This window comes from Clinocottus analis, unplaced genomic scaffold (genome assembly GCF_023055335.1).
Source record: "Clinocottus analis isolate CAN_PGR_092001 unplaced genomic scaffold, fCliAna1.0.p SCAF_9, whole genome shotgun sequence".
In the NCBI taxonomy this organism is placed as follows: Eukaryota; Metazoa; Chordata; class Actinopteri; order Perciformes; family Cottidae; genus Clinocottus; species Clinocottus analis.
The window spans coordinates 16,523,741-16,812,098 of NW_027176251.1; the positions used below are offsets into that span (position 1 = coordinate 16,523,741).

At 43.2% G+C, this 288,358-nt stretch overlaps 8 protein-coding genes across 11 annotated transcripts; 4 read left to right on the forward strand and 4 right to left on the reverse strand.

Annotated features, from left to right (window-relative positions):
• Nucleotides 1-36,937: 36,937 nt before the first annotated feature.
• On the reverse strand, nucleotides 36,938-41,999 carry tent5aa (terminal nucleotidyltransferase 5Aa). The gene is made up of 2 exons (XM_068570721.1): nucleotides 40,776-41,999; nucleotides 36,938-40,315 (listed from the first exon to the last, which is right to left on the reverse strand). Exons 1-2 carry the CDS (start codon nucleotides 41,202-41,204, stop codon nucleotides 39,536-39,538), a joined length of 1,209 nt encoding a protein of 402 aa, XP_068426822.1. The 5' UTR covers nucleotides 41,205-41,999; the 3' UTR covers nucleotides 36,938-39,535.
• Nucleotides 42,000-50,355: 8,356 nt separating this feature from the next.
• Nucleotides 50,356-69,153, reverse strand: ibtk (inhibitor of Bruton agammaglobulinemia tyrosine kinase). Its single transcript, XM_068569600.1, has 29 exons — nucleotides 68,994-69,153; nucleotides 67,427-68,348; nucleotides 67,183-67,279; nucleotides 66,538-66,662; nucleotides 65,022-65,132; nucleotides 64,402-64,572; nucleotides 64,003-64,120; nucleotides 63,486-63,666; nucleotides 62,553-62,676; nucleotides 61,786-61,963; nucleotides 61,308-61,461; nucleotides 60,343-60,724; nucleotides 59,914-60,164; nucleotides 59,735-59,821; nucleotides 59,556-59,638; nucleotides 59,239-59,276; nucleotides 59,054-59,150; nucleotides 58,828-58,929; nucleotides 57,813-57,930; nucleotides 57,431-57,491; nucleotides 56,780-56,907; nucleotides 56,155-56,267; nucleotides 55,913-56,058; nucleotides 55,587-55,705; nucleotides 55,151-55,249; nucleotides 54,724-54,879; nucleotides 54,080-54,286; nucleotides 51,441-51,573; nucleotides 50,356-50,979 (listed from the first exon to the last, which is right to left on the reverse strand). The coding sequence occupies exons 2-29, from the start codon at nucleotides 67,739-67,741 to the stop codon at nucleotides 50,854-50,856; spliced, it is 4,020 nt and encodes a 1,339-aa protein (XP_068425701.1). The 5' UTR covers nucleotides 67,742-68,348; nucleotides 68,994-69,153; the 3' UTR covers nucleotides 50,356-50,853.
• A 1,926-nt stretch (nucleotides 69,154-71,079) lies between these two features.
• Nucleotides 71,080-73,885, forward strand: tpbg (trophoblast glycoprotein). Its single transcript, XM_068570176.1, has one exon. It carries the CDS (start codon nucleotides 71,531-71,533, stop codon nucleotides 72,656-72,658), a length of 1,128 nt encoding a protein of 375 aa, XP_068426277.1. The 5' UTR covers nucleotides 71,080-71,530; the 3' UTR covers nucleotides 72,659-73,885.
• A 15,275-nt stretch (nucleotides 73,886-89,160) lies between these two features.
• On the reverse strand, nucleotides 89,161-104,762 carry ube3d (ubiquitin protein ligase E3D). Its single transcript, XM_068570382.1, has 10 exons — nucleotides 104,501-104,762; nucleotides 102,143-102,354; nucleotides 101,535-101,625; nucleotides 100,411-100,630; nucleotides 99,772-99,844; nucleotides 99,614-99,692; nucleotides 98,973-99,081; nucleotides 98,028-98,176; nucleotides 95,182-95,320; nucleotides 89,161-89,748 (listed from the first exon to the last, which is right to left on the reverse strand). The coding sequence occupies exons 1-10, from the start codon at nucleotides 104,590-104,592 to the stop codon at nucleotides 89,728-89,730; spliced, it is 1,185 nt and encodes a 394-aa protein (XP_068426483.1). The 5' UTR covers nucleotides 104,593-104,762; the 3' UTR covers nucleotides 89,161-89,727.
• A 600-nt stretch (nucleotides 104,763-105,362) lies between these two features.
• Nucleotides 105,363-130,167, forward strand: dop1a (DOP1 leucine zipper like protein A). 3 transcript variants are annotated; one of them, XM_068569412.1, is made up of 38 exons: nucleotides 105,363-105,714; nucleotides 106,836-107,031; nucleotides 107,477-107,658; nucleotides 107,773-107,943; nucleotides 109,209-109,398; nucleotides 109,835-109,933; nucleotides 110,305-110,404; nucleotides 111,102-111,211; nucleotides 111,889-112,003; nucleotides 112,109-112,229; nucleotides 112,535-112,654; nucleotides 112,934-113,051; nucleotides 113,854-113,883; nucleotides 115,647-115,880; nucleotides 117,769-118,294; nucleotides 118,886-119,169; nucleotides 119,246-119,398; nucleotides 119,499-119,599; nucleotides 119,714-119,979; nucleotides 120,087-122,220; nucleotides 122,481-122,592; nucleotides 122,814-122,996; nucleotides 123,622-123,747; nucleotides 123,850-123,984; nucleotides 124,097-124,152; nucleotides 124,280-124,384; nucleotides 124,600-124,666; nucleotides 124,871-125,015; nucleotides 125,360-125,439; nucleotides 126,056-126,165; nucleotides 126,276-126,425; nucleotides 127,459-127,520; nucleotides 128,145-128,297; nucleotides 128,413-128,549; nucleotides 128,705-128,760; nucleotides 128,855-129,019; nucleotides 129,286-129,415; nucleotides 129,565-130,167. In XM_068569412.1, exons 2-38 carry the CDS (start codon nucleotides 106,894-106,896, stop codon nucleotides 129,871-129,873), a joined length of 7,473 nt encoding a protein of 2,490 aa, XP_068425513.1. In that variant the 5' UTR covers nucleotides 105,363-105,714; nucleotides 106,836-106,893; the 3' UTR covers nucleotides 129,874-130,167. The 3 variants fall into 3 exon arrangements, with proteins under 3 accessions (XP_068425513.1, XP_068425514.1, XP_068425515.1); XM_068569413.1 differs by having other exon boundaries at nucleotides 111,129-111,211; XM_068569414.1 differs by lacking the exon at nucleotides 113,854-113,883.
• A 1,410-nt stretch (nucleotides 130,168-131,577) lies between these two features.
• Nucleotides 131,578-176,672, forward strand: LOC137780881 (clathrin coat assembly protein AP180). Of its 2 annotated transcripts, XM_068569208.1 has the most exons (28): nucleotides 131,578-132,495; nucleotides 150,394-150,536; nucleotides 152,722-152,797; nucleotides 153,832-153,934; nucleotides 154,417-154,510; nucleotides 155,105-155,216; nucleotides 155,835-155,941; nucleotides 156,027-156,068; nucleotides 159,954-160,015; nucleotides 161,019-161,031; nucleotides 161,265-161,449; nucleotides 161,566-161,660; nucleotides 162,563-162,577; nucleotides 162,825-163,037; nucleotides 164,713-164,790; nucleotides 166,668-166,910; nucleotides 168,160-168,243; nucleotides 168,556-168,624; nucleotides 168,930-169,040; nucleotides 170,085-170,156; nucleotides 170,976-171,176; nucleotides 173,160-173,357; nucleotides 173,446-173,464; nucleotides 173,983-174,073; nucleotides 174,423-174,503; nucleotides 174,684-174,818; nucleotides 174,906-174,994; nucleotides 175,590-176,672. In XM_068569208.1, the coding sequence occupies exons 1-27, from the start codon at nucleotides 132,366-132,368 to the stop codon at nucleotides 174,984-174,986; spliced, it is 2,853 nt and encodes a 950-aa protein (XP_068425309.1). In that variant the 5' UTR covers nucleotides 131,578-132,365; the 3' UTR covers nucleotides 174,987-174,994; nucleotides 175,590-176,672. The 2 variants fall into 2 exon arrangements, with proteins under 2 accessions (XP_068425309.1, XP_068425311.1); XM_068569210.1 differs by lacking the exons at nucleotides 161,019-161,031; nucleotides 161,265-161,449; nucleotides 161,566-161,660; ... (14 more) ...; nucleotides 174,906-174,994; nucleotides 175,590-176,672 and adding an exon at nucleotides 160,339-160,987.
• A 1,661-nt stretch (nucleotides 176,673-178,333) lies between these two features.
• prss35 (serine protease 35) lies at nucleotides 178,334-183,975 on the reverse strand. Its single transcript, XM_068569898.1, has 2 exons — nucleotides 183,833-183,975; nucleotides 178,334-180,907 (listed from the first exon to the last, which is right to left on the reverse strand). The coding sequence occupies exon 2, from the start codon at nucleotides 180,886-180,888 to the stop codon at nucleotides 179,614-179,616; it is 1,275 nt and encodes a 424-aa protein (XP_068425999.1). The 5' UTR covers nucleotides 180,889-180,907; nucleotides 183,833-183,975; the 3' UTR covers nucleotides 178,334-179,613.
• A 13,578-nt stretch (nucleotides 183,976-197,553) lies between these two features.
• On the forward strand, nucleotides 197,554-270,295 carry me1 (malic enzyme 1, NADP(+)-dependent, cytosolic). Its single transcript, XM_068569665.1, has 14 exons — nucleotides 197,554-197,905; nucleotides 221,125-221,258; nucleotides 224,112-224,261; nucleotides 248,307-248,382; nucleotides 249,745-249,906; nucleotides 256,611-256,714; nucleotides 263,338-263,447; nucleotides 263,816-263,913; nucleotides 264,830-264,943; nucleotides 266,870-266,975; nucleotides 267,139-267,281; nucleotides 267,815-267,988; nucleotides 268,735-268,833; nucleotides 269,739-270,295. The coding sequence occupies exons 1-14, from the start codon at nucleotides 197,774-197,776 to the stop codon at nucleotides 269,904-269,906; spliced, it is 1,770 nt and encodes a 589-aa protein (XP_068425766.1). The 5' UTR covers nucleotides 197,554-197,773; the 3' UTR covers nucleotides 269,907-270,295.
• Nucleotides 270,296-288,358: the final 18,063 nt, after the last annotated feature.

Below are 288,358 nucleotides of genomic sequence, written 5' to 3' on the forward strand. Positions count from 1 at the left end.
AATGCCCTACCGCCCTGTGTGTTCCTCGTTACGTCCAAGTCGTCCCGTCCGAACCAGACTGACATCTGCGCCTTCGCTTTCTCTGTGATTTTAACCTCAGGATTGGACCATAAATTGGGTTCCCATGTGAGGGAAAACGACATCCGCCCCGTGCTGATGTAACCCCTAATTACAATTGATGTTTTTCCATGGATTCTGACCAAAATGTTGCGCTAAAGACTTTATAGATGGACTGTATGTGGAAGGCACATCGCCGCAAATGTTGCCCGAACTCCTGATGAGATTTTAAAGACGAATCCTGTCCCAGTAGAGGATATGAGTCTGATTGCTTAGGACTGTCCATGGCCTTGTACCCAGACTTGACTTTTGGGGAAACCTACGTCCGTGTCATCAGCCTGTGTTCTCGGTTAAAAACGTCATGGACACCTTCAATTTGAAAAAAAAAACACTCTGATTGTCTTTTCCGTGGATTTACTTCCTCAATTCCTAATTCTTTCCAGCCGTTATCTTTGTGTAAATCTTTGAATCTTCTTGTACACTTTTTTTAAAGCTTCACTAATCAAAGGTTTATCTCGAGACAATAGTCAAATTAATATGTGTGACATTAAAAAGGTTGCCTAACCCAAATATAATTATTGCTCGATTTAGTTTTATGGCCCGCATATTCATTTGGTTCTCTTTCACAGCTCTCTTCCACTTTGTTTCCTGTTGCAGCGGGTTTCAGAAAAAGCTCTGATAAAAGTCCTGAATCACGGAGATCAGGAAACAACCTTCATAGCTAAGAAACTAGAACACTAGAAATGTTATTTAGCACAGCTGCCACTGGGACCAGAACAACAAGATCAGCTTCATTGTGGCTTGATGAGCTGATTGTTGCCGGGTGTACTGGTCCAGGCGGTCCAGAGGAGAGAGATATGCAGGGAAACACATGAGGGATGTGGCTGTGAGGAAAAAAAAGCACAATTTTTTTAATATAATGCTTGAAAACCTTTGTGCCTTTAGTCAAGCCTGTGGTACATATCCTGGAGGGAAACACCGTGTGAGGGATTTAACTCAGGGAAGAAATGTCTCTCTTCAGAGATCCCCCAATTGTTTCCCTCTCTCATCCCCTATAACGGTTGCTTATTCCTGCTTTAAATTGCCCTAAAAATCCTTAAAGCCAAACGGATTTGGATGACTGATATGTTCTCTGTTCCCAGAGTTCGAGAGGATTTCAGAGTCTCCGGAGGGCAGACTTTATCGTGTATGAAAAGCTACTGTGCTGTGATTCGTGTCCATAAACGGACGTCATGAGGGCTGATCTTTGGCTGCCATGGGTTGCATGTCTCTGATGCGAGCCAGCACTTATTCATTCCTGTCACCTGATCTTTGACTCCCTGAGTGACGTCTGTTGTCGTCTGGCTCAACGTCACGAGTTTGTGACAACATGAGTCACAGGAGCAGGGACATGTAGCCCCCTCCCCTACCGCCTCCTCCTGTGATGGGAGCAGTCGAGCACCCTGGATGCAGGTAATCAGACGCTGTCGTGTCGAAGGCAGAACCGAGGATTACTCATCATTCACATAATGAGTAAGATTAAATGATTTAGGTTTTTAAATGTGCGCCTGGCAAAATTGATCCTCTAACCTTTTGTTCATTCATTAATTTCAGTTTTATACTGAACAGGAAAACAGGATTGTTTTCATACTTTTAATCAGGATTCATTGAGCTTGTTCCTTTTAATCGCTTTCATTTGGTTCTGTGTGTAATTTCTTCCCGGCTAACAATAGTAATCCAGTAGGAGTCTGAAATTGTTCCTTGATGAAAACATTACGTTCGCACGTAGTCTGACAGAGGCCACATATAAGATCCATATGCTTTCACATGGTCTCGGTTATGTCCACCTGCTTCATGTCTAAACACAATTTATACACATTTGATGGAAGTAATCACAAAAAAACAACTTCTAATATTCTGTTATTCATAACCTCAGCGACCTTCTTTTTGTCACGGGAGCACTTAATCCGAAATAAGGGACTCTCTAGCCAGTGGAACAAAGGGCACCGGCAGCTATAGTCCAGATGAAACATCTAGAGAGTGTGACACACATGTGACAGGGCCTGCATCCAAACACAATAATGATGTGATGTGCTGGCCTGAGCAGAGGCAATGGAAAACAGCTTGCTCTGGTTAGATGCTGACCGACGTGTGTGCTGCCCCCCACCCCTCCTCACATTGAAGCCAGAGCCGTAAAGAGTAGTCGCACCGCTCGCAATATGACAATAAAACGCTTCATCCATCCCCTCTGTCTCTAGTCTCCAAAGTGATAATCAAGCTCAGAGCAGCAGCAGCTGCAGAGTTTGCAATAGAAAGCATGGAGGGGCCTGAACAACAAAGCAGACAACAGCTGGGCACACTGAAAAAGACATGACAGTCCCATTTTGTTATGTAGAATCATTTCAATATTTTAGGTCACTTCAGGACAGCGGCAAGCGCACCAGCTTTTCTGTTTTTAACCTTTCACAGGAATGATTTAAGTAAAAGCAGAGCAGACCTTTTACCATATGGATCCCATATGGAGAAGTCAAGACTTGAAACCATAAAAATTGTTGTTTTGAGCCAAGTACAATTCTTTATTTCTCCCCAAACAGCCTCGCAACGTAATGCTTTTAAGACATATAGCACTTCAAAGCCAAAACCCATAGAGGGTTGACCAAGCGTGGATTCAAACATGCATTACATGTGTTTTTGTTCTTACAAGTACACCGACTACTCAAGATTTGTGACGAATCCCCATTTGAGATCCAGATTTAACAACGTGAGAGTCAGCAAATATCACCCTGCATTTGTTGTCACCCCACGTAAAAATCAGAGTAAAGTTGAAAAATACAAACATTTTATTTAAGTTTGAGGGCTGTCAGAGTCCAGCGCTGACTGGAACATTTTGCTGAGGAAAGGTGAGGAATTTGTACCATATTTACAATCAACTGGAGGCCATTTATAATACTGAAACCGTCATCTACTATCAGATTGCCATACTCAGAGCTGGGATAAGGTTGAGGTACATCAGTACACTTGTGGGATGCTCCATTCCCCTCCATTATCCAAACCGCTTGTCTTGTGGGCAATAGCTGCGCTGGCCAATCAAATACAAGCAAAATGACTTTCCTGATATGAACGCTACATTTTTCCGGTTTACCTGATTATTGCTGTGTCGAAAGATAAAATGATTGCTGTCATGGTCATTGATTGAATAATGGCTATATATAGCAAAGTGATGTGCTAATGCTACACAAACTATAATATATATAAATATTAAATTAATATTTCATTTTATTTAGGTACTTTTGTCATATACAGACATGCAACGATGGTTGTTGTGTAATTTGTATATTGAATTTGTCTAATCTGGTTGCTTCAGTATTTCTAAACGCCCCTACTTTACCCGTCACTCCTCAGATTAAAAAAAATTCTCAGTTTGAGTACAACATACTCGTGCCTGTCAGTAAGATCTAGTAATGGGGTGGTAAAGTTGTAAGCGGTAGCGATGTGTTGTATTTCAGGTGGTGTGGTGTGAAGAGACACAAATAAAGTTGTGCGATTAGTTGGTCCAGGCCCCCACCTTATGAGTCAAGTCTGTTGTGAAGAGAGGTGAAAAAAGGAAAGTGGAGCATGAGAGAGACAGTTTTTTTCTTTTGGCGTATGAAACGTCTCATCAATCTATCTTAAATTATAGCCACAGAGCAAATAATGCTCCTTCTATGTTGGCTCACGTTTTCTTGGCAAAGATACTAATAAGATGAAGATAGTCTTTGAACAGAAATTAAAAGACTCTGTTAAAACCTTGGGTGGGATGAGAGCTTCCTTTGGGGCAATCAACAGTGAGGAAGACCAATGAGAACATCCCGGCTGTGAAGCAACTGTCAAATGCGTTTGATGGCAACAATGATGTGAAAGGGTTGAAAGGAACCTCAACCCTTGTTCTGGTTCCAGCTGTTTTGTTTGCTGTTTCTAAGATTTTCATTGGGATTGTGGGTGCAGTTACATTAATTAAGACTCAGGAACAACAAAGTCTCTCTGGGCCAATCCCAATGTCCACCCTTACGCGGTCACAGACTTTAAGGCGCGCGCCCGCAAAGTCCTTGAGGGTTAAAAGGTGTCCCATTGTCAAATTGTCAATTAATTGTGAGATTAAGCATGCAGTTCTCAATGGAAGAATGGAGGCGTAAAAGGAAAAGGGTAAAGAAAGAGGCATGTGGGCATTTAGCCCGATTAAATACCTTTACAACATTATGGATAAAAAATGGAACATAAAAACACATTAATTAGAGGAATGCGAGCAGAGAGAAAAAGAAAATATATATATATATATATATATATATATATATATATATATATATATATATATATATATATATATATATATATATATATATATAGATATATATGTATATACATTGACATTCATCAAACATTTTGTTTTGACAAAAACAAGTAAATAAATCATTTAAAATGACTTCTCATCTTGAGAAGAAGACATTCAAATCAATGAATAAAAAGTATAAAATAAATAAACAATTGTACACAATATTTGTGTATGTTGTCACGTGATATGTTGCAGTAAAGTGCCGTCCCATTCATTCATGTCTACACCAGCTCAAGCCCTCACAGACTCTCACACTCAACCAGTTAGCAGCCTCCATCAGTGAGTCCCCGAGGGTTCAGAGTTTGAGGGTTTAGGGTGGAGATTGGGATTGGATCCCTAAATCAGCTCCCAGTAAAACCTGATTTAATCTTGGATTAATTGGTTGGGACTGACAGGGCCCTATAAAACCTGTTGATATGCTTTCTTGTGTTGATCTTTATCGTTGATATCTTCCCATGAAATATCTTCCATGAAAAAGACCTACGAGCCAAGGCAAGCTTAGATGTGAAGAAGTTAACCTGACCCTCATTTGACTCTTTGTCGTCGGCCATGAATCCTTTTCAATAATGAAACTTTTAAAAACATGATCCATCAGGTACTCAAAATGAATTGTCCACCCAATGTATACCAATGAGGACAGAATAAGTGTAAGCAACACTTCCACACACATTTCACAGCACTAACGGCCTCCAACATGACTCTGAAGCTGAAAAAACTCTTTTAAACTGAACTTTTCAATGAAAATAAACTAATATAATACAAATATATAAAAACTTTCTGCTCAATGTTCTGTATGAACACACCATCATTACCAAGAAGCTTCTTTGAGGTGCGTGTTTGTGTGTGAAACTTGAAGAGCTGCATCAGGCAGAGACTGTGAGAGTTAGTATCTGGATGAATAAAGTCTTCTCAGCACAGACGCATACCAAACATCCTCATCTCTCCAGATAAAAAATAAACATCCACACCCACTCTGCTATTAACCAACTACATTAATAAAAATAATCTGCTTAATTAAGCAAAGTTGAATTGCTAGTACTGCTATCAACATCAATGTAACAGAATAGCGGCGCGTTAAACAAAAGCTAATTGGTTAGAGCTTGACAGTTGCTTTTTGAGCGCAATTAAAGACTGATAGAATATTAATAAAATAATAATAACAATAATTCTGACTTAATCAATGACCAGATACTGTCAGATGCATTGATTGTGAGCAATAATTTAAATAATATATGATTATTAGGATGTTACAGAAAATGATGAACTAGGTTTATACAAACGTGTTGTCTATAGGAATGAGTTTACTACAGTGTGTATTGGAAGAAGGACATTTAGGAAGGAGCTACCAGCTGTTATGATTAAAAGAAAATAAATCTCCTCTACTTATCTTATCATTTTTTTTCACAGAAGATATTAGATCTCTGCTCTAGGACATCAGTACAATGCACAAGACCAAATCTAGTGATAGTTCTGACATGACATGTTTGCACACAATCTTTCGGCGACCGGCGCCAAGGCCTCGCTCACACCCTGTGGTTGAAATGAAACTATGACGGTGTTGCCCATTTCCTCATCCGCTGTAAAGGGCAAACATGAGCCCAGCAGCTGAACATGCAACCACAAATGTCTCCAAACATCACAACAATGTGGTGTGGATTTTACTCAAAGAAAATGATTCTTGTGTTGCGTCATGGTTGAGTAGAAAGCCACCAGACGCTGGTGTTTCTGATGTACTGCCTTGTGTTGTGACAGGAGTCAGCACTCATGTTTCGCCGCAGAACACGTCATGCTAGGTCAGGAAGGGGAACATGATTTGAACATTTCAAATGGACCGTTTGCGAAGTCCAGCCCTCGAACGCAGACTAGCAAATCTTAGCGTAGCATCGGCCTGCTCTGACCAACAACGATCCAGCTGTTCTCCATAGACTCAAATGCAATGGTTTCAATCTTTTTTTCATTTTTAAACTGGTTTGGTGGATTCTTTTGTGCTGGTCATGAACACACATTGTGTCATAGTGATACTCCTTAGTCTGTGAGGTTGAAAGGAGATATACGTTTCCAAAACCATGTTACTTTGTAAAAACCCATGGAGCTAACATCTACGTTAGCGCACGTTAGTGCATCATAAACTTGAGTTACCACTTCTATGCTAAGCTAGCTACTGAATGTAAACATCCTGCTTTTGCTTTTTCTCATAACAGTGAATAAAGATCTACCCGGTTTCACAGGAACATTTCAAAACGTCATTGTTGTCTGTCTCGATTGCCAGGTGATTTACCTCTACACTGTGACTTCTAGCTTCATCTTTTGACCTGTTTTCTATCTGGAACAGGTGATGGAGAGGAGGACACTGTATAAATTATTCTGTATATTGGATAACCTGGACCAGCCTCTCCAACACTGCCGGGACCGCGGCGTACTTTCTCCAACAGACTGATTCAGCTCTGCTGTCACAAGGAGAACGTTCCTGCCAGCTGCAATAAGACTTTATAATAAATCACCTCTGGCCCGACCCTCCTTTAATTGAATCATCAATAACCCTAGTACCGCTTTTGTTGCTTAGTTAGTCACTGTATATATACTTCTACTCACTGTATATACTTCATATACACTTTATATACACTGTATGTACATTTTTCTTTATTTTTTCGATTCTTAAATTCAATATGTTCTGCTCTACTATTTTATTATTTTCCATACGTTTTGTATTTGTATGTCTCCTCTATAACTTTGCTTGCTGCTGCCAAAAACAAATTTTCCCCTGTGGATGAATACAGTATACTATCTATCTATCTATCTATCTATCTATCTATCTATCTATCTATCTATCTATCTGTCTATCTGTCTATCTATCTATCTATCTATCTATCTATCTATCTATCTATCTATCTATCTGTCTATCTGTCTATCTGTCTGTCTATCTGTCTGTCTATCTGTCTGTCTGTCTGTCTGTCTGTCTGTCTGTCTGTCTGTCTGTCTGTCTGTCTGTCTTTTGTTGCTGTATCAGTGTATCAGTTTGACAACCTGGATACATCCTTCAAATGCTTTTTGTAGGCCTTTCTGTTTGCTTCTCTCTGAAATGTATTTTTTGTTTGTGATCATATTCATCCAGTGTGGGCTCCATGGGAGTCAAGTCAATTGTTTGTTTGAACATATGCCTGAGAGGTAAATAAAATACATTTTGAAACAAAATGTCATCAGAAACGTAATGTTTGTTTTTTCATATGATGGATGCATTTTGCAACCGCGACAGTCCTGGTGCCCTGACCTGCCTCGTCAAACTGCAGGATCCTCCCAGCGTCTGCTGCACGCAGCAGACATTTCATTAAACAGTACCTCGGGGCTCATGGACTGTTGCCCAAGCTCACAGAGTAGCATTCGGGATTGGAATTGATTTACTTGCCCATCCCCAAAAGCAGTTCAACCGCAGGTGTGAGCTGAGTCTGACACTTTTCTTATGAAATGTATAAAATAATGACCCAAAATGATATGATTTGCTAAACTGGCATTTATTTGATAGATAACAAGGCAAGCTAGTGGATCTCTGAGACTACTTAAACACCGCAGTGATGATGCTAAAAAAAATAGGATATTAAGAAGGTACTGTATGTTGTTCATCAAAAGTGGTGGTGCTTTTGAGAAGGCTGGTCAACAGAATGGCACACACAGATAACGCACAACGACTTATGAATTCATCATCACCTACATAAGTTTGAGAGGATGTATTATCGATACCGAATGTAGACATAGGTTAGAGGGTGTTTTGGTAGTGGTAGTAATACTAGAAGTTGCAGTATTTGGCTGCAGCTTTTACCAAATGAACCAGACCCATCAATGTAATGACCATATGTAACATATTTGTCCACACTGAGCAACAGATTGTAAATGCTACAGTTGTTTGGCAAACATCAAGATGGCAGCAAAAAGTTCAGACTTGTTTCGTGATCCATTGTAAAACAATATGTCGTTGTCTCTTTTCCAGATTTCATGGGAAGACAAAGAGAGTAGCACAGATGCCAGTGACAGCTGAAACACAGCAGGGCATGTGTTTGATTCTGAACTCGCTTTCAAACTTACATTTGCAACAAATTCCATCAGGTCATCAATCATCTACAACAACTTGATGAACCACAGCCTGCTTACTGTAGAACACATTTCCCAACACATGCGAACGTGCCAGCACACACACAGGCGCTCACTCTCACAGATGTTTGGTCAACAACTTGCCATTTTTGGTTTCCACTTTTCAGGCTGACCTGCCAGTCCTCGTTTCATAGGGAACCTCCTCTTTAGCTTTGACAGACTGTGTAATTATGTCAAAGATGCTTTCAGCCTGCTTCACAAGATGCCTCTACACCATTTACACTCAGCAAAGGTACATATTAGGCTCTCACACCTTGCAACATTCACACACAGAACTGCACACACTCTCGCATAAACCTCAGCCCCGAGCCAGCCCTGCTTAGCCCGCATCCTGTCATTCTCCCCACCGCAGGCAGGCTCAAACAGACTTGGAAATGTGCTGTCAATGTTCCATGGAGCATTCCCCAAATTCTGCATTTATGGGAATGTTTGATGTGCTGGTCCTCAAGGAGCAATCTATTAGCCCCACACCTAAATACAGAGACCCAACTGTTTCTCTTAGACTGAAATGTTAGTTTATTGGGGAGCATGTGTGTACAAGTGTCTGTGAGTCTATGCGCACCTGCTCTTCTATGTGAATGCATATATTGTTATAAAACATTTCTGGATGTCCACATAAAGACAATGATGGATTGATTTTGCATGTTTTAGCGGCCATAGGGTAAACAAACTGTAGGCCTTGGCAGTGGACATTTACTGCACAGTAAATGTGCAACCCCAAGATGGACCTCATGGCTTGGGGCGAGCCTCCCTCCTCCATATTTAAAAAACCTTGCTTCACAGCTGCGCTTCAAAGGATGGCATGCTGTGCGGGGTCCAAAGTGGAATATGCTTTCAGTTATGGCCACATTTTGGCCATTGAGCCCTATAAAGACTTTTATCCAGTTATTCCAAAACAGTGGTATTTACCCCAGACGGCATTAATGCAGTTGCCAGGGGGATTTTATCTGATATTTATTTATAAATTAATAATCCACATATAAGAAAAAAACTACAATAGGGTGACTGCACAGTACACAACTCCAACCAACTTGAGAGTGTTCTAACACCTTCAAGCCACATATTTCTGGTATTAGCACCAACTGCACTTCACAAAAGTGCATAGCAAAACATTTCCAACTTTTTTTCTCTTGAAAAGTGATGCCATATGAGTGAACGTGCTCTCATATGGGTGGATATTACAGTATCCAAGGTATTCAAAAACCTGCATAAATACAGACACTCTCCTATGATGCTGTATTGATGTGATTGAGAGAGAGAGGGAGAGAGAGAGAGAGAGAGAGAGAGAGACTAATGTCGTCAGTGGCGTTGTCGATGTGAACGTAGCAGTGCAGTGTATGGACAGGATAATTAGGTGAAATAGAAAGAAGTCAATAAATTGTTTAAATAGTTTGCTGCTTTAGCAGGGAAATTAACACAGCGGCCTGTATTTTCGTCAAACACAAGGCATTGGTAGGACATTCATTAAAATCATATTGTTTTGTTTTGTTTGGCAGGCCTAACATTCAAAGCACTTACCAACAACTGTCCACACCATGTGCCTTAAAATGTATTTTGTCTCACAGGTTTCAGTTCCTTCCTGCACAGCCAGTACAGAGCAGTGAGGCCACTATAGTAAAACCCCTCAAGGATTCACAGATACCCTGTGACGTCTAAGACCCTGTTGATCGTCAGCAAATGGCCGTGAGAGAATGACAGTCTGAACATTCCCTACCTGGGACAGTGTTACATGATGTGCGGTACATCCTGTCATTTTCTCCGCCTGACAGAAATGATTAGAGGTACTTGAAGGGATCCAGACTGGAAACCAGTATGACTCCCAATGCTCCTGCTCAGTTCCTGGACGCCCACTAACAAGACAGAGACAGAAAAAACACCTATCTGTTACTGCTGCACAACAGTTTTTATTTTCGCATCTATGAAAAGTCAAAGAAGGCTGAAAAACATCCCATGAACTACTGTCCCCAAAAAATGTGCAAAGACAAATATTGTAATGCAAGAAAGTATTTCCTAAGTGAAAATTGTGTTCACATGGAAATTATTTGTCATGTCTAAGTCATTTAGCATGTGTTGTGGGGTTCATTCTGGTGTAACACAACAGATTCCATGATTAGTATGTAATAATATTGTTTCATACATGAGTCATTCAAAGTCATGACTCATCAGAAGCCAATGAGTCGTGCATGAAAGGTGTAGTGGTAGTTGTATATGCAGCACAGTGATCGTACCATATAGCAGTCTCTTGACAATGACATCTGGGAAGTGTTTCTGCAGCTTCAGCATCTTGTTTTGCTTTGGGATGCTGGAATGGTGGTGGAGTCTTGTTTATACCAGTTTTATTTGGTAAAGCCCAACAGAAGAAATGTTTGTGTCTTGGTGGGTTAGACGCTGCCAGATGTCATCAATACTCTGAACAAGGACTTAAAAGTAACACCAATGAGCCGTCGGGATCAGAATCTTGCTCAACAAAGGCTTGCATTTCATAAGCATAGTGGATTGTGAAGGTAATACATACACACACTCTGATTAGAGGAGAGATGATACGCATATCTAATCCATATCCTGGACAGAATCTCAATGTGTGGTACGTCTGGTTTAAAATATATATATATATATATATATATATATATATATATATATATATATATATATATATATATATATATATATATATAAAGAGAGTAAGTAGGGGTGAATCATTGGGCATGGGTGCCACACAGATGAATGCTGGGATTAAATGGTAGCAGCGCAGCCCCTCATGTGGTTCCCATGTATCTTGGAGGGCTAATAAACAAGCAAGTTTGTGAGCGAGCACAATGACTTTGAACTGTCTCCGCCAATTTCTGCTCTGGACTTAGATTATGCTCTTCGTCACTCCAAGTTCTATTTTTGCGCATTTACCGCTTTGCATTTTTTCCACATTGTGTCAGCCAAATGGTAAGACCAACAAACAACAGACCTCGGGACGAGGCACATTCTCAGTATTGCAGATAAGTCACTGAGTGATTGTGCTGCTCCGATCATTTACATCTGACAAGATCTGAAAATGATGAGGATGCTCAGCAAGCCTTCAATCTTACATTGTGTGTTTATTTACTAAGTAAATATCGTGTCAAAGATTGGCTCATTCCTGCAGTCTGACAACATTTTAAAGTCAATCCAAGTCGGTATACATTAGCATATGTAAATAGCTGCTCGTGATGCGACCTGGTGAGCAGATGATGTCGAGGGTAAACACGATGATAGGTCCCAGCTTTTACCCGTGTTCATTATTACTGTAATGTCAGGAAGACAGTTTCAAGCAGTGGCGGGCCGTCAGGGCCTTCTAAGCCTTTTCGGCTGGCTTAAGCAGAAAAGTTATAGCAATTTTATAATTTAATTGTTTTTCACAAAAACACTACATGTATTTTATTTTTTCCCCTATTAGCTTATTTTCTTATTGCACACCATCTGTCTTCCTCTGTTGCTCTGCCTTCAGCCTGCAGCACTACTGTCACTGCAGCCGGTTTCATCCAATCACATGTTTTCCTCCGGTGTCTCTATGTAAGCAAAGCAGTTTAAGCCTTTGCTGATGAAAGTACATGGGAGTGGACGTTGTAGTTTGTTGTCATGGACTTCAACAAATCAGATCTTTAGATTGACAAGCTGGGTGTATTCTTTGATGTGAAACGCCTGTGAAATGGCGTGGATGTATGATTGGTCAGTGGCCCAGTGTGACCATTAACATGTGCTGTGATTGGTCAGTGTGCCACTGTGGCTTTTGTCAAAGAAAGAAGAAGAAGAAGAAGAAGCTAAAACCTAGAAGCTAGAACCTAGACGTTCAGGCTGAAGCCTGAGAAACGGACTTGCTAGTGGATTTACTGATGGCGCCTTTCGCAATCAGCTGTTTAACACCACGCGCACCCCCATCCGCTCGTCCGTTAGTCCGTCAACAGCGCAAAGCGTGCGTGTAGATTGCCTTTTTGGTTTTAGGTCGGAGCTAGAAGTTTCTAGTAGCTTCGTGCCCCATTGACCAATCACAGCGCATGTTAGTGGTCACGCTGGGCCACTGACCAATCATATACATCCACGCCATTTCGCAGGCCCTGCACGTCAAAGAATCCGCCCAGCTTGTCAAACTAAAGATCTGATTTGTTAAAGTTCATGACAACAAACCACAACGTCCACTTTTAGTGTACTTTAATCTGCAAAGGCTTAAACTGCTTTGCTGACACAGAGACACCAGAGAGAAAAAATCTGATTGGATGAAAACCCGCTGCCATAAAAAGCAGTGCTTGAAGGCTCAAGGCTGAAGGCAAAGCAACTGAGAAAGACAGGATCTGTGCAATTAGAAAATAAGCTCATATGGAAAAATAATTATAATACATGTCGTATAGTTGTGTAAAACAATGAAATTATAAAATAGCTATAACTTTGTGATTTTCTTTAGGCCAGCAGAGAAGGCTTAGAAGGCACTGACGGCCCGCCACTGGCCCGTAATAGTGCAAGAACATGTGGCCGTATAGCAGAGTGAGCGTCTGCTACTCATACATGCTGTCTGTATAAACACACGGTCGATAACTCCTGGGACACCTTTTACCAGCAGTCCGCCCCTAATGTGGACTACATGCACTAAGGCCGAGGTCGAAACGCCACTAGTTTCAAGGCAGTTTCAAAGATTTTTGGCTCTTATTGAAGATGCTATGTTTGTACATGATGAAACCAATTATTTAACATCAAGGGTTGCTGCACACTCTGAAATTTCTTCTTTGACGGCAGCGCCATGGCTGTGAATCTCTGGATATAAATCTGTCAATATATTGAGAGTATTTATAAAACCTTGTTCGGACCAAATAAATAGAATAGGCGTTAAACAGACATTGCAAGTCAACTCCATGTAGCTGGACGGTTTAAGCAGCGGCCATTTTTATTGCAGCTGTTGTAGCGGGCTAACTCGCGCATAAACTAAGCCTACTAACAGCAAATCACAGACTCATTGAGTTATGAATCCTGAAGTGACGTTTCAAAGCGTAGAGAACAAGAGTAATGAGTTAATGATTCCTTCACACACTGTATTTGAGCCCATTGCTAGCGCCTCATGAGTGTCAACTTTGTTCGGCTCATTTTACCAATGTAGCATGGGGGAATTAGCAAGTTGGCTAGCTACTTAGCGGACAGCTTGCTAGTTAGTTTGGTATTTCCCTCATGATGTGATGCCATACTTTTGACAGAATGACAAACGAGTCGGATGGTGAGCTGGTGGCAAAGTCACATTGTTGTATCTGCTATGAACTAAACTATTTTTGTGAGTACAGTTGACGATTTCATCTCGTCAACAAAAAGCCGTGTCGAGTACCAGATATTTTGCACACATTTGATATCGTTCCATGGGAGGGTGTGGAATTTGAAATACAGAGCCAGAATTGTTGTGCCGAGCATGATGAGGTCACCTTAGCAGCTCACATACCGTAGAGTAGAGTTTACGATGCTGCGTCAGTGGAAGTTTTGATCTGAGATGTTAACGTGGTTATTTAAATATAACCACCATTTCTTTTGTACGTATTTTAAAAAAAATATTTTTTTGTAAAACCTTTTTTTTTTTTCATTTGATTAGTTTTCCGAAACATAAGAAGGATTCAAATGAAATCAATAAATGAGTGTCTGGAGGTACTGAGGATATGGAAAGAGAGAACTGTGTTAGGATTAAGGAGAGGTTTGAGAAGCTTCTATGGATGTTATTATGTCTTTTCTTCCCATGAAACTGGGTCAATCCATTGTAAATACAACGAATCTAAGCTGACACAGCCCAAGCTCTCCACCATAAACAATTTAGAGTGCCCTTTCAAGTCTATACAGGGATTAGCTTTTCATCCATTATAATCCTCAAGATTTCAGTTTTGTTTGATTTTGAAAGACTTGAGGTCACTGGTAATCATAGTCATGGCATTATAATGATTTGGATCCCGGCGTTTTGTTTACAATTATTCTTATATTTATTCGTCAAGTTCCTGTGTCTCCGGCAGGTGATTGTCGCCGCAGCCGCTCTCCTTTACGAGACCAGCAGCAGCCTCCAGACAATAAGTTCCAATGGGAGAAGTAACCCTGAACACAGATCTGTCGCTACATAGTCAATCAAGCCAAGCGAATACTGGACCCATTTTTTACAGGCCACATAGCTTCAGAACATTCTGACACCAAACAAACAAATCAGATTTTAAAGGAAAAGCCGACAACTTCTAACATGCACAGAGACAATTAGCGATAATTAATAGTGAAACAAAAATGACAGCCATGAGTGGAATCAAAAATGGGCCTTTGATATCATGACAATTTTAAGGATGTAACTGGTAATGGAGAAAGGATTGAAAGGCACGAAGGCCTGCTCAGTGTGGAGAATTAACATCTGGACGCAAGCAATAATTCTTATAAATCTTATGCCTAAAGTAGCATTCCCATCACATCATTCAATCCAGTTCAGAGCAAAAGTCGCTTCTTTTCACTGGAATCAATTGTTTTTTCTGACTGGCTGCAGTTTCACAGTAATGCGTGGCTTTGATTTCTGGCCTGCTTCTCTGCTAAATCTAGGAAAGCTGTCATTTCTATGGCAACCTGCTCGCTCACATCTTTTGACAACAGACATATAAATGCCATTCATCATACAAAGCAGGGGGGGAGTGTTCATGTAAGGTAGCATGAGGGAAAGGCACAGGATTAGAGGGCATATTTACAGTATGGAGTGAACACATCACGCCCAGGTGATGTACAATGTATAAGTGTGTGTACACATGTGTGTGTGCCTGCAGAGGCTGACATCAAGCAGCTGACCTTGGCTCTTAATGTGTTTACTACTGTGTGAAGTGTCTGTTCTGGCGTACGGTGATGCAGCCCATGCGTCTGAAACACGCTGCTGCGTGTGTGCGAGGCCACAGCAACCAAACGAGTACAACACGCACACACTGCCACCGGCCTTGTAGGGTGTTACAGTGGCGCCTGAATACGAGCACACGGAAATAGCAACACGCAAAGCTACACACACACGCATACACATACACACAGTCATATTTCACACTTCCTGCTGGGAGTGCTAGTCACACAGCCGTAAACGTCCAATTACCACCACGGCTTTGTTTATCTGCTGATCATTAGGAGAGAAAAGTCTTCCTTTCCTGCTGAAACTCTCTGTTGTGTTGCGTTATTGATGACTAGCTGGGTGGCAGTGTAAGCCAAAAGGGTTTTGTAATTTATATTTATGATGTGTCGTTGATTTACTGCTCTCTTGTTGCTGTTTAATAATTTCTTTCAGGTGACATCACTGGAGACATTGTCAAGTTATTGAAGGTGACAACTCTTTCTGTTCTTGTGGTTGTTGTTGATCAGTGGGGAGACAAGAACCCTTTACAATGCAAGTCAATATCCCTGCAGCAAATACCAAGTTGGTGAAACTTGTGACTTTTTAGAGGCTTTCTGAACTGCTAATTCAACTCGGTGGTTATTTTTTAAGCTGCAGGTGGATAGATGGTCCACATGTGGCCTGCATCTTAAATCTGGGAGTTTTTCAAGAAGAAAAATAGTAATTATAGCTTGATGACTTAAGGACATTTTTAATGACGTAGGGAATCTAACGAGTATAAAAAGGGTTATGTTTTTTTTACAAATGAATCAGTCTGTAATACTCGACTTCACTAAATGCATTAAATGATTCGAATCAAATTGAATTGAAATTGATTCAAAATATAAAAATAGGTGAGCGTTTTTTTTGTCTTCATGAGAATAGACATGTGATGGTCCTCTTCTGCCTCTGTACTAAAAATGACTCCCATAGTAAGCCCCCCCACACACTTAGTGACAGGCGGAGGAAGAATAAAGCCAGCTCCTCATTCTTAGTCAACAGTTGATTTTGTTGGGTGAATTTACAACTGCTGGTAGATTTTATTTGTAGCGGCAAGTTGGCTTATTGAGCAAATTAAAAATGTGGTCTTTTTGATAGAGAATTACATCTTTTTGTATCTATCGCAGCTCAGCATGAAAGATTACACTGAGAAACACAAAGAGAGAGTGCTATACTAAAAAGACCTCAACTTTAAAAAGATGCGCACTGCAAACGCCTCACAATAACTTCAGTTAAAGTTTGGGATGTATTTTTTCAGAGAACGATCAAGGAATTTTGCCACTCATCGTTTACATTGATGAGATATTAGAAAGGGATTTCTTAACGTACAAAAGGATCCTGTTTAATATTTAATGTTCCAATGGTCAGCGGACTGCCTGGAAATCTGAAGGCCTTCAATGACAATTCACATCTTAGTGATTAGTACATCACTGTGAGATTATCCGCCTCTTTTTCACATTCATGGAAATGCTGAGTAAGTACAGGCGCAGTAATGGCAGAGTTAGAAACTTTCCCATACAGCTTTCAGTCCTCGGAGGCTCCGGTCATTTAAAAAGAAGGTTTGGGGTTTTCTGGTCATATGAAAGTGCTTTTACTGAATCCATATAGAGCTGAAATTCTGGGGCCTTTTTGTTTTATACATGTTTCTGCTGGCATGCACTGAATGTGTGCTGGCCAAAGCTTCGCCAAGTGAAAAACATGTTTGCCAAGTTTAGATCTTGGCTTTTTTGTCTTACGACAATTTTTTTTATGGTCGTGTGTTCAGCTTTGAGAGTTTGTTTTTTGACCTTAAACATCTCGAGGGAATAAAATCCCTCTCTGCATAAACCTACATTAGGATAGTAAAAAAAAAATGAAAACAATAATTTATAAATACATTTGAAAATGTTATTCCTGATCACATAAAATAAATCCTCAGTGTTGACAGCAGTTGATAGATTTACTGTCAAACGTGTTTATAACTCTGACAGGACGATGCTCTGAAAGATGCTCTGACAATGAAAACCTTCCTTTCCCTTCTGTCTTGCTCTCCTATCCTTTTTCCTCCCCATCAGCCTTTAGGAACCGAATTCTGTTTGCAGTCTCTTGACTCACAGGGACCGATGAATCACACCCTCAAGAGTGAATAAACTGTTGCAATTCAGACATCGGCAACTGCTAAACTTCGCCAATGAGTCATGACTGATTCCTACTTCACAATCCACACACCACCCAGACTAAACACACACACGGACACAGAGCGTGGAAGGTATGAGGGATCCTGGGAAACTCTCTCCCTTCTTGTTGACTGGCTTCGTGCCAAGAGGGGTTTCCATGTTTCTGTGATGTCTGAGAAACAGCTCTGTGTCGCTCCGTGAGGACAGCGCGGTCCACACCTAGATACTTTCCTATCACTCCAACGTGAGCTGAGATCTCCTCCAGCATCCCTGCGACCCTGAATAGGATAAGTGGTTTACACATAATAGATGGATACTTCACAATTTTGAGGTATATGTAGTCTATTGTACTTGAGTATTTCCATATCTTTGGACTTCTAGTCCACCACATCTCAGAGGGAAATATTCTTGACTTCATCAAAATTAAGTATGATGCAATACTATGTAATTATTAAGTATATATAGCAGTTAAATTAAGCTGTACGGGCAGCAAAATACAAGTGACAAACACATTTATGCATGATTGAGTGTCATCCAATGGTATATAGGCACAAATATATTATTTAAAATGGGCCTTTCCGCTTTGTGAGTACACTTTCACTTTTTAAACCTAAAAGTATATTTTAATTCTGATACTTTTGTACTTGAGTCCTATTTTGAATGCAGGACTTTTACTTCGAAGAGAATATGTTTACACTGTGCTCAAGTAAATAATGTCCTCATAAACACAGATAAGATACAAATAAAGCCACATTGTGCCTTTAGCAAAGGAAATGCGCCTCGAGAGCGCCGGCCCGTTGAGAAGTATAAAAATATGTTCAGTTCATTCTGAAACTTCACTTGCTCACTGTGCGCAGCACAATTCAAATGAGTTTTTGATTCTGTTTTGACCGAAGAGAAGATTCAAATCTAATTCATTAATCAAATTCAGCAAACCATTTAGCCACAGATAACACAATTTATGCTTGTAAAAAACTGCAACAACTCAGTTTTGCAGCTTCTGAAATTAACTCTGTACATCGATTGAGCAATTGGTTCCAAAATACAAAGATCTATCTGGCAGCAGCGGCCTTTGTTGCTCAGGGTTTGACTATTTAGTCCTAACTTTGTCCTGGCTCCAGCTGCAGTGGAGCAGGCAGCGGTCTCTTACTGCCGGGTCCTCAGAGCCCGGAGAGCCAGTCTGCCGAGCAGCTAATGGGTCCACACTCTTACCATCACCTCATCACTCAGCTTCTGTGAAAGCACGGTAAGAAAAAAAAGCAGGCGAAATCCCTGCTAACAATCGTGCAAACTCATGTCAAGTATGTCCCGCTGCTGCTGGCTACTGTAGCCAAGACCACGAGCCTGCAGCCGTTCTAGCGGCTCTATGAACTCTGTGACATTACGTCTACATATTGATTAGTTGATTTATCGATATGTTAAGACCGACTTTCTCCACAGAGTATTCAACTAAAGCTTCACAATGTGCTGCATGGGTTGTTTTTTTTTGGGATATAAATCATTGAGCAAGAAAAAAAAGCTTTGAAAAACGACAAACCGACGAAATAAATCTTCGTCAACTCAGACCTAAGCGACCGATCCATCGCCTAATGGACAGCTCAAGGGGGCGGATCTCTGAGAACCAACAGTACGTTGTGAGATTTCATCCTCTTTCCTCAGAAGTGTGAGGAGCGTGACAACACACTGTGAGGTTCAGAGCAGCACCCACTACATTTTTCCTGGACGGCCACTTGCTCTTCCATTCCCACAGCTCTCCTGTAGAAGGTCTGCTCTCTCTCACTGATGTGCGCCAGCCATTTGTCTGAAAGCATAAAATTCCTCTTCTTATGAAAACCGTTGATTCTGCAGTCTGCTTCTCTCCTTAAGAAAAGGGGGAACACATCAAGCATGTGTTTTGCATACTAACTAAATAACTCCGACCTGTTGCAGTTGCGTTGGCAGTATATTCCCTCAGCAGGCAAACACAAAAGCACGTTTCTGTATAATAACATGTCTCAAATGTAATAATGTACTGCTGGTTTCATTGTTAGCCAACACGGCGCTGTGTCTTGTTTTATTATGCGAGAAATAAAACAGTTCAAGACTGACATACTAACGAAATAATATCCCTCGATAAAATACTGGAATAATAAACCAACTGCAATCTGGACTGAACCTTTAATTGTGTGTCCGGAAAATTAACTGAATACAACTTTCAATATAACATCATGTGACAGCAATTCTAGTGACCTTTCGAGTTTCGGGACAACAATGCAAATGGAACAGGTGGCTACGTAAGGACAAAGACGTCAACTTGGCCGACAGAGAAAACAAAATGGGAGGTTTTTGTGCAGACAAAGTAACGTCTGCACCATCAATCTGGCTGTTTCCTTTACGGATCTCTTCTTTTCCCTCACACGGTTTGGTCTCTCCACCTTGTCTCTACATGCCACAGTGCTTGCCGTGTATTTACTTTGTGATGGAAAAGAGTCTCATTCCCAGTTTTTTTTTTTCTTCTTCCTGCTTTTAAAAAGCAGACAGCTGCACTTCAGCACCTCAGGGTTTAAGCTCAGGTTTGAATATGGCCTATCTCTAACCCCAGTGAGTGTTACCTTAACAATTGACACCACGATATGTATCTCTCTACCGCTCGTGGAGGAGTCTCTTCCCTGACCCTGAAAATGAGTGTGAGTTACAGTTTCACTGAGGGACTTCCTTGGGCTTCCAAAGCAGGTCCGTGCAAGCTGCAATTGACTCATCCTAACTCAAAGAAATCAGCAGCTGCTCTTACAAATATTTATGTTTTAATAGCTGGAAGGGAGCTCGTTCTGTGTCTGCAGTGATATTTTGGAAGACGTTGTGTTCCGTTATGCACCAAAAGAACGTGTAAAAGTTTTTCCTTCGGTATCCCGGTCGAGCTCAACTAGTCCAACGCCTCTGGCCAGAATCACCTTCCTCATCCATCTTGCTTTCTGGCAGCAGCCGCTTGCAAGTCTGCATCTGTGTCTGAACCAGCAGTTCTCCCTTATCTTAGGGAGTGACTTGAGTAAGTTGGCATTGATGTTGCGGTGTTTTCCTGGTGGCCATGGGCCATGGACGTGCTAACACTGCGTTCATGTCTTCCCTCCTCTATCATGTTCGCGAAGCGGTGCAAAGGCTAAGTGTGTTTGCACTATAGAAGAATTGTGATTATTAATCCTGGAACATGTGTTTAGTTTCACCAGCACTACTGGGGAATGTAACATCACCGTTGACAGAATGAAAGTTCACTCAATGTCAATTGTAGCCAATACATGTTCCATCTGTTTTGTATAGGCATCGTCCACATGAGAGCTGAGATACTGTATGTTTGATTTAAAGCATATTTCATAAAAATTGCTGAGGATGAAACAGTCTCTATTGATGCTGACGCCTCTGTATGACTTGCATTTGTAAACGAGACCATCAATGAGAAAATTGTCTATTTCTATTAGTTCATCTTCATGCCGCCGGGTCCGACGTCACGCAAAATCTGATCAAATCATGCCGGTTCATCAGAAACTCCTCCAGCTCAGACAGAAGCGGGGCAAACGGCAGCAACCAGCCTGCTGCGGACAGACCCAGATCCAGACCCAGATCCAGACCCAGATCCAATGCCACCTGTGACCTGCAGCTGCATCAAGATGCGCAGAAGTCGACGCCAGCAGCTGAGCCACCAAACGCCAGGCTGCTGGAGGCCCAGGCTGAAGGGACGGGAGGCATGGAGGAACCAGAACCAGGACTGAGCGGGGCAGACATACCCCTGGTGCAGTGAAATTAATTAAAGTTTTATAAATTCTGGTCCTCTGATACACTACCACTTTTGTCCACAGGGGCCGCCAAAATCAACACAAAAGGAAAGTAGCTTTAAATAATTGACTCAAAAGCATGCAAGCTTCCATAAACAAATAGCATATTAAATCTTATTTATTGAATACAACTGTCTGCGAGGCTGGACATGTGGTGGATGAGAGCAGTGAAACTGAATCAGTATTACTTTATTTGTCTTGTATTTATAGAAATAGACTAGCAGCAATAAAAGAAGTTCTAAAATCTTTTAAAATACATTTACAGCTAATACGCTAAGTGCTTAGCTTAAATTCATTAGATTATTTTTATTATCAAACTCTGCAGTAGCCCAGAATGGCTGGCTTCTTGCCAAACAGTGGAAAACTGTACATTTCTGTAGATTTATGCTTTGCTTGTTGGCCAAATTATTTGATAAACTGCTTGTATTACCTCCCTTACTCGTCAGGGTTTTATTGCATTTGTGTCAAACAGAGTTATCATCATCTGCTGGAGTAAAATACGGCCACAGTTTGGATCTTTTTGTTCATTCTGCCATAGTGTGTGTCTCAAGCTGTACTGAGCCACAGCTGCATGTGTGTGTGAATCAGAGGAAAGCACAACTCGGCCCCTCGTGCAAAGACGTTCGCAATGCTCAATATATAAAGTACCGATAGCAGAACCGTTAGCTTCTTATCGATGCTCAGGTGTTTTACTAATTTGAAACCGGCTCCTGTGTAGAACTGGATTTTAGGGGCATCCCGAGACTAAAGTCATCATTTTGAACGGAAGGACTTAATTTTGTCGGCGGGAACATTTCCCACTTCAAGGACGCAGAAATGTTTAGCTCTCCCAGGGAACCCCAACTCCCAACAGCGCTGTAGCACTCAATTCAATTTGAAAGCTTCTGTTTTAGTGCCAGGATTCATCTTGCACAAGTACCTGACGGAGAACCAAGAAGCTGTCTTGATTGGCTGATTGTTCGCAATAATGTACCTCGGTTTGGAAGTGTCCCGTTGGCGGTGACTCGTTGGCAGATGCGTCTGGCCACCATACTCTCCGTATTAGGCAGTTCCAATGTTTTTTGATACGTCTCCAGGGGCCAATCCGCAAAGTTACAGCCATGTTTTAAAGAATTTGATCTGTGAGAAGGAAGGTTTGTGATTGGAGCCACGGATTCTGTATTGGTTGGCTGGTTGTAGGTGAAGGCGTTTCCCATTGTGGGAAGGGACAAGCTGGCTCGGTCCTAGCGTGAGGGTCATCGTTGCGGTCGCGCCTAATAAGAAGCAGAATTAGTGGAAACCGAGCACACGAAGGAGTCATACATCATACGAAGGAGGAGGTAGAAGGATGGAGGGGTGGATTAAAGCAGGTCAGTACAAACATTGGCATGAAGAGGAGAAGTACAATAGGCATTGATCCCTTTATTGTTGCAGCTGAGGAGTGTCCGCGGCCAGGAAGCCTTAGACAAAAGCTCTGTGGTAGGGCTAAATGTCTACAATTATAGCCCTGGATCATAAAAGAGGTGAGAATTATACGAGCGGTTACACATGTCAGGAGAGATGAGTACAGTGCGGCATCCATCTGTCGGATATATGGGACTGTGGTTATTGCAGGTATTATCACTGCAGTCAGAGGCAGTCAGTCGACGCCTGTTCTCGCTCCATAGTGGTTAGAGCTGGTGGGGTGGTGTCCAGCTACACCATTTCAAAAATACATATGAGATGAGTCTGTGAACTTAAGGCATGGTGCAAAAAAAAACAAAAAAAACCAAGCTATTTTCCAAAGAAAAGGCCTAATACCTCAAATGGCTCAATATTGTGTTTTGTCATCCCTTTTTTGTTCAACTTAACTCAACACAGAGTTCTTTAGAAATTCTGGCGCTTTTGGAAGAACACTCGCCTGCATGTCAAACTGTTGACACTGATATTGTTTCGGGGTTATGGCTTTTATTCAGAGTAAACTTGAATTTACTCAGCATATGCTCCAGACACTCCGACCATCCTCACAGGCTGAGTCATGCACTCATTTGTGAGGCAGAAACTGCCGACAACAGAATAAATCACAACCCCAGAAACTGATAAAACTCTTGTTTCGCTCTTGGCATGGTAACCACAGCCGGACAAGATTTAGACGCCACTGGCTCTCTCTCCCATTCTGTTCTCTCTCTTTTTTCTCTCTGTGTAGTCTTATAATCTCTTTCTCTCCCCCTCCCACTTCCACCTAGTTTGCTTTCCAGATTTTTCTCCGGAGTTGTCAACATTTGAGCAGTTGAGGACCGGACCGGCCCGGCTGGATCCCAGAACAACAGCAACAGTCACATGAGGGCCTCAGCGTGAGCTGGACCGGCCCATGACCCTGAGCAGACTGTACAGTAACTCAGATACAATGACCTCATGAAGCACAGGGGAGAAGGCCTGTTCTCAGGCAAAAAAAACCACTTACAGCACTACGCAGACACTGATATCATCTGGAAATGGCTTTAAATGCATTCAAAATTTGAGTTATAATTGACACATTTGGCTGCTTGATGCTGTAGCTTAATGAGCGACTTAAGAGAAAAAAAAAAACTCCTGGCTGTCAACAGGGATTAGAGGGACACTTTGACATTTTTGTAAAAAAGGCTTTGTCTAATTAGATGAGAAGATCGAAAATCCCTGTACAACGTCACTGCTATAGGTACGGTTTCCTCGTCCTCATATTCTCTCTCAACCCTATGCTCCCTGAGCCCGGTGCTCCCTTATTGTTGGAAACAGTCCCTCAAAAACATTTGAAATCGCTCCAGTTCCCTCAAAGCAATGTTGAAAAATGTTTAACTTTGGAGGACCCTTTTTCCCTCAACATATAAAACAGAATAGTGCACATTTTAACTGTGTTATTTTCTGATATTGCAATTGATGGCTATACCTAAATTTAATGATATTGGCCAACATTCTTACATCAATGTGATTTTTCAGGATTGTAAAGCTTTAAAATAGCTCTTAGGCACAATATTTGATTCAATCTGCATTTCCAACAATGGATTAAACAAATAGATGGATTAACAAAAGGGATACATAAAAACAATTAATTTCATTTCTTGCTAATAACCTATCCCCACAAGTATAGACTACCCTGTTTATTACTAACAGGGACCAATAAACTAAACCAGACTTCCTTACCTTCATAATGCATTGGTTGACTACATACATACACATATTGCCATCACCGTGCTGCTTTCTTATCAGCCCTGATCAGCTTGGCCAGCGTCGAGTCCAATAAGGTGTCACGAAAGGGTTTTGGGGGTGACCTCATGACTCCAAACATGACCTTTGTGGTGGACTGCTGGAGAGCAGAGGCAACATAGACCTGCTGCCAAACTGGAACCAGGTTGTGGTTAGGTCAGCAAGCTCTTTCATACACTGAAAGTGTAATCAATGTGTAGAGGACAAGAACAGTTCCTGAAAGCTCTCCACCAACAATTAAAACCCTTTTCCTACCCCAGTGGTCAGCTATTTCCACAACTTGTTGATGGCGTGGAAGCATCTGTCATTTGAGTTGAAGAATTGTTGCACTGCAGGAGGGTTGTATTTACCTGCGCTGGGGCAGGTGTGTACAGTGTGGAAGGGATTCCGCTAGCACAGGTATGACGATTTAAAATCTCATAATCACTGTCATCGTTCCCCCAGATAAGTATAGCTGTGGCTCAGTGGTTCTAGATCTGAGTGTTGCTCCATCATCGGAGCATGGACGCTTGTCCAGGGAAACAGGAATGGCTTTCACTGTCAAGCTGCTGCAATACGGAGGTTTATAAGCCGTTAACTGGCGTAATTTTAGCTTTAATGAGCACTTGAGGAGAGAGGTATGTTGAAAAGTGGTAGTCTGTGCCAATAAAACATTAAAACAATGTTCCTGGCAGACCTTATCTCTCAAAGTCTCCATCATTGCTCCACTGGTAGGCTTTTCAAGTGTAACCCCCTCACTGTGTTATATTGTGGGTGGCAGTGCTGGCTGTCCAGTAATTGAGCCTTTACGCCCCCAAACATGCTGTCATTTAGTATCTACAGAACATGATATTACATTTTAATATTATTTCATTATGTCAGGAATCTCCGAGAGACACAGGCATGGAAAGATGTTCAAAAAGGAAAGTTAACTGATAAGTTCATTGAAAGTGTGGAGGGGAATTCAAGGTTTGTAAAAAGTTCGAGGTCAATGTGCAGCCAGACCATCACTGCCTTGTATTGTGTGTTTACCGTTTCATCCGTTGGGATATCAATCCATCACACAGAGCACTGTTGAATGGACAAAGGATAGTTGATAATAGATAAGAAAGACACATTTACCGGAGCATAATCATCAAAGCCTCCCGTAACCGACGCACTTGACCTTGCATCTAGAAAATATGAGCTTTTCAGCCGCTGAGAGAAACGGTTTTATTGTTTTAGACCCAATGAATAAGATCAGTGTTTCCGAGGGCTAAGAGGCCAGAGAATTTCCCTGAGCCACAGAGGATCGTGTAATCCTACAGTTGCAGTGAAAGCATGAAAATAACCTGAGTTGATTTCATGAGGTTTTTACACACATTAGGCATTGTGTCGCGTCAACACCGAGGCGAATGCACTGATGCTGCCACACCATCTGGAGGAAAATCTCTGTAGGGCTCCGCCTGATGACCTCTCTAAGAGTCCGGGTAAACATCCTGTCGACAAATGAAGAGCAGTGATGGTGTCCAAACCGAAGTCGGGTTATGTTACAGACTACCCTCCAGAGAGGTTCTGGGTCATCCAGACAGGAAATGAAACGGAAAATGGTAGTAAAACGGGTTCTGCACATGACTCATTGAGAGACCTGGCACCCAGAGCAGAGCGGCCTGGAGCTCGTCCCTCTGCTAACCTGGACTCATTTGTACTGACATTACTTTAATTCTGACACATGTTCAAAGCCATTTGTTGAGTGAAATGTCAAAGGGCTGTTTTTAAAAAGGTTCCATTGGGCTTCGTTGTGCGACCACACAAGGTTAAAATCATAGGATTGAATGCTACAAATTATGGTTTTCCAAAGGTACATTACACGTCAACCTTTTGGCGGGTAAAGAAGTTTCACAAGGAACCGTAAGAGACAGAGCAGCCACCAAGTCTCCACCAAGTTGATTGGCTGATCTACCTGTAGGAAAGAAACAAATGTCACACAAATGTCTTCCAATGACCACTGTGCCAGTCCATTTCCAGGCACCCCTTAATAGAGCTTCCACTTTTTTTTGTTCACTTATGTTTGTTCGTGATAGTGTCATCACCGTTTTTGTGAGTGTGAAATATGTGAGTAATAACTCTGTATAATATCAAGTTTGACATTGTCATTACAGGCTGCAGTCAATACCTGATGTCCAATTGTCAAAAGAAAACATTCAATTCAATCAAGTTTGAATTGAAATTGACATTGAAGACGTCTAATTCTGTCATTAACACTGCTGAAGTTCTGAGCCGCACAAGCGCAAAGATAATACAGTCCGTCCACCAATGTTGATCAGAATGAGATGTTTTAAATAGTGGATGGATTGTGATAGAATTTTGAAGAGACATTCATGCTCCCCAGAGGATAATTCCTACTGTCGTTGCGATCCCCTGACTTTTACGCTAGGACTGCCACTTAATCCTTCATCTAGCTATGTCATCATTCATCTAGCTATGTCATCATTCATCTAGCTATGTCATCTGCACAACATTTCAATGTGTCCAATGTGGTTTATGACAAAATGACCTGCAAAAATGATGACTTTCCCATCGGCCTTAACTGCACTTTATGTTTATTTGTAATCAACAATGTGTTGCATGCTAACGTGCTAATCTAATTTGGTGAACATTGCAGATATTACCCACCAAACACGTTGACACTGTCATTACGAGTATGTGCTTGCAGATGTTGCAGATGTTCTGACTAAAATGGGATTTTGAAATACCAATCAACTAGGTTCAAATCCCACACGATATTGATTGTATTGTATGGACAATACTTGAATAAGCAGTATCCCTCCATAGTATGGTATAACTGAAAGAACAAATCAGGTGTTGATGAGGTCAAATTAAAAGTCCCACTCAATTAGGAGTTTGCTGGAGTTTCGTTTGATGTATTTTGGACTTGAAACAGGTGGATACAAACTCGAGTAGAGGTGTGTTGACTTCTGGACCAGTGATGCTCGAATAGTGCAAGTTGCTGGCGTATGTGTCAGCACTGGGCTTATGGCCTTTTTTCTTCTTCCTTTTTTTCTTTAGGAAAACTTCCAGCTGGCCCCGTGTGTGGAATTACACCCCAGGATCCAAGGAGGGCCGGCTCACAGAAAAGAAAACAGCTGTCAGACAATGAATTACTGTTCTGTGACCAGACAAGTGGCTTTCTGAGGAGTGGATGGGGAAGCTAGGAGCGTGTCAAGAGTCACACATATGCTTACACACACGCTCTCTCACATGCACATATGCGCACACATTGCATGCATGCTGGCGCTGATGAGGTCACACACAAAGAACAGCAACAACTGACTTACAACTTGAACCACTTTTCCAACTTGTAAAACAATATTTTATACTTCACAAACACATCATTCTGTACTGAGCCAACATAATATGAACGCAACAGAATATCCCACTATAACGTTCACATGTTCAGTGCTACAGTAAGATGCTGAGGGGAGAAGAAAAAAAAATCTCAGACTTTCCAAGAATGTTGTTCTTTTTCTGCTGAGCGCTCTTAAGAGGTCTATCGGCTCACTTTGGCAGCAGCGTGGCTTCGCAATGCAAACAGCGCACATCCTCAGACTGACCCTTGTGAACCGAGCCGGCGGCACCGCACAGCAACCCCAGAGCCGGCAGATCTCAAAGCCGCCTCAGTCTCACACATGACTGTGAGGGCCCCCGAGGCTCAGCGGCCTCACGGCACAGAGGAGGCTCTTATGTCTGTGTAATGGAGTTAAGCGGATTGTCGCAATATGGGCATGAATGTCAGCCAGATCTGGTTATCAAGCAGTTTAAAGGTTACATATTTACTGCAGCATGACTCAATGTAACAGTGCGCTCGTGGAACATACTGGAAACTTATCGACACAAACTGATATGTTCTCTTAGCTACATGCTGCAGCAGCTCCATCGCTACTGTATCACCGAGCTCGGACCCTCTGGGGGAGTCAGAGAGCATGCTCCCCCAGGAAGGAAATGTTATACATTTGAATGTTTTTTTGTTTTAAATGCTATATTGTAAGACGAGAGACAATATATAGAAACATATAGAAACATTTTAATGTGAACTCCATCAGAAAAATGAAGAGCGAGCTATATGAAGAACTTTGTGCTCCTCTGAACAACTTTGTGATCCCACACCGGTAACACCTTTTAATTTACATATAAAACATTTGAGAGAAAAACACAACATTGTATCAAACAATGTAATCCAACGATGTACAGTAATATATGTGAGCCTGAAATGGACCAACTTTCATAATGAATATTTTTACTTTTGGTCGTTAAATATTTCAATGCTAATAGGTTTGCGCTGTAAAGCTTTTTAGCCTTTTCAGGATAAACTACAGCCGGCGGCGTCTTTACAGTTGTATTCTGTATTTTCATGATACTCCAAAACTCTTGTAGACAGAAATAAACCTGCATCGCGAGTATAAGGTGTGGAGCATCTCTCTACTGTGTGTGTGTGCGTGCGTGCATGTGTGTGTGTGTGTGCGTTTGCATGTTTGTGTGTGTGTGTGTGTGTGTGTGTGTGTGGGAATTGCATTTAACGGCAATAATCAAATCAATCTGCGTTCAATCTCAGGCGGCCTCATCTAGTTGCATTGTGCAGCTTTCAGAAGAAAATCAATCTGTCCTGACTGGGGGTTCTCTGCATCTCTCCTCACTCGCAAGACTCTCCTCCGTACCAATCAAATTGAATTGGAAAGTAATGAAATTTCTTTTTAAGGAAATGATACAAGTTTATGAGGATCATCTCCTTGGGGAGCCACAGGATAGCCTTATCTCGGTTTGGTTTTAGGAGAAGTGTCTATTCCTTTCACAATGCCCTTGTATGAAATTACCTTGCTTTTATATCAGGTCTACCATCTGGGTCCTATTACCTCAGCGACTTATGAGCCAGCCTGAAATGGTTTCTCGGTTGTATTTTTCTCCTATTGTGAATGTAAGGCTAATTTAACACACAATATGTTGATAGTAGAAATGGCAATGGAATTTGTACTGCTTTTATAGAGTACATCATGGTGATCCAGATAGGATGGGTGACAAGACATTTCAGTAAAAAACTTGTTTCAAAGCCAGACAAATCTTTAAAATCTTTAAATGGTTTATCAGTACTTTAGGCAATTGCAGTTGAGGATGTAAAGACAGAATTGTAAAGCTACAATCAGTGGTCAGAATACTTCTATAAAGCAGCTGGTTTATTGGAAGCAATGGCTTGTGCCGGGGCCAAGGATAGCATCGGTTTCAGGGAACAGGGGTCAAAGTGCCAGTCAGAAAGGCCTTTCTTGGCTTGATGTTAAATGCCCACAGGAACCACGGCAGTATCATGACAATAAAATAATTGAAGATAAACATTAAATACATCCATTCTGCAAGATGCTGCGAGACCTTGAAAGTAATCCTTGGAGCCATTTCAGTTCATATGGTCATATGGAAAACAATGTGAGTCTATTGGTCCACCACTTTGGTCCACGGAGAAATATTTATTACCAGTACATTTTGGGGAGACATTCATGGTCTCTAAAGGATGATTCCATACTGACTTTGGAGATCCCCTGGTCCCCTGATTTCCCTTGAGGTTGACTGCAGCCATGCTTACAGCTATGTGAGCGGTGAACTTGTAAACTGAGATAAGGCACTAAATCTCTTTTCCTTAGTGAATATATATATATATATATATATATATATATATATATATATATATATATATATATATATTGGTGGCTCGTCATCCAACATGCTAAAGTGGAGGACAAGACGTGTTCTCATTTAGTTTGCTTCTGGCTTTTAGTCAGTGTAACCATCTGCTTATGATAGAACGTCGACGTATGCTAACGTATGCTAACAGTGTTTAGTCAAATTAATGCAAAACCAAAGGATGCCTTCATGAAACCAAAAGATATTAGTTTCTCAAAGGAGAACGGACACATATGCTCTCGTAGACAAAAAAATGTATTTAGTTAGACTGAAAATAATATTTTACTTTAGCAATAGCTCTAAACTGATATTATGTTTAAAATGCATCAGCATGTTAGCTAAAGTAGATGGTGAACTTGAGCTGTGTTTAAAATTGCATTTTAACATACTATTTCCAAGAATTCTGGTGTAACTGCATAGTGAAGAGTTTGTGTTGTCAGTGAGAGATGTCCAAATGTTTACAAGATTAGCGAGAATTTCTGAGTTTAAACTCACTAGACATACTCAACAACCCGAAAATTCATGGCAGTGCTTTAGACTGTCCAACGGCAAATATCGTGCATAATTACCTGTTGAATCCAATATTTACAAACGACGACGATCCACGTTGAGGTACAGTTAAGAGGAAAACGCAGAAGCTCTCATAATAATAATAATAATAATAATAATAATAATAATAATAATAATATTGTTGGCAAGCACTTACGGGAAATATGAAGGAAACCAGACATTGGAGGAGAAACGCAGACATAGAGGTCAACAGCAAGGGCCAGCGGGAGCGACGGGGGGCTGATGGCGCTTGTTTCTGATGTTTGAAGTCGGTTGTGCAATGTCTTGCACAGTTGCCCGTTCACTCCGGGGGAGATTTCAGACGCTTTTTTTTTTTAATTGGATGTAGATGTTCCATTCAAGTTTCAAGCTTCATGACGCAAGCAGGTTTTATTTCTGCAGACGAAGAAAGTGAGCTCGGTGCCAGCAGCACATCTTCTCTCTCTTCACAAATCCCAATGCAGAATGCCCTCCACGACAGTTTTCTCTTGGCTCAGCGCTGACTTAATCTGTGGCCGACATCAAACTGGAGATAAATTACAAACACATGCACACTGGTCAGATATCCGGCGTGTTTTACTGTAAAATGAAAAACCTGAAACACTTCACACCCCCTCCCCACCCGCTTATCTCTATTCCAAATTCTCTTACACACACAAACATAGCGGCCATGCACAGATGCATCCCAAACTCTGTGTATTGTGGCTGTAATGTTGTTTACTCTGGCATGACTCTCCTGTCAACAGTGGTTAACACAGACCACCCCAACACATGCAGGCATCATATGAGAGACCTGTGTAGCGGCGACTGCCTGCTCTCAACAGCACACAGCCACATCACACACAAAACACACATGGGCCCTTGAATACACTGTCGGCTCCAGAGCCTCTTGTCGTTACTACTAATCATTAACTGATCACTTAGCATCGCCTCCTCTGTGGAGAATACCACAGAATTAAATTGAATTGAATAATAAGTTTCATTAAAAGAATCCATAATCTTATAATCCTACTTTTGTGTCAAATGCATTAGGCTATAACTGTTTTGATGTCATTTGTTATGTTTTACAAGTTTTTCCTGTAATTTAAATGACTGATAATTAATAATTTGGGGGATAAAATATACTTAGGTTGTTTGTTTACATGAGCTAAAAAAAGGGACACAGGGGAACCATTTACATCTCAATAAAACAAAACATAATAATCCAAATGTCTATCAGGTGAAACTGCTGGTGTCAGTGTCATGATACAATGTTTGAAAACTCTGCCTCACTCCCATTTCCTACAATGCAGACTGTGTTTCAGACTTTAGAGTTTCCAAGTAATCCTCCCAAATTCCAAATTTGTCTCCAGGGTGTGTGTGTGTGTGTGTGTGTGTGTGTGTGTGTGTGTGTGTGTGTGTGTGTGTGTGTGTGTGTGTGTGTGTGTGTGTGTGTGTCTTCTTTATAGATCCCTGACCCCTTATAGTTATTACAACTCTAGTAAAAAAACAATCTTACAGCAATCATCTAGCTGAATGATGTAGGAAATGATTTTCTCTGTTGCGTCTGCTGAAAAATCCAAGAAATGTGACATTGTCAGATTCAATTTACATACAAACAGAATCAAATGTGTTTTCACCACACAGTTCATAAAGATGGACTGCAGACTCGCTCTCTCTCTCTCTCTCTCTCTCTCTCTCTCTCTCTCTCTCTCTCTCTCTCTCTCTCTCTCTCTCTCTCTGTCTCAGTTGCTGATTGAAAGAGGACGCTCATCTGTCCAGTCGGTTCTGAGACTTATAAAAGATAAATCTGCTAACCTCAATGACACTAATCTTTGAGAAGAGAGGATCATCTTCTCTCTCTCTCTCTCTCTCTCTCTCTCTCTCTCTCTCTCTCTCTCTCTCTCTCTCTCTCTCTCTCCTCCCTCTCTAGCACTTCTTTTATGACCCACTACGTTTGAGTCTAAACTCACAATTCATTTTTTTTTCCACCTCCGTTCCTTCTCTCTTACTCCCGCCCCACCTGTAACCTCATCCAGGATCCATGAATCACTAAATTCCATTCAGTCTTTTCAGCTCTGCATTTCCTTATCGATTGTCAGCTGACGAGCACTTTTACAGGAGTCAATCAATCTCAAACATTAGAAACAACAGCCATCAGCTCCCCGTTGCTCCCACTGACCCTTGCTGTTGACCTCTATGTCTGTGTTTCTCTTCCAGCGTCTGGTTTCCTTCGTGGTTACCAACAGGTCAAGACAATACGTGTGCAACGCACAGCTTTGTCTTGTGTTACCAGTAGTTTGACATTACGTTTGCTAAAAATACTTTGCCAGGTTAGCTCATATTTGCTCCAAATCTGCTGGAAATATTATTGTTCAGTGTTTTTTAAGTCCTTGCTGTGGAAATGAAACTCACATTTTGTCCTGGAACTGTCGCTGAGCTTCTTTTTATTGTGGCATTACCTGATGAATATAACTGCTGCTCCAATAAATGTTACTGCAATTCATTGGAAATCGTAATGATTATGAAGTACATCTCTTTATAAGCGATGAGAACTGGAAAACTGAAGAAATTTATGCAATGAACTTTCAGTGAGCGAGAGGAATTGAATTGAATTATACATTTAGAATTGGTTACGCAGCTTTTTGCATCGCTAGTTTTCTATTTGTCTGGTGTCCGTACTTTTTTGCTTTAAAATGTCACTCAAACGACATCACTTTCACAAAAGCAGGACAATAAAGACCTTTTCATCCATCAGTGCAGATGTGGCTAATTAGTTGTACAGCCTGAAAGCATGTGGTCTTACGATATGCAGGTAACAGCAACAGGAAGTGAATTTGAAGCTGCATTCATTTATCAGAACGAGCTGTTAACACAATGTTGACAACTTATATTGCTATGATTCGCAAAAATTTTTAATTTACACATCCGGCCGATACGCATTCATATTGATGTTTCTGATAACCTGACGAATGTAAATCCACTACTCCTTCTCATTTTAGCTCTGCTTTGGTCTCCACCAAGTCCGGAGAGGAATATTTGGCACACTGTGGTCGCCAGCTAGCCGCTAAGTTTGCTAAGTTTACTGAGTTTGCTAAGTTTGCTGCTGGGCGGGGAGTGTACGATGTTTATCAGAGCTTTTTGACTGAAATATAGCTGAAAGATATCTGATGGAAACTGTGCTAAGCTAATAATTATCTGTGGGTTTGTCACTTGTACAACACTTTTTACGTAACACGTAACACAAGGTTTTGCTAAGAACAGCGCTGGAGGTCCAGCTGTGTGTGCCCTGCAGCTGACTTTTCTCTTTCTCTTACTCTTTATCTCCCTCATGGCTGTTAACATGCATGATGAATGTTTCCTTTCTGTTTGTACAAACTCACCCCTTTGGAATTTGTTTACAAAGCCGGCTTTTTGAGCGTGTGTGTGTGTGTGCGTGCGTGTGTGTGTGTGTGTGTGTGTGTGTGTGTGTGGTGGGGCTCTGCTCTCTTGCCGTCTGCTCTGTGTTATACCACACTGTTTAAATAAGTGAAAAATATATAATAATAAAACGTTCTTATTACTGAGATAAGCCACATTGTAAATTGAAACAGTACGTTAGCTTGGCCGCGGTCATAGCGCCCCACTAGCGGGCTGGACTCTGAACCAGACTCTGAACCAGTCAGTTTGGTCGCCGCCTCCCCTCCTCTGAAAACAGTTCCCACGTATTCCATAAAAAGATTAATCCGGAAAAAAATCTTTATAGCAATGGAGGGAGAGAAATCCTCGCAGTGGAAAAGCCGTCACAGAGCAGCTGGACACTCGGACAAGCGGGAGGGACGGGGAACCGAAGGACGAGCGACAAGCGTCTCAGCTTCTACTCAAAGGTAAGCAGGTTGTTGTTCTAAAGACGTTCACTGGCACACAGAGCATGGATTCACTCTGCGCTCGGCTTCAGCTATCGCCCTCTGCCAGCTGGCTACTGCGGGAAGACTCTTTCACAACTCGCTCTTTAAACTTCCAAATCAAAGCTCCCTTAAATTAAGAAGGCCATTCCGTTTGATGCTGCGTCTCAAATTAAGGACCCGAGATTTAGGCCTTTTGGCGCCGTCGTTACGTCAAGCCGACTTCTTTACGGCAAACCACAAATGAGAAGGGTTCTTTAGAAGGGATTAAGTCAAATCACGCTTCAAATTAAGACCGAGGCTAGAAGCACCACCTGGGAGGAGACATAGCAAGCAAAAGCGTTCCTGCTGGCTGCCGGTAAAGATGATGCACGACTGTGAAGATAGTTTTAGTGTTTGATGCTACGAGCCTCTGGTGATAAGAATTTCCTGCTCATTGTTACTCATACAAGACAAACTGCAAGGTGTAGCCCTGATTAGCGCTGGACGGTACAGTACAGGACCAAATACTGTATCGTGGTCCTCAATGGCCCTCATTCTGGTATTTCAACCCACCACTTTTTGGGGTTTAAACCTTGGCGTGCAATAACATTATAAATAGGAAATGGGGAATGCAAACAGTTACGATTTGCACACCGAGCAACTTCAGCATTCAGAGTTGTTTCAAATATTAACTCTACTTTTAGCTCTGTTTTTAGCCTCCACTAAATCCTGAAGGATACATGCTCTGTTATCTTTACAAGCCAGTCGCTAACTTTGTCTGCTGTTTGGTGCTGAACAGGCAGCGTACAGTGCGTTTCCAGGAATTATTTTGCTGAAAAATAGCGGCCTTCTGCTGTGGTCAGGCCATCATGTTTCTGCGTGTTCATAACTTCGAGGAACACTCTTGCCATTCAACACAGTAATTTGATCACAAACATATCGTAAGTGCGCCTGCCAGTTGTGCATTAAATAACTCATTAATTGAGATGGATGCAACATTTATTTTTACTATGCTGAGATACAATAACGCTTATTGTAACCACACACCATTTGTGCTCGTTTTAAATGGGGTTTAAAGTTTCCCGAGAATCCGGCGGTCTGTGATTGCAAAACTTTGTGACCTATTTCCGGAAATCCAGAGCGTCTCACCTCTGAAGCTCCGCCCCTTTGCAGCCAGACACACCTGCAGCTTCTTCCCTGCTGCGGATTTACCTCATTTCTTCTGTTCCAATCTGACACCGTTTATTGCAACTATTATATCATATGACTTTTACTTTTACTCTGTGACGCTACTGAAAATGTAGAAATATAAAAGATAATACTCGGCTTCAGCAGTCTGAGTTAGTCAAATCAAGTGGCCATTGTCCAAAATTGATCTATTTCATGCTAAATTATTCGTTCAAAGTAAATATGGGCATGCTAGTATTGTTTCAATCTAAATTTGAACAATTGTGATCTTGTTCTTAATAATAGAGCATGAAACATGCTATAAGCCTAACAAATCAAATGTAGACAACACACATTGCATATATATGTCTGTATGTGCATTTGTGTTCAGCCTCAACTTGTCAATCATCTCCTCAACGGCTCAGATTAATGAGCTGTAAATGCGCTTAAGTGAAAGCGATAATGTCCTAATCATGTCTTCTATATATGGCCCTGTGTCATACACCTCTTACTCATTCTGCGTCCTCCTCTCCACATCCCTCTGTATCTAGGCCAGTTTGTCATGGGACCTGTGACAGCCAGCTCTGTCGCGGTAGACTTTTGTTTTTAGCCTGACAACCATGAGACAGCCGGGCTCCGGTCTCTGCAGGCCTTAGCGTCCGGCCGCCACTGCATTGCTGTTCGAGTGCGGGGGCGGGGCCGTTAACACAGAGAATTTGATGAGCAGGCAAAGATATTCACTCTACAAAAGCATCGAAGTCTCTTTTTTGGGTGGATGCAAATCCCCCTCACATTCAACAACAGCTCTTTCTGGCAGCAGCGGGACAGTTCTGGACGTGTTTCTGGCTGGGCCTGTCGGGCCCGGCAGGGATTTGAGTGAGTGGGCAATGGAGCTGGTCTGAAAGCCACTGAATGGCTAACGTCAGTGGAAAGTGACACTCACTGTCATTTAAAAAAAACAAAAAAAGCTGAAGTTTATCGAAGTATAAGCATCCTAGCTTTCTTTCTGAGGAGAAAAAAGCAACGCCGTCAAGTTGATACTCAAACAAATGAATAACGAGAGACAAGACCAATCTGGTTTTCAGATATTTTATTGATGAAAACATCCTTAACCTTTTTGACCCCTTGGACACATAACATGATATAGCAAAAAAGCTATTGAGAACATATCCTTTGAAGCCCGATCACAGATTCAAAAGCACTGCAGCTCCCGCAGTGGTACATTTATAAAAATAACAATCATAAAAAATATACACACAAGACAAGGATCTTTTTCCGTCTTTTTTCAAAGTGTGATTTGTATAAGACTGCATGAACAGAAACAGGTATTCGACACAACGCATACAAGACAATGCAGGAACCCACAATCTCTAACTGACAGGCACAATCACTAACTGACAGCCAGACTGGAGCAAGCGAGCTAGTCAGCTGCTCGGACTTCACTGAGTATGAAATGACAAAACATCGCCTGCACAATCCATCGATTGTAACAACTGAGCAGTTCTGGATCATCAGAATCGGGCGAGTCAAGGAGAGAGAAAGAAACGATTTTTTATTTAATTTTTTCAGCGAGAAAAACTTGAGTTGATGCTGGTCTTCTGTACCGTTTTAATGCTTGTCTTTTTTTTTTCTTCTTTTTTTTTCTACCTGCCATCCGGAAAGGCTGCAGTATAGATTGCAAGGAGTATGTGAGTTGGCAAAAGCCGAAGCATGTAATCATTAATATACACAGCTCTTTAAAATGGTGTGGATTGAAGCATTGCAACTAAAACTAAAAAAACATGAGCATCATTAAAGCAAATGAAACAAAGGTTGCAACTGAAAGTCTCCTGAAGCTGCGTGTGGACGCACGCGGTTTTCTTCGGTTTCCACTCTTTTTTTTTTCCTTTAAAACAACAACCACATGATAAAAGCAGCGAGCAAACGCTAAAAAACAAATGTTTTGGTCTCCCTGATAGAAAAGAAAAAACAGGGGAAGAGCTGCAGCACTTTCCGTTAAGTCGTACTCATGACCTTAACACAGACAGCTTGTACGGTAAAGCATGGTCGCCCCGGAGATAAACCCCATCACCAGCTGCACCCATCTCTCCAGACCGACTCACTCTCCCTTGTCGCCTTTTCTCACCGCTACATTAGCTCTGCCTCTGCTGTCTGTCTCCCCGTCTTCTGTGTTAAAACACAGCATCGGCCCGTCAGACCTCAGAGCTACCAGCGGGGCCGACGAAGTGTTTGGCACGACGTCCTTCTGAACCCTGAACACAGCGTCTGCAGACGCAGGCCGAGCTGAGGAATTCCCTGCCAGGGTGCTACAGCAAATAATGTCTCATCATCGGAGGTGTCTCCGCAAATAGCCCTCTTTTTGTAGGAGGAAGCAAAGGAAACAGACACCAGCTCTCTGAATGCAGTACTTCCCTTCCCCTCTCTCGCTCTCTCTCTCTCTCTCTCTCTCTCTCTCTCTCTTGCTCTGTCTGTCTCTTATCTACTTCTTGTGAACATGTTTTAATGATAAAAAAAAAAGAAAGAGAAGCACCATAGTGCAAAAATATACAGGAATTTGTGTGTGAGTGAACGTTTCCTTTGTCACTGGCGGTCTGAGAATGCTTGGCATCCTTTCTTATGACACATTATGCAATCCCTGTTTTAATTTGCAGCATGTCCTTGTTCTCGATCTGAGGGGACCAAATTTAGAGATTCCCCAAATACTCTGCGTGAAAAATGGGAATGTCTTTGTGGCGTGCACATTCGACTGCTACTTAACTGTCCACAGTAACACACGGCGCTCTTTTTCATCCGAGCATAAACAAACACTTACTGCATGACTTCACATGTACATTCACAAGCCTCTAGGGTGCTATTGTGAGGCGTGCCTGGCTATAAACACTTTGGGGCAAGTTCAACCCCCCCAAAAAAAACAAAAAAAAAACATGGCCTGCTCATTCTTTTATAGGCACTTGATACAAACACACAAATGTTCACATGTACAAATAAACACAGCTTCATTTTTTGTTTATTCCCTCCCTCCCCTACCCCATCAAAATAGAGTTTTAATGTTAGAAACAATCGAAACACACATCTTTGGTCTGTAAACAACCGTAATGATATCCAAATGCGAGGCGGAGATGCCCGCTTGATACCCAAAGTTTAACAGCATCCCACCTCAGTTAAGCTGATGTGAAGCAGAGTCGAGGGTGCTCGTTTTGGAGCCCTCATGCACACACCTCTGATTGCACCGCGAGTGTGTGAGCGCGTGTGTATGTGTGTGTGTCTGTGTGTGTGTGTTGCTGTCAACTTCAGGGCCTGATGCAGCTGTTTTGTCTGCTGTTGGAGCGTGCTGGCTAATCAGTTCTTGACAGACGTCGATCCGTCTCGCGCGGTTTTCTGCTGCCTGCGCTCGAGGCCATCGCGCGCGTTACTGCGCGCGTTACTTCGCGCGTTACTTCCAAGCTACCACAAATTAGTCTTTCCCAAACCTGGTCGGCCTGGGCAGGATCAGTAGGCCTTTTTTCGAGAAATGTGAGCTATTCACATTGAAATATGCACTCGAAGTGAAAGCCAAAACACAGGCTTTGAGGCAAAACATTACAAAGAAGACTCCTTTTTTTTCTGTCCGCTGTCGAACACACTGGGCAGGGTTTTAGGAGGCAATCACGCCGCTCGCTCTTGTTTCAACAAATCAGATGCTGTCCCTCCACCTTTCCTCGGGGGCTGACTCAGTTGCAGGGCAGCCAGGTGGAGTATGCAGGCTGCTGGCACGCGAACACCGGCTGAACCTGTGCTATGTAGTAGTTACTGAAGTTGCCATCTGCCACATAAGGGGCGGGTTGGTAGTAACATGTAACGTTGGCCACGTTGGGGATGACGTTCTGCTCGGCGAGAACGCGCACCGCCAGCATGGCTATGAGCCCCAGGGTCTGCCGCCTCTCGTGTCCCATCAGGCACACCGTGCTCTCGTTGACCACTCCGTGCAGGGTCATCAGGTAGTCGTACTTGCGGTCCTCCAGGCCCACAAAGTGGTTCTGAAGATAGGACTCCAGCTTGCGCTGCTGCTCCCCGATGTCAGAGAAGTCAATGAAGAAGCGGGAGCACATGTAGCGCTGCAGGGACTTCATCTCGGTCTCGGAGGCGGCCCGGAAGCCCCTCACCAGCAGGTGACAGTACTTCAGCAGACCCCCGCCGCGGATCTCCTCGGGGTTCCGGGTGCAGATGAACTTGTGACGCAGGTGGTCCAGGGCCTCGCTGAAGTCCCCGTACACGCTCTCGCCCATGATGGTGGGGTGGAAGGTCTCGGCCATCGGGTTCTCGGAGCACTCGTAGAACAGCAGCAGGGAGTCCAGCTTGATCTGAAAGGAGTCCACGCTGAACTCAAACTGCCGCCGGAGAGAGTCCACGAACTTGAGCTCCACATTCTTTCCGCGGTTGTTGGAGAGGGAGATGAGACTCCAGCGGTCTGAGTCGTTACACACCTTCACCATCTTCTGCACATACGCTTCCTGCGTGTGTGTGTGTGGGGGGGGAGAGAAAGAGAAAGAGCATACATATGAAGTAGATAGCCTTAAACGTACAATATTAGTAAAGCACAGTCATGTAAATGCATATTGTGGCCTCATGTTGCATTGTGCTATAACCAGTGCTATGTATAAATAATAGCTGCATGTATTTGTGTTATAAACCTTCTCTTACTACCGTTATTGACCCAAATATTAAAGACCCTATGTACTTGGATATGGGATCTAGGTGGCTGAGCTCAGGATCCCTTCCAAATTGGTTTAACTAAATCCTCTTAACTATGTAAAACCAACATTTTACTATCACTAAACTAATCTAATTGCACATAAAGCTGCGCGTAATGGTCGCTAAGCCGAATTGGCACAAACGTAATTAGTTCTTAACACAAATCTAGAGGTAAATAATTGAAGAAGGGGAAGAAGAAGAAAAGTACACTGGCCGTACCTTTAACGTGAGCGGGCTGATTTTCTGTTTATTCACACAGTCGGGTAAGAAATCCAGGAGACAGTCCAAAACTATGTCCTTCACAGTCTGGAAATCACTTTCCCCTTTCATATCTGCGCAAAATATGAGGTCGAGGTCCTTATAGCCCAGTCCGCTGTCCCCGTGCAGGATGTGGCTGGCTGCAGAGCCGTTTAACCGAACGTCCCGGACGTGGATCTGTTTCTCCTCCATCCGCCTGCGCACCACTTTGACGATCTGCCGCGGCTGCATCTCCAGGGTGGGGAAGTTCCCGCGGCCGTGGATCGGGATGGTCTCCGTCAGGATGGCGTCCAGCCGCTGCACTTGCTCCCAGTTGAGGACGCTGACGTTGCTGGCTAAGGGGTCAGACATGGAGCTGCTGGCGGTGCTGCTGCTGTCGTCCTCTGACATGGTGAAAAGTCCTCAGCGATTTAGAAAGAAATATAAGGGTAAAAAAAACAACAACAACACGAATAGTGTTCCTAAAATAAGAACAAATCGGCGATCGCGTCTTTACGCACAAATGTGGGGTGACGGGAACTTCATCCGCATCAGGACTCTCACAAGCAGAAGTCGCCCGAATTGACTGTAAACACTTTTAAAAAAAAATTGAATACTAAAAAATATTTAAAAAACCAAGTGAAATAGTGACAGCAATAACACGCCTGTGGTTGGAGATCCGGAGGCGCAGCAGTGGAGATATGGGTTGAGGAAAAAGTCGAGCAGCGCGTGCAAAACGAGACCTAACTTTGTCTTCTCCTCCTCAGCTGTGAAGCGTCCGCCCCGGTGCCACAGTCAATGCGTCCGAGCGCTGCGCATCACGGGCTTTGAAGGTCGCTGATGATCCAGGAGGGGGTTTGCTTTTCAGGCTGTGACTCCATCGCCTAAAGGCACGCCTATGATTTGATGAATTTGCATGAATAAGCTGCTCCTCGAGTCGCACTTTGGCACAATCCTCCCTCCGACGAATCAACCCCTCTCAGGAATCTTGTGGATTTTCAACGCACGGCTCCAACATGTTTTTTAATTTTCTCCCCTTGTTGCCAAGAAAGAATCCCGTGTGGTGCCCTTTGAATGTGCTCGGGAAATCCAGCTCTCTCTCTCTCTCTCTCTCTCTCTCTCTCTCTCTCTCTCTCCACCGACTCTGCTCAGTACGACATATTTCCCCCACTTGTGGAGAAGTTAACCGTTACCTGCCCACTTGACTTGCTGCGCCCTTCTGTAACAGTCCGCTCTGGCGTCGGAGGAGGAGGAGGAGGAGGAGGAAGAGGAGGAGGAGGAGGATGTCAGCTGTGCGTCACCCCGCCCCCCTCTGACAGGCAGCCCGCTGCTCAGGAGAGCCTGCGAGACCTTATGAACCAGCTCCTCGGCCTTCTTCAACGTATTCGGATCCTGCTCTGGATCTGAAGTCCCTGAAGGACTCGTTTCAGTAAACAAAACGTTACTCTATTAAATATGTTCCGCTCAAAACGCCTGTTTTCGTTGAACCCTCTGTGACAAAATATAGCTTTTTTTATGCATTATCATTATCATCATGAGGTAAAATACATCAATATCCATGTCTTAGTTATTTGAAATCTGTGTAAGATTCAACTGTTGCTTCTCTACGTATGAAGCTCACTTGGTGTTGCATGTCGCCCTCTGTGGGCGGCTTTCGGTTTTGACTCAAAGTAACCTAAAACAGGACTATTTAAGAGTCACATGGGAGAGCCGTGATGCACATTCAACTTGGAACAACTCAACAAGCCAAGAAGGAAATGGCACTTCTTCTTTTTCAAACAGGCAGGACATATTTCCTCCGTAATCCCGTAAGCCTGTTACCCCCCAGACTACTAACACCTCCGGGTCAGGGTCTGCAGACTCTCCCTCCCCGGTGGCTGCCCTCGGCTTATGTCGACGTATATATAGACAGTCACTCATCTGAACTGTTAAAGCACCTTACGATACATATCAAGATGCTTAATGGGTCTCGGAGGGTCTTTTGACCGGGTAGGTTGGGATGTCTCTTCAGAGGCATATCGCATTCTGGCTCTTCTGTATCGGCTCAGTTTTTCCGATCCAGAAATTCATTTTATTCATTTCGAAGCCCCAGACGGTCTCCGGTTCAGACAGCATGTGATGGGGGCCGGGGAGGTCGGGGGTAAGATGAAAGCAGAGGGGCGTTTTAGGGCCCAGGAAGTTGAAGGGGCGGCCAGGGGCCAAGTCGGGGTGGGGGCAGCTGTCACTGGTTCTCCATTAGGCAACATAAAGCCCTGCGTCACGAGCCACCCAGATCTGTAAACCCTGATTATCTCTCGCTGTCTTAACTCCAAGGCCCACACAGGAGCTCTGCCTCCGCACTGTGTCACTCGCTCTGTAGGAGGGGACACACACATGCAGTTTTTTCACCAGTGAAATGAGCTCCTGAATCCCCAGAGTGACCAATTAGGAGCTACAAAGCAGATGTATGTAATTGTTCTGTTACATGGTGCAAAGGAATGTAACTTTTGTTTTGTTTTTCATACTTTGCTTTGGCGCGTGTCACACAGGCCTCCGAAATTAAATCCCACATCTGGAAATGTACATGGAACTATTAGTGGGCTTGAATGGGCCGAGAGCAGCGTCGTCAATGTGTTTCACAGGTGTGGAGGCGGTGAGCTGAGCTCAGTGGAGCTAAATCAAAGCCGCTGTCAGAGACTCACAGCAGGTTTATGCTTACAGTATCGCTCCAGAACTGATGAGTGGCTTTGTGTAAATGTTACCTGGCACCTCATCACTCATTGTAAAATGGGTGATTCATTATCGTTTGGTGGTTATTATTAGACATTAGTTAGATGTTGTTGTCAGAAGAAATATAGGCAAGAAATTTAAAAAACAAACAAACAATACACTCCTTAAACCCCTGCAGTGATGGAGTTTGTTTTTGTGTAGGCAAAACCTTCAGCAACTTAAAATATGGAGGGAATTGTATTTTCCCAAAGAAGAGCAGTTCACTTCTTCTATAACTCATGGAGCAATATTATACGGTGGAGAAGTGATTGTGTCTCCAGCCCAGAAAATAAGAAACAAGAGAGTTTTCGTTTCAGTGCCATTTTTGTGACTGCAGGAGTTGGATTTATCCACCAGGAAGTGGAACATCACAGCGACCTTTAAACGTTTTGCTGGAGGTCAAATGTCTCTTTATTCAACACTGCATTCACATAATCACTTGTATTTGCATATCTTCAATTTAAAAGCATAACGTCATAAATACAGAGCTCCAAAGTGTCATGACAAGATAAATAATGATATGATTAAATACAGTTACATGTGCATTGACCAGATAATCACAATCATAAAATATTATTCACTTTTTTTCTTCAAAATGACATTTTAAAAAAAGGATGTTGTCATATCACTTTTTTGGACAGTGGAGTTGCTACTAGTGCCCGCCCCCTTACCTGTGGGCCAATCACGTGCTCCCTCAGCCTTTCTTAGCAGACTCATTCTAACTGAAACCAGAGTTTAGCCGGTTAACGTTAGCCCCGTCAGCTGCTGCAGAGGCTGTTCAACACACAGACGCACAAGTTTGTGAAAAGAAAAACGACAAAACATTTTTTTTCCGGGTCGTTGAAGCTGACTCGGAGCCATCGAGCCACGCGGGAGGGGGCGGAGGGGGGGCGGGAGGGGGGGGGGGGGTGAGGTCGCATGTGATTGGCTGAGGGGTGAACGTCCTCAGCCATGAAAACCATGACTATTATGATAGAGGAAAAAAAAATCTTAGTGTAATTTAAGATAGGAATGTATTTATTTAATAATAATTAATTGAGTTTCAATATTCCATGAAATGATTTTAGAATTATTTTGTTCTTTTAAATGTTTCGCTTATCGATATTATCATTGTGTATTTATTCATTTCATATTAATGACTTTGGCGCTCCGTAATCTAGAGTTTTTTTCTCTGATGCAAAAGGTGGAAGAGTGCTGTTTCTTCCGTTACAAGAATAATATGAAGGGAACTTTATATTCCTGCATTCCTACATTTTTACAAATCACATATAAATAATAATGTCATTGACCTTGGCCTGAAAGTAAAACTATGAATTCAAACAAAAACCTGGTAGAACCCGCTCATATCTTCTGTGCTGGACCGGCTATAGGGGAAGCCTGTTAAAAACATCCCCACCGGAGCACTCTAAGGAGGAAGAGGAGGAGGAGGAGGAGGAGAAGGAGAGATGCTCGTCAGTTGTGCCAAAATGGAGAAGACGGGCCAGGAAGCAGCAGTGAGTGATTAAACAATGCGTGCAAGTTGCAAAATTAGAGTTGTGATGAGAGTGAGAGCTTAAAGGCATATGTCCAACATTCAACATTTGATTTTAAAACTGTCAACAGGAAGGGAAACCCTCTTCCTGCTGCCGGTGTGTCCGAGGGGAGTAAAGACGATGGAACAACAGGACGTCCCATTCGATCTGAAACACTTGACCGAAGCTATGCAGCGTGACGGAGGTCCCGCATGTGGAGGAGGTTCTGAGCCAGAGCCGCTTGACAAAACGTGAGCGATGACATGACTAGAAAACAAAAGATCCAGTCATGACCAACCCACTCTGTCTCTCCTTGCCCACGTTTCACAGAGATAACTCGATTTCCAGGAGGGTGCCATTATTTTTGTCTGTCAGAGAGAAATTCCCATCGCTGACGGCACAGTTAGGTTTGGTTGTGCATCAAAGGCACCGGGACAGAAATGGGATTTCCAGTTCCTTTTCAGTGAAACTGCTTCTGACCCTCCAGTGACAAAAAAAAAGCTGGAGAACCGCTCTGCCGTCAAGGAGAAGTGTAGCGTGGGGGTCACACGGGGTCTGCGGAGAGAAGAAACAGCAGACACCACCGCGCTACAGAGGATCCCCTCTTGTCAGCTCTTTTGATCCAGAAGAGCCGCCGTGCGTGGCGAGCTGGCCTTCAAATTATGTTGGCAGATTAATGCTGAATGCTACAGAGGGGGGTTCAGTTTCACAGAGAGATAGAGAGCCCCATCTCCTCTAATCTGCCTTATTATAGGCCTTTGAGATGTCACAGCCAGCAGCTCCGGGGCCAGTAAAGGAGCCGAATGCTGCTGCTCAAGCACTTGAGATACTAATAGATGCTACAGACACACACACACACACACACACACACACACACACGCTGTGAGCTTGGTACTGAATATGCTGTCGCTGGCTAACTCTCGTTGGGTGGATTCATAACGGTATGACAGCCTCTCTGGCACCTGGACCGCGATGGGTAAAAAAGCATGCTGGAAAACGTCCACGTCAAACAGCAGCCGCGCCTTTTAACCCGAGCCGGTGCTCTGATCCGTCACTGTGGCCGAGCGCTTGATCGCACCCTGAATGTGTCTATTTGCAGTGACAACATGTCTTCTCGGTTGATTCAATCCAGAAGCGGGGAGAAAAAGACGGGAGGGCGATTGAGGTTCTGGGACAAAACACATACTGCTGATCTTTATTTGGTGGAGAAAGACGACGCTTATCTGAACATAAAGACTCCAGACACAGTGAGTCTGACTCGCCGGAGTGTGTGGGTATAAGCACGCTATTGGCCGTCTATCTCACAGAATGACTGTCTGGAGCCATACCTGTTCAAACCTAAACTCAGGAAGGTCACAGCATCAAATTCCTACTTTATGGATTATGTGTGGGACCATTTCTTGACCAGTCACAGGAACTTCTTGAGGTTTGTTGTGACCGTGAGGCAGTGGCGGGCCGTGGATTTTCTACCCGTGCATTCAGCGCCTCAGATGTTTAACAGCTTGGCGCAAAATATAACATGTTCCTTAGTAAGCTAAATATATTTAGCGGTACTGGTACTGGTGGAGCGTGTTACCTAGGACAGAGCCAGGTTTGCTGTTTTCTTTCTGTTTCCCCATCTTTATGCTAAGCTAAGCTAGCTGGCTGTTGGCTGTTGCTCAGGCCCGGTGCAACAAGGGCTCCTAAGGAGTTGTTTGTTGAAGCTTTTTGTATCTATAGATAAAACAGCAAAAACAATAAAGTACTCGTCGATAAACATGTTACTATTGCTTAGTTTTTGTATTTTTGGATAGTGTTTGTGTGTGCGCGCGTTATTTAGCTTTTCTGAGGGCTACTGTGGGGTTAATCATTTTTCTTTTTTGAAAAAAGTCACTTCTAATTTTCCTTGCTGAGAAAAAAAAATGTTCCATGAACCCTGATTTACCATATGCGCTGATATATTTTTGCATGAAATACCAATTAAGACGAGGGGTGTGTGTGTGTGTGTGTGTGTGTGTGTGTGTGTGTGTGTGTGTGTGTGTGTGTGTGTGTGTGTGTGTGTGTGTGTGTGTTCAAAAGAAATGCAGATTAAGTATAATCATGATGACAGAACAATCCATTGCAAAAAAAAACCCCCACTGGAAATCCTTCACATTCCCAACAACTGTCATCACATCCATTGCTTTGGCACAGGCTCCTGCGACCATGCTGTTTGCCGGTGAGCCACGTGGCTCAGAGGCTGTCAAACTGACAGCAAGAGGAAACCAAGAGGACGTCAGCTGAACGCCGGCCAAGGCCGCACGAACACTGTCACGCTGCGGTCACACTATCCGGGTAAAACACTTCCCGGGGCACTAATGGTCTTTGTAAAGCTGCCGGCAGAGTGACGGCTGTGGAGAAGACAGGTAATCCGGGGCTAACTGGCTCCATGTCCACTAAATAGGATTGGATGGTTAGTCGAGCCTTCACCAGTCTCTGACTGAGCCACAGGTCAGCATTCAAGCCAGAGAAGAGTATGAATAACTCTTATGTAACTCTTCAGGCATTATGGAGGACCTGCAATCCTGTTCCACCTCCGCACCCTCACTTCCATGTCTTTATGAATAGAAAAAAGAAAAATGTCATGTTTAAAACAATTATTCATGAATATATAATCATTTATCTTTAACATTGTTGTACATAACAGTATGTCCGCCTCCTACGCAGGCAAAACGTATAGTGTAATAGGTCATATTGTTTAATTTGATAGCTACTGGATGTTATTTTCTCTTCAACCTTTCATTCACTGTTGTATAACTCTACTAATGATGGGTGCATACATCATCTCAACACCTGAAAGAAGCAAAAAAAAAAAAGCTTAATAAATCATTTGAGGGCGCAAATCATTAAATCATACGAAAGAAGAAGATGACACCGCAAGCAAGTTCCAAAACACTTTCTGTACTATATCTTCAAAACCATCTCTTAATAGAGTTCCCGTTGTGTGACTGAACTGATGGTAAGTGAAGTTGGAGAACTACTTAAGAGTCATTTATAAGCACCAGACCCTCACAGATGACATTGCCATGGATAAATGTGTTTTTTTTAAAGAATGTAGGTGATATTTCAAGTGTCTAAAACGTCCTTTTTTTTCTCTATAAGCAAATGAATCCTGAAGGGATGCTCACCGTCTGGAGGACGGCCTATGACTTTCCCATCTGCCTGGCAGGAAGGCTGGTTGGCCAGAGCATCTCCTCCTCCACCAGCACATGGGAGAAGCTTTCCTCAAGCAGGGATCCATGCAGACCTTCTGCAAAGTATTGTGATCCACAGCAGGGGGTAGCTTATTGTTCTGGAGGAGCCAGCGGGTACATGCTAGCATTGTGGAGTACGCACGTCAACAGATGAAAAAAAAAAAGATGAAATAATGTTTAAATCCACAAAGTCAGTTAACACCTGAATGAGATGCATCGCAACTAAAGCGTGCAGGAAAACTGTGGAGTAGAGAAGTTAAAGTACTGAGCTCAAAGGCTAAAACATAGCTTAAAGTTACAGATACGTGTTTTTTTTTTATCAAAAGGTAATTGATAAATGGTTAAAATAGCTAAATGTTATGGCTATATGGAATACAAAATCTTTTAAGTAGTTGAAACTAAAGGTTAAAATAACTAAAAGTATCCCGATGGCTAAATAGTCATTTTAAGATAGTTCAACGTGAGTAAAAAAAAAAAAAAAAAAGGCTAAATGGATATCGCGGGGTCATTCCTTTGTTCCCAGATTTATAAATCACATAATGAGAACAGGATGTGTGTCCTCAACCCGTTTCCAGTTGGTCACATACGGATGCTGGCTGAGGACGCATTAGCCACACGTAGGTCACTGCTGGGTTAGGGTTAGGAAAAGATCGTGGTTTAGGTCTAATTTAGTGCGCCTCTGATAATCTGAGGACGACAACGGGCCAGTTCCCCACATCTATAATCACACCACATGAGAACATGAGAAAGAGGTTTCCTCAGCTCGACTTGCTGTTGAGACATTTTCAAAAATAATGTCAGGAACAGTAATATTAATGACCAAGTTTCTCACATTGAGTTCCATGTAAACAACATATTCTGAATATGACAAAAGCAGGATACCAAAGGCCTCATGGAGGAGCCCACTTAATGTATTTGAACATGTCCACTACACGTTTCAAATATTTAAATGGGCTGCTTTAGGGTCCAAGTTTAAAACATTTAATGTGGCACACCACCACCTGCAAAAGCATTACATTTCTATTCAGAGCACAGACGCAGAGGATGAGCAGCCCTTTCGAGAGATCCCCTCGGCTTTTCCAGGCTTCTCGTATCGGCCCGGCTCATTGTGGGGTGAAGTGAAGCAGCGGACCTTTTCCTCCAAGGCTTTGATTCATGCGTCGTCCCCACGCTGACTAATGGATCGTAATGTGCAATTCATATTCCCCCCAACGAGCCGTCCCTCCCTGACTTCCGATGTGATGCTCTACCTGTAATTACGGCCAATAAAATCCCTAAATCGCCACACTCGCTGTTCAGATCAGGGTCATCGCAGTTAATCACGGGCTGGGACTTGATAATGGTCCTTTGCTCATGCAGGGCAGCTAAAGTGTCAGGAGACGAGCACATTAAGTCTTCATTAGATGCAGCGAGAGTCACACTTTTCAGTAAAAGGATCAAGTTGCTGCTATATTAAAAGACAAGGAAATAATTGAGAATTTAATCTCTCGCTCCTTTTTATTCCGTTTGCTGCGATCTAATCTGAAAAAAAAGGGAGAGGCAAGAGACAGGATCATTGCACAGGTGGGTTATTTTAATACATGCCATTTTCTCATCACATCCTAAAGTCTCTCTCACACACAAATGGCATCCAAAGAGGAGATTACATGGTCCGGATCAGAAGACCAAGCTTACGTTGGCTGCAGGAGGAAAGCTGGAGAGTTAGACAACTAAATAACGGAAGAGAGTAACTAATGACGAGATGAATGCTATTTTTTTAGAATTCCTTATTTGATAAAAAAAAAAAAAAAAAAAAAAAAAAGGCACAGCACCTTCTTGAAAACACATGGGTGAGAACTTCAAAAAGGCTGGAAAGCCAGTTTTCAGACCATCGCCACTGACTAAAATGGCATCAAATTATGTATTTTGGATATGAAAAACATCCATCTTTAATCTAGCAAGAGGACCGTGTCACTGCAAAGCCGAATTAATCAGGCATTACAATGCAAGTATGAGAAGAACAAAAGGAACATAACACATGCTGCCTTGATAAACAGCTCACTTCAACTCTGAACTACAAACAAGGCTTTGCCACAGTTGGTAAATGTTGAGAGCTTCCACCGATATCATGGCACACACAAGCCCTCAAGGTGATGCCGATTGGACCCATTTTGCGGGGGGGAACGCCTCCATTTCTGTTTCATTTCTTTGGCAACTTTAACTTCACATATTTATTTGGAGAAAGTCGTTTACTTTGGACTCATTGCGTCGCCAAGTAAAGACGCGTTCCCGCCGAAAGAAAATAAAAAAGGAACAAACATGCACGAGTAATCCCCAGGGACCACGTTCAGTCATGAAAAACATTCATTCTCTCTCTCCGTCTCAAACAAACAAAACGCTGAGCAGCTACAAAATAAACTCAAAAGTACAACTGCAGGGAGGAGCATAAATTTGCATCTGAACCACCCCGCACTGGGCTGAGGTCTGAGGCGCTGATGGACTGATGGATGTGTGGATGTTTCGTTGGGAAGCTGCAGAAGGGACACTGCCAAAAAAAACTGCACAGGACGTTTTCTTTCTGTTGGCGTGTAGCGGCTGTGCTGTTCAACATTAGTGTTTGTTCCAGGTTGGGGCTGCCATAGGACCCCTGGAAGACCTCTCCACCACGATCAGCTCATCGGGGTTGTCGCGCGCTTTGTAATGGAACAAAAGGTCTTGGATTGCCCGCTCTTCAATCTGAAAGGACAAATGAAAGATGTGAAATGGAGATATTGTGGGCAATAAAAACCACACTAAATTTCAGGGTGAAGGAGAAAACGCTGACACCGAGCGCTTAATGATAATGAGTGTTTTACGTAATGGCAAACAGAAAGCATTGGGGGAGGAGGGGTTGAGGAGGTGCTGACAGAAGCCTGGCGGCATCGGGAGAAGAACAGGGACGGCTGTTACGAGACCAAATTGGTGGCACCTCTCTTCAAACCAGCTTTGTACGGGACGTGGTCTTTATTAGATACATGCTTGCCAGATAGGAATCGAAAGGAGACGCATGCCGCCTGCGGCCATACCACCCTGAAACAGAACCGCTTGGTTTTCCACTTGAATGCTCCGCACGCACCCGCGCACACACACACACACACACACGGCAAGAGTGCGTCCTGCATGTGCGGGCGCTAACGCTCACAGACAAGACGCGTTACCTGGATGAGTGCCAGCGGCTTCTCCCGGCTGCGGATCAGCGCGGCTTCCTGCTCCTTCTCCTCCTCCACGATGGAGGCAAAGGTCACCAGGGAGGAGAGAGGAGGGCTGCCCACTGCTCCCAGCACCCAGGGCCTAAAGGGAAGAGGGGGGTTGACAGTGACACACACATACAGAGAGAGAGAGAGAGATTTAATGGTCCGCTGCAGTAGGGAAAGCAACAAGAGTCTAAGTGCACAGACAAAGTGTGAGTCAACGACTACTGACAAGCTCCGGTGTGTGAGAACGGCCGCCTGGTTACCACGAACCTCCGATGTGACGGCAGCTGCCTGTGTACACATCCAGCGGATACAGCACAACATTAGCATTCACCGGGTCCTTACACCTGTTTCCGAAGTCAACTTCAAGCCCGTTTCAAACTTTTTTCAAGCTTCTGCAGCACCTCTCTGCTGTGGTAGGATACATAGTGAATACAGTACGTACCGCGTACTGATAATTTTATTTCTTTATCACATTAAATCAGAAGGCATTGTGCCGTTAAGATGATGTTTTGTGGCAGCACGAGACAGGAGTGTGATACTTTAAGGAAAACGCATCAAAGTTACATAACCCGGCTGAGGCAATCTCAAACACTCACGAGCAAATAACGTCAATTTCAGATTTATTTGGCAAAATAAGAGCTTTGGGACAAGCTGCGTTTCTGGCCGTTCAGCACACAGTGGGGTTTTAGAGCTTTTTTTTTGTCTCTGAAAATGGGACGGGTAGAAAGACAACATGAAGACATGATAGCATGAAAAGCATGAAAAGGATTGATTGTAGCCATTAAAACACAAAAGACCTAATATAAGCTGATGTGGGACAACAGATACAAGCCTTCATGACATAAAATGAGTTACTGCTGGTCCTGGATTACCCCTCCCCCAATCTTAATGCTTGTACTAAATGATAAGCTCCAAAATATATTCTCCTTAGATCCTCTGCAAAGCATTCGTTTGGTGTTTGCCGAATTCAAACAAAGATTAGCGAAGCTCCTTCAGGCGACAACCAGGCGGTCAGACAGGTTTTTTTTGCCTTCTAAAACTGCGTTTGTAGCTATTTTCTTGTTTACGTCAGTATTGTCGCCAAGCATAGGTTACAAAAAATGTAATGTATTTTTATGAAATATTTGTTGAGGACTTTGAAGCTACCTTGAAAAGACTTTCAGTTCAATCTGCTTTATTGGAACGGACATGGACAATATTGCCAAACTGTCAGGTACTATTATCATTACTTCCTCTTGAAATATTCATATTTCTTTTTATCTGATAGTTGACAACCTTTGCCTTTTCCTTTTATACATGGATCCAGGACATCTCTCCAACATAGACGACATGAACTGATTTGTCTGCACTTAACAGTGATTTCTTACTTCATAGCTGCTCTGTGAGTCTTGGAGACACGCTGCATTAATAGTTTGCTATAAATGTGGCCAAAAGAATTCCAAATCCTTCACTACGATGCACGTTAAAGCTCTATGGAAAGTCTGTTAATCTAGCCAAGAGAGACCTCTGGAAATATTCATAAGACATGAGGAGAGCAAAAAAATGAGAGATAGTCTGACAAGATCAGAAAGGCATCTCTATTAATTCTGACTTTGGATATGGAAAAAGAAGGAAGACATGAGAATGTACGAGGTTGCTGCCGCTTCCTGAGCCTTGAACTCGCCCGTCTCTCTCCGCTCATCCAAAAACCAAGAAGAACCTGAAACCTGCTCCCTGTTCTGTATGATCCGTTGTGACATGAGGGCTGCCCTTATCAACACTGATTAACGTCACCGGCTTCTCTAGTGACTCACACAGCTGTTTAATATCTAGAAGTCTGCTCTAAAGATTACCCACGCTCCATGCCGCAAAGATAAAGAGGAAGCATGACGCACTTTCAAAAAACAGCAAGCACGACAAAGTTCACGTTTAAGACCCGAAAAGACTAAAGAACGCGTCCACAGTTTCATTTATTATTCAGAAATAAAAGCAGTGTGTGTGTGTGTGTGTGTGTGTGTGTGTGTGTGTGTGTGTGTGTGTGTGTGTGTGTGTGTGTGTGTCGAGGGGACGTTGCATCGGTCATGGTGACTTGTGTCTGCGGGCAGGTCAACCCAGCTGTGCCGGATCATTAAGAGCTGTTCACCTCGCTCAGACCAGAGCGGTTCCTGTCAGTCAAGTTGTCCGGTCAACACTCACGAGCTTCCCTTCTCGGAGAGTCAGTCTTAGAAAAACACTCATCGTTACATCCCCTTTTTATTATTATGTTTTTTTTGTTATTGTCAAAACAGGTCTGTGTCAGATCAGTTTCAAGATCTTTCAGTTTCCTCTTAAAATGAAAATTAAAACATTTAAAGTTTCATCTTTTTGATAAGATGAGAAAATAATTAGGATTGATAGAATAAAATATTTTTTTAACTAAAGCTTAGATTAGGTGTGTTCTTGCGGTAAGTTAGTATTAAGAGTACTGGGGAGGACTGTGGTATCCTGTATCTTATAATGCATGTGTGAGAGATGGACTTTTATGAGACACCTCAAGAGTGCCACCAAGTGGAAAACAGCAGTGCACAACAGAGTGAGTGTGAGTGTGAGTGTGTGTGGGAGAGAGAAAGAGGGCAGCTCACCCAGTGGGTTGCTCCGGCTCGCTGCTCTCGGCACATTTGAACGTGACCCTCCTGGTTGCGAAAGTGGCGGTGACAGGGGACACCTGGGCACCTTGTTGGCCCCTCTGGGCTCCAGTTTGTCCCGCTCTGATCAAGCGGCTCTCCTCCTCCTCCAGCAGCAGCGCTCGAAATGAGCACGAGGAGGGCGGGGACTGGACCGCTGTTGCCCTGCAGGATCAAATAAATAACACAAAGAAAGGGCATGTATGACTCTTGGATAAATGATGAAAGTAGATGAAAAATGGCAGCGCTGCATCCCTACAAAGCTGTGGTTCTCTGAATATGAAGCAGGTGAGTGGGGACGATTTACTGTGAAGGGATGCTATTATTTTGTGGCCAGCAGATGGGGCTATGATTTATATTGCTCTGGCGTGGCTGTGCAGATGATTCTACCCACAACCCTACCTTGTACATGCAAAGCTTTGGTGCTGATATAAACATTATGTATGGGCTGAGGAAGCCTGGTGAAATTTGTATAAAATTACTTTCTAGCCTTTACACCAACTGTCCCATCGGCGATGAGCTATAAAATCAGCAACAGGAAGTTTTTTCTGGACAGTTGTGTGTAGTGGACACTAGTGTTTTTCACATTTGGGCTAACTCACCAGGCCTTCCCACTGCTTTTCGACGGCGTGACCGTGGGGGTTGGTTTCGATGCAGTGGACTCCACACTGGCCTCCTTGTTGGCCATGGCCAACATCTTCCTCTGCTTCTGGGACATTTTCATGGGAACAGGGGAGTGCTTGATGCTGGCAGTGACACTGCAGGCAGGAGAAGAAATACAAATATGTGTGGTTAGCTGAAGTGAATAAGGTTCACTTATGCAGCAGTATGCTGTCCTTCACACTGGGCAATGAGACGAATTGCATCCCGTTTTATGAATAAAGCAACCGTTCAGCTGTACTTTTACAGCAATTAGTCATGAACTGTTGGCCACCATTGCCTTCGATTAAATAGACACTCTTAATGATTTAGTTTTAAATAAATCTGCTCAGTTAGACATAAAGAAAAAGAAAAGTGGACGTTGTGCACCTTCCAGGGCTTTTAGGAGTTGCTCCAAGGGTCTGCAGTGAGTTGGCCTCCATGTCCATGATGGTCCTCAGGTCCAGGACTGGGGGTGGACGAGCAGGACTGCAGGTTGTATCAACACAGTCACACATACTAACAAGAACATGCTGCTCAGATTTCAACATTTAATTATTGATGAGGGATGAAAGAATGTCCTTGGAATGAAGTGAGAGGACACATGTTCCCGTTTGAGTCAAGGTATGTATGAAAGGTATGTATGTTGTATGAAATCTCAAAATCGGCTTTTTTTTTTTTTTTTTTACAATGAAAAAAAAACATTGATTTCCTTTAGAATTTTTTATCCACATTATATATTTTGAGGAGGAGGAGAGGAAAAACAAACACAATTATAAGAATAAAACTGAAGTTTTCAAATGTAGGATCATGAAGTCCATCCTACCAGGAAGGAGCCTTGGGGATGCTTTGTGGAGCAGAGTTGGGGGGAGCTGGGAGGGACTCCCTCAGAGAGGTCGGGGTGCTGGGTGGGGTCTTTAGCCTCTGACTGGGAACCTTTTCTTCCTGCAGATGATAAAAACAATTTGATCTCACCTGCTGTAACAAATGATCAAAACAAAAGCAAATGATAACTTTGTGTATGACTTTGTGTAGTACTTCTATAACAGACCCATATAATGGAAGCAAAATTACTAGCAAAGTAAGTACTTGGACGTGCACAAAACTACAACATATCCCTCCAACTGATTGCTGTGGTGGTCAGACGTTAACCTCAGCTCTGTCATGGAAGACGGGTGACTGTATGTCTCGGGGGCTGCCCACCCCCACGTAGCTGCCCTCTGAGTCGGATGTGAGCAGATCCTGCAGGGACTCTGTTGAGTTAGCTCTGCCTGACTTTACCAGGCACGGGGAGACCACTGAGAGGACAGAGAGTGCGTTATTAAAATGAGTACATACTGTATTAGCCTACAACAACCTGGCAGGTTCTTAAAGGAGCTGATGTTTGAGTATACCTGGTGCAGGGGGACTTTGAATAATAGCAGAGAGTGTGTAGCCTCCTGAGCTGTCAGAGCGTCGCCGTGGTTTCTTTTTTGCCTTCATCTTGGCCTTCTTTAACAGGATTTCCCTGGGGGGGAGCGGGGATAATGTGGTACAATCATTAGCTGATATCCATTCAGGAGTCCACATTTCAGATGTTTGAAGGGGACTGCAAGGACTCACAGACGGCCTGGTAAGATCCCGCTTCCCTTTCGGGTCCAGTTGTGTGGGATTTAGGAAGACTTAATGGCATATCATATTTTGTATTCGTTAGCTTAGCATAGGTCTTTCATATCTGCATGAGGAGCGAGTCCAACGCCATGTTTCTACATAGCTCACAACAGACAAACCAAGTTGACCAACTTCAGTTGTTTGTAATGTGCAACCTCACCACTAGAGATCCTTAAATCCCACACACTGGCTCTTCAACTCTAAGTCTACATTCACAACTGAATAGTTTTTCTTCTGGTCTATACCCTCACAATAAGAGAAATGTTTTTGCAGCGGTGACAAAACACAGAACTCCTCACAGCAGGCAAATCAGGAAACAAACAAAATAATGAGTGTACATGGAGATGCTGAACATTTATGTTTGTGTACCTGCAAGAGTGATCCAGTTCTGCTTCTGTTTTGGGGCTGAACGCAGAGTCCAAATCCTCATCCACATACACACTGAGGTCTGGGGCGCCAGGATACGGGGTAATGACCCTCCTCTGCATTGCTGGGATCTGAAATGAAAACAAAAACAATCAGAACCTGACCCCGTACAAAGATATAAGAACTAAGACTGGACTTGGTGCGATCGTGACTCATTGGACTACATTTTTAAATAAAACAGATATAGCATTGGCAGTGACACAGAAAGTATTAAGGTACCAGATATTGCTGCATCAGCATATAAAGGGCATGTTTTCTTTTTCTTTTACAGTTTGACAGTTCACCCCCAAATCACCTCTTTTCAGGAAAAGACATGTCTTGTTACAACAATTTAATAAAGCAACTACTCCCTGTGAGACGGTTTTCTGAGCAAAATTATCTAGAAAGTCTTTATTTACTTTGGAAACTGAAAGATTGCGCTGTATAGGATTCAGATCTGTAACTTCCAAGAAGTTGTTTCACAGAATCTCATTTAATCCCTATTTTATCTTGAAAACAAATCTAAGTCAAACAGCAAAAAAAGAGCAAACATTAACGTAACGGAAAGATGATGCAGATTGGGATGTTTCTCGAGGTTGATGCGCGGTGACTCACCATCCTTCTGTAGGCTGCAGAAAGCTCCACGAGCACTTCATCACTCAGAATATCGAGCGCTCTGAGGACAACAACGACAAAAAAAAGAAAGAAAAAAAAGGGGCAGACAGACACAGACAAAGGAGAAAGTTATATTTAGCTCTCACCTGCTGGGGAAAGTATTTGTCCTGCTGTATACAGTGTAGCAAAAATGTTCACAACTTTACTAAATAAATACTTGCGATAATCCTTAGACCAATTTATACTTTTGAAGTTTCAGTGAACACTTTTTAGCACTGTGTTTAAAAAAGAAAAGGTAAAAGAAAAAAATGCTGAAATGCTCTGAACCAATTTATAAAAGATATTTTCAAGTCCTGTTCAGCTTCTTTCTTGTGATTCTCACTTGGACTCCAGCAGGGCGGCCATGTTGACCACTATGAACTGGAGACAGGAGAGTTTCAGCTGCTCCGCGTTATACATGGTGGCAAACTCCAGCAGCTCTGCACCGTTCTTCAGAGTCACTGAGAAGCAAAGCAAGCAGCGTCATTAACCAGTCACAGGAAATCGTTTCAAAGAAGCAACTATGCCTGAAAATAGATTTCCCCATGTCCCATTTGTTAAATAGTGCTACAGTGACATCACACACAGTTTGTGGTCGAGACCACAACACAAACAAGGCAGAGTTCTGGGCTTAATGTGATCAAATATCTTAAGAAATGGAGTACCATAACAGACAGCGGCCTGTTATTAACCCTGAAACTATTTTCCCCCTTCTCGTTCACTATGCTGTAGGACTTTTTTTTGCTGCGTCATCACCATTCATATCTCAACAAAAAATGTGTTTAGTGTTCTCTTAAAACTTTTACTAGATAACAGTATAAAATTACTCTGTTACACATAAAAGTCTTGGCTTCAAAATGTGTCTTAGGGAAAAGAACAAAAGTATTAGAATCAAAATACACTTAAAGTACAAAACGTAAAAGTATACTTTATGCAGAAGTAGACCAAAATGGTAACAAATAAAATAAGTGAAGTTTAAAATACAATATTTCCCTCTGAGACGTAGTAGACAAGAAGTATAAAATTAATACCTAGAATAATGTACCGAACTACAGTACCCAAGTAGCCTAAACGTAACAAGAGCAATATACGTAATATGGTTCTTCGTCCCTCAAGCCTCTTAATTCTGATCTCAAAGTGCATAAAATTGTGCAATAAACTTTATTAAGTATAAAATGTATACCAAAGGGATCCAAAGCCCACCCACTCTAGTCTCACACAGAATCCTGTGGGAGATACTGCATCAAATTGTAATTTTCATGACATGAATGCAGTATTATTTCAAGATAAAAGAACAGCGCTAAAGGGCAAAGTAAATGACGCGATCTCGGATAGATTAAAAAACAAACACAGCATACAGTTCTCTGTGATGACGACCTCGCACATCTCCTTCAGTCGTGTGATGAGCAGCTGGTCGGCCACAACCAATACGTTGCAAACAAACTCCACATTCAAAGACTCTGTCGAGCAAAAGGGAGAACAATGCGTCCTCTTCATATTATTTTGTGCAAATTCGGCAACAAGTCTGAAAAAGTTGTAATTTGTGGGATCAACAAAAAAATAAGAGAAGACTTGAGAAGTTACCTTTGATGGTATGGGACTCATCTGTGTATATATACTCGAGAATGACTTGCAGAATCTCAGAGCTGGTAGGCATCTCCAGTGCAGAGCAGGAAGTGGCCTGACAAGACAACATTATTGTCAGTATGATTACGCGCAAAAGATTAAGTAGCGAGCGTTGGGATGTATGAAATAAAAACTCAGCATACTTCAATCCAGGGGTTTCCAAGCATACTATTGAAGTATTCTGAAACAAAAGTAAAAACATTTGCGACTCACTTTCTGTAAGTTCAAAACATCCAACAGACATCAAAACTTAAAGTTGCTTCAACACACAGGAGCCTGTTACTTGAAGAGCCCAATTATATATCTTTACATGGGATGTTTACGTGGGTTTTGGACTCACAAGGACGCATGCTAATGTATGACATTCACATGCAAAATAACAACCGTGCATTCACCATCAGTACAAAAAGAATGAGTGTTTGTTTGTGTGTTGGGTTCTTTGACGACGGGGTGACCTTACCTAGTCTTGCACAGAGGACACTCTTGTGACATGGAAACTCTTTTCCATCTTCAGATTTCAGAGTGACATCACAAAGGTAGGAGCTGTACAAAAGAGAGAGAGAGATCAGAAAATCTGCACTTTCACGCCAAGTTATTTATGCACCATCTCATTGAAAGCTACTAGACTCATAAACGCACCATTTCTTCTGGTAGAACTTGGGCTTGTGGCCGGTTTTCTTGTTAATTACATTGATCTTCCCACTTTCATATTTGACTCCATCCAGCCTATCAAGGTTCAGCAAAAAGCATTAATGAGGAGACGTGACACCACATCAGTTTTTGCATCGGGGTTTAGAGCACACCATCCCGTCTCTCACCGTGCAGACAGGCTTCCCAGGCCCAGCTTTTTTGCAACACCTTGCAAGGTTTTCACTGGGTTGGCCCCTCCGTCGTTACACTTGTCAACTTTACCGCCTTTCAACTTCTTGCCGGGCTTGGCACACTTGCTTTTGGCCTTGTCCCCCTCTCTTTTGGTCGCGGGGGGAAGGGAGCGGTACACCTCGAGCGCTGAATGGGCCCTCAGGTTCAAGTCCTGTAGGCTGCTGATAAGCCTCTCCTGCTCGAAGTCCTGGCCATGGCAACAGAGACAGTGAAACAGCTGAGTCAGAGGCTCAGTTCTTCAAGGCCAACGCACATATTTTGTACATACTTAAGCAATAGTATATATTGAAAGCCTGTGTATCTGATCTATGATGCTGAGAGTTTGAGTGAATGACACTTTAGGGATGTTTTTTTCTTTTCCTCACCTGGTTTTGTGCCTGCAAGGCTCCTGAGACTCTCGGCCGGGCCCCGTGCACCAGCAGTCCGCAGGAGTCTGTGTAGATGAAGTGCAGGGCGTATTCCAGCATGTCCGGTGTGATCTTCTCAAAGATGATTAAATCGCAGCCCACAGCATCCTCGCTCTTCCTCACTTCCCCGTCGGGTTCCTTGTCCAGTTCATGCTCGGACATGAACTGCTTCCGGAAGAACTCGGACCTCATGGACAGGATGTACTTGTGGGCGGGGAAGGTGCGATCACCGGCCTGGAGGGTTACATCGTGGATGCCGTCCATTTCGTCCGCCTCATCCAGAAGACTCCGAAAGTGTTGTGAGAAGGAGGACGGAGAAATGCTGGGGATCTCGTATAAGCTGAACAAAAGACATGGTGGACGTCATTGTAGCATATCACTCGAATGATCAAAAATAAACATTTAAAACACATACTTTGAGGACACAAACACAGAGTATAATCTCTGACAACTGAGTAATAACTGAAGGGCAAGAAGCTTTCATGCTGCAAAACAGCCTCCAATATAGCAGAGCACTTTATCACCAGGGAAGAGATCTAAAAATAAAGACAATTAGACCCAGCTAGAAAAGATTAATAGTCCACTATTGTCTGCAATACCCAACTGGCTAAATGTGCCAACATAACATTCTGTTGTAAGTCATTATTGAGTCCCTGTGGAGCTACTGCTTTTAAAGTCAGTCCTTTGTTGCTTCCAATCACCTGTTTAGTGCTAATAAATCATACAATAGAAGTTTATGCCTCTAAATGCTCAAAATAAACAGATTTATGAACCTAAGCATCATATCAAACAAAGCATTGGCGACTGTGGCTCAGTAGTGAGCAGGGTCGTCCCTCAAATCAGAGAATCGGCGGTTCGATCCCTGGCTTCGCTAGCCCATGTCGATGTGTCCTTGAGCAAGACACTTAAGAGAGATGCCCTACCTCGTTTTGGGGTCGGACTGAAGCGCCCCAAAATTTCGGCCTTTAGAGTCCATGGTGATGCTGACGGCTCTGTGGACATACGGGAGTTTCTCCAGGCGGATCCGCTCATACATTGTCCCAGCATCTGAATGGCCACACACCTCCACACTGCCCTCTTTGAGATTACAGGAAGGATGTAAATTAGATTTCTTTTTAAAAACTCCATTTGTAAAAACCTGCTTTTACGATGTTTTTCAGTCAATCCCTTTTACTTATCGTTTGTCCTTTCATTTGGACACTATTGCTGCTGTTTTATCCCCAATACACTTAACATGAGTATGTTTACTTCGCTCATTTTATCCATTTAAGCAGCTAGTAAATCAGGTTGATGAATGTTAAGTCAATGCAGGTCCAATGAAAACTATTTAAATAGTTTGAGACGAATGCAAAACGCAGGCCAACTTCATGATTCAATACACCATGTTCCTAAATTCCTCACCTTTCTTCTCCCCGTACTTCCTATACTCTCCAGCCCACACACCATTGAAGCCCTCCCCCTCCTGAGTCACAAACATCATGCCATTCTTGCTGAGAGCGATGTCAGACATGAAAACCTGACGCCCGTACGCCCACCGGCACTGTCTCACAGAGCTGCAAGAGGAACGCCAGCAAAACACCTGACAGGAGGACAGAAATGGAAGAAGGTGAAGATTTAAGGAAAGTTACACAGACAAGTCTTAGTCACCATTTTTATCTATAGGACACCATATAGACTACCCTGCTTCGGTATTGTATAACTGTCTACAATGCTGCATATAGTTAAATAACAGGGGAAGTAAAACAATGTTATACGTTCTGCTATTAGTTCCTGAATGTGAGAGAAAAGTAAGATTTAAGTAGAACTGTATCGTCTCACGATAGATTTATGCCAATTTATTAAGTGATGCTTCAAATCAGAGGATTTGCGGTTTCGATCCTCGGCTCCGCTCGTCCATGTCGATGTGTCCTTGGGCAAGACACTTAACCCCAAATTGCTCCCACAGGTTGTTGTGGCGGTGTATGAATGGGAATAAATTATTTAATAGGCCTGATGGGCAGATGGCATCTTGCACGGTAGCCTCTGCCATCAGTGTGTGAATGAGTGTGAGTGATAACATGTAGCGTTAAAGAGCTTGGTCAAGAGACTACAAGTACAGTCCATTTACCCCATGTGCCTAAATTACAGAGAGAAAAGCATTTTGTGTAATACTTCCTAAATGCACGTACCCTCCCAGCTTCATCCAATGCCAAGATGGACAGCTTTTCTCCTCCTCCCTCATTCAGGATCTGTGGGATCACACGGTGGTCCAGACTCCCCCCGCTGACCAGAACCTTCTTGATGTTCAGCTGCCTGAAACCATTAGAGTTAGAAAAAAAGAGAACACATTTAGATTTGAAATACAATATACTGTATTAATCCATTTGTCCATCTGTGGATGAGGATCTACATTTCTTGGTGGAAGACGCTCATTTCAACATTTGCATTCAAGTGGATCCAATGTTGTGTTATTTCTCTTTAACGGTCTTCCAGCATGCACACAGCCCCACTTTTTAACAAAAATATATTTGCAGCACTAGTCTACTCAAATCAAATAACAAGATAACATAACAGTTTCCAATTTAGAGGATGGTTAACTATCTGCTGCAATTTAAATTAAATCGGATAAGAATACCGGCGGACCGCGTCTCTGGCGGCTGAAATTGCTGCACATATCAATCAGATATACAAGCACTGGAGAATAAGGAGAGTACGACCTTTCAATCTTTACAGAGATTACATCTTTATATTTGCCAGACAAAATGCAGCCTTAAGTTTGGAATGAACTCTGGACTTAAACGAGAAATTTGCCCACTATGTTATTAGAGAGAGGCTGCTCAGAATTGATGTACTACGTTGTGTTTTGCAATTTAGTGGGTGGTGGATGAGGCAATCTTCAGATTATGGATCAGTTTGTTCAATTTATTGGTCTGATTAAATTTGGAAAATGCTGCGGTATATATATTTTAAAAAAAACACAACAAACTAAATTAAGGTCATGCTGATGTGTGATAACAGAGTGACTGTAACAAGTCTTTTAATGAAATGGACTCTTAAAGGCCGGTTGAAGGTTTATTATTTTTGCAGGGGTGGTGTAACTTCTGCTGCCCCGTTCACTTCACCTTGAAGCCATTTTCTTGCACTGGTAGTCAGCCAACAGGTAGACGTCGCCCTTGTCCGTCACGACCACCGTTGCTCCGTCACTAGCTGCAGCCATGGCTATGGTGACATCCTTGTGGTAAAGAGCCGACACCTGTCGCGGGGCTGTCACGCACTTCTCTCCATTAGGATCCAGCAAGTAACCTGGATAACAACACACAGTAGAGTACGTCAACGTGTTCATATTTAAGGTGTGAGTGTGTGTTTAATATGTGCTCTCACTTATAAAATACAAAAATGATCAGAATAGCCTTTTGTGTCATCCAGCTCTGACATGATGGAGGGACTTTCCAAACTTACCAAACCTCCTACAGAAGTAAATAAACATTTGTAGCATTCTACCACATCATTACATGCTCTTTAGCGTAACACAGTCTGTGGGTTTCGATTTGTTCTGCTCAGATTTACCACTGCAACTGTTCAGTCCTGTTCAGTATCTCTCATAACACCAGCTTTAGCTGACATTTCAACGAGACTTACCCAGCTGGCCTCCGTTGAGTCCCATAGTGTAGACAGCTTCCCTGGTCCACAGCACTGTGTGGAACCTTCCTGCTGCAACTCCAATCACCGTCCTGCCTTTCAGCGTCTTGTGGAACACCTGCACACACAACACATCACTGACATTGAAACAATAGTATACAGAAATTAAGAGTGTCCAAACATAACATCTACAATAATTATTAATGTGCTGATTGTAGAACATACTACATAAATCTCAAAAAGAAACTTCCAAACAAAGAGCAGATTGAGCACACAATAAATACAGTGTATGCATTTCATTCACCAAAACAACCAAAGCCTTATTTGGCAGTAACACTTGTTACATGTACTGCAAAACATCATCACCCCCTTTCCGCCCCCCTCCCAGCTACCTCTCACCTGTTTAGGGACGTGGGCGGAGGCAGGAGGAGGAGCCAAACCAAGCTGGTGGAAGGTGTTGAGGCCAAAAGTGTAAACGTAGCCTTCTTCCGTCAGCACCACTGTGTGGTCTTTAGCTGCTGCCACCTGAGAGCAGTGGTGGGACATCAGGCCCTCCACCATCCGAGGGACCTGTGGAGAGGAGTCAGAAGACGTAAAGGATTCAAAGTTAGTCTCTAACCATTGAGACAACAAAAAAACCTATCTGTTCTGAAACAGTCTGACTGTGGTAAATGAAGAGTTGAACATGACGAGCTGAAACTGATTGATTCATATTTACAAACAGGCTTATAAAGCCATATAGTCTAAACTTAACATCCTTTAAAAAGGGAAAAAAGTCCCTTTTTTCAGTTCAATAACTCATGGTATTATTGTATTTTCGTACTCCCTACATTTAAAATTATTACATGGTTAATGAGCTGGTCATTAATCAGCTTAAAGCACTGATCACTAATTTTTCTGATTAGATGTTTGTTGAGATTAGTTGTAAGTTATAATTCTAAGGAAAACTCAGTTACATAATGTTCTAAATATAGGGCGAGGGTTTGCACACTTAAATAATGCCCTATATTGAGCTTCACCAGATAAGTCTGTTCATCTCCATGGCCAAGTCGTCCTCCCAATCCATGCCCACAGGTGAAGACCTGGCCTTTCTGGGACAGGAACACAGAGTGGAACTTGCACAGGACCACCTGCAGGGAGAAGAGGAGATAAAACATGTTTTGGTCTCTTTTTAATCAGCATTTTAAAATGTAACATATTCAATTCTTGAGAATAAAAGAAAAACAGAGTCTAAAGTTTGCGCTGATAAAAGGATCTTGTCATGATAATTTGGACCTCATAGCAGAGGCTGTGATGCATCTCTTTCCATGTCCCTCAGCCAAGCCCTCTTGTAGTGATAGTAAAACACTATGCCAATAAAGGCCGGGGCACAAGTGGAAAAGCAAACATCATTACTAATACATTGCTACCCTCAAGCTTTCAATAGAGTGCAGGGATGTTTCCCAAAGTATCACATTGATGTGGACATTCACACACATGCATACACACTAGTGTAGTTCATTTAATTAAAAACATGTCATTGTGGAATTAATATTTAACCTCTGGCACCTGTCGGGTTGTGCTAGGAAGACAAAGACTAAATGCAGTGGCACTGGGTCATTGTGTGGTCATGAAATCAGATCTGTCCCCCACTAGGCTTTATGAAATTACTCTGCATGACGAGTCCTTTATGTCAGAGAGAAAAAAAATCCCCCAAAACATGGGGTTTCTTCTGTTCACACCACAATAAATAGGGCATGAAGTCCAGATGAATCATTTCGTAACAAATACACAAATCACCATTCAAACACAAAGTCTTAAGAATGGATTACAATGACAACACATCTAACAATTATCTACTATAACTAGCATCTGGTGTGTACGCTACACACACACCACTTGGGGGTAGTAACACTGGTGCCAGCAGCTATAGTAATCACACTAAGAGGATCCACATGACAAATGGATGAAATTGTAGTCGGGCTGGCACAGTCTGGCAGGGTGGTTTCACCATGCACAGACCGGCTTAAAGTCACAAATAAAGACCAATCAGTCCACGGCCGACACACCAACTCTGCCCTCTAGTTGACTCAGTCAAACAGCATTACTGATAGAATTATGTTTTGTTCCTGAAGCCATGGCTGGATAACCACTAACTTCATTAATTTATGAAACTTAAAATGTAACACTTTTAAGCAAGGTTTCACCTCAGGAAAGTATGAGCCACCCTCGGAGGAAACCCTTTTGTTTGTATATACAAATGCTGATTTACTCTGAAGAGAAGGTTGTGTAATAGCGCACTCTGGGGAGGGAATGTTTTGCTGGTTTACCCGGGTGGTGAGCCTTATCTGTAGTACCCATGTGCATTGGCTATTTATTTTTTATTTTGTGTAACACAAGTTGGCACAGAGTTGAAGCAAGAGGCCATTACTGGTGTGATCTGTGTGACTGGGTTTTTTAAGTATTCTTTTTTGAGAAGGGAAGCCCTGCACTGTAGGAAAACACTTTCTTTATTCCATAGAGAGCCGGCACAACAACAGCGTGTTGTTAGCCTACCTGCTTGATGTAAACCCCAGTTCTGGCAAACACATCCACAATCTCAGGGTGCTGTCGGCTCTCCTGATTACCATGCCCGAGACTGAAATTAGTATTGTTTCCCCATGTGTATACTTCAGTTGGGTCTGTAATGAGGGAGAAAAACATAATTGCACGCAAACCACAGCCTCCACATGAAGCTTGATTTTACCACTAGTCTTTTCTGCAATTAAAAAGGACAAGGCATATTTGTATGGCCCCTTTCAACAAGGAAAGTCAAAGTGATTTACATAATACATAGAAGCCATTAGAAAAAGGGTGAAATAAAATACAAGATAAAAATAAGCTACGATGCATAATAGATCAAACAGAGGGATGTCATGTTCATGCACAGTAGATACTACATAATTTTCTACTAAATGCGAGTACAAATCATTATGGCAAGAAAGACATGTGATGTAGCACAGAGAGCGTTAAATCCCAGGCACGTACCAGTGTGAAATACATCATTAAACAGAATGAGTCACCATGATGCTAATAAGCCTAGTGACTTGACAAAAACAAAACTGGATTCATTGTTTTACCACTTGTGTCATATTTATGCACGACAATGCCAACAATATAGCCCAACTCAACTTTAGCGCTTAAGTCATCAGTTTTTCTTACCGGTGTTTTTAAACACAACATGCATTGGTCTATCCTTCATTGTAAGATCCAGGACAGAGAGACCCTCCTTGTCCTGTGTGGAGAGAAGTCCTCCATGCTGAAACAATGTTGAGAACCACAAGACATTCAATGTTAATACAACAACTTTTTTACTTTCCAAATTGTTGCATTATTTGACTAATTTGAGAAATAGGAATGCCTCAAAAAACTCTGCATCCTTCTTTTTTATTTGTCAAAGCCATACCTTGACCAGCGATATGAGACAGTGGATATGTCCGTAGAAAGCGCTGCGATGCACAGCGGTCCAGCCGGACTCCTTATCCTTCCCCATCAAGTCAGCATTCTTGCTCTCCAGCAGCCACTCCAGTAGACTCTTCTTTCCCAGCGAGGATGCAAGGTGCAGGGCTGTGCGACCAAAGGCATCCCTCAAGGTGGTTGCATTGTGGCAGTGTGAGGTCAAGAACCCCCGTAGCTGACCGTCAGAGCCACCCGTCAGTGCCGCTATCACCTCGTCTGCATGCTGCTGCGAGCGGCATTTGGGGGTGCAGTTCGGACTCATCCTGACCTCCTCCAAATCTTCACAGTGAACCCTCCTTCCTTTTGAATCTCAGAGGCCCGTTGACAGCCCACCACCCCCAATCGCAAATAAAAACTAAAAAACAAAACTATGCTATGTTATAAATCCAAAACACGATCGCTAAAATCGTGTACTATAACAGAGCTGCCCTCCAAGAAGAAAAAGTGCATCAAGAAATACAAAATAATGCATGTCAATAAATGGTTGAGATGGTTTGGAGCGCTAGAATTGTGCTTGTGTTGAGGTTCCACTGCACCCTAGCGACCCCTGAGCCTTTCTACGACTTGTTTCAATCCACCATCTCAACCAAGAATTTAACACAAACTAAGGTGCTTGCAGCATATGATGGCATCAATAATTCAATAAATACAAAACCCCTTGAGTGTTTTATACAAAATTGTACATTTAAATGTTAGCAAAAATAGTTTTTCCTCTAGATACTTTTATAATAAATTACAAAAGGCAAATATTTCAACAACCCTTTGACCTCCTCGTCCAGTAGTCCAACCATCAAACTTGAGGGGAAAGGCCGCCTTTCCCCCCAAAATTCTTACTTTCCTTTTTAAAACTCCATAATTGTAGAGTGCACCTGAAGGGAGAATTTGAGAGGTGTCAGTGGGGGAAAAATGCGAAAATACTCTGTTTACTTTTGTACAAAATTCAAGTACAGCTGTGAGTTAAACAGAATTGAGGCGAGATCCAAAAGTGCTAAGGTCAGAGCAGATCAGCTGAGTTGACATGTTTGCTATACAGCTATTTGACAATCCTGTGCAAATAAGATTAAGGCGACTTTAAACGTTGCATGTGGTAATGTTTACGTGAATATAGAGATTTGGTTCCTGCGTAATATAACTGGGGCGTTGAAGCCATTGCGAGACAATATCTCACGTTGAATAAGATAAACCGCATACTTTGCAAATATGTGACAAACCAGCTAGCTAGCAGGCTGTGCAAAACTGCCAGCTAGCTAACTAACTACTTTACCCAAGTATTAGCTCGTAGTGCCCAAAGCTGGCTAATGTTACACGTCAAGTCACGTCATACTACGCATTTTCATATGTGACAGCTAACAAGACGCCGTACTGTGAGCAAACGCAACAATAAGGATACAGCTCAACGTTGGGTTTGTCAGCTGTGTTGTTATCTAGCTAGCGGCTAGCGAGCTCGACTGACACATTGCCGAAAGCTAGTGTTGGCGAGCTGGATTGGAAATTAGCGTTGCATCATGTCTTACCTTCCGCTAGATAAAGGAACAAGAAGACATGGAGAAAGTTGCTTCAACGATGTACATCCACTGAGTCATTACTACAAACAAGAAACGCTGGGCTATTTTTTCGCTCGTGCTAATTTTGACAGGACAGGACGCCTAAAACCCTGCTTTGGTTAAATAAGAAACAAACCTTCGCCACTATCGAGACTTCTGATTGGCCAGGGCGTGTACATGCCAGTATCCTATTGGTCGATTTTGGGGGGTTCGTTAGTTGTCCTCAGACTGTGCTGTTGCCGTCTCTATGATGTCATAGGCAATTTTATTCCATCTTTTTTTATTTGAGGGTTGACATTAAAAACACAATTACAAATGACATAATTACAGAGTTAAGAAAAACAGTAGACTACTATATGAAAATATAACGTCGAAGTATTTTTTTATGATAGAAAAAGACATCACAGTTATAAATTCATCTTAAATCAAACAAAGACACAATACCATTTAAGATTACAACTAATTCACGAAGGGTTAATGTTATTTACTCTTTAATAAACAGTCATTTAAATTATTATAATTTAACTTATATGCAAATAGGAGCAAAAAAAGCAGATGAAAAGAAAGTTTGTTTTAGCACACTCTTCCCAATTATGACAAATATTGCTTAATGTGTGATGTGATGATGAAGTCTTCAATAGAGAATAAAGATAATTTTATATTTTGAGCATGTTTTACTTACAGTTGCGTGGCCATGAAATGTGGATGTATGAAAAGCTTGTAGATCCTTTAGCAAGAACATTATGTCAGTTCCAAGGGTTTATACGGATTGACTTTAGGTGGAGTATCACTTTCAGCCTCATTTCAGGTTTCATGGAATTACTCAAATGATTGTCCCAGTGACCGGGGGCTAAGCATAGGACAGGGTCAAAGGAGGGCCGAGCTAGGGTTACACTGGGATCTACACTGGGTCTTCCATATATTGATTAGCACTCCCTTCCTCACCAGCCATGCATTTCCACGTCCACAGCTTTTCTTCTCAGTGCAATACTGCACAGTCCGGCAGTCTGACAACGACGAGGCTGCCACCCAATTCATGTCTCAAAAGAGGATGTGAAAATGCGGACCATTAAAGAAATTGAACCCTTGAAGTTATGTTGCACTTTTTTTTCATAATCATTAAGTTGAGGAATTATTTGCAGCTGCTGAAAAAGGACTTTTGTATCATGTATTTGGAAAAAAAAGTTTTATTTCAAATTATAACAAATTATCTTTCCTTTGCTCTTATTATGAGCTTCTTGTCTATTAGGTTCTCCATTATGTATTATGTTTTTTACCCCCTGCCTTTATTGGGTTCATGCTTTGGAGACCCATAACATTCAGAAATTATCCTAAAAGGGATAGGGGCTTATCTTAATGAGTACTAGTACATGATGGCCTCAGTTATGTGACATTATCGTAAGGGGATCTAATGATTCATGTGTTTATTGTTGCCTTGTGAATTCCTTGAGTGTACGTGTGTTTTCCTCGTCGCGCTGAACTGAATTGGCCTAGATATTACATCTTGTGATAGGCCTAATTGATCAAACTATAGTTTTCCCTTAGGAACCCCAATCTTTTACATTCCCCTACATGTGGATACGCTGGGGAAGACGTCTTATTCTAAGAAATGCCATCTGAAAATAAAGTTTGTGGTTGGTGAAGATTTACATGGAATCGCGAAAATCATCACTTTTGTGTTCATGTCTGATCAGAAAACATATAGATACTGCTGTATTACATGGACTGCAGGTACGACCTCATAGCGGTCCTTACCCCTTGGTTAAATTTCTGAAGCAGTATTAGTCGCAGCGGTATTAGTAGTATTAGTAGTAGCAGTAGTACTGCAGCATTTCGGAAAACTTTAAGATGTTAGATATTAAGCTGTCAGTTTAAGAAGAACGAAAAAAAAGTCAGTTGGAAATGACATTCAAAATCTAAATCTGAACGAAACTTGAAAGAGTTTCTGTCCACACCCCCCTTTTTGCTGGGAAATGGTATGCTCCCTCCTTCCACTGGTCTGCACTGTGCTGCTGTGTTTGGTCTTCTCTTCCAGACTCCCAGCGTTTAGGAAAGCAGCGAGCTGGAAGTACGTATGAGGTGATACATGGCACCTTCGGGAGACGCGGAGGGTTTTTCTGCTTGGAACCAGCAGCCGGAGTAAGCGATTTATTTCACCGATCCGGTATTCTGCTTCGGACTCGCTTCTTTTTTTCGGGGACTGGGCTTACAGAACAAAAAACATCATGGCAAAAGCCTGAGATTTGTGAAGGCGAGCGAAGAGGGGGGGGGAAAAAAAGCCTCGGAAGTTTTCGAGCTTCGTCCGCCGTCCCCTTTATGGAAGCGTAGAGTTCTCCGACACCAGGATGGTTTGGGGGTAGTTTCATGGAGTCTGGGTTGGAACTGGGAGCAGTTTTCACAGGGACAAAGGCGGGAAACACGGACAAGAAAAACTTTCCCTTGCGGAAGAACAAAGTAATCTTTACGCACAGTCTGCGCGCACACACACAGTTTTTTACGACCCCAAGATGCGCCTGTTGAGCACGTCGTGCGGGGACATGCGAGGGAGAAGACGCGCGGCCGCTACGATGCACTTTCTCTTCCTCCTTGCCGCCGTGCTGACCTGCCACGGCTGTCCGGACAAATGCTTGTGCTTCTCGCAAACTGTGAAATGCCAAAACCAGGAGTTGGACGCGATTCCGCATTCCTTGCCGGCCAATACCAAGTCGCTGTTCGTCACCGGAAACAACATCTCCTGTGTCGGCGTGGACTCCTTCCCGACCCGCCTGCAGATGCTGACAGACCTCTATCTCAGTGGGAATGGGATTGAGTCCGTGGACGACATGGTGTTTGACAATCTGCCGAACCTCTCGCGGCTGGACCTGAGCAACAACAGGATCCAGACATTCAGTGACAAAGCCTTCCCAGAGGATAATAAAGTGCAGCACCTGAACCTCAGCAGGTCTTTCCAGAATCACTCCTTCATGGACATGGTCCTCAGCGTCCTACATAGCGGGAACCTCCTCCAGCTGACCACCCTGGACCTGTCCAACAACGACCTTGTGATTCTCCCGGACGACTTGTTCGTTGGCCTCCCCAACCTGGTCAAGCTGAGCCTGCAGAACAGCTCCATCCTCTCGGTGCAGAACGGGACGCTGAGGCCGCCGCCGCTGCGCGACCTGGACCTGAGGGACAACAGCCTGCGGGACCTGCCCTTCGCCACCCTGGCCGAGCTCAGCCTCAAGCCCGCCCTCCTCGTCCGGCTGTCGGGGAACCCCTGGCGCTGCGACTGCCTCTTCGAGGACACGCTGCTGTGGCTGAAGAACGCCACTCAGGTCGCCGACGCGCAGAACCTGACCTGCGCCGACCCCAAGGCCCTGAGGCGCCTGCCGCTCCTGCGGGTGGAGCGGTCGCAGCTGAAGTGCTCGGGCGACATGGAGGGCGTGCTGGAGACCTCGTATGTGTTCCTGGGGCTTGTGCTGGCACTGATCGGCGTCATATTTCTGCTGGTGCTCTACCTGAACAGAAAGGGCATCAAGCGGTGGATGTACAACATCCGGGACGCTTGTAGGGACCACATGGAAGGGTACCATTACAGGTATGAGATCAACTCTGACCCGCGTTTGGCCAACCTGAGCATCAATTCGGATGTGTGAGCAAGGACGGGACACTGTCTGGGACCCCGCAGTGATATATATATATATATATATATATATATATATATATATATATATATATATATATATATATATATATATGAAATGACTTGTACTGTTAACATTTGCATGAAAGTCTTCCTCCCCTCACTCCTGATGCTCTTCAGATTTAGCATCCGTCATGGCTCCTAGTTAACCCCCATCTCAGAGCCTCCATTCAAGCACAGCCGCATGTCCAATACTAATCCCAGGTAGCTGTGATGTCAGCTGAGTTTCCTCCGTGTAACGTTGCATGGACAGCGAATCATGGCGACGGTTGTTTTAGTTTTTCCTGTAGAGTTGCAAAGAGTGATGTGTCCTATTTTTTACTCTTCCTAAAGGATAAACGGTCTCATGAACCTTTCAGTGAAAGAACCCATTGCATCCTTCTTACTATGCCTCTGATGCAGAGAAATGCTCCGCTGCTTGTTTATGAGTTTGTTCTTTTTAATATGTGAATTTGTGATATACAGTATACCCATTTTGAACGACTATGGTGCACATTGCCTCGTTCTTGGATTTAGTAGGTGAATGTAATTGCTGTTTTTTTTATTATTTTATTTTTCTGTGGAGATATCCGGCTAAATAAAATGCCTCTGGATTGCTGTACATCTGTCTCGGCTGAGGGCCTTTTAATCCTGAGAGCGAGGAGTGTGATCCGCGGCGCTGACGCTCCTGCCTGAGACAGCGCCACAGCTGGTGTGAAAGCGTACGACAAAACACTAAATCTTACCCCAGTTCAACAATGTACGGAACGTCGTTCATACTGTAGCAACTCTACGGAGACAGTTTAAGCTGCTGCAGGAAAGTCAGACGGAGAAGTTGAATAGAGGACATGCTGTCTGACTTTAAATGAGCTGTCTGTAGGTCTATAGGTGATGAGAGCAGCAAACTTTTTTTTCTCTTTTTTTTTAATCTCCCATCCAATTTGCTGCCTGCTGTGAATCTGATATAATAAAAAAAACCTTTTGGCTTCACAGCCAATTCCCCCCAAATAACGTCTGTGAGCTGCAGCCCCGTGGGCAGGTTTCACATCCAACTCCAGTCTCAGTAGACTCCTGCATGGAATGAAAGCGTTTCAATGTACTCCAGCTGCAAAAAAATAACAAAAAGAAAAATGGCACACGACATTTCCTGTTCACTTGCAAATGAAGGCAAACCAAGCCCGAGGTTCTTGTGGCGACACACACACACACACACACACACACACACAGACACACGGGGGTATTATAGAGATGAGCTTCAGCGGCTTTTCATGTAACCCTGTTTTTTTTTTTGGGAGGGGGGACTGGTATCCTTGGACAAAGTGTCTCTCATTAGCATCCATACCTAACTGCCAATTGTAATATTTCATGCCGCCGAGTACAGTATGGGTGAATAATTAATGTGTGCTTTTCCCTTTTGAAGGGTGTAGCGCGCATGTCGCCGCCGAGCAGTCGGAATTAATGCGGACGTCTCGATGCGCCTGCACTCTGCGATTGACCTTCCTTGTCCCGTTGAAGAGCACCTGGGTAGATAATGATCTCCCTTTCGCGCAAAACAGACAACATCTCGAACCGGCCTCCCGGCAGCCTGCGGCAACGTGGCCCGCGTTGTTGACAGCGTTGCTCTTTGCACAGATTTCCCTCACAGTTTTGTTCATTCCTTCTTTTTTTTTTTGTCATCAGCAGCTGCAATAACGGGGATCGTCTGCGACAGCGCTTGTTCAACGCGAGGAGAGGCAGAAAAAAATAAATAAGGGTTTGTTAGGGGAGCTGTGTTACTCTTTCTGTCTGGTCTGCTGCTCACAACGCAGCAGACGCTCCACTGCCTCTGCGGGCTGAGAGACGTCGTCGACACACCGCCGGCTTCACACCGCCGGCTTCACACTTCCCCGCCTCGAAAATCTCTTTGTCTCAGAGACGTTTGTTCCAAAAACAGCCACGCTGATATATAGAATGGAATGTGTATTATGCCGCGAGCTTTTTTTAAAAAAAAAAGGAGGATTAATATTTTTTGTGTTCCCTTGTACTATTGTGACTTGCAGGTTGATTTCAGCCCAAAGGCTGTTAGAGACAGGCACTTGTTCTCTCGCTATGGATTTGTAATTGTTGCAGGTTCAAATTGGAAATGGATGGTCACACACACACACACTCAATTCCCCAAAGTGAGGCTCTCTTACCTCTTTGTCCCAGGAGGGACACACAGGTGCAGGCTGCTTACAACCTAATGTTTCCACAGAGACTTGTCAGGGAGTCGGGCTCCTCCTCACACTCTGCAGATTCATATTATCGGAGGGATTTTTGCTCAGCCACGCCTCGAAGCCACGCTTGGCAGAGCAGGTGTAATTACAGTGAAAAGAAAAGAAACGAGAGAGCGAGTGAGAGAGAGTGAGCGAATGGTCGGAGGGGAAGAAGAATGAAATGGTTGAGAGTGGAAAGTGCCCTCGGCACACCTTTTCCTCCGGCTCGCACAGTGGCCCCTTTTTGCTTGTTAACACTGGTCTCCAGTCAGACAGCCCGAAACAGCTTTCCCTAAAGCAGATGTGGAATGAGCATCATCCACATTGAGGTAGATTGATGGTCAGTTGGACGCCCTAATAATCAAATGGGTATAAAGGCGCTTTATTATTTTTCTCTGGGTTTAAAGGAGAAGTTCAGAGTTTCAAATACAAATCACTGTCCATTCTGCAGAGCGAGCCTGCAGCCAATTATGTTCCCACAATATTTCATGTGATCCGTGGTTTGCAGATGGGAGACCTTTGTTCCCCGCCTCCCTCCAGACAACGAAGAGAAGAGACGTCAAAAGTCTCCACTCAACGGACTGCTTTGAAACTCTTTAAGTTGAAATTTGCCTAACATTTTTGAGACATCTGCAGTCAAAGAACATACTAGCCTTCAAAAAACCCTGAGCCGAGGCTCGTCCCAGCCGCTGCCCCGACACACACCGGCACTGTTCCTCGCTCACAACCGTGTTTGTTGAGCCACATGTAATATGCCGGTGCACTTTCCGCGTGTTGAGAGGCAGACTGGCAGGTTATCAGATTGCCAGAGTGCCATAATTACATTCACCGCACGGCACCGGTCCACCGGTCCACAAACACCTGGCACGTTGCCCCAGCCGCTGACCTCTTCCTTTTTTTAGAAGGAAAAAAACAAGAAAAAAAGAATCGGGCCATGTAAACGGCCGTCATACGTTGGACTGAAATCCCGATCAAGGTCTTTTAACTAAAGCAACAAAGCCCCCCTTTATTGATGTGCTTCCAACCCTCAGTACCACGCCGGGCCTTCCTGGTCATCCACCCCCTCAACCGCCACCTCTGCAACCTCCCTTCACATGAGATGCCTCTGCTTCTCTCATGCGAACTCATGATGCCGTACGAGCGCGTGTTGGAGGGGGCTTGCCACCTCCTGTCGAGCCATGTTCGACTTAATGAACAAAAAACAGAGACGAATCTGAGCTGACAGCATCGCGGCCTCTAAGCGGTCCGCCGCCGCGTACGCTGGAGGGACGGATGCAAGGAAACGCAGGAGGGGGCGGGGGGGATAAATGCAACGTCGTAGAACGACTGAGAAACGTGGCGGCTGAGCTTGGACAAAGATGGAACTCAACGTGATGCATGCAAAATGTCAAGACGCACTTGGAGAATGACCTTTTTATGTGTAGAATTGACAGCACTGGGCATCAGGTAAGGCTGCTAAGTTTGTTTTTACCGAATGTTGAGTGACTGCGCGATAGCTGATGGTGTAAAATGTTAATAATACACTGACCTTTCATGGGTCGACCTTTACTCTTGGAAGAGAATTGATTTAATCTTTTTTTCTTTTCTTTTTTTTTACCCTCCGAAGAAAAAGTACCTGATGATCAACATCATCACAGACAACAATCTTCCATCTGCATGTGATGGTTGATCACATGCTCTCGCGAGTAGCAACAAGCATCTTTGTAGTGAGAGACTGGCAACGTTGCAGCTCAACAAGCTGAAACGCAAAAGAGATTTGTAATAATCAATTATGTTTACAGCACACGCACAAAAGGAATGCACACTAGTTGTTGAATCAAAAGGTCAGACGCGTACGGAAGAAGAAGAAAAAAAATCCCACAACCCTTCGTGTCTTAAAAGTCAGTCTTCACTCAACATAGCAAATGTTGATGTGTTGCCTCTGTGCTCCGCGACAACTTATTGATCTGGCACACACAAGTGATTTCTGTGTCGATTTCTGAGCACTCGATAGCACAGCGGATCAATGGGCCGGTCTAAATGGGAGCTGGCGTTTTCCTTTAATACATCTCTTCCAAGAACTCGAGGTTGGGAACCAGCGTGCATCTCGTACAGTAATGCGTGTGACATGCGGGACAAGCGTGGCATCTGGACGCTGGGCCCCGACCATCACGTGCCCTCTCGAGTTTGATCGCTGGCCTTGAGCTTTGACAGCCAGACAGTCATCTCGAGTTAGAAATCAACATACTCTCAGCAACACCCAACAATTGCCTTGCCTCAGTGGTTCATGTAAAAAATATTCAGCAACGATTTAAAAAAAAGGGATCAGGATTGGGTGTCTGATGTTCGTCTTCATTAGAGACTGAAGCCTAACGTAGAACGTCATGATCAAACTACCGCTTGGCTCCAATTAAATGACAAAAGACCACTGTTTTGTGTCAAGATGGCAATAAGGTGGCAGAGAAAGGAAGATAAATTGAAATTATTTGATCAACTATCTTGATTAGATTGTCTGGAAATCTGATCGGGGACCAGATAACACCGTCAACCCCGAGCTCATGGAAACACGTTACTCTACTGCTCAGTAGCACCATCGTAGTGTTTGCGCTGGGTCACGATCCATTCCACACAACACTGAGTGCACAGCCATTTACATCTGAGCACAGATTACCGACCTTTAAATCACTTTTACACTCGATGGGTGAAGCCAGAATGCCTACAGCCCTCCAATCAGCTGCATACTCACTATCTTAGCAAGTAATGGGTGTATAATCTGTAGGTTGCAATTTAGTAAAGGAATGTAATATTATTATGCATGTCTGTTTGACATTGTGCGCGTTTACAAAATGTAATTAAATGTAACGGCGGCTATTTCTTTCCTCTGTCTGAACTGAGAAATGTATTTAAGAGTTTATTTTAAGTTTGATATGAGTGATAAATGTCTCGACTGTAAAGAATAAAATACATTTGCCATTGAATTTTCTGGTTTGATATTTGATTATTTCACTTTTTCCCCCCAAAATGATTAAGACCCCAAATGGTCAGAGGTTGCTAAATCTGTCGCTCTGCACAAAAATAAAAGTGCTGGTAAATTGATCATTTTACAGTCAGGCTAGCTGCCTTCATGCTAACCCAAGCTAACAGTCGCCAAGCTGTAGCTTTACGACTAGACGCGGATACCTGAGTGGTATCGATCTGTTTATGGCGCTTTCTTCATAATGTATCCTTTTAAGAAAGACTGCACAGGCTAATGTGCTATTTGAATGAGTTAGCTTAAGCTCAAAGTTAGCATATTTTCAGCAACAGGCACTTCCGCTAACGTGTTTACCCGTGGACATGCTCCAACCTAAACACCACTTGAGGTAGAGGTGTGTGTGTCCGTACATTTTCTCCCACCAAGAGCAAGTGTTTATTTTTACACACCTCATGTGACAGCACACAGACCCATTCATTTCGGTATTTTTTATTTTTTTTTAAAAGTAAGAGGTGTGTTGCACTTTCAGAGGGACAAATAAAAAACAGATTCATACAAGGTAATTGTCATGTCAGTACTGGCTGCTTTCTGTTGTTTGTGTGCTTTTTCTTTTCCAATTTTGCAGTGTGAGGTCAGGTTTGGAAATAAGAATTGGAACACTATATTTGTAACCCAGTATTGTTTGTCACACTAAGTGCTTCCCGCCTCAGGAGGTAGACTAGGAACAGATCTAGTTTGCATATGCGTGTGTGCATTTTCTCAAAGTACAGGACACGATCGCCAGAACGTCAAAACGCAGCTGCGAAGTGCAAATTAAAAAAAGTTTTCCAAAACAAGCCTAGCAGCATGATGGGGTTTGCTGAGGGGAGCACTTTAACAATCAATATAATGCATTTAGCACAGGCCGTCCTATTGGTGGCTGTTTTTTTTTTTCTCCGTGAGGCCATACGATCAGCAGGGAACAACATTAAACGATCGGTAATATGATGTAGATCAGCAGCGGGTGTCACGGTGAGTAATGACCTCAGCAGCGCAGCAGCGAGGCACCGGGAGCAGAGACAGCCAGGAGGAGCTCCATCGTGCCATCCTACAATGCATTCACAAGGTCATGTGATCCCATTTAAAAACACGTTTTTTACTCTTTTTTTCCGTCTTCTTGTATTCATGTCCTTAGAGTTTGTGCCACGTGCACGTTGTCCACGTACGGCTGCTGTGGCATCACCGTGCAAACTGTTCGACGCTAGCTAGCTAGCTTAAGCATTTCAGACCGCCAGCTAGCTACTACCGAGTTTACAACTTTTGTATTAATGTAATTTGAAACCATGAGAAATACATTAAATTACTTTAATGTAGAAATACTTTATTGTGGTCCTTAATAAGGACAAGAGAGACATGAGAGCATATGTGTTAACTACTGTACTGTAACAGGAGAACAAGAGATTATGTACCAGTATGTCTTGCAGTAAATGGATGGATTATCAACTCTATGTATGCGTGTGTATTTCTAAATATGTGTGTGTGTGCGTGTATTTGTCTGATAACCTATCACAAGATCCTGTCACTTTCAGGGCTCTTCAGTTTGTCAGCTTCCCATATGTGTAATAATCTAGCCCTTTAATAGAGCCCTCTCCTGAGAGCTTCAGTGAATGTAAAAATACTCACGTTCACATTTCTCCAGTTACAATCTCGGCCCCCAGTTGTCAACTACGCGTTCCGCCCCTTTGCGCTCCATCTTGTCATTTTCTATTCTATGTATGAAATGAGACGAGTCTTCGTGCCAGCAGAGCAGTCTGGCAGCGGCTTCGGAGAATAATGAAATAGGCTTCAGATATAGTGTAGGCTCAGACAACCTCCTAACAGATGAAATGCAATATTCCTAAAGTGCTGTGTAACATGACCTTCATATGTAGATATCAGATAGTACTTGCCGATGCCTCTATTACTGTCCACAAGCCAACGCTTTGGGCAATTAGGATCTCTCCGGTTACCCCTCTGTCCGAGCGCCAATCCGAGATGAGAGGGATAAAAACTCAATTAGCTTTTGTGAGGTGCTGCCCACTCCACATTTCAGCTTACATGTTCCATATATTTTCTTTGTAAAGTCACACAAGCTAAGACTTTCTTCTTGTTCCGTTGTCACTACCACTTGGCCTTTTGAGTTTCACTTTCTCCAGATACAACCAAATTTTTGCAATTCACCGGAGCATGCAAAACGTTCAACCCAAGAGGAATTATTCCATCACGCTCATCTGCAAATCCCCAAAACAATATATGGGATAAACACGAGCAGAAAGCCTGATCTGATATCTAAATCTGTGGTTTAGGGGGTCCATAAGCGGGTATGTGGTGAAGTCACCACATTTTGAGAGAAAATGTGTCATTTCTCCTGATACTCTCTCCCTCCTTTTATCTTCCCTTAGAGACACCATTTGTCAAAGACTCATTTATTTCAAACGAGTCCTACGAAATGATGTCTCGGAGGCATTGTTAATCCACAACTCTCTATGATTTGATGGTGGATAATTATGTATATTAAAGAAATGAGGTGACCGCTGTATAATATATGATCCCCTGCTATATCAGAGAATACCCAGTAGTATACAAAGCAGGTTCAGTCAGGTCCTCTTTCAACATCAATGCTGCTTTAATGTTAATGGATCTGCAAAAATGATCCTGAATATTTTTTATTTAACTATTTAACACTCAGAAATGACCCATAAATAATGTTTTTTTGTCTATTATATATATATATATATATATATATATATATATATATATATATATATATATATATATATATATATATATATATATCTTTCCTTTCTTAATAATAATGACAGTAAAGATCAGGAGAGACGGACAGCGGTATATATATATATATATATATATATATATATATATATATATATATATATATATATAATGTATAAATACATAGTATGAGTCCCAGCCACTAGCCAACCACTAATATAGCTCAAAATAACAAGATTATTTGCAGAGAAAGTTACTACAGTATACCACTCTTGGCTTTTGGTGCGTTAATTTATAACCTGAGCGAATACATAAATAGCATAATGGCAGAATTAAACGCTTCCTCCTCGTGCCCATTAACTGAGTTTTCCAACATCCTGCGCTCATCAGCAGTGATCCTGAACGGGGCTGGCACGGTTGCCGGCAGGCCAAGGCCACAGGCAACAATACTGTGGTACACTGATGTTACAAAGAAGAGTGTAAAATGTTAATGACAACAGATCGGCCGTGCCTGCACACACACTGTAATCACATCATCGTCCCTACTGGCCAGTTAGTCGCCCCTCTCTTTGTAGGAGCTGCATGTTCACCACCAGTGTTGATGAGGTGTGCGTACTGAGCCCTACAAAGCACCACAACCGCATGACACACGACAACAGTGGTGACATAAGTCGGTCTTCATGGCCCGCTGCTCTCGTCTGCAGCAACTCCGTGCTGTGATGATGGAGCTGTTCAAGTGATAAAGGAGCAACGGGATGACAAATAAGAGCCGGGGGAAGATCAGAGGCAAAAAAGGCTGCTGTAATAACATCCCATGCTTGAGCCACTGACGGCCCCGAGAGGCATTATTTAGTGGTATGAAAACAGTGTGGAGCTGTGCCGCTCGCTGACAAAGACTACACGTGGCGATTGATTTGAGCTTGCTCGTGAGGTGTTAGGAATTAATGTTCAAAATAAGCTAATTACATGTCTGTCATTTTAAAATGTAGCCTAAAACAGGTCCGATAAAGTCTGTAAAATCAGACTAAGCCAAATATATCTAGAATAGCTTATGTTAGCCACCATAAGCTACGGGTCATACCAGACCAAAGGAGGCTGGAGCAGCAAAACCCCTGAATGTATTGAATTAAACAAGGGTGCTTTTTGTTTCTTATGAATTAAGCTTTTCATTTGTAAGATTAAGATTGTCTTTTTAGAAGCTATATAGTGTTGCTTTTATCAGTTTAGTTCACAAAATGTTGCTTGTTAAGCAACTGAAGCGATTAAAGGGGTGTTCCAACAATTTAGTGACGCACTTCTATAAAGTTTAGAGGCGTACGAGAGACAAATTAAGATTATCATGTGCTGAAACCACAGTATGGTACTGCTAGTACTGACATTTAAAACAAATTTATAGTAATTACAAAGACATCCCTGAAAAAAATGTCCCAGCTTACTCCTGCAAGATAATATGTAGTGCAATTAAAACAGGCGGAAAAAAAAGCCTTTCTTTCCCTCCCTCTTTCCTCTGCAAAAATTACATTAGCGCTTTAAATCGTGACCATAATTCATTCTCCGCAATAGAGTGCAGCACGTGTAGCTTTGAGCAAATTGAAGTAAATCATTCCTTAACTTTGTTACAAAAGCTATTAAAGTCGACACAATGAGTTACCAGATCCGTAGCCGGAGGCATCGTGGGGACTGACTCTGTCACTGACTCTGTCATGGATGAGAGCAGATCCACCATTTGGGTTTGAACATCTGAATGTCACACCCTGGTTTACAGACCTTTGGTAAAATAACCCAGATATAATGCACAAAATGTGGGATTACTTGACCAGGGTAAAACTAGAAGTTTCTTCTGTGCCTGGAAACACTGTATTCAACTATTTCTAAACCTCTAATGGTTTCTAGCTGTTTCATTAGTGTTATTTTCCTAACTTAAAAACGATATATTATGATCCTCCTGTTGTCCCAGGACAATTAGGTGAGTAATACCGAGGGGAGACCGAGGAAATGCAGAAAAAGAAAACACAAATTATTGTAATTTTCTCTCCTGTAAGAAGACATCGTAGCAGAAAAGGGGTGGAGACACATTCACAAGAAAGTAGATGAGACGATGCTGTCAAAATGAAAAACGTCCTCTCCTCCACCTGTCACCTCTGTGGGATAGCGACTGGCTTAGTTCTTTCTCAGCGACAAACCCTCCACTGAACAAAGGCGTCTGTCCAATAGAACGAGCTGCCTAGGAGACCTGCGTTTGAAGGAAACTATAATTTGGGAGACGCTCCAGGAAATGGGACTCTCGCACCTCAAAAACATGAATGCCTCAGAGACTCACAATGTGCACAGTCCTGGAACCATTCAGAAAACTGGGCTCGGTCTCATCCCGTCTAAAGATAGGTTCATGGAAATATATTGGAACGGACAAAAGGCCTCTCTTTGGCAAGAAGCAATGGGTAACACACAAACTGGCACGCATGCAGAAACAGAAACCGTGGAAACCGTTCCTGGTTGGCCAGTGGGGATATGTCTCTGCCTATTATTCGCTTTTGTTCCAGTTTTCTTGGGTTTATCGTGAGAAGGATGAGTTGCTGTAGGGTTTCTAGGGGTCAGGTCTGCGACACAAACAGAGGGCCTCTTTATCCCGGGGCCACAATCAGCTGGAGCTCCTGGAGAAAGAGAGGGGGTGGACAGGAGAGAAATGTGCTGAGCAATGTTGTACCCTAGAGTCGCTTTGCTCTCCCGAGCTAGTTTCTCTTGCGATCTACTAATGCTGGCAAGATGGACGCTCTAATTTATCCCATTTTGTTTTTAATGTTTGGGGTGAAAACTTGGCTGTGTATTGTGACATCTAGCTTCGTGGCGCTTAAGATGACAGCGGTCGATTGATCCCGACTGTAATAGTTAAAAAACTAGGCTATACAATGTATTGTCATGGAACTTTGTGCCTTACATTCATCAATTATGCTCAGAATGAATTTTAAAAACTGGTCTATTTTTGGCCAAATAAAAATGAATACAACTATTCAGCAGTAGTTAGTTTGTCTTTCGTGTTAATTAGCACATGTTAGCATGCTTGATTAGCTGCACATGCAAACAAATTACACCAACTTAACGTAGTGCATTAGCTGTGTCATTGTGACAATGTGAACATGCTGACGTTAGCGTTTAGCTCAAAGCACACCGCAGTGTTAAAGTACAACGTCAAAGAGCAAATTCAAGAGATCACATAGAAAGTCAATGAAAATATTTACGTGGGTGCCAACTTTGCATACTGAAGCAAAGAGGTAACTGTGTGATTTGAGTGAAAACAAATTGGGCTCATCCTGGGGCTTTTATGAATCTGCTTAATAGATGTAGAGAAGAGAGAGACTGGAGTGAAATTACAGAACAAAACAGGAGTTTCGGGTGAGGGCTGAGATCAGAGGCTGAGCTGAACAACACTAGTACACTCACAACTCACACTTGCTGTTTATACATTTTTCAATTAAAGGTCCAAAATGGCAATAGCCACACCACAGATGCCGTGGAGGCACCCATGAGACACGCAGAGGAGACATGAGCCTGGGTAGATTGGATCATTTGTCTGGGCCGTGATTGCTGACGGATTGTCCTGTCGTTAACATCCCCCCTCTCCGTCTCTTCCTCTTCCCAATTCTACCCATCGCTCATTTAAATCGTCCCTGAAGCTGCGGCAGTACAGCAGTCCATATAGCTGTCATCTCATTCATGGGTCACAGCTGAATGTTCTAGTTTTGCTTAATAGTTGGAAGATCTCAATTTTGGGGAAACAATTAAAAAGTCTATAATCAACCAGACGTGGTCTTTTTGCATGAAGGAAAAAAAACTGTAATATATATTTTCATCTTATATTCTATGCCCATCTTCTACCTTTAGAAAAGCATTGTATATTTTGAATCAATGTTTCTAGAATGCACGCCCAAACTATATGCATATCTTCCAGGAATACAGATTAACTGGAAATTTAACTTCTTATTTTTCCATAATACATGAACATAACCGCTGATAAGCATCCCCTCTAGACCCCCCTTACTGACAGTGACGCAAAAGCTCTTCTGTCTCCAGACTCAGAAGCAGCAGCCCCTTCATCTTCCCTCGGGCTGGAGGAGATATCAAGCTGCAGCAGCAGCAGAAACAGCACTCTAACACCACACTTCCAGCAGGGCTTCCATCTCCTCTGTCAGCTGTCAGCTCAAAATGTCTCCTGCCTGTCAGACCAGAGCTTTCAACTCGATCTGCGTTTGTCTGCCCAACTACCACTGCGCTCTCTTTCCAAATGTAGGACTGAGCTTTTGTATCATGTTGTGAGAAAAGCTGCAACTCTGCAACTTAAACAACCACACATATTGATGATGCATTTGACAAGAATCATTTTCACATAGTGAATCTCACATTGGACCAGTCACTCCTGATAGTAAGCAGTTTTCTCTCTGTCACAATTTCCCAAAAAAGCTATTTGGATGTCTGTTTGGAGTTGGGTCTTTTGCCTTGTGCTCACTGAGGCAGATGTGTCATTCTTCCCCAGGAACTGGTTGACTTGGTGGCCTGTCATGCCGGAAGGTTTGGCATGGGTTTGCTCAAAGGTTGCCACTGAGACTTGGAGACCAATGGACAAACTAATGAGCCCCTGAAGGCCCCACTGATATGCCCCATGGCCTTGTTAGAAAGCCAAGATGGGGGAGTTGCAGAGGGAGAGACTGCAAGATGGTATGGGTGTAGGAGATGGGGTGATGGTGAGTAAAGTTTTGGGGAAATTGGGGGAAGCTAGAGGGGAAGACAGTAGGACTTTGGAAGAAACAAGTGTAAGAGTCTACAGCCACGCTAAAGGCTCTCTGAGGCTTTACTTACTTGGACACAGCACAATTTATGAGCAAAACGCTTACATCAGCATGTTAACATGCTCACAATGACTGTGTTAGCATGCAACCAAACGTGGAGCAGTCTGGGAATCACTACAGTCATTAAGATACATCATCTGGGAACCATGAATACCAGTACTATACATTTTGTGACGATTCATTTTAGGCATTTCAAGAGATGTTTCAACCTCATGGTGGACCTACAGGAAAAATTAATGAGCTCACCAAAGTCATTTAAATTCATATTCTGGGGATCTTGAATGAACGTTCAGAATCTCTTCAATACTTGAGATATTTCAGCGTGCACGGGTCCAAGAAAAAGGCTTCAACTGGGGAATGTAATTAATTTTGCATGGCACTTCATGATGACAACAATGGTTTTGATAATAAGTTTACAATAGAAAGTCACGCAGGGATATCTTATAAAGTAATATACTTTCATTCTGAAACCCAATTCCTTGGAGGTACAGACTTGGCTTTTTTAAGTGCAAAAGCAATACATTTATGGGTGCAATGAAGACACACATTTGATTATCCAGGCAAAGGGGTAAGATCATAGTGCAGTACTCTCAAAGCCAGGAAGAGATCCCAACACCTGTGTAACACAATTAAAACTATGGGTGTAACAGTGATGACTTCAACACTCGGTTTTTGTCTTGGCTTCTCACCCTCATAGTGAAAAAGAAGAGAAATGCAAAGACTCTGTGATCCCTGTTTCATAGAACAAGTCCAAGATTCTCAGGATAGATGACCCATTAGGATTGGGTGACTAAAACGGGAACTCAATCTAATGCCTCATTTCCTCTCAGAGATGAGACAAGCTTTATGGCTTGACCTCCCCCAAAAATATCTCTTTCTTTCCACAGTGGCCACGTTGTAATCTCACACATCGCTGTCTCGCTTAATCCAAAAATAATATCAAACACATTAGCAAGGCAAAGGTCTGGAAAATCCAATTTGAAATTCATACTGTGGCACTCGTAGACTTGATCACTCCATATGTGTGATGTCACATGTGGTATTAGTGGACATTTATCTCCAATGGGAGAGAAGTCATAGAGAAAGCGGGGCGTTCTGGTTGATGAGTTGCATCGAGTTCAGTACCAGTCGAGGTTATATTAGATAAAAAGGTTGTTTCTCAGATTTTACTGTTGCCATATATTTGCTGTCAGGTGAGCCATATTATTTCAGGAGCTTAAATATAAATATATTGATGATACAGTGACAAGTGTACGTTTTATGTTTTATAGCCGTGCTAGTTTCATAGAGTTAGGGTGAATGTTAATATTTTTGGTTACCCCTAATTCATCTATAGTGCCACTAGCGAGTCAAACGTTTTACTTAGCCATGCAAGTATCTGAACATTTAGTTGATGGATTGGCACAAAATTTGACACAGACATTCATGGTTTCCAGACGATGCAGCTTAATACTTTCGTGATCCCCTGACTTTTCCTGTTACGGCACCATGAGGTAGACATTTGTAGTTTTGAGAGAAATACATTGACAGCTATTGTATGAAAGTAATAGGAATTCATGTGCCAGTCAGAATTAATTGTCTCAACCATTTTTATCTGGTGCCATAAGGTCAAAATGGTCTTTAGTTAAACACCAAATAGCTGCCAAACTAATGAAATTCTCTTCAGCCTCCACTGTAGATTTATGTACAGCCTTTCAGAGCAGTCAGCGTGGCTGTAGTGTATTAGTCTTGTGAGGGGTATCACATTTGTACATGAGTTATGGGTGGACAGACATGAAATTCAACAAGATAAAGGTTATACGTTCACTCATCACAACAGAGATGTCTGTGTGATATGCAGCACCATCCCAGGGTAGGAACAGAAATGTGAAGAAATGAACAGCGCAACGAGATAGCATTCACAGTGGCTACAGTGGGATATCCTTTCCTCCTTAAATCTACAGTACACATGTAAAAGGAGAGCAAGTAAAAACTGTCCTCAAGCCATAGACAAGTAATTACTAATGCTGAATATGGAGGAGACCTTTGTTCAGACTGATATTTTTACGAGATAACTGAAAAGGCTAATGAGCTGCACAGTGTCAACAGAAGGTACTGGCCAAAAAACTTTTAATTTGACACTTCCACCGTCCATCAAGGGTAGAAAGACACAGAGTGTCTGGACTTCCTTAAGGCTCCTGGGTGACTGCGTCTTTTCGGTGTGTTCAAAAACAGCAGCAAGTAATGTGGAGTAGCTCCTTCTGCTCAGCGGGCTTGAAACAAATGGGTTATTTAGAGCCTACTTCATTTGCACTTGTGGAGAAAGGGCAGAAGGAAATGAGAACCCCTTGACGGTTCAACGTTGGATGTATTTAATTAGCCAATTCACTCTATGCTTTGCCGCTTCAGTGGGCACAATACTTCTTTGTATTTTTAAAAGTAATTGTCACTTGCCAAATAAGAATTCAGCAGATTCAGGCATGCAGTCAGTAGCAGGAAAAAATGGTCCCCGCATCTTTACTACGAGCTAGTAAAAATAGACACACAGGCACATACTATGCTGCATTGCTGGTCAGCAATAACCAATGGGGACTGATCGCTGTGTTCACAAGCCATTGTGGTGTGGGCATCGTCAGCTCCAGCAGTGGTCAGGATCAGTAACGGATCACTTTGCTTTACTCAATTGACTGATTTTTGCAGGCAGTTATGCTGGTTAACAAAGTTAAAATGGTCTCATCTGGATTTACGGGAAAAGCCAAAGCTATTGAATGTCACACGTCCTAATATATATTATAAAACATGTACCTATAAAAAAACTTAACACGATGAAGCATAACGCAATGCTAAGAGCACTGAGGTTGTACTGAACAATGGTGCCTTGAGTGAAATGCTAATGTCACAAGCTAAAAGGGTGATGTTCAGTAGCTACAATGTTCTTTTTATGTTCATGTTCTTAGTTTAGTGTGTCAATATGCAAATAATTGCTAGTTAAACCTTCATAAAGTACATGGGAATGCCTTTATGTTATGATACTTGTAAGTATACAATGTTACTTAAGTATTAAGTAGGTCATCAAAATAACATTTTGTGGGGAACATGAATGTGTGGACAAAATGTCATGGCTATCCATCCAATAGCTGTTGAGACACGCTGGTGCTGCAGGAAAATTCAGAGGATCACTAAAGTCAGTAGGATTCATCATCTGGGAACCATGCATGTTTGTACAAAATGTTGTGTCACTGCATCTGGTAGACGTTAAGTTTAACCTCTGATGACCATGAAAATGTATTGGCTATTCATCCGATAGTTCTGGTCTTTTTGGTCAGTGTTTGAGTGACCAAATGACAGACCGACTTTGCCCTTCCGAGATCGACATCTCTAACGTGTAAAAGGTACTTTGACATATTGTAAGAACGTTGACCAGCGGAGCTCATAATGAACATCAGAAGGTGAAGAGTGTTTAACCGTATACTTTCCCCAATGATGCACACTACCACGCATGTGCCATCAATCATTGGCACTTACAAATAAACCCACAACTAGACAAAAATCACCTAGCTTCACAAGCTGCAATTACACTCAAGCGGAGGATGGACTGCTGTACCCTGGGGCTGAAGTGCCTCTATAATAAGCTTTCACCAAGAGCTAACTCAAGAACAATGTCCCACATATCAACGAGCAGTGCTCTCCACAAGATAGAAAAGAGAGGCAGAGGACATTTAAAAAAAAAACACACACTTTATTCTGTTTTTGGTTGAGAACTGTAAGAAAAATACAAAATGAAACTTGGGAAAGGACAAACATACAATGTACAGAAACATGTTTTTCAGCCACTATAATACATACTGGTATAATCATACATAAGGATTAAAAATGATAAACTACAACGAGAAGCAACATTTTCTATTCTATGGATAACATCGTTGACATTAACGTCCTTCTCTTCCAGTTCTGCATTTCCTGGATGTGCTTTAACATTAGAAGCATCGCAGCAACCTGTTTCAACATGAATGTGTTGGCAGGGGATGACACATGATCAAACACGTTGAGAGAGGCAACCAGAAACCACAACTTGGAATGATTGAAGAAACTAGTCCACGCTCGCTGCGTTTTATTCCCGCAGCAAGCCCATACTTCCTGAAAAGCTGTGCGGATATCACCTTTAACTTATACAAGCATACAGTACGTGTTCCCAAAAGTTCCCCTGTCAGCTGTCCCAGATCTTTGTGAATTCTTCGAGAGGGACGAGTGGAGTCTTGACCTCCTGGCATCGGCCCTTTTGACCTCACAGTCTCAGGTACGCTACCTACGGACAAGAAGCAAACTTTTAGAAAATGTTCAACTCTATGAGTTGCTCAACTTGAGACAAGTGAAAATGGAATAAAAATAGAATAACTTTTTTTGTACTGTACAATGGGGATTTTCATTCCCCTAAGCACAGATGTACTGGATCTCTATGGTCTGCTGATCAGCACAGAAACACATTATCTGCAATTACTGTCTTCAAACAACAAAAACACCACAGGTGGTCGAGATTTAATCAACTTCAAAAACACACATGCAGATAAACAAAGCATAGAAAACTAATAAGCTCTGCTCTGCCCTCCCTCTCTCCATCTGCTGTTCCTGGGTGTTTGCCTGCTGCAGACAATGGTTGCGCTCCACTAAGGGCTCTATATTGGGATGATGGATGAGGGCATTTGCCCCACTCAAGGCCCCGTCTTCTCCATCCCCACGCCAGTGTCTGCTCACCACTCGAGCGCATCAATGGTAATTCATACAAATGATAACAAACGGCAACTAAAGGTGAACTCAGGATTCCTCGAACGAGAGGACAAAGTGTGAGGAGGAAGCAGAGCAGCGGGAACCTCGATGAAAGAGAGAAGCCGGCTTTCGAATAGGGGGTTGCCAGGTTGAGTGGTAAAGAGGGTATTGTGTTCACAAGTAGAGCCATGCTCAACTCCCATAACTCCTTTTGTGAAGCTGTGCAGTAGCTATCATTAGAGCTGTGGCTGCACTGGGAAGCCCCACAGTGTGAATGTATTAAACTGGAGTAGATCCATACTGGACAGCAACGGTAAATGTTGGAATCTGAAACACTTGAATTGAAAAAGTCAACAGATGAAGAAAACATAGGTGCTAAAACTTAAGTTATTCCATTATGATGCATTAGTTTAAAAAAATAAAAAACCTGCCACAGTTTTGGAACAGGATTTTTTCACGAAGAACCGGCGTGGGTTAAAGGCATCTTATAACCGTTATGCTGGTCTGGTTAGGTCCACTGGAACGAGTGCTCACACAAGCTTGTACGTGAAAAGCTAGCCTACATCAGCAGTCCCCAACCGCCGGGCCGCGGACCGTTAGGGTTGGTTGGTACCGGGCCGCACAAAGAATGAATGAATTTTTAAAAAAGTTTTTAAAAAAACAAAGAAAAAAAAAATTACTTTTTTGAAAAAGGACCGGATACATCCATCTGTGCGTCTGAGCCTCTTGACACACGGACCCAAACACGAAACTTAAAAGTCTGCTTCAACTCTGCCGGTATTCTGGTCTATAATCAAGGCAGAATATCCTGAGATTGCCAAAAAAGCACGAAAACTCTGCTTCCATTTCTGACATCCTGTCTTTGTGAAGCGGGATTTAAGATAAACAGTAAAACCGTAAAACAGTAAACCGGTGGACATACAGGTTTAAGTTAAGCAGTAGACTGGACAAAAAGGTCTAAGTTAGGGAGTAGACAGGATATAAAGTACACACATTGAGTGTCTCCCATCACCCTGACCCGGCTCCTTGCAGGAAACCAGCTCAGGGCGCCCACTAATTTGGCGTAATGGTGAGTTGTATGCACTTTATAATTGCTTCATGCCGGTCATTTTACTTGTCATATATATTACGTCATATTTATTGCCTACACCGTGAAGGCCGGTCCCTGAAAATATTGTCTGCCACGAAACCGCTGGCCTACATCACAACTTTAAACCACGTGTTGCCTGTGTATGGAAAACCATTCAGCAAGGTAGCATAGAAGTCTAAAGTCAGCTGAACGTATTACAGGAATAGTTAAAGGGTTACTTCATTGCACAAACAACCAATGCAGCAATAATACATCAGACACTAAAGATCTAACTTAACAAACCTCCTGCATGCATCACTCCCATCACACTAGACTCAATTATAGTCAAGCGCCGACATCCTGATGTCAACACTGACTAAGAACAGCGTCACAGAACCACTCCACTGTTTATTAATTTCCCTTCTCAGCCATTTCTCCACGGGCGATGAATCGAGACATGTGCGTCTTGGGGGAAGTAATTTATTTCGACAAAGTGCAGTCGCTCCTGGTGGGGAGCTGTGTGGACTGCAGGAGCACTGAGCATGATCGATACATCTTCTCAGTTCTTCATTGTCAAACGTTGGAGCAGTTTTGGGATCCGTTTCTGTCAAACCTACATGCTGTCTCTGTGGGAGTGAGGAGGAGATTAATGAGGTGCAGGGAGGTGGGAGGTGTTGTCTGTTCCCAAGCGAAAGAGTGACACTCGGAGCTTGAGCCACTTTACACCCCATTACGCTGGCAGGCCCGGGGACGGGGACAGAGACAGAGCGGGGAGGGGAGGGGGGCTGTGGAGGGCGGGGAACACAGCGGCCCAGACAACAGTAGACATTCCACATGCAGAATAATAACAGGCTGGGTTATGGGGCAGGCTTTGATCTACTCCCAGGGCTGAAATTACCCAGAATAACACACACAGAAAGACGCACACAAAGCAGTTATATGCAAACTTCGTGCCAGTACGGTTACAGATGGGTTGCTACTCTTGTATTGCGCTGATAAAGAAGTGTCAGCAGTCACCGAGATCCAACTACACTATACATTGTCACCAAATTTGAGTTTGTCTCTTCGGCCAGTAGGGGTTTAAATATATATTGCAGTGGCCTTTTTAACAACCTTATTCATGGCAGACATTCCGACATCATGTGTAGTTAATAACCATAACAACTGCATGCCATTTCGGTGAGCCGGCACCAGGGTGCTGGTTGAATCCGTCTTCACAGCAGACATTTCTGACTCGTCGTAGTTCTAACATTTAACAGTGGCTTCGTTCTATTTCAGTGTCCCAGTCAGACATGAAAGTGTGGCAGTGAGCTAGCATGCACAACACCAGGAGCCTGACACTGAAGCGGGGAAATGGAATTCAGCCATCCTTAATTAATCATTGCAGAACTGTATACACATTGTGCTACATTGGCATCTCCTTGGCTCGCAGGATTCTTACTCACAGCAGGCATTTTGACTCATCGCGGCATCGCATAGTGGTAATGAGGACCTTAATGATGGCTCAGTACGTTCAAGTGTTCCAGTGAGCACTGGAGCTGGCTCATCTAAAAGCAATACTGTTGTTATTAATTACACCTGTGCTCATATACAGCCACAGCCTATCAAAATGTCATGAATAAAATTCCCTTAGTACAGAGATTTGGGTGATCTCACAAAGCATAGCTCCACTTCAAACGGAGGAGAGGTCTTGATTTTCTTATAAATAGGAAGTGACTTTGAATAGTTCGGTTGGATATGTTAAATCTGGTGGTGTGTTGCTTTCCCTAATGGTCTCCACTGTACGGATCTATCCATATGGAGATACTGTTGCACCGTTACAACGAGGAAGCTGGTGGGTAATATTGTTATAGTAGCCAATTTAAAACATCGAGCCACAAGTACAGACACAATATTGAATTTTGCTTATGTGGGCCTTCAAAAGCCAATAGTAGGAAAACCATAGTTCCCAGCAGCCACCCTGTCTGCACCTCTTTTCTCGCTCATGTCAACTCTTCAGTTCACCAGAAGCTTCCCGCTGCGTGCTGATCCTCTGCTTCTGACACTTTGGCCCAAGTTGGCCAAGTTTTTACTTTCCAAACTCAAACAGGGACTCTCAGACGCTCTGACCATCTCCGGTAACTCGAGCTGGCCTGATGATCACATTACCGTCCAGTCCTCACTCGCCTATCGAGCAAGCCTCTACTATCAGGAAGTGTTCAAGTGTGTCGATTTATCACACTTCACTTTGCCGCTGTAACCGCTTCCGCCACCAGGCAGATGCTGTGTCCTGTGTCTCTCAATATGTAGCCTTCTCTATTTCAGCAGAGCCTAATTTCTACCCCACCTCTGTCATGACGCTATCTCAGGAAACCACAATACTACTTATTTGTTGTACCACAGTGTCTAAGTCAAGTCACAGTTTGTCATCCTCAGGGCTGAGCGCAAAACCCACAGTAAGCATTTTAAGGCGTGAGGCACAATAGGTTTATAACATCAGGAGCTTCCTGGGCATGAAATAATCAGAATGGCATTTTGGTGGAAGTGAGCCCTCTATTCCTAATTGCACTTCCTTTAAAAATGAATTTCTGTTTTGATATTGGGTCATTCCAACAAGACGGATCACAGCATGATAGTGAAACACTGTCTCTCTGAGCATGCGTTACATTAGACAGAGTTAAGAAAGTCTGCTCCTCATTCATCGTTGAGTAAACCACAAACGCTTTGGAACTACGGACTGATTACTGACCACCGAACTCATTGCTGCTACTTTAAGTTTTCCATTCTCACAGCACATATAGTTTACAATAGAGATGTGAGATTTACACCTCAAAATTTGAAATAGGGATATGATTTTAGAAGCTTCACCTTTCAGAGGCTGAAGCTGTAGAAGAAAGCTGAAGAAAGGTCTGCACCCTCACGAGCTAATGATCCATCAAGATATGCAAATGAAAAGAAGCAGCAGCTCTGTTCTTTATGCGGAGCTAGTTGTTCTCGCATTAACATTTTAAGTATTATAAGGAAGGTGTCCGTCAAAATTAAGACCACCATTTCCTTTAACGTTTCGTCTTCACACAGAATGATTGATTTTTTAAATGGATTAATGTGACGTTGTTACAAAATAAATAAAATGTATATATTATATTATATTATATATATATATATATATATATATATATATATATATATATATATATATATATATATATATACATATAACATTTTTCATGCCAAGAAGGTACTCCTTCAGCTCGTTACTCCACTTGAAGGCTTGCCTTCTAAACTGAACACCTCCTGTTGAGGCTCACAACAAAAGCAGCTTCACATGACGTCCAATAACAGACTTCCCGTTTCAAAAGGTCTTCTAGCCATATATTATTCGAGCTCTCCTACTTTTTTGCAGATAGAAAGCTGGTTGAAGTGGTGGGAGTCAGTTGCTAAACTTTCTGAGCAGGAAGTGGAGGATAATGGTGCTAATTACCCATCACTGCGTTTAAAAAGGGCTGGGAGAATAGAGTTGTCAGCAAAGTTAACACACCTCTCATTTTCAAGTCAAAGGGCTTTCCTCGGCAACTCAAGCTAAATATACATATTTTGCACAATTACAGGTATAGAGAAGCTGGAAACGGGCTGACAAAAGTAAAACCTCACATTTGACCCACATAATCCCTCAAGGGATGCTGTTAACTGAAAAGCTCTGAATCATGAAATGAATTTGGCGGGATAAAAGCACAAGTCAAGCACTACTGAATAACGGATAAACAGGGTGCTGTAAGTAAGTAAGTAAGTGAAATAGGTGATCTCTGTCAGCTAAAAAGAGTTGCTGCTGCTTTTCACAAGACACTCTCAGCATCTCTCTGCTTACACAACCCAGAATCAAGGTACGTCAAAAGATGCATGGCTACGCTATCAATATAACCGTCTCACCTCGTAGGATCTCATGCAACGCATGGAGGCAGGAAGTGTAGAGTTGCTGTCTTCGATGACTTGCAGCAGCTCCTCACACACGTTCAGTGGCAGTACCATGGGATGTCCTATGGCATTGGCCTCCCAACTCGCTACAATGCTGAAAACACACGCACAGAGACCGACAGAGAGGAGTGATTTATAGTGACTGCCACATCATTACACAACCAAGACAATGCCCGGAATAGCTGCTGGAAATCCCATGTTGAAGCATTCGCCCCGATGCTTTAATTAAGCAGTTTTTAAACTGTGAATTGAACTAGATAGCTGGGGATACATAAAAGCGGATTGATATTGTGTGTGTGTGTGTGTGTGTGTACATATGTATGTGTGGGAGACGGGAAGAGAAGAGGACTAAAGGGAGAGGAGAAGAGTGATTGAGAGAAGAAAGATTGATGCTCTGTCAGTTTGTGGTGCTGATTCTGTTTGTTCGAGTGACATTTAGCCATCTGTGCCGTTCCTGAGAGGGGAAATTGTTCTCAAGTTTTAGCGGGTCTATTTAAAAAGGCGTCCCGCTGAGGAAACACTCCTGCTATAACTGTGTTTACATGCATGGGCTATTAGCCACTCAAAAACATCTTGACGGGGTTTGTTCACACAGCAAATCTAATTCATTCTTTGTGAATGGAAATCTAGTTCATGTTATCAACAGGAAAGTTTGATTGCTCAGAATTAATTCAGTAAAAAAAAAAAAAGAGTCACCCATAGAACTTCCAATAGACTTAAATTACGTATGAATGAGCTCTTATTCACATTGCACCCGGCTGTGACGGTGCCTGCAACTTTTACTCAACTCATCAAGTCCGCGCCATTAGTGACAAGCGTAATCCACTTAGGCGCTGGCTCACCGATTCTCCAGCCAATTATTGGCAGTTATAACAACACACACACTGTAACTGCCGGATGCAGCCGACTGTACTCCGAATAAGAGGGCCATCATGCAGGGAATTCAGCTCCCCAAGCTGAACATTTAATTTAAAAATGTCAGAGATGAGTGATGAAGGTTGAATGGTAAATAAATGGTGTGGGGGGCAATGGGAGTGAGAGCAACACCAGCGTTTAGCTTTGCAAGACGTCAGAGAAATTCTGGTAAAATACAAAAAAAAAAAAAATGCAGGCTAAATTCTATATTAAGACCATATCTGTGATTGAGGGATTGTCTCCACACAGCTCTCACCAAGGCAAAGCCTGAACGGTTGGCGAGCTAACAGCTAAAAGCACGTACAGTGCAAACAAAGCAACAGCTAACAGTGTTAAACTGGGTTAACTTGCTCTGATAACTACACACACGAAGCGTGACTTCAATCATCATGTGGACATTACTACTACACACTATCTTTACGTCGAAAATTGTTTACTGCTTTAATAACTCAGAATTTCAAAGTTAGCACCTATAAACAAAGTAATTGGCAGATATTAGTGCATTGCAGATACATTGCTGTCAGCATTTGTATGCTAAATGACGAGAAATTGCAGCGCAGAAATGTTGAGGAAGTAGTTTAGAAACAGCGCCACCATTACACAGTTTGTGCACTAGTGAGCACTGACTAGTTTATTTATACCTCGACAAAATGTCCGGCTCAGAACACATCGAACAATTCTGCCTGAAAATTAGACAGTTGAAGAACAGACGTCTTTGTTTCTATACTGGCACAGGTTCAAAATCCCCCCCGGCAGTAAGAAACAGTGGCGGGCTGTGGACTTTCTACCTGCGCTTCAGTCTGAGTCGATCAGCTGTTCAAGCGCGGCTGTGCAATGACAAACTAATTATAATACATGTAGTGTATTTGTGAAAAACAATTAATTATAAAATAGCTATAGCTTAATTATAAAAATAAATAAATAAATAAAAAAAATCAAAGAATTTAAATGATAAAATAGCTATAACTTTGTGATTCTGTTTAGGTCAGCAGAGGAGGCTAAGTCGGCCCCGACGGCCCCGCCATTGGTAGAAAATAATAAACAGAATAAGTGAAGAGTTATGACAAAAACAGCAGTGCTGCGGTCGAAAGTTCCTGTCGTGGCTTGTTTAACAAGGACGATGTCTCTTTTGACAGCAAGCCTGCACCTCTGGTGAATCAGTTCCCTCCGTATCCTACAGTTTATCATGTAATTGGAAATGCACGCATACTGCTTTGACTGTGTAGACAAGCTTCTCTCCTTTCATGTAAGTTTTACCACTAATTACCCTTTCTCCGTCAGCCAGCCAGTGGGCTTGTCAGAACGGTCGAAACAACAAAACGTCTCTGTTCCGCCTTCACTCCACGCGGCTACAGGGTAAAGGAAGAGGAGGGAGGAAGGGAGGGAAAACGGCAAGTGCTGATTCAGTTGAAAATAATGAGGGTGGAAGGCTCTTCCAGTGTGGTGCTGCTGTACTGAACATGGAGAACCACACGCAGCACATCCACCTACACCTCTCTAATGCATCACAGCAAGGCACACGGAGCCTCGCTTCCGTCAAAACAACATCCCCTGTGTGAGCAACAAACACAAGCGGGGCTTATGCAACCGACAATATGGAAGACAATAAGCACCTTTGATGGCAATCTCATTCGTGGAAAAAAAAAAAAAAAAGCCAGCAATTATGTCGGTGCGGGGACCCGTAGCGCAAAGTGTTCCGAGGCCGCAAAAAAAAAAATTAAAATCTATTCGCCAACAAACTATTCTTTCATCCCTCGCGGTTCGAGACAGGCGGTGATTGAGAAGGTGCGCTGGAAAGATGAAAGGATAAGATTAAGAAGAGGAAAACAAAGATTGGAAAGGAGGGGAGGCGGCGGGTGGAGGATGCGGGAGGAGCAGCCGCTTACTCTCTTTGCTGGGGGCCCGTGTCCGAGCAGGAGGCGTAGAGGAGTTTCAGGGATCTGGCAGCTCTGGGAGATGGGCTGTCAAAACCCGAGGCCCCGACAGATAGCCCTGGGACCGACGCCGTCAAGGAGTCGCTGTTCAGAAGCCAGACCTGCAGGAGGAACCAACGGGGTCACGTCACACATGGATGCCGGATGTGATGATGGTTGGGTGCAAACCTGGTGAATGTCGCAGTGTCGCCAGTCTCCTCAGCTGGTACTTTCACCGTTACCTTTCAAACTTCTATGCACCTGCGCTGGGAAGGTTCTCAAAGCCCCCCCCCCGCCCAATTTAATGCTGAAGAAATCAACAGGGTGCGAGTGACTCCCTCTCACTAGTGTTTCCAAGCTGTGGTGGCTGCTCACACAGAAGCAGCCAAGGGCGCTAAGACAGGCTCGATCACAAGTACAGCATGTTGTGCACCACTGATATGATGCAGGTTACTTTTTTATTTTATAATCAGTTATGGAATTTTAAAGTCATTCAATTCTATACAAGATTAATTATACTGCAACCTTTTTTAAAATGGATTTTAAATGTATCTACGGTTTAAAGTCCTACAATGACGCTATTTGTGGAATACGAAGGACATCTTATGCAAATATTAGATGCCAGTGTCTGTTAGAATAACATGTTTATTGGAGTACAACCACTACAGCACTCACTTTTACTCTCACATGAACGGCATGCAGCAGCGGCATGTCAATGTCGCTTTCCAACAGAGTCACTCGTCGCTGATTTTAAAGAAGCCAAAACGCCTGGCATTACACTTAACCAATCACTTTCCATCAGCTTTTTCATGCCACTGGAAGGACCTGACATTTCACCTTAATCATCAACACGAGTGGTCTATTTTTTACCCGGCCGTCATGTGTCATGCGTCTCTGATTAGGCCGGCTGGTTCTTACCAATAAGAAGGCTTTCCCATCAGGAGTTTGGACAGAGAAGTGGAAGGTGCTCAGTGAGCTGGACAGCCCCAGCAGCCGGGCGGCCACCGTCTGCTCGACGAAGAGCGACCTGCCCCAAGAGAGACAACATTAAATCTTTTAATGCGTTTAGTCTTTACAGAGCATCTTAACGTCTTAGTCATGCACTCGCAGTAAAACTTGAATGGAGGTATTGATCATTTTTGGCAAGATGACATGTTTTTTTTTTTTTCTTATTCACCAAAGTGCCTTCAAGATAAAGTTGTGGGAAAAATATGAAATGTTCAATGGCCATGCATAAGCCCAGTACTAATTATGAAAATAGTACTGGAAATCAAGTTTAGCAAACAAATCATTAAGTTAAAGTACAGAAACTTTAAAAAAAAAAAGGCAAAATAGTTCTCAAAAGTAATTGAAATAAATAAATAAAAAACGTGTGGTCGTAGTCTATAAAATATTCAAACTTGCACTGTGGCATTATTAAAAGCGTTTCACTCTGAAGCCAGAATTGAAAAAGCGTGAACACAGCGCAGATACGCCACGGCCACTTTTCATCCATTTTCCTGTGAAAAAATGTGCTTGATGCCTAATTGTCACCACTGGCAGTCTGGATAAAAACCTGCCTTTTGAGTGAAGCCTCTGCTTCTCGGTCTCCCACAGTAGGCTCCACCACCACCTGTGTGATGTACAGTTTCAGTGTCTCTGGAAGACAGAAAAGACAGACCCTCGTAAGAAAAAAAAAAAAAAGGATTATGATTATAATCCACGGAGCGACGTGTACCTGGTGCAACAGCCTCTCCCAGCACCAATGAACAGCTTTTGCAGGAGATGAGTCTCAGTCGCTGGCAGGGTTTCTGTGTGAAACACAGGTCAATAAATAAAATGAAACTCAATCACAATACACACAGATCTTTTAATTTAACCAGGATGCGCGGCAGAAGAGAAAGACAGAAAGAGAGAGAGAGTTATACGGCATGCAGTGTGTCATTTGTTCTCCGGCACTTTCTATCTGCCCCTTTCCATTTTTCTCACTCTCAGTCATGCAAAGAGCGCCATCTGAGAATGACTAATAAAAGAGTAGGGAGATCAATCCTCGTCCGCAGAGTGCTGGAGTTTGACTCTACTGAAGAGAGGAGGGGTGGGGGGTGCTATACGATATGAATATGAATAGATTTTTGTATCAAAATAAATCTGGAATTGACCTCACTTCCTCTCCCTCACTGCAGCTCGAGAAGAAGATTTTTATTGACAGAATTCTCATAATCTGGAAGCCAACCTTAGTGACAATTCTTTCATTTCTTTTATTTGAACAAGCGTTTCAAACGGGCTTAACTTTTCCAGGAATTTGGGATCTTTGTCATGTGTTCCTTCTCAGATTAAAAAGGAACACTCTGCTCGTTTTCCTCTGGGCGTCCCTCACCTTTGAATCCTGACTGTCTTCCGAGTCGCCCGAGCTCGCCTCCTCCGTGAGAGTCTGTGCACAGCCGCCGTCTTTGACCAGCAGGAGGAAGGTGTCGCCCAGCAAACAGTCGTCTGCTCGGGGCAAGAGCTTCTTGATGAACGGATCGGGGTGGCAACACCAGTCGTCCACGATGGCGTTCCAGTTGCCATTAGGAAGAGGAAGGACTCGCTTGAACTCTCTGTTGAAGACAAACAACAACAAAAAGCTAATTGTGGGTCTTTCATTTGTGTCAGGGAACCACATCGCTTCACTTTGCAAGGTTGAATCAAGAAGCCAGATTAGCATTCCTTTGAAGTCTCCGTTTCTAGCCACATAACGAGTTTGAGTTAAAATATTGAAAAAAGCTGAGCTCTACAAGCTCAACTGAGTTCACCAGCTCGACGCAAACTTTGTTTGGTGCTCAGCAGATGTTTTATTAGAATAGAAATACTAATGGGAGGAGCATCATCATTCGAATAAAGCTCTTAGTGTTAATATTAGTATAGAAATTTCACAGGGAACTTTGTGACTAGTCAACGGTAGCATTAGCTCCTCCGATTAGCCCCATCGTGGAGCATGTTGATACAAAAGCATAATGAGGCATAATGTTGTTGAAAATAAAACTTTCGAGCTCCAAGCACTTCTCCTCACATTATTACTTCCCAGAGCCCTTGTTGAAAGCAAAAATAATAATAAAGTTTTGAGGAACTTTTATTGGGTTACTGCTGAGAAGCTTTGCCAGAGGCCAAGGGTCTCTTTAATGCCACTATTGCAATTTTCAGGATGTCACATTGCTGACCAGAGAAAGCTACAAGCCGAGGTTTAGAAGAACAATAGCCCGTCTGCCTGAACAACCTCAAGGTGAGAAACAATTGTTTTTTTAAATGGCTAGCGCGGACCCTGACGTCACACTGACTCAGTTAATCTAAACCAGTCAAGTCGACGACTGTGGACTCCGCTCCATCCATCCAGCAATTTTCCTTTCCCAGACTCATCACTTGAACTGCCGGGTCACACCATCAATAAACACTTCCTGCTGAGGAGGAAGTGTAAATAAAAATCCCATTTCCAGCAGCGCTCGTCGTCGTCCATCTGCTCCTCACCTGTCCTCCAGCAGCCTGGTCATGCAGCCCTGGCAGTGGAAGCAATAAGTCTCTTTGGGCCGGAGTGTCTGCATCACGCTGTCAGAAGCCTCTGTGGACCGCCAAAGGGAAACAAATAAATGAGCCGCATTTGGTGAAGGGGTGGTAACCTTGTAGTACAAAGCTCGGAGTCAATAAAGTACTGGGTGGAGAAGGTGGCTTGGACCGGAAGCGGACAATCAGTCCGATATTGATCGGATTTGTCTCCGACTGTCCTCCGCTATAACTGTGTGAGATAAAAAAATGTAAAAATGTGGGAGTTTGTGGATATTATACAATTAGTCTGGGGCACACATTCGGAGATATGAGATCAAACACTTAAAAAAGGGAGTATTCTCACGACTCTGATGATGAGTTGCTAGGGGGCCATTGGGGACCCTGAGAGCAAATTTGACACCTTCACAGTCTCGGATGAGGAAGTGACTCAATCCAATTAAATTCAGAATAGAGCGCAAGCTCTAAATAGCTAGCAAAAGACTTTGTTCTCGCCTTGGCACTGAGGAGTCGAGCAAAGCAGAGGGCGGTGGCACGTGTCTGGTGTAAGTTTCCACGGTTTCTGCGGACATTACCTTCGTCTGGGTGTCGCGAGACACCGATGCGCAGTCGGAAATGCAGCTCCTCGCCACAGGACTCTCCCGCAGGCGTCGGTATGCAGGATCCCCGCTCGTAGTTGACACCCGCTGGCAACGTCAGGCTCAGCTCGCCTCTGGGAGTCTTGATGTGGAGAGAGGATTCTCCACCTGTCACGACCACATCCGCCGGACTACTGGCCACATCTTTCCTGAAGGGCAGATGCAAGCAGATGACAGTTTCAAAAAATAAATTCATTTAAGAAACAAAAGACATTGTTTGTGTTTCTTCCCAAGAAGGGGGAGGCCAATGGATCTTGAACTCTCTGATCACATTTGTCTTCCATTCCATGTATTTTTTAAATCTTGTGTGTGCAGAAAAAAAAGCAGAAAAAAAAGCTTTTCTTGCCAAAAGTTAGATGAGATGATTAATATCTATCATATTTGTAAAAATTCCAACTTATTGCACATACACTTCTTGTCTGGAACAGAATTCCATGAATTTTTATTAATCTTACAATCTTTCAAAGTATCAGCTGAACCTCCTGTTAATTTTTAAAAGAAATTTAAATGATAAGTGATAGCGGTCTTCTTATCCAACACTCAGAAAATTTTCCAAAATATCAAGCTATTCTTTTAAGACTTCAGGAAACACGTCTTGAGATCTCACTAGCGTTAGTGTTAATGCATCATTACCTCTCAAACAAAGGAGGCTGGATCATTTCCTGTTCTTGATACTTAATGCATCAGAAGTGAACAACAAGCCAATATCCCAAAAACTTGGCAACGTCAAACCATACACATATGGATTAAGGGGGATCTGTAATTAGTCACGGTCTCACGATGCTGATTAATGACTCCGCATTTGGTGTGGAACATCGCCGGCAATAAAACAGTTGGCAAATCCCCAGAAGCCCTTGACCCAACTTTGTAGGTAAAGGCCGAGGAGTGTCCTGGCCTACCATCCTCTCTTTAGCCAGTCGGAGCTCCTGACCTTCAGGAGGCGCTGTAGAGCGCCTCTGGCATCTAAAAACGTGTTAAAGGAAGTCCTTCGTCCCAGATCCCATCAATACGCTTAACTCAACACAATGACAGAAGATGTAATCCACAGTCTCTAACTTGAAACGTTGTAATAGGTGATGTTATCTTGTGTGTGCGTTTTGTCAACTGCTCGTCTGTGTCTTTATTTGGTCGTTTGTTATGTTTAGTGAGCCAAAAACAGATATTTCCAACTAAGTGGAAAATAAATACATATTAATATTCAGTCTATTTACAAATAAATATTTTTTCCCCCCTCTTTGTGAAGTCTTGGTAGAGATATAATATGAACAACAGACTGGTTCTCTGCAAATCTCATTGACCCCATCTAGTGATGGTAAAGGTGTACTACATCCACAGTCAGAGAAATTCCTCTGACTGGACCCTGATCTTTGCTTGAATATCATTTAAAATGTAGTTAAATCAGATGGTAATATGAAAAAAATCTTCATTGAGACTGCAGTTTTATGTTCACAAGGTGCTTTACAAACAACTCAATTACTTGCAAAGGTCCTGTCTTCAAAATGTTATTAAAAAGTAGGAATACTCATTTGGCAGATTTGTCCATGTCAGAGTTAAACGGTCACTATTTATGCAGGTGTATTTTGTATAGTAGTTCATAGTAAAAGTTGTAGTTGTAGTTTATCAAGGTGGAGGACATGTAATACTAATATCTAATCAATAATAACATATTGTGCTTTATAGAGTGCTGTAACTGTTACTGCCAAATCAATAGTGGTAAAACGTGCATTGGTTCCAATTGAAATGCAATCAAAGTATACATTAGCATTTAATGGAGATATTAAAGTACACATGGCTCAACATTAAAGCATACATACAGTATTCGAGTAAGCGCACGAAAGTACTTTTCTTCATTGATAAATACTACAAGTATCATAATAAGCTAAACTTTTGTATAATGTTTACTTGACGTGTGACACAAAAAGCAGAACCCAAAGTCAAACCCATATTGTTTTCACTTGTAAACAAACACTGTTTCACAGTTGTTCCATTTATCCATAATAAAAAAAGACTTAAATAATAATTATTCACCTTTTAGATGGTCACAGTCAAACACTTTACTTCAGGGGATGGTTGTTGCCAACAAAATAGGCATGAAGCACTGTATATTCAAACAGTCAGCACGTAACGTTTCACTGGCGTTACTAATAAAAGGGTCTGTTGCTGAAAAGCTGCAGGTGCTGCGGCTAAACGCTCTCAGCTCGCCTGACGTTAGCTCGCCAAAAACATTGGAATAATGTAAACTAACGATTCAGGTTTAAATCATAGCGAGCTTTCTATCAAACATGCTCAACTCACCCAACAATAAGCAGTCCACTCTCCAGTCTTTTTCTCAGCTCTAAGAAGACTCCAACTCCATGTGTTTTGCCTGGTATTTCCAAGTCTGCCATTTACGTTGCGCTATATTCAGGAGTTATTGATAAAACATGAACACACAGGACCATACACTAATCAAAACTCAGTGGAGCTGTGAGATCCTGCAGCGATAGCATCCAAAAGGCAAAGAAAGAGGCAAACATAAAAGGCACGTCTATCTGCATCAGCTAGCTCGTGGTATCCAGAGGCTGGTAACGTTGCTTGTCTGCGGCGTGACGATGCCGCCGACGTCAAGTAGACTATAGTAAGAGAGGAACATCCGGTTACACATTTCAAAATAAAGAGGTAACTAACTAGAGATAGATAGATAATTACTTTATTGATCCTCAAAGGGAAATTCAAGGTCCAAGTAGCTTGACACATCACACAACATAATATATACATACACACACACTATTACAAAAGATTTACAAAAGATTGTCCAAGAGAAAAATTACTAAAAAACAAGAAAAAACAACTAGCTTTCATCAAGTGGTGGCAGATATCTAGTATTTGGATCTTGCAGTTTTTATAGATGTAGTGAGAGCAAGAATGAATGTTTTACAATTAAATACAGCTTAACAGTTTATTCGTTAGGTAACTTTATAAGATCATACAACATAAAACTAAATAGTGTGAGGCAGAGTGCCAAAAGTCAAAAGATTAGCATTTTTATTTTGAAGAAAAAGCTTATAATTTCCGATTTCTTTTCCACGTAACTGTGAGTAAGTCGGGTAACTTGACATAGCCGAGAGGCGGAAGACGTCCATGCGGAAGACCGGAGCAGTTGGACGCTATGGTTGGATGTACAGCTAATCTGCAGTGCAGTCTGGGAGCTGTCAATCGCCTCGCTCTGGCACTAGCAGCTACTGATGCGCTCACCAGTGTTTATTTACACGCCGCCGGACAATACAAAGAGGAAGAAGAATATGTAGAAAATAAATACCTATTGTCTGCTTCCAAACCCTTCTTGTCAAGGGACTTAATGTGAACGGGTGACATCGGAGCCGGGCCCTGCGTCTCCAGCGTTTAAACAACCTGCCGCTAACGTTCACGTTAGCTAGCTCGCTTGTCATAACGTTGACGCTGTCAGTCGTTTCTACTCAGCGAAGCGGGCACAGGATTGAATGACAGTTGCTGTCCTATATAGGATAACGGTAAGCTTTCCCATCCGCCTCATTTGTTAGCGCTGTAACGTGACATTACGTTAGCGGAAATCGCCTCACCTAGCTCGTGGCAATTAAGCAATTGGCTCGTGTAGCCACAGCGTTACTATAACAGTTCGTCTCGATCCAAACAAAACGGCAGTAACGCGTTGAATACCATTTTGCAAATATTCCTGAGCTGAATGTGCGTTCATACTAAATGCTGTATATGTTGTTGTTTTTTGCGACAAAACGCGAACGTGGGTATTACACGGCTGCTGTAGTTTGGACGACAGGTGTGCTGCATACCTGCTTTACGCTGAGTTATTGACGCTTGACAGCCAAACTCGAGTCAGTCAGCTTAATGAAGACGTGCTGACTCAAGCTAGTCTTACACCTACATACATACAATATAAACACACACACAGTTACAGCTCTGTGCAATGTTCACATAACGTTACAAGACCGCCTTCAGCCACTGTTGTTGAACAAGCGTCCTTCTCAAACCCTGTAAACACGCCAGACTCCTAACTAGTTGACCCGTAAGCACTTCTCACGGCAGACATTTTGGAAGTGGTACAGCAAGAAAAGCACAGGTGTGAGTAATGACATTAATTAGTAATCACCTACCTAACTGCAGTGGGCGTTAGGGGCTCGCAGATATTGGGTCAGGTATTGGCAACTGAGCCTCTTTCGTGTTAATAGTTGCACCTTTACTGCTGGGTCAAGTCAAATTTACCTTTGGCACCCCTACATTAAATAAACAAAACATGTTTAAAAGAGACCGACAGGCAAATGCAGCTTAGGACTGCCTTGTGCTGTGAAAAACCGGTCAAACTCACCCCTTTGCTGTTCACCAGTGCAGAAATATGTTGCCTGTGGCGCCATCCTCTTAAAAATAAATGTTTCATCTTGAAAGATTGCATAAGGAGGTGCAGTGTAAGCACCGACTTTGCTCCTCCTGATGTAGCTATTATATGACTTTTTTTGGATTGGGTCCAGCTACACCCTGACAAAAATGTTCAAACCATGTTCAAGGTTTTTTTCCCCCCTGTCTTCATGGTCAATAATGTAGATACACTTTAACTCGTTACCAGTGTGTGTTTCTGATCTGTTTTTTTTTTTCATTGCAGGTGTGATGTACATATGTGTGCCTGGTGTATCACGTTAGCGCAATAACCACCCAGGAGAATGAATGCAGAGGAAGTGGAGCTGCTGAGTGACTCCAAGTACAGGAACTATGTGGCAGCCGTGGACAAAGCCCTCAAGAACTTTGAGTACTCCAGTGAGTGGGCCGACCTCATCTCTGCACTGGGCAAACTCAACAAGGTGAGGATCTCAGTCGGGCTGCCATCATTCACTGCATAAAAACTGCAAACTGTGCAGGAAGCCAAGATGTATATCATGCTTGACACACACATGTTTATACAGACTGGTGTTCAGCTTATTGTTATATTATTGTTAGCTTTAAAATAAAGATGTATGAAAATGACATATGCCAAAAGGGTTCAATTCAGTTTATTTTATATAGCCCAAATCACAAATACATAAATTGCCTTGGAGGTCTTTACAATCTGTAGACATAACATCCCTGTCCCGGGACCTCACATCAGGTTGAATACATAAAAAAAAACTGAGCATTTAGCCTTGACGAGATGCATAAAATCCCATTTAATCTGCTCTTGTGTATAATTTACACAGACGAACCTTCTGCTTATCCCTGTACACTGTTGTGTTGTGAGGTCCTGCTTAATATCCACCGTCCCTGTCTCAGGTTTTGCAGAACAATGCAAAATACCAAGTGGTTCCCAAGAAGCTGACGATAGGCAAACGGCTGGCCCAATGCCTCCACCCGGCCCTGCCCAGCGGCGTCCACCGCAAGGCCCTGGAGACCTATGAGATCATCTTCAAGATCATTGGACCCAAGAGGCTGGCCAAAGACCTCTTTCTGTACAGGTGATACTATAGTTCCACTCACACCGGCCAGTAGTTTGCGTAACATAAAGCTTTCTGCTATTATCAGAATATTAATGTATGTATGTATATTTATTTATTTATTTACCACCGCAGCTCTGGGCTCTTCCCTTTACTCTCTAATGCCGCCATGTCTGTGAAGCCGGCACTGCTGGGGCTCTACGAGACTTACTACTTGCCCCTGGGAAAAACTCTTAAACCAGGCCTACAGGGACTGCTGACTGGGGTCCTGCCAGGCCTGGAGGAGGGCTCTGAGTATTACGACAGGTGAGAAGATCAGTGACGGTAAGAAAAAAGATGCTTCTGATGTGTACATGCTGGTACTGGAACAGACCATTAGGAGAAGGCATTTTATAGAGTAATGTGGAAGGTAATTGATTTTATTGGTATGAATGATATATGAGATGTGCGAGTCATTGCAAGATGTAACTCTGGACACAGACTTCTGTCTCTTTTGTTCAAAACAAGTTTATTGTTTGATTCCATAAATTACCAGTAGATGTGTGTGTGTCTGCCATTTACCCAAGTTGAATTTACATGGTTTTCCTCACATCTACAGTATTTGTCATGGATTGATTTAGTAATTAATTGTTGCATTGTTATTTGTTTATATAGTTGTCACTGATATCTCGGATATTGGAAAAGCAGTGCAAGGCATCATCTCATCAGCGCTAACCTTAATTAGTCCCTCAGGCCCTAGAGGGCGCTGCTGTCACAGCTTTATGACATCATTTTCATGGTAGAATTTTTAATTTGTTTTAGCAGGAAAGCACAGGTGATTATTAAATGAACAATGGCCCCACTAGATCTACTGTCCCAGTACGCAATACCAGCTGTAATATATGTTATTAGTAACACCTGTGCTATTCCTGTTACATTCTCCACAAAAAAGTCTATTTGTCAAGGTCAACATGTATACTGACATTTTATTTTTCATTAAGTTCCTACTATATTGTTTTAGTATTCATCAATCTGATAAGCAGTATCTCGCAGTCTTTGAGTTTGTTTTCCTCCTCAAATTGCAGAGGTTAACAGGATATGGCATTATTTTGACTACATCCTTTTGCTGTTTCCTGTTATTGTAATTTAGTTTCCACACAGCAGACATTTGAATCTTATGAGCCTAAATCATAATATCACCCTATCTTTGCAAAATTAAATGTGTGTATATATACTTGTGAGATACCCTACTGGCTATGTGGAAATGGCAAATAAAAGCTTCACCAGGAGATCCAAATGACCTCAGTAACAGCAGTGAGTGAGCCCTGTGAAAGCATGGAGAACGCTCACTGTGTGTGTGTGTGTGTGTGTGTGTGTGTGTGTGTGTGTATGTGTGTTCATTTTGATATGTTTTGCTTGCTGGTTTCATTGTGCTATAAGATGTTTCGTTGACAAGGGGTAATAACACCTACGTAATTAATGTAACTCAGTAGATATTATTTACTGCGACTGCATCGCTCAGCAATGTGCGTGTGTGTGTGTGTGTGTGTGCATGTCCCATGTTCACCGTGTCCCCTTTGTGTTTTTTGTAGAACCAACACTCTGTTGGAAAAGGTGGCAGCAGCGGTGGAGCAGTCGGCCTTCTACAGTGCCTTGTGGGGCAGCATCCTGACCAGCCCTGCTGTGCGTCTCCCCGGGGTGTCCTTTGTTCTGCTGCACCTTAATCGCAAGCTCTCCATGGAGGACCAGCTCTACGTCATTGGCAGTGACATCGAGCTCATGGTACGTGACGGCACACTACAATACAATTTGGTGCTCCTAAACTGAAAATAAGGTTTGCACACCAACCTTCAAAGCCAAATTTTGTCTTACACCTTTTTTACCTTAACCAATGGGTTTAAATACGTTGACGGTTTAATGTGGCCCCCAACCTTTTTTGCGCTACAGACTGGTTCTGTGTAAGAATATTATACGACTGGCATGAAAACAAATATAAAGTGCATACAAATACAACTCACCTTTACACCAAATTAGTAGAAGACCTGAGCTTGTTCTCTGCAACAGGCCGGTCCCTTCTGCGGCCTTGATAATCAATCACCATTTTTTCATTCATTCTTTCTGTGCAGCCCAGTGGTTGGGGACTGCTGGTTTAATGCACTCGATTAAAAAAAAAAAGTGAATGGCATGTTGAATAATAATTTGTCTTTGTTCTCACCAGGTGGAGGCGGTCAGTACCTCAGTCCAGGACTCAAGTGTGTTGGTGCAGAGGAGCACCCTGGACCTGATCCTTTTCTGCTTCCCCTTCCACATGAGCCAGGTGAGGAAAGCTGTGTGAGTGAGGTCTGGTCTAATAATTGTAAATATACCATAGCTAACCAAAGTGTCAAATTGGCTGATATTGATATATAAAGCTAGTATGTATATTTTTCTGTCTGTGTTTGTGCCTGAGTGTCTGCATGGGTTTGGTCATGATGAGGTTACTCAGACAGCCAGCCACCGTGGTGACTCATGCTGGTTGCTTGTCAAATCCTTCACCCCAAAAACATTCCTGGACCCTCGGGGCCAGGAATCAGCTCTTATCTGACATCTGCAGTGTGTGTATGTTTGTATATGTACAAATGTATATTTGTGAAAGGGAGACAACATAGGTCACAAACCCTACTGGTCTGTTCTGCTTTTTGTGTTCAGGCGACTCGCCCTGACATGATCCGGATCCTGTCTGCAGCCTTGCATGTGGTTTTGAGAAGAGACATGTCGCTCAACCGCAGACTCTACGCTTGGCTGCTAGGTGCGAAATGCACACACAGACACAGTACTGACATTCCCATGGACCAGGGTTTCAACATACCATTTTATTTGTGGAACATTGTGAAGTTCAGAGAGATTTTCCTATGTGGAAGTCAAAGAATACAGAAATATAAACCCAAATAGTAGGCTTGTATCTACTGTGTCCACCGTCTTACTGTATTTTCTCTCGTTTGCAACCCTCTGTGGATGAACATGCTGGTAAGTGTCTGCATGGCTAGGGACAGGCCCGGCCTTTTATCAAGCGTAATCTCAATTACGACAATTGCAGCATTATGATATGTGCATTTTTAGATCAACAGAAGAGATAAGAAACAAATAAAATGTGGATTAAGGGTGAGGGTCTCAAATTAGGATTTACACTTGTCAGCCAGATTCTGGGCCAGCCGCTGGATGTTTTTTTCCCCCCACAATGACTGGGATATATTATCTTGCGGTGAGCTCCAGCTATTTGGATGTCACAACAGTTTTTAACGGTTCAATGATATTGAAGATTGATGGCTCCCACCACTCTGAATCTAGCTAAGCTTCGTAGGACTTTACGAAGAAGAAAAAGATTAACAGAAGATGTTATCTTAATAAAGATTAAATCTCCATTATTCAACAATCCGATTTGTCCTTTTGCTTCTTGTCAACTGGCTATTTACACCATCATAACACCATGTCTTTGATTTCTGAAGGCTTTGACAACAACGGGGTGAAAATAGGTCCCCGCAGCACTCGGCAGAGCAACCCGGAGGAGCACGCCAGCCACTACTTCAACACCTTCTCTAAAGACATGCTCATCCAGGTGAGCTTTCAAGATAACCGCAAAAAGTGTGTGTGCGCGTGTGTGTGTGTGTGTGTGCGTGCGTGCGTGCGTGTGTTCAGTTGGGCAGATCTGGCTCTCTTTAGTCAGCCACGCATTTTCTCCATTCCCTTTAATCCTTCTCCTCCCACGTCCTCTCTGGGGTTTGCATTTACACCCTGCTCTCCTCTCCTATTCCCACTAGTGTGTCCTTTGAAGTTCCCATTTCTCTCAAAGACAACACACGCACACACTTGTGTTTTCTGTTCTGTCACACTCAAACAAAACAGCCTTTGCCCTCCTGGCGTGTGATGAGCTCTGGTACTCCAGGGGTTGGAACGGGAGGCGGGGGGCAACAACAGAGCGACCAGGAGGGGAAGTTTTGTTTTTGAATGTGTTTTTAGTATTTTTGTTGAATTTATTTTGATTGCTCTTCTGCCATCTGCTCTGAAATAGTTATTGGAGCTCCCTCCATTGGGAGAAGGTTGGTACTACAGAGACCGTCTGTTCTGGGCTTCACACAATTAACTGGCAGACGAAGCGTGAAAAATTAAATGAAAGGGGGTTCAATGCAAATATGAAATTTAGTTCTGGCAAATATTATAGGCAAAATAATAATTAGAGAATGATCTGGATTTTTCAGATATTTTACTGTAATAGTGATGCGTCTGTGTTTTCAGGCAATGGTGGGGATCTTGCAGGGCAAGGCCCGGGGTGGCGAAGAGGAAAGCATCCTCATGCATGACCTTAAGCCATTTCGCATCCTCATCAGTCTGCTGGACAAACCGGAACTTGGTAACAGTCATCAGCATGTAGACACCAACAGTCTAGTTCGTGTTGTAAATATGTCAAAATGTCCACGGTGTACATCATCTCTCCCATCGGTATTTGCCTCTCCAGGTCCAGCCATCCTCGAGGATGTTCTGATCGAGGTGTTTCGGACACTTCACACACAATGCCGAACAGAACTGGACCTCCAAAACCAGAGTCCATTCAGTAAAGACCACACACACCTCAGCAGGTCAGTCCAAGCAGCCCATACACCTGAGGAAAATGAAATGAGAAATGTGGTTGTTGAATTATCATAGGAAAACAAAGGGGGAATAGAACAACTGGGATATGTTAACATGTGATATTTTCAACAGTAGGACATTTTATGTAATACCCTAACTGATGTGTAGATCCTGCTTTACAATATACTGAAAAAGGTGTATGTAAAATTGCATCGTAGAAATGAGAAAATGTATGCTATATACACAATGAGTAACATTAATCATGGCTAACTTAATAATGGACCAAGATGCTAATTTTCACCTTCTTTCTCAGTAAACTACGAGAGAACAAGAAGACGGCCGAACTGATTAAAACAGCCAACCTCCTGTTCAACTCGTTTGAGCCATACTACATGTGGGACTACATCGCCCGCTGGTTCGAGGAGTGCTGCAGGTTTGCTTGTTAAAATGAATGTGTGCATAAACACTCAAAGTCACCACGTTATGACTGGTCTAAACACCTTTCTGGAGGCGTTTAGAGATCATGATGCTTCATTCTGCCGAGTGTTGTGTTTTGAGACACAGCTCAGCCGGTACTGTGAGCCAAATGTGAGCCAAGATGTCTTCCTCACTGTCACGACACCCACAAAACATCAAACAAAGTGCACTCAGATTAACACTCGGGGTCACCGCTCACCATCTTAACATGTTCTAAAGTACATCTCTCTTGCAGGAGGACAGTGAACAGCAATACACGTGCACCACGGCATGCTGGGAGCTTAGACCATCCAGAGCTCTCATTGGTGGAGTTTTGTCAGCTAGTCGATTTCCTGCTGGATATTGTTTCTTTGGTGAGAATTTCTTTCTTTCTTTGAATGACTCTTTCATTCCTTCTTTCTGTCTATCCATATATGCATCTTTCTATCCATGTATCTTGTCTTTCCTTCGAAATCTATCTGTCTTTTTTTCTATCTGTCTTTCTCTCTCTTTTTTCATCTTTTTTTTTTCTTCTGTTTTTCCTCTGTCTTTCTGTCTATCTTTGTCTTTCTAAATGTCTCTTGCCCACTTTCTGTTTTTGCTTTTACTCCACTATGACTTTCTTTTTTACCATTAAATGTTGACACCTCTTTGTTCCATCTATTGTTTTTCCATTCACACCTTCATGCTGTTGTCTTTTTTCAGTCTGTGTTTCCATTGTGCTTCCTTTATAGATTTGTTTTCCCAAAACATTCTTTTTTGTTTTGTTTTTGTGTCTCTCAACCACGTCGTTTTTCTCTTCCCTCTTCTAGTGTGTGTGTGTGTGTGTGTGTGTGTGTGTGTGTGTGTGTGTGTGTGTGTGTGTGTGTGTGTGTGTGTGTGTGTGTGTGTGTGTGTGTGTGTGTGTGTGTGTGTGTGTTAGTTCTCCACACAGGCATCAAAAATACCCGTGTTTTGTTCCCCTGCCAAAAATTGTTTGCATCCTCTACAGAGTTTTCAGTATTTCCAATCTGAACAGTTTGGAAATCCCTCAGTGTGTGTGTGTGTGTGTGTATGGGAACCTTGCATTCTGTGAGTTTGTGAGTGGGAAAGTGTGTGTTTCTGCAAACCAGGTGTTGTGCGGCCTGTGCTCTGCTTGCTCTTGTCTGTTCAAACTATCTGCTCTTTTTCCTGAAGCCTACTAGAAGCATGAGGGTAATCTGCCAGGTAAAGTACTGCTCTTTCCTGCTTTTTCTCCTCACCCTGCTTCACTGAGGCTAGATAACATTTCTGCAACGCCCTGCCAACATCCCCTCAGGCCATCTTTGTCCCTGCCTGCTTTGAGTGATCATTTCAGACTGACTCGTGTATTAACTCAAATGTTAATTTAAAAAAAAAGAAAAGAGAGTCCTAACAGTCATTACATGTGGTGAAAACTTACCTTAGTTGTGTGGCGTGGATCTTGTGAAAGTGAAAATCTCCACTCAGTGTATATGTTTTCTGTTCAGTATGCATGCAGTTATATGCTATTGCACTGCTCACATTTGTAAGAAAGATAACTCTAATTTACTTCATGGTAGACTTTTTTTGTTTGTTCTAATTTGTGCTTTTATTTTCTTTCATAAAATGTGTTGTGCTTGTTGAGTTAAGATACTTGATGAGAAGATGCCAAAGTGAAGAGAAGGGTCTGTACATTTAGGTCCATAGTTCCAATATATTTAATGATAATTGTATCATTAAATGCTGGAATTGGATCTAAGTGTTCAGGCCTTTTTTGTTTTCAAGGAAAACAATGCCAGCAGTGTATATATTTTGACTAGACTCAAAAAAACGGCCAACGTATACAAATAATTTTAAAAAAGGGAGGGATATCTATCCATAACTAGTGTAAAATATGTCCAAGAATCCCAGGCAGTCGCGAGGTAAGAAGCTCCGGATCCAATGAGTTATAACAAAAAGATTTAATAAAAAGAGGTGATGAATTCAGCAGTTACAACACTTGATCAGGGCCCCTTAAAGTCTCAGCCGAAACCACAGACTACAAGCAGTTAGCTGTCGTCCCAGCTGTCTAAGACCAAAGAGAAATTGTCACTTGCTCTGCGCCATGTTAAATACTGCACATTCGCTGGGCTTAAGGCCACCATTGGTTAGTTTTCCTAATTTCACACCTAAACCATTTTCTTCACTTGCAGTTGGCTTGACGCTGTTTCAGGGGCGGGTTTATCTTCAGCCGTTGCCCAAAACAAAGTTCCAAGAAACACAGATTTATCCGCGCACCGGAGTCTCACTTTCAACCTCCACTTTCGCCCGCTGACCAACAGCCTGCAAAAACTTACTCCTGAAGCTACAGTAACATGATTCTAACACATGCAGACTGCTCAAAAATCCATTCACTCCTGAATCACTATACAAAACATACAGTGACCTTCTTATGCATACAGTTGCATATCTTTCAAAATAATATCCCTTATTAATTATTATAACCCTCATATATTTGAATGTACACATTAAACATTTCTTTATTATACATGTGCAAATCCAATATTTACAACCCAAAACTATTACAATTCCACAAAACCCAACAATAGTCTCACAATGTATTAACCGCGGAATTTTTGCATCCTATCGCAATCTTTTTAATAATATTTTTCAAACAGTATAATATTTTGTCTTGATATTTCAGCATCTTTAGATTTTCCTCTGTCAGATCGCAAATTATTCATACTCTGTTAAGGTGTAAAGATGATCCCACTGACAACCAGAGGGAAAAGTGATCAGTAAATAAATTGAGATGTTAATTTGTATTTAATATTATTAAAACCAAGCGCACTGTATTAAATCAATGCTTTGAAAGGTCCCGCATCCGCTTTGGTTAGATTCAGGCCCATAATTACATTAGATCAGGTTCACCTCCTTCCAGATGCCCAACAATTGCACCTCACTTACTCTCAAGTGCTGACTTCCCTTTCGTTTGTCTCCAACATTTCCAGGAGACCTACATAGAGATCCAGACAGAGCATCTTCCCCAGCTGCTATTGCGCATGGTGTCGGCTCTGACCGGTCACCTGCAGGCCCTTCACCTCCGAGAGCTCACCCACTGCCTTCGTCTCTGCTCCAAGATCCTCAGCAAAGTGCAGCCCCCCCTGGTGTCCCCTCTTGCCCTGCCATCGGGCTCCCAGGGCCACGCCAATCGCTCAAACGCAGCAAGCAAGGAGGACAAACGGGTGAGGAAAAGTGTTTGACAAAAAAAGTTTCACAATATTGAAAGGGAAATGCTTCTCCATCAGAAATAACATGTTAACATGTATCATGTTTTTCCTGCCACTTTAATCACGATAAGATCAGAGTGTCTGTTCGCTTAGTGGTCTGTTTGAAATACAAATTGTTCACAAGCACCAAAATAAAAAAGATGCCCATGCTATGCCAATCTCATACTTTAAAAAACCATGCCAGCTGATAAAAAAAATCTTTTGATAGAAGCACAGACCCTGTGACTGCCCCACTCGGCGCAAATTCCAGTTTGACCCACTTCCCCTACAAGTTACTGCCCAAAAATCCATCAGTTCAGCCTCTGATGGTGTGCCCTGGTCCCTGAACAGGGCCCCTCCCGGCTCTGTTCCCTGTGCTGGCTGGGTGGCCCCACGAATGGCCCCGTCATCCAGCACTCCCTCAACACGAGGCATTTGAAGACTTGTTCAAACCAAAAGGCTTCGTTTGACCATCCGGTTGCTCATCCAGCAACCTGGCTGTTGAAGTGTTCAAGAGCTCAGTGAGTTGCAATTTAAAAGTTCAGTCAATCAGTCCTATGCTGGGAGACGGATAGGGGCTGGATGATTGAGGTAGGCCCTTGAGGGACAGAAGAGATGACACGTAGAAAGACAGAAGATGGTTCACCAACAGCTGAGCCCAGCTCTCCTTTTCTCTCTGAGGAATAAGAGGGGTAGACGAGCAAGCGATGCCTCCTGGGTGAGCCATATCCATCGGAGTGGAAAACATTCAGCATACATCCTCTGACTACTTTAACCCCCACCCCCCACCCTGAGGGACATATAGAGAATTTGCTGTCCAACTTGCCATCTGAGTCCATGCTTCAGAATGTGAACGCTGCCTCAATCAAAATGCTTCCCAGGATGCCACAGGCTCCAAAAGGCTGACTGTTACAAACAATATTAAGAAGTTACATCTCTGTCTGTCTGTGGCAGGATGCCAGCCTGGTGTACAGCTCTGTCTACACAAGTCCCTCAGGTCAAGCTCAACAGCTGTGTGTCAATGTACACGTCACTATGTAATGATTAGTGTACAGAACAGTGCAGTGACAAGGCTATTGTGTCCAATTAGTCTGTTTACTGAACAATTTAATGAATATAGGGGATATGGATTAAGGCCGTGTCTACTACCCAACACTTTACGAGGTACACTATAATACAGAACACTACAATACACAGCACTAACATCTGTAGTGCACTCCGTCGCTGATAAGCGCTGTATCAAATGGATCACTTACGTTCACCAATTGGCGGAACCCGCGAAACTAAAACTGAAAAAATTAATGCACTTCTTGCCCTATTTTTGTGCCTTGTGTTCCCCTTTCTCCAACCCATGTAGAAACTGCGACACCTCCACAATCGCGGCAGGAGGATATAAATAAATGAATAAAAAGCTGGCGTAAAGGGCTCCTCCTCTTCTGATGATGTCTTCTCGATTTTAGGAATAAGCTATTTTACAGAATGAAGTACCTGACAAATAAGCTAACCCGTCACATATTGCCTCAAAGCAGTCTTGCAGCACTGCCCCCGATGGCCCTATATGGTCAAAGATATTAAAGGAATAGACTTGTCTGTCCAAACAAAAGGCCCAAGTAATTTAATTATATAAAATTGACATTGTCTCATGTTCGTTACGGTCAGTTTGCTTACTATGGTCATATAGTGCACATGTACGCATACATATTTCATTTGAACATAACTGCATGAGAAAACATGAATATATCCAATATAGTTGTCTTTATTCAATGATCTGTCTGTAATTTTATTGTACTGATCAATATGCGCCTTTTCCCATTCTTTTGATTCCATCACTCATCATCTCGCATCCTCCTTTGTCCTCCTGCAGGCTTTGCCCGCCAGTCTGGAGCAACTTGGCAGTGGGGAGGTGTTTCAGGACGGGGGAAACCCTCCCGGCAGTCGCTCCTCCGAAAGTGGCTTCACAGACTTCGTCCAGTACCAGAGCGGTGGCCCAGATGAGGCGGAGCAAAGCGCTTATCCCCACCCAGCGGTCAGAACGGGCCGCCGCTCCTCAGGCCCATCTCAGACCAAGCCTCTGGACAAACCGGTCATGCAGTGCTGCCTGGAGCACTTCCAGCAGTTTCTCTCCCGGCTCATCTCCTTATATATTACACCAGGGCAAGGGGACAAAGCTGATGGGGAAAGAAGCGACGTTATGAAGTCGGGGCCCTTGGTTTCAGAAGGCTCCCAGCACAGCAATCAGATAGAGTCAAGCTCAGAAGCTGGGTTGGTCCAGAGGGAGGGAGTTGCTGCCTTCACTGCTGCCTGCCAGCTCTTCCTCGAATGCTCCAGTTTCCCTGTCTACATCGCAGAGGGCAATCTCAAGTCGTCACCCACACAGGAAGAGCAGTTTGGTGAGTGCCTAAAACACTGTCTGATCAAGGACTACATTTTTTTTTTTTGCCAGTACTTAAGGTATGCAAACTTTTGAAGGTATGCAAATTGTCGTGTTTAAATTGGAAATGGCAGTTTGGAATCAATAACACCAGTGAGTACACATGACATCTATTGTCCATCAGGGAAGAAGGATCCTCTTATGTTGCTCTCCCAAAGGATTTCTTCCCTTTTCTCCCTGTGAAAAGTTTTTTCTGAACTGATGAGAGGTCCCGGGACGGAGGAATTATGTGTACAGACTGTAAAGCCATCTGAGTCTAGTTTGTAATTTATGATTTTGGGCTGTACAAAATATATTGAATTGAGTACAAAAAGCATTTACTGTGTTGTCAGGTTCAATGGGAAAGGACTAAAACGGTTGGCTATACTAAAGTCTTTCAGTGAAATATCTACCCTCTGTTTTGATGTGTATGGATTAAAACGGCAGCCGTGAATCGTTGAAGCCTTATGGTAGGGGAAGTAACAGGGTGCTAAGATGTAGAGCTGTTTTACATCTTCTAGGTTTGATTCATGACCGTTGAAGACTTAATATGGGCCTCACTTCAATACAGACCGTGAGCACGTCCGTCTGCCAGTGTGGCTGCAGACACTGATGGATGCCTGCTGCCTGGCCAGTGACTTCAGCCTGCAGGGCGTTGCCATCTCCCTTCTCATGGACCTCGTGGGACTCACCCAGTCGGTCGCCATGGTGACCGCCGAGAGCGTTGCGTCCGCGGGCAGCTCCGAGTCCGCTCAGCCCATGAGCCCCAGCCAGGGTCGAGTTGCTGTCGTCATCAGGCCACCACTCACTCAGGGAATCCTAAAGTACATCGCTGACAAGACAAACTTCTTCAAGGTAGAGGTCTCGTTCTTAGGTTGTGGTGGAACTATTAATTTTTTATCCTGTTTAATCTCTAATGTTTTTCCTCCAGAATGTAGCTCTGATCCTTTGGGACCAGTTGAGTGAAGGGACTCCTCAGCACCATCAGCGCAGCGTAGAGCTCTTCTACCAGCTCCACAACCTGGTGCCTTCCTCCAGCATCTGTGAGGACGTCATTAGCCAGCAGCTCATGCACAGAGACAAGGTTAGTTACAGTGGACACATCCCAGGAAACGCACATCAAAGAACTGCGCACACTTCATCATAATCTGTAGTGAAATGCTGATGCACGTTTTTGCTTTCAGAGAATCCGGCTGGAGGCCCACGTGAAATTCTCTGTGCTGTGGCATTTGACGCGAGACTTGAACATCACCAAATCTTCGCCTTTTAATCGCACCTTTGACAGGTATACATACGGCCACACAGAAATGGTTTTAGTTCATTTTAATATATTTTTTTCATTAATACAGTTTGTATCAAGTGCCCTCCCTGGGTTTTCCTTTCCACTTTTCCTTCACAGATCTCTTTTCATCATGCTCGACAGTCTGAGTTATTGGGATCCGTGTACTACCGCTGTTGGCCGAGCTTGGCTCAATCAAGTTCTTCAGAGACATGACATTGCTCGGGTTTTAGAGCCTCTCCTGCTTGTTCTGCTCCACCCCAAGACCCACCGAGTATCCATTCAGAGGGTCCAGGCCCAGCGCCACTGGGCCCAGGTCTTCCCTGAACCACCTGAAGAAGGACCATCAGAACCCCTTTACACCAGGGACTCTGGCTTCTCAGACAGTAAGCAAATGCCAGTAATACTGTTTTTTTTTTTTACTGGTAGTTACTGCTTCATATCTTATCCAAATTGTTTTGCTAGAAATGTTCTCCTCTCTCTCTTTCATAAGACTTCGGTCAGATCCATGGCGAAATGGGGACACAAGAGGAGCTCCGAGGCCTGGTGATGGGTGACATGGAGCCGTTTTGTCTGACTGTCAATCCCCTGAGTGACAGCCTGTCCCTGCTGAGCCTGAGCAGTGAGAACTTGCCACTAGCTGGTGAATATCAGCCAGCAGTCCAACAGAGGGAGCTCCACAGCTCTGAGTCCAGTGGTTCCCAGTCATTTACAGTGGAAAATTGCAGCTTTGAGGAACCAGAGGTTTCCAGCAGCACAGTCAATGGGTCAGGCCAACAGCCTGGTTCCTCCGATGACATGTTTGAAGACTCTATAGAGGAGGATGTGACCTTTGTTATAAAAGAGCTGATTGACCATGTTTTGAGTTTAGTAGACGAGGCATCTTCTTTTGAAGTCTTATCTCAACCTGAACACTGGCCCCAGACAGACACAGACAGCACTTCCTCAGATACCTCTATTGGTCCCCGTCTTGACCCTGGACCTCCTCCAGGCCCCAACCACCAGACTCTGCCCGAGATGCTTGCTGGGGGCACATTGGATTTCCTCTCTGTTACGCGGGCTGATATAACTACAGAGGACGAGCAAAGAGAGGCTATCACCCGTCATAGCTCCTCACCTTCCATTGTCACGTTGCCGGACAGCTCTGACCCTGCCACCCCAGACCTCAACCTGCAGGTGGACGACCCTCAGGCCCGTAAACGTAGCCACAGCAGCACCCAGCTCAGCCTTAAAGGGAAAATTATGGAGAGGCTGGCAGACAAATCCCCAGGGGCCAAGCCCAAGATCAAGAAGGCCAAGAGGAAAGAGGAGGAGAGGCTGAGAAAAATAGCAAGTCAAGCTGAAAAATTGCGGCCGACCAGTATTTTCTTCGGGGACAGCCTGGATCTAGAGAACTGGTACAGCTGTGGGGAAGGTGAGGTGTCAGAGATTGAGAGTGACAGCGGCTCACCCAGCGGGGGCTCTGTTGGGACTGTCGGGGGGGTCAGTGTCACAGGACGCAGGTCCTCCTCCGCCCCACCTCGTTTTAACATCCATCCTCTCTACCAGCACGTTCTGCTCTACCTCCAGCTGTACGACTCCTCCCGGGCGCTCCACGCCCTGTCGGCCATCGCTGCCATGCTCCGAGCCGCTCCCTCAGGGTTTGTAAGTGCCATCTCCACCACCAGCATCAACAACACGTACACTCCGCAGCTGTCCTTGCTCCAAAACCTCTTAGCCCGTCACAGGGTGTCCGTCATGGGCAAAGACTTTTACTGCCCCATCCCCCAGGACTCTCACTCCCATTCATTCCGCAGCGCCATGTACCTGGAGATCATCATCTCACTCTGTCTGTACTTCCTAAGGAGCTATTACTCTGCTCACCTGACAGCAGGCCCTCAGGACCTCGCAGGGAACCGGGCCATGCAGCTGACCAGCGTGGAGGTTCTCACACTTCTTTTCAGCGAGCTTGTCAAAGTCACCGGTGGCTCCGCAAAGGGCTTTGCTAGTTTCATCAGCGATGTCCTCTCGAAGTGCAAAGTCCAGAAAGTGGTTCTTCATTGCCTGCTCTCCTCCATATTCAGCGCCCAAAAGTGGCACGAGCAGCAGGTGGCGGGTACCAACGTGGCCACAGTGGAGGAAGGTCTGTCAGAGGACAGCGTCATCAACCTGTCAGAGGACCAGATCGACAGCTGCAGCGCCGTCCAGTCTCAGCTCCTCAGGCTGCTGCAGAGCCTGGTTGTTCTCGAGCACCGAGTCCTGGTGCCGGCTGATGAAGGGGCCGAAGGGGGACCCGTGGGAGGAGGGGCGGGAGGCGCAGGAACTGGATGTGGGGTTGGGGCTGGGTTTGAGATTCTAGGTGGGGAAGTGGAGCACGTCAACCCTCAGCAGCCAATGACATCGCTGCAGTATCTCCACGGACAGCCTATTACAGCGCAGGGGATGTTCCTGTGCGCCGTGATCCGGGCGCTGCATCAGCACCACGCTTGTAAGATGCATCCCCAGTGGATAGGACTCATCACGGCCACCCTGCCATACATGGGGAGGGTGCTAAGGAGGGTGGTGGCCTCCGTTACGCTGCAGCTGTGCAAGAACCTGGACAATCTTCTTCATCAGTACCGCTACGAGACCGGACTAACTGACACCAGGTATTAACATCTGATGAGCTATTCTTTTATGACACACCATCATACATCACACAGGCAGGATAATACAATAAATTGGCTGAGCAGAGGTTTGGTCACCAGATGGCACTCTTGACCACAAGATGCAATAGCTGTGTCTTTTCATATCATCCATCTTTCTGGTGTACCATCTGTGATGAAAATGTTTGGGATTCAGAATTTTACATATACATATTTCTCAAAAAATATTTGCTAAAACTGCATATCCTCCCTCTATGTTCTAGACCCCAGTGGATGGCTCTCTGCATCCCTCCTGACCTGATTCTGACAGTGTTGGAGGGGGTGACAGCCATCATCCACTACTGCCTGCTGGATCCCACCTCCCAGTACCACCAGGTGAGGGCGCCAAGCACCAACAAGTTACTCTTTAATTTCTCAGCGATTTGTTTCTAACCTTTATACACACACACGCATGTGAATATATGGCAATTGTGAATGCAGGCCTTCTTTCCTGCTGTTTATACATTCATTTGCTAGATTTATGAGTTTGATTTGCGTTAAGACATGCTTGTTATTATCTACTTCTTTGCATGACTGTATACTGACTTGTCTCTCAGTTACAAGTGAGCGTTGACCAGAAGCACCTGGCTGAGGCTCGTTCAGGCATCCTTTCCATCCTCCACACCATCATGTCTTCTGTCACCCTGCTGTGGAGCGTCCTCCATCAGGCTGACAGCTCAGACAAGCCAGCTGCTGCCTCTGCTGCCTCCACGTCCAACATCAACCTGGGCTCCACTAAGGTACACCAGGCATCATGCATTCTGGGTTTTTCCCTCAATAACTCAAAACATATTGTAATGCATGTCTTGGGCAAGTCTATCAATGTGATAACTAGTCTTAATTAAATGCACGTCTAGACTGTGGGAAAAAGATATGGCTGAACAAACAGAGTTTATTGATGGGTTCAGACGTGTCATGGAGGTGTAATTGCCATCAGCTTCTCCTGGTTAACGTTTTTCTCCCTAGCAATTACATCGGTGTGTTTTCTGAAAGTAGTTTATTGCCCTTGTCCAAATGATATTATTTTGTATTTCTCTGAAGGTGGGTTGTTAATGTAATATTCGATGAGCTAATATGGTGATTCATCTGTAAACTACAGAAGACGAACATCTTGGTCAGTTTGAGCATTTCACATTGGTAGACTCCACAGATATAGCAGCAGCTCGACTTTAATGTAGATAACATTTTAAAAATAGATTTTTTTTGCATCTGACACATATCTGAAAATTAATTTGAGGAAATACCACAGTGTTTGTATTTATTTATTGCATTCAGCTGTGTTATACGCAACTGCAAACGCTTTGCATAGTAAGTCATCAGCTGTGTCGGTCTAACATAACCTTCTTGCTTACATCTGCTCTACAGAACCTGCGGCAGCAAATCCTCGAGCTTCTGGGTCCAATCTCCATGAACCATGGTGCTCACTTCATGGCAGCAATTGCCTATGTTTGGAATGAGAGGAAACAGGTCAAGACTCCAGTCAGAAATAAGGTCGGTGCCCACCCTTTGGGTGGTGTTGTGTTGATTCATTTCTGTTAATGTATTTAAAGAGTGAATTCAACAGCAAGCTATAAAGTATGCCATGTCTTTCAGGTGATTCCTTTAGCCAGTGAGGAACAGCTGCTGCTGGTGGAGCTGGTTCGCTCGGTGAGCGCCATGCGCACTGAGACGGTCATGCAGACGGTCAAAGAGGTCCTGAAGCAGCCGCCCGCCATTGCAAAGGACAAGGTTGTTTTTTGAGTGCAATATTTCAATTTGTTTTTCACACTCTTTCTGTCTTAGTTTCACCGTGTTTAATAAAACCTGACACATGAATATTATTTCTTCACCATTCCCACAGAAGCACCTCTCTCTGGAGGTTTGCATGCTGCAGTTCTTCTATGCCTATGTCCAGAGGTGAGTCTTCTGCACACATCCATACTATATATCCTTTTTAATGTTGCTTTTTGATAAAGGCCCTGTTTTTAAAAGCCTTTTAATCTTCTTACTTTGCGTCCATGATCATTCGCTGTTTGTGTTCCAGGATCCCTGTGTCCAGTTTAGTTGATAGCTGGCCGTCACTGCTGGCGCTGCTGAAGGACTCGGTACCGTTAGGCCTGCCTGCTCCTGGACAGTTCCTTATACTTGGGTTGGTTTCTCTTCCTCCTCTTCTCTTAATTGTGGTGCAGATGTCCCAATTAACTCACAACATCTGGGTTAACTCTGTTTTGTGGATGTTAGTGGGTTGCTCTCCGTTAAAGGGTCACAGTGTGGCTCTAAATGAATTCGCTTGTGGAGACTGCACATCCTCCAACGTTTCGCCGGCTTTAACTCATCTGACATGGCTCTTTTGTTTTCATCTAGAGTTCTGAATGAGTTCATTTTGAAGAACCCCAATCTGGAGAGCAAGAAGGACCAACGGGAGCTGCAGGTAATTACTGCCGCCACCTTGGCTACTGTTCAACTCTCAAAACTTTGTAATTAGATGACATTAATTTCCTTTAACTTCAATAACGTATATTAACATCCTCTTAATGAAAGTTATTTAATTTCATGCCGTGTAGATAATCGAGGGAACCACAGTTAAGGACGAGCCGATTGAACACAAGTAACTGAACTTAACTTGCGTGTGCAGGATGTGACCCATAAGGTGGTGGAGGCCATCGGGACAATCGCCGGCTCCTCTCTGGAGCAAACCACGTGGCTGAGGAGAAACCTGGAGGTGAAGGCCTCTCCCCAGATAGTCGTGGATGGAGCCAACCTGGAAGCTGATGTAGAAGGTGCGCTGCTGCTTACAACCACTAGTTGCACTGGCGAAAACCAATGAAAACCATATGTGTCATTGAATATGCATTTTTTTTTAAGTCTAGTTCTAATGCAGTATACACTCATGCCACAGAAAGATATTGATCACTCTGAATAATCACTATTGTTTTGCCAGTGAGTCGGGGATTAAAGTAATCCAGCTAAATCAAGTGTAAAAATCATAATCTGAATATGAGAGAGGACAAAGCGGAGCACTTGGATGCTTCTGGTCAGAGTGGCCGCATGCTTCAGCATGGCAGTATTAATACTTTTCCCCGCTATGTAGCTGCTGCTAACATTTGGTATGTGTGTTTTGTAGATTTAATGCTCACAGTGATGGAGGCCTCCAGCTTCACTCCATCAGTGTACAGCGTTCACGCCCTCACACTGTTGGCCGAGGTAAAACACTCACGTCTCTGTGACTCAGCAGAAACCTTCCTTTCCTTCCTGTTGTTTTCAGTCAGTGGCCTCGCCTCTTGTTTCCATCGTTCATCTTGATGACTTCTCAAGCTTCTCTCTCTCCCATTTACCAGCAGTGTTTTGGCCTGTTGTGCTTAGGTGCAGCCCGACAGTACACTAACACACCAGCTAAGCTCCTTATGGCTGATTTACAACCACCTCTACATGAATTATTATTAGTGGACCAATGACTTAATCCACTGGACTGAAGTGGTGATATACATGAGCTGGACAATTAAAATTAGAGGCCACCGTCTTCCATCTCGGCTATTTTAGCTCAATGTTTAGCTCATTATGCAGATTCTGCCTGTGCTTCACTGCTTTTTGGCAGCTTAAAAATTAATGTGATTATTCAAAGCAATACATCAACATACTGCTGCAGTGCACCTTGTCATATCGTTGGTTGGGCCAGTAATTTACTGCACATACATTCTTTCCTATTCCAGCCCGGGATTAAAGGAGCTCAATATTTCAAGATGAATGGCGACTTTCGAAGAAAAACTGACCGAAAGCATGTGTAAGACTTATACGAGTGACTGCTAAATGTATTCATCAGGTGCTGGCTCATCTGTTGGACATGGTGTTCTACAGTGACGAGAAGGAGAGGGTGATCCCACTGCTGGTTAATATCATGCACTACGTAGTGCCCTACCTCCGCAACCACAGGTGGGGATGTCTTCTTACTGCTTTTGCATTTTGGCCAAATGTTTCAAAGTTCACACCTTAACTGTGGGATGTTCTATGAAAAGCACTCTGTATCCTGTTTCTTCTTGCAGTGCGCACAACGCCCCCAGCTACCGGGCCTGCATCCAACTGTTGAGCAGCTTAAGTGGGTACCAGTACACTCGCCGAGCCTGGAAGAAGGAGGCCTTCGACCTCTTCATGGACCACACCTTCTTCCAGATGGACTCCTCCTGCGTCAGCCAGTGAGTCGGAGAGGAAACTACCATTTTCAACTGGTCTTGACATGTAGCTTAAATGTTAACTCTCTGGGAGAGAGAGAGAAAGAGAGAGAGAGAGAGAGAGAGAGAGAGGGAGAGGGAGAGAGGGAGAGAGGGGGAGGATGTATATCCAACCCACTATATTAGGGCTGGGCAAAGTTGAAAAAAATTAACTGATTAATTGCATGATGCGCCAAATTCAATAATGAAGTAAAAAGGAGGGGAATTGCAGCTTTTTTTTTTTTAAGTGATGTTATCAGAACAATACAACGGCACTCTGGAGCAACAGCAAGTTAACATATATACAATGATAGATATGTACTTTATTAATCCCCGAGGGGAAATTTTTTAAACATATGGTTTAAATGCATATATGGTAAATATATACATATATGGTTTATAAATCTGTTTTCTTTTTTTTCTGAACGGATACTGTTCAGTAGTAAGGATCCGTGTGAGGGACAAGCCACTCCTTCTTTGGTCCATATTCAGTCTGTTGCTTACCTTAAAGATGTTAAAGACCAGCCATTGATTGACTTTATACAAAAGCAATAAGTGCTTTTTATATTTTCAGTTCAGTTTTTCTTACTCAGTGATAAAAGTCCAGTCTGTGTTGACTTGAACAAGTGCACTGAAGTCTGGTTGAATGAGGTGGAGATGTGAAGGACAGCTGACAGGTATCAGCGGCAGCTTTGCACATGCACGATTAATGTTCAATCCGGAGACGCTGAGCTTGAAGCGCGAGCTGCCGGTAGACTGAGCGCCTGTGAAGCTTTGAGAGGCGACTTGCTTGTGCGATGCTCGTTGAGTACAGAAACTACAGAACAATACGTGCTTTCACGTCAGGCTCAAGTCGGCAAATAGTCCGGAGAGACTACGAAAGCGCTCGCACCTAAATTTATCGTCTTCAAAGTAAAAGTCAAAGTGTAAACACATTTGAATGGTTCATGTTATTGCCAGATGTAAGGGGGTTGTGTGTGTTCATTAATTACTAACTTTAATTTTCCTAATTTTTCAGCTGGAGAGCCATTATTGACCACTTGATGACTCATGACAAGACCACATTCAGAGACCTCATGAGTAAGCTTTACGATTCTTTAGTTTAATTATTAAATGTGTAGATGTTACTACTGGGTGTGATAACGGACCGTTTAGCACAGCATCGGCTTCTTTCTGACATTTGCAGGGCGCTGAATGTTTTGTCGTTTTCATGCCTCATCTGGCGCAGAATTCATCCTGAAAAGTGACACACTTATGTTTCCACTCCTGTCAAGTCTATAGCCCATTCACCTCCAGGAATATGCTGACGTTACATAGTTAAACAAGTCAAGTCCATTTTGTTTATGTAGCCCAATATCACAAATCACACAATTTCCTCTTTGGAGCTTTCCAATCTTGACTTGACTTATATTGATATGGCCATCACAGTGGTATTAGAGTTGTAACATTTATGCACAAAAACTAGATGCACTATGTTAAGTGTTTGTAGCGAAATGCTAATTTACAACACCTGTCCACAAGATGCTTTAAAAAAAAAAAAATGCTGTATATATATATTCACCCCTTGTGTGGCCTCTGTGTTCACTCTGCTGGTGTACAACCTATGACACCCACAATTCTTGATTTTGATGAGGAGAAAAGCATATTAACAGGATACATAAATACTAGATGAACAAACAATACTATGTGTGTGTTTCCCTTTAGCCCGGGTGGCTGTCGCCCAGAGCAGCTCTCTGAGTCTGTTCACCAACAGAGATGCTGAGCTGGAACAGAGAGCCATGCTGCTCAAACGCCTGGCGTTCACCATCTACAGCAGTGAAGTGGACCAGTACCAGAAGTACCTGCCAGACATACAAGGTAAACAATGCACACATATGATCTACAGATACTGTATACAGATTGTGTACAAGTTCCAACAATAAACAGAATAGAAATGTTTCAAAGCTTCTTTATGTGTGTTTTTTTTCCCCAGAGCGTCTCGTGGAGAGCCTGCGTCTGCCTCAGGTGCCCATCCTTCACGCTCAGGTGTTCCTGTTCTTCAGAGTGCTGCTGCTGCGCATGTCACCTCAGCACCTCACCTCGCTGTGGCCCACCATGATCACTGAACTGGTGAGGACTCCACGCCACTGACTGCAGTTTTTCTTTCTCTCTCTCTTGGCTCACTTCATATATCATGACATGTTTCTTTCTTGCAGCCCTCTCCACATATTTTTACCCATTCTCTCACATGCTCATTCACACATTCGACATGTGTTTCCCTGCAGGTTCAGGTATTTCTTCTTATGGAGCAGGAGCTAACAGCAGATGAAGATATATCAAGGTGCGTTATCCGTTTGGTAGTACACACTGGATTGTAATAAAATCACTTCTGCCTGTGTTCGCGGGATGAGTTCTCCTCTCCTGTCCATCTGTAGGACGTCAGGGCCGTCCGTGGCCGGGCTAGAGACCACCTATTCTGGTGGGAACGGCTTCTCCACCTCCTACAACAGCCAGCGCTGGCTCAACCTCTATCTGTCGGCCTGCAAGCTCCTGGACCTGGCTTTGGCCCTGCCTCCCGAGAGCCTGCCTCAGTTCCAGATGTCAGTACAGACCAGCATTGGTCATGAGTGTCTCTGTGATAGGCGTAGGGAAACAGTTACAGGGATGATTAGTTACAAATGCTAGCCTGTCACTGCAAATAATCCATTCATCTATCCAAAACAATGATCATGTTAAATGGAGAAATCTCAGTTGGTGGATAACGTTTGAATAATATATTTGAATATTGATCCTTTTTCAAAACTCTGGCGACTTGTAAAATAGATTAAACTGGTTGTATTTCTAAGTGAATCCCGCCTCATTACAGGTACCGCTGGGCCTTCATCCCAGAGGCTTCAGATGATTCAGGACTGGAAGTGAGACGCCAAGGAACTCACCAAAGAGAGTTTAAACCCTACGTGGTCCGACTGGCCAAGCTGCTGAGGAAACGAGCCAAGGTACAACCCCTGTCTACACAAGGTTATTAAATGATGGAGACAGATGACTCTCTGAGTATGTGCAGAGAAACACTCATTGAAGGCCCTCAAGCTGTAGCCCATTTCATTTAGGCACAGAACGTTTTTATAATCCATTTCACCTCCCACAGAAAAACCCAGAGGAGGACTGCTCCACACGGACCCTGTCCTGGGAGCCAGGCCACCTGACGCTGACCCTCTACGTGATCCGCAGCATGGAGCAGCTGCTGCCCTTCTTCAACCTTCTCAGCCAGGTGTTCAACAGCAAGGCCAGCTGCCGCACAGGTCCCGCCTACACCCACAACCCAGCAGACGCCTCCTTCCCCGGCCACAAGGAGGGCCACAAACTGGAGAGCCAGAAAGTCTTCTGGAGTCGAGCTCGACAGAACATCGAGGAGATGGTGGAGAAGGACTTTCTAGAAGGCCTCATCAAGACGTGAGAACACAGAGAGGAGAGGGAGGGGGGATTAACACACAACTGATCAACACTAGTGAAAAACCTCAGCTTGTACATTCAAGAACAAGGGAAATACAACTGGGGGAAATAGTTTGTACATTTTTTTTGTATTTATAATGATTATTTTACTTTTCAAAGGCTATTGTATTTACTTTTAATTATTTGTATATATGGAGCAGCTTTGACGACTGACTTTTAACATTTTATGTGAGTCCTTTTGGACGAAGTGAAGATGCTGTGCCATTCCATATCGATGTGACTTAATAAAGATTTCTAATGGGAGAGTAACATGCGCTCTGTCACTGTCTTCATGACATTTCAAAGGCATTTTTGCTATCCTACTGCCGTAAATCCTTTATTGTGCTTTGTTGGGATGACAGGTTGTGTGTGTCTGTGTGTACATACTGGTAAAAAGACATAACGAATGAATCAAAAGGCCTTTTTCCCTGCAGACATTTTGAGGTGTAATAGTAGGAAAAGCACAGGTGTTACCATTAACATTAACGATGGCACTGGCATGTTCAGATGTCCCAGTAAGCTGTGACAGTGTGACAATGAACCCGCTTACGAAACACCAGGAGCCTGAAACTGAAACGGCTAAATAGAATTCATCAGTCCTTCGTCACATTTTTTACGCCTGTGACACGTTATCCTCTGTGATAAAGACCTACTGAACCTGCAGGGTTTGTTGCGTCCATGTCACTGATCTGTCTTGCATTAGAGGTTGTTTTTTTTTGCAAAAATGTTGTCTGTGCTGGTACGTACATTAACGGCCGCACTTATGTGAATGGCAAGTGAAGGAAGTACAACTTTGAGCCGCTTGTTTTAGCTGAGTGTAACGGTTTCATGTGAGAGGGAAAACTACGTTGTAGTATTGTAGTATGTTCACAGTTAATGGCTACAGTATTTTTCGGATTAGGATTTTACATTAAAAGAAAATATGTTGAGCTTAAAAAAAATACAATGTTGAAATATAAATCAGTGTTTCCCAACCTCTTTGGTTTCTTAACAAAAATGGGGTTTATACAATTGTAAGCAAATTTGTGTTTCAGAACAGCTTCTTCTTCCTGGTCCCTGGGGGGAAAACCACTGGACTAAACTAGCAAACTGTACATGAGGTTGATAAACTAGTTACTGACCAGATGCAGCAGTAGAATTCTTCTTAGTCTACACATTGACTTTGGATGTACTTTCTAACAAGACCCAAGGTTTATTTTTATTGTCATTCTACATCAGGATTTGTGAAAGAAATGCCATTCAGTGCATCAGAGTGCAGCCACAACCTACGAACCAGTGATTACCAGAGACTAGTCAAACCCGTAAAGAGCCCACATCAGCACCACGGACAGCGACACACGCATGGCTGCAGTTTGACGTGATTTTTATCTATTTTTCTCCACATATGACGATGATGAAGAAAACGCACGTTAACTAAGGCTGCACGTGTGACCTTCATGGCGTGGTAGCAGCGTGACGTGACTCGAGCCTGGTTGTAGAGGAGTCGTATTAACCCTCTCGCGTCCTTTCCCCGTCCACAACCTCCATCCCAGCTCTCGTCTCCTCCCAGTTCTCGCGATGAAAGAGGCAGCAGCAGGGTTGGTGATACTGCGTCACCTGACTCAAACAGGGGAGGGGGGCGGGGCGGGGTGAGACGTCTAAATAAATTAATAATGAAATAAACGAGGATGTAAAAAAAAAAAAAAAAAAAGGAAGAAAATCCGCCAGGAGCACCGCCATCCAACGACACCGGGCTGAAAGCGCGCATCACCGGGGCTCGCAGGCTGACGGTGGGCCGCAGCAGAGAGGAAGCACGGGAGGAAGAGGAGGGAACACCGCTGCACTGGATGGTGGGAGATGATGATGATAATGCCATCCAAAACCTGATGCTCCCCTGCGCGGCCCGCTGATACACGAGCACCGTCGGACTGGTGGTGAGGATTATCCGGGAGGCTGCAGGAAGGGAGACAGGGAGGGGGGAGGCAGCGACACGCATCATCCGGAAAGGACCGTTCTGTCAGGGAGGCTGACCGACAAATAACACGGAACTGCAAGAAACCAATCGATAATAGAAGGAAAAGCTGAAGTGTAAAAACCTACAGAAGGATTTCCCAGCTGGATAGTGTCGCTTATTCAGCCAATTGCCTCTCTCTATATATGTTAAAGGATACTGATCTTCAGGGAAGAAAGTCAGTTCCTGATTGTTCCAGAAACGCGTGCAGAAGCCAACGCAACTGATTGGGAATCAGTGTTGTTATGCAACTCGGATCATTCTTAGGTCTGTAGATCGGGTCCTGCTGTTCCTCTCCTCGTGCTGTGCTCCTGCGGTGCCTTCGAGGGCAGCTGGGATCGCTGAGGCCGGTCGCTCGCTCGCTCCGCTCGGTGTGTGTGTGGAGGCTGTAAGGGGGGAAGGGGGTGGGGGGTAGGACCATCAGTGGACGCTTGGTAGTCGAGGCTTGACTCCAGAAGAGAGAGAAGATGTCGGGTCAGACGCTCACGGACCGCATCGCCGCGGCGCAGTACAGCCTGACGGGATCCGAGGTCGCCCGAGTTGTGTGCAAAGCCACCACACATGAACAGACGGCTCCAAAGAAAAAGCACCTGGAATGTGAGTTATCTGTCGATCTGTATAGATCTATTGATCATTTCTATAGATCTATCGTTTTATGTGTCCTTTTAACCCTTCCCATCCATCCTCATGTGCAACTAGGCCATGCACAGGAGCCATGATGGTTGCCTCCCCCCATCCATTCCTCCAGCGTGTGTTAATGTGCTTGAGGGGGGGGCATCAACCACAGTATGTGCTCACATGTACATGCATATACAATCACACGCACACACACCCATTATGCTTGAGGCTTCCATTACTTGAATGCAGACTTTAATTGAACAACAAACCAAACCCATTACCTTCTCACAGCAGGGGGTTCTTCCCCCATTGTGCCGGCAGATGAGTGCCATCGTAGAACCAGAAGGAAGCCACAATGCCCTTAAAACCCAGCACTTAAGCCCCACTGACTGGAGACCGACGCCCCCACGTTGCCCCAGTGCTGATGAATGCATAATTGAAAGTATTTTTTTGTCACTACACACAGGCCTTTTTTCCTTGGCTCCTGTCCTCCTGCAAAGACAGAGAGAGGTGTGTGGCACTGCAGCAAATATCACTGACTTTCTTTTTGTGTGTATCTGCAAAAAAAAAAAAAAACTTTTGGAAAAGGGCTCAGTGTGAACATAAATCATAATGCTGCATACCTGAGAGTATTTATTTACTGATCGATGCAATTTCATTGTGACAGTCCCTGTCCCTGGTACGCATCCTGACATGAAGTTGATTAAAATGTTAAAGCATGATGCACAAACCCACTAGTAACACCCTGTGACAGTGAGTGGTCATAATGGGAGTGTTTATGAAGGTGAACAGTGTTTGGGTGTTGGGAAGGTTTGCTCAAGATGTACATGAACGCAACATCTCACCAAATGGAAGCCTACTTCTGGGGTTTAGCTTTTGCTCATTTTGTGTTTGCTTATATGTCACTGAACATTTAAATTTGCCAGAGGCTTTACATTTTATGCCCCTGCACTATTATAATTCTATTTGACATTGATTTATATTGTGTTTAATCTACGTTATGTACGTCAATTTGTAAAAATCATGCTAAAGGAGGCTAGTGAGTAGCTCTGGAATGGGAGCGTTAGCTTAGTGTGCGAAACTTCAAGCTAGCAACATTTAGTTTCTCGTGCTTCTAACTACATGAAGTTAATGCACGGAAATATCTACATTGACACATGTAAAGACAAACCTTGTGATACTGTGACGAAATAATGACGTTTAAGAAACAGTAGAATGGATTTGAAGGATAACACTGAGGGGGTTAGCGGTTAGTGGTGAAGGACGCAAAAAGAAATTAATAGTGGAGACCACAGAAGAAGAAATGAACTTAACCTGATGGATATACAGTAAACACACACTAGCCTTCCCAGTTAGGTATAACTATATTTGACTGACTTTGTGTGATTGTGTTAACAACTGTTTACCGTACAGGCGACCTATAGTCCCAGTGGACACTTTCCTTTCATCCATTACATACAGAGGTTTTGCTTCTATAGCTTTAATTGGTCTGGTATGAACATTAGCTTATAGACTAGACAGATGTAATTAATATAAATAGATCACTTTGTTGACTTTTTTGTTTGTTCAGTTACAGTTTGATTTGCATCTCCCAAATGAACACATGTTTTTATTTAAATCAACTGCCTGGAGATAATTTTGGGAAATAAAAGCAAATACAGGGTTCTGTTACTGTTTAATTGCCACTTGGGGTCGCAACTCAGAAAAACATTGCTTTGCTTTAAAGTTCAATGCAAAGATATAAAACTCCATTTTTTAAATCTAAATTACTGTTCCATGTATGCAGTAAAGTCCAAGACTTCACATTTAAGTTTCAGCAAGTGCAATGGAGTAAGTGATTCAACTTAATTGCGATGACCTGATGCGTTTTAGTCCTGTGTGAACCGCATGCACGTTCTGTACTCAATGGCAAAACAACTCAGTCTAGTTAAGCCCCCCCAAAAATACATCTTGGGTTCATTTAAACAGAAAGTCCTTCAGTTAAAGCAGGGCAGAGGTTTGCTTGGTTACTTCAATGAACCGCTTCCTCAGTAAATGGCTTGTCGAAAAGGTGCATTAACATTGCCTTAGAAGAACTGCCTCAGGGATATTATCTGACAGCATATCCAATTTCATCCACAGCTGGCATTTACCCAATGTGCTGCTTGGGTTTGTGTGTGTGTGATGACCACTAGCAGAAATATTCCTGTTGCTGAAACCTGAAACCTGTTGCTGCAGAAGGTCCACGATGGTCGACAACGTCACCATCATCGCCACATTTTTTGTTCACAGTCCTATTTCACATAAAGGAGAACAAAAATGAGGCTTGGCTACTATATCCAATGCAGCCTTCATGCTCATCTTGATGTTTCATGTCATACACTATCCATATTGATAAAACTGCATAACAAACATCATATTTTTCTAAAGCGATGAGTTATCTTCATAATTAACCTCTTATTCCACTTCGAAAATCTTCCCGTCATGCTAATCTGCTCTGCCACGACTAATAATGTGCACATATATCAACCACACAGGTCTCATGGACATTCCGACTCCTAATGATATCATTTACATACTCTAATAATATTAAGATATTACTTTTCTTACTACTCTTACTTATTATAGTCTTGTGTTTATGGTTGCAATCTGAAGAGAGCTGCTGCCTTTGTTCAGGCTGATATGAGACGGTAAGCAGATCAATTTGGAAGACTGAAAGATAGTTCTTTTCTTGCTTCTTTGTCGCGCGACAAGTGAGCTCCACCCATTGGTGGAGAGGACCAGAAAATGATCATGTGATATCCATTAACCTACCAACAACGTTTCCAATCACCACAGCAATTAGAGGATTCATTTGGACTACTATCTTATTCCTAAACTCAGGCAGGTCTCGACAGATTCACGTCCGTAATCTAAAAATAATCTCCTATGGATTGTTCCACTGACAGCTACATGTGTATTGGCTCAGCTGATCTAGTTCAAATGACATCCAGAGAGCAGCAGGGCAGTAAGCTCCTCGTGCTCTGAACCCAAAGCCCCGGACAGAAATGGAGCAAAAACAGGAGAAAATCTGAAATCAGAGAGCTTTTTGACTGATTTAGGTCTTTCAGCGTCACTATGCACCACAAATAGAAACTTCTGTGACGCAGGTATGACCAGAACAGTTGTTTTTATAACCTGAAACAAACCTGTAACTGTAAAGCCGTTGGAGAATGAGATCGTGTGTCTGTATCTGGATGTCCATCTAGTGTTGATGGTGGATGTAGTCCGTTGAGGCAATAAATTCCATCAGTGCGAGCTACGATGGCTCAGTGAGCCGAGTTCTCCTGCTCGCGCAGCCTTGCCGACAGTGCCTACATGTACCAGGATGCATTGCGTACAAGCTGCTGACACCCACCCAAGACATAGTGTAGCCGAGTTGTACCGAAACTCATGCAGATAATAAAACATATGGAACATGTCTTTATTATTCCACATTGTCAACGACTGCACATTACAGTTTGGTTTCTCCGTTTTTACCTTTCACAATAAAAGCCCAACTTCAGTTCACTTATCATCGGTCAATGGCCATCTGGCCTCTCGGCCCTGCCGGTCCTGGTTGTATTTTCCAGTTTATTTTCGGGATCCAGAAGAACGTCTCCAGCATCTTTGTGTCAGTGAGGAGGAAAACCTGCAGAGTAACATCAAAAATGATATACAACAGATTTTGCAGCGAGAGAACTCAGCATCTGATTAGATGTCCACATAAAAGGTACCGGTTTCTTTTTCCTTAAAGCTTCAGAGTCGCAGACTGTGGCCAAATGGTTTGTGTCCTCTGACAACAAACTGCTCACTCCAGTGAAGGCAAGAAGAAAGGAGCGAACCACAATAGTACTTATGTGTCTCCAGAACACTCATTTGCCGTTTATTTTAGGAGGCCTGACAGATGACTGCGATACAGATCAGAAGTCCTCTGAACTCTTAAAAGATTAGAGCTCAGTCAGCAGCACAGATTGCCTGACGCCACACAGGCCTGAGTGTGTCTTACAGAAGGCTGTTGATAGCTTGCTGTATCTGTGTGTGTGTGTGTGTGTGTGTGTGCATGTTTGTGTTTGTGAATGCATGCGCGGCTTCACATACACAGAGTTGCGAAGGTTTGCCACATGCTATTGGCGACATCCCAGAGGAAAAAAAAAAGATGCGAGTAAATGTCATTTTTTTGTTTAGTTTTGGAAAGGAGCAGGGAGGAGCAGGCGGAGGAGGAGGAGGTGCAGCTGTGAGTCAGCTGTCTGAATGGGTGACATTAGGATAATTACTCAGAACAAAGAAAGCCATTGCTCAGAAGATTGGCAGTTTTTTTTGTCAGGGACCCAAAATCGTGGGTCATAACGCGTGTATCAATGGTACCCACTTTCTGTTTTTTGTGCCGTTGCGTGAATAGCTTTTTGCGTTGCGAAATGAAAGGAATATTTAGTTTTTCAACATGTGTGGCATCGTGCTTTTACTCCTTTGGTGGGACCCCTTTTTTTGTCACGAGGACGCACACACTCAGCAGCTGCTAAAATGATCGTTTTGGTCAACGGGCCCATTTTGTTATTGGTTCTGCCTTCGAGCTCCGACTCAGAAATAGAGGCTTACAGTGAGCACTCGGAGGCAGCATTCCTCTGAGCTGCTTCTCAGCGTGAATCTAAAGGCCCTGGAGCCTGGATCAGAGACCAGTATAGAACAGTGTAACAGGGTTTGGATGTCTGCCAAATGAAGATGGCTCAGTTTCCGGAGACGGGCCCCACTACTTCTCCTGCTGCTAATGGCTCCATCTCTATCCGCTGCTGCTCGTTTTACTCCAACCTCTTTCTTACGCCCAGCTGCTGTTAAGAGACTTTATCTTTTTCCAAAAAGTCGTGCCGTAATTTTGCCTCCCTCGCCGTGCTGAAACACACAGATGATGTTTCTCATGCAGGGACCTTGTTCATGGCTCAGATTCTGTCTGTGTTTTTGCTGCAATAATTATCACCAGCTCTGCTACCGCTCTAAATCTAGTCACTCCAATTACAGTGTTTTTTTTAACACGGAGATGCGATTATACGATGCTCAGAGCAAACACAGAATACATGACCTGCTGTGTGTGTGTGTGTGTGTGTGTGTGTGTGTGTGTGTGTATGTGTAAGAGATAGTGTGTTTGGCGATAGGTGGGAGGCAGAAGGATCATCAACAGCACGCAGAGTCCCCTTTGGCTGCTAAGGTGCCGTTAACACAACATGAGTCACCGTCAATGTGTTGCCATATTTGAGAGGCAGAGTAACTCCCTGAAATGGGGGGAGGAGTAAAGTTTCATGTATGTTAAGCGCACATGTTAGGTGTTTAAATCTTCATCTGATACTTTTATTGTCTTATATATAAGGCTGGGCGATATGGACACAATACACAATAAATACATAGTCTATAATATAGAACATGATGTTGTTCAATTAAATACTTGACAAATGAGAATTTGCGTTACCGCGTGCTTGTCATCAATTTAGATGACACAAATGTGTATCTCAATATCTCTGTGCATGATCTCATCACAACATGATTCCCCTGGTAGATGATTTAAGTGCTTTGACATTAATGGAGCAATACTATTAAATATAATATAGCTTAACATTTTTTGTATAGTATTTTAAAGAATAGTTTGACATTTGGGCGGGAATATTGGTAACAACACTAAATATGAAGCTGCAGCTGGTCATCCTAGTTTAGCACAAAGGCTGGAAACAGCTAGCCTGGCTTTTTATTTAAACTTGGCTTCTGATTGGCTCACCTCACAATCTCCCTGCTCATGTCTAAACCTAACCAATCCAACCGACCAGGGCGACCAGCACCAGCCAATCAGAGGCAGATAAGGGCGGTTCATGTCTTTGCCACGGCTGTATTGTACGACAATGAAAACCAGCACCTTGAAGGCTCACGCGTTATAACTTACTCATTTAATCTAGTGGTGTCAATCTAGTGGTGTCTCCCAGCAAGAAGATTGGTCAATGTCACACTTTTTTCACATCCATATTTCGTTGCTCGCTAGCTGATGACGGACTTGTTCTGGTCCTGGGATTCATCTTCATTTTGGAACTTGCTGAGGTTAGATCATAGAACCCTAAGGTTAGATCATAGAACCCTGAGGTCAGAGGATAGAACCCTGAGGTCAGAGGATAGAACCCTGAGGTTAGATCATAGAACCCTGAGGTCAGAGGATAGAACCCCGAGGTAAGAGCATAGAACCCTGAGGTCAGAGGATAGAACCCTGAGGTTAGATCATAGAACCCTGAGGTAAGAGGATAGAACCCTGAAGTCAGGGGATAGAACCCTGAGGTTATATCATAGAACCCTGAGGTAAGAGGATAGAACCCTGAAGTCAGAGGATATAACCCTGAGGTTAGATCATAGAACCCTGAGGTAAGAACATAGAACCCTGAGGTAAGAACATAGAACTCTGAGGTAAGAGCATAGAACCCTGAGGTCATAGGATAGAACCCTGAGGTTAGATCATAGAACCCTCAGGTTAGAGGATAGAACCCTGAGGTCAGAGCATAGAACCCTGAGGTGAGATCATAGAACCCTGAGGTAAGAGCATAGAACCCTGAGGTTAGAGGATAGAACCCTGAGGTCATAGGATAGAACCCTGAGGTTAGATCATAGAACCCTCAGGTCAGAGGATAGAACCCTGAGGTCAGAGCATAGAACCCTGAGGTTAGAGGATAGAACCCTGAGGTCAGAGCATAGAACCCTGAGGTTAGAGGATAGAACCCTGAGGTCAGAGCATAGAACCCTGAGGTTAGAGGATAGAACCCTGAGGTCAGAGGATAGAACCCTGAGGTCAGAGCATAGAACCCTGAGGTTAGAGGATAGAACCCTGAGGTCAGAGCATAGAACCCTGAGGTTAGAGGATAGAACCCTGAGGTCAGAGCATAGAACCCTGAGGTTAGAGGATAGAACCCTGAGGTCAGAGGATAGAACCCTGAGGTCAGAGCATAGAACCCTGAGGTCAGATCATCCATATTTCTTCACTTGGTAGCTGCTGACGGGCTGGTCCTGATACTCATCTTCATTTTGTAACTAGCTTATGCCAAATCTCAACCTCTTCTTCAAAGTTACCTTCATACTCTGAATTTTCATTCCTCACATTCTGAAACCTCTTCCTCTATATCATCATCATCATCTAAAGCTTTCCTCTCTTCCAAAAATTAATTGCAAGGCCCTCTGAGCAGGACCTACAATTTCCACTCTTATTATGTTTGGGTCCAGTGGACCCAAACATCCTGTATGTAATATAAATGTGTAGAGTGTGTGATCATTGAACATGTGTTCTGATTTATGTTCTTCATAGAAAATGAGCCAAGGCCAATGAGTGTGAGTTTGAACAAATCATTAATCGTACAATTTCTTTTTATAAAAAATGAAAATGGATCCCATGGACCGGAACACCACATAAGGGTTGTGGTTGCAGTAGCTGTTGCCACTGGAAATATAAACTTATCAAGAAGCGCCTGTTATAGCGGTCTTGAAATATTCTTCTGAGTTCTTAGCTGCTTCTTTTGTCATCCATCAGCTTTAAGATTGTGTCTTTGCTTCAGGTATGTAGATGTGTTAAAAGGATTTAGTGTCTCTTGGCAACAGCAGGACAACCTGAGGCCGTCATGTCCATGGACTGTCAGTCTGTAAATACTGTGACAGGAAGCTGTCTTCACTCCTAGCATGAATAAAACAGTCAAGTTAAAATACAGTTTTCCCGTTTGTTTTTGCATGCCTGGGAAAAAAAAGTTGACATTTTCTTTTTCATGCACCTCCAGCCGCCGACCCAACACTGTCAGTGTGGATATATTCATTAGAACTGCTGCTTGTTATTCCTTCAAGCTGCTTCACAGTTACAATCCTGTGTGTGAGGACAGGTTTCCAGTGTTTAAACGGTCGGCGGCGGGACACCTTCAACGCCTCCATGACAGCTCGCTGCTGTCAGAGCGCCGTGAGCTGAAACAGTGAAAGGGATTGACAGTTTATTTGGGGTTCATTGATTTAGATCAGTAAAGTTGGCCTTAAATGGCGAGGATTTAATACAATATTGTCTTGTGTGAAAAACACATTGACATATCTAGTTAATGGTATATATGTGTACATATATAATGGTAAATTATAAATGATTCCTTATTATATACCGATATGGAACATAGTCCAGCTCTTTATTCAGGACTGGACTCGCAATGGCTTTGAACGTGAAGATCCCAAATATTTGTTTGTGTAGTGTATTTAGTATGACCACTACATCTACTGCTTTGAGTGAGTCTGGATTACATCCATTATGCTGCTGGTAATGCGTGGCCGCAGGCATTCCTCACTTCCTGTGCAAATGGCGTACTTATGTTCATCGATTCTCTCTTTCAGCTTTCTTCTTTCTTTTCTGATTTAGTTTGTGTGTGAGTCAGAATAAAGGGAGGGATGAAATGTCTTCTCTTTCTGTTCCTTCAATTGGTCCTCTCATGTCTCCCTTCCTCTACCTCGCCCACTCTTCTTCTCGGCCTCGCCTTCCTCTCTAACTATGCTGCGATGATTCTGTGCGACGCTTGCCTAACGGCATGTCGCAGTGAACGGAAGAAAGCCAAAGGAGGTCGGTAAGAGGGCTCACAGCGGGTATGTGTGAAAGCCCCAGAATGCCTCTCTGATGTAAAACACTATGTGGGAGGTGGACTGTCCTACCGACAGTGTGTGTCCAGATTAATGAGCTGAGACAAGGTCCCCGCCCTGATATAGCTGCTATCAGACCATTATCTACTCTGAATCTGAGCAGCCGAGTCAATTGGATTGGCGTCCCCTTTCTTAATGCCTCCCACCTCTTCCCGTGCTCCTCAGTTTATTTTTCTGATCTTCTTCGGCGGTCTCAATGCCCTCGTGTCTGCTAGTCTGAGGATAAAAAACATTAATATTAAAGCACAGCTTGTGTCTGCTCATGGGTTCATTGCACTTTAAATGGGCAGAACCAACATGCTGATATCAGCTGCTTGCCGTACCCTAGAATAGAAGTGAGGTAAACAGTCCTGTGTCCTGGTATGCGGGTAAGCAGCAGAGCAGCATCTCCAACGTTAAAGGGCCATGTCTACACCCAGGCTGCTCATCCATAATGCAGGGTGGCTCGGGTTTCCTGCTGTTTTATTACTCCAATGCAGTTCTGCCTCAGGCACCGGCTTTTGTCACAAAAAGTTTTCCTCCACTGACTGAGATAAGTGAGCGCTCAGTCGCTTTTCGTTTAGCGTAATTGTCCTGCATCGAAGACATTTCAAGAACAGTGCAGGGGCTTTCTGATAAACCTGGAATATACTGGAGATCCATTTGTTTCCCACACAGCATTGGCTCTGTGGTGCCCATTTCCAACAGCGGTAGTATGATAATGGCCATGAATAGTGTTTGGCCTCCAGACCTGCGGCACAGTGAGGTGCTTTTTTGTTCCTTTGATCATTTGATTACACGTGCAAACCACCACTGGGAATAAAACGTGCTTAGTCCAGGCACCTGACTCTGAAACTCTATGAATTTCTTTTGGATTTCTTTTAATAGTTTTGAACCTTTTCAGTAGGTTCTTAGGAGGTTCTTCTATTTAGTCCATATTTTGTCCTTTTAATAGCTTCAGTTAAATGAAGGGGGGAACATATATCTTTCATATACCACAATCATTCTCATGCATATAGGGCATGGCTTATTTTATTAGTTCTGCAGCTTCCCAAGCTTCCTTTCAGCTTATTTTTTAGCCTCCAAACAGATACAGATTTGTCCTCTATCAGAGAAAGAAGCATAGCAATCCAGAAAATTGTCTTGGCTGCATTAGTTAGTTCAGCATGCAAGGTGATATCTCTTTCTGTCTCCTCGGAGCAGAACCTGTACCCAACAGAAATACACAAGCCACGAGGAGTTTTTCTGTTCCCTACAGAGGTGATAAAAAGCCTCATTGGAGAACAGCTTACAAAGGATGAAGGGAGCTAAAGAGGACGACATTACTGTAGCTTACACAGGAAACAATGTTTGACAGGTGATGCTTTAGGAAGAAAAATGGCTGCAATGCTTTTTTCTTTGTCTGAGAGCGACAGTTTGCTTGCATTGGAGATGGAGACAATGAGAAGGGTAATTGGAGTATTCACAAGAAGTGACTTTTCTATTGTCGAATTGGGTGTTTTCTAACGTTTTTTTCTTTTTCTGAAGCTATAATAGAAATGTCCTTTGTTGTTTCTTATCGTTTGCTAACGCAACTTGCTAGCTTAACAGTCTGACAGCGCAACACGGAAACAGTAACGGTGCCCTTTCAAAATGAATAGCGGAAGAGGAAGGGAACGCTACATGAAATACACGGCTAATGGTAGACTTGTACCAACAGGGTTCAACAACAACACAGCGCTCACACAGCCGTTAGCTGACTAGTATAACTGCAGGTAAGGAGCTAAAACTTCCATGTCCATGTCTCCACTATTGGTAGATAATATTGGTTGTACTAGTGTTTTATATCCGTTACATTTATTGATTAATTAATGTGGTGTTAGTCCGGTAGAATTAATTGAAAAGGTTCAAATTGGACACAAGGCACCGTTCAAATCTAAAAACGAACCCAACGAACGTGGGATTTTCTTCCCATGAGCTGCATGTAGACTGTATGTAGGAGCCGCATCGCAGCAGACAAATCCCAGCTCCACCAGTAGCTGAGTGTAATGTCACTGAAAAGCTAAATCGTCTATATGAGGACAACGCTGCTATCTCCACCAGCAGTAGCAGCAGCTTGTGCGAGATGCCAGCTCCCCCCGCCTCAGATGTCACTCCCATCCTCCACAGTGTCTAGATCCCAATGGCTTCCTCTTTGTTTGGCTGCCACACCACATTGGTGGTACGCTACACGAGGACAGAGTGCATTCTGGGTATTTTCATTTTTTTCTTCCTTCCCCCTGTATTTTGCTTGAGGCTCAGAGGAGCTATAAATAAGCAGTGTGCTTTCATGGTCCATGTAGCAAGGCATCACTCATGCAGCGTGGCATTGGACTCTTACACGCAGCTGAAGCGCTCACTGAAAACCACAATGCTCACGTTTACGTGTCACCTATCTCAATCTATATGAAACGTGAGCATCTAGAAAATAGTCTGTGAAAGGTATCGCTGAATTTACATGAATGTGTTGCCAAGTTCAGTGTTGAATCTTCCAGCTGTGTTTAAGGCTGTTATGACTCACTTGCATCCGGCGTTGGCTGGATGACCCCTATCAGTTTTCTGCACTGGGTTTGCACCCGTGAAATGGATTTCAAAGGACTTTCACTGCATTCTTGATGCCGCTGCAAATATGAGATCCTGTTGCCTCGGCAACCACCTTGACATGCCCCTCTTGGTGCTTTTTTGTACACTTAAAGAAGAAAAAAATCTATCTTTAAAAATTATGAGGAGGATGTTGCATGTGCGTCACGCAAGCTGGCTTATGCGCGTTCAGCGAAGCAGTTTGCCTTCAGACGTGGCCGGACAAACACACACACACACACACACAGGATCTTTGATATAACTTACAGTTATTGAATGTTTGAGGGCTGCTATTTGAGTTCTGTCCGGTGGATGCTGTTGGGTGTGGCAGACGCCGCAGCCTGAATGTGGTATTCAGTGACAGCTAACTGACACCGTGGAGGTCGATGGAGCGTGTGAGTCCAAAGTGTGAGAGTAAACGATCTCGACTGCGCGAGCCCTTGGGGTCACCTGCAGAAAGGACCCCTCCCCTGCTCTGTCTGGCATCGTTCAGCCATTTCCTTATTGTCAATCGGAACAATAAATAAAATGACCCAAATCAACAATGCTTTAGTCGATCAATGCATTACGTTTTCCCACCCCGTCTTTCCCACTCAGCTCCAAACCCATTGGTTCCTACTGAAAGTATCTTTAAAAACGGTAACAAGTATGCAGTTTCATTTTCATAAGAGCCCAAAGAGCACAGCGGTTTTCTTGCAAATGACAAATCAATTTCAACAGGAGTGCATTTGTTGTGGACTATTATCGGCTGGTGCGGAAAATAGTCAATGGAGAGGCCTCCGGGGCATCTGGGATTGACTCACAATAAACTACAGTTCTCACGTTCAGTGAAGAAATACATTACACATGTGCAATAGTATTTATGTGTTTGTTTTGTTTAAGTCATGCTCGACTTTGCATCTTGTACTTTGGTGTTCTCTTGACAAAGTATACAGCTGGTGTACTTTCACACATTCCTTAAGAAAGGGGAAGTCTAAGGTCCTGTTAAGGGATAAGTGCAGCATTATTTCATGTTTTTATTATCAGTAAAAAAAAACAAGGATGAATCTCATACATGCTGGAAAAAAGAGCCATAGGATTGCATTGAGTAACGTACACCTTCAGTACAGCAAGAAAAACAATTATATATATATATATATATATATATATATATATATATATATATATATATATATATATATATATATATATATATTTATAGAAGGCTGTATCCCTGATGCATGCTTATGGACATCTGCTGACACAGAGCTGCTCTCCAGAGGTCAAAGTGCATGGCAGAAGCAGAGCACAACCAGTATTGTTACGAACAAATATGTCACTTGAATGTATGTATGTTGTCCTATTTGTGTCTCTAATTCTTTGTATATATAGCTGTGGCAACACAAGACATATTTTTTAATAATTTAGTCAATGCTGCTTGTGTTTTGAGTCAGCGATGGTCTTTATAACTACGCACACACACTGTAGAGGAGGGAACACGTCAAACCACTGGTTCTCCTCTCTTTGCTTGCTGCGCTGCACAGCGACAGCTCAGGTGCTGTGTTTGTAAATTAGAGCAGAGGAGGGTGTGTGTGTATATGTGTGTGCACACCCTCCCGCTGGTGCGCATGCATGCGGCTGTGTATAAGAATGTGATGTAAAAACGTATCGAGGCTCTTGCAATGCTCATGTCACGACTAACCTTGTGCTAGAGCTAAAAAGAAAAAAATCCCCAGGCGTTTCATGATGGACGTGTTCTGGGTGCTGTCAGCGAGGACACAGAAATGTCACACTGGAACCGCCAGTACAAGAGATGTTTGGCTGCTCCAACATTTAGGTGAATTGATTTTTGTTACATCACATATCTGGTAATTCTCCTACATCGCAAAACGCAGCGTAGAGGCCTGTTGAAGCTGTCAACCTTCTCTGTTTCTGTTTCATTTGTTCACATCAAACATATTAATGTCTCTCCCTCAACTTAACGTTGCTTAATGTAATGGTAGGATTCATTTGAAGTCGTGCATCAGGCTTGCTCAAACATCCAGTCTTTTAGCTTTGCTTTGGTCTCCACCTAATGCTAGCTGTGTGTACTAAATTCTAGCTGCTGAGAGCTCCACTTTGTTCAGCTAATTGTTAGCTTTGTCTGCCCACTGGTGTTCAGCAGGGAGCGTACAGTGGGTCTTTAGATTTGTCCTGCCGGCTGCTGCAGTAGATGTTGGTTAGAGTGACCCAAAACGGAAAAAAAAAACAACTAACAGTCGTAAAAAAGTGAAGAATGGAAGACTTGAAAGCGCTCTATAAGCCTGAGGGGAAATGCAGAGTTAGGGCTTAATTATCTGTGGGTTCACGTCATTTTATAATATGAAAACACAGATGACTGCAGCTTTAAGTTGTAGAGGTTTGAGATTTTTCCCACCTAACTTGATTCTATAATGTTTAAAATGATGCTGTGTTTCTCCTGTCGGTGTACTCGGTGTTGACAGACGTCAACATATTCATGGTACAATTCGCTGTGTGTTGCAACGTACAGAATCCAAGCGTGCAACTGTGATTGTTCGTCAGTGTGACTATCTGTGTGTGCTAGCGCTTGAGAAGGGCGCATATCTGCTCTGTCTCTCTTTCTTACTCACACTCACACATATTGAATAATTGAGAAGGAAGGTGGGGAGAGACGAGTGAGTCAGGATTTCCTGCTGAGCTGCTGTTCTGCATCTCAATCAGAACCGAGAACTCTCTTTCTTCTTCCCGTGGAGACCTCATCCAGCACATTTGTTCAACAAACTGATATCAGTTCACCGTTTGATGTGTTGGTGATTCACAGAGTAGTGACTTCACGAAATGTTTCATCAATATGGTTTGTGGCACTCAAAAAGGATCATCCTGTGTTAATCGTGAGCAGCCAATAGCTGAATGCAGTGCGTCTTAGCATGAAACTTCTGTTTGATTGACAAGCTCAGTGCAACAGGAAATAATTCGAAAAAAAAAAAATGTTCTCTCGAATTTCAGCTGTAATCTCTTTTACAATCATTTTCTCACAGTACGGGTGCCTCAATGAGAGAGACAGGCTGAGAGTGAGACAGATGGGCCGACAAGCAGAGATAGAGACAGAGGCAGAGATGAAAAGCGTAGGATGATGCAGGCTGCTGACTCATGAGCCTGTAGGGATTATTTCTCTCTCTCTCTCTCTCTCTCTCTCTCTCTCTCTCTCTCTCTCTCTCCCTCTCTGTGCTGAGTTACTACTAAAGAGAACGCGCACAGCAATTATTAACGCATGATGGAAGCATGATGGAGGGAGCAAAAGCCCGAGCAGACTCGTAGCATGACTGTCAAAGCAAAGTGACCTTGAATGCATCATTTTTGCAAGACTATTCATGCCGTCCTCGTCCAACCCACCGTGGGCTCTTGGACTTGATGTTTCATGGTAACAGAAACATGCATTATGATGCAAAATAAATATTTTCACCATTTTGGATTAAAAACCACTGACGTCCCCATACTAATTACAATCCCTGTTCAAGGGATTGTTGAGGAGGCACACACAAATTAGAAGAAAAAAAGGGTTAAAAATAATAATGAATATAATGTAGACACCGAACGGGCACCATGTGTTAGAAGAGGAACACCTACTCCAAACGTGTTTTCAGGAGTAAAGCTATTAATAGTAGAACTATAAATACTGCAGCGTTAAAGAGAGGCATTATCAGCGCAATGTCGGCTACTTAAATCTACTAACCTTTCAAATTCTAATGCTTAAAAGTTGAGTGCGTGAGTATGGGGTGCCGACATGGCACGGGCCATTTACTGGTCGATCTACATTGCAGCCCTCACCTATGGTCACAAACTCTGGGTCGTGACCGAAAGAACGAGGTTGCGGATACAAGCGGCGGAAATGAGCTTCCTCCGTAGGGTGGCCGGGCTCAGCCTGGATAGGGAAAAGGAGCTCGGACATCAGGAGGGAGCTTAAAGTCTAGTCGCTACTCCTTCATATCAAAAGAAGTCAGCTGAGTTGGTTCAGGCATCTAATCCAGTTGCCTCCTGGATGCCTCCCACTTGAAGTTTTCCATGCACGTCCAACTGGTACGAGGCCCCGGGGAAGACCCAGGACACGCTGGCATGGGGACCCCTTGGGATCCCCCAGAATGAGCTGGAAAATGTTGCCGGTGAGAGGGAAGCCTGGGTCGGCCTGCTACCCCCGCGACCCGACCCCGGATAAGCGGATGAAAACGGATGGATGGAGTTTAATCGTTCTGTGTTGTGTGTCAAATCTGAATCGGCAACGTAGCCAGTAACATTTCTTTGTGCTACTTCAGAGGACAACATTGTAGTACTACATTCACCTGACAAAGTAGATCTATAGTAGTAGCTCAAGCTAATATTGGCTTTGGGGGCCTTTTGTAAGTTATTACAGTCGTACAATGAGTTAGAATAGTACAGCACAGCTGTTAGGGGGCCTTATGGTTGGATTGCCTAAACGATAATGTCTGCCCCTGATGTTTTCAGTGTATTTCACTGGGGTTTCTGAGTGTGAGCAGCAGCGACATGGCTGTGTAACTCATGTACTATAAAGTCCTGTACCGTGTTTGTTATGTTTCTGCTGTCCAATGCATTCGTAAATTGAGTGCATTAATCAAACTAACCAGCTGTTACTCCATGTCTCTCTAACAAGTGATAGATTGTGCCATGTTTGAGGTGTTTACGGTTTGATGTGTACTGTCATTTAGTCTATATTAAGCAAGGCAGGAAAATCCAATAAACACCTCTCAGCCGGTCTGCTGGCAGTAAATATGCAGGATGGATATGACACGATGAATAAATCACAGGGCTTCAAAGAAGTTGCTCTGCGTCTGCCCCGCTCGGCCGAATCAGGGCTTTTAAAATGACGCCGGTCATGTTTTCTGTCCCGCTCTGTCCGTCACTACACACCTACTTCTCTCATTCCTCATCCTGTCTCTGAAGATAGGGCCTGAGGTTTACCGTGGAGGACAGCTTGTGTATCTGCCAGTGAATAGACGAGTCTTTACAACGGTTTTGTCATCTGACAGATGCTGATACTACACACAACTGCAGTCTTATTCAATAGGTAAAAGCCATAGACTGTACAAAAAGTGGACGTACTAACTGTGTCACACATTGGTTTGTGCCGTCGTCATCTCGGTTTTGTGCGACAGGATAAGTGGGTGGAGCTAAACGCAACCGAACACAGAAACTCACATCATTTTTAAGCGGCCAAAATGTCACAGTTAACTTTCATGGACTGGAAACGCTGTGATAGGTTTAAAGTTTTGAGCCAAATACATGGACAACTCCCAGACCGGAGTGCCATGGCAACGACCTGTCAATCACAATGTAGCCCCGCCTTCAAGCATAGCCCTGCTTGAGTGTCGCCCCCTGATAGCCTTTAAAAAGAATACAAATTCAAGGGACTTCCACTTTGGCTTCACTTCTCACACACAGATGTTGCCGCCTGGTATTAGCAAGTTATGCTAAGACTTTGATTCCAGATACTAAAAGGCTTCAAAGAGCTGAGGGGAACTTTGGGGTCAAGTGAGGGTCGTGCTGCGTTATGTTACACATGGGGAAAAATATTGATCTTTAAGTAAAATGCTTATACTCTTGTCTGGCCACTGACTGGATATTTTCCACATAAAGTGAATTTCATATCAGTGTGCGTAAGAAGTTTAACTTTTGCAAAGATTATTTGACAGGATACTTGCATGATGACAATACGGAGCAGGTAGCTTTAGCAGATTGTTTTATGAGCAATATTACCGTTACTTTTCGTTCATCATGGAATGAACATTTATGGAGTCGATAATCTGCAGATGTTGCTGTATTACATCAGTTCTTATCGCTGCACCACTTGGTCAACCTGTCTGTCTGTCTGTCTGACTGTCTGTCTGTCTGTCTGTCTGTCTGACTGACTGTCTGTCTGTCTGTCTGTCTGTCTGTCTGTCTGTCTGTCTGTGCGGCTGATTCTGACGCAAAAGTCTGATTCGCATTACAATCCTTTCTTTCCTTTTGGTCACGACAGTGCCTCTGCTGTGGAATATTCCACTCTGCCTGTGCTGGTATTGAAGACTGATTGCAGGAAGGAACAAAGCAGTAGCCAGTGTGACTCACTCACACCAGGCAATGGTGGTGCAATGTGAAGCACTTATTTTAATAGATTTCAATAAGATGAAAAACAGCAGCCCCCCGAGGCCACGCTGTTGATAAAAACTAGCCCCGCCTGCTTGCAATAAGTGTGCTACTTACTAAAAATGTGTTTGATGTGAAAATAAGAGGGAGTAACTCATTTATGCAAACGCTGCAAAAGCTGTCAGATATTACACTTTCTAAATCTAAAAAAAGTGCACGTTTTAAATGAGACTGAACGCCTCGGTGTGAAAGTTTAAAGCAGTTTGATTGAATACTGATCTCATTCCATTTGCAAACGCTTTTTTTTTTGTTGTAAAATTAAAATTAGGATGCGAAAGAGTGCGGCTGTGAAATGCAGCAGAGCCCACACCCAGTGCCACCGCATCTCGCCCATCTGCTATCATGACTTGAATAACAGGTTTTCAGCGCTCGCTGTATCAGCGCTGAGTCTCTCCCCTGCTAATAACCACCATCTGACCTTCTGTCTCTCCTCCCCTCGATGCTTCTCAGACCTGATCCAGGCCACCCAGGAGACCACGGTGAACGTCCCCCAGATGGCCGACACGCTGATGGAGAGGGTCGGCAACGCCAGCTGGGTGGTGGTTTTCAAGGCCCTGATCACCACACATAACCTCATGGTGAATGGTAACGAGGTGAGGGGACAACGCACGGCTGCTCCACACACCCTGAATACATGCCTTTTGTTGGTTGCTGGTTTTAAAGTCAGGTATATATCCTGGAAGGTAAAGGGACTTTACCCCCACAGTTGTGTGGTTGTAGCTCCCAGTTGTAAAGTAGGGCAGTGCTGGATACCAAGGTAGACACTGCCTGCTCTAAAACACAACGTAGCAGCAGCAAAGAAGAACAAAAAAGGTGTAAAAAGGTGGAAATAATGGCATACTAGCATCACATATCAACTGTGCAACAATGATGTCATCAAGACTGTTGAGCTAAAATCGTTTTCATCCACCAATTCCTACAATTGATATATTTTGAATATTTTTGACAGTCAAGTTTATTCATATTCAGAACTATATTTTGACAGAATGAGCAAAACGGTGAAAGCCTCCATGCACCTACATTCAGCAGGGAGAGAGAGAGATTCATGCTCATGTCGCAGCGCTGTCTGCTGGATGTGTAAACTGCTTGCCATCACTTTAGAACTATAATTAAAGGTGACAATATGTCAGTGTTGTGTTCACAGCTTGTCCCACAGGCCTCAAATCACAAAATATCTATTAATACACCTTTAAATCTAAGGGAAATTAAAACGGAAAACACAATGTTATAAGTTACTTCACCCAATGTCCTCTCTTCACAATGCCTTTAAACATTTGTATGTTTGCTGCATGGTTGTACATTTGAACCTCGACGGCCTTCTGCTTCCTGGTTCTGACCCCCTGACCCAATTTATGTCCTGACAGCTGCAGAAAGCTCTGAATGGGAACCAAGGGACACCTCAGAGAGATAAACAGATGCTCCTTTACAGCCCATCAAAGAAAACTAGAACTGCCACTGAATTACAGATGACGAGAGAGAGAGAGAGAGAGAGAGAGAGAGAGAGAGAGAGAGAGAGAGAGAGAGAGAGAGAGAGAGAGATTGAGTGAGAGACAAAGATAAACAATGCAGGAGAAAGAGGAGAGAGAGTGTGCTATAGTTGATGTGTGCTGTAGTTGATGGAGACTGAGAAGACAGGGGGTTGCCTTCCCAGCATGCATTGGGTGGAAAGCAGACAGCGATTTAAGCATTTCAAGATAATATAATTAACCTTTGCAGTCAATACAGCAACGATTGTGGTGCCATGAGCTGCTATTGTACGCTGTAGTCCCTAAACACACACGCACACACACACACACACACACACACACACGCTTAAAAAAAAAGCTCAGTTTGTGTGAATAATATGATTAAGTGATATTGCTCCCGATTAAGGGACCGTGTCATAACTGTAATTCATAACTGTGTTAGACATGCCAATGTATGTATGCAGTGCTGCGCGTGTCTTCAGTCTCCTGAGACCTGCTCGCTATTAAGACAGGGCTTTGCTGTTGCAGCACTGACTGAAAAGAGAGAATGAAAGGGAGGCTATGGTGAGAGGAGGAGGGGAGGGAACGTGCAGTGCAACATCTCTCCAGGGAGGGGTATTCCTCCTTAATGTCCCTCATGCATGCTCCGTTTTGTGTAAATGCAGCCACTAAATAAGCATCAGCAGTGTGTGTGTGTGTGTATGTGTGTGTGTGGTATGCATTTATGTCCACATGTGTCACTGACCGTGGTAATCGTGCTCTTGCAGGGCTGCAGAGTGAGCCTGTTTGTCTTTATTGTGCTGTATTCCCTGGTCCCCTTCTTGTGTCTAATTCATATTCACACCCTCCCACTCATGAAAGCTGCAGCATTGCTCCTTTAATGCTGGATTCATCCCCAATCACTGATGAAAAGGACGAGTATAGAATCACGCCGCTCATATTAATTCCACTTTCTGCTGCAGGCACTTCCACAGGTTGAGCGTACCGCCTCCGAGACAGCTGTGAACGTCAAACAATCCTTCCTTTTTCATATTTAAAATGGAGCCATCTGTTTGAATGTGAACGTGAAAACATATCAAGCCATGACTGCTGGGATATAATGTGTTCATTCATAACTGTGCGGTGTAATTTATGGTCATTTCTCAGTGGATGAAAGTACATTTCTTCACAGAATTGAATTTCGTTGCTATCTTGAATCTGTTTCATCAGGAACGCTGACTGAGCTATTTTTTGCCTGAATTGGAGAAATTTCCTGTTTGTCATTTAGTGCCCGGCAGAGACCTAAACCCTGTGCGCTTCTTCCCTCCTGCAGAGATTCCTGCAGTTCCTGGCATCTAGAAACACCTTGTTCAACCTCAGCAACTTCCTGGACAAAACTGGCTCCCACGGTGGGTGGTGTTTCTTTTTCTCCCCGTCTCTGACTTACTCGGCCCTCCCATAATTTCTAACTCTGACCTTTCCTTTTTCAACAATTTCCCCATGTGTACTTTTGTGATCCACTCTCCCTCTCTCATTTCCATTTAATACATTTAACACGTGTTTTCGAGCAGCTACAGTTCGTGCGACAGCAGAATGAGCTTAAATGTTACAACCAGCCTAATCACTCCTCTATCCATCCCTCATTTCCGCCTCCCCAATTCCCTTGCTCGCCCACAACTAAACCCATCAATGGTGTAAACACTGGGTCCACAGTCTCTTGTCCTGGACATTTAGTTGTCTCGAGTTTAGGGAGACAGATTGTAATTGTTTTTGACATTTTAAAGACTACACAATCAGGATTATATTCAATCTAAGCATGGGCTAAAGTCCTCCTTACTGTTGAAAAATAGTTCATATTTATGGGAAGGAAAGACTTATTTGCTGGCTTGCCAAGACTTAGATGAGAACGTACTAAAAGCATCTCTAAAGACTTCTTTGTTTTACAAGTGTGTCTCGCTATCTGTCGGCCTGTGCTTCCAGTCTTTAATCTAAGCTAATAGACTCCTGGCTCTGGCTTTAAATTTAGCATACAGACAAGGAAGTTAGATAAGGATTGATGCCACTTTCATATCTGTCTGTTAAATATGAAGTTGCATTCAGGTCATTAGCTTAGCTTAGCATGAGCTAATGCTATAGCTTTAGCTCCATGCGTAGTGTACAGACAAGAGTACAGCATTCTCATGTAACTCTCAGAAAACTCAACATGTTGAAGAGATGAGATATTGATGCCATGTATTACATTTAATCTCCCTTATATTTATTACAGGACGAGACTCTTTGCACATCACATCGCTAAAGTCTCCTTACAATTACAGACATTTTAAATCGTCGTAATCGCCAATATTGACTTTTTCTGTAAGCCTTTTCAGAGCCTACTCATCCCCTGCACTGAAGTGACAGTGGAGACTCTCCATGTGCTTACGTGCGAGTGTTTCTTCCTCAGGCTACGACATGTCCACGTTCATCAGGCGCTACAGCCGCTATCTCAACGAGAAGGCCTTCGCCTACAGACAGATGGCTTTCGACTTTGGCCGGGTCAAGAAAGGGTACCGATTCTCATTTCTCACGACAATGATAATGCTGAAAGGACTATTATTATAGATTTTTTTACTTTGTTAGTTTACCTGGTACCTGAACATGCCCCTCCCTTTTGCCATCTGCATCTATCAGAATAACACACTTCCCACTGGGGTCCTATTAGCGCGTGGGATGGATTTAAGCCTGGCATTGGGCCAAGTGCATGGCTATACTGCATATACTGAGTGCAGAGGTGAATACGTAGTGGGTTATTACTCACAGAGTGGACAGCTCTGTTTCGCTGGCAGACACAAGGTCCCTCTGGCTACATAAGCCGGCTTTGAAAAATGTAACAGCATACCACAGAATACAGGTCAGACACGTTGGCGGATAGTACAGTAGTTATATGGCGTAGAGTTGTTCTATGTGTTTACAGACAGTACATGAATCTGAGAGCTGCGGCTACATTTTCTCACATGTTCTATTTCTTTCCGTCTCCCTCGGGTGTCAGAGCCGACGGAGTGATGAGGACCATGTCAGTGGAGAAGCTGTTGAAAGGAATGCCCACCCTGCAGAGCCAGATCGACGCACTGCTGGATTTCGAAGTGGGTGACTCGCTGTTAGGGAACAAAGTCACTTTACGAGGTTACTGAATTCACCGGGGGATAATCAGAGTGGAGAATAAAAGCTGCCGGCTTGATTTAACAAAGCTTACTGCTGTAGCAGCATTTATGAAGACAATCATAGCCCCCTTTCACGTTGATGACCATTCTCACAGGGTTAAATATAAGAATGTCTTCTATCGTTTAAACAAACGTGTATGAATAAGGTGGTAAAAGTTCACAATTTCCTTTGATAGAAAGGTTTGAAGTAACTAAAATATTAAAGTTTTACTATTTTTTTGTCTGTGAAAGTCCATATTTGTCATTCCTCACTGTGTATTATACAACTATCTACTTGGTATACATTCAACAGAAGGGTGAGAAAATACAACAGAGACTACCTGTACTTCTACTTATACATTCATACCAGTATTAACCTGGTACAGTAGCTGCTTTTGCTGAAATTGTATAGTCCCTTCATTTGAATACAGCTTCAGCAAGTTTATTGTCACCTGTAGAGCTATTTTATGTTCCATCTGTTCATCTTCAAAATCCTAATCACGCCGCCCTTCCTGTCTTTTTTGTTTCTGTCCGTAGGTGCATGCACCAGAACTGAACAATATGGTGATCAATGCCTGCTTTCTCCTACTCTTCAAAGATCTGATAAAGTTATATGCCTGCTACAATGACGGCATCATAAACCTTCTAGGTAAGCGATCAATCCTCTCTCGGGCTGGAAACTTCTCAGGCCAAATGATGCCTGCGTTCTATAGTTGCTAAAATAGACTATTTGTACATAGGAGGAGTGAAAGGAGGAAAAGTATATCAAATTAAGCAGTCTATTAGTATCGGTATCAAATTTAAGGGTACAGATATTATCACTGGTATTATTATTTAAGATATTCCTTTATTAGTCCCGCCGTGGAAACATTTACAAATAATCACTTAACAAAAGTGATTTATTTTATTTTCAACAAATACTGTGAATAAAACATCAATGTGTCGTACAATATTATATTTCAACGTACCTAACCTCTCAGTTGTACTTAGCTCCAGGACATTTATTGAAGTATTGACAAAGTTATTTTCATAAACAGCTGATGTGGAATCAACTCAAAATGACCTACAGTGTGTGTGAAAACAATGCAACTCTATGGATCAGGCTTCAGCTAAACACACAATACGTGTTTGTAGGATTAATCCGATGTTGTTTTTGGACATTTCACAAAATTTGTTTGACAGAAAGAACAAACATTGAATATCCGCAGATGTATGCTTTTGTTTCAAAAACATAAAGACTCACATTTGACATTTCTCTGTTATCCAGAAAAGTTTTTCCAGATGAAGAGAAGCCAGTGTAAAGACGGGCTGGAGATCTACAAAAGATTCCTGACACGAATGACTCGGGTTTCAGAATTCTTCAAAATTGCTGAGGTAGCCCATATTACTCAACAGCAGCTATACATCTTGTACGGCTTTGCAACCCTTGCACTGAAATGTCACTTTCTTATTTTTACAGCAAGTGGGAATAGACAAAAATGACATCCCTGAACTCACTCAGGTAAGATTGACCCAGGCTTTTCCTCCCGTTTATTTATTTTCAATTCATTGTTATTCCTGGATCCTTTCAGTTTTTTAAGGCTACATACTGACAGAGCATGTTGTGCATGTCCTGTGAATGTCTAAAGCTGCCATCAGTTTTTTTCTCCTGCCATGTTCACCATTATTGATTATAATATCCGTGACTATTCACTATCGGCCACACTATGTTGTATGAAGGAGACTTATCCAAACTGTGCCCCATGCGCTCTTACTTTCTCTGTGCAACCAATGAGCTGTGGTTGTTCAGTGATTGACGGCCCCTGTGCCCTCCTCTTTTCACTTCTAGAAGTGCCGATTGATCATTCAGACTGAGAGTGTGAGTAGCGAGCTTTGGGAAGTAAACAGCTGAGGGCAAGGCCAACATTTTGAACTCACTTTGAGTGCACTGAATTGAAGCACACTGCACAGCGAGTGCATAGCCAGCAGACAAACATCGGGCGCTCTGATGAAGTCAGACGATGTGACTGGAAGAGACGATTGGATAAGCTGCGATATGCTGAACGATGGTGCTGAGGCGGCTGTTTTCCGCTACTAAATCTCTGAGCCAAACATAGTTTTAGTTCAACAACTGTCACGGCAGAGCACATTGTTATCTTCAAGATGTGCTAAAGACTTTACAGAACAGCCATAGAGTCACTGTAAAGGTTATTTAAAAAAAAAAAAAAAAATGTTATTCCTGAATTGTGGGTCATATAAAACTAATCCCCAGAATGAGAAACCTAATTTCTCCTGTTGATTCCTGAATTAGTCCCAGGTGTTAAAACTGTGTTCTGTTGTGCTATAAGTAAGGTCTATAGAAAGGTGCCATGGCAGTATGGATGACATGCATGAAAAGCATGCTGTAGTAGTGTCTGGTTAAACCCAGGCTTGTGGGCCACAGAGAGCTAACAGTTAGCAGCATGCCTGATCGAACATACTGTAATGTATGACACTTGCATTGTCGAGTACTTGAAATAGAAACTGATGTGCGATGTCCTGAACCGATTAAATTCATCAATTCATGTCAATGGATTTTGGTAAAGCCTTGTGAACTATCTTGAGTTGCCATATTAGTTTGAGTCAAAGCTAAGGTGCCTGCATTGTGTTGGCAGACGGATTTGAGGCCAAAGTTTAGATATGGTTTCAACATTTTGGTAAACATGCTTATGTGTTTTCTTACCAATAATCAGCTGAGAAGATTGATACCATTCATGTGTATGTACGTACGCTAAATATATGAAGCTAGAGCCAACAGGTGATTAACCTAGCTTAGCATAAACACCGGAAACAGAGGGAAGCAGCTAACTTGGTTCTGTCAAAGCTCAAACTAAATTTAGAAAGGACTATTTGTGGTTTTCTGGGGAGTTAAGTGCTGGACTTCTTCTCAACTGATCTAGTGAGTTCAAGTCTTAATGGTATCGTAAACTAAGCGAATCCACTGCGGCAAGTAGCTTCATATTAACTCTACAGATATGAGAAGGGTATATAACATTATGTTAATCTCAGCAAAAAAAGGAAATAAGTACAACACTTTGACAACTTGACAATACATTTCATCAAGATACTTGAAGATACTTACTATTTTCTGTTAGCTCTGTGTTCTTTTACATCAGTCAACAAAGTTCCCAAAAGCATACTAACAACAGATAATACAACCCCCACAGATGCCCTCTAAACGTGTTGCGTTCAGCTGAACATTTGCATTAAAGTCAACAGAATGGTTACAAAAGAGGTTTCTTTAAAAAGGCTTCTTAAAAGTTAAAGTCTGTTGTAATGTCTTGCAGCTACATCACATTCTGATGTAGTGTCTGCCTGTGAATCTTGTAATTTCTGCCTCTTTCGTGCATTTTTTAAATGTATTTTATTAACTTTATCAATATTTGTTGAAAGTGCCCTTGAAGTCTTTTTTTTATTACAGTTTTCTTCTTCTCACAGTCCTGCCTCGGTTTTTTAACACTGTAAATGGCTACATTTTTCCATTTAAATCTATTCTGCTATAAAGGTATGTCATGATATCAACATGTTAGTTGAATTATTGCTGAAAACTAAAGTGGTGTTTAGAGTTAACACCAAAATTGTACAAAATCTCTCCCTAATAGCCTGATAAACAGTAGGTTGGTGACCCTATCTTAACGATGCCACCATTTTTCTTACTAAGCATTGTGCACCAGTGTTTCAAGTAACACTCTGCTGGAAATGGAGCAGGATGTCATCGTTTATCTTCGCAGCCTAACCTTCATATCTTAGAAACCCATCTTAAAAAAATTTGATACTGCACGGGCGATTAACTTCGAGTAATGTGTCCGGGAGAGCAAACTCCATCAATCTCTCAGATCCGTCAAACCACAGTAAATCAATCTCATTCTCAGCCACCACTTTCTACTCGTATCCCTCCAGAGGAGTTACATCAGCACAATCAAGACAGAAGAATGTTACCGTCCAACTGGCGTTGTGAAAGGGTGATGTCCTGTCCACCTGCGTAAGCAGATGTAGGAAACACTTTGCAAATGATCGGCAAGTCTGTTACAATAAATCATATTCTAGACATATGCCTGAAGACCTGTTGCTTGACGCATCCACAGGGAGATGATTCAGCAACGCACAGTATATAAAGTATTGGCATCTACAGATGAGAACTTCACCTGCACTCGTCTTCCAAGTTCCAGTAATCGAGCGGTTATATCCGTCCTTTGTCTGCAGAACAGCCTTCTTGGTTCTTGCCAGAGAGGACAGACACATTGAAGTCTCTGGATGATAAATGGTCTACCCATCCTATTCAGTGCCAAGACAAAAAAAAAGAGATCAGCCTCTCTGCATCGTTAGTCTCTCAATGTTTTAGGGATAATATACTAGACAGCTTTGCAAGATCCAGGAAATGGAGCAGGGTACAAAGGAAAGTAAATTAGGGATTTATTTGACTGTCTGATTTAGCTTTGACCTCTCTCAATAAGCTTTAGGATGTTAAACTATCCTCTTTACTGCATGTCGGGAGGTGATAATGTGTCATTTAGCCTGGTTGAGCATGTGGCTTTACATCGTGACTGACTAGAACATTGTTCTCTCTGAAAGCGGAGCTTTGTTACTCTTTTGTACCCCGTTTACTCCCCCAATTGAATTTTGGATACTCAATGCTACGGACACATTTGGTTGGTTCTTAAAAAATATTGATGTCCAACAGGCCTGGTCTGGGCTTCTGAAGGTGTGTTTATGTTGCCATTCATCGCAGAAGACAAGATGTAGAACAGTTAAACAACACGCAAGAGTTCACAGGTGGTGAAGAAAGCATTTGCAATATTGTGCAGGTTAAAAAAACAAAAAAACATGCACTTTTATTAATCCCATTGGGGAAATTCTTCTCTGCATTTGACCCATCCTTGATTAAGGAGCATTGGGCTGCCCTGTGAGGCGCCGGGGAGCAGCAAGGGGTTAAGTGTCCTGCTCAGAGACACCGGTATAGAAATATCCAGATATCGAACTGTTGAATTTAAGCCCAAAGTCAAACTGTCAAATCAAAATTTCGAACGCATCAGTTATTTTTGTACTGTGAACAATCTTGCATCAAGTTTTGCGATTTGAAAGCAGTTGTTGTCACTCATCACACTTAGCATGTGGTTTTCAGTAGCATCTGGAAAACAGTTGAAGACATCAAGCATGCTAAAAATAACCATGGCTCTGAACTTAGAGAGACTTGGAGAATAGAGTCAATGTCTATGAGTCAGTGCTGCCCAGTCGATGTTAACTAGATTATTCTGACAAAACTGCACAAGGAAGATGATTATCTGTGCACCAATTGTTGTCAGTCCTCTCTGACCGTTCCCAACTCTCACGATCCTCGATGTATCACCCTCTCTTTATTATCCGACAGGCCCCAGAAAGCCTTCTGGAGTCCCTGGAGACCCACCTCAACACGCTAGAGGGGAAGAAGCCGTAAGTACCTCAATATATAGCTCAATATATATATATATATATATATATATATATATATATATATATATATATATATATATATATATATATATTTGAATTGTTTACCAGCAGGAACACAGAGCTGAAGCTTCAATAATCCCGTAATTATACAGTTTAATCCTTCTTTCCAAGCTGAAAGACATGTCTGTACTGATTCGGGCATCTGGGTTTGTTGACTCTTTCGTCTTTGTGTTCCTGCCGTAACTGCTCTATTTCCATTATTTTCTTTCTCCGCCCACGTTATTTCTCTAACCTGCCATTTCCTCTTTCTTTCTTCAACTCAGAGAGGACAAGTAAGTATTCTCTGTCGATGAGAAAAGGACCTAAATAGTATTCATAGCATTCATACCATTGTATGTACTGATAAATACTTTTTTGTTCTCCAGTTTTCAGTGAGTCTATAGAAGTGACACCCGAGCAAGCGACTGACATTTGTATTGTTGTGAACAATACATTTTGCTCAAGAAGCTTTTTCTATAGAAAACACTTTTTTCTTTTTATCCTGTTCCTCGCATGTGTGACCTTTTTAATAATTTGCATCACTGTTGCCATAAACATGTCGCAAATGGCAACAATAAGCCTCGCCTTTAAGTTGACGGCAATAAGATCATATTCATCTTTGTAATAATTTTACTACACAATCGGCCCTTTAAAAAATAAAATATGAAGCTTCCAACGCATGCCATTCTGACACATTTAGCTCCTGCTTCCTGTCTGCAATGTTGAAAAGCGAAGCTTTGTTTTTAGAGGAGCAGAGGCCAGGATGCTATTGCTCAGCAGTGCGCCGTGGCTCCATTAATTGCAGATGTGTACTGAATGTGATCGCTTTGAAATGCTAACCGCCTGAAAAACAACAAAGTGATCGTTAAGTTGTCACTTTGCCTCCAATCTCAGCAACAGCCATTATGCTTCAGCATGTACATCATTAAACTCTTGAACTCATGTGCTGTCATTGTTTTTGCAGGTCGCCCACTAAGGTAAGCCATGTTTCACAATAATCATGATGTAGCACCTCTGAATGGCAGTCTTTACTTAAGTGTCACACTTTTAAATGTCAAAGCACAGCTATTGAGATCTCTGTAAGTAAGTAAGAATAATTTGACTCCTTAGGAAGGGATTTATTGTGAATTCATGTGTTGAAAAGCTGTTGAATTACATCAGCTTACATAACCATGTTGGGCACCATGTGAACGAGGGTCTTTCTTTGCAGCAGGATGCAACGGCCAACAACAGCTCGCCGGCGCCGCCCCCGGCTGCTGCCGCTGTTGCGCCGGCCAGGCGTGCTCCTCCCACTCCCGGCGGCGGGCCCCCTGCTCGCCCCGGGCCACCTGCCAAACCTCCTCCGCCCTCTATCACCCCCACCGCGCCAGCCCCCACTGCCACCCCAATCAGCAAGTAAGAGTCACTCAGCGATATTGCAAAGTGTTTGGACTGAGCCGCGCCTCAACTTTGCAGAAGACATGGCCTGCCTCTGTGAACAGCCCCCTTTCTTTCTCTTTCTTTGTGTTTAGTGCTCTTGATGACGGGTTCTTGTTGGATCTAGACCCCATGTCCTCCTCATCAGCAAAGGGCGCAGCAGCGACTTCCTCCATGACTGGATGGGGAGGTGAGAACGCTCAGCTCTGTCAGAACTCCACCTGTGTGGTGGGACCTTTGTTTTTACTTTAAACGTTACAAGAGAAGCCCGGCTAACGCTCAGCGGGGACATATCGACGTAAACATTTTTTATTTTGTCTACTGTAAACTGTTCCTCTCCATGATAATGTATCGGGCTGATGACATGCTGCTTAGATTCAGAAGAAACACTGAGTTACTACTGTAGGTATGAAGCCAGTTACCCGGATAACAGCTTCTTCTAGATATATCGACTAAAACTTTAATGTATTTCCCCCCCAAAAATGGCATCCTTAAATTCCATCAAATGTTGTGTTTTGTTCACTACAAACCATTTTACTTGACATTAAGACCATTTTCCAAAGGTGAAAAAACGAGGTCCCTGCAGAGCCATTTTCATATCACAGTGAAATTATTGGACACTTTAAAAGAGTCTGGAGGAAGCTCAAATCCAAAACGTATGCTTTGGAAAATGGTTAGCAGTAGTATCAATCACAACTTGGAGTAAATGAGCTGAAACAATCTGACTGGGGTCTTTTGGAACGACTCCAGAGTAGAGTAAAGAAGTGCTATCCTCGTTGATGCTTTTTATTAGACATGAGTGGTGATTATTAGTGGTTTAAATAAGAGAGCTTTTTTCAATATAAAGCTGTTGTTGCTCTTTGGCCAGCTCTTTGTGTAGCCCCACATCTCCACTGACAGCCTGAAGATGGCCGCAGTCAAACTAAAATAAATGAAGCTCTATTGGGCTTTACCACCGGTCCATGTCTGCTTTTTTGCCCCCTGACTCGTCCTCTATAAAATTGGCTGCTTGCAAATTTAAATATGTAAAAATTGTATCAAGTCATTTCCATAGTTTAAAATCATGTATTCTCTTTCACCTGTCTCTTGCAGATCTCTTGGCTGAGGGTGAGTACTCTGTTTCACTCTGACTGATAGATTTTCACCTGACTTTCTCCCTGGCCTTCTCGTTGTCTTTGCTTCAAGCTCTTCTCACCTTTAGCACCTGCTAAGCCTGCCTCTCTTTTTCTTCTTCATTTTTTTTTTCACACCGCTGTCTTCCTCCTCATCTCCCCTTTCTTCCCATCCTATTTTCTCTCTTTTGGGGGTTGTGACCCGGTCGTGGCGTTTGGATTACTGGGGTTTATCCACATAGCAACTCCGTCTGCCACTGACGAAGCCGCTGAAGCTCTCCTAGCGCAGGGAGAGTCTGATGCCGCTGATGTAGCGGCCGCAGCTCCTGCACCTCCCGCGCCAAAAGCCCCCGCCGCTACCGCTGCGCCTGCCGCTACCGCTGCCGCCGCACCGGCGCCCACCTCGCTGCCCGTCTCAGCTCCCACCTCAGCCGCTGACATGGACTTTTTCGGAGGTCAGTCTGGTCCAAGACAGAATGTAGACTCAGCATGGAAGCAGGCAGGCTTCCATGCCGAGTATCCCGGATAAAGAAAGCACCTTTTTTTATTTAGTTATCTACAGATTAGTGTACATTTGTATGAAGTTAGTATTTAGAGGATTAGGGTTAGATTATCACTCCCTAAACTTTGCATTGTAACCACTGATATATTGCAACATGTTAAGACCGTAAAACGTTGACAGGCTTTTGTCCCATCAGATTACACATTTATGAGATGTATGCAACTTAAAGATCCTGCTAGAAATGAGTATGAAAATGTGCATTATAACATTTTAGTAAGCAGAAGGCACCATAGCCTATCGTGTGCATCTCAAGTATTACACCATTATATGTGAGCCACAATACTGAACGTCTGATTACGAAACACAAACTGTTGTCTGATGGACTTTCCAGAAAGTTTAAAGGCTCTTCTTAACGTAAATGTTGTCTGCTACAAGATAAAAAAATCAAAAATGTTAAAAGTGTTTCTTAAACTGCGTGTAGTCATACAGTACATGACATTTTTCCTTTTTCAAAATGCACACAATTATATAAAGTATAAAAAGTAAAAAGTATTTTAAAGGAACTATCTACGAATATATACCAAAGGAGGTCCCCTTTTTTATGAGGCAGTGGACCTGTGTTTTTTATCTAGTTACTAAAGTCTTTAAGGAGTCTGGAAATATCTTCAGAACCGCAACAAGTGTTTTTGCGTGCTTCTTTTTAAAGACAGCTGGGTTGGTGTTTTTCAGCTGTGACTCACATAAAATGGTCTTCCTCACTGCTTTTCTAATGTTTTTACACCATGCTTTGTTGCAACCATGTACACTAACTAACCTGCTGACATGCCGACAAGCACGGCATTGAGAGCACAGAAAACTGTGCATCATTTGTGGCACATCCCAAAAATATGAGCCTGAATTGTAGATTACTTGCTTTTCTCTGGGATTCTTTCGAGGCCGCACATATAATTGCAAAAAAGAAAACCAACCCGCTAATGAGTTTTAACATTAACACGTTTCAAGTATTCACCCGAGCGTTTTGTCATAATCTCGTGCGCCTCAATAAACCCACTGCAATGTAATTAATCTGCTATTATGACATGGTATTTTAGGGATTTGTAGCGTTTTTCTTTTTTTTTTTTTATTCATCACCCTTAATGATTCTCCCCTAATGGCCTACTAACATTTTCATTAATATGTCAAGAAGATGAGTAGCTGGATTTGGCCTTATAATGTTACCCTCAACCCCATCATTCGAGAAGTATCCGCTAAAAAGAGACAATTGAGTTTGTCAGAGACACTTTGCCTTGTCCATCCCTGAACTTCACATTTCCCCCTCTTGTCACAGAGTACAAACAACTTGTGACAACTTGCCTCATTTCACAAACCCGCATAGGTGGTGCACTCACTGAATGCAGCATTATGCAGCCCTTCAAAACGACCACGTGACTGATGCTCCAATCAGATCATCCGCTGCAGTGACCTGGGCTGCATATTTCTTGTATTCTCTGCTTTTTCCTGATGCTGACCTCTCATTTCTGTTTTCCTGTTCATTCCATCTGTTTACTCATCTTTTGTTCTTTACATCCATGTGTCTGTCGGGTGTTATGTTTTTTGCGTTCCCGCTGTTTCCGTCTGCAATACCCTAGATGCGTTTGCACCCTCCCCAGGAGACGGTCCTGCCGCCGTGGCCGCGGGCCCCGCTGCCGATGCGTTTGGTGGATCTGGTGGGTGACAAACCGGCCTCTTGTGCAAGTGTGTGTGTGTGTGTGTGAATGTGAAAGCTGTTGCTTGTATTATATCACAGCTGCTTCTGCTTCCAGAGGAGACAGTAGAGCAAACCATCAGGGGCCTACTGTCTCATCCCCAATCCTGCTTTAATGCCCCAGTCATAAACCCTCTCCTCCCTCATCTCAAATACTCTTCTTCCTCCTAATATTCAACCAATGAATACCGCAGTAAAAAGCACAGTGCAGCAATTAACTGTACTGTAGTCCAGTATGGATACCATTTGTTTTCGATACCTTAACCCTGATACCTGATACTAATGATTATATTAATCATTGTTGAGCCTTTTTTCTTTTTCTTCTCTTTTTTTAAAAACTCCATTTAGTCTCTCCCTGTGGCCTTTTTTCTTGCAAATAGCTTTTTCTTTTATGAATGAAACGCACTCCGCTGTGGTACATCTAGTTTGTACTTAACCACAGCAAACAAACAGTTGTAGATCATTTAAAATGCTTTGCCGTTTACTTCATGCTGCGCGCAGACCTGAGCTCCAGTGTTAATCGATGTACAAAATACAGACCAGGAAAACTTCTCCAAATGGTCAACTCACCTTCTCGGTGACAGTGTACACAGAGGCTCTTAAGTGATCCACGTGTCCCCTGCTTTAAATCGGTGCGGCAAAACACATTCGTACAGAAATTCATGGTCACCAGAGGATGAATCTGACATCTGACATTGGTGAGTGCCTAACTTTTCATGTTGCGCAGCCATTAGGTCAAAATTGGAATTTGACCAATCGTCTGTTTCAGGAACAAATACCTGCAAAACTAATGACATTGCATCAACCTTTGCTTTTTCTGGTTATTAGCTTTTGTTGTCACGCTAACAGCCTAAACTAGAGACGATGGACGATGGTGTGTTAGCATGTTTATTGTGAAGTCCACATGCTGACTTTAGCTCTTAGCTCGAGTTAGCTGTGGCTGTACAATGTGCTACTATGTCATGTTTTTTTGTACTGTAAACATTATTTTAACTGCGAGTGAAAACAAACACTGGATTTATTTGCTTTTAATAGAATAAATGGAAGTGATTCAATATTCTCAACGAGGAAGAATCATTGAAAATAAGAAAATAATTACTTAGAATTAATTACTTAATGACTTAGAATTAAGGAAGAAAATCAAATTAAAATAAACAAACTTTTTCAGCTAAAAATACTGCAGCTACATCACTTTCAACATGTGTTATGACTTGAGAGTTACATGTGCAATAGGCGTATACCGCATCTTAAATTTTAATGTGTAAAACTAAATTAAAAACATGGTTGTATTTACATAATTGTAAAGTAAAAAATAAACTGAAGAAAAGAAAAAAAAACTCAGTCGTTTCTGGGTAGTTGAACCAAGTAGGAAGTAGTTTCTTTAATCACTTTTATCAAGTGTAAAATCACACTCTCGTAATATGTGGTAGTTATGTCCTTTTTATTCAATCATAGAAGCCCAATGCCAACAATGTACCCGGGACACATGGATCACAGTGTGATCATTTGAAAAACTAATCTACCGAAAGTTGTACTCGACTACCATCTGTAGTCAGATATGAGTTCCTGAAGAGATGCTCACCGCTGTCTGCTGAAGTTAATGAGTGTCCGTGTGCTTGGTTTACTTTCTTTGTCTCTAACCCTGGTTTGGAGCTTCAGAGGCGTCTCGCCTCACAAATATGCTTTTTACAGTGTTTGTTGCTTTAACAAACCCTCAATCCTCCCCTTCCTCTTCCTCATCCACTCACCATCCCCTTCCCTTCTTCTCTAATCATAACACCCCACCCCCTTCCCCCCGACCCATCAATCAACTCCACCCCCCTGCTGCTCTTCCTGAAGACCCCTTTGCTACGACGGAGGGGAGTGGGGTTATGGCTCAGGAGCTGGACCTGTTCGCCATGATGCCAGCCGACACGGGGCCCCCCGTCGTCACCCCTCCCACCTCTAGTGAGGCGCCGACCATCGTCGCCCCCATCGCTGCCCCCGCTGCCCCCACCCCTTCTTCCACCACTACCACCACTACCACCACCGACACCACCACCACAGAGTCTGCAGCCGCTCCGACTCTAGATATCTTTGGTGGTAAAGTCCTCTCGCTCTCATTATGCCTCTCACTGCATTGCCCTGCATTATGACAACGATGATGATGTAGGTTTTGATCATGATGATGACTGTGTTGCTTTTGCTAGTGATGATGATGATGATGTTGATGACAGTAGTGCCATTGATCCTGCCCAGTCCCTACATTTCTGATTTGTTTGTTCTTTATTTTCCATGATATCTTTCCTTGAGATACAGATCATTTAATCAAGTTAATCAAGCAACTTGACCTCCTCTGAAAACATGTTATATTGAAAAAAAAACTCACAATGAAATTAATTGCGTATGCCATTTTACTGTCCATTAGTTATTTATTGTTTTGGGACCAAAATCTTAGTGTTAATTTGACCTCTAAAGACAAAAATGTACTTTTATTTCTTTTTCTTCTCAGAGGTTGCCCAACTTGTTTTGATTATTAACCAAACACTAACAGGCAGACTGCCAAATCTAGAGGAAAGAAAGTAGTGTTCTTCTCCTGCTTGTGACTAATGTTTTAGATACTGACCGATGAGAATGCATTATTAGCTTTTGCACCTCAGTTAAAAGGGAATATCGCTCAATGTCAGAATTAAAATGTATGCCCAGCCTGAGCTAGGATGGGATCCAGCCCCCTGCGACCTTGCACAGAATCAGAGTGCATATGACGGACGGATGGACCATGCTATGCGTTTATCCTATTCATAAACGGTTTTCAGCCAAGTTGTAGTTGAATCAACTTGGCTGTATCTCGGCAACTGTTGAATGGATTGACATTAAATGTGTGCAGATGTTCATATTCCCCAGGGGATGAACCATCTCACTTTCCATTCAGCACTGTTAGGTTGCCTTTTCTGTGACACATTCACTTCAGCCTCAGCTGTACATTGTGGTTCATGCCAATTTGCTAATGTCAGCATGCTAACAGGCTAAACTCATATGATGAACCTGGTAAATATTGCTTGCTAAACGTTAGCATTTTAGCTCAGTCACAGGTGAGCATGCTAACAGTAACATTTAGTCAAATCTCTGCTGTTCAGCCTCAGAAATTTTCATGCTCAACTTTAGCAATGTACCCTTTTAACTTTTGCACTGTTTCCTTTTGCATCGCACTGAATAGATGCACAGCAACTTGGCCCCGTTATAATAATCAAACTATCTGCTGCTTTCCCTCATCTCTCTTCTGAACTCATCATTCTGTTTGCACTGGACTTGAACACTGAACGTACATATGATTGTGTGTCCTTGTTCTTAGATATGTTTGATTCTATGCCTGAGCAAAGCCCTACCACAGAATCCAAAGCTGCTACCACTCCTAGCGTAGACCTTTTTGGTTCAGGTACAGGAGTCGATATCCATTTATCTGTGTGTGGAACCTCTATCATCTTTTCCGGTTTCCATACGTCCTCTTCTCTGTCGACTGTTTTCTTCCCCTCCTCCCACACACACGTCTTGGTTTGTCCCCCATAGTGGTATGAGATCTGTGCATGTAACCCACTCGTCAAGTCTTGGAATGTCCTTGTGGCTGCTTTCTATCCACGCTGTCTTTCTCTACCTGCCACGCTAACACTTTTCTTTGCCCCCAAACCTCCATGGTTTCTTCTTTCTTTCTTTCTCGTATTCTGCCTCTCTGCTTGCGCTGGTCAATCAGACCTCCCTGCTGTTTCACGCGGGCCTTCTCCTTTGCCCGAGCCGGCTCCGCCTGGAGACATTGTGACCGGTGAGTTGAGCTGCTTTATCTTTACTGCATCACTCTTCTTTTTTTTTTTCTTCCTCGCATGGTGTCACCACGCACATGCACACCCAGTCCTGTGCTCTGAAGAGGTGCACGCTTTCAAGGTTGGGAATACACAGCTGAGGTGCCGGGAGGCCTGCTTGGTCTCTGCATGTCCGCTCGCCTTTTAGAACGGGCATAAAAGTTCACGAGCAAAGCTGATCCCTGATCACTAATCAATGCGGTCTCATGGACTCGAGAGTAATTGAATCTTCTACTGCTTCTGTCTCTCTGCCCTTTTACCCCTTAAGACTCAATTGCGCCTCCAGCTCCTGCCGCCGGCGACGCTTCCGCCTCAGACTCCTCCCCAGAGGACTTCTCTCCTCCCAAAGCAGAGCCAGCACCTGTCATTGACCTGCTGGGTACTGTACACCTCTGAACACACATGCACACATCTCTTTACGGCAGCATGTGCCGCATGATCATTTTAGAACCGTTGTTGCATTTTATAATTTTACTTTTCTCTTCTGTGTGTTTTTTTTTCTCAGTTGGTAAAGTAAGTTTTTGAGTGAATGTATGTAGCAGTGCGGCTGATAGTGTCCAGATGTGGTGATAGACTTGTTCAGTTTAGACTATTTAGCAGATTATAATATTAGCCAATAGTTACACTTCCAAAATAAATATTAGACTGTGTGTTTGTGTGTCTCCGTTGAAGTGACTTTTTTTGCTTAAAGTTTAGCGGATTATAAACTAGAGGTGTTCGTCTTCTCGTGAGGATTCTTAGTGTGGCATGACTCCGATTAGTCCAGGTCAGCCTGTCTGTCACTCAGTCAGTCGGTCGGTCCACGACTTCGTTCCACTTCGTCCTTGAACACATCGTGAGGTTGTCGTCTTTGGACTTTTGGTGAAATATCATCATGGGATCACAGTGAAATTTGTTGCAAATATCCGGGTGAAACCTTTTTTGGACAGGCTTCCTTTTTTATTTTGGAAACAATGGGAATTATGTTGATATGTTGGGCATAACTCAGGAATAATTTTTAGAGGAAATATTATAGGAAAGCAGCTGGAAAACTTTCATCAATTCAAATAAAGGATATTGAGGCTGATGGAACAAGAAGGTGGGGTGTTAAGCCACAGGGATGATAGTAATGTTAATAATACTGATAATAATAATAAGAGAGAGAGAAAGATTATCCTCCACAGCAGCTGGGCCTTACGTGCATATTAGACGTCAACATGATAGAAAAGGTCTCATTGAGAACGGAAATCTATCTCTAACCACACTAAGCTTTAATTTTTCTTAATTTCATGTGACTTTTTTTTCCTTTTTTTTCAGTTATAGTTTTGTGTTATGAAGATAACCTTGTCTCCTACCCCCTCATTGTGTCCCAGTGGGTGGTCCAGGGCTGACCTCTCACCCCTTTCTGCCCTGCATGCTGCCTTGTGAATAACTGGACCTGCAGACTCCTTCGGCAGTCCTGTGGAGGAGACGCAGAGCTCTGCTCCTGGAGGGCCTGGGGACGATCTGATGGGAGGTGAGTCTCCTTCTGACTATGTTTAATTGAAATTATGGTTATATTAGAACGGCTGAAGGGACCGGCAAATCTTGATAAGGTGTGCACAGTTTTACAAAAGGGTTTTGGGCAGGAAGTAATGACAGAGATGCATTTTCTAAATGAATAATGACACAGACTTGGCAGGGCTGGTTACATTTCATTACACAGCAGTTCCAAAGTGGATTTGGACTCATTTGGAAATGTCTGCAGAATGTCTGTCCGAGACACATCGAGATGTCAAAGCCAATTTTTGGCCCATCTCATTTCTGTGACTGAACTACAATAGTTCACAAATGAGATTGTCATGTTTACATCTGTGTTCAAATATGTATGCATTTATGAATGTGCACCGAACATGTTTGTCAGGATGAGGGCAATCTATGATGTATCACTTTACAGTTGTATGTTACATTTCAGTCCGAATCTATTGTAAATACACTAAGCTAGATGGTTAATGCCGTGGGAAAAACAAAAACAATGCAGATTGTTTGATCTATTTTCTTCTTTTGGTCTACTTACTGTGTCCTGCTCTGATACTTTAATACATATCATGGATTCCACTTATTGTTCTTAATAAGATCTGTTGTAACTGGTTTAGTCATGTCCTAATACTATTTGCTGCTGCACTGACTGGCCTTGCCCACAGGGATAGCCAAAATTAAATTTTACTTCCAAGATGTCTCTTGTGCCATCTGTTGTCAGTAATCATATTTAATATGTGTTCCTTGTGGAATTAGGGTGAGTCAGAAAACAGTACTACATGGGATATCACAGTTCTTTCTGTTATCCCCCCCCCAGGCCTGATGTCCCCCACGCTGGCTCCCACCGCTGCCCCAGCTCTCGCTCCTGCCTTGGCTCCCATGCAGAACGAGCTCCTGGACTCGGGCTTTGATGCTTTGGGCTCCCTCACCTCTCCAGCATCTGCACCTGCTGTGGTACCAATGGTACCAGCTGCACAAGATCCCACACCGGCGCCCTCTGGTGGCTTTGATGCTTCAAGTAAGTGGTTCATAATTTTCTTTTTTCTCCCTGTTTTCATTTTGGTAATTGGTCTCATTGTCATGCCTTCTGAAATATCAGAGCATCTCAATGAGTATTTTCTTCATATTTGCACAGGTCATCTGCTTGAAGCACATCAATCTGCTCTGGCTCATTACAACTGAACTACCTTAACCATGACTTGTGACATTTTCCTGCTGAGAGCCTGACTATACTGCATGAATGACACACTGACATGTGCTGCTGCCACTGTCCTCCACTTACGTCCAACAGCTGTTTCTGCGGACTGCTTAGCTCCTCAGCGTGGTTGCCTTTCTTGCAATGTTTTTTCTTTCTAAATCTCTTCTCTGGTAATTTGTCACACTTTCACAAGTGCTGTGCTTTCTCCATCTCCTGCTCACTCCTCCACTTCTCTGCAATCTTTCTTTTTTTTCTGTCTTACTTGTTCTTTCCGTTTCACACCTTTAATCTTCTGCTTCATTTAATTTCCTACTTCACCCCTATCCACATCCCTTCCACTCTGCTGGGTCATTGCTTGCTTCTTCTAATCTGTAACCGGTGAGTTCCACCCGGCAGTGCGTTGCAGCATGTGCAGTTTGGAGATGTCTTCCCTTCTGCATCTTTGCATGTTGCAGTATGACCCCCCTTCCTCCCCGCCCTCGATTGTCTCCTGCATGAGACAAGAGCGACTGTATTGTTGTTTATTTTCCCTTAATTATTCAGAGCAGTGGCTTTCATTTTAACCACATGCCATCAAGGCCTAAGTCTGCAGTCGAGTCTGCAGGTTTTCTATATACTATATTTTTTACAAGTGGCCCATCAAACAGCATCACGTTGTATTGAAAAGCCTACAAACATAAGCACAAACACAATATAATCTGTTTTTATAACATAACATTTAAGTGGTAATTGGTGGAAAGTTCTGCGACACTGTCCATAGTTTTGTAAGAACTGTAAGAAGCTTTTTGAATTATGCTCTGTGTGAAGCCTAGTGGATAGCAACTAAAATAAATGTAGAAATTGTAAGCTAAACATACTGGATAAACAATCTAAATATAAGCTAGCTAAAAGGGCTTGATAAGCATTTGAAATAGTAGCTTAAAGTAATGGATAAATAGTTAGCTTGAAGTAATGGATTAATAGTTAGCTAAAAGTAATGTTTACATTTTTAGCTAAACGTAATAGGAAATAGTCGAGATAGAAGCTAGCTAAAAGTTCTTAATTAACAGTTGAAATGAAGCTTAAAGTAGGCTCATGATAAACAGTTAGCTAAACGTAATGGAGAAGCAGTTACAATAGTAGCTTAAAGTAGTTATCTCCGTTTATAGATCAAAATCAGAAACGGTTGAAATCTTTAGTTTCTGCTAATCCCAATCATGGTAGTTAAAATACCAACTTGAGCAAACAGACCTAAACATTGACATTTTTAATTGCACTGTATTAAGACATCATTGTTACATTTCGTTGTGTTAAACAACGTCCAGTTCAAAATGAATTCAAATGGACATATTTGGAAGGTGGCGTTATCTGTATGGGCTTTGGGGGTACAGCAGACAAAGATTGAGGGCCACTGCTTTAGTGAATACACCCCAAACAACTTTCAACCACACAATGCTTCTGTAGAGGTGAGTTGGAATGACAACCTGTGAACTCTGTGGTCTTGATGACACCTGGTTCAAAACCAGTGCTTTCTTCCAAAATCAGCCACTTTAAGTCCCTGAGATGTGACTATGTAAACTGGCTGAGCAACTGACCAAATGAGTGCAGTTGCTGTAATTACGTCCCTTTTTGAATGCTCAAATATATTTACAGTAACGTCCTGCATTGGCATGCGGTGCACAGCTTACTACTCATGCCGTCACAACTGGATTGTCCCCATTCACTGTACTTAAACTCCTTGTTCCCTTAACTAGATCAGGGATTTGCAGGTTTGTAGTCCGTGTTGTTTCTCTGACGCTTCGTCATTTCCACCCTCTCCCCAAGTGTTTGATGGATTAGGCGACTTGCTGATGCCCTCCATAACGCCCCAGAGCACCGGGGGCAGCACTACTGGAAGTACAGCAGGAAGCATGGGAACGCTTGTCGCAGCGGGAGGCATTGCCGCTACCCCCTCCGTCACCCCACCTCCAACAAAAACCGTCGGAGGGGACCTAGACTCGTCACTGGCCAACCTAATCGGAGGTAGACTGTGGCTTTGTTTGTCTGAAGCTTCGTCATTTTTGTTTCTAATTAAGTAGAAATGTGACTCTTCTTTCTTTTTTCTGTTCAGACCTTGGAGTAAAGAAAAAGTAAGTGTAACTTCTATACATTTTCTTGTGACATGTATGCATAGCTCCCACAGAGCTGCAATGTTTGGTTATGTGTGAAAAACTATATTAGATATTTAACACACACGGCCGATCAAGTTTTAATTTGAGCCCTAGTGAAATTAAACATAAACATCAGAGCTACAATAATATATAATCCCCATGTACAACCTCTAAACTCAACTCAAACAATAAATAGGATTAGGGGTTAGGGTTAGGGCTTAAATGGCTACACTAGGTGCCAAAAAACATACTTGTACATATTTTATCCCATGAGCTCATTTTTTTGGTTTGATTTTGTTGCATGATAGTCACCATATTATTAAGTATTCCACAGCTATCTGGATATTTTAAGAAGGAATATTTTGTGAGGAATGTAGTAGTTTGATTTTGTTAGGACTTCTTTGGAACAAAAAAGTCTTATCTAAACAGATGCAGTCACAAACCGACGAATATTGCAGTAGAGCCTGAATTGCATCCTGTGTTTTGAATCTCTTTAGGGACCCACAGAGTGAGAAGAAGCTGACAGGAGGGGCCAACTGGATGCCACATGTAGCTCCCACAAGCTGGGCTACACCAGGAGCCCCCATGGTAAGAACAGCACCGACACCTCCTCCCTACCGTGTTATCACACTTTATCCAAAAAGAAGCTTTGTCGCAGACAAGGGGTAGCTGTGGCTCAGGTTCGACGCCCGCCTCTGCGTGACAAAGTGTCCTTGAGCACGTCCACTGAACCCCAATTTGCTCCCGCTGGGCAGGCCAAGACCTTGCATGGAAGCTACGTCTCCATCGCTTTATGAATGGGTGACTGAGAGGCAAATTTAAAAGTGCTTTGTAAGGTCGAAAGGAGTTCTCACAAAGATAAAGATGGCGTAAGAAAAGTTGTTTCACTATTGCAACCTTTTAGAATTCACAAAAGCTCTTCTCCGTGTCCCTCTAGTCTGGAGCCGCCCCTGGAGCTCCTGGGGCTCCAGTAGCAGCTATAGTGCCACCAATAAGCGCACAGGCTGGCTTTGGCTTGGTGAGCTTCATTTTACGCACAGAAAGTTCTCTAGAATTTATTAAGTGAGCCTTTTATCAGCTTTTAATCAGCAGGATAGATCTTTGCAGTTTACATTTAAGAGCCTTATCATTGTGACGGCAGTTGATGGTGAATCTGCAACGCCCTTAAAAGTCTACTACGTTATCCCTGTGTTACCAGCCTCCTGCAGGAGGGCCTGGAGCTCCCATGATGCAACCCATGATGGGGCAGCCAATGATGGGACAGCCCATGATGAGACCTCCCTTCACTGGGGGAGCTGGAGCTGCACCCGGAGCCGCTGCACCAGGAGCACCGGTAACAAACCACCCATAGTGACGCCCTCAGTGAATAACCATGTTGTCGTGAAAAGGTGCTGCAATTTCTTGTTCCTCTTTTTCTCAGATTCCTCCAGGACCTGCAAGCCAGAGCCCCAAGAAGCCAAAGGACCCTTTGGCAGATCTCGACCTCAAAGACTTCTTATAACGCCCCAGGTGGGAGCTCTAGTATATGCAATACCGTATTGGTACAACTTCTGGACAACTTTGGTCCATTAACTTTGTTGATGTATAAATTTGGTGGATAGAAGGGTCATTGGCTACTAATCCATGTTAATTCACGGTACAGTGTGATGCATTTAGGGAGAACTATTGGCAAAAATTACATATGATATTATTAAGTATGTTTTCTTTAGTGTAGAATTACCTAATTGTTTTGTTTTAGTTACGTTAGAAGGACACATTTTTAAATCTACATTTAGAGTCGATTCGCTTCACATAACCAACCGCCATCTTTCTACAGTAGCCCAGATCAGACAAACCAAGCACTGGCTCGAGACAGGAACATTTGTGTTTTCTCGTCAGAATATTGCTTGGCACACAAGAAAAGTTTATGTTTGTCGCAGTCCTACACACTGGCCCTTTTAGGGACCGTTTTGAGTGCTTTAAACCCTTTTTTAAACACACACTTTTATCAGTACTCATGGAAAAACGTTACAAATAGGAAATCACTGTCTGTGAGCTTTGTATTATTTAAAATGTGAACCTTCTGATTCTGTTGTTAAAATGTTCTTTATTTCCTGTCTTTCAGCTGCTTTCTTCTCTGGAGCAGGGCCCTCTCACCTTTTACCTGGTGTCTATCAACATCTCAGGATGTTCAGCTACTACAAGAGCCTCTTATCTCCACCCTGCCCATCAACGCCCCAACCTTCTCCTGTGTGATGTCGTAGCACAAACTGTGAAAGTGAACCCTAGCGGATTATATATATATATATATATATATATATATATATATATATATATATATATATATATATATATATATATATATATATATATGTAGATGTATATATGAGAAAAAATTACAAGTGTGTGCTTATGTAGATGTACTAATCTTTTGTCTAAACAAAATCACTCAAAACCCAGACAAAAAAAAATCCACAAAATTAAGTGAAAGAAAGTGAAGGCGTATATGTTTAAGTTTCTTTCCAGTGTTGAATGATGGATGTGCTTTGGTGTCCTGAGCCCCACCCACCTCCCCATACGTGTCCCCACCTCCTCATTAAGGGGGAGGAGCTCTTCTTTGTCCCACTCTGATTGGATAAGAGTGGTAAGCAAAGCCCCGGTAGATTTTTGGGGAGAAACCTGTTGTGTGTTGTTTACAGAAAGGTCCTCGTTGATGTACATATATTTCTCTGGCGAGGACTTCTTCTCTATTCTGTATGTCTGTTGAAGAGAAATATAAATGTGAATCTGACATGAAATTGTAAGAAGTCGTGTGAGTATTTCCCATCATCTTTTGAAAGTATTTGGAAACAAATATGACTATCGCTACATGATTACTGTATATTTAGAAACTACTTCCATGGGCTTCTGAATCATACCAGACCAGCAAGTGATCCTTTTTATTTGTTTCTTTTTTTTTGTACTTGTGGCTTATTTTTCTATGTTTCTTTATTTGTCTCGTGTTAAAATTACATGTTCTGTTTCTGTTAGAATGATCCTCCTAAAACTACTGTGGATATTTGCTGGCATTGCTATTAAAGAACATATCTTAAAACTAACTCCCAGAGAAAATGCTTTAGTTATTCGTCAGAGAGGTAAACCCAAACTGTCCCTCAGTATAACTGTACATGTTTCAACCTGCGGTTGTGACTCTACCTATGTGGCTATGTCTGTTATACCTACGACCAGGTCAGTATGATACTTTTTCTATTTAGAGTAGAAGATTCTTCCGTTGCCATACTAAACTCTATATTCAGACAGATCAGATCAAACCATTTCAAAGAATTACAGACAACCAACATGGCGATTCAGCAGTCAGGTGGAGCTTTTGCTCAACAAACAAAAGTTCTGTTTACACTCACTGTCTCTCACCAAATAAGCTTTGGGTGCGTCAACGAGGACAAACAAATGTGATGAATGAGTTTACTTCCTTATGAAACATTTGAAAAGCTAATTTATTGTGTGAAACCAACGTTTGATTTCTGTCTGAACATAGCTTTTGTTCAATTTGATCATTGCTGACCTTTGGCCCATTGCCAGCTGAACAGTACATATTGTCAGTGGCCGCAGGAGGATGCCACCGCCCGTCTAGCCACGATCGTGACCCCCAAACGCATCATAACTCAAAGCTTCTCTGTTCCCGCAGACTAACCATGTGGATATGTATGTGTAACACCAGGGGCCCCGGTCCTGTGCTGTAAACCAGACTAATGTGAAGCTCTGTGTGTCGTCTTTTCAATGCACTGAATAAGCGATTGGTTTTGAGAATCTGATATGATTCAGAGAAAAAAAACGATGGGAGATTATTAACGTTTTTCATGACTGAATTATCAAAATTGTATTTTTGTTTGGTTGTAAATTTATTTTATTTATGATGGCCCCGCCCCAGTGCATGTAAGCCCTTTGAGGTGCAATAAATTCAATGACGGATTGAACTGACCGTGAATAGGATTTCTTTTCTTCCGTATTACAACAATTTTAGACATGCCAGTTTGAAGCCGTATTACATGAATTAAAATCTCAAAACATCAACAGTATGTTCATTACCAAGGCCAGATTGCCAGCTTGGTAAAGTGGGTCAACGCCCCAGACCCTTATGGTGCCCACTTATACAGTAAATATACTTCTAGACTTGTGTCAAAATCCACATTCCCTAAATACAATTGATTTAAACACAAGTCAATTTCCATAGAAAACTTGCATCTGGATGTTTTATGGAGCTGCCATGTATAGTCTGCTGTGTAGACTGTACTAAACATAGATTTTTTTCCCACTTTGATCAACAGTACAGATATTTATTCAGACCTCCAGCAGACACAGAACAACACTTTCTGTCCAGCAGACTAACATAAGTCCTCATAACCTGAGAGGAATGTATCTGTTCAGCCGCTAAATGCTCCACTATTAGCAATATGGTACTCGACAGATAGCGCACAGTGGGTGGGTTTATCAGAGCTTTGAGCCAAAGAGTTCATTGGTATTTGATGACATCTTTCACAATAAACATGCAGAAGATGTTGATTAGCGCTGCTTCAATGGGCACAAGGAGGCAACAGGGAACCAGATAATGCGCAGCAGGCCAGAGGTCAGATGCGTCAAAAGAGGCCCAACAATACATTTTGCCCGCAGCTGAAAAATGAAGCCATGCGGTTTAGTGGCTTGACTTGACATGCATTAGTTGTTTTTGAGTATGTTTTTGTGAGTTGAACAGTTAATTTAATGGTACAGTTACTGAGTCCCACAACAATTGTTGTCTTCAGACAACAGTGGATAATAGTAGAAATAATTCTTTGTAATCTGGATCGTCACAAACACACACACACACAGACAAGTAGTAATCTTGGTTTAATGGTTGCTAGTCTTAAATCGGCATCATTGATTTCAGGTATTTGGTATTCAAAAGGATACTTGCATGAATTTTTGGAACATAAACATCAACTTGAAAGGTGAAAAATATCCCAGATTTAGATTTGTTATTTTATAACAATATTGCCTCTGTAATCTCGTTTAACCCTTAGAATTAGAAAAATCTCATCAGCTCAAGTAAATCAATAAATGGTTCAGTCCCCGTCTTAACACAACCCCAATATGTCGCCTCACATGAAATACATCGTTACAGTACTGGGCTATCAAAATATATTCTAATAAGTCTCCCCGACCCCCCCGCCCCCAAAAAGTGTACAATTTCATAAATTAGCACCATGTCTTCTGGATAAGCACCGATATAATTATGTGCACAACAATGAAAAAACATTTCACTGCATTGCAAGATCAGAGAAAAGATCACAAATGACGCACAAATCGGAAAAACAATTGTATCCAGGATTCATGAGGACCCTTTCTCTATTTAGACGGAAAACTGTCTTTTTATAAAAATAAAAAAAAAAAATAGATATACACAATGCAAAACACCAGTTCCACCAATTAAAAATGCTTATAAAACCAGTTATCTCAAAATCTCTCAAAAGTTAATTTGTAAAAACAAAAGTTACATAAATTTCTTCTGGGTCTTTTGTCAAAGCCATCTTTACAGTGGTGGAGGAAAGCTTGAAGGTTCTCCATACAAAGCCGAGTTTGAATTTAAGACGAATGCACTAGGGGCTTTGTTCACAAACATTTGAACATACACTCTTCCAACATCATATCCAAAAATGTCAGACCTTTAAAAAATTAAAATAAAAAAAAGCAAAAATTGAAAGCAAAACGGCAGATCTGAACGATCTTAAATACATACAATACATATTTTTTTCTTGGTTGTTTTTTTTTCAGAAATAAATTAAAAAAGCTGAAGAGCCACAGTTCTCCTGATGCGCTGACGAGTTCTTGTAGTTGTCAACACTGAGTCTGCATGGCCGTGTGTGTGTGTGTGTGTGTGTGGTTTGCATGTTTGTGTACATGTGTGTGTGTGTGTGTGGGGGGGGGGTGAGTGGGAGTTGTGTGTGTGTGTCTATCGATGTAGGAGGCACAGGAGGTAAAAGGGAAGCAGGAAGAGGAGAGGCAGTCGCCGGGGCCCCTGGTAGGTGACGTGGGGCCGGGAGGGGAGAGTATAGGTAGCGTGTCCCTTGCACAGAGAGAGATGCTGGTTTCAGGGGGTGGATCCTGTGTTTTGTTTAGGCTACCTGGCACTCACTCGAGTCTCCGTGGACCCAGTTGCAGATCTGGGCATATTTGAGAGGCGTTATCCTCACCGCCACGTTGTAATCCTGCTGCATCCCGTTCCCGTTTACATCCACCCACTGGTGCCCGGAGAAAACCCCAATGATCTTCCTCGTCCACTTCTTCTGGCCAGGCTCTTTGAGGCGGATGTAGATCCCAGAGCCACTGGAGCCGGGCTTGGCGTCACAGTACTGGTACAACAAGTCGTTGGACTCCTCCGAGACGGAGCAGAAGCGGTACACCAGGTTGCCAGGACGGTCATCATCAAAGCCAGAGAAGTGGATCCTCCCGGCGGGGAGCTTCTTCACCGAGGGGATAACACCCAGATCCATGTGCTTGACCTTTGGGGCTTTCTTCAGCTCCAAAATAGCATAGTCATAATCCGCAGCCAATCCGTCAGAGACACCTTTGAACCAACCCTTAGGCACCTGGGTCTTCTTCACCCCGGTCCACCGAAATGAAGGTTTCCCTGATTCCACACTTCGGCGACTCCTGCTCTTTCGACCTTTTCCTTTCCCTTTCCGGTCCCCTTTCCCTCCATTCTCTTCCTTCTCCTCCCCTTCCTCTTCATCCTTGTCTCCCTTTCTTCGTTTGCCCTTTCCTCTCCCTCCTCTGCCTTTGCCTCCTCTCCCTCGTCTGGACTTCTCCTTCAGAATACCAACACGCAGCTTCTGCACCCCATCCAGATAATCCTTCCCGTCGTGGATGCAGTGGGCAGCGGTTAGCACATGTTTGGGTGACACCAGAACCCCGGAGCATCCTGTGGAGATCTTTACGGTGGTGGAGAAGGGATATTTGGTGGAGAACTGCTTATCTGAGATGCTGAAGCGAGTATCCGTGCCGTACACCTCGCGTTTGTGGCGGGAGCTGGACGAGATGTTCCTGGACCAGGCCGTCACCTCGTTGAGGCCCTGCACGGAAACTGAGGTATACGTGCGCGTGCCGTTCTCGTAAACCGTCTCGTAGGACAGGAACTGCTCCAGGTCGTCCAGAGAGGCGGCGGGTAGGCGCCGCTGACACTCAATCCCACAGGTGCCGCTCAGCTCCGGCTGAGGATGGGCTGAAAAGTTTGGGCTGCTTAGAGGCACCGTGCGTCTTTTCCTTACCAGAGGCACCTTCCACTGTGGCCAGGTGTACTCGTCATTCACTGCATTGCCCTCAGCGGCTACAACCAGCACCACAGCCAGCACCGTCACCGGGAGCAGCACACACAGGGGTATGGGGCCCATTGTTAAGTTGGGCCTGGCTCTGGAATACAAAGAGAGAGAGGGGGATTTAGGGACACCTTGCAATAGAGGTGGAAAGAGGTTCACATTTTAAACGTATTCGCTATCTATGGCTCTGCGAACGGCAATGTCAGATGAACGGTGAGTCAACCACTTTGTTCCAAAGTTCTGGATGTATTTCCATGAAATATCTGATATCTAACTTTTCCTTTTGTTTGCACCTTCATGAGGTTTGCGCTTACGTTTTTTTAAGTGAGCTGTCTGGTCGACTATAGGCCATAACATTTAGCAGGTACCCGTGGTGCCCAGAGGATGAACCTTGCTGACTTAAGTGAACCGCTTACATCTCGCCAGGTCAAGGATATTCTTCATCCAGTGAAATATTTATATATTTTTGTACTAAATAGATTGGCAGTACGTTTGGTATACACATGCATGGTTCCCAGAGGATGAACCCCAATAACTTTGGTGTGTCTCTAACATTTCACCATGAGGTCTATAGTTCGAGGTGATATGTCTCAAAAACTATTGACCTGACATGGCACACATCTATCTGTGTGCCCATCTTTTAAAATTACTTTGGGCACCATCTGACATTACCTCCTACATCATCAGGCTTTTTTGGCCTTATTTTAACGAAGCAATTACATCACCATTGAAACTGATAAGCATGCCATTGCCCTGACCTTTTATAATTCCTTGATAATATGATACCGCTTCTGCAGCCTGCTGCTTACTTCCACTGTTTCCTTCTGTTTCTTAAAAGACCAGCTTGTCAGCTCAACAATCTAAGACAGTTTTCACATCATGAATTATTGGCTTGTGACACTAAGGATTCTGTAATATGTGCTATTTCATTAAAGGGCACACAACGCTTCTTCTTTGCAATCTTAAATCAACTTCAAACAAATGCAACATGTGAGAACACTCAGAGTCCCCTGAGCTGAGATGTTGAGGAAAAATAAACACAGACCCATGTATGGCCACAGGGAGGCAATGTAGCCCAGGATATTAGAGACATCTGTTGCATGACAGCACAACACACTCATTATTGTCCATTTTTTCTTAAAAGAGCATTCATACTTGTTTCCATTATGTATGTAAAGATATAGCTTTCTCTGTGAAATATATAAAACATTAGCTGTGTGGTTGAGAGGAGATTAACGTCCTCCAAGTCTTGCTGGAGGCTGTGGGCAGCGAGGAGGAGAGGATGAACCCCCAATCCTCTGAATGGACTGAGACAGTGGCTTGGAGGTTTGCCACAATGGTTAACCTTCTCCCTCAGTAATGACCATATCTGGTTTCCTTCGCTCCACTCCGCTCCTCGTTGTGCATACAAATGACATCAAACATAAAGGCTGCGTGGACCGCAGACAGCCTGCTGGTTCATGCTTCTACTGTACGTGTGTGATGCCGCCAATAACCCCCGATAAAGCTTTGAAACATTCAGCAGACCATCACTTGACTACGGAGTCGGACAGCTCGGTGATGAAGTCACACAGGGAATCATTTGGTTGTAGTTCATTGAGGAGCACTGTGTCAGGAGCGCAAAACCATTGATTTCAAACAGGAGTCACAGTGATTGCATTCACTTTGGTGTATCTTTTAAGGGGGTTAGATGGTGTGTGACAGACAGACTGTCATCTGGTAAATCCAGATAAGATCAATGAGATGTAAGTGCAGAGTGAAGATGAGACTGTGCCTGCTTTGCCAAAGCTACATGTAGATGCAAAGCATCTCCTGTTGACCATTTCGATACATCCTCCTCCTCTGCAGAGATACTACCCAAAGCGCCTTTTCTTTTTTTTTTTAAGTGTAAACTTCCAAGAATAGTTTTTTCATTTCAATTTTGTTGGCCAGTAAGTGCATTGTCATCCAACTGCAAAGGAGAACATTTGGCTTAAGTTTACCACAGAGACCAATAAAGCATGCCCAGTGGCCAACATCTAACCAGCCCCAAGCAGACGGTGATAAAATACAAGCCCACAGGAGCTGTAAAACAGCCTCAATAAATGAGAATACAAAACTGACTTTACATTTCTGTTCAGCTTCACACTCCCAGCGCCAGACTCAGACATAACACAAATCTAGAAGAGAGCCTGCAATTATATTCAGCATAAAGTGGAAACTGATACGCTGCCATGATGGCTCTTGGTCACAGAAGGCATTTGAACAAGTTTTCCACTGCAGTCAGCTGAACAAGAGGCTGTGCCCCCTCTCCATCCCACAGCCAGAGGCACCCAGGAGGCTGACTGACCAACGGATGGCGCTATATATATGCTCAAGTGTCTGTCTTGAGCACAAGAAGCATGGATCACCTTCTATTGTCAAGTTGAATGAATAAAAATACTAGTGTTTCATTCATTTCGACGAGTTCACACGAGTTCTTGATCTCAGGCACAGATCTTTTAATGTGACAAGCGAGAGGAAAGACACTCAGTCAGTTCTTAACAATAATGTGCACCTCTCCCCCCCCCAACCTCCCACAACCCACTTTCCAAGAGTCTCTCCTCATTCGCCTAAATAACAAATATCGATATTAGCTATGTGATGCAAATTAATACCTCGTCAAAATAGATGTTCCAGCATACTGCATAATGTACTTGAACAGAATAGGGCCAATATAATAATTGCAAAGCAACTTATGCAAACTGTCTATAAAAGTATATTTCTGATTCATAAAAGTCTGTAACAATAACAAAAACATCTCTCAAATAATTAATATAAAAAAGGAATATTGTGCACATCAATCCAATTAAATTCATGGGGAGACAAAGTACATCCATAAAGTAAAAAAGCAACAATCCAAATGAAAAGAAACCTATTTTAAAAACTGAAAATACAAACATATGAAATGAACTGAATGTAATAAAACAAATAACACTTCCCCCATTGTTCCATCATGTGATCGCAATAATTAAAGCAAACAATGACAAAGGCTTCCTACCTGCTTGCATCCGATTGATGGATATGCCAAATCCGCAATGTGTTGTTTGTTTTCCCTAGAAATATACAAATATGATCCCAGTAGACAACACACGGGTGCTACTGCATCCCAGACGTCCTGGTATCAGCAGGATGACGGCTCCCTTCTCCTCATTGCTTCTGCTGAGAGAGAGAGAGAGAGAGAGAGAGAGAGAGAGAGAGAGAGAGAGAGAGAGAGAGAGAGAGAGAGAGAGAGAGAGAGGGGCGGGGGGTGGGGGGGGAATTGCAGCCGGGACACTCCGCTCAGGCTGCACTTGATGCTGAGGAAGGAGGGAGGGAAGAAGCGAAAGAGGGAGGGAAGAAGGCAAGGAGGGAGGGAAGAAGGGAAGGGGGGATGGAGGGAGGCAGGCAAGCAAAAAAAAAAAAAGATCTGAAAAGGACTTCTTTTTAACTTGTGACAAAAGCTGTTCACATATGGGTGGGACCGGCCCAGGCCGATCTAACTAAAGGCTGAATTGGGTGAAGTCAGTCTATTCAGCAGCGGCCCAGTATGGGAGGTGTGCCGGTGTACAGCAGGCCGCGTCCCCGCAGGGCAGCAGGAGGAGATCGCCTCAATGGGACTTTCAGGAGACTTTGAAGGAATTAGTTCTGCCGCTCGCTCCACAATAGATTCACGGGCATTTCCATTCTGGGCCGTGCGAGCCTCATCATCTGCAGCACTTTTTAGTCGACAAGTCCAGTGACGTGGAAGCACTCGCAGTTGTGTTCTGTACCTACAATGCACCCACATTCTGTCTTTACACCCAACAGACAGGGGATGACCTTTCATCACGAACACATATTCAATTTAAAGGGAATTATGATTAATATTCACAAAATGTCGTCTACCCTTTATATTCATGTGCAGTAAAAACACCACAGGGGCTTGGAGCTCTAAGGACCTGGATCCCTCCAACCTTGTATGCGTGTCATGAGAGAAGAAGAAGAATCATTGCTCTTTTCTCTAATCTTTAGTTCTGCTGGTAAAATATACTGTACACTATACCTGAGGCTTCCAACAAGCACTCTGATGAAACAATATGAGAGGTTTTTGAGGAATGTGGTGGTAGACGTATTTTATTTGATCCTTTCACCTGATAAATACTCTGTTACATGGAGAATGTCACTTTCTCAAACAATTTAAGGTTGCACACATTGTCGGACAAAATTGCTGAGGCAGAACCAGAGGCAGGCTATAAAGTTTTTATTTGACGCACACCTCCTCCTTGTCAACATATTGTGCCTACATTACCCACAACGGACGACCACTTGAGATCCCCCTAAGCTACAGCCGCCCCTTGTATTATGATTATGATGTATGCATCATAATGAAATATTTTTCTAACAGTAAATGTGTTGCATGTTGTATTTTTCTTTCAGAATTTATATTATTTTATTTATTATTTATTATAAAAAATGTAACACTTTATTGACTTTTCTCTCAGCTTTTTATCCTGTCCAATTGAACAAGGATTAAAGTCACTGCTCGGGCACTTATTCACTTATTCACCCACAGTCTTGGCCCTCTGCTTGAAGAGCAGTGTCTCTGAGCACTCGGCCTCTTGCTGCCTCGCCAACGGAACAAGAAGGTAGACCCGCTCAAATCCCTTTTCTGTTTCGGCTTCGCATTAAGGTCAGGGGAAGAAACCGGGGCCTCTGAGCCGCCGATGGTGGAAGAATGCCACAGGGACTTGTCGAAGTCTCGATGAGCCAAGAAAAACCACCGAAAATATGTGTGTAATAATGAGAGAGAGAGATTTGGGAGAGGGGAAAGGAGTGTGATGATACACATCTGGCTCGAGCAGGACTGAGGAGTACAGGATCTCATTTGGATTTGAACCTGATCTTTGTTGTAATTACTCTGTCAGTCACTTTGATTTACAGGAGGCTTCAGCAGCTCAGCTGATGTCGGCAACACCAGTTCCTGAATCTGTGTGTGTATGTGTGTGTGTGTGTGTGTGTGTGTGTATGTGTGTGTGAGAGAGACAGAGAGAGAGAAGACTTGGGTGGGCTGTACACCTGACCGGCATGTTGAGGCTCCTGATGGACGCTCATCCGCGTGGGAGGTGATCAGATTGTGTTGGAATATGAGCTATCTATCTCTCTCTCTCTCTCTCTCTCTCTCTCTCTCTCTCTCTCTCTCTCTCTTTCTCTCTCTCTCTCTCTCTCTCTCCCTCTGGGTGTGGTCCCGATTCCTCCTTCAGGCTTAGCGCGTGAATGAAACACCTACATTTCAGGAGGTTGACCTATTGGTCAATGAAAACACAACATTTGGACTCTTGAGTGCTTTTTTTGTTGTTGTGCAAAGTCATGCTCGGCATATTAAGTTATGCAGGAGGCCACACAGACTTTGGGAAAACAAGCGTTGTGACATCATCCACAGCGCTCTGAGGAGACTTTTTGAAGCTTGAGTTGGGTTCACCACCCACCGCCATCCTCGTCAATTTACGTCTAAATTATTTAGGCGAGGAGCCGGGAGGAGCAGAGGTGGGGCGAGCGTGCCGCAACCACCACAGCTCAGCATGATAGCGTGAAACCATTTCCAGTTGACGACACAAGCCTCCTCAATACCCGAGGCTTTGTAGAACGAAATAATATACAATACAAAAGCATACAAATGAAAAAAAATATTGTAGCCAAAGTCTAGTGGCCATTCATGGAACTGCAGCTTCAGACACTGGTGGAGTGTTTGACCTCGACGCTATGAAGCAGTTTAATGAGGGGGCCTCTGTTTTATTTCTCGTGACACACACACCACGGTGACTGAATAAACAGTCCTGCCAATGGTTCCACACTGTTCCAAGATTCACAGGTGGCAGCGATGTGCCAGCCAAGACTGCTAGCTCGTAAAAATTAATTCAAACAATGTTGGATTTAAAATAAAGCAAAAGTATTTGTAAATGTTATATGAGAAAGGACACTAAAAGAACACTAGAGACCTTTAAGCTGGGCAGACACCGTCCTTTATCGTGTACAGCCGACAAAAAATGGATTAACTGACAGATTTTTTTGCCTCATTCTAAAATGATTTCGGGTGGTCCAACGCGTGGTTATGATCTTTATCTACATTGTCTGTCTGGCTTTGTACATTTGCTTAAACAGTGGGCCATGGTGATTCCCTCTGTAGTGAGCCACTTAATAAACCAGCAGCTATCTCTAACAGAGAGAAAGAGAGAACTTGAAACAGATCTACAACCGACTGGTACACCAGCTTAAATATTTAATAAAAACATCCTGGACAGACCAGCTATCAAGTAGCTGTGTTGGTTCTCTTTCTTTTTCTTCACCGTCTTTCCTCCTCATGCAAATCATCGACTGTGGATACATGGATGATGTACAGTTGTTTTATTATTATGTCCTTGGCAACTTGCTCCCCATCTCCCAGAGGACAAACCACTGTGAGCACTGTTATCACAACGCTCACAGTGGCAGACAAAAGAAGCAACACAGTAATAGTTCCTGTTTTCAGTTAAGTTCAAGGTCAAAGGTCACAGAAGTAGTGTGAAAGAAGAAAAAGAGAGCGAAAGAGATGCCTCTGCTCTTGGCCCCGTGGCTTCCAAATAGAGAAGCAGTGAGTGATATTTCTGGTCGGGGTCGGCGCCGTGCGGTGCGGATAGAGGGGCTTTTGTGCCGGCCTTCGCGCCCCCACGGGAAGTGCTCCCTTTGCGCTCTGCCGTGGTAGATGGATGCCTGTTGGTAGGAGCTAAGTTTCAGGAATTTCATTAGTTGTGTTCGGGTGTAGAGGATGAGACGTTGCCCTTCTTCACAGCAGTAAACCTGTAAATAGGCCCTCAAATGGAGTGCAGGTGGAGGTTTTAAGGGGACTAGCCTTCGGGTTAACTTTCATCTATGAGCAGCCATATGTCCCAACTCACTGTATCTTATGACGCTGAGCTCTCCTTCTGGATGTGTGTTTTATTATTTTAAGGAGATGGCAAACTCGCTGATTTGCATTTCAAATTCAAGAAAGCGCAAAGCTTTTTTTTTTTCAATTGAAACTCTATCTGAAGCTGAATTTCCACCAAACAGTCCAGTTCAGTCCATTCTAGACTAATCTAGTCCAGTCCACTTCAGTCCAGCTCTGTTCAATTCAGTCCAGTCCAGTCCGCTTTAGTCCAGTTCAGTTCAGTTCGTTACACATTAGACTTGTTATTTTTCGTGTTCCCATTTACAAAAGTTGTGGATAGCAGCTAGTACTTTTTGGAGTAGCAGCTCAGTTGATGTTGCACGCGAGCGCTAAAACACTGCAGACTACTGATTGGTTAGAGAGAATCATCAGTAGTGTGACACAGGACAGCCTAAACGAACCCGGACATTATTCAGAAATAGCCAAGCTACACTAAAAAAAGCAACGGCAATTGTTTTTGAATAACAATGACGGCCCGAAAATTGACGTTGCACACTGTGCAGAAGAGCAGACGCTCTGAGCCTTACCATGCAGTGGCATTACAGGACCTCGCTGCCCTTTTCAATGCAGTCGACATTAAAGGATGCCTCCTCCTGCACACAGACCACACTAATAAACCAACTGAGAAGGCTGCAGTGACCCGCAGTTCACTTCCACAGGCTTTATTTTGACAACTGAATGGTCTTTTAGCTCTGCTCCACGCCAAACAGACCACCATTGATATGATATGACTCTCTACCTCACTGCCTCTCTCTCTCTCACACATACACAAACATTAATACAGTATATATAGTAAATATAAATATATAAACAGTAATGGGACAGTTAGTTAAAGGTCTTGCTTAGATCCACATGCAGTTTATAACCTTTTTTGCTCGTAAATATTTGGGTAAATGGTTGGCATGCCAGCTTTCAGAGCCGAGACTGTATGTGATGAAAGGCTGACTGGACTCACGCGTGCTCCTTTGAATTCCATGTGCAAATTAACAGGCAACCACAGTCCTGCTGCAAAGATGGACTTGTGAAGGCAGGTCGCCGCACTGCCGTCAGTACCTTCAAGAAACACTTAACCTTTCAGGGAAGTTACGTCTCTGCCCAAGATTTTGAGATTATGCTTGATTGCTCTCTTTGACGTCGGAGGCTTGTCACCGCCCCAAGTGAAGGAGTCCAAGTACCTGGGACGTTGCGTTCAACCTTAGTTAGGGTTCGATGAAGCATGAGAGCAACGGGCAGATTGTTTCGGTCTGTCTGGTGAAGAGGGAGCAGCGACCAGTTGATTGACGTTCCAAACTTATGCACTCATCTGATTTGGATGCCTTCCTGGCAGGTATTCCAGGCAGAGACCATGGTGCAGACCCAGAACAAACCAGAGGGATTACATATCCCATGTGTCCTGCATGGAAACTTCCTTTTGTACCCCAAGGAAAAGCAGGTCAACGCGGGTCGGGAAAAGGACAAGTGGACCCCAATGGGCTGCTTGCTGCAAATCAAAGCACCAAATTTCTTGGTGATCCGATGGATAGTTGTTACGGTATTTCACTATAAATCACAAACGGCAACCTGCTGGAAACGTCAGAGCATCACCAAAGTCACTAGCATACGATCCTCCAACAGTGTTGGCCTAACTAACAAACAGGCTGATAATATCATCCAGCCGCACCTCAAGCATACAAAGTCTAAACTGTAAAACATCCAGCAACAACAAATCCAGCAGCACTTAGTTGTGTATCTTTGCGCCAAATTTCACTGAAAGATTCTTGAGATTTTCTAGCGGACCAACTGACAGGCGTATAAATAAAACCTCCTTGGTTTAGCTGTGCAGCACTTTGATATGCAGATTAACACGATTAGACTGAGCCTATCCTGTACAGCAGATCAGCACGTATGCCTTTATCATCATGGGACTCCCGCTGTGTGTGGCCTGATGTTTACACAGGCCGGCCATAATCCCCTACTGCAATAAAATTCATTAATAAAAATATCATTCCTCATCACAAACCTGTATGCACCTGAAACGTCCACCATCCGCTCTCCACCATAAACACACAAACCATGCCCTTTTTTTCAACAACTGCACAGGGATAATATTTGGACACTTGAGGTTTCCAGCCAGGATTGATGATCCTGTAACTCGTGCGCCGGTACTGTAATGGTTGTTTCAGAAGCTCAAAAGTTGCAAGACTTAAATGGCCTTTTGTAGTCGAGCCTCCTTTGAAAAAAGGCAAACTAAACATAGGAGACTCTTTCACTGAAGCCTCTGTCACATACAGAGATTATGTGCTGCTGCTGCTGTACAGCACACACATGGCAGTGTTCTACCATACATGTTTCTCTAAGTGCTGAGGTAAAGAGAACAGGTCTTTGTAAAGAAATGTCCTCTCTCCTCATCCATCACTACTAAAACAGTGTCAAAACACTTGACCCAGCTGAGAAATCTGGCCTTGACAAAGAGGAAGCAAAAAGCAAACACCACAACGCCTATTTCTTATCAGGATAACGATGTATACACGGGAGGCGGAGCGAGCCTTCTAAATAAAAGTTTGCACAATATGTTGGTCCGATGTGAAACCAGTTCCTCCACTTTGCGATGACTTAAACTCTGTGCACTAAACACATATTTTTCCGCAGATTATACACTTGGTGCTCCGGCAGCCGGGCTCATTTGGCATCACAGGGGAAAGTTGAACCAAACAATCCCACTGTTGAGCTGACGTATTCGCAGTGTGTGAAACTGTTTAGACACGCCGAGACAAACACGGTGAAATGTGACATTTATCCCCGGCAGAGCTCTTGTTTACAGTGAGGATTTGGATGGAGGGGTGTGTTTCACAACGCGCTGCCAGGACTTGATACGTGTGAGCGCAGGGCGGATATGGGGAGAAAAGGTATTTTGTTGGGCTCGGATGTTGCAGATGTTAATCAGAGAAACTAAAGTGGATGCACAAAAAAAAAGACGTTAAATAAATTCATGTATAAAGTGATTGACATTTTGATTGTAAAATTTGCGGTCTTTTTGTTGAACACAAACATTATCATGCAAACAAGTACTCAGAAGTTTGCAATAATTTCATACAAGAAGAATGAAGCAGTGAAAAATGCCTCGGAGTGTTTGCGCGTTGAAAGACAGAGAGACTCACATATTGTGCGGGGTCAAAAGGTTACAGCAACACACTGTGTGACGAGGCTAACACACTAATCCCTGTCCTCTTACCAGGAGAAGAAAGGGGGTTTTGTTGAAGTGCAATGATGATGCCTCTGCGGCTCATTCTGCCAAATGCCATGTAGCAGTTTTGAGTGGAGAAGCTCCACCGCCTCTCTGGCCGAACCTTCGCTCCCTCTCATGTTCAATGTTTTGTTCAGTTGTGTTTGGCAAATGTGGACCTGCCCTTTGCACAGCTCATTCTGCAGACATTCTTAGTTCAGAGGCACACCTTGCTTTGTACAGTCATTGTATGTACAGTATACACAACGTAGTTGCATGTGCACCACGTGCCGTCGAAAAAACTGTCTCCTTTTGCAGCAATACGTGGGTTAGAAGCCAGGTAACCAGGTACCGAACATTTAAAAAGTCCAATAACTTTACACACTTGCCTGAAAACAAAATCTAAACTCTCAAACAATACCATCATTGCACTTGAGGCATACAGAGGGCCTGTTGGGGTAAAGGCTCCGCGGCCTCCTCCTCAGGATATGTTCAGGGCTTCCTTGGCTCAACCTGGCCCATTATGATCAAGCTCCTTCTCGTAGCACACTCCTGTCGACCCAGCTTCCTCTAATAATGCAGGGCAGAAAAGCTGCAGCTCAGAGCTCTTTCGTTTTCCACCTCCCCAAATACCGCTGGGCTCAAACAGTGGGTCATTATGAGGAGTGATCAGTGAAAGGGCCCATTGATTTGGGGGGCTGGAGGGGGAGGAGGTCATGTATGGACTTGTAGGAGAAAGAGAGAGAGAGAGAGAAAAAGAGAGAGAGCGAACGAGGGCAGTCATGTATGTATGTATGGCAGCAGGCTTGGAAGTGCCGTGTCCCTCAGGAGCCCCTCCCAAAACATCCACCCATTTCCTCCTCTGGAACTGAAGAAGCTCAGCGGGGCCGACGCCTTTTCAGCTCATTTGTGTGTGTTGTGTTCAGGGTCCAAACAACAACAGTTACGGCCTCATAAAATTACCCAAAAGGAGGAAATGTGCTTCTTGTTCCGATTTTCCCTGTGGCGGTGATCAAACTTGAACCTACGCGGTGCCAGTTCGTAAAACTGGAATGGCTTTAGGAAACCTGGGGGAGTCCTGGAACGGTTGACTGTGGGAATGCTTGTTCTGTCGGTGTGCGAACCCACTGCGGAAATCCACCAGAGTTTATTGGTCAAAGGGGCCGAAAGGTCAAAATGCTCTGGAGGCCTGAAGCAGGTGAGGGCACCTTCATATCCACGTGAGAGGGACTGTTTCACCTCAAGCGCTCGTGTCACCTGCCACTTTGTGACTTTTCACCCATTGGGTCTATTCCTTATTTTTTTTAAATACATGGCTCATTCGACACCTGAAACTTTTCCTTCAGCCATTGAAACAAATCCCACATTTCTATGCTTTCCTTTTTTTTTATCAGGCAATGTCGGTCAAAGTGTGTGTGCAGTAGCAGCTCACTTCTTCTTTGATATCTAGGATTAGACAGGTGTATTAACTTGCTTTAACCCTGTCTTCTGTTAAAAAATAAATACATTTGAAAACACGTGATCATGTTGTAAATTGAAACGTTGTAAATTGAAACGAAACAAAAAAAGTTACAAAAGCACTTGGTTGTGTTTAGACAACTGAAGTACTTAGTTGTGTTGTGGCATCAAAAGCACTTTGTTCATACGGGCGTGAAAAGCCTCCTACCACCCTGACCTCCTCCCCGCTGACTCGTTTCAAACTCATTCATGATTCGTAAAAAGACCACAAAAGTTTCCCTCGAAACGCACTTCACTACACAGTTTTGTTTGCATGGGAAGGTCATTTTCATGAGACTGGGCAGCTTGCTGATGCATCAATTCAATTCAGGCCTTTTCTCTGTGGTCCGATGCTCAAATGATGGAGGTTCCTTCCTGACAACAGTAACATCGACACCGAAAATTTAAAATGCATCGCCATACAGAGGTCATGAAAAGCCATGCATAGGTTATTAATGCCTTTTTATTAGACTTATTCAGCATAAAGCTGTGCAAGATATCTCAAAGGTTAACTTAAGGTATAGTTGTATATATATATATATATATATATATATATATATATATATATATATATATATATATATATATATATATATTTGACATATTTTGCACGTTTTAATATGTTTACATTTAATTTAAATTGAACTTCCTTATTGGGTGCTACTCTAACAACAAATTTCCCTTTGGGGATTAATAAATTATATCTATATTTATCTATCTATTGAGTTGGTACGTGTGTTTTTTGTTCACAATAAAGGGTGAGATGCTTTCTCTTTAAGATGGGAAAAACCTTGTCAATATCGACAAGTTGGTGAAAAAGAAATTAGCTGACAAGAAATCAACCAAAGCAATTCTACCAAATTGTTTGAGTCAACAGAGTTCAAGATAAATAAATTTCTTTTATGTGCTGTGTTTGTTCCACTACCTTGTAAACGAGTCGCTGACTCACCATACAATCCTTCACAATCCAGCTCAAACCTTCCCATGCTTTCCCTTCACCATAGTGTATACAGGCAGATGCCAAAGCAATCAGAAGGTATATGGTTTCCTCCTCTCTGGCTGTAATTACATTTAACAACCAGGTTTGTGAATCCTTCGCCGTCAGCTTCGGTGCAGGAAGTGCAGCCAGGTGTTGCTGTCAGTTCGCAGTAGAACAACTGGAGGTGAGGGAGAATACCATGTGTTTGCGGGTAATTTGCCTCTCAGTAATTGTATTTGTCTTAGTCTGCTGCCTCCTCCTCTTCCTGACCAGAAAAGCCTCATAGCGATAAACAATACGTGGATCCAGATCATATGTTGAGGCAGTTCCTCAGCGCCATTTGTTTGTGTGTGTCTGTGTGTGCGAGTCAGGACAGTGCTTGTCATTAAGTTGCAGTAACAAGAGATTTATGTCTATACAACATCTGGTTCAACCGGGGGTCATGAAGAGTTAATGAGGAGAGGTGATGAAACTCAAAGGCAGCCTTTTGTTGCCCCGCTAGTTGGCACTTTTATTTCTAAATCCCCAATCATTCTGTTAGTATCACAACTAGTTATCGTGTCATTACATCACCACCAGAAATTGTTATATGCTCTCTTTCATTATCTGCAGCTGCCAATCAGATGGCAGCAGGTCAACCTGACACTCTCAGATCACGGCCTCGACGATTTGCCCTTCACCTACTGATAACCAAGAAGGAGTCCAGTATTGGAAGGAAGACTCTGAACTTTTACTTTGGTAAAAGTAGAAATACCACCAGGGTAAAAGTTACGCGTTCAACATTTAAATCAACTAAAAGCACAACAGTATTAGCATCAAAACGTACTATAAATATAAATATATAGATAAATGTCTCTTTAATGTTGCGGCTGGTGAAGGTGGGGTTATTTTGTATTTGTTTATACTGCTGGATAGATTGTAAATGTCCACCTGGTGATTAATTAAGACTTATTGTAAATTACATTACATTATAATGTACTTGTTGATTCTAATATTTAGTACCAATCTGAATCTGCAAAGTAACTAGTAACTAAAGTTATCAAATACATGTCGTACATTAATTACAGAATACAAAATACAGTAAAAGTAGAGTACTTGAGTAAACATACTCCTTCCTCCACTTAAAGCTTCAATCTGTATACCGATGCAGGAAGATTTTTTTTATTATCAATCATTTTTGTCATGCAAGTGGTGTGGCTTCATGGTTATGGATATGTCTGCATCAAATTGGCCATTGAAATGTTCCACTCAGAGGAATAATAATGACTTTTCTTCAAGTCAAGATTTCTGTTTTGTTCAGGACCAAATAACCAGCAGAACTAATGTCATTCCCATCACAATACTTTGTGTTTTGTGCAACTTTGCACATGTTAGAATCCTAACATAGTAAAATAACATGGTGAACGTGGTAATAAATTATACCTGCTTAACACCAGAATGTTTACACGGTCACAGTAAGCTTGCTGACATTAGCATTTAGCTCCAAGCACGGAGCTGCTATGGCCGAAGGTTCTTCGTCTTGTTTCGGTGCTAGTCTCTTTCTCTTTTCGTGGTCAAACTGCCAGGAGTGTTGCAACCATGTAGGCGTTTTAAATTTGTTAGCTGTAGGGGAAATAAAGCAAAGTGCGGGGGAAGAAATGATCACACAAAGGCATGTACTGGCCCATCTCCTGGAGGGATTTTTGTTCGTTTGATTTGTCTGTAGTGCTGTATTTTGCAAAATTGGGCCTATACCTGGTTCACAAAAGCCTTTAATATACACTTGGTTTTTCTAACCACCTGTTGTACTGCATGGGATAACTCCAGCATGTGTTTGTGCCTAGCGTTGCCACTGCTAGGTATTAACAGACTTTAAACAGGACATATCACAACTGGAGGTTTCAGCAGAGTTTTTGGCATTGGGATAAATAAAAAAAACATTGCGAGAATCTGATCAATGACAACATCCAGCTGTTCCAGTACTGTGATTAGCCTTCAATGGGTGGGCTGATCCTGCTTTCCAAACTCTCCCAGAATTCCTCATGCCCTGCCAGTGCCAACTGGCATCCTGCCTCACTCCACTTCCTGCTCCTGGTACAGAAACAGCTGGCAGACTTTTGTCTTCCAGATTAGTCATTCAAACACAGACTGAAGATAAACAAGATGATCAGAAAGGCTTCATCTTCGGTCCGCTGTACAGTACAACGAAGCAGTCATTGATCAATATCAAGTGTTGACACACAGAATGCAACAGCTATACTTTCAACATACCCTTCAAGCCAGTGACACCTTATTCCATTTTACCATGTTGCAGACTTTTGCAACCATTTTAATCAAAATGTGTTGTTTGATTGCTTCTAGTTGCATTCCACTAATCAGTCAAACCGGATCAGGCATATGAGCTCAGTTCTTTAGTTCACAGGCCAGTCGGTGGCTTTGGCAGCAGCAGCAGCAGTCTGGTGTTGACTCTGAGCCTTGAGGACAAAGTCGCCTGTCACCAAAGCGGTTGCCAAAGGGAGCCCAAATACAAACTCCATGTGACCCCATGTGACCCCATGTGAACCTCAACAGTCTGGTGCCATGCATTGGTTGGTGGCATGTGTTTCTTACTCCTGTCGACAGGTGCCCAAATGTACTGGAGATGATATTGTATTTTCATTGCAGCTGAAATGAAGCAGGAAAAACACCCAGTATGCTGTGCTTGCTGTTTTGTATGTCCAACAGTGCATGGATGAGTCAGTCAGAGATGAGACATCGTCAATATCTCCTCTAATAGTTGTATGACTGGACCAAATTGAGACAGCCACAATATGGCAGGATTAATGGGTGACGTGATGTCTGAATGCAGCAAGTTTCGACATATTCTCATCTCTTTCTGTTCAAAAGTAGGCCGACTTTAGGTGTGACAGTGAGGGCAAAGGCAAAAAAAAGGGTAATTTAATCCACATAATCATATTTATTGTATTTAATATGTATATGTAGGACGAGAGCAACGTGTAACCGGAGTCTACTTCCATGTTCACACATGGCCAATAAAGCTGAATCTAATTCTGACACAAGTACTGAAAAGCTTGAAAGTCTGATATACTGTGACAGCTTGGCATGAGGACCCAGCGGTTCAACTGCTCTCCACATGCTCTATTTAGGGGCTCTTATCCTCGCCGTTCTGCAGACACTGACTTTATCAGTCCAAACGTCTTTAAACATTTGGCGCGAGCCCAACCTTCAGATGTGTTCACTTCAGGGTTCAGACTTCCTTTATCTCGGTGACGCACACTGGCAGGGAATCCTAGATAATGAAAAAATCAGCTTGTTTCCAGGCAAGGCGGAGTCACCTCATCAATGTCAAGCATATGGACTGATTTGAATGACCTTTCTTCCACTCCCAGAATGCCATGCAGGGTATATCCACTGTCAGAGTCCTTGCGGCCAAATGGTGCATAACGTGAAACATTGTGAGCTTCAAGCATCTTCACTCCATCAGAAAAGTCTAAGTGGTAAAACCATTTTGGTGGTATGTTTGTGACAAATGTTATGACTCATTAAAAAATGGGGGAATAGTCCAAATCTCACGTAACTGTTTTTTTTTAGATCTCACACATTCTTGGGAATGTTGCTCGCTCAGTGTGACTACTATAATAATTATTATTGTTATTATTGTTATTATTATTATTATTATTATTATTATTATTATTATTATTATAATAATAATGGCTATATCTTCTGTTGATATTAGTACTTTTGCTACTTGATGTTATTTAATTCTGTTTCAAAGTTGTTTTGTATACAATTCACCAAGAAAATAACATTCAAAATGAATTAACTCATATGTTTATACAGAAAATGATAAAAGTTGATTCAAATTAAGTTTAGTCTTTCGGATTTAAAAAATATACATACATGCGAGACCCTAACATGAATAACCCTGGAGCCTGATCAATACACATAGGTCTTCAGTAATAACGCTTAATAACTATAGTACAGCTGCTCAATAAAACTCATGCTACAATACTGTTGAAAACGATGTTGTTATTATTTCCTATCTAATCTGTATTAAATTAAAAAAAGTTAAGGCATGGAATGAAAAACGTGTACAGTTCGTTCAGTGTGTTCCTATTTATACTGCCTATGACATGCACCTGTTGCCAAATGATACTGCGGAGGGACTTTGCACGTATCAAGACCTTCAGAGAACGATTGGAACAATAAAAACAGCCTAATTGATAAGGAGACTCCGGTTCTCCTTCAATCCCCGTTGGCCACTACACAGTGTGAGACGAGAGCTCCGTGGTCAGACCTGCTCATCCACTTGTTCAGCGCACAACAGTTCAACCGTCGTTCTATTCAAAGAGGCAACAACATGGCACGCGCCGGTCTGGTCAAACGGGAGTCGTTGGAAACGGAAATGCACAAGTCCGAAGATAGAGGAAAAACCTTCGTTTACACCAAGAAGAGGGGCTACGATATGACCCGGAACCCCGCCCTGAACAAGGTCAGTGTGGAGACGGAGTTGTGTGAGAGTTTTCGGCTTGTTTCTCTGAACGGCAAGGTTGACAGGCGAGTTGCTGCCTTCAGGCGCCGTCGGAAATAGTAATGCCGCCACGACCACCCTCGACGTGATGGCCTGCAATATTAGAGCTGAGTCACGAGGTTTAAGGATGAGTTAAAGGCGCTTAACAACGTTTTGTTTATAAGTATAAACAGTGCTAATGCTAAAGATTGACACCTTGCTCACTAAGATTCCTTTCCCCACATAATTTATGACGTTGCTTGTCTTCTTCCCCACACAAAAATGAAACAAGCCAGAGAAGCAATTGGGTTTGAGGTGTGGTATCTGTATTTAAAACCGTTCATTAAGCTGTATAGGTCCTCTTTTTTGGACCGTTGTACAGAGCCCTCGAGAGACAAGTAAACACAACATTAGCCAAGAGGTTTAGGTATCAGCTTTAGACTCGGTTATATTTAGATTTAAAGAGACCAAACAGCATTGTCACACACAGAGGAGGGCTGTTGTTGGTATTGCCCTGTCACATATTGCTTTCCAGATAATCTTGCGGTGTGGAAGGAGCTTATAATGACATACTGAATGGAGGACCAGGCCTGTCTTCCACTCTTGGAAGACAGGTCTGGTCCTCCATTCATGACAATGTGTGATTCAGCATATTGTGATCAGTGATCACTATGGGAGCTGATATATTTTCAAAGTAGAGGCCATGTGTTGTTTATATTATAGGCTGTTTTTTTTACTGTCTCTTCTTATCATACAAGGAGGAACAGAGCCGTAAGTTGCTTAATCGTGCAACAAATACTGCTGACCAGCTTCCTCGCGGATCACGAGATAAGCGGAAGACCATGGGGGCTGCTGAGATATAAACATGCTTCGTCTTACAAGCCCTTTGTTGTTGAATTGGACTGATGTCATTTTTTTTTTTACCTTGTTCAACAAATAAATCCTCTAGCAGCAATTCAGTCTTTCCAGTGTTTTCTCATGGTTCGTGTGGTGACACGGGGCCCCAGGGGTCAAGCTGCGGTGACATCGCCTCTGTCCATGGTGCTGACTGACCATCCAAACAACCGGCTGAATTGTAGTTGTAGGCCACTTGTATGTCAAGGGTGGCCTACAAACAGCCTGGGCGGACCGCTCTTTGTCAAAGTCAAACTAATTTTAGAACACTTGAACCTCCTATTTCTTCTCTCTGAGCTGTTTTCCCTCCAAGCACCCTCACCGGGCCAAATGTGTTCCCTCTCTCGGAGGCGACACCAGAACCGTAGGCCCTTCAACGTTTAATCTCTAATCTGCTCTGTTTTTTTTTTCACTATGAGTTTGCAGCTGTAATAGTCAAACCCGCTGTACATGTTTCGTTTCAAAGCGGCTCCTCTCTGATAAAAGGCTGCAGTCAGTTTACCACAGTCAGGAGGCGTAAACAGCGGGCTGATAAGTGAGACACAGGAGTTCAAACAGGCCAGTGTCTGTGGAGCGAGCAGGGGTCGGCACAGAGACGTGCTTGTTAGGGAAGTTAATGACTCCACTCCTGAGACTGTCAGCCGCACTGTGTTTGTTTTCACATGTGCATGGTGTGCTGGGGGCGAGGTGAAGTGTGTGCACCGGTTGCTTCATGATTAATAAGGCACAAGTTGCGGCACCTTGTACGTCCAAATCAGAGACACATCTAGTTTTTGTGTGAAGCATTCAGATAAACATGCTGCGTGTAGAAATGTAACGAATCAGTCAGGGTAAATTTAACGAAACGAAACCAGACTGTCAAGTGAAAATACTTTCTGCTGTGTCACTTGAGAGGAAGTCAGTTGAATTCAAGAAAACAGAAGGAGGTTTTCTTCTCGTAATATAAAAAAAAAGCAACATCCTCTTTTTTGACACATGGTTTATGGGTCAGGGACCCTACTGTGGTCATGGCGAAACATGCTCCTGGAGACACCTAGTGGTTCTGAGCACTGTAGCGTCACAGCCATCAAAAATGTAGTTCCTAAACTTTACAGGTGTTTAGCTGAAGGCCGAGTTCGACGATGGGTGTGGTCTAAGCAAAGGGGCGGAAGTCGTGGGGTCGGAAGTCCCGGACCGGATTTGGTGTCACGGCTGGTGTTATCTATATTTGAACCTACAAAAGTCACGGGAAGACAAATTGTAACACATTTGTGATGTAATATGTCAACATATTGACAATATTACTTAACTTAGCTGTGTCGAGCAAACCCGACGGCCCTTATTCTTGCTTTCCTGAAGTCTTTTTGTCGATATGTCCTAGAGCAAGACACTTAACCCTAAATGTCTCCTGTCGCTGTGCCTATGGTGTGTGTGAATGGTTGATAATCCTGATGTAGCGGGTTGCATGGTAGCTCCTCTCATCAGTGGGTGAATGATGTCATGTAGCATTAAAGTGCTTTGAGTGGTCGGAAGACTAGAAAAGCGTTGTACATTCATAAATCACTTTTTTTTTTTTGTAATTATATGTTTTCTGAATGCTACATGTTAATATTGGCACGATTTTAGCCGACATGACTTTGGGTTGGAAATCCTGTTCAGTGGGGGAACACTGTCGATACCAGTCCTTCTTTCATTTGATTTTCCGTTGATACAGATTGCATTTGGTCACCAAACTGTGTCTCACCCAACTGAGCTGATTTCAAATTGTTTAATTAAAAAGATGTCGTCAGACGGAGATGATGGCTGTCTGCTCTCAGCTTCAGCAACTAAACCTGGCCCAGTAAACCGTTTGTTTACGTCTCAATTTGCACCCTGGGGCCCTGAATGGACCCGGTGTACAAGAAGGCCCTGAAAGAGGGTTGACTGAAGTCCCTGAGACCGGCCTAGCACTCAGGATGTTTTGTGTTGTTTCTATGATTTGTGTGCTTTATTAAAGGTCTGTTGAAAACCAGGCCTCAGACATTCAAATTTGCAAACTTTACTGGAACAGCAAGTATGTGTTTAAAGTGTAAACAGAGACACAGAAATATCATTTTACTCAGTTTTAAGACTTACACTCCCTCATATGTGCACTCTTCATTTCCTTCGGGGTATTTTTTGTATTGTTAAGAGCCAATGTTATGAGAGCCAAAGTTCTTTTGTTCCTCTGTTAACGAGCAGGCTGAGGAGGCCAACTTTAAAAGGGAGGAGAGCTCCTTTTTAAAGTTGGCAATCCAAAATGAGCTTACAGTTTGTTTTGTTACATTGTTTTATACGCTGTATAATGAGATTAAACTGGGCTTCGAAGTTTCAGCAACAAGGATCTGAGGAGACAGTTTTATTTTGATAGTGTATGCCACCATATTAAAAGGATTATAAAATCTCCTTATTTTAGTCAGAGGACATACAAAATTCAACTATTCTGACACTCAGAAGGAAAGCATTTATCTGATCTGGGTTGGTGGTTATTTAATCCACCTGAGCCTCTCATCACTCGGTTAAAGTGACCCCAAAACACAGGCTGGCTCATACACACAAAGGTCAGCATCATTGCCGCCAGGTGAACTGTCCACTGTCAGTTATTGCGCGGGCATGAACCGGGCCGAGGAAATTGGAGGAGAAGCCAGGAAATGACCGCAAAGAGAGTTAGTTGCCAGGCACAGGCAGACCTCTGTGGCTCAGGCCATGGCATATTTGTTGCCCCTCCCTCTAATTTCAGCAACCCCCCCCCCCTACCCACACGTACACACACCCAGGGGACGAGCCATGTTTACCTCCCCGGGCCGGCCCACTTCACCCCCTAACAGGAGCCAGTCACAGTACAACCTGCTAATTGATGCTGAGGGACGCGGCGCTGAAAGCAGCCTGTCCTCACATCTGCAGGCTTGGATTTCCTTTTAATCTCCCCAGTCCCACGCTTATATGCGCGAGGGGCTGATGCCGGCGCACGCAGCCACGCATGCACACACACACACACACACACACACACACACACACACACACACACACACACACACACACATCCTCACCTCGCCCAGCGGCCCGACGCTCCCTCCTCCCTCTCCGGAGGTGGAACCGGATATTATAGGTGTGTTTTGTGTGCGCTCACTGCGTAATAAAGAGATGGAGTGGGGTGCGAGGGCGTAGAAAGAGTTCTCTGTGGCGAGGAGGAGAGCGCTGGCCGCGCTCCACAGACGTACTCTGTCCACCTCCAATTCCCCTGCTTGATCAAGCGTTAATGAGGCTTCTGTGTGAATCCCGGGGCCCTTAGTGTGTCGCTCTGACGTTGGTTCCGCCTCCCTTGGAAAACAACAACAACAACAACAGGCTCCTTAAAAATGCTCTTAGCGTCCCAATCAGGGATGTTTCACCTCGAACCGCTCGCTTGTGTAGACGGGGCCAACAGACGCCCTTTCACGGGCTCTCGACTGCAGGTGAAGTGGACTAAGTGCAGTCAGTCATAAAGGTTTGGGAGAATGAGAACTGGAGCTCATGTCTGTCTTTCGTCTGGCGGGCACCTTCCACTTGTTTGAACAAAAGCATCAAAACCTGACAAAATACAGCAGCGAGTGAGAAACGATGAGAACTCATAGCAATGCCCTCGGTTAAGCAGAGGTTTTGTTCCTTGTGGTGAGCGCGAAGCTTCCCTTGAGCCCGCGAACGCTGGACAAAACGGAGAGGCCGGGCCGAGACAGCGCCGCAACGGGGCGCCCTAAGGCTTTGCATGTGACTTTTTCAAGCCAGCCCAGTCAGATAGAAAGGCTTCAAGTAAAAGTCTCTGTACTTGGAGCGTGCCGAACAACAGTCTATCCGATTGGGCACTAAGGCTGTGCTGAATCGCCTAAATGCCGACAGTCCTGATAACCTTCTGCAGCGACTGGAAAGTAATTAGGCCCACATGTTAGATTGGTTCTGGTTTGGCCGATACAGTCATCGTCTTTTTCCCCCTCTCTCGGTTTGCATTTTCTTCTAACCCGAGACCGCCTTTAACAGATTTAGCAGCAAACAAACAAATGGTAACAAAAAATGCTCGGCTATTAATTCTGAAATGGAAATACTTCTGTTTCTTCGTGGCTGTCTGAACCCTTTTTTCTTTGGTTATGTGTCATGCTTTGTTGGTTGCTGCACAGCGTCTGATCTGCGGAGTTTTCCATGTGAATCGTAATGCTCTCCAGCCGGTCTGCGCTTCTAGCAGGGCTTGATAAGGTTTTATAAGCGTGCATGCAGAATTATGTCACAATTGGGAAAAGGTGGCGTTGACAGAACAGCTGGATGACCTGACGCTGACTTCAGCCAATGCAGTCTGGAGCTTTGATTCCCACTGAGTCACCCACTGAGGTTTGTTTTCTGCCCAGTCAAGACTTATGAAAGCTGGATGCCGTCAACTTGTGCTGGTGAAGCGTCACAGCAATGCTTTGTTTGTGCTGCTCGCCGCGGTTCCCATGGACCTTGGTAATCTTTCTATATTTAAACGTCTGTCAGCTTTCTGGATACTATCCTTCATACCATCAACATACAACGTTCCAAGCAAAATCCTCTGATGAATGTTTGTGACGATATTATTGACTTTATTTGAGTCAATATAAAGAACCCGATTCAAGACCCCCATCAATCTAATGCACTTTCAGAGCAAAGTTGAGGAATTAGATCAAGAACTGTACTGTTGTGAACAACGTGAGCGTCGCTGGAAAGCGGTATCCGACACAATAATTGTTTTATCTGCATTATCTTGTTTTCCTAAAAGTTACCAGAAAACTTGACTTGAAGCAGTGACACCTCCAGACTCCAGGAAGTGGTTACACATAACTCCCTGTAAAACAGTAAATTGTGCTTTTGAACATAGGCAGGTTTTACTAGTGGTCGGTTCACCACTTTTCCAGACTATATCTACGTATTGGATGGATTGCCAAAGGTAACGTTCCAACAGACTGATCTCCCTGTCTTGTGCTCTCAACATCTAATATTTGAATTAAATCCCCTCATGCCGATACATTGTTTTATGACCAAATTCCAATAACATTCATAAATCTGCCTCAGTTTTGTCTTAGCGCTAATTTGCAAATGTTAGCGTGCTACGTTTACGGACATAGCAAACAGATACGGTTTATACGGCACGTTAACATCGTCACTGTGAGTGTGTTAGCATGTTGATCTTAGCATTTAGCTCAAAGCACCACCTCACAGAGTGTCTGGCGAGCATGTGCATAGCTATGTTGCTACTCACAGTCTGGATCATCATCATGGGAGTAACGATGTGTTTCTTTTTGAACTGGGAAGCCGGGATTTACGCGTTTCCAGTCATAAATTTCACCTGGAACGCCGCCTGATGTTGGATTTCCGTTTTTTCCACTTCTTAAATTCTGATTTCCGATGTTAAATGTAATGCAAAGAAAAAGTAACTTTTCCAAAGGCCATTGCTCAGGGAATTTTGACATCAGAGGACTGTCAGAGGGTGGAGCAGAGATGAAGTGAGAACGCTAGGTGTATGTGTGTGTGTGTGTGTGTGTGTGTGTGTGTGTGGTTGTGTGTGTGTGTGTGTGTGTGTGTGTGTGTGTGTGTGTATTTACAACAGCGATTCTGTGAGGTTGAACTCGATGATGTTGGCGTCGAGATTACAAGCCTTCGTTTAACTGAGCGGTGAAAATGGAACAAACCTTTCTCTGTTCAGACTTTATGCAGAGCAGCTGCACTTGTTCATCCCCCCTCACTAGGTGGACCGCCAGAGCTCCATGGTTATGTGAGTGAGTGAGTGAGTAAGTGAGTCTATGGGGTGTCCCAGGTGTGGCCAGGTGTTCCAGTTTGACTGCACGCATTGCCGGTGACCAGACATTCCGACGATGGACTGGAGTGGATCGGCCAGACAGAAAGAAAGTGCACCTACGTTCCCCATCAGTAACCAACCCCAACTCGAGCCTTACACTCTCACACACACACACACACGCACACACACACGCACACGCACACGCAGGCACATGTAGACACAAACACACTCTAACATCTCCATGAACCACTTTAAATAGCTTAACCTGCGGCCCCATAAGTGCTTTTATCAGTGTTTTCTTCAGGGCTGGCTCAAATGAGTGTAATATGATCACACTGTCAGTTCAACTGTCTCTGCGCACACACACACACACACACACACGTGCGCACACACACAAACACACACTCACACTCACACACACTGTGATGCTGTGTTGATTCAGCAGCAGGTCCCTCTAAATAGCTCTAACTCCTCAGCTCACTTTTGTGTGTTTTTTGTCAGGTGGTCCTCATTCATGTGAGGACAACGGAGGAGCCATTAGCTTGTCCCAGACAGACAGAGAGAGTAGGAGACAGTCTGAGCCTCATCACCTTCCTATGAAGCTCATCTCAAGCATCCCCTCCTATCTTCCCCCCCACCACTCTTTTTCTCTTCAATGCTGCTTTTGTCCCTCAATTTAGAGTCAGAGCGGCGGAGGTCTCGTCGTGTCTTCACAAAGACCAAGCAGCAAGAATTTAAAGACAGTATTTGGTTTCAGCGTTCTGCAACTCCGTGGATATACATGGACATGATGCACAAATGGTTTTACCCAAGCACAGAGAGATGGCTATCAATGAGACTGATGCTGTCGTGATTGACAGGTTTTGTGTGGTTGCGGCCCCATTTCAAATCCGTACGTCCTAAATGGAGTTGCTACGATGACTGAAATTAAATAAATAATTGATGCAAACTTTCCACTTAACTTTGACATGCTACTTTTTTTTGCCGTTGACAACCATCTTGACAGCGTTGACCTTTGAGGGAACTGAGGGCCGGAGAATCAAAAATGAGGAAAGCTTTCCAAACCAAATATTTTGTGAACGCGGGTGGGTGGATTTAGCTAAATTCATCTTCTTCTACAGGTTAAGAGTCTGTCCTAGCATTACCCCTCCCTTGACTCCAATTGCTGTCATCACTAGTGGATCCAACACAAACAAGGATGTTAAAAGTCTCGTGTTTCTCTCCTCAGTAAAGAGCTGTGCCCTTTGCCATCATAAACCTTTACTGGTGTCAGTGTTACAGACTCTTTCCTGTATTTTAACAGTAGCTACGTTTTCTTTGCAAAGAGAAAAGTTATTTTCTTCTACATTTTTCTTGTTGGGGTGAATTTAGACAAACGGCGGCCAGGTAGGTGGTCATTTGTTCAGAACGTGTTTCTGTCATTACAGAAACTCGCAGTGACAACAGGAAAACACAGTGGGCCCCTTACAATACAGGTGGACCTCCATTAGTGGAGTGACAGAGGTGAGACTACATGGCTCGCTGCTGTTTTACCAAAACAACTGAAGGCGGCTGCTATTCTCCTGATGCCACGCAAGCTGTAATTCACCCGTTTACTGTTATTTTTGCGCCAAACTCTGAAATTTAACTGGCTCTTGTGGGACCACAAATAAATACGTTAAAGACCGTTCAGCCAGCGAAAACTTTACTGTGTGAGTACAAACACCTTGTTATTCGTGAATTTATATCTCATGAGGGTTTTGCTTCCGATGATGTGTTATAGTTTTTTGTTCCAGAAGAAAAAAAGGAAAGTACAAATGTGATTTCATGAGGAGAGAGCTGTGAAACACCTGTAGAGCTACACATGGCGGTCGAGGCCAATACTGTCACTTGGACATGGCCAATGAATGCAGAAGCCCGATGTGAATTGGCTTGGAAGGCTTGAACGTTTTCCCGGCGGCACTCAGGCTCCTGAGGGACCTGGACTGTGGAGCATGAAAGGGCTGCCTCAAGGGGATCGGTCTGCGTTTGAAGAACCCTGCATGTCCGCTACCTCCACCCACTAAAGGGCTGCCCTCCCTAAGTCAACAGCGGCTCGGTTTCCAAGGCTGTTTGACCAACAAGCGTGTCTGTACATTCACAAGTTGACACCTCCTGATTTAAGGAGCCCCTCCGCTTTCATATTTGCTCTGGATGAGGAATTTAGGATGCTCTTTTTGGTCTCAGAGCTCAGCGTTGTAATGACTCATGAAAAGTGAGAGGTAAATTAGAGTTGCTGTCTGCTCACTAAGGGCAGATTAGGACAAGAGATATGCTGTTGTAGTACATCTCAAAAGCTTCTTCTGGTGAACCGTTTCATTGGCTCTTTACTTTTGCTTTGTTTTTTTTAAAAATGATATCAAATGTCTTAGAAAATAAAGTCCAAATGAATCACTAATTCTATTTAATTCCATCCATAATTATGGTACAGTGTAAATATGGCAAATGCCCCACACAAAGGCTGTCTCTATCTCTAAATGTCTATCTGCATTGGCAGTCTTAAGCGTAACAATCTACTTGTCTTACCGTCAGCAACAATAAAGATAAATAGTCCTTGAGTTATTTCCTGTTGCCCCTGGAACCCTCAAGTAACAGCATCACAGACAATGTTGTTTCCTTCGTTGTCTCTAACATTTTTTTTGGTTTCCTGTTTGACCTGATTCCACTAGTTTAAGTCCCCAGAAGAAAGTGCCAATCACTTTCTTGAGCTCATCATAATGTATAGAGTCCCACATAGACCAAAAAGCTATGTTTTTTTTATTTAGAGGCAACAGCACTTACCTGATATAATCTGAAGCACACTCAGTGTGTCATGACCTTTTTTCTTCAGAAACACACAGATTGTAGTGTTTTATGAAGACCTGCAATCAAACAAACTTGAGATAGGTCAAGCACTTTTTCAAAACCAATAAACAAATGAAATTAATCTTAAAAAGTCACGGAGTTCCCTTTCTTCCTCCATTGCTCCTTGTTTTTGCTTTTTCTCAGTGCTCCTGTCTCACAGCATTATTAGCATAGTGCAGCAATGTTGATAAAGAAAACACGAGTTATCTCTCTGATTGATGTGTTTGGCCCTGCAAGCAAAGTTTCGAGGGCCATAAGCCCGGTCCTGCTAATGACCCAAATTTGCTTAGGAATGAGAGTGCACATGCGGGCCTTACACGGCACATTTGTTGGGAGGCATTCTTTGGGAAAAGCTTAGTCAGGCAGTAAGATCGTGAGAGGAGACGGGTCGAAGCTGATGAGTGCTCTTTCTCTCCCTCCTGAGAGGAAGGGATGGATTTAAACGGCCTGATCCTCTTGAATCCTGCAACGGCTGCCATTTTTGCAGGAAACAGATGGGGGAGGATTTGGCTTTCTTATTGAGAAAATCTACGGGATTTAGAAACAATAGGGCAACCTGGTACTCAACACCGTTTAAACACAAACATATTCAGAAGAAAGAGCTTACACAGACACAAAAATGACACTGGCCAGGCATCTGGCTTCATATTCAGTCTTAACAAGTCACAATAAGTTTTATTAACGCCTCTTACTCCACTGCTTTGCTTTTTATTTTTTGGCATGTGACCTTTCGCTGAACTTTACCGTTATCTTTTTGTATCTTTATATAAATTGAACTTAGTCATTGTGAGCTATCAACTGTATCAAAGTACAAGTATAGTAATAAAATATGATAAACATACTCACTTGGAGAACTCATTGACCCATGTTTGAGGCGTTGTTTCCATCAAGTCCCTTTATGTGTTTCATGTGACGTCCATGCCCTATACCTTACTGAACTTCTTTCTGTGACTTTTTTTTAAAATGAAAGATGGACCATTAGCAAATGTAAAGATTAGACATGGACTATAAATTTGAACATTCCTGTTGCAAACCACTTCCAATGCCAGCCAACAGGCTCTACTTATGATTTACTGTAGATGTACGGGATGTTTTTAAAGTTCCACTTCAAAGCTTTAACTTCTGTACATTATAGTTTGAGTCTCTGACTTGTCTTGGCTCTTCCCTGGTGATGATCAGCCTCAGGGCTGTTGTCTCAGGTCTTGCACTGAATGACCCTCTTGTCTGGTGCTTCATACAGGTGCTCTGGTGTTTCCCCCTCTGACAGGTTTATTGGACTCAGTGTGGAGTCCCGTCTGTCACTGAACACTGACAGAAGACAAGACACGAGATAATAGGCTGTCTTTGATTGGCTGTGAGTCCCTACTGTACAGTACGCCATTATGGAAGAGATGGAAAAAAAACCCAGCACAGCACTTGCACGACTGTTACTGTGCATGAATTAGCTAATCTAAGTTTCTTCCCACTATTACATGCTATGAAAGAGGGATTCTCTGGGATTTGATCCTGGGACCTCTCACTCCTATTTCGAGAATGATAACCTCGGACCAGCAAGCCCCTCAAGAGGAATGAGAGGAAAAGTCAGAGAATCACAAAAGTCATTAAGGTTCATCGTCACTGCTTGAGCCAAACCCTTCTGTTAGACGTTAGAAGATATTGCTGGGGAAAATTAAAATCTTGGACCTGCTGGTGGCTTTGGAAAAAAAGTTAGAATACGTTGTCTATGAACTGTAAACTCCTTGTATCGCTCTTTTTCATCCATTTTACTGATCCAACACAACACAATACTGCAAAAAAACCCACAACAAAACCCATCAGCATATCGATTACCACATGTAATTACATCGCATAACTGTATGGCTGGTTGTACATATCTTTTTGAGTAGTTCATAGCTTTCTTGTGTTTCCATACAAAGAGCTTCTACACATAGGTTGAAGATGCTTAATTGATGGCATCAGCAGAAATGTCCCCCCTTCCTTTTCATGTGCCGGTCTTTATTGCACTTGAGCGCTTGCGTTACCATGAAGTTGTTAAAGTAGACTCATTGTGGCTATTTGTAATGGAATTTCCACTTGAGAGGGAACTTCCCTTTTTGAATACAGCGTAGAGTAGACCGACCTCGAGGCACTTCTGGAGAGTCTCAAGGTTCCCCTCAGTGCGGCAAAAGAACCAACTCTCTCCTGCACTGTCTCTGCCACACCCACACACACACACACACACACACACACACACACACACACACACAAATACGTGCACATGCAGTCATGCATGCACACTAATGTGCACCAGGCTGCGCAGGGTTTTCCATTCTTCAGTGCTACACTTGCTGGCAGAGCCCATAAATAAACCTCCCATTCACTCTCTGTGGACAATTAGGATCCTATAAGGAAATCTTAACTCTTACTTAAAACTCATGGCCCTTGTAAAAACGGCCGACCCTCCTCCCAGAGCTTGTTACCGTGTAGTTTTGTTAGTTTGCGGTCAGGTGTCTTGGCACATATGGAAAAAAAAGGATGTGGTGTCAGAGGAGAGTTTTTATTTTTGAGGGAAACCCTGTTGCACCTGTCATATATTGAACCGGAAAGCAGTCATATGGCGTCAGAGGGCAGAGGCCACGTAGCGTATGATTCTCTGGCATGTGTGTCCGGGAGTAAAAAGGTCACTTGAAGGCCTCTTTGTTTGCTTTTGTCTCCTCTGGAAACAAGCACAGACATCTCTGACGTCCACTGTCACATCGCCGCGCCAGACCTTTCAAACTGCTCCTCTCGTCATCTTCTTCTGAAGGTTGAGAGTCCGGATTTGCTTTTTTGACTGAAATATATTACAGCAAATGAAACCATTTCTGGAATTCACAAGCGTTTTTGTTGCTTTTGACTTCCAGTGGACATGTGCCAACCATGTGCCTGACGAATAATTGGATGCGCTTCCCCCGGCTCTGGTTTCAGAGGAATCCGGGATGAGTAAAAAAAGAAAGAAGCAAAGCCACAGAGATGATTAAACATGAGCAGAAATAAGAGCGGCCGGGTCTGTGAGCAGAGCACAGCCGCTGGATGGGGCTGCGTGTAGATCTAAAGCTGGCTGACAACACTTTGATGGAAATAGCAACCGGTATATTGACAGAGGAATTGGTGAGTGGGGTCAGGTCGCAGCTGCAGGGCTCAGGTTACTGTTCCGCTAAAGTAACCTCAGGAAATGACTTAACCTGCACTCACTCCAGGGGCTCCACAACCTGGCTGCTGCTGCACCGACAACATATGAATCTCTCTTTGGGAAGACGCTTCACGAGGCTGTTGTGGATGTACAATGACAGTATTGTAAAAAAGTCGGGTTCAACGATGTAAAAGTTGTTAAAGTCATACAGTTTGGATTCTTGTCTTTGGTACAATGAAAGACATTCTACAAATTATCTCATTCTCTCGACACATTTCTAGTATTTTTGTATATTTGAGAAGATGCTTTAAAAAGCTTTATGTATGTCTTGCGTACTATATACATTAATCTACATACTTGTTGGCTATCAGTAGTAATAGTAAAGATAATATTGTGGTTTACAATTTTGTAAGAAGTGGAAAAGATGCCGACAGAGAAACCAAAATATTCCCCTTCTATAGATTTATTACCTCCATGTGCTCATTAAATATTTATTTATTCATTTATTCAATTACTGCACTGTTTTATCATTACCGCTCTTCATCATCTCCTTCACCATCCCTCTGCATGGCATTGTGGTACAATAGCATATATGTCTATCTGGTATAATCGACGCTTAAGGATCAGTTGTGATATTTCATGTTTTTATTGTTGATTTATTTATTGACAAATGCCCGACTCACGCCTGAAATTAATTTATCTTACTAACAAGTATTGTCTGTGTTGATAAAACCGGATTTATCTCTCCATTATTGTTCTTCTAAACACACATCAATTAGACAAACCGTTGTAATGGATGAGATGTGTCGCTTTAAAATGTTTAAATAATTCAGTTGACGATGCATATAATACACATATAGTAAACAAGCCATTCTCATCCCATAAGCATGACATTTTGGTTGCGTCTCCATCCTCCACTCTACTGTGTGATGATGGAACGGCCATCACGTGGAGCCGTGTTGTGAATGCACTACACATTCACCGCCTGCTTTTAATGAGTGGCGAGCTCCAGGTCACATATCTGTGAGGCCACATATGAGCTGGATGACTGTCCCAGGATGGACGGCCGTCTTATGTTGCTTTACCGTTTCCACTTGATCGCTGATGCCTACAGAAGTCATACAGTGTAGGATGACCGCGCCGGCCATTCGGGACAATGAGTGCAGTGATGCCGTGAAGACCTACTTCCTCAAAATCAGGAAATGCATTCCGGTGCAGCGTGGGCCCAACATGTAGCTCCTTAAAAAAGAAAGAAAGATGGGGTTTCAGTTTCCCATGTAAACCTGCAGAATTTCCCTTTTCTGAAACCCAAGAACACCTTTGGACTTCATATGGATGGAGACCTTGATTGATTGGCACAGACACTGATCCCCAGACCTCATATTGTATGAGAGATGTCCCATCATCCAGAGCAAAAAAACAAAAAGAAAAAGTAGTGGGTAGACTGTAGTGTTAAAGGGCCCTCATGTTTAACAGTTGAAACATGAGGGCCAGTGTTTGCCGCTATTCAGTTCATGACTGATGTGTGTTTTGTGGATCAAATGCTCAGAGTGAGCATGAACACACACACACACACACACACACACACACACACACACACACACACACAGACACACGTGTGCAGGAGAATACTGGGATAAATGAATGCACTCATTTTGCAGCTCACTCCCTCTTTCTTCCCCTTTCATCGCTCCTCCAGCACACACTTACACTCACTCTGATGTAAAAAATAAATGTAAGAGTACTCACAAGAACACCTCGTATGTCACTAAAGTGGGTCTGTCACCGGCCTCCGCTGTGCGCTGGAAACCATTAGAGAGGTGAAATGCCTGCTTTTTAAAGGCCAACGCCGACATTTTTGGTTCGAAGCCGCCGATTACATAATCAGCTCCAGAGCAAGTTCATCAAGCAGCAAAGACATTTCTAAATGAATGGATTGCTCACTTATTTTTCATGATTCTTTTCACTGATTTCAACTTCAAGTTGACTTTGGTGTGAGATACTTAAACTTCCCTTCTACACGGGGCAGACCGGTGTGTGTGTGTTATTTTTTCTCGACCTATTTAAAGGTCCCTGAACAAGTTTGTTTTAACATCAACAGGAACACTGAATTATCAGTGTTTCAAATCAAATACCACGTCATTTCTTCCCTTTGGAAAACATTCGTTTGCTGATTGGATTGATGCTTATCCAGCTGGTCGTGATTGGTTGACGTTGGATACATACATAGACCAGCCCATATGCGATGGCTTTTGATTGGCTCAGCTTCATATCGCTACCCAGCGTGCTGGACGAGGATCAGACAAGTGTTCTGCTGTGTGAAAGTTGACACGGGTGACTGAAACAAGTGTGATTGGGTCCAAACATTTGTGCCTCGTGCAGCTTCAAATGACTCCTCAGCTTCCAGCTCAGACCTCGCCACAGCATCTGTCTCTCCACGTGGCAGCACTAGCGAGGAGCTGAGCGCGCTGGTGGTGACTGGTCTGCTGGTTTTGCTGTTATGTAACCAGCTTGGCCCAGAAGAGCTGATGGTCTTGTTCCGGACAGTCCGCTTGGTCACCCCACCAGCCAGGCGCTGGCGGCCCGTTCCGGTTTGTCTTTGACCTTTCATCGAGATAGTCCCCGCCTCTTTCTTTCCCGCTCTTTTCTTTTTCCTTTTTTTTTTTTTTTTAATCACTCCTCATTTTTGGATTCCATCCTCTAATCCCAGCTATGATAACTCGGGGAGGAATCTGTCATTCCTCTGGGCCGGGCCCTCTCTTTCCCCCCACCAGCTGTTTTCACAGCGTCTAGACACACATGCCGATAGTGATCAAACGAGAGGACGCCGCGGTGCGCTGAGGACAATGAGGACGTCGTGGAGTGTGGCTCTTCTCCTGCAGCAGGACGAAGTACACTCTCTGCTTGAGTGCGGAATCAGAGAGGCTTTGTGTGTGTATGTGTGTGCGTGTGTTACCTGTGTGCACGCTCTCTGCTGTGTCTGCATGCCAAAGCACAAGGCCGTGTGTGCTTATGAAGAACTGCTTAATTCTGCATCAACATCCCACTTTTTGCGCGACTTGTATACGTGTGTGCTTGCATGTACTGTATATACAGTATTTGTGTGTGTGTGTCTGTGTCTGTGTGTGTTTATAAACACTAGAGCCGGGGGAGGCATGTGACTCAGTCTTTCCTCCAGCTGTTGTGCCGGTGCGGGTCGCGAACTCATCAGGCGGCTTCGCTGCGATAGCAAGCTTTTAATTCAGCTTCTGCTGACACTCGACTTTCAGCGGTCTCCCGCCACGAGCTTTGAAGCTCTGAGCAGACGCTTACGTGGGCACGCCTGAACCCTCAGAGCACGAAACCTTTTTCTACTCGCGGGCCACGTCCAAAATCTCCATCTCGTTCCCCTCCTCTTGCAAAGATAACATTCTTTCCCCGCTGATTGCTTCCATCGATCAACTGAGATGTTGCTGCACACGTCCAACTGCAACAAACAGTGTTCAGCTGGAGTCCCGCAGCGGCATGCGGAGCACACGTGGCGATAATAGTGGGGTAGAGTCGATGGCGCTGATGGCGGCGCTTTATGGGAGCAACCTCTGCAGCGCTCCCGTTCCCTGTTTGGCCAGCTGCAGAGGGGTCGGAGGAGCTCTGACATCACCAGGCCAAGTGAATCCAGATACTCTGGTGTACGGCAGCGTGGGCGAGCTCAACCGCTGCGACGACTTTCTCACAGTCCTGTTGGATGAAAGTTTTTCCTTCAAAAAATCAACTTTTTCATTGGCAACCACAGAGGAGGCCCTACATTTAACTGCCACCACGAAGGTCACCATCCTCCAATGGGGACACGTTACAGAAAGTACCGTGTGCGTTCATTAAAGGGCTCCTTTCAGTTTGGGGATTTTGGTTTGTTTAACCTGCAGCTTTTGGCATGTCTTAGTGGCTTCATGTCAGTGATGTATGTCCTACCTTGCTTGTTCCTGCAGCTTTTCTGTGTCCTGAAGCTTTTCACAGACATCTGTGTCCTTAAAACACCCCGCAGTTCTTATCTTGGCTTTTCCACTATCTTGCCTGTAACTGAAAGTGATTGTCGCGGAGGTGTGAACTTCATCTCCATCGACTTGTGACCTCTCGGACTTTCGCCGAGGATATAAGCTTCCAAAGACCGAAGATTAAAACGACCCGTGCAGCGAATCAAATCGTTTCTTCAGAGATACTTTACCCAGAAGCTAATCCCACTGCACGAGCATGTGGGGAAGGTGTGCTTAGCGAAGCCGATGCTGGAGGATTCGAGCTGAGTAAAGACTTCCCGCCGTGTTTCTCAGAAGAGCTACACTGTAAAACTTACTTTATTTTGCTTTACTTGGACTCGACCCAAAAGTATGTTCCCGAAATTCAAAATGTTGTTGCAAGTGTTCACACCTTTTAAACTTCTTTATTGCTGTACACTGTGTCTGATGTGGTTCACCTGCTTCTACTGTAATGAGCCATTCACTTCCTCTTTGTTCTGTTTCAATACCGGCACATTGGGATGCCTCATAAATCGTGTCCACCTGACCTGAATCACTAAGTTGAACATTTGGGTGAAAAGCGCTGATGCGGCAGGAATAGGAGACGGGTAAATGAGGGCGAGCGGGGGTTAAGATGGCTATCGCTGCACATCACGTTCAGCAAGTGTTTTTTTCTTTCTTTTTGTACTGATAAACAAGGCACACAAGAAGGCCATCTCTTGTAGCGCTTCGGCTCTGCCTCTCTGTGAAAAGAGAAGCCCTCCCTCTCCTTCACACAGCGGTGAATAGAGAAGGGCTCTGTGGCCACACACGTCTCTGCCAGGCCAGATCGCGGTGCCAAACATTTGAGCCCTCTCCCCGCTAAAGGCCTGCGGGCTTTTGTCCCCGCGTCTGATCTGCCACTGAGGTCCAGAGGGACTCAATAGGAAAAAGCCTCCCTGTCGTGTTCGGCTCAGGTCTTTCTCAATAGGGGTTGTTTCTCCTGGAGCAGAGGGCATTTCCATTGAAGCTGCAGCTCAGCTAACACAGGCCGGGCGGGGGTGTATTTGGAGGTGGGAGTTGTGTGTCGCAGGGGAGAAGACTGTGAGCAGGAAGATCCCCTCCTCGTCTGTTATCTGGGAATCTCACAGGCTGAATCAATCACCGCTTTGTGTGGAATTACGTCATTTTCAAAGTTTTATCCAAAAAGCGGCGAGGCTTTTGAGGGTTTAAGATTAGGAGTTGTTTTTTTTCCCTCGTCAGCACATGGCCGTCTAAACCATACTATTTAGTCTCATGGAGTCACCGCTAGAGGAGGAGATGATTGCATTTTCCTCCACTGTGTAAAAACACATTTTAAGTAATACTCTGCGCTTTCCCACACGTTTGATATGATCTGCCATATTCCGAAAGGATCTTTCTAAAAATTCTCTAAATTGCATGGGAAATATTGCTGGAAGACATTGCATTGGCATATTACAAGGCTGCGGTGCAAAGTAGCTTCATACCGCTTTATGCATCAGGCCACTGTCGGTAATGTTGCAAATTAATGAATAGGTCGGCTTCTTGCTGGATTTCGGGGATTTCATTGGTGAGGAGGCAGAGATGTGAAATGTAACAAATGACTTTCATATGCTGAACGATTTGTAAGCAAGGCTTTGGATGAAGTCTAGTTTAGTTCCAAGTAACTCACCCAACACCGTTCCTGCGGCCTGTAACTTAATTGAAAACCTGTCACCCACCAGAGAGCATTTGATTATTGTCAAAAAAGTTAACTTTAAGTTGAATGTTCCTGCTCCCATGGCTCTGTACGTGCGTATTCATTCGACCGCTCTCCTCACCGCCTCCACGTGTGAACAAGGTCTTACATTCGAAGTGGCATCGGGTTCCTTTATGACTTTCTTTCCCCCACAGAAAGGGCAATCTGAGAAAACGCATTTCAGAGGAGAAAAGTGTGCGAGGAATGTTCCGCAGCGGCGTTGCTGTTGTGATAAGGAGCCGTCTCTTGTGGCTGAACGCCAACCAAGCGGCAGCATCACAGAATGTAACTCTCTCCAGATCAAGGAGAAGGCCCGCTGTAATGAAGGGAGTGGCGCTGCTGTTAGTCTGAGCTCTGCGCGGTTGTGGCGGATGGAAATGAAAAGGTTGAGGTGGCAAAAATCTCCAAACCTTTTGAACTCACATGGAAGCGAAGCGAGGCCTTTTTTTTAATCAGATTCAAAGAAAACTTGTGCTTTCATCTTCCTTGTTTGGGCATCTGGTGGACTAATTAGCTCTTTCCTCTGCGCTGAGCGTTTCGGGGTGGGCATGGCAGCAGTCCGGGGTTAAGGGGTGGTACTGGCCGGCGGGCAGATTACAGGTCCGGGTTGTTACCGCGGCTTCTGGAACACGGTGCTGCGGGCGTCACATGTGTTGGCACTAGGTGCGGGCACGTCAGATGTGGTCGGCGACATGTGGAAGCTCTCTCGGGTTTATCCTGCCCGGCCCAGTTTAGGGCTCCTGAGGGAGCCGTCCAACATCGAAAACCTGTATTCAGTCAAACAAACACAGGGCTGCTTTGTGTGTGTGTGTGTGTGTGTGTGTGTGTGTGTGTGTGTGTGTGTGTGTGTGTGTGTTTGCGTGTGCGCGTGCATTTCTGTTAGCGTTCAATTTTGGAGTGGTGGAGGGGGGGTTTGCTTGTCACCCCTCTTTGCTTTTTGTAAAAATGTAAACCAAAAAATACAGTCGAGGAAAATCTTGCCACTGTTTTCATGTTTGATGAATCTCCAAATGTTTCCGTGTTCGGCTCGTTCAAGTTCACTCTCGGCTCGGTTTGCAATTGCCGACCCGAGACCTGTAACCGAGCAGAGTGAGAGGTCACAGAGGGGCTGCACGGCCGTCGGACTAAATGTGAGGGTCACTTTCGACCAAACTGAAGGAGGAAAACAAATGCACTCGCTTCCGACATTGTTGGTGTGAAGCTGTCTTTACATTTCAACAGTTAGAGGAAAGCTCACTTCCTGCAGTGTAGTTTTCCCCTGGGTCTACGTGGAGACAAAGTCTGTCCCTGGTGCTTAAGACTGACGGACACGCCGAGAAGACCTTGAGACCGGAGAGATTGGCAGCTCTATTTACATGCCGAGGTCAAGGGTGCCGCGAAGCCAACAATCACGTCAAAAGCCGAAGAGATGTCAAAAGTGGCGTCAACCGTTCCCACGCTTTTCCAGGCCAAAGTCTGCCGACCGTGCAGCGCTAATCTTTCTTGCCGTGAAACCCCCGGGCCCCTGCTCTTTTCTCCCGCCGTCACCAGCTGACCCGACCAGGAGTCACTCGGGGGTTTCTCCCTCTGGACGGCCGAGCTGCCTGCTCCTTTTGTGGAGGATGTTAATTGGTCATTTCGGTCCTCGACTCTGTGGATGGTGTCTATTTCACATGTGACACTGGCAACCCTTTGATGGTCTGAGGGGGCGACGCCTCTTTATGAGGCCTAAAACGCTTCCATTGCTCTTTTCATCCTCGTTGGCTGGCCGTGACATACAAAATTCCATTGTATATGTTTTCTTCTTTGAGATCACGTGACAGAAAGTAAATTGATTGATGGATTGATCGAAAACACACAGCACCTGCAGTTTCTTGGGTGATTTGACTATATTGGTTATTTTTTTATTGTTTATATTTTAAATATAAACACGACAGGATCTTAACACACACCCTCAAAAGTGTCCATACAGGAAACCAGGACATATATGTTAAATATACTTTAATGTCCTTGTTTTTTTATGCTCAGCACCGACCTATACGTCCTAAAAAACGAAGGTATTGCAAATCCAAGAATAAACTAAATATTAACACACAAAAAAACAGAAGGGAGTTGCAGGATTGAGAGGAAAGCTGCTAGCTGTGAAACTACCGCGTGAGACAAAGAGAAGGAGAAAAACATGTTTCAGGACCGGCTGGCAGCTTGTGAAAGTGTTGTCAGTGTCAGTAAGTGAGAGTGAAAACAAATTTAAAACGTATAAAAGTTTTTAAAAAAAACCCCGCGTGTTGATTATGGAGCTCCATGTGTGCCTGTGTGTGTGTGTGTGTGTGTGTGTGTGTGTGTGTGTGTGTGTGTGTGTGTGTGTGTGTGTGAATCTGTAAGTAGTTTAATCTTCCGTGAGAGTGAGAAAGACACACAAAGAGAACGAGTCCAACAAAAAGAACGTTTCCCATCTAATGAAAGAGCAGCGTGAGGAATGAATCTCGTTTCGTAGCTTCGTATTAAGTTAAGTATTTTAGGACTCTTCTCTCCATGTGTCCCTCCCGGTCAGCTGTGGCAGAGCAGCAGAACAAGCAGAGCGGCGGTGCATCAGCGGCCAGCTGGCTCCCTGAAAACTAAAAAAAATCGTTTTTGATTATCGGGGAAGGTTGTAATTCCGGGCTGCGTCTGCCTATTTGAGGCCCGTTAAGTACAGACTGCGTCGGGCCTCGGCGAACGACAGACGGATCGGGACTCGTACTTTAGTGTCTGAAATAACTTTTCCACAGTCATGCTCACCGGATTTACTACTGTCAAGTAACTGACATTGTTCGTGGGGATTTATGTGTTCATGTTCTGTGTAAACTTGCAGACAGTAAGCAAACACAGAATCTGCTTCTTTAGATGCTGTGCCAAGTAAGGAAATTGCGTTTTTTGCGCATCATTACCCTCAAGAATCACTGTGATTACATCTTAAAAGCCACAGCTAGAAAGCGGCCTGCTTTTTTTGCTAACAAAATGTAAGGCTTATAAGATTTTGTAGTGCGCCATGTGGTCAGTGCTGATGGTTCGTCTGACGTCAAGAGCGCCAAACTCTATTTGAATGCCTTTTTATTCTGTTTCGTATGCTTTACTGCTTCCCTTCTGATCGAGCACTTTTATTTATTTTTTACAACCTGCGAACCTTTTTAACACAACCAGATACACAGAGAGTGCCGGTGGCTTGGAAACGCTGGAAATTGCGTTGGCCAACGGACCGGGCTTAGCATCCGTGGACTTGACCCAAATCCGAGAGGTTTACGGCGCAGCTTTGCTTCTGTCTCACCAGTCAGCAACAGTAGCTGGCGTGTTGAGGCTGAGGTTTCACCGGGTCGCTGCACTTTCATGGGCTGAGAGGAGATGGAAATGCCCACCATGCATCACTTGCAGAGAATAGTAGAGGATGCTGTTCCCAATTTAAATATGGACTCAATACTTGTTTTGGGTGATTCAGGGACAACTCTGCAGCTGAAGTACCTCAGTCTCACGCTGTCACCGCTTCCCGATGTCACATCAACATACAACATTGTCTCCTCTGCTTTAATAGCCTCAAAGGTCAGAGGTCAGAGTCTACAGGGTAACAGGCCTGACACTAAACGTGTGCATGTTTTACAATATTCCCACTCGGGGGTCAGGGGTGAGAGAGATGAAAGCCAGAGTAAAGGTCAAAGTGAAGCAGCTTATTGACATTGACCTCGTTGTGCGTGTTTTTGAGGATGTGCACTGGTGAAAGCGGACATCACACCAGAGTGCGAGCCGACGGCGGCCCCACGGTCGAGAGGAGGCCCCTCTGAGAGCAAACACCCCGGCCAAACAGAGGACAAGTTTGACGCGCCACCTCTCACATCACTCAGGAATGTTTGAACAGAAACGATTGGTGAATATTTTCCCTCAGAAGGCAATTGTTCAAAGGTTCAAACGGAGTTGTCAGAAGGGGGGAAATACCAAGAGTGCAACAAGAGCCTCCATGACGGCTCTGTGAGCAGGAAATGGAATATCTGTTAAATAAGAAATAATGGATAATTCAATTTATAAATGTCTTCTCGGTTACAATCAATTTAAACAATCTACTTCTTGGAACAAAGAATACAGTCTTTTACCGTGAAAAGTTTAGTTGTTTTTTTTTTACACTTTTACACGAGACAGTCCAGATCCAGGAGTCATCATTTATAGCTCATAGTTCAGAGCTCGTTTACAGCCATAAGTCCAGGATTTCACACAAAGGTCTAAATTTTGGACAGACATGATGCATCATCAGGGGTTGGTGGTGGCATGCGACCTCAAGGAGGTTATTCTTATTAATCCATGGGGGATTTTTGTTTGTAAAACAAAAGAGAAAAGAGATATCATGGAATATGCAAAAAACATCTTTGGGCTCAGCGTGGCAGCGAGCACTTTAAATGAATGGCTGACACCCTCATGGTGACGACGCGGCTCCAGGAAGTAACATCCCCCGGCCAAGAAATAGTCCCTGACAACCACTGAGAGATGAGACACGAGGTATTCATTTGTGAGCTATGCAGGTGCTGGAATAGAAAAGTAGTAACAATGGCGTAACAATCAATCTCGGCAAGAAAACAGCATTCTAATTTACTGGAATTTGTATCAGCAAACTCACATAACGCTAAGTAACCTCAGGTTGTAACATGACATCACCTTGCCGAGGCCACAAGCAGTGAAAGTATTACATGACAACTGAAAAAAAAGAGTTTGCCACTCCTCACAGTGACCCTTCGCTGTGCGTGTCGTAGTGGTCGGAGGGTAATGGTGGCGGTTTGCGTGTGTTCGCAGGGCATGGCTTTCTGCCTGGAGGAGCGTCTCCAGCTGGGGATCCACGGCCTGCTGCCTCCCTGCTTCATCAGCCAGGACGTCCAGGTGCAGCGGTTGCTCAAGAACTACGACATGAAGAGGGACGACCTGGACAGGTAAGGCCGACAGGAACCTCTACTCACTGCCGCGACGTATATCTTTTAACCCGAGTTCAGTTTCGATACATTCCTCAGAGGGATTCCCCCGTGCACGCCGGGAATCCCCACATCTGGAAGCCTTTAAAAAGATGAGAGGCAGATTAGCCGCCAGCCCTCAGAGATCTGCATCCATCTCTCAACACCGTATATCTTACTAAACAGATCTCCCTTGCCCCCCATTCCTCCCTGCACTCCCTCACGAGTGTTTTTCTAACCTCTACGGCGAACCGACTGCAAACCTCAGCTCGGTTTTGCACGCACCATTAGGCGCCTCCAAGTGCTGCGAGCATTAAGTAATGAATCTTACTAATGAATCCTGGGATCTTTGATCAAACAAAATCGGGCCTCCAACTGTCCGGTTCTGCTGTTTTGAATTATATGCAGAGTGCTGAATATTAAATGACCACTTATTCTCCGTCTGCTCAGCGCGCTATAAGTCATCCGTTCCATCAGCTGTCGCGCCCAATGTCAGCTTGGGAGACGGGATTTCGAGGGGTCAACAGTAACTACGCAGCGTTTTTTTTTTTACAAACCCCTCATTTTCCACCGTAGCAACATCACTGCGTCAACGTCTAGTCCTCATGAGCTTGCCCCTGCCGTTCCCATGCCCTATCAGTGTCGCCAACGATCCGTCTCGAGTGCACTTCAGCGTCGGGCTCTGGTTCTACGGATTAAAAGCTATTTGCCTGCCATTGCTCCAGCCTGCTGTGTTTACTTACAGTCTGCTCTCCCACGCTGAATCCTTCTTTGGTACTGACTGCTGAACGACATTATTTATTTCCTACAACCATAAATATCTAGAATGTGTATTTTTTTCTCAGTGGGATTTGTAGCGCTTTCAAATTGTTGTGACACACTACGACAAAGCGAAGAGCCCGGAAAGCACAGGCGTTTATGGTCCGAGAAGATGGAGGGACTCAAGTGCCTGCTGTGACCGTCGTCAGCACAGGAAATGGATAATCAAAGGCTTTGCCAGCCCAAACAGCGCAGCATGTAAACTGCTGGAAACCTTGTATCTAGTAAAGTTGTTCAAAAGCAGGAACAAGCTTAAAGAAAATGAGCCACTGGTGCTGAAATAGATTAAGATAGACATAGATGTCCTGGCTGCTCCAGTGGGTTGACTTTAAAGGAAACACTGTGCTCAGTAAGTCAGCGCGGATCCTGCTTTGTAAAGCAGTGTGTACTGTAAATATTCCTGTTTCCTGGGTGCAGGCAGTGCTCACGCCTTATAAGGTGAAGAATGGGGAAAGAAATCTTCCTTAATGGTCTGCCAGCATAAAATCAAACAATAGCACACAGCAGTAATATGTCACAGTTTGATCTGGGAATCTAATTATAGTTTTGTTTGCTGAGTCAGAGCAGCTGATCGCAAGTGACTGACGGTTGTGATCAACCAAACTGCTGAAACTGCGCCGTAGTGTAATCTTCTGGCGTCTGTGTATAGTTCATGTTAGCCATCTTTGTGTTTACTGTGCCACTAAAGAGGTGTATGGCTCGTGTACTTTTTTTGACAATCCAGCAAACTATCAGAAACCATGGTAACTTATATGTGATGGAGAAGCCCTCTGAGCAGCTCGACTGAGGACAAACTGGACGCTACAGTGACTCACTATTGCCCCTAGAGGTACAAGTGGTATTACAAGACAGAACAGGCCGGGGCTAGCTGGTTAGCACGCTCATTTCAGTAGATATCTACACAATACAGACGCCTTTGACGTAACGTCAACACTGTAACCTCTTCACTTTCTGTTGATAGTTTCAGTTCATTTTGACTTAATTTGACTACTTTAATACTTTTACTTACTCCCTAGTATATTGTATATCCAGAAGAGTTAGATTTTAATATTTATTTATCATTTTGGTCCATATTTGATCTAAGTGGAACTCAAAGTATTGACATTAGACAAGTAAAAATAGCAAATTCTTAGATTTGAGAAGCTGTTTGGCATTTTTACTTTAGCCCAGGGGTTTGACGTGCAGTTGAAAGTTGTGAAAAAAGCTGGTTACAGGATTAAAAATATGACTTTAATGTAAAAAAAAAAAATACCAAAAAAACATTTTCAAACAGTTCAGAACGGGAACACACAGACTGTACTTGAGTCCAGTACAAATAACCCCTCTATGGCTGAACGTGTTACTCCATACTGCAAGGCATACGGAAACCCTTCATGTGGTAAATTGCCCGTGGCGGAAGCTAATTCAGTTCATCAATATGAAAACAGTGCTGCTCAAGTGCAACTGTCACCACCGTGAATTGTGCAGCTGCTGCTCCCTAACCTATAGCAGGGTTGCTATGTGCATGCGTTTTATCCCCTCAACAAGAGGCACCTTGTGCTCCTGGCTTTATGGAAACCTCTCTGATTAGGAGGAGAGCCCTTTCTGGCGCGCTCCGCTTAATTTGGGTAATATGCAAACCCTTAGTTCCCGGGCAATCGACAGAACAAAGAGCTTGTGTAGGCTGTATCTGAAGGGCTGATTTCTATTCTGTGTATTTTTCCAGTCATTTCAGTTCTCTGTCCTTTTTTTTCTCGCTTTGTCATAACCTCACTGCTTTTGGCTTCGGCTGGGTTTATACATACCAAACAATATCCATACAGGCATACTGTCATACTAGTAGGTTTTAACCTTTGCCTCTCTCAAGTCTCTGACAAAGTGTTTCCTTGCAGTTTCCTCGATCCGGCCTGGCACACCTCACACAAACACACAGATATTACCATCTGACTTTAATAAACCGCTGCACAGTTCCAGCAGGTATGAGTCCTCAAGATGTTAAAGATTAACATGCCGTGTTTTCCTCCCTGTCAATCCCAGATATGTCTTTCTGATGGGGCTCCAGGACCGCAACGAGAAACTGTTCTACCGGCTGCTAATGTCAGACATCGAGAGGTTCATGCCCATCATTTACACCCCAACTGTGGGCCTGGCCTGCCAGCAATACGGCCTGATATTTAGAAGTCCGAGGTAAGACACACTCACAGCATTGACATAACAATAAGTATTTCCAAAATGCAGTCCAAAATACAAACGGCTGTGAACAGTCAGAGGGCCAAAAGGATACTGGTGATAGTGTTTTTCCCTCTCTGTTTTCCCAACCTGGTCAATCTTCAAGTTTTTAATTTTATGTCATTGCATTGTTTTTGTTGTGGAACTTAGGAACAGCCATCATGGTCCTTTTCTGCTGGCCGTGTGGTTTCAATGTCTCACTGCTTCTGGCTTTTGCACCAATCACAGCCCACTTGTTCATATCTAAATGTTTGGAGATGAAGAAATGCAAACGGATATGAGTTGAGGACGGCAGAAACTGAGCCTCCGTTACCGTCTGCTGCAGGGAACTGCATAATATTTTAGGTGTCCAGTTATGGCTGCACGCTCGAGGACCTCTCGTGGTTGCGGTGACTCACACTTTCTCTAAACACCTTTTATTGGCTTTTATTACCCCTTACTCACCACTCTTAACCGGCCGGTAGGGGGGGGGTGGCCATTTCTGGGTTGCGTTCATTCAATCACACAATACAGCAGTGGTAGTGGCAGACACTGCTGACGAAACTCTGCAAAAAGTAATGTTAATTGGGTTTACTAATGTTTTCGTCCCAAAGCTGTTGAGACAGAAAGTCGTGTTTTGAGTCTGAAAAACGTCCACATGATCTACTTTTTAATGGCCCGTGGATCTGATAGCGACCATCTCTTTACCCAAACATCTCTGCTTCCCCCGTCAAAGACTGTAAATGCATTTAGTTAGACTTGGTCATCTCAACCAACCTGCTAAATAACTAATACATCAGACAGCAGATTTGGTTATTTAATGAACATGTTGACATGCAACCAGGCAGGAACTCTAGAAACTTCATGATGCAATTTTTTGCCAGAGGCTCTATTAAATTGGCCAACTTAAAAGCCTGTAGGTTTACAAGCATATCTGCTAAAGCTACAGGAAATTGTGAAATAATTTGATGTATTGCAATGACACCAGAAGCTCAAGGACTCTTGAAGCATGTGTAAGTTATGTTGCAATTGGTTTATGAATTTTTCAAATCTGAACCACATTTTGAGGTTGCGGTAGACCTTTCAGCTGGAGTTTGGTCAGACAGCCGACCGCTGTAAGCTTTAGAAATCAGTTTGGGGTTCACCTTGAGTGGATCTGGCTCTGCTCCTAGGAGACAGGCGTTCATTGGTTTCCTCTCCTCTTCTACTGTAAACACACACACTCAAATACACACACACATACACACACACACACCTTCCTGCTAGTATCTGTTTTCCTTCAAATAGGTTCATCAGGTCCAAGTCTACATGACAGCAACACTCTCGAAGCAGCTACTAATCGATCTTTAGTTGATGCGGCTTTCATTCTCTGTGCTGCGTTCAAGGCTGCATTCTGTTTCACTTGACCCTGCCTCCCTGCATTTAACCTTATATCCAGGTGGTTTCAAGTGTTGGGTTTGTTTTTACACTAATACTACCAATAGGAGAAAGACCACCCTTGTCAACTGACGGTGACATGCTCTCACTCTCACTTACTGCTGTTTGCTTTAATCCTTGACTCTTTAACTCGTTTAACCCCTCTTGGGCCCCAGACATTTTTCTCAAAAATTTGCATACCTATACTAAATACAGAATCTCCTCAACCACAAGGACTATTTGAATCATTTCAAAAGGTATAATATACAGAAAACACTTGTGAAGCTAGTTAAGAGGTTCATATAGCAGTATATGTGTTACTGGTTTATTGGTTAATAATAGAACACCGGAAATACAAAAAAAATGTTTCTACTATAAAATCTTACGTGTTAACAGTATCTCTGCAAAGTTTGACTTTGATTATGTGATTAAAAGGATTTATATATGCCGACAATCCCCACAGCAACTTGTAGTGGTTAGATATTGTTTGTGGCATTTCACTAAAACTGATGAATATTGTAGGAAACGTTAACAAACAAGCTACATTTTGACAATTGAGCATGATTTAACGTGATAAAACTATACAAAAAAACCCACCGGTATCGACTTAAAATGGAATCAGAAATATATCAGTCCCAGTATTTTCTGTAAACACTTTATTCTATAATGGCTTCATTCATTTCACCACCACAAATGCTTTTGATCAATTGTGAAACTCCACTTTTCTTCATTTTGTCCAAGCATTTTTATGACAAATGCCGACCACGGCTGCATTATAATAACCCAAATTATCCCATGCATATACAGCTTTGTTTTCCACTGATCTCCCATCCCTGCAAAACTATGTGGAAAATATTCAGAGTATGCGTTCCTTCCTCTCACACTGAGCTGACTGGGGGAATCATTTCATAGACTCGCTCAAAGTCACAGCACAGTGGGCCAGGACCTGCTGCCAGAGGCCCAGGGGTTGGAAGTTGAGCCTCTAGGAAACGTGCACCAGGGGGTCACTTAGCGGAATACACCGAGGACACAGCCGACCGTGTTTGACAGATGTCGCTATTTAAGCCAGGTCGTTTCTCTCGGCCAGGTCGTTTCTCTCTTGTTCCCATGTCTGTGAGACATGGGAACAAGCTGAGACTGTGATACATATGAGTCTGCATTTATTGCATCTGGGAGGATTTTACAGATGCAGGTCGATGGTCAACAGAGGATGAAGTTTACCAACTTTGGGGATCCCCTGACTATTCTTCTAGCGCCACCATGAGTTAAAAAAAAAAGAAAGAAAATACCCCAATAACTATTGAATGTCTTCTGCTGAAATCTGCTACACATATCCATGGTGCCCGGGCGATTAATCCAAGCAACATGAGTGATCCTCTGACTTTTCATCTCGGGGATGAATATAATATCTCAGCACCAACTTGATGGATTCGCTAAACATTGTGTACAGACATTAATGGTTCAATATGATGAAATGTTAACTTTGTTGAACTGAAAACACACTGTAAAAATGTGGACAAATCCCAGACAACACTGTGGAAGCGACCTGTCAATCATAAAGTAGCCACGCCCTAAAGCATACCCCGCTTTATGACCTATTTTACACTCAATGGGACCATGATTTACTAAATGAACATCATGCTGTATTAAAAAAAGACTTCAAAGTAGAGATCAAGATCAGAAACTCACGTTTACAATGTCATTTTTTAAACTCGTTGCTGAGTGATCTCGACGTAGCAGATCTGGTCTTCCTGCTAAGTGTGTCTGACTGTGAAATATTATTCAGTTTCTATCTAAGCCCAATGGGAATTTTAGTCTCCAGTATCCTCTAGTTATGACTGTAATGGATTACTGATGCCACTGTGTGTGTGTGTGTGTGTGTGTGTGTGTGTGTGTGTGTGTGTGTCTTCCAGTCAGACCACCAGAGCAGCAGATTAGGTCTCTACTTACTGGCTCTCAGGTATAAAGAGTTTCTGTGTGGAAGCAGCAGCGTCTCCTTGTCTTGCCTGACTTTACCAGCTAATCTGCTTCATGAAGACTAAACACTCCGACACCAGGCTCTGTACTGGAGGCCAAAGGTCAGGCCCCATTAAGTTTCAAAACACGGTTGATTCATTGATCTTTCGCCGGGGCAGAGGCAGGAAGCAGAGCTGTAAAAAGGAACACATTCACATCATCAGGAGATTAGCGGACATGCTTACTTTTATTGGTTTGTAAGCTCATGAGCGGACGCAGTGTTTAGCAGAGAAAGTTGGTCTGTCTTCATCACACAAAGTTTGTTTCTGTTTTCGCCATAAATGTGGGTTGTGTACTTTGTTTGACAGCTGAAAGTGTCAGTTGTGATAAATGATAATGTTTTGTAGCGGGAAAATGATCCCAAGTATTGCACGAGCGTAGTTAGGTGTCCTTCAATCACGTCCAGTGTCCCTGTGCCCTCTGTGGTGCACTGCTACCGAGAGTCTAAATAAACTTTTAATAGGCGCTTTTAAAGTAACACTTCACTTGTTCAAGGAGCTCTCGAGGTAAGTGACACAAACCAATCCATCATACTGATGGAGATGGATGATCATCAGTAGCCCATTAGTGGAGTCTTGGTTTAGGGTCAAGGGTCAGCGACTCCACAACAGCTGCCTGTCAGGAGCAGGAAAGTAAGTGTTAGAGATAATTTCATGGAAAGCCCAGATGCTCTCTTTATCTTCTGCCTTTTTCCCGTATTTAGGCCAGAGGTATTCCTGCTTGTAAATCTAAAGATGACATATATACATCTATTTGATAAATACTGCTAATTCCATTTTGTAAAGGATCTGAAACTAAAAATGTATGGGTTTCGCTAACAATGAAAAGAAATATACATTGTATTAGATACAAATGAGTACAATATAGCCAGCTCCTTTAAAATGTAATATTCGTTAGCATTCCCAGAATAGCCGCCATGTTTTCGTTTCAGTCAGCTGATTGGAACTCCTGCAAAGTGAAACCCGTGGCCCTAAAAAAGAGCATAGCCTAAGGACTGGCTGAGGAAAAGAGACCAAATTGTTTTTAATATCAACATGTAGCCTCATGATTAGTATGTGTGGTATATGTATCAGGCTGTAATGTATCCGTGTAAGGGTAATAACTTATGAAAGAATTGAAGTGCTTTTTCATTCATTATCCACTCGATAAAAGATTTACTGTAATCTAACTTGAGTGCAGGCATGATTAGGACTTTAATTAAAATGAGGGTGAGCTGCAGGAGGTTATAATAGCCTAATGAAAGGCATCATCCGAAGCTGCCTCGGCCACCTCTCAAGTGGCACATGCAGGATGATGAAGTGTTCCAGCCTTGCAGATTAGGGGCTTCGGAGCTGTGATTTCACCCCATTCAGGCCCACACACGGCGTTACGCTGCCAGTGTGTGAGATAAACTATTTTCTTTAGATTGATGAGAGTCCAGGGCAAGTAGGAAATAGCCTTGACTGCTGAATCATGAATAAGCACATGATTATTGAATGGATAAGAAAAAACTACTTATTCCACGTAAACCCAGAGAGAATTTGTTTTCTGATAATGACTGATTGCATGTCTTTTGCTGATGTATTTGTTTTACCGCATTTTTGCTCTTTGGTAGACCATAAGAGACGCTCAGAATAGTCTGTTGAAGTAGGGAGGAGAGAAATGGTTTGGAATTACACTGACCTCATGAGGAACGTGGCAAACATTTGGAATTAATTTCACTCTAGACTTTGAGGACCATGTTCAACAAAATAGAGCTCATGTCCGAAGACGTTTTAGAGCCAGTGAAAGCAAAGAAACTTAAGGGCCCTGTACAGTTTAACTGTAGTTTTCCTGCAGTATCCCTTGGAATAATCAGCTAAAATCCACAGCAGTTTACAGTGTAAACACAGAAAGTAATCAACCTAAATAAATGTTTTAAATAACTACACAAATAAGACTACCTAAATTGTCTGTGACCTGTAGTGCTGGTCACCCTCACTAATTCAAAATGCCAGAACTCTCCATGACTTAGAGTGGTGTAGCATGGCCGAGCAAAGTGGTTGGGTTTGGCACCTGTGGATAAAATACTTTTTTTCCCATTGTGTCTCTCAAAAACAATCATCAAATCATGGGAAACATTTGTGTAGGTTTTGGTTGGGTTGACTGCAGTCAGCCTACGTAAAAGCCTACCTTGCAGTCTCACTTTGGAGATGTTTGGCCTCAGTTTGGATCCAGCCCAGGGCCTGTTTAAAGGTCAGGTCCCAGCTTCATTGACTGACTTATAACCAAGAACACACATCTCATCGTGCATCTCAGCTTGATGAAAAAGAACCAAACAATTATTCAGCGGGAAGAAGTTTATGTCTAAATTCAGCTTGTCGGTTAGATAATTAACTGGTAACTGGAGCACATTAAGCATTAAAGCATGTAAACATACCTGCATTGTTACTTTGGTCTCTTTGGGTGATGGTGTGGTCCTCACTGTTGTATAACACAGCCAATAAAACAGTCTGCACATTGCACTGTCAGCTACAGGGTTTGGGAGAGTCTTGACAGGATGCTACAACAGGTAAGGCAAGGGTCACATGACCAACAAGATTTTGAAGGCTCGAACTCTACATGTTGCCCATCGCTATAGTCCTCGCCATTTTGTTTTTTTCGCCCACCTTGGCTAATTGCAATCAAAAGTGATTTGAGAGGTCGGAGGAAAGTAAAATGAAACGCTGAATAAGACATCTTTGAGCGACCAAACATTCATAAAAAAGAAAACACACTGTCGAAGGGTTAAAGTTGTAAGACAAAAACACAGATTTAGACTCCATGACCTGACAAGACTGTGGTAGCCACATGTCAATCACCCGGTAGCCACGCCCCTAACACATAGCCTGCTTTGTCATCTATTTTACTCTCAATTAGACAATAATTTACAAAATGAACATCATGTTATATTAAAGAAGAATTAAAACCAGCAATTGAGACCATAAACTCATGTTTACAATGTTTGCTAAGGTCATGAATCAAGAAAGAAGTAGTGTCATTTTCTCATAGACTTCTATACGATCACACTTCTGCAGACCAGAAGAGTCTCCCCTTTATAGCCAGTAGAAAGAATGCAAGTTCAAGGCACTTAAGCATCAACTTCACTTTTTTAGGTTGCTGCCTGACTGTAACACAGATATCGCAATGTGAGCCTATTGAAATAATCATAAATTGTAATAACCAGATACTTGGTGTACTAAGGTTATGTTTAAGGTGTAATGTCATATTTCGAAAGGAGGTTGCCTGGCCACAAATGTGTTTCCCATATTATAATGGCTTTTACATTTCGAAATGGTTGCAGTTGGTGAGTTGCGTTTCCTTGCCTTGAAGGTCATAGAGGTCAGTAAAGAGACTCAGACTGTGAACTGTCAATTAAATACATGCCTTGATACAAAAAAGAACATTTCCAATAATTGCCCAAGAATCATTTTCTAATTTGAGTTTGGCTTCTCTGGAGCTGCTAATGGTATATTAATATAAGACTCCTTCCCTGACTAAGAGTAAAATTATAGAGCACAGCTTTGTTTGGCTGCTATCCCCACACCATCTCCACCCTTCACATTTTCATGCGCAGTAGTAATATTTCATCAGCCCACACTGGAAATAACGACTTGCAGAAGCTTATCTGATACTCTGAGTGCATCACACTCAGCCTGGTTCGTACTTTTAAAGTTCAACTCTTCGGTGTCTGTGCAGTGTGCAGGGGATGATCTATCCAACATATTTCACACAAGTTGGCATCAAACTAAGAGCCTCTCTCATACCTTTAAGTGGGAATTTAGAATAAGTGAGCGAAACAAGTGTAGAATGACAAAAGGGTTGAGTACATAAGGAGTTGGTGCAACATTTGCCAAAACCAACTCCTACAGTAATAACCTGAACTACAGGGCTTCATCTCACTGTGTTCAGAAACTGTGGCAGAACTATAAAACCTAGAAGTGAGAGAGGTTAGTGAGTTAAATGCAATACCTTATGGGATAGCCATATGTTCGAAAACATTGGCCACTTCCACCACTTAGTACGTACATGCACTGTGAGTTTTAACGATGTTATCGTTCCTTCACAACTGTTACTGCAGGGACCCTTTAAATCCTCAAAGAGAAGTTCAAATTGAAATAAAAACTAGATCATGTCTTTATCACACCTGTCAAGGCTGACATGTGTGCATATTGCTCGGGTGCCAAAGCACATGTTGGCTGTGGCTGGTCATGAGCTTGTGTAGGAAGGTTTCCAGCTCCTCAGCAGAGTCTCTTCATGTTGCTGGCCTCGTTCCTGCAGCCAGAAGGGTACGCACGACGTAATGCAACGCATCTGTGTGTGTGTGTGTGTGTGACGCCTGGATGTATGTGGGGTGAACGGAGAGTCACACATGCTGTCAGAGGTGGGATCCTGAACATGTGTGGACGGATTTGTGGCCACGATCTGAATATTGCCGGCAATGTCATTGTCGTTTCAATTATTGACGTGTTTCCCAGGAGCCCCAGCTGCACGCGGGTACGCGGTGTGAGGAGAAAAGTGGTGCAACTGAACGGCTTCCCGACAACAGCAGATCCAATAGTGGGAAAAAAAACATAAAAAAACAGAGAGGTATTCCCTTACACTCAAGAGTTGAAAGAGTTATACACATACAACCCTCGAGCATCACGCATGGAAAAATGTCTCATTAGTTTCTATCAAGCTTTGTTTCGCCCTGGATTGAGTGGAAAGTTCGAAAACCAAAATTTCCCCGAGTCACAGTCCAACCTTCTTGGCACTTTCGATCTACAATCTCTGGCTTTCCGTTCCGAGTCGGGTGTAAAGCTCACATTATGGCCGATTGGAATGATGCACAAATGACAAAAAATGCAACACCAGCCCCATCAGATCCAAACTGCTGCCACAATTTAACAGTCTGATGGAGCTCAGCGTTGGCCTGAAGCTTGAGGATTAGTGGAGATGAGGGAGTTTGACAGTTTGTTGTTGCTGAGCACAACCAACAGATGATTTACTACTGTACATTGTCAATTTTTCCAGGTGTGGCATTTCAACTCCGATACAATTTTGGCCTTTGGCCGTGCAGGAAGACTTCACACATTACATCAACTTCTGGAGTGCCATGTCCTTGTAATGCGGTGGTAAATTACGGTATAGGTGAACTGTAACCACCAGTTTGTGACCATCATAAAGCAAGCAATGAAATACTACAGGTTAAAATCATGTCTATCCTGATTTATTGCTTTTTGCTTTTGCATTTTTGTATTGTATACACTATCTTCACATCATGAAAAATCCACTAAGGTGGTCTTCCTGTCCACCAGATCGCCGGCCAGAGAAAAGATTGCAACATTTCCCGAACCTGCTTTCAAATGAATAAGATTTTCCCAAAGTCACACAAAAATAATCATGTCAATCATCACTCATGACCCACTAGAAGTGTATGGTGGTGGCTAAATCTAAGGAGACCCACTTTGTTGTGTTTGGGAAATTGCTGGGCGTCAATCACTATAAAAACTTAGCAATGAGTTGCCAGATTGAAAGCACCAACCAAGTGGAAGCTACAAAAAAGATGGACACAGTGCAACTGCAGAGTGGCTTTTTTCCTGTTCTTGCACACTTTATGCTAAGCTAAGCTAATTGCCTCCTGTCCCCAGCGCAACACAGACACTTCATAAGTAAATAAATTATTCTTTTAAACATCACAACAAAGGTTGTTCATGGAGGACTTGTTGTCTTTCTGAGAAATTCAAAGGGAATTTTAAGAAAACCATTAAACATTTGTATGGAGGCATGATGGTTTCCAATCTTAGCCGAGCAGACCGATGAAACTTTTGTCTTGAACTGGGTCAGCTTATGTGTACATGGGACACTCCTCTCTGACTAAAAGAGCCAAGTCAACAGATCAGACATTAATCATAGACCAACAGCACCACTTTTATATCTGCACTTAGATAAGAACATACTTCTGGGAATGGTATGAGGCCTACAGTATCTGACACTAATATCTCCTAACGGCTCTGCTTCTTGTTAGTCAGTTTAAAACTCCCACTGTAGTTAATGTATGTGGGAAGAAAGCGCTAAAAGCTAACTTTACTTTGTTTTGACAGCTCCATCAGCTCTTAGCTCAGCTTTGGCTGTGAACACTTGTAAACCTGTCATGCATTTGGCCCGAATTTAGAAACTCAAATCTTGAAGATAACAGTCTGCGCTCGAGGGCCGTGTGAGCTGTGGGATCAGTCAACAGGCTTTCAAACGAAAAACATTCTCTACAAACATCATTTTATTAAATTTTAACACAACCTTTTGCAAGGGAAGAACAAGAGAGAGATTATTCAGTGACTGTAATCAGGAGTGATAGCTATATTACTCTTTCATACTTGAAATCTTTTATTTTAGCAATGATACTTAGCATACTTAGGTACTTAGCTTGTTTGTTTTATACACACACACACATAAAATAATACAAATTGTTTATATTGCTTTTCTAAATACAGACAAACAGACCAAAACAAAATATAGAAAGACAAGGGAGCAAACAAAACAAAAAAACAACATTTTTCTGTACAAAAGAAAACTGGAGAAGTTGCAACAGGAATGAGTCATTTAGTTGAGGGTAAGGTGCAGGAGTTAGCAGGTGAAGGGTAGGGTGCAGGGGTTAGCAGGTGAAGGGTAGGGTGCAGGGGTTAGCAGGTGAAGAGTAGGGTGCAGGGGTTAGCAGGTGAAGAGTAGGGTGCAGGGGTTAGCAGGTGAAGAGTAGGGTGCAGGGGTTAGCAGGTGAAGAGTAGGGTGCAGGGGTTAGCAGGTGAAGAGTAGGGTGCAGGGGTTAGCAGGTGAAGGGTAGGGTGCAGGGGTTAGCAGGTGAAGGGTAGGGTGCAGGGGTTAGCAGGTGAAGGGTAGGGTGCAGGGGTTAGCAGGTGAAGAGTAGGGTGCAGGGGTTAGCAAGTGAAGGGTAGGGTGCAGGGGTTAGCAGGTGAAGAGTAGGGTGCAGGGGTTAGCAGGTGAAGAGTAGGGTGCAGGGGTTAGCAGGTGAAGGGTAGGGTGCAGGGGTTAGCAGGTGAAGGGTAGGGTGCAGGGGTTAGCAGGTGAAGAGTAGGGTGCAGGGGTTAGCAGGTGAAGAGTATGGTGCAGGGGTTAGCAGGTGAAGGGTAGGGTGCAAGGGTTAGCAGGTGAGGGGTAGGGTGCAAAGGTTAGCAGGTGAGGGGTAGGGTGCAGGGGTTAGCAGGTGAGGGGTAGGGTGCAGGGGTTAGCAGGTGAAGAGTAGGGTGCAGGGTTTAACAGGGGAAGGCGAGTTTGAAGAGGTGGGTTTTGAGGGCTTGTTTGAATGATGATAGGGTGGGAGCCAGACGGATGTGGAGGGCGTTCCTGATTAGCAGCTGAGAAGGCCCTGTCACCCCAGGTCCAGGACTTGCAAAAAAGCATCCTATCTACTTAATTTCTATCTACATAATTTTATTGACTGATTTAGACCATTAAAACAATGCTGTATGCAAAAAAGAAGCGCAAAAAAGCAAAACAAATGTAAATCAGAAAACTTTGTTTTGCTTCTCTTTTTTTCATCACAGCATGAATAAGTAATAAATAAACAATTGTGGTCTGTTCATTAAACCCTTTTTTTTGTTTCAACAGTTGAACGTTGCAGGAAAAAAAAGTTTAATTCAGTCAGTTCTACAGGCTTTGTAATTGTGAAAATGAGTGAAAAATCGAAATGCACTGTGCAAAAGACTTATTTGGCTTTGACTCAGAAGTTAAAATGTGCTTATTTGTCAGTGTTTATAATGCCAAGGCGCAGATTAACATTGCCTGTTAGATGATAAGAATTTCACACATTCGAACAATAAAATAAAAACTTAATTTGTCTTGTTAAAACCCTATTTGATCCCAACCGATGAATTGTAATAACATGATGTATGAATGTGACATATGTGATATATATACAATGTAGCATATTTTGGCAGAGCACGCTGGATTCGAAGGCGGATATCTGAAACCATCCTGCTGTTTCATAGCACTCACATTCCCCCATGTATGAGGCTCCGCATTTTCATGTCATATAAAAATGTCTGTACATTATTATGAATGCCTAGAGGTTGTCTGGATGCACAATTTAGCTCTTAATTCCACAGAGAGAATACATGGAGTCACTGACATGGCCATTAATAAACACAATAGTTGACTTCTGGATATTATGGATGATCTCACTGCGAGACGATTGGTTTTGGTGGTGTTGTAGACTGACTCTGTCTGACCTCTGACCTCTCCACAGGAATGGGATCTGACCCCAGGTGACTCTCCTTTATGAATCTCGGTTGATTGGTTTTCATTTACGTGAGACCTCTCCTCTGGCATCCTGAATATTTCCTTTGAATTTTGCGTCGGCGTAACATCAGTGAACGCTAAATGTCGCTGACATTTATATGAACACATTCCTCTTGTATGACGGATGAGAGAATTAAAAAAGATGGATTATGAGTACAGAATACATGTATAATGAATGTGGCATCCTTCGAAAAAATAACCAGCGTTTATGAAAAAGTAATATTTATTCATTATTTCTAATGGAATTATTATTATGTAAATGTGGAATTTGTATATTTTTGTGTCTAAGCTCGTCACCCCCATTAGAGAGCACCGAGCTCAGAACAGCAAATGGTGGGGAGGGACTATAACTTTCTAGGTTGTCTAACCAGATGTGACTCATAATTCTAGATAGTGTGTCCAGGTTAGTGTATGGTGTAGTAGTTAATACGAACTGCCATTTAAAAAAAATCCAAGTCGAGGGAATACAAAATTGCGGTCTTTATAAACGTTTAAAAATGGTGGGTTTGTGCAGGATGTCCCATGTTGTGCTATGTGTTGATTCTCTCTGACCAATCAGCATAATACTTCCAATGTTTCTAATTTTTAACAAAATCTTTGTTGGTAACCAAAACATGAACTTTTCCTTTGTCTAACCAAACCTTAACCAGAGCTAACCACTAAATGAAACCCACTCGCCAAGGTGAGCTGGTACCAAATACCACAGGTATCTTATCATTGATGGTACTGGAAGCGTAAATTGGAGAGTAAAGTGCATTTGTCTTTATATTGTATTGTAAAATATGAGCCTCTCCCTTGTTGACATAAGGTACGTGAATCTTCTCCTCAGCTGTAAGCCCTGAAGAATTGGAAACTCTAAAAACATTTCTCCATCTGTTCTTCAGTGGACACAAGCGGCTCGGCTGCCACCATCCCAGACATGCCTGAAATTGAATACACATTTTTCTGCGCGTGTCAAAGGGAATATAATGGGCCATACATCATTGCCATCCATACCGTGTGAAATGATTTTACAACATTCTCTTAACCTGTCTTGTCAATGTTCTTCGGTTTGTTTTTCATGAAAAGTTGACCCTTTGGAAGTTTTCTTGTATATGCATTGTGCAATCCGGTCCTGACCACTGTTGCTTACACAGAGCAGCATTTGCAAATGCACAATTGCTGGCAGAGGTAAAACCCAATTGCTTTTGAATGTGACTTTGCAACCCACACGAAACGTCATCGCCATTGAACGTAGGGAAATGAATGGAAAACCTGCTTGCAAGAGGGCTGGAACTCCTCTAATAGCCGGTTGGGTTCATCAGGTCCTCGCCTCTGATTCCTTTAGCAGGGCCGTGGTGCTGGAACAGGCCCTTTTTCTGCTGTTTCTCGACCCTCGAGTTATGCAGGGCTGGCTGAGAGAGAAGCTTGGTGTCCAAAGCAATTGTCTGGACACTCAACTGTCTCTCCTTTGCCTGCACAGCTCCAGTAGATGACAGGGCGACAGAACCTCATGCTGTCTGGTTGCGATTTTCATCACCTGCAGGTGATCCTGTGTAGAAGATTCCGTGCCTTTGTGTGTTTTGTCTCAGCGTGTTACCCGAAGTGCTGAAAGGCCGATCAGATTGGCTAAACTGTGCTCATTTTGGCCTCAAATTCTCCAGAGTTTTCCCTCTCCGCCAAGTCTGGAAAAGCTTCACGAGGGAAGATTAGTTGGTGTGTGGAAGCCCGGGCTAAATTCAGTGGGCTGCAGTGGAATGAGGTGGGGGTGGGTTATGGCTTTCCAAAGCAAAGCACTGGAACTGGTTCTTGCTTGTGACTCGTGTTGAATACTTGTAATGTGACAGAATCCTGTCAAAGTCTGAGCGTGCCATGGAGGGTGGGCGGCAGAGGAAGAAGAAGAGTGCATTGTCTTCAGAGAGTCGTACTGGATGAAGAGAGGAAAGAGAAAGAGTGGAAAGAGAATTCCTGACCGTCATGTTTCATTTCCAAGTGATGAGAGCTGTGTGTTGAACAAAAAGTACCGGGCCCGGTTGCATCTTACTCCCAGCAGGAAAACACCCCTCGGCCATCCTACAAGAGATTGAACAAACACAGGGAACTAAAGGCTACGTGTGCTTAGAGACTGAGAGAGGTGGATTATGGGTTGGAGGACTGTTTGTTGAGTTGATGCTAAATTATTCACCCGCCATCAGCGTCCCTTCGACGTTTCTATTTATTTTGTTCTTTTAGTGTTTACAGAGCCTTTTTCCCAGAGGTCTGTTGCATATTTAGTTTCTTTGACGATCATCTTTTCCATTGCATTTAGTTATTTTTAAAATGGGCAGAGTTTGCGTCAGCTCAGGCTGAACCATGAACATGGTTATTGATTGGCACTGCCAGACCTCCAGTTCTTACTGGGTTTTTCTCCTCCTCCTCTATTGGTTTAGTCAGACGCTTGGCTGCTTCGTGCGGTGCAGCATGAGTGTGTCATTTGTGATGCAAACCGCTTCACTCCTGTGGCTTCACTGACTTGGAAATGATCCAAATGAACAAAATCAATGGTATGAAGTAATGAAACTGACTTGCCTTACTGCTGTATGGATACGTGGAGGTAACCAACTGGAGAAACATCTCGCTTTGTTGTGAATGTGATCAAATTTGCTGTGTGCAAAATGATTGTCCCTATTTGCGATAATACATGACAGGAAAAACTATCTTCCTTTTTAATGGAAAGCCATTTACTTATTAAATACCACTCAGGGAAGGAAGCACGAAAGTTGAAACCAGTGGTCTCATTGCTAAAATATTGTGCTGTCAGTCCTTTTCTACAGCGTGTGGTCAGATACCACATCCAGTCATAGAAATGACTCTGTCTCCTTGTGAGTGTGCTATATGGCTGTGTGCGTGTGCTGAGCTGGTTCACTTGATGCTGTGCTCGTCCTCAGAGGATACTCCACCTGATATGATGACAGACGGATGTGTACACCCAAACCAATATATTGGACAATGATTTGCCAAATTGACTATTGACACTCATTACAAATTCAAATATGTCGTTGTGCAATGTATTACTTTGTTAAGTAATTAGTCCAATCTGTTGGTCTGTTTGATACACTCCACTGAGAATTAATTTACACTAATATAGGGAAGTAAAGTTTATTAAGATGTATAGTAGTGTGCATCTGAACAGGTGAAACTAATGTGCAAGTGCCAAAAACGTGCATTCTTTCTACTGCCATCAGGGGGCGACTCCTCTGGTTGTAAGAAGAAGTCTGATTATATAGACGTCAATGAGAAAACTTCTCCCTAGATTATTTACCTCAGTTTATGATCTATTATGGTATGTGTGTTACTGAAAAACACAAAGAATACTGACTCTTTCTTGAACTTAGGCCAGAGGGGAGGTAACCCCTAAAGGCAGTCCTAAAAGAAGCGTCACACAAGCAGTAACTCAAACAAAGAAGGAGCTGCTGTTTTGTTGATTTTCTTGTTTGTCTTGTATTGGGCCACAGCTCAGTTAGTCAACTCACCTTGTATAAGTGCACAATGTGTTCAGTAATATGTTCACGTTGATATTTTGTGAATGTCTCGACCTCGTCACTTGTTCGTAAGGGACTATTTGAACTCTGACCAAGTGACGAGTTGATTCCCCGATTATGATAAAATTAGAAATGCTAATCTGTTGTTCTTGGCGACTGCCCGCCTTAGCTTCGGTGAAAGCCTGTTGAAGTTCCCATCCTTCATGAAAATGTATCTCATACATCCCAGCAGCTGGTCTGGCAGAGGGATCCAGTGTGTTAATGTTGGAGTGATGCTGCCGTTTGAACCTGTTTTGAAAAGCCATGGAGCTCCACGAGGGAGTCCTCCCACCGTATAGACCTGTTTCTTTTTCCAGCAGACAGACTGTATCTTGGACATCCCTCTGCTTTTACATACCATAAGTTCCACACCGTGCAAGAAGTTACAGTGTCTTGCTTTTCTCGGAACAAGTCCACTTTGTGCCTGTACAAAAACCTTTCTATTGAGCGCTTCAGAATGATAGATACATAGATAGATAGATAATTACTTTATTGATCCCCAAAGTGAAATTCAAGAACGTGTCATCGCTACGTGAGTGTGTGTGGTGCTACTGTGATCTGTGAGGGTGGCGTCAGCTAAATGTGTCCCACTATCGCTCCGTGTGCTCAGCCTCACATGGCTTGCAGAACCTTTCTTGGTCTGTAATTTTTAAGACGGTGCGTCTTAAATGTCCCACAGCTCTGGGTAAATGAGAAAGTAATAAATCAGAATAAAACAAGATACAGATTTCTGGGGCTAGTGGCATGTCCAACAGGCCGATGGAAATGATGGATAAACTATAAGTCTTGTAAGTCTCATTTCCTTCCAGTGCAGGTGAACAGTTCATTTTAACTAAACCTTATAGTTTGATGTATTAGATTATGTAGCCAGTGGATATGTGTGTTGGCTCCAAAGCTGCGGCGTAACCTTACCTCACCTCTTGCCTCTGGCCAGAGTCACACTTACAGATGTCGTCGCCGTTCAGCTCCAATTAGGCCCTTTCAAACTAATTTAGAAAATCGTGTGGAAAAACCCTCTGTGTTGAATTTTTTCTCAGGGGAGCTTAATTCGTTGGAGACATCTCATAGCGTGACTTTGACCTTTAACACTATTTTTACAGTCTTCTCCCAATGATTTGTGTCCACTCTGTCAGTCGAACCGCATGCGGGTTTGCTAACAGAGGACGTCCAGCACGGCGCAGATTAAGGTTATGTACCGGGAGGTGAAGAATGGTGACTGCTGGTGTTTTGTGTGGACACGGGTCAACAATCGGAGGCCGGCTTCCTCATGGGGCTCGGTCCGTGTTTTGGGGTCATGGTGTGGAAAGCAGCCTGTCCTCCTGCCGGCCCCTGGCAGCCTTTCCACACTCCCCGGGGCGTGTTTTGTGTTGGGCTGCAGGTCAGCGGTGGTGCTGTTTCAGGCCATCAGGTTGTTTTCTTTACCCTCTCTGTTCTCGCCACACTCTCTTACAGGAAGAGACAGACATGGCAGCTCAATGCTTTGTGGCCCTCCTCTCATCTAGAAAATCAGACGACCGCTATCCGTTGTGGTATTTCAGCAGCAGTAGTCTTACACACACAATATATCAACTCTATAAGCATCAGTCTGAGGAAGAATATAGCATTCCTAACCACAGGTTCTTATATCCCAGGAGTCTTTTTCTTTGGGTACATGGAAAATAATGTAGTATTTCAACACATCTGCTGCGTACTCTCAAAGACCCATTTAGCAATTTCTTTTTTTAATTTTTAAAAATCCTCGCTCTGAAAAGATCATCGCTATCTGAACTGATGGTGATGATGGATTTAAAACAGCACGACTCCTGACATCATGGGATACTGTAGATTAGCTCTGGGTTCTGGAAATTTTGTGATGGAATTTCTTAGAGGAGTTGGTGTGTGTATGTGTGCGTGCTTTTCTGACTTAAAAAGGCATAACCACCGCTGCGGCAGCTCTACTTCTTTGTACTAGTCAGGGTCAAAGGTCATGAGGTCGACAGCTCCTCTGCAAACACAGAATGGCAGAAAATGAGGGTTTGGAGGAGGAGAGGAATAATGGCAAGCTGAACCTGAAATGTTTTTCATAACCTTCCTGTTGACAGAGATTAGGCATTACTGCCAGTGTGCCTGTCTGCTTTGATCCATCTCATGAAGTTGTTTTCCAACAGTCATATTGCCGGGTCAACCTTTCAGCCCCATTGCCTCTCTTTCTCCAAAAATGACTCATGTTTCTGTTGCCTGCCGTGGCTCTGGGTCCTCTTGGCCTCAGGTAAACACACACACATCCTGTGCATTTCAAGCAGCACTCATGCATGTTTGTGGACAGATGTGTAGCTGTATGCAGATGTGCGTCGTTTTATTGCCAGAAACATTTTAAGGTGTTTAAAAGGCCAGATGTCTGTGACCTTTATGTGACCTGCTACGCTCTTTGCGGATACAGGCCCATACAGCCAGTCAGCCTCCATGTCTTCTCTCTCTTCTCTCTCCTTTTTGTCGCATGTCGGGCTGCAACCAATGGTGATTATTTTCATTATGAGTTAATCTGGTGATATATTTATTTTGTATTATTCAATTAACCATTAAGTCGATTGAATGTCAGAAAATGTGTTTTTGCCAAATGTCTGTTTTTGTTGGACCAGCAATCCAAAGCCCAAAAGATATGCAGTTTATAATATTACGGAGAAAAGTAGAACGTTTTGGCGTTGGAGAAGCTGAAAGCAGAGAATGCGTGAAACTGTATTATCCTACTGCTAAATAGAGCATTTGAATTTTGGCAAGGAGTATGAGACGATCATTGCTCTGTTTTGTATTAGAAAGGAGCCACTTGCAGAAATAACTAAGATTACATGATTACCTGTTTGTATGGGTAAATATAAATATGAACTTGGAATCATAAAACACGGGACGAGATGTTAAAAACTGTCCATTGTGCCAGTAGATGGTATGCACTCACATGAGCTTCGTCGTGATGTTGAGAGAGTGGCATGGGAGGTTTACTTAAGCTGGGTTATGATGTCACTTTTGGGACACATCCTCAGTAGTGTGCCTTCGAATCAGTGGGTGTTTCGGCCTTTACTCACTAAACACCCTCATCAAAGGTGGCCAGCCGAAGGGTGATCAGGCCTTAGCTTGTGTCCCATGCCCAAATAAGATTTCCCACGGGACTATGCCAGGCAGGGGCGTCCTCTTCCCTGAGCCAGCTCTACAGCTGACCGCATACCTTATATGCCCTCCTTAAGTTGGAGGGATCTGAATTGGGTTGGGTAGGGGTGGGAGGGTCATGAAGTTATACCCCAGCAAGGGTCCTTCCGTTTGATCCAGATCCACTGGCTGCCTCTTTCAGCTGCTTGAGAAAGTGCTCTGACGTTCTGCCGCAGAGCCTGTCCATGGATTCCAAGTTCTTTCAGCAACCTGATGGTGGAAGAAGCCACAAATCCTCTGCATCCCACTTCAACTGGCCAGACTTTTGCATTCCAGCCACGCTGAGTTGCGTCTGCTGCCAGCTCTGTGTAACGCAGTTTCTTACGCTCGTAGGCCTCTTCAACAGAGTTTTCCCACGGGACTGTGAGCTCTATAATGTACACAGCCTTTCTTGAAGGGGACCAGAATACCATGTCTGGCCTAAGGTTGGTAACAGCAATCTCAGATGGAAAAATTAGTTGCTGGCCAATATCGACAAGCATCCTCCAGTCCCGGGCCATGGCTAGGTATCCAGATTCTGGCGTCGTAGGAGGATGCTTGGGCCTTTTCTGTCCCTCCCGGATGAATGTAGTTGTTTTAGTGGGTTTGCTTGTTTTTGGGGGTAATGAATTGGTTGCAGTCCTCTTTGTCTCAAGTGCTGCAGCCAGACTCTTGAGGACCTGATTGTGCCTCCAGGTGTAACGGCCTTGTGAGAGGCTGGTCTTGCAACCTGTCATTATATGCCTGAGAGTCGCTGGAGATGGGCAGAGGGGGCAGGTCGGGTCTTCGCCATACCATTGATGTAGGTTTTTTGGTGATGGGAGTACATCATAAACAGCTCTTATGATGAAGCTGATGTTGCTTGCCTCCATTTTCCAAAGCTCACTCCAGTTGATCTTTCTCCTCTCCAGGCCTTCCCACCGCGTCCATTGCCCTTGTTTTGCAAGAGAGACAGCCTTTGCATTTCTTGCAGTCTCCTCTTGTCTGCGCACCTCCTCGACCACCAGCTTCCTGCGTTCAGATGTTGTCGCCTTATGGAACGTTGGTTTGCTTGCTGCCAGGCCAAAGCCTCCTCTTCCATGCTGGATATTCCCTACAATGTCTTGGTGTCTCAGGGCTGATGTTGCTTGCTGCACAGCCTTGGATGATGTCCATTTCCGTCCAGTTTGTAGGGGGGGTGCAGCCTTGCTAATGGTCTGGTCTTTGGAGTCCTTCAATGTCATCTGAAGTCTAACTTTAGAGCACTTGTACTCCTCTGTTAGACTTGTAAGAGGTAGTTCAAGGACCCCTTTGCCATAAAGGCCGATGTTGCTCAGACATCGTGGGACACCCAGCCACTTCTTTACGTATGATGTAATGGTTCGCTCCATCTTCTCCACTGTTGTTATTGGGACCTCATAGACGGTGAGTGGCCACATTACCCGAGGGAGAAGTCCAAACTGTAGGCACCAGAGCTTGAGCTTCCCAGGCAGTAGGGTCTTGTTGATGTTCTCAAGACCGTCAGCGATGTCCTGCCTTATTTGCTGCACTTGATCTTTGTCCCGGAGGCTTTCACTGTACCATCTACCCAGGCTCTTGATGGGCTGCTCAGACACCGTTGGTATTGGGTCACCTCCAATGCAAAACCTCACATCTTTAAGCTGTCCCTTGACTATGGAGATGCTTCGGGATTTGCTTGGCTTGATTTTCATGCGGGCCCACTTGATGTTATCCTGCAGTTTTGCAAGTAGCCGCCTGGTGCACGCTGCAGTGGTGGTCAGTGTAGTCATGTCATCCATGTATGCTCGGATAGGTGGGAGACGGAGACCTTCCTTAGTTCTTTCACCACCCACCACCCATTTGGATGCCCTGATGATTACTTCCATAGCCATAGTGAAGGCCAAGGGGGAAATTGTACAGCCTGCCATTATGCCCACTTCTAAGCGCTGCCAAGTTGTTGTGAAGTCAGGTGTTGTGAAACACAATTGCAAGTCTTGGAAATAATCCTTTACCAGTGCAGTGATGGGTTCTGGTACATGGAAAAAGTTGAATGATTCCCAGAGTAGTTCATGGGGAACTGAGCCAAAGGCATTGGCCAGGTCGAGGAAGATGACATAGAGGTCTCTCTTGTCCTTCTTAGCTGTTTGGATCTGGTGCCAGATCATACTAGTATGTTCCAGGCAACCAGAGAAGCCAGGAATGCCTGCTTTCTGTACAGATGTATCAATGTACTTGTTCCTTTCCAGGTAAGTGGACAGCCTCTGTGCTATAATACTGAAAAAGATCTTCCCTTCGACGTTGAGAAGGGAGATTGGTCGGAATTGACTGATGTCTGTCGCATCCTTCTCTTTCGGGATTAGCACACCACCAGCCCTTCGCCATGCCTTTGGTATAATTTCCTTCTGCCACACTATCCTCATGAGCCTCCAAAGAAAGCGTAGAACATCCGGGGCGTTCTTGTAGAGCTTGTATGGAACTCCATTAGGCCCAGGAGCCGAGGCCGCTCTTGCTCGTCGGACAACGTTCTCTACTTCCTTCCATTTCGGAGGGTCAGTGTCCAGATGAAACTCTGGTGGTTGAATAGGTGGGATGTCATGTGGGATGATTATCTGCTCATGCCTTTTCGTGTCCTGGTGGACCTTTTCCAGATGTTCTTCCAATTCTGGCTTTGGAGTTTTTAGGATTCCGCACTTTTCCTTTGCGAAGAGGTCTTTGACAAACTTAAAGGGGTTCTTATAGAACCGTGTTCTTGAATGTTCCTTCTTCCTACGAAGTTTCCTTAAGTTTTTCGCTCTTCGCAGAGTTGCCAGCCGACACTTAATGTCTGCTTGGAGTAGCATGAGACCTTCTCTCTCTGCATCAGAGGCCTTCTTCCACTGCTTTCTGAGCTGCCTTCTCTCTTTGACAAGTATCTCGATTTTTTGCTGCCTCCTAGATCTGGCTGGCGCGGGTGGTGTCTTGCCACTTCTCCTTTCGTTTACTCCGAAGCGCTCTTCTCCGTAGAGGTAGATAATGTCTCCCATCCTTTCAAGCTTTTTCTCTGCTGTTCCTACCTGTTGTTCCAAGATTTTTGTCAGGTCGTTATTGATCGTTTCCCACTCTCTTGTTTCAACAGCTTTGGGCCACTTGACACTCGGTCTGTGCCCTTTGATGTTTTCCTCTTTTATAGGTCTCTGTGGTTGGGTGAGTTCATCCACCGGTATTTTGGTGCTTGTGTTATCCTCCTCCAATACAGGGGTGTTGATGCTCTGCGAACTTTGGTTTGCGTCCCGTCGCTGTGCTTCATTCGACTGACTTGACTGGCCGCTTCGTAAGAAGTACTGGTCAATGCGAGGTCCCTGTCTCTGCTCTCCCAAGCACCTTTTCTTACCTTGATGGATCTTTAAGCCCCTTGCCGATGTTACTCTCTCCCAACCACAGCTGCACACCTGAAGTGTGTGTCCTGCTGCTGTTGCGGTTGTCTCATGTGCTGTGCTCCTTCTCGTAGTCGTTTCCGTTCCTGAGTCCTTAACCGTGTGGTCAGTCGTTGAGCCATCTTGCGCCCCAGCTCTCGCAGGCTCTAGGGGTATGTTACTTTGTTGACTTTCAGTAGCACTTAGCGGGTGTCTCCAACATACTGAAGCAGCGTTGGAGGCTGCCAACATGGGTAGCTAGCCCATGACAGCCCCAGTGGGGTCTATTCCCTCCGGTCAGCTGTCTCTCCAAGCTGTCACACAGACTTTCCTATGTTGTCAGCTGTCCTTTCACAGCGGTCACTGGACTAGTCCAGATAATCAGAATCATAAAACACGGGACGAGATGTTAAAAACTGTCCATTGTGCCAGTAGATGGTATGCACTCACATGAGCTTCGTCGTGATGTTGAGAGAGTGGCATGGGAGGTTTACTTAAGCTGGGTTATGATGTCACTTTTGGGACACATCCTCAGTAGTGTGCCTTCGAATCAGTGGGTGTTTCGGCCTTTACTCACTAAACACCCTCATCAAAGGTGGCCAGCCGAAGGGTGATCAGGCCTTAGCTTGTGTCCCATGCCCAAATAAGATTTCCCACGGGACTATGCCAGGCAGGGGCGTCCTCTTCCCTGAGCCAGCTCTACAGCTGACCGCATACCTTATATGCCCTCCTTAAGTTGGAGTTATTTATGAAGTTTTCTTCAGAAAATTTAGAGGTCTCATGTTACGGAATTAGTATGGGAAAAATAAATAAATAATGGTGTAAGAAAGCAATGGCAAAACAACATGAATTACATCAAAAGTGTATTTAAAGATGCTGCCTTATGCACAGCCAGCGGGTGGGATTTCCACCTGTAAACAGCTTGTTGTGGCTCCAGGGATGGCAATGTAGCTCAGTCAGCTAGTCAACAACTTAAGTCCAGATTGAAATGTCTCAACAATTGTTCATTGGATTGCCATGACATTTTACGCAGACATTCATGGTAACCATATGACGGAGCTTTCCTCTGGCGTTTGGATGGACTGCAATGAAATGTCCCATTTCAAGAAGAAATTCAAACTTTTGTTTGTCCCTCAGCGTTTCCTCTAGTGTGAACTTCAGGATCAAAAATGTAATTTGTCAAACGCTTTGGTTCATGACCAAATGATGGACTAATGACATTCCCATCAGTTGTACTTTGTGTTCAATGCTAGCCAGTCAGCAAATGATGGCTAGCTAAAAAGCTAAACATACCTGCCAAAGATTAGCATGTTAGCGTTGCCATTGTGAGCATGTTAGCATACAATGTCACTATTTAGATCAAAATACAATTTGTGTCCAGCCTCACACAGCTGCTTGCATGGCTGGAGACTTTTTTTTATCGACCTGACAGGCGACCCTTCTTATCAAACCTTTTTTTATGTGACAAGTTTATGTCTTTCTCTTCATCTCACTAGATTTTATTATTGCTTTTAACAATGTGTCGTGCTGTTTTGCGTTATGACATTTCTCCACTGTCTTCTTTCACAAGCGCAAACCTGAGCTGGGTCTTTACTTTATGAGCAGATTGTGACAAATACTGATGTATTGACTGTTTCTGGCACAAAGAGGAGGTTTTTCACCCCCCTCTCCCATTCTATAACCAGATGGGCGTGTTGGGTAGGAAAGACGCCACAGCTGGACCCCACGCATAGAGATGATCTCTTTATCCTGGGATTGTCCTGAAGGAAGGACGCTCATTCCATTGAGGGAGGGTTGGTGGGAGGGGGTGATACTAAGATGATTGAATATTTGGGAAGACTCAAGGGTCCAAAGCAAACTCCCTCCAGAGGCCCTTGGCTCTAAGCATTAAAGTCCCAGGTGCCATCGGTATTCAATAAAGTCGTGGTCAGAAGGAACAAAGGCAGAAAAGAAACTTCAAACAGTCTCTTAAGTAAAGCTCGAAGCTTTTTCCTAAAATCTTGGATATGTTATTTTATTTTTATGATAATGTTTTTGTGTTGCCATTTCTGTATTACCAACATTTTAGGGACATTTTGCTTTAACAGGGTTGAGTATGTCATCATGCAGTGTGAGAAAGAGGGAGAGTATTGACTTGTGATGCCTTTTGAACATGCAAGAAGTGGGGTCTCTTTCTCTTCTCTCTTCCTTCTGCTACATTACGTTCTCCCATTTGATTTTCTGTGTTCCAGGGGGCTGTTCATCACTATACATGACCGTGGCCACATTTCTACAGTGCTCCAGAACTGGCCAGAAAAGGACGTCAGGGTAAATAAAAGCATTCAAACAGTCTTATTTAATCATGCTCATGTTATTCCAACATTACAAAACCCATGACACATTCTGTCTGACTGCATCAATAAATCAGAGCAAAACAAAGGTAACAATACCTAAAACCTGTTTTGGTTTGGCTCAGTGGCTAACACAGAATGAATGATTAGGACACATTCGAAAATAATTGAATATAGAATCTAACCTGTTTTATCCTGAGATGTATATGCATTTAGCATACAACTTTATTTTATTTACAACATTACAGTATACACAAATGCAATAACAATAGAATAAGACCAGTAAACTTCAGCCATTGTCTTGCTGTGGAGAAAAGCAAAAAAGAAATAAGAACAGCAACGACACATGTTGCTTTGATGTTGGAAGACATAGATTATGATATCTATCATAATCATTCTGGTAAAACAATATAATGTTTTTACCTCAAGGGCAGTCATCTCACACCACTCAAACAAACAAATGCAGTGAATCCACCGATCCACTGGGGATCCGTGGATGATTTTGATGTTGGTCCTCTTGACCTGCTGTATTGGCCAATTTCCCAAAAGCCTGACATTTTTCTTTTAATCTTCTGCAACTATGTGCTCAGTCACGATCTAGTCATATTCAGAATGACGAAACCTGTAGACATTCCTGGCATGTCATATAAACCTGCAGCCTCAGCCACCTGTTCACAGCTGTCAACAGCAGGGCATTTAGCTCAGCGCTGACATGCCGCCTGTCATTGTCATGGTGGTCTTATCGTAAACTCACCTAATGCGGCCTACTTTTAACATTTCCATAGAGGGAGGGCACACGGCAGCCAGGGTAGTCCACCTCTGACTCATACATTAACACCTGACAGTTGGGGGGGAAGAAACGCTGTTCATGGTATCAATTATGGTCATTATGAGGATTTAAACATTCAAATGGAAAACCTAATGACACTTTGTCAGATTGTGGGTGGAACCCGGCTATATAAAAAAAGTCTGCATTAATGTTCATATGGGAAAAACAAACCCTTTGACATTTAGGAACATTTCAAATTAAACTCCACTGCTGGTGATATCAACTGGTGAATGGAAAGCCAGGACGTGATCTGTGCTCTTTGGGAGGGCCTGGCTTACACTGAGGGTTAAAAAAAACAACATGTTTCTGATTAGCAGGGTATACTTGTTATGGTCAAAACAATTAAAATTCATGAGGAAGCAGAACTGCTGCTTCATTTATGTTATTGTAAAATTGAGTATAAATGTGATGTCAAATCTAATTTAGGACTACCCTACATAGAGACTCATGAAACACAGATTGTAATTGACGCGATGGTTGTTTAAAACTTGCAATTGTGTTGCTTGACAGGCGGTGTGTGTGACAGACGGAGAGAGGATCCTGGGGCTGGGAGACCTGGGCTGCTGTGGCATGGGCATCCCAGTGGGCAAGCTGGCCCTCTACACAGCCTGCGGGGGGGTGCCGCCACAGCAGTGCCTGCCTATCATGCTGGATGTGGGCACAGACAATGAGGTGAGACCTGACGCCTGAATATAAGTGGCGGACCATTTACAGAACTATAAGCAACTTCTAATATTGAGCTATTTCTATATTGCATCCATCAGATATGGAAAGCTGGATTTATTAAGAAACTGTACAGTACATAAGTACAGTTTTAATGCATCTATCAGTATTTTCATTCTGTTACAGAATAAATAACTAGTCTACAGTCATGCTAGCACACTTTTAGCTCAATGCTAACATGAGAATGGAAAACGGTTGACCTCTGACACCAGAGATGAAGGTTAGTAGCAGCGGCTAAACGGTCAGCAGTAGGGGCTAAACTCAAGGTGAATTACATAAAATTAGATGAAACTCATCATCATTGTGGAGGAATTAGATAATTTATAGGCCCCAATAAGTAAAGATCAAGTGTGCTTGGTCTTCCTGCTCAACTCAACTCTACTGCTGCCGACCCTTTTACTCCAAAATTGCTCCAACACATTAACAATCCATGAATACATGATGGTTGATGCCAGGAGGGGAATGTTCCTGATCCTTCGTAGCCAGGTAGGCCTTGCCTCTGAAATCTGCCAAGAAAAATATAACTAATCTCACACTTAACAACCCGGAAACACCCTTAATATAAGTGAGGTGAGCAGCTCCATTGATGGATGCCAGATGGTAAAACACCTCTCCCCTGTGCCAGCCAGTGAGGAGCCCAGAGAGCCAGAGTTACCCACCTAGAGTCCCGTTTCTCTACGGCAGCATCTCTTAAAAGATGATTCAAACTCTGGGCAGGGCAGCACGTGCGTCTGCAGCCCTAAACAGACCAAGAATAGCTTGTGTGCACATCTAAATATACACAACTCTCAGCCAAGGGCGTGGCAGCCTCAGATGCATGTGTGCTTGACACAGCTGAGCTCAGCCTGTCAGTAGCTGTCCCACTTCTTCTAAGACCATCTTCACATGACTCAGTCCCCGAAGTTCAGTTTCACGCCAAGCAAACATCCCATGTGGATTAAGAATAAGGGATGTTGCTGGGGACCAATGAGTTTGCAAAGACAATTAAATGTAATTAACAGAACGTATATGCAAGATTGGTTAGACTGGAAAGAGACTAATCTAAACTAAGACTAAATTCCTTACATTATAACAACAGAAACACTGCAGAATTCATGTATAATTTAATATACATTGGCTATCTTAATGCCATTGGGGCTGGATTAAGACAGCAAAAGCCTCTGTCATTCCACCATGTCTTCATAGACCTACAGTATGTAGCCCTACATTTTAACCTCCACTGGCATATGTGTGCGTTCTAAGTTTCCACATTGAGCCTACTCCGTTTGAATGATTCTGGGTGAGCGTGATAATACCATCTGCAGATTAGATTCTTGGGTGCACGGCAGCGGTTTTAGACATTTACAGGAAACACAGCACAGTTTTAAAAATCAGTCTCATAGTTTGATTTGTTCCAATTGCCTCAATCGGCCTTATATCTGCTGCCAAAATGTGGGGAGGAGAAGGCCTTGTTTAGTTTCCCTTCTTCCTATTTTGGCAGCAGATATGTGTGTCAGTCTGTTGCAGTTGAGGGAGCGGTGTTGGACTTTAACCATAACAGCTTCAAATACTGTCGGGAGAGAGGTTGTAGGAATAGTTCAGCTTCCACTGATTGAGTGATACCACTCTTGTGCCTGTGTGTTAAGTGTTTAGCTTGAGACGTGCAGCTAATGGCCTCGTGGAAACAGCGAGTTTGGTTTGGTCCACAACTCAAAATTACGTTTTCTAACACCTCAATAAGCTCACTAATGAACACATTGTAAATACTTTTTTATATCACTGGCTGAGTAGTGCAACTCGCAAAATAGCTGGAGATACTGGGTGGGTCGAGAGTGTTGTTTGTCAAGAAAGATTTTACCCGGCTCCAGCTCTACGCTATGTTTAGTTTTGGGCTGTAACAATTGCTGGTGGGTGATTACTTTTTTCTGTAACGAGTATACACCCGAAGCTTGTTAGAGGCTGAAGGTGTGTGAAGCAGTTAGCTCCTAAAAATAAGAAATGCAACTGGAAAATTGTAAAAAATAAATTAAATTTTCAAAAAAAAGTTCTTTATGTGCTCTCAGCTGTTAAGCCTATTCAGCATCACCTGGTTTTGTTTAATGATGGAGGTTGTGTGAAATGGATTTCTACAGTGCCGCTGTGTGCGGTCGCCCAGGGCTCACATCAGGCCAGCTGTTCATGAAAAGCAAATACCTATTCCTGCTATCATCATATCATGCTTTTCATTTGTGCATTTGTAAAGGACACGTGGCCTTGGGTTTGGAGTTGTTTGAGATGGCAAATACATTTAGAACAAATGTAATCTTAAATCTCTTTTGCGGGGATTTGAGACTGTATAGGCCTCGCTTGGAATGAAAGATTATTTACCATTAACTCGAGCACTACCAGTGATCCATCAGCACCAGAAAGTATACTGTATATGCACAGAGACAAACATTGTCTGCAAGCGCATACACAGTCTCTCACACATACACACACATTGTATTGCTGCGTATGCAACTTTAAGAGAAATACCGATACAAGAGATTTTACTGTAGTCTGCCTGGCTTTGGCCAACTTTTCCACTTTTCTCTTATTCTGAAGAGATGACAGGCTCAATGAGTTGTAATGGGATAAATAGGCTGTGTGTGTGCGTGTGTCATATGTGTAGTCCTTCCCTCGGTACCCCGCCTCAATCTGCAGCCGTGACTGTGAAGGCATGGTGGGAGCCGATGGAGGTAGAGGCTATGAGGTAGTAGTAGCTCCCGCTAATTATTAAAATTACTGTTATTAAGGGATTATATTTGTCCTTGAGTGGATATGGGGGTAGAGAGAGAGAGAAGGCAACGGGCAGACATCCAAGCAGTTGAGTACCTGACCAAGACTTTAAGACAAATAATGTTTTGGAATACAAACTCCCTTCTCCTAATCTAACTCTTGGCAAGAACTATATCCTTTAAAATATTTTATCAGCCCACGATGAGGCTTGTAGTCTTTCAAATGTCTGTTTGAGACTTTTAGAAAGTGAGCTATTGTGTAATTGTTATTCTTTCTGCGAAGGAATGTGGTAGCTGTGTAACCAGCAATACATTCTCACAACATGGACACTTCTTATCTCCGTCTTACATACAACACAAGAAGTCCAGTTTGCACTACATCATCCTGATATCTCCCTGAACTCTATCCATCAGTGCCTGATGTCACCTGGAGTAACCTCAACACACACACACACACACACACATGCATACGCACACACTCACACTGTAATGAGAGTCAATGATGTCATCCAGGACAATATGCTGTGTGTCCAATATCGTGTTTCTTTTACCTCAGAGAGGTCTATTCTTCACCCCTGGTCTCGTTCTACTACTTTGTTAAAACCAACGTATCATACATGCTTTAAAATAGTTTGCAACAGTGAAAGTGGAGTGAGTGTGTCTCTCGCAGGCATGAACTGAATACACAAGGATTAATCTCTGTCCGAGAGAGAAGAGTCTGTACAACACAAAGGACACCTGAGCCAATCAACGCTAGGTAATCTGGGACAGGAAGAAGACTAATGTTCAGCGCAGTATCAACGAGGTCAGCCCACTTTTGGAACCCACTCAGAACTATTCGATTCACTTACCACACAGTCTCCTCTGTCACAGCCGGGAAACGGACCGAACAATGAAACACAATCTCACCATCATACACTCAATAGAAGATGCTCATTGCTATGTCTCTCCTTGCAGGCTCTTGCATCATCTTGTTAAATTACTACCTACAGTGCCATCTGATATCAATCCACCTCTCACATGGGATCACATGAAAATGTTTTGCTTGTTTTGGTTGCTGTACTTGACCAACTCTGCCTTGGACAGTCCATTAAAAGCCTGCCAGGAAATGAGTTGTCGACTTCAAATAAATTGTGCCTTTATATAAACCTTTTGAGCTGTTCTTGGACGTGGCAACTCTTGACCCTGCCATGGAAAGGCGGCTGTCGCGCTCATCTTAGTGGCACCCTCTAATTATCCATCTCCAGAAGTAAAGGTCGCCTGTCCCAATGAGGCTCACCAACGCTCTGGATCAGTTCCCCGGCCCTTTGGGACGAAATTCCCCGGAAGTCAAAGTTTATGGAGGGAGGCGGATTTAGGTTATGAGTCTATCCTCCAAAGTCTGTCTCGGTAGAAATCTACAGCTCTTTGTATGTTAAGACACAGCCATGTTGTATCAGACAGGTGCAGCATGTCAAAGATCTGATGGACTATGTGCCGATACCGCAAAGCAAAGTCTACGAGGCAATCCATCACCACTGCCAGATGACATTTACTTCCACTTAATTCATCACAGTCTACTCTCTCTTTCGTTCTCAGTGTTGGTCTCTGTCTCTCTTTTCCCCTTCCCTGCTGTATCCCTTTCAGGTGCAAAGGTCAGAGTTCACTCTATAGGCTCCTACATCACATATGTGTACACTTCATTTGAGTTTGTCCATCTCCAGCGACAACATCCAGTACAATTATGATTGTGTCATGATTCAAAATTAATCATGTTTACGTAATCCAAAAATCTAAAGCACAGCATAGCTGAAATTTTCAATTACGCGACACTTCCTCACCAAATTAATTTCTGAATGAGGCCATATATTGATTTCAGCAGCATGGCTCTCGGGATGGCACCGCTTTGATCCAGGCTGAAATAGCTATTGGATAAATTGCCATGAAATGCCGTACAGACATTCATGTTCCCCAGAGGATGAAACCTACTTACTCAAGCAATCTTCTGACCTATCGTCTCGCTCCACCATGAAGTTAAAGTTTGCATTCAGTAACACAGTTTACAATATTAGATAGAATAGATTTGCCTGGCTCTTTTGTTCAGATATTCAACATTCACAGGCAAACGTTCCTGCTCAGGAGCAAAGTAATGTACTGGTTTGGATGGGAGCAGCATGAAAACATGTTAATGACATGTAAGTTTAAATGTTTGGTATATTTATAATAAATTCTCTCTTTTTATACCTTAAAAGATAATTACATACCCATCAGCCTCCACTGTGATTTGTCTTTTGTGCTCATTGTTTTCATGCTGACACTGAACTGAAATGGAGAACATGGTCAAATGTCATGACTGCACAGAAATCTCGGAGCAGTTTGTACGGGTAAAGAGGCTTCTTTGGCTCTGGAAGGTGCTTTTGATCATCGGAATGAATGCAAATCACAACATCAGTGTTATTTAGACTTGAACATGTTTTACACAAAGTGTTACAAGCTTTGGCCATCATTTCTGAAAGACAGGTGGGCATTTACAAGACAGTATGAATTTGCATTCTGGGAAGTGTAGGATCCTCTGTGTTTAAGACTTGACACACACTTGTCTTGGGAATACACATTTTCACTTCATGTAATTAGGTTTTTATTAGTCTATTAAAAGCCCCCTAACTTTATGGAAATGTGTTCCCTTATAGCTGGAGCACAGTCAAGTCCCACACGATGGTAAAGCTTTTTCATTTACAGGTCTTTAATTTCCTTATCATTTTGTAGTTACTTTGCTTAAGAGAACGCTGCACTTTGGTACTCGCTGTAGTGGAAATGGGAACTTTCTTTAATGCACCAATTAAATTTAAATGTCTAAATACTCACAGTTTGATAAATAGGTGTAGGCCTAGTGTTTATAATTTAATTGCATCCCATTACAGACTTCAGAGTCAAAGGTTTAAAGGTGAACTGCATGGATTTTACACATCAAAGCATATTTCAAGGTTGCACAGACCAACTTCTACCTTTTTTCAGATGCAGTAATACCCCCAAAGCATTTTTCAAAGTTTAAAACTATAAATACATCTTGGGGTGCTGTGTTTGAAAGAAGTGATCTTAGTGGCCTCATCTCTGCTTGAGGCTAGCAGCTACTTGCAAAACACACCCAAATCACTCACCAAAGTAAGCTGCTGAGTTGCATTGTGGGTAAGGTAGGTGCCAGTTTTTCATGAGGAAGAAGGATGCATGGAACAAAAGAGGTTTTGTTGGCCAGTTTGTTATGCAATGCTAAATCGGCTGAGTACTCTTTTGAAACAATTTCTTTTGTATATATGTTAACTTGAAGAATTCTTCATCAGGAGCTCTTCCTCACTCTCCATGTCCTCCTAATCCCATGTAATCCCTTGTATCCATACCAGAGCCACAAAAAAATGCACTTTGGAGAGAAACTGTTCACATATATTGTTATTTTATACTAGTAAGAAGCAATGATATGCATAATTTCATTGAGGAAATTCATCCTGGAATTTCTTTATTAATTCTTTTCTTTCCTGTGTTCAAGCATCGGCCAATAAACCAGTAAAACATATACTGCTATATGAACCTCTTAACTAATCTCTCAGTGTTTTCTGTATATTATACATTTTAAAAATTATTCAAATAGCCCTTGTGGTTGAGGAAATATTCTGTATTTAGTATGGTTATGCAAACCATTCTGATTTTTTTTTTACAGGCTGGGGCTCAACTGGGATTAAAAAGGTTTTAAAGGCCAAACTATTAGGTGGTGATGAAACTTTAAAAACCAAGAAGTGACCTCTTCTTTCTTTCCTCTCCTGCAGTCTTCCTATTAGTTTTCACATTCTCTCCTCTCCCCTTCTCTTCTGTCCTCTGGCTCCGTGTGTGTGTGTGTGTGTGTGTGTGTGTGTGTGTGTGTGTGTGTGTGTGTGTGTGTGTGTGCAGGCGCTGCTGAGGGACCCTCTCTACATTGGGCTGAGACACAAGAGAGTGCGAGGCCAGGCCTACGATGACCTGCTGGATGAGTTCATGGCGGCTGTGTCAGACAGGTAGGATCTTACGCACTCTGCTATTGTCGCTTTTAACACAAACAGCACATGGTGCTGTTAAAAGAAATATGTGCAGCGGTTCAGCATCGTCGGTGCATGCAGTGTCCTGGACCCGGACCTCGTGGGATTCAACGGTCTGGAACTTTAGTCACAGACGATTCGGTTTTTGCCTTCTTTGAACTATATTTTGGTTGTTCAGCAGTGCCAATAAAAACTCTGCCCGTTGGCTGAATGGCAACGACAGCTTATTGAAAAGTGATCAGAATGCCTTTCAGTGGCGTGATCGTTCATCTCCCGGTAGAATTCTGACTGCACCGCGAATCCAACTGTTCAGAAACCGGTTGAGCTGCACACTTATGTAATATGTATTTTGAACCTGCCCATAACGATCTTTCTTGCTCGTTAGTCCACGGACTCTCAGCCAATTGGACTCTTTCAGTCGTGATAGAAGAACTTCTCTGGTTGCTGTGAACAGCATATTGAGAAATGCATCATTATTTCAAATGCACAGTTATCTCTGTTTTGTCAGTGGTGGACGTACAGGAAACACTCCTCACCATATCTTCCCCAAGCACCGGGGATGCATAACTCACACTTGCGGTGTCGTGTCATGTTCGATTCAGCGGTGGTTCACAGTGATGGGTTAGCTTTGGCTTGAGTTTCATGTTCTTCGTACACTGATCGTATCTTTTCCCTTCTCTCTGAACTGAAATGAGGTGCAGTCATGCCGACGTCCTTCTTGCAGTCCTCCACCTTGATGCGACTTTTGTATACTTTTGGCTTTCATGCGTGCCGACGCGTCTGCGTATCTCTGCGTTCCTGTGCGCCATAAAGCCATCACACACACACATGGGCACACACACACGCACACACACACACACACACACACACACACACACACACACACATACATAGGAACTCATGAGAGTCCAGTCGGAGAAGCCTGGGCCCACTCCAGCTGGCAACAGGAAGCCATGACTCTAATAACCGGGTGGCTTCTCAACTACAGGGAACAGCGGAGATTTTTCCCCAAAAGGGCCAGATTGGCGGAAAATGAGTAATTATGGGCTCAGAGATTGAATGAATGATTACAGCTCTGCAGTCTTTTAAATATTATTCCTATTTCATTTTTCTAAGAAACTGGAGGTGAACTTAAATAGTTCAGGTTGACTCATCAATGAACAGCGGGAGTAAGAAGGGATTTTTTATTTATTTTTTAAAGCCACCATTTTGAAAAAAAGTTCCACATTCAAAGGGGAATGATGCAACTGTTTGAGTGTTTGATTCAAGGCTTCCCTAGTGACCACTCCTGTTGAATAATTATCAGGTGTTGTCTCCTGCTCTTGTCTTCAGGTAAAAGGGAGCGATGCCCTCATCTCATTGCCCCTGCACATGCCCACGACACAAGGCTCAGCAAAGGTTTCAACTTTTCTGTCAGAAAGTCCAGAAACATAAATCCCATGCTATTAAATTGAAAAAAACAAAAGTACAAGTATTTTGGCCCTCAGGTTGATAAAATAAAAAGTATATTTTAATGTCAAAAACGATTGCACGGTGTTTGACACAACACTCTCCATACATGCAAGTGAATAACTACATGAACGGCCTCAACTATTTTAAACTCTTGGCACCGAGAGAAGAGAGAACACAGAGAAAAGGCAGATGGATGGATGAAAGCAGCAGGAGAGGAGAAAGAATGGAGAATGTGCCTTTGTCTTCAACGACGGCTCAGGATTTGAGAAATAACGTGTGCTGAGAGATGCTGGCTCTCAGGAGCGCGTGAGGGGCTGGGGATTTATTAAGGTTCTGCCATGAAGCCCTGTAGGTTGTGTGAGTGTGTGTGTGTACACATTTATGCACACAAGTTCGACAGCTGTGTTTGGACAGAGCACCCTTGTGTGTGACCTTCTTTTGCAGCGCTCAACTAAGAATCACTTCTCCCTCCCCGCCCACCAGTCCATACGACATCCACCTACTTCCTGTTAGCCGGAGATTCAGATTCCAACAAGTCTCAGGTGGAGACGGATCACGTTTCTTGAAGGAGTCGGGTCACTCGCTGACTCCCCCGTCCAACCTTGGCCCAGACTGAGTGATTCGCCACATGGAAGCGTGTCTCATGTCTCACGCTCTTTTTCATGCTGTCAAACAATAATATTAATGTCACAAGCGGTTATTATCAATACACTGGACTGGTATTAAGACACAGTAAGAGTACTCCTCCAGGAAACACTGAGACCAGGTATTTCTCTTTCATGTGACCCGTACGGCACATCATAAATCTCAGCAGTATAAAGGTTTCAAGCACAAAGGAGCTCTGTCTGGTTCTGCTAGCATTTCGCAGATAGCTTAAGCGACCCAGCGGCAAGAGAGGCTTAACGTCTCGTCTGCAGTGTCTTGTCTGCTCGTCTGGGTGTTTTTCTCTTTCCAGATGTCTCCAGCAGGAATATCTAATAAGTCAAAACACCTGCCTTAATATGCTATATGTAAATAAATGGTGTATCTGAATTCAAAGGTCTGAGTCTGAACGATTCCACAGGTGAGGATTTGACATGTGCTCAGTTCACTGGGTTAAAGTGGGTGGGGCTTAGTTGGAAAAAGGTGATCTAATTTACTTCTGAGCACAAATCAGGATGTGGCAATATTTCCATCAAAATATTTGATTGACAGGTGTTGGTTACCAGGCAACTGTGAATCAAATTTGATCACTTCATACCATACTCAAGGTCCTGATGAAGCTGATGGGCGAAGAATTTAAGAGTTTGTGATAATTAAAGCTTTTTATCCCTTTTAGATCACATCCCGCCTGATCTAAACAATATATGCACAAAAAAAATCATATTTTGTATTTTATTTATATTTTATATCAAAATCCAATAATGTTTTTATTCCCATATAACAAAATATGGCGTGTGCTTTGATAAGCGAGTGTGGACCAATTTCCACCAGTAAAATAATGACATCCATTCGTCCATCCTTCGTGTAGCTCTATACTCCAATACAATCTATTAAAACAACCTGTTTCACACGCAGGTAGTCATGTGATCCACTGTAACTATTGATTATGACCACTTGTCATGAAGAAACCTACAGCTGGAAGCCAGGGATCGGGGTTTAGTGTTGCAGGTGTTGTTCTTGCTTCTGTTTTCTCATCCTAGTGGCCGACGTGAGTGCTTCCCCAGCAGGCCCTTTTTGGTCTCAGAAGTCACTGAACAGACACTGCTGTTGACAAAGCACCAGACAAAGAGATGGAAAGTGATCTCACTGCCAGATCTCATCTGCAGGGATACACCGCCTCTTTATTTGTTTTTCTTCATAACAGTCATGAGAGGTGGAGCAAAGGCACTGCTTTGGCAGCTGACAAGTCCTGAACTTTATTTTGCATTTAAAGTTAGTCATTACCAGATGTAATGCTATTTTATACATTTAAATACAAAAAGAATATCGAGCATTGAGTTTCCGATCATAGTTTTCTGATCAACAATAAAATGAATAATAAAATCACATGAGAGCATAAGGGTTGACACAATTGATTTTAGGAGTGACCCAGAAATAAATCACACTCTGAATACTTTTGTGAGTGAGCTCTTAATGCTGATTATGGCCAATCACATTCACTATGGTTAAAAGTATGAATTGAGATCCCTTATTATTTATTATGCATAAATAAAAGCTATTATTTATTACATATTGCAGGATTTAAAAGGTTATTTTCGAACATAGTTCTGAACATCAGATGGATCCATTTGACCCCAAAACTAGATAACTGTTTCCCAGTATTGTATCATCTCTCTTAAATTCATATCTAAAATATTTGACAGTGTAATTCCTTGAAGTAATGTTCATGTAAGAATTGTAACTGTGCAGTGTAATTAATGAGACCAGAACTTTCCTGGCACTTTGGGAACCTTCACCAAATTTATTTCCAGTTTTCCTGTGTTGTTACTCAGCAACAATAATCCCATTATTCAGATGGCAGAGAGACGCATTGTCACTATTTAGCGTTCCAATCGGAGCATCGTCAAGGACAGACAACAGAACTTTAGGCACAATAGGGACGACGGACACAAATGGTCAAAGAGGACACACACACACACACACACACACACACACACACACACAAACATCCCCTATCTTTATGGCCTAGGCCGTTGACCAAAGAGCTTTCTGCTTTGGGAAGATGTTCCTTTCTTTCAGCAGCACCACAACCACAGATAGTCACTCTGTAGTTTATGGTCAGCGGACGCCCATAAATATGTGTTCACAGCTCAGTTGTTCTCAGGTCTTTGTCAGGACTCTCAGATCTTTCTGCGCTGACGTTTCAAAATAGAACATAGAATTCAATGTGTGACATTGTTTTTCACTCTAATATGTCACCTTAAAGTCTAATCCTCTTCATCTTCACTGTGAATAGTCGCAGCATGAGTATTCACTACACTGCTGCATCCGTCTCTTTGGGGCTTTCTGCTTCGGGAGGTTGGTTCTGCGTGAACTGGTGTGACCTCTCCAGCGGCGAGTTGCACCAAACCAAACCAGAGGGCGCCTGTCTCCGTCTCCAAAAGCCCCAACACAATGAAAAAGTTTACAGCTCCCTTCTTGGCCTCATTATTCCTCCTCTTCTCACAGGCTCTCTGTGCTTTAGTGCTGCTCTCTGCTTGATAGGAAACACATTTCTCTCCTCGTCGCTACTGCTGTGTTGGCAGTAAGTCAGCCAGGCTGTCCGTCTCGCTATCAGAATCGGTGTCTCGCAGTGTGGCAGTGCGGAGGGTAAACAGTGACCCAGTGATGGCGCTCTCTCGGCGGGACATTAACTTTTATTGCAGTTGAACTCAGGTCGCTCGTCATCCTGCATTTCTTTCTTGCCCCGCTTCCGCCTAGCTTCATCCTCCTCCTCCTGAAAGTTAAAGCAGTTTAGCAGCCTCTGTAACAAGTGGGAAACAGATTTTGCGAATTTAACAATAACCTCCTTTTCCTTATAAGGTAGGGTTTCATGAAAAGAATTAAAGGTATAAGGCCAAATGGAGAAAAGAGAGAAAAACTGTTTCTCAGCTGGGAAAAACAAACGTGACAGGGAAGGACTTCAGAGGTCCGGGGTCGGCTTGGCTTGTTTGCTTGGCTCGTCCACAATTTCCTCTGTCTTTCATTGAGACATGATCTCTGGTGTTTTTAATACAGGTTTCAGACAACCTCACCCTTTCCTCCCATTGTCTCGAGCTGAGGAATAGATGTAATAAAGTCATAGGCGTACTGCAAAACTATACTTTCAGACAGCCAATCAAACAGCATTCGTTATCCCAACTACTCACTTTGTGCGAGAATTTTCCCTCAGAAGCGAATCTCTTCAACTGATCATTTGCGACCCCTTCCCCAAACAGGGATTGACCAATCACAGCTCAGCAACCGTAACCAGGCAAAGCAGCTCTGTCAAGCTTTTGTGTGTCGAGAGGAAAGCTGTATTAAGAGCCATTTATAATACTGCAAGAGCTTTGAGCCTTTACGAAACCATATCACCATTTGCTCTAACGTGAACTGGAGACAGTAACATGTCCGGCTAACTAGCGCACTGAAGTAGCTTAGCATTGTTTCCAAAGAACATTGAGTTTCCGATCATTGTTGTAAGTCTTTTTAGGATTAGAAGAAGTCAACACAAAAAACTTTTTCTCTCAACTCAATAAGCTAACATTAGCTTAGTTAGCTTGGGCTGATCAAATCTGTTATTGACATTCATCATTTCAAGCGGCAAAACTGTACTTCATACTAATGAATATTATAATATGTTTAAAATCTCATCAAATCTTCATTAATATACAGTATTCAATATAGTAATTGAGTCCAGTATCTATCTGCCATGAGCTTCTAACTCATAACGTTACCCTGCACACCGTCACCGGTGCCTTTGCTTCCCTCCAGCTGAAAGCCTGGTTTTCATCTTGGGGAGCATCAGTCGCTCTGCGAAACATCCAGTGAAATTCTTTGAACAAAAGCTCCATCTGTTGAAAGGCATGGGAATTTGGGATTCCTCTTCATTGCTGCTAAATCTAATTTACAGACTCATAACGCCGGCCTTAAGGCTTATTTTTGTTTTATGATGTTTTTTCTAGGCGCTCCTGTATTGACTGTATGTCTGAGCAGCATCTTGTAAAATTGAACACGGCTGCTTTGCGGGGACGCCGGGTGGGCTCTGAGTTCGCTTCCCTCCAACTGCGTGTGTTTGTGATTCTACCCCTTTGTGAAGGTTTGACCTCATCTCTTTGTGAAGTCGGGGAAAACAGGTGCAGCTCGTCTAATGGCGACAAAACAAAACAGTGTACAAAGTTCTGCGGCTTTCATTTCCACTTTACATGACTAACAGAAGAGTATTCCTCTACATTCATTGAAAAGTGTTAATATAACTGTGCATAGTCAGAATACTGAATTCAATCCATTGTTATAACTTTGTGCGTTGAAAAGCCAACTGCCCCTGTGGGGTTAGTGTGGTGGGAGAGCGCCCCCCGCAGGACTGAAGCAAAGTCTCTAAAAAGCGGAGACGGCTCTCTGTTGTGTGTTTGAGTGTGTGCAAAAGCCTAATAATGCAATGAGCATTCACAAATAAAGGTAATATGTTCTTTATTCCTCTTTCTCTTCAGGTATGGAATGGACTGTCTGATTCAATTTGAGGACTTTGCTAATGTTAATGCTTTCCGGCTGCTGAGCAAGTACCGCAACAAGTATTGCACATTCAACGATGACATCCAAGGTAACACACACACACACACACACACACAAATATAAGTAAAATATGCATACTACTTGTTGTCTCCAAGATGTGGGATGTGATTGTGAATCACTCTTGTGTTTGTGCAGTAATGATTTAGCAGCCCATTTCTTACTCTTGCTTAACTCCACAGTTGTTATAAATGTCATAAATTACACCAAATGAGTTGTTTAATTGGGTTTTTAGGCTCAGTATCTACCATAAAGCATCAGCTTGTTTGATTCCTCATTTTAACTATTGTGTTTCCTATTTGACTCTTGAAGGTACAGCCGTAACATGAATGTCACTCACCCTGTGAAGAATATCAGTCGAAGTATATTAAACTAAAAAGCATCTTTAATCCTCCGTAGGTACGGCTGCAGTGGCAGTAGCCGGACTCCTGGCCGCTCTCCGCATCACCAAGAGCAAAATGTGTGACCATACCATTGTGTTCCAAGGTGCAGGAGAGGTGTGTGCAGACTGTAAATATGACTCCAAGTGAAGTACAGCATGTTGAATTTCATTTGATTTTAGAGGTAAAACCATGGAAAAGTTGACGTGCCATGATGTAATGAAAGCGTTCTAGCAACAGCCACCTGTCTCAGTACCGTCAGTGACACAACAGCAATATGTATCTGCAGTTTGCTCATTCGAGTCAATGACCTGCAGTAGGGCTGACCCCGAACATTCGATGATTCAATCTAAGGAGTCTGATTTGACTGGCAGTGTCACAGGGGAGTGTGTTCATGTGGTTATGAAGCAAAGGATCATTCCATTCAGGCTGTATGGGGGTGCTGAATGTCTGATTTTACACTAATAAAGCATGACGTAGTCCATGTTTTTGTTATCAGTCGATTAATAATACAAAAAATAACAAACTCAAGAGGCCGGCATTCGTGTCCAGTGTGAAAACAAAATTGTTGTCGACTTGACTTGAAGTTACGTTGGTGATGTTTGTGTTTTCTATACTTATAATTGTTTATGTGTGTATATAGTGTGTGTACTTGTTTTAGACCAAACCGTGGTGTTTTTTGTTGCCTGACGTTACCGTTGTTGACAAGTTTTTCAGCTTAAAATGCACATTCGTGACCCACCTTCCCATGAGTCCACTTTGTTCCTCCACATGACAAACAGCATTACTCTGACACAACACGCTAAGCCATAGCCACTTGTGTCTTGAACAATCATTTTGACGCTTTGACCGTTTCTTTCTGGAGATGCATGAAGATTAAACAGAGGGGGGATCAATGAGCAAATAGGTGTTTCAGTTCAAGGATAACAGACTGCAGGAAAATGGGCCTTCGGTCAAATGGGACATTTTTTCAGACTATTGCTGGCATGGAGAAGTCATGATGTCTCACTCTCCTCTTTTGTCCCGCTCCCAGGCAGCGATGGGGATTGCTGAGCTGATCGCCATGGCCATGGAGAAGGAGGGACTCGCCATGGGGGAGTGCTTAAAAAAGATCTGGATGGTCGATTCCAAGGGTCTCATTGTCAAGGTGTCTCATTGTCAAGGTGTCTCGATAAAATGCTGCACGTGTCCATGGCGTAAACGCAACAACCCAATGAAATCTGACCAGAATGAACGGTCCAAGGAGGAAGTTAGGAAAATAGATCCTGAATCCTGCAGAGCATCACAAAACTAGAAAATTTCGCAAGAAATTTTGAAAGTGTGGCTACTACTGCCGTAAGACGTCGCAATATATAGCTTTTGTTTCTGACGCCCGTCTCTTCTCCAAAGCACTTGAGTTGGTTTGTGTGTTAAACTGATTGGCTGATATGAAGCACCTGTGTGCTGCCGTCGTCATGGTGACCAAGTGAGCGCCAGCAGACTGATTAGAGGCAGACTGGACTGTGGACTTAAGGAAATAAACTACTGAACGTCCTGAACACACACAAACGTATATGAAATATCATATGACCTTATTAATGATCACAGTGTTGACAACTACACAATATAAAACACACGTAAACGTCTTTGTGTGTGTGTGTTTGTGTGTGTGTTTGTGTGTGTGTGTTTGTGTGTGTGTTTGTGTATGTGTTTGTTTGTTTGTGTGTGTGTATGTGTGTCTGTGTGTGTGAGACAAACAGACAGAGAGACAGAAGTCATCTGTGTTGTGTGTGCGTGTGTAAGTGTCTGTGTGTCTGTTAAACTGCCCTAACGAGAACACCTGTGGGTCGTTAGATCAAAGGTTGCCATGGTGATGACTTCAAAGGGACTTCCTTACGCTGAGCTTAATAGACCTAAATACTGTGGAACTCCTTTCAAACTATTTTAAAAAAATGGTACTTTAAAAGCCACTATTGCTTCGATATCGCATATTGAGCGTTAGGAAGACCTGATGAACAGATACTGTGATTGGCGAGTCTGTACGATAAAACATGTGTCTGTACGGGCGATTTACAAATCAGGTACGAGCTTCAGGGGAGACGTGGCTTTGGAGGGAGATTTAACATGGCGGCGGATGGCAGAGCGAGGTGGACTTTCTCTCACATTCAGTCCGATTTCAAGACGTCTGAGTCCGTTGGATTCCTATCGACCGCAGTTTATGACAGAAGACAAGATTTCCAACGTTTCTATCCAACAATGGTGTATGAAGAGTGAACATTGTGGGAGTAAAGACAAAATACGTTTTATTTTTTTAACAGTTTCTGTCGCTTCTTCTCACTCTGTTAATTGGCGCGCCACCCTCTACGAACGTTTCGTGAAATTTTTTTTATGTTTTTTGCATTTTTCGGGAAAACGTACGGGCGAATCTCTTAGAAAAGTCATAGCTCACGATTCCCGCGCAAACCGCACGTTTCGATGTAATTTTTGCGCATGTGCTGGCAACGCTCTGGGAGGAGTAGTGGTTTGACTATAAGAAGAATAATAATAATAATAAGCCCGCAGGAGAACATGAAGTGTGCTTCCAGCATGGGGTCTCTGACCCCATGCGGCTGAAGCCACACTTAATGATGTAATCACGGGTTAAACCCCTCTAAAGGTGGATTGTCTTTAGCAGTTTGACATCAGAGTTTCCTCCACAATCAAGAATAAACATTTTTCATGGTTTGTTAATTTACATGACAGGTTTGTCCCTGGAATCAATGCACAACATCAACATCTGGTACACATCTGTGTTAGCCTCCATATTCATGTGATTCATCCCTCATTCCTCCTCCTCTTCACTGTCTTTTGTTCCAGATTTCTCATTCCTTCGTCCACTCCACCAGCAAAGCTCTCTCTTGCCTCTCTCCTCCATCTCCTCACCTCCACATTTCTCTGTCATCCCAGAAACCCTTTATTTTATTCCTGTATTCCTTGAGCAGTGAAGTGTTAGGGAGCAATGCCAATGACTCCAAGTTTCAATCTGTTCTTTTGGTCCTGTTTTTCCACAGATGGTTACTTGTCTTTAATATCCTCCTCTTCTCCAAATCCTCAGGGTCGAGACCAGCTGACTCACGAGAAGGAGAGGTTTGCTCATGAGCACCCACAGATGAAGAAGCTGGAGGATGTGGTTAAGGAACTGAAACCCACTGCTATCATTGGTAAAACAACAAGCACGTGTTGAATAGATGGCTTGGACTGATGGTAGCCTACCGTTGTAGATTTTAGTGAATATTTAGGTTCATATGGAAAATGAAGATGTGTTTAATGTTGGAAGACTGTAAATGATAGCTCATATTGCACATTAACGTCTTTCTGTGGCAGGTGTGGCGGCCATAGCCGGGGCCTTCACCCAGCAGATCATCACAGACATGGCTTCCTTCAATGAACGCCCAATCATCTTTGCCCTCAGCAACCCGACCAGCAAAGCAGAATGCACTGCTGAGCAGTGTTACACTCTCACAGAGGTACTCAGCACAACTTATTCATCACAATGATATTCCCATACATGGCTATGAACGATTTCCTCGGTCATATCTAAGGAATGGGTGAATAAATGTAACGATAATAACAACTAGAAGGGAACTTCCAGTGACGGCTAGTCCGATGGTTCCCTGCAGCAAAACCATCTGTCAGGTCAACACCCTCACAGTGAGTTTCATAAAAATTGGGCCAGTACTTTTCAACCTTCATACTGTTGGCAAACAGGCAAACTAACTGAAATGGAAATCCAACCTTCTTGGCGGAGGTAATAATATGAAAATCACAATCAGAAACTTTTTATTGCCACGTGAGTTAGTACAAACGAGGAATTTGTCCTGGCGGAAGGTGCATCACAACACAACATCAACAACAACAACAAACAACAGCACAACAACAGAGAACATTTAACTATACAAGAGAAAGTATAAAATACAATTTGGATAAACAAGTAATAAGCAAGTACAAAGTAAGTAAATTGATAGTAAATAATACTTTGCTGTACCTCGTTGTGCCGTAGGGGCGGGGCATCTTTGCCAGTGGCAGCCCGTTTGACCCGGTGACCCTGTCAGGCGGGAGGACGTTCTTCCCTGGCCAAGGAAACAACGCCTACATCTTCCCCGGTGTGGGCCTGGCTGTCACCGCCTGCGCCATCCGACATATCACTGAGGAAGTCTTCCTCACTGCAGCAGAGGTAGCGCACCAACATGCACACACTATAAACACACCCCTTTTCAAAACGTTTACATTATTGTTCACTTCATGCATGGTTTTGTACTATCATACAGAACTCACATTGTCTCTAAAATCTGGCACTCCAAGGACAAGTCGTGAACATGTAATGAATGCCTGAGCTTTAATGCTACATTATTAGCAGTCATAGCGGGACGTGTTCAGATTTGTTTTATTCTTACAGTCAGAGTGGTCACACCAGACTGTAAAAGCACATGACAGGTTTACATCATGCATTGAAATGCAACTTGTGTCGACATTCAGTGTAAGCAGCAGAATGATTTCAATGGTTTTTGTGGAAGTACTCAATGCAGAACAGTTGCAGAGCTAATCGTTCCCACTTAATATACGGTTTGGTGTAGGAAAATGAAGCAATATCATACTGTAACTTCTAAAAGATAGTACTATAACAAACATTGCAGACACAAAGAGCTCCAAGTAATGCCACCAACACTTTGTACTAATTATATTTATAAATGTACCTAATCGTGAGTAGTGATAATGAGTTCTTCCATCAGACTAATACATCATGTGTGATTTTTCTAGGGTATTACATTTGCTGGAGCACTTATGCCTAATGTAGTATTTCTTAATGGTTCACACCACATTTGTGTACTTTGCAGTAATCGCACTCATGCAGCACAAGTAGCTATGTTTATATGATTTCCTTCTCCAGTAACAGGAGCTGTGTGTTTTACCTTTTAACAGACTCTGGCTCACCTGGTGACAGAAAAGGACCTGGCAGAGGGAAGGCTGTATCCTCCTCTCAGCTCCATCAGGGACGTCTCTATCAAACTGGCTGTCAAGGTCAGAGCTTAGTGTGCACACAGTGAAGAGCAGATGTACTTTCAAAGGGCTTTACAGGCGACACTGTGCATCGCTGTAGACTTACCGTCCACCTGGGCCAATCCAAGTCCAGCTGAGCCTTTGTTGGAAAAGCATTATTGTATAAATGCCCAATGCGATGAACATACATTGATAAATATAAAAACTGTTGCTTGTAAATGCAACCAATGGGGGAATGAAGTGTTTGACACTCAAAATATCCTCATAATATGCTTTCCCCCAATGTTGAAACAAAAAAAGGACATTGATTGGACGGAGCATTGCTCCTGCAGTTAAACAATATCCCCTCTTCAGAAATCGGTTGCAAACAGCCTCTCAGAGCCATGAGTTCAGCCTTGACTGGTTGAATTTGAAACCTGTTTAATGAGAATTGTTCGTTGTTATTGGATGAAAATGAAGATATATCTCCTGCGATTAATCGACTACTTTTCGGGAGTAGTCGACGACGACTAAAATGCCCCAGCAGCTCACCATGCAGGGGGTAAAGTGGGATTTTGCGGGCGATCCGGTGTCGCTGTGCAGCTAGCGGGGACAAATGACCTTAAAACAACCCCTGAATTGATTGGCACCGTAGGCCACTGTGAGCTCAGTTTGTTGTCTTTATGGATACAGACAAAATATGTATTCTAAATCTGCACGAACAGATATGTCAGGTGGGCCTCAGCCCCGTGCAGTTGGAAGGAGCCCCATGCTGCAACCCGCAAAAAAATGAAACTCTGGACGTCATTATGTTTGAAACTTGAATAATTGAAGGTCCTAGAGTGTCCGGATTGTTCCAGCACACCTTTACCTTCATTATCATGTCTCTTTTAGTCAAGTTTTATGAGACCTTGTGAAACTTAAAAAACACACCCTGTGCATTACAGATCATGGAGTATGCCTATAAGCACAACATGGCGACACTTCGCCCAGAGCCGTCCGACAAAGAAGCCTATGTGCACTCCCTCATCTACAGCACTGACTATGAGGAGTTTGCTGTGGACTCGTACCGCTGGCCAGAGGACAGCATGACTGTGCAGACATGCAAACTTTGATGCACGGGACGGAGAGACCCACCGAGCCCCGGTGGGCTTCACTAACTGACATGCAATGTCATCAACAAGATATGACATTGGGATGTGAAAGGGGCTGTGTGTAGAATTTTCTCATTTATTTGTCATTGTGAAACCAATGGTAGCAACACATGCAGAGGTATTGGGCTTCATGTATTTACTGTCTTCCAATCCTGTTAAAGTTAAAAGCACGGTTTAAGAAAATAGCAAATGTATGAATCACAAAGAGAGAAGGGCGCGGATGAAATGAGAAACACAAAGGAGATGCAGAACTTGCGAAATATTGCACTAATGGTTGTCATCACATTTTTTAGACAATATATTCCAGGGAAATCCTTTACAGGTTACTTTTAGTTCATGACTTTATGACTGTGTACGCTATAATCCAAATACTATTTTCTCAAATAAAAATGGTTTTGATTTATGTTCGTCTGAAATATTTGTGCTGGAAAAAGATGGCTGTGTTGAGAGTTAGAGTTGGATATAAAAGGGACTTCTGATGAAGATAACAGTTATCTGACAATAACCTCCATGGAGAAACGCTGTGAGCAAAAGTTATCTTGCGACTCACACTTTGGTATCGTTCCATAGCTTTATCATCAGACAAGACCGAATGTATGGACTTATGGTCTTTAGTCTTATAATCATCATACATCATCTCTTGAATGCTTTTCTGGGAACAACCATCTTGAAAATACTCCAAGGTGCCTCAGACATGCGGCTCTCTGTCTCCCTCCAGAGGCCAATGTCTGTCATTGCAATACAATTAGCAGAGCATCTTTATATGGCCCATTATCAACTCTGTGTGCAAATGTATGATTTTTTAGCTTGATTTTGACAGGAGATGGAATAACCCCATTGAGACTTAATCGGTCTGTAACCCACAAACCAGAGATGTGTGTACATGCAAGACACAACAGAAGCGGCAGTGGAATAAAACTTGTCCATGGTCCTTCTGTGGATTTTGTGTCTGTCCACTGTCTGATTTAAAGTGAGATGATTTTACATTACTGAATCAATCACTGGCCAGACAGTCAGTACCAGAGGCCGTGGCTGGCCTGCTGCCCAACCCAGTCTGAAATCAATAAAGAAGCAACCGGACCAGTCAGCATTCAGCGTTGAGCGTCTGGCCCCGGGCGGGGTTTGGAGAGACAAACATTAGTTTTCCCTCCTTGCCTCACCCTCCCTTTTAATTCAGCCTTGGGCGACCACCACTCTGGCATGGGGATCGATATGTCTCAATGTCAACACCATCCAGTGGTCAGCACCCTACGACCATACATCACAACACATAAACCGTTCATATATCATGCTGCTGTTTCAACATGCCTGTGGTCAACGGGGCATTAAAACCAAATCCTTTTACTTTCAGCTTGGTTTAACTATTTTCACCATTTATCTGTTACTTTCAACCACCGAATATGATCTCTATCATCAATCGTTACCATCTGTTTGATGTTATCCTTTACAACTATAGATAACTTAACGAGATCATGTCTTACTTTAAGCTTAACTATTCTTCTCAAGCTGACTTCTGTATATGACTACCTTACCTCCTCTCTCTCTCTCTGTCTCTCTCTCTCTTTCTCTCTCTCTCTCTCTTTCTCTCTCTGTCTCTCTGCCGAGCCCCTCACCCTGCAGCCCTCTGTGGCACCTTGCTGGTCACAGACAGGCCGGGTGATTAGCAGCTGTAACCCGACATCGTTTTGACCTTGTTTACAGTCTCACATGAATTGGCACCTTGCGGAGACCTTGTGATCAGTGCCAATCAGTACGGCCCCTGAGGGAATGTCGCCTGTCTACCCATCCTCCCTGTCGCCTGTCTGGCTTTGAGCCCGAAAAATCCCCTTTCCCATCTGCACGGCCACCAACGCACTCTCAGCATGTCCTGCTTGGATTTTTGTGTAAGCGCATATAGCGGTTCAGATGACATGATTTCATTTCCTCTCAGGGCCCATTATTTGTTTGGTCGTTGCACAATGTTTGATTCACTTTAATTCCATCAAGAAACACTGCAGATCTACTAATTTAGGCACTACTCTGACTGCAATATATCAGTTTTGCTCCCTTGCTTGACACTTCACTTGTAGTAGCTGAGATGTCCAGCTCTGTGGAGAAAAGCACCCTCCCATGAGAGACCAGCAGAGGGCGCTCTAACATATTGTTGGAGCAGAGGTCAGGAAAAGACCTTAAAAGGCACTTCAATGTAACATTTGTGAAATTACTGTTATCATCTGTCCTCGCCAGCACCTTTTCTCCCCTCATCACCTTCTCCTATAAGTCTCCAGCCGCCCGTGTTGCTAATTAAGTCACATAATGACACAAGATAATTACTATAAATGCAGTAAGGCTGCAAAACTATAAATCACTGCATTTACTGCCGGCTGTTTTCACCAGCTACATCTTCATATACATATAATAGTTCAGACTCCTGTATTGTTCCTGGTCTTTATGTGACTCAGCCAGTGAATGGCATTATAGCCTGAGATGATGAGGGAGATGATGGGTAAATCGGACAAAACCTATGTGGATATTATAACTGTCTATAATTGGTGAAATGGAATGAATTACACTATGGTGACATTTCTTAATGCAGGTCTGGTCACAGATAAATACAGACTTCATGTCAAGGACTAATATCTGCTCATGTTAAGGATAAACTATTAATATTAGAACCAAGATGTTTAACACTAACAACAGCAACATGTTTACTTGTTTCACTTCTTAACCAGTCTCTTGCAAAAAAACAAAAAAAAAACCCAATACAAATGTTTAAAAAGTAAATCAAAGGAAACATCTCAATTTATATTTCCTTATTTTTATTTATGCAATGATAATAATAATTCCAATAATATTTCAAATCTTCAATCAGTCCATTAGATACAATATTTCTGTTTCCCATTTTAAGCAACGCTTGTCAGTTTAATTTAAAAATACATGTGTGTATGTGTGTGTGTGTGTGTGTGTGTGTGTGTGTGTGTGTGTGTGTGTGTGTGTGTGTATCTGCTCTTTTCAAAAATCGGTCCATTTTAGTGAGATAGCGCTGGCTAAATGTCAGACGCAGAGCACTGACAGCTTACGACATGATCAATGTTGTTTTCACTGGCAGTCTAAAATGATTCTATGTTGATATGTGGTATATTGTTATAAATTATATTCTAAAATACTCATAAATATTACATTTAATTTATTTTTTATAAAATCAAATTTGGCATATTTACCATCTTGCCTCCAGTTTGCCTCCTTGACCTCTGACCTCGCCATGGACACCAGTCTGTGACCAAAAGGCAGGATCCACAACATCATCAATCATGATTCATTTAATAACTTTTTTTCTTTATTATATTTGTCTGTTTCAGATGAACAGCCTTTGGCTTTACTGTGTACGCAATAACCCAACTATGTTGCGAGACAAGTTGTTACACCAAGGGACCTTTATTTTCTCAGCAAATTCAGCACCACGCCTGGCTGGTGGTGGACTGAAAATGGGACAATTATCAAGAAACCACCTCAGCTCAGCATCTCCATCGCGCTCTGCTGTCCCCTTGAACGAGTCTGTGAGTAATTAAAAGAGACGCTTCCGTTTCGCAGACAATTCGTGAGGCCTGCGCGTCGCACAGGTTTGAGCCCGAGAGGCAGTGGTGGGCGCAGGTTTCAGACAGCCCGTTGTTTCCTGGGCGGGTACCACGCGCAGATACCAAGCAGGGGCGCCAACGCCATGACAACCTTTCCATGATTAGACGCTGCCTTGCGCCCAGCGAGGCCATTCGTGCGCTGAAATCTAACGTGACATGTGTGATCACAACCCAAAGTCGCGTTTAATTAATTTTTGCTGCAGCACAGGGGACACAGACATCACTCCCTGCAGCGCTCGTCACGGAAAAAAACTAAACGGAAACAGTGTTCTGCTAGGATAGGCCAATTTCTAGCAATTATGAGCAACTAGGTTGGATCTTCATTTCAGGCCAAATTCAACCAGCGACAGGTCCAGATATTAGATTTTTAGGACAGGGATTCTGTTCATCCCTTTAATAATTCAAGCGTAGGGAAATTTTACATGTTTTATAGCCTAGTTTATATAAGCTACACAGCACGTCGCCTTTAGCTGTTGAGCATGTCTTTGCCGCCTTTTGAATGTCGGCACATGCTAGCCAGGCTTGTGCTTATTATTCTGCTGCGAGCTCCAGATGGATCAACACATGCTGAAAATATTACAAGCAAGACATTTGCATGTGACCTAAATCCCTCACTTCTGCTCCACCATGCAAACAAGTCAGTCCAAAGACATTATTAAATGACCCTGGACCGGGACATTTGCACACCATGCTGTATTTTCCCACACTGGGTATTAGAATTAGTAAATGGCATTATATAAACACTCAAAACAAGTGTATATTCTTTGCCCACTTTTTGAATACATATATTATTTCGTGGTAAAAGCCACCTGTGATGCTGCATGTGGCTGATAGAGCAGTGTAGTTTGTAGTCTATCGTGGCACATTATGTGTATTGATTCATGTGTTGTATAATAAGATAGACTGTTAATGGGGAAGAACAATAGGCCTATAATTAATGCATTCTTTAATCGTATTATTTTATGTAATGTGCATGCACGCTTGTATGTGTCTTTTATACAATTTGTATTGTGTGTGATAAATGGATGCTCTTACAGTTTGAATTTGATCTTCAACAAGTATAGTCCATGGTCCAAAATGAATTGAACTGATTGATTGTCAAAAGAAAGCCCAGCGTCACACTTGAGGCCCTCAAGACCAGTAATAAGCCTGCATCCACTCTAAGGCGCACCATTGTCTGAAATCACATTTAACATGCATACATTTTCAGATATTAACATGCATGCATTTGCAACAATAGCCGTGCTTATTGTTTCCAAATCTTCATTAATTCTGTAATTGTTTGCTGCCAGTGATTGACTGCCAAGTTCTGTCAACATCAAAGCATTTTCCCTTTTTTTCTGAAACTAGACGCGAGCATCAAGTTAACATGCATATTGCATCTTGAGCTCAATAAGTTGCCTAATTAATTGTGAGCAGCAACATCAGCGTCTGGTTGTTGTGCGCGTGGAAAGTAGTTTGTCCCTCTTAGCTTGTGTTGGTTTTGGTGCGTATGTTCAGTGTGTGTGAGTGTGTGTGTGTGAGTGTGTGTGTGTGTGTGTGTGTGTGTGTTGCTAATTATAAATGGGCCTGCGAGATGTGTGTGTGATGGTAATGCCTTCGGTGCTCTTCTTGCCCGTTAATAACCAGGTTCCCTTTGATGTGGCCACGACGAGCTAGGTGGCCTCCTTTTTTAATTTTTTTTCGCGTCAGTCGCGGCATGTAAATCCTCCTGCTGTGTTATCTCCTTAACTGCTGAAGGGTCCACCTGAGTTTGCCCACCTGACAGATGAATTTAAAGAACATGTTGTTTTTTTCTTTTTGATCAATATGTCGCAGTGTTCCCTGCTGCCATCACACACTGTCCTGACCGTCTGGAGCATTTGTTGCTCATTTCAATTTTTTATAGTAGCAAGCTCATGTTTGAGAAAGAACATCTCGTACCTGAGTGATTTTGTATGCACTGTTTTAACGTTTTGGGGACTTACAAGAGATATAATGATCAAAATTCAGTCTCGCGTACAAATAAAGCACAAAATACATTGGGTCCTACATTCCTACATTTCCCATAATGCAATTTAGCAGGATCTCTCGTTAGATTTTGAGTGTCTGGTTAATCTCTACATCTTTTGACACCACTTCCCCAGTGCACTGCACAGGCTCCCTGCTAGATGTTAGTTGTATTCTAGCCACAACAATAACCGTGGTGACGTCATGAGCGGGACCCACAGAAGACCTTATACAACCGTTGTGACAAGTAAATAAACTCAATGTGTTAAAATAAAAGTAAAAAGTGGTTTGTTTCTTTTAAAGTCAGGATAATCAATATCTTGACGATGACTTTGTACAATGTGAAAGCAGTGGCTTTACCAACAGAGAATTATCATCCTCTGCAGCTTCAGCCTTATTCAGCTGAAGACTCAGCTTCATTGGTTTTACGGCCCGTGATTTGACTGTTTCGGTTCACTCTCACGACTCTTACCTGTGTCATTTTCAGATACAACACAGTGGAGCATTAAGGTGAGGAAAGGTCAGATATTTCCCTCGGGAGTTTGTGAAAACCAAACGAGGGCGAAAAGGATTAAAAAAAGTAAATGATGGAACACAACCCCAAACAATTGCTGATATTTATATCTCCAGGATCTGTAGCAATTATTTCCCTTATGGGATCAATAAAGCAATTATCTATCTATCTATCATCTGTTTGCTAACATGTTGGCCATATATGCTGCTCCAAAGTGGCCACCAAAAAAGAAGTGACTGAAGGTTTACTGTATAATTCAGACAGCTGTGGCTCATAGACCAGAAATAAAAGCCACTCCAAAACACTCACATAGAGAAACTCTCCAGTGGATCATTCAGGATTGCTATATTTGTGATACAACTTTCATTTCCCAACAGTGAAATCTGCAAACAAACAGCTTGAGCTAACCAACGTCTGTTTTAAAATAGCCATCCGTTGTGCTGGTCATTGAATGTCTCACAGGCCTGTGAAGCACCTGATCGAGCTCTTGACCTTGTGTTGAATGCTTCCTGCGCTTTCCTCCACTCCAGAACCCAAACCTCCCCGCAAACGCTCACTAGTTCAGGTCAGATTATTTCCTGACAAAATTGTAACAAATGCAAACGCAATTGATCAATCAATGCAAACTGAGGCCAACACTGGCTGAGTGGTTGTGGCCCTGTCTTAGTAAAATCATACTGTGTGTAAGTGTGTCCGTCTTATGCCTGATGCACGTATGTGGATAGCTCATTATCTATTGTCCGCGGGCACAATGGCCTGGAGGCCAGGCCACGCTGGCCCAACAGCCCCGAGCACAATACCTGTAAACAGCGAGCAACCTAATTGAAAACACAGTCTAGGATCACCGTTTTTTCCTACAATGACAAAGCTGATGAATAGGCTTCCGAAAATAAATAAATAAATCTGTTGAGTGTCTTCCAAATGAAAAGGTTGCAGCAGTGAAATTATTGGATTATTAAACTATTAGATATATCAGATTTGAGGTTACACTCAATATTTATATATATATATATATATATATATATATATATATATATATATATATATATATATATATATATATATATATATATATATATATAAATTTATATATATATATTTATATATTTATATACATATATATATGTATGTATTTGTGACTGGTTCTCAAACTGCAGGTGCTCTTATCAATACTATTTACACAGTTGAATGTTGTTTTGATGCACAAACATTTTAAAAAAAAAGGTTAAAATTGACCCCTCTAACTTTAGATAACTACGTTCATGATGAGACACGTTAGCTAACATGAAACACAGAAGTAGATGACGCACAGCATTGATTTGCTAGCTTTTAAAATCTTATGCATGGGCTCACTAATGCATTTAACCCTCATGTTGATTGGTACCAATGTGCCCCTCACATGAGCCTCAAGGCACTGAAATCAGAGATATAATCGCCCTGTATGTTCCAAATGAGGCCTATACGGCCTTTAAATGACAGACACGAGTGTGGAAACGTCGTTCATGTAGGTCAGTGAGTCTACATCCATCCATCACCTCACCACCAGGATCTTGAACAAAATGAACGAGAGAGAGAGAGAGAGAGAGAGAGAGAGAGAGAGAGAGAGAGAGAGAGAGAGAGAGAGAGAGAGAGACAGACAGACAGACAGACAGACAGACAGACAGACAGACAGACAGACAGACAGACAGACAGACAGACAGAGAGTAAATCTAAAAAAAGAGCCTTGTCTTACTCACGCTTGCTTGCATGTGGTCTAAGTAACAGTAATCCAATCAGATAAAAGACTAGTCAACATACAAGTTTTGCCGGATATCTCAGCCGCTGCATGCCCACCACAAATTCACTAGTTCCCTGTCAACTTGTTGGCTCCCATTACTCTGAGCCCCGACGTTCTGGACCTAATTCTTTTGACGTTGTTCTTTAAATGGGTTTTGCGATTAGGCTCAGATATTTGCCTCTGTTTCCACTCACGCGCAATAAAAAGCCTCAGCCACGTCTCTCCCTCTCTCTGTCTCCACACTCTGTTAATATATCTTTTGTTCTCTCGAACCAAGTGGCTGCTACGCGTGTTCTGATTTGTCCTTGTTTGTACACTGGGCCTGTATTCAAAGCTACAGGCTGGTTATTGTAGTGCCGTAGTGCTCCGTGGATCAGCTGTTGAGTCTCAAAGACAGTGAAAAACTAAGTTAAAAAACGTTTCTCTACTTCTTCTCTCCTGCCTGAGACAGTAGACAAATGGGCACTGCAGCGTGATAACAAATGACACCAAAACAGGTAAATGAGCAAATAGAAAACACTCGTAATGTAAAGACTCATCAATATCTAATCTATAATAATTTAACACTGAGGCCCATTTGACCCCGAGTTTCAGTACACATCCAGACCTTTTAGATGACAAAAAAAACGCAACTGTCTCGAGACTCGATTGTTTCACAAGTAGACAGTTTAGAAGCTCAAACCAAAAAAATACAGAAGCATCGTCAGAAGATCGCTGACGATGGTATTTTGCTCTCCACTGTAAAATACACACACGTTACCAACATTCACCCATAAGCCTGCTCAAACACAATTGGTCATCACCACTCAGACTACAAACGGGCCCCATCTCATATTGTACATATTGCTGGCTATCAACTGCATAATGAAGGTCATTTCACTGGGTCCTCTTTTCAAAATGTGTCAGCTGGACACAGACTTTTCAACCCTCTCATGGAGCTAATGATCATTAACTAGCCAGCGAGCTTTGATGGCAAAATCCGTGGTTTTCAGAATTGAGAACCCTGCTCAAACCGACCCACGTTTTCAAAATGACTGAGATTCATTTCAAACGTTATCTGTGTGCCGTGCTTGAGGGCAAAGCCAGACAGGCCTTGTGGCAGTCCCTGAGGAAGGAAGGAGCTTGTCAAATGGTCAATTGACAGATAAACAGCCATGTTTGTTGAATAAATCAGAGGTTTCCAAACGTGACAAAAAAGTAACATTTGAGAAAGACTTTAAAACATATAATCTTCATGGCTGTCTCTTGCTTTCTTTCTGTTTCATTCATTCCCCTTCCTCTGCTTGAGCCTCACTTCAGCCTTGACGCCCTCCAGATGTTCTTTAGTTCAGATCTTTGTCCGCAGAAAGCGGGGCGGGCCCATCATGTATCTGACCATGCTGGTCTTTCTGGGTCGGTCGGACGCTCTCTCCCTCGCTGCTGCTGCTGCTGTTTCAGTTCCCCGAGGGCACGGAGGCTGGTCAGCGCGGCCTCACGACCCGAGGCTATGGGTAAACTCGGGCAGGTCTTGGGCCAAGAGGTGCCGTCTCAAATTTGCAGTTAGTTGGTCTGAAGGGCCTCTGTGACGGGCCAGGATGTGATCGGATCCGAGTAGCACTAATCCACTGGGCTGGTTGGGGCGGGTTAGGACTCTGGTGTCCCATTAAGTTTGGCCTGGAGGATCATAAGGTTACAATTTCAAGAGTCTTGCCTCGCCTTGGGTAATAGGATCCGAAGGTCCTTGGTGCAGAGATACTCACAGGACTACCAAGGAAGAGAAGAGCTATTAGGCTATCAGAGTGACAGAGAGAGAGAGAGAGAGAGAGAGAGAGAGAGAGAGAGAGAGAGAGAGAGAGAGAGAGAGAGGTGGGGGGGATGAAGAGATTTCAGAGGACTCTTCAGGCTTGAAAGTATACAGCTAAAGAGCATTCATACAAACCTCACACTTCTAGACTGATCATTGACTGAAACACTGTGGCTTTAAGAGAGAGACATTTCAGTGTGTATGGTTATGCATGGACAAGGTTCTATACCATAATAATATGTTCACATGCATCATAACAAGGCCCTGTGTTTGAGTCTTGGCCTTTTGTCCATTGTCTGTGGGGTTTATGGTCTCCATTGGGATTGTCAACAAGGAGAGATTCTTTGCTTTAGTAAAAGTAACAATACCACAGTGAAAATACTTTATAAAAGTCCTACATTGAAAATGTTACTTACGCAGAGTATTTTCAGCTAAATATACCACAATATCACAACACTGTTGGTGTTATACTATTCATTGTATCATGAAATTATTATTGCTTTATCTATACAGTTTATATCTATATCTATATCTATATCTATATATATATATATATATATATATATATATATATATATATATATATATATATATATATATATATATATATATTATACATAGTTAATGGAGTAAATGGAGAATCCAGATATTAGAATGTGGAGAAATAAGTTTGTTATTTGTTCAATTCAATCTTTATTTAACCAGGAAAGACATTAAAAAGCATCAGTGTTAACGTAGCAGTTTACTACTTAGTCGATATGGAGGTTATTTTAACAGTTTGATGTTCTGTTGAGCAGCTTCATGTATTACAGTGTATTTTTTGTCATGACGTGTTCTCTCGAACCTTTATTTGTAAAGTAAGTAGAAACTTTAGAGGAAAACACATAAAACTTAAGTTGTAGTGTTAGTAGGAGCGCAGAGTTGCATGGAAAGTGAAGTACGAATAGTTGAAATAACTGGTGCCCGGTAATAACCAACTTAGGTATATGCATTCGTCAATTTGTAATTTATTCCATGTGATAAAGATCCGGTGATGGAGTTTGTCAGCCATCAAAGAAGTGCATGATGGGATAAGTTCTAACCGTCCATTTGACTCCCAATAGGAGTAAGCACATAAACAAATAATAATAGAGTAATGCATGCATATCATTAACACGTACAGTAACAAACGTCCCTTAACTGTATATGTTTTACTGTTTTTATTAATTTTCTGAATCGCATTATGTCCCGCTTGTTTTAAAGATCCTCAGTACCAATATTTCAGTAAGTATAGGTTCATATGTATTTATTTTTCAAGGAGTCTTAATGGTTACTAGACAGTTAGTTTTAATTACATTTTCCTTGGTTTAAGATGCATTGTGATGCTTCAGATTCTACACCAAAATGAAATAGACGAATGGGATGTCGTATCAAAATTGGCTTTTCAAAGAATCTGCAGCATTACCTCGAAGAATGTTTCCCTGATTCAAATTACATCTGAGTCGATTAAATAGTTGAATCAAATAAAGGACATTTTGAATGTTTCAGTACTCATCTTTCCAGCTCACAAGAATATTTACAGGTGCGTAATATAATATTATAGGATGCTTAATGATTTAACATGTATACCTTGAAGACAAAAGTATACCCTGCAGGCACCATTGTGCAAATTAAATCTGATGTAATCAGATTTAATAATGTCCTGGGGAAATGTCCCCGTTTAGGTTCCAGTCTTTCTCATCTGTATGAGGGTTCAGCTCATGATATTAATTGGATCCCATCCCAGCGCACTTTATTGAACATGACACTGCAAACAGGCCCTGTCTTTACAGCCAACAATATGGAGGGAGGTGGGGGGGGTGGGAGGAAACGTAAAAACCTGAATAATTAAAGAGAAATCACTGACCAGTTAATGAGGCAATTATGGCCAATTAGCCAGCACGTGGGGAAGTGTGAACCTTCTAGCAGGCCCTGATCTTTAAATAAGCATGTTGACACCATGACCTGTTTTAGCCTTCAGGGGCAAAAGCGTGTTTGGGAGCGGAGCATCTCACCGTCTCCCAATAGACACACACATACACGGAGTGATATTTCAAAGTACCTTTGACTCTGCCACACTTTAATTTCTTTCTTCAGAAAACAGATATTTATGATACCATTTTTATTTTATTGTTTCGTACTTTTGGTCTTTAATAATTTTGAAAGCTAGAATGTCAAGGTTCCCTGAAAAACTAAGTTGAGTGGAGTTAGACCAGACTAGCAATGAAAGAAACAATATTTTAATTGTTTCTGTTCTCTGGAGAGACAATGGCTGCTGTCCTTGTTAACACAGGCCGACTTAGACAGCGTGACAATAGTGTCTCATCAAATGGCTCATATCGGGGGTCAGCAACCTTTCCTATCCAAAGACCCATTTTGCCCTATTTTCCACCAATAATAAAAATCATCTGCAGCCGCAAAAGCTATTTGATATCACAGCCTACGAAGTTTTATATATAATCATATTCTATATACAAAAACGATAGTTTGTTGTGAAATTCAGTGGCGCGCCGTTCATTTCCAACCTGGACCTTCTGTGCCGTCTGCTATAGTTTACATAAATATGACGGGGTGCAGCGTCATCACCGGATAATCCACTTAGGTCCACATCAACAAGGACCAGTCACATTTAGTTACGACCAAACATGACAAACCAATCAAACAAAACGACATCAACCAAACTGCGGCACTGAAACATTGCACACTCAAGAGAACGACCCACGATCAGACGGAACGATATTAACAACCGTAAAATTAGCCACCGTGCTCACCTGAGGAGGCGCGATGGAAAACAGGCTGACGCCGGGGGAATCACCTCAAACCCTAAGATAAGAGATGTTACCTTTGAAAGATTGCCTCACGTGGTGTCACTGCATTTCGAGGCCGGCCCCGCCCTGGTTAACCTCTGCCCCCCTCTTGCTGGCATCCTGTCCGCTCCCTACCAGTCGCCGCCCAATAGTAATGAACGTGATTAGTTGTTATTTTAAGACGTCGCTTAAACTTTTTCCTCAGGAAAAAGCTCACGTGTTAATCAGCTGTCTCTTTACGAACCACAAAAAGCTAATCGTTCAAGCGTTGTTGCGTCTAATAAAGTCGTCTTCTGTTATCTGAGGAGGCAGATGAAAACAACCTGCCCTCAGAGCGCGTAGTGGCACTCGTGCTGTGCTCTGTTCCAGACAAAAGGGGTTATAGAAAGGATGAACATGAAACGCTTCACTTCCCCGCAGTAACAAGCAACGTTAAACAGTCACTGACAAGCCGCTGATCCAAATGGAAAGTGTGTCAAAAAGAAATAAAAAATGACACGCATTAATTCCTGCTGGTGATTTGGGGTGTTTGGTGCAGCGGCGTTTTCTCTGCCTGCATGTTTGTTTCTCACATGTCAAATGAACAAGCAAGTCAGATGAAGTGCTGTGTTTCCCTGTCGCGTTTAAGGTGAATGAATTCTGTCGTCTTCCTTTTTACGCCTTGACGAGAGGATCGAGGAGGAATGAAGTCAACAGCTGTACATAGCTGCACAGCCGGCGTCATCTCTGAGGAAGCAGGGGACGTTCAGCTGGACACCAGCAGCGCAGAGAGGAAGAGGATTCCTTCTCTCCGGGCCGTGGCCTTTTGTGCTTCAATTTACACCAGTTTACCAGTTTCCTCCGTCCTGCAAATACAAAAGTTTGGTGATGCAGAGTAAATCAATTAAAGGGCCGGTTCTATTGCGGGTAGTGGTCTAAATATTTGAAGAGATGGGGGATTTGGCATGGCGGAGAAGCCCTGAGAAGAATCCATGTGGCTTCATGCATGTTTACACAGTGTCTCAGTCCATGTGTGGCACCTCTCACCTTCATGACACCGACGTTCGAAACTTCCAAGAGCTACCAGGTTACCGGCAAACGTCTTTGTCAAACGTAGGAATCTGAAAGTGTGATTGTTGTAGTTTTCCACACGAGGAATGTTGTTGTGGTACAAACCTTGAAGCAGTGGTAAGCTTTATTTGCAGTTAGATAAAAGAAGACTTGTATCCCAAGAACACAGTGTGACCTCTGTCATAGCTCATAAATTGATTTTGTTTAGAAGTGGAGAATTACAAGGACAGGATCAATTGTTGGCAAAAGTTCTTTGAGGGAGCAGAAAAATAACCAAAAGACGACAATTTGTCCAGTTGATTTTTTAATTCTTAATGCATTTTGTCAATACCACTTTACAAAGCCCTCCACTGTATGGCACACTGCTATAGGGATGCATGTGTTAACATAAGCTATAGTAGTTTTGAATTATTGCTATTGTAGTTTTAGCTAATTTGACACTTCAGAAATATCTAGTTTCACAGTGGATTTCCTTTTTTTTTTCTTTACCACAGAAACTCTCTTAGAAGAATATAGCTACACACACATATAGAAAAAAATATGGTTGGAGAACTGTGAAGAGATTGACCACAACGTTTAAATCTTTTGATCGGGGAATCCCCACCACCTCACAAGAAAAGGCGTCGCCTGCAATTACATCCGACCGCAGCGGGATCACAGCAGACCTGAGCAGAACAGCCTGGTGATAGCACTTGATCAAGTACAATATTAAAATCATGTGAGGGAATGACAACACCGCCTGCAATCTCCGTCCAATTAATGTGGTTTAATTCATCCTGTCTCCTTTCTTTTCTCACGATACTTTATTCGTTTTTTTTTATCAAGCAATATCAATATCAAGTTTTTCTTATCGGATATCTTTTTTTATTTAGTTTCACTTTATTTTTTAATGCCTGTTTTTTTCTTAGTGTCAGTTTGAGTTTGCGATAATAACCCTGCACTACAGTCAAGTGGTTTCTGATGGCGAGCTGTCAGGTTCTTCCTCATCCGAGGTGTGAATGAGAGACGGACACTCCTCACCTCGTTAGAGTGAGCAAGTCTGTGCGGCCTCAATGTCCTGACCTTTGTGACCTCGTGCGTCACCGAAATCCCCGGAGGCTATATACAAACTACATTAACATAAAATACAATTCATTAATGGATGGATTACATTATTCTAATATTGTTCCTCTTTGTGATGCTACTCACAGTCATAAATGTTGTATGAATAATATTATCAGATAAGATACGGTAAAAAAGATCATGTTAATCCATTGTTACGAATGACGAAATATAGCTATATAGATATATATATATATATATATATATGTATATATATATATATATATATATATATATATATATATATATATATATATATATATATCTTTCTTTCTTTCTTTCTTTCTTTCTCTCTCTCTCTCTGTCTGACCACTGCAGTTCCTCTTTTCACTGACCAAAGTAAGACAAAGAAACACGTGACTTTTGTTAAATATATATATATATATATATATATATATATATATATATATATATATATATATATATATATATATATATATATATACATACATACATATATTTCTCAGATTTCCAGTATCTGCAGCATAATGTCTCTTTATTGTAGGGAGAACAAAACATTTTTTTGCAATAAAGTAAATACAAATTGTTGTCACTAAAATAAACTAAAACTTGATGCATTGATAAATGTAATGATATATTTCTGCATCAGGCCTGATAGAAAAGGCATTCTGTAAGAAGTTAATTTGAGGTCTTTGCCAACAGTCTGCCATGGCTTATCATTCAGGGCATGCAGTCAGATCAACTTAAGAGCCGTTAAAAGTGACGAGACACAGGTTGCAGAGCTGGTTAAAGTTAGTTTGACTCGTGAAGCATAGTCATGTTTTCAAATCCCTGCCAGGGCAAAGACTGGGGGACCAATTATGATAACGAGAGTACTTCCTCAGGAGAGCAAAAGAAATAATGAAAGAGAGGCCTCCCATAGCTTTATTCTGCTTGATTTGGTTGGTTTGCTGGGGCCAATATATTCAAAAACAGCACTTACAGCCTTAAGCAGCATTATTAATTCATATTGAAAGAAAGAAAGAGAGAGAAAGCGAGACGGAACGCCCTGCAATAGGAAGATGTTTCCTTGAACATGCACTTGAATCCAGTCCGATGCGCTTTTGCACAGCGCAGTATGCATGTCTGAGTTCACAAGCCAATCCTCCCTCCAGGTTTGAAAAACTGCACTGGCCTCCCTCAGACCGCAGGGCAAGGCATTCATATGGCGGACGAGCTGCATATTAGACACATATGGTGCCGAAACAGATTTAAGAAATAAGCTGTCATCAAATAATCAAATCATTCATGTTTCAGGGAGCAATAACAGAGGTATGTGAGCAGTATATGTCCAAGACCTTTCCTAGTGGGATGCCTTCGTGTGTGTGCGTGCGTGTGTGTGTGTGTGTGAGTGTGTGAGTGTGCTCGGTGTGCCTGTGGACAAAGGCTTGTTACTGTCTCGTCTCTTATTCGTGGTCACATGCAAAAACATGCAACAGAGCGAGCATCTAAAACAGGCGACAAACAAGCTTGATACTGATGAGGATGCCAATTGGCCAATTGATATAAATCAGATATATTTTAGAGCCCCGTTAGATCCATTCCTCAGTACTGCTGAGCAGAGGACAATGTACATATGTGCAACGGTGGAGGATAATTTCCGTTTCTCCATCTTAAGTTGATATCTTTTGTCTTTTGTTGTCGAGCGCTCACCTCGACACCTACATCAGAAAGGTTCCCTGCAAATAAACACTTTCCAAAATTCTTGCCAATATTTCTATATCATACAAGAAAACAGTTTTTCCACGTACAACAGCAAAAAGAAGGCATTGACCGGGTATCACACAGTCATATAACAGCCGGATTTGTTGGATGGGAGAATGTTTTTCTTCCAGTCAAAAGTAGTGTAGCCAACACTTCTCTCACTGATAAGATGACTGCTGATCAATCCCCACTGGTCCAGATAAGCGTTTGAATTAATTAATTAGAGCCTTTGCCGCGCAGTGGCTGGATATGATGCACACTATGCAAGCACTAGAAAAGACAAGCCAGTGCTTCCTGTACCCTGTCCGCACTCATCCCATCAACGTCAACAGATCGCAGTGTCCTCACTGAGGAAACAAGCCAGCGTAGAGGAAAAGGGGAGGAAGGGGGAGGAGGGGGAGAGAGCACATGCACCACTCCGCCCACCAAACCCCAGGCTCTGCTTTTTTAAACCTCCGCCTCTGCCCGTGCCTGCTCGCCCGCTACCCACCTCCCCTCCTCCCCTCCTCCCGAACCCATCCACCCACCCTCCACTCGCAACCCTAGGCCATGCGTCCAGGCTGTGCATGACAGCTCGCAACATCCCCTGCCACAAATGTTTTTTTTTCTCCCAAAGCATCTACTTCCGTGACCCCATCAGCAGATAAAACCTCCCAACATCCCCTGATGGAGTGTGTGCCTCTCACTTTTTTTCGTTTTTTTTTTTTTTTTTGTGTGGAATGTGTCAACAATTTCTGGCTGGCTGGCCAGACACGGCGTCCTGGCGATGTCTGCCACACGAGTCTGTGACACACACGGCGGACCCGTGTGTGTGTGTGTGTGTGTGTGTGTGTGTGTGTGTGTGTGTGTGTGTGTGTGTGTGTGTGTGTTTGTACTTGCTTATGTTTGAATATATTTACGTCTTTGTGTTTTTCTCATGTCTTTTTCTCCATAAAGCAGGCAAAAAAAGGGCCATGTCTTTCTTCCACAACTTAATCAGGAGCTACACACAGGAGAGGGCTGCTGCAGCATGGTCCTCTCTGATCATGTTAATGAGGTCCCCTGGCTATGCAGTCATTGAAGTATAATTGACTTGTTCGTCTCTTATCTTCCTAATAGACACTCTGACCCAGAGCACGTTTATTTCGCTATGAGAAATGTCAAGAAGGATTGGAAGTTTCCTGAGTGTGCCCATTAAAACTGAAGGCATGCCACCCTGTCTCCAGCCAGCCAGGGCCGCCATTGGCTCCCTGCCTCATTATGCAGATGCCAAACGTAAATAAATGATTTGCAGATCACTGCTGCCCCCACCATCCCCACCCCCCTTCCTCCAAGCACGACCACCGTCCTTGCCTTCTTCCCAAACTGCGGTCTTCCCTCCTCTCCCGGCACTGGAAAGGAGGACAGGACGGAGGGAGGACGGGAGCGAGGAGAAGCAAACACGAAAACCACCGTGACGATTTGTCTCTCTGGAGCAAAATACATAATACACATAGGTAGTAATTATAATAAGACATGTCCCTGACTTGAAAACCTGGCGAAGCGCATTGATGTTGTTACGGCCACGTATGTCTCCTGGCTTTCAGGGCCCATCAGAATCAAACAGGGCAGTGTGTAATGCGGAAGGACCAAGAGGCAAGCTGCGTAAGCGGGCGCCGGGCGAGGGCGAACCAGTGACTGTGGTCACACGCTTGTGGATATGAGGGGGAACATCTGTGCACATCAGCATGTCCCTGCATGTCCACCATGTCTTCTCGGGCCAGTCGCAGAGTCACAAAGAAATTGCTTTCGGTCACGAGGCACAGTTTGTCTTCCGTGGGGAAGCCCAGTTTCTGCACGTAGCATCCTCTGTATCTCCGCTCTCCCAAACTCCGACTCTAGTTTTGAGAGAATGTGTTACAAATGTATATGTGTAATTCTGGTTGCCATTTAAAGGTTCACTTTCATCACATGCAAAGTTTTAATCATATGGAATAATCATAATATTCCAGATGAAGGTTAATAGATTAACAATAACCAATCAATAAATGCAAACCTTTAAATATATATATATATATATATATATATATATATATAT

Bases quoted from the DNA above. Each gene is read 5' to 3' on its own strand.
- prss35 (XM_068569898.1), bottom strand. From the start codon at position 180,888: ATGGGCCCCATACCCCTGTGTGTGCTGCTCCCGGTGACGGTGCTGGCT.
- me1 (XM_068569665.1), top strand. From the start codon at position 197,774: ATGGCACGCGCCGGTCTGGTCAAACGGGAGTCGTTGGAAACGGAAATG. The intron at 197,906-221,124 runs GTCAGTGTGGAG...GTGTGTTCGCAG, and splicing joins GGAACCCCGCCCTGAACAAG to GGCATGGCTTTCTGCCTGGA. The intron at 249,907-256,610 runs GTGAGACCTGAC...GTGTGTGTGCAG, and splicing joins ATGTGGGCACAGACAATGAG to GCGCTGCTGAGGGACCCTCT.
- LOC137780881 (XM_068569208.1), top strand. From the start codon at position 132,366: ATGTCGGGTCAGACGCTCACGGACCGCATCGCCGCGGCGCAGTACAGC. The intron at 161,450-161,565 runs GTAAGAGTCACT...CTTTGTGTTTAG, and splicing joins ACTGCCACCCCAATCAGCAA to TGCTCTTGATGACGGGTTCT. The intron at 164,791-166,667 runs GTGGGTGACAAA...CTCTTCCTGAAG, and splicing joins CGATGCGTTTGGTGGATCTG to ACCCCTTTGCTACGACGGAG.
- ube3d (XM_068570382.1), bottom strand. From the start codon at position 104,592: ATGGCAGACTTGGAAATACCAGGCAAAACACATGGAGTTGGAGTCTTC. The intron at 99,693-99,771 runs GTACACGTCGCT...TCTGTCTTCCAG, and splicing joins GGGAGAGGCTGTTGCACCAG to AGACACTGAAACTGTACATC. The intron at 99,082-99,613 runs GCAGGTTTTTAT...CTCTTGGGGCAG, and splicing joins GCAGAGGCTTCACTCAAAAG to GTCGCTCTTCGTCGAGCAGA.
- ibtk (XM_068569600.1), bottom strand. From the start codon at position 67,741: ATGAGTCCGAACTGCACCCCCAAATGCCGCTCGCAGCAGCATGCAGAC. The intron at 60,165-60,342 runs GTGAGGAAAAGA...TGCCATGGCCAG, and splicing joins CCTTGCAGGCACAAAACCAG to GACTTCGAGCAGGAGAGGCT. The intron at 59,822-59,913 runs GTGAGAGACGGG...GAACCTTGATAG, and splicing joins CTGGGAAGCCTGTCTGCACG to GCTGGATGGAGTCAAATATG.
- dop1a (XM_068569412.1), top strand. From the start codon at position 106,894: ATGAATGCAGAGGAAGTGGAGCTGCTGAGTGACTCCAAGTACAGGAAC. The intron at 119,600-119,713 runs GTATACATACGG...TTTCCTTCACAG, and splicing joins TTTAATCGCACCTTTGACAG to ATCTCTTTTCATCATGCTCG. The intron at 122,593-122,813 runs GTGAGGGCGCCA...CTTGTCTCTCAG, and splicing joins CCACCTCCCAGTACCACCAG to TTACAAGTGAGCGTTGACCA.
- tent5aa (XM_068570721.1), bottom strand. From the start codon at position 41,204: ATGTCAGAGGACGACAGCAGCAGCACCGCCAGCAGCTCCATGTCTGAC. The intron at 40,316-40,775 runs GTACGGCCAGTG...ACACACACGCAG, and splicing joins TCAGCCCGCTCACGTTAAAG to GAAGCGTATGTGCAGAAGAT.
- tpbg (XM_068570176.1), top strand. From the start codon at position 71,531: ATGCGCCTGTTGAGCACGTCGTGCGGGGACATGCGAGGGAGAAGACGC.